This window comes from Canis lupus, chromosome 7, assembly GCF_048164855.1.
Source record: "Canis lupus baileyi chromosome 7, mCanLup2.hap1, whole genome shotgun sequence".
In the NCBI taxonomy this organism is placed as follows: domain Eukaryota; kingdom Metazoa; phylum Chordata; class Mammalia; order Carnivora; family Canidae; genus Canis; species Canis lupus.
Window position 1 is genome coordinate 31,927,020 of NC_132844.1, and position 288,358 is coordinate 32,215,377.

Below are 288,358 nucleotides of genomic sequence, written 5' to 3' on the forward strand. Positions count from 1 at the left end.
TTAAGGATTATTTAATTACAAGTATAGATTTGAAACAATCTTTTAAATGAACTTCTTTGATGTCCTTAATAAGTGTAACATCATTTTGGCCTAGTGTAAGTCTATCATGTTGGTAAACTAAGGAAATGTGCATCTATAAACATGTAGTCTACATAAAGATTTCCTTTTGATAAAATTTTGTAGCAGAAAACCAAATATGACATTAATTTCCGACCAAATAACTAGAATTGATGAGCCTTAAAATAGCTTCAAGGAAAGAAACCTCCTAGAGCAGAGAGGGGTTTCCTTTTTTTTTTTTTTTTAAGATTTTATTTATTTATTCATGAGAGACACAGAGAGAGAGGCAGAGACACAGGCAGAGGGAGAAGCAGGCTCCATGCAGAGAGCTCGATGTGGGACTTGATGCCTGTCTCCAGGATCACACCCTTGGCTGAAGGCGGGGCTAAACGGCTGAGTCACCTGGGCTGCCCCAGAGAGGGGTTTCCAAAGTACATCTTCTCTTGGCTAATATGCTGACAAGTTGAAAATTAGCACACAAGAACACACAATATATGCATTTAACTTTATTTTCTCCAAATAGAAGAAAATTTCACATGCCTTTCATACTTCTGGAAATTGCTTCAGAAGATTTTTCTATTCTAAATATAGTTTCTCTTTACTTTAATAGTTAAATAAGCATTAACCAATAAAAGGTAAGTATAAAGAACTTATAAAAACTAATAATTAAAAACAAAACACAATAGGAAAAAAGGTAAGAGACATGAAGAAGAATTTCCAAATTCCTACTTAGGAATTATCATAATAAAACATGTTCAACTTATTAGTAATCAAATATGTACAACATGTAACCACAAAGAGAGATCATTTTACATTTTTCAGCTTGGCAAAAATTCTAGGATACCAGTGAAAGTGTAGGTTGGTACCATGACTTTGGAAAACAATTTGGCCTTATCTATTAGAGTTGATAATGTGCTTTATTGTATGACATAGCAATTCTATTCAAGGCATACATCCAGTCTTGGGTATGTGCACCAGAAGTCTTAATATAAAAGAATGTTCATAGCAACACTGCCTTTTTCTATTTCAAAGAAAGATGCAGTTCAATATCTAATAACAGGAGAAGGGAAAAACTGTGAGATAGTCATATAATGAAGTGTAGTACTTAGCAGTGAAAATAAAACAGGTTGCTTAAAAATGATAATGCCCAACTGCAAAGAACATCAAGTAAATGACAGAAGATACAGTTTAATGCCATTTATTATTGTTTAAAGATCCATATGATAAAGGACAGAAAGGCTATGATCAAGAGAGTTCAGGAGAGGGGCTCCTGCTCTCAAACGGGTGAGACAGGGCCAGAGGATAGCACACAGCGCCTCGGAGGAAAGGCAATGAGCTGGTGACAGGCACGGGGGGGGTTTATTACTCTTTATATTTTAGTGTGTGTGTATATGTGTATGTGTGTATGCATATATATTCCACTGCATGAAATAATTTTTAAAATTGGCAGGGTTGTAACAAACAAAGAAGGTTATACATAATGTTTCAGTGAGTGCCACAAACTGACCTCGGCTCCATCATTCACCACTCAGCAGTAACCGCTGCTCCTGATTCTGTTTTGTCCTCCTTCCAGGTGGAGACTACTGTCCTGCTCAGAAAGAACCCACTGCGTGCTAGGGGCTCAACACATGCTGATTGAAAGGATGACCAAACCAACCTGACCTGCATTTCTAGAAGAACTAAGAAAACTGAAAATCGGGGTTATAAGTGGGCAGTGATTACCTGGCTTATTTGGTTTCACAATTTAGCACATTTCCTCCAAACTTACAGCCTGTTTTCCTCCTTCACCCTCCCTCTGTCTTGGTGTTTAAGGTCTGAAATAGTTCAGTGATGAGATCAGCCTCAGACTGCCTTCAGAAATGTTTTCTCCTGCTTTCAGAGAGGGCTGCATCTAAGGGGGCCATGCCGTTTAACGGTGGCAGCTACACTGTACTTGGTTTTCTACACCCAATTAAGGGAACAAATCCAGCATTCCATGGCTTCAGTGTACTCAGGAAACCACAATTGTTCATCTGTTGGAACCAACCAAGGGAATAAGAGATTTAATGGCATCCTTGATCATGGTCACTGTCTGAGGGGTCTGTGATCACCTCCCAACACACATATACACAGAACCGCATACACGTATGTTTCCTCGAACAGTCCAATGATCTGTCGCAGTCTTAGAACTAATCTGCGGCATTCAGGTATGAGATTCATGGGAGTAGAAGTATGGCATCCCAACTAAACAGGAAGGTTTCAACCAAACGCAGAACTAAACTTAGAAAAGGTATAAGAAATGGTAAGGAACAAATACTCCATTTTCAAAGCATGTGTTTTCTGGAATGTATTTCTGTTTAATGCTGAATATAAAATCTGAGATTTCACCAGTGCCTGTAGAGACAAACGCATACACACTGATATCTATAAACAATGATTATGCAGATCAAAGTGGGCACGGACACTTCAGAAACACTGTTAAATGAAAAGCATTTCTAGAAAAAGCAAAACCTTATAGAGCAAAATCAAGTTTAAAAAAAAGAAAACAGAAAGCAGCTTTGGTACCTTTCAATAAGAGAGACCAAAAACAAGTTTAGCTCATTTTAAAATATATGTAATACAAAAACAGCCAGGTATTTAAAGGAATCTATAAAACAGAAATAAATCTAAAATATATATATAAGAATCTGAGAGAGAGAAAAAAAATCTTCCTTTTCTCCTCTTTGATTTTAATAGAAAACCAGAATTTGGAAAAATAAGTATTTCCCCAACTAAATTTTCTTTTGGTCTGCATATACCTAACAGGATGGCACTCTATATTTTATCTAATTTTAAAATGGCATAATTTTATTTTTAGCAGCACATATCCTTTGTCCCAATAAGCCTACTACAGGAAATAAAAATTGTCTTGAAATGCCTTTGATATTACATCTACATCTGCAACTCTCACCTATTGCTTTCCTAGGTTTTTAAGACCCTGCATATTCAAATCTAAAGGCATCTAGTTAAAGAAGGGAACAAGAAATCATTACATGTTTGTTTTGGTAAAACATTACACGTAAAGAGACAATATTCTCTGAACACAATGTGGTCCCAGAGGGCAATATGTCAGTACTCCGCAGAACCTGGGTATTGTAGTAAATGCCACATAATGTGCTTCTACCTCACTCATAACAAGTACAGTACTAGCCAGGGCTGGTCTCTCCTATTTCCATGCTGATTTAAAAAAGAAAAAAAAAAGTAAGGTGAGCAATAGACGATGTGTAACTGGTAGCAATTTAGCAATACCATCCATCTAGTATGTTTAGGAGAACCATTCTGGTCCTACTATAACCACAGGAATTCAAAAGTTTTAAGATGAACAAATCTGAGTAGCTATCTTTGTCTAGCAAGTATCGTATCAATCCCACAACCCCAGGATTTAAATTGCAAGGCCCCAGTCTTACCAAGTTGGTTCTTGGAGCTCATGGACAAGAGCAGACTAAATATAAGTTAGGTCACTGTAGAATTAAAGTTTTTAAAATTGTTGTATCTGAAAACGAAATTCTGAGTCTTATCAGAAGACTCATTTACTCAAACACAATATACAGTTCAAAAAAAAAAAAAGTTTCCTGGATAGTCCCTGGGATTTATCAAATGGAATTTGACCTGGATTTCATTTAATGCCAACTGAGCAGTAATACCCATGATTTCACAACAGCTTTCTTTGGAGAGAAAATTGTGGATCATGTCTTTGTTCCAGTCAAGTAGAAATCTGTGGCATGCTCTTCTTCTGGTTGTAGTCCTGGGCTGCAAATCTCAGGCTGGGATTTCAACTTTAGCATTTTACAAGTCCTTTAGAGTGGTCCACATTTAGTTGAGGGTGAGAGAACACAGGTGACAGGGCTTTAATTCTTATGCTCTTTCAATTTCTTACATCCTGCTTAGAATCTGAAGGATAGGTCCCACATCAGGGTGCTGAGAATAGAATATTCTCGGCAACCCTCTAAGAATTTATCCTGTTCAAGACTGTTTATGTTTGGCAACTAAAAACTCTCAAGACTGTAAGCAGGGATAAGGATGGAGAAAAGTAGCCTCTGCCCTAATGAAGTAGACATGTTCAGTATCCACTCCAAAGAGAGTGGAGATTCTACATGCCAAGTACAATTCAGAGCTATTCTCTGACACCGCCTTTCTCACAAGACTGCTCTGAAAGCTCACTGGTATCCATATATGGAATGAGAACACGTATCTACATTACTCTGAAAAACCTGGGACTGTACATTGGCCAGAAATATGAGCAGTTAGATGTCCAGTGAAAAGCAACAGAGGAAAAAAAATGAAATTGTACCCCAATATTAGTATCTTTTAGTGTGGGTTCAAAAATATATCTAACTAAAGATCTTCCTTTCTCAAAAAAATATAATTCATTCACAAAATAGAACAAGCAGCTGTTAGTTAGGGAAGCTGCATTTAAAAATATGTTACTTGTGCATAAATACGTTGCTAGAGCTGAAAATCCCTTTAGAGAGGAGTCGGATCATTTCACTATAAATTTGCTATCTAATTAGTACACCTCCTAAAATATACCTTTTAAGCTGTCTTCTACATTTAAATGAAATTTTTCCTTTGCAAGAGATAAAGAAGCCTATATTTTTTAAAATACCAACTATTTTTAACCTTGTAGCTTGGTCCTTGTTGCAACAGTGTTTTTTTTTTTTTTTTTAAACATCTGTATGACTTTGGGGGATTTATGGAAGGAAGAGTGTCCTCTGCCAAAGGTGGTTAGAACATCTTTTTCTATAGGTGCTATTACAAAGCACTGGAATAGTGATGTATGTGACTTTTGCAGCAAAAATCTTTAGCCCTTTGTCAACCAGCATTGCTTTTTTTCTTTCTGATCAAAAATTTCTGATAGCCTGGCAAACTAATTTCAAGGATACAATCCAGGCAACTTAAAGAGAGGCAGGTCTGAGCAATACTGGCATCAACTACAACCTAGGGCAGATCCAACATTTTCTCTCCAATGGTGCCACCCACTTATCTTTCAGTTATTAAGGAAGCACACCTGTAACAGGTCAGAGTACCTCCAGGTGAATGAGGCAACTGCAGGCAATTCTGAAAATAAGAAAAAACACACCACAGTCCTGATTTGGTTTAAAGCAATCATGCAATCCCATTATACCCACGTCTTCCAAAAACACCTTTTCCATGGCAAGCAAAGTTACTGTTGATGCATGTGGCTTTAGTCACAGTGATGCATTGGGTAAGCAGGTGTGTGCTGAGTACCAGGGGGCGCTCCAAAATGCATCTCCGTAATCTTCCACTTGTCTTCTCTAAGGTTCTGCCTATTTATTAAAAAAAAAAAAAAAAAAAAAGGGAAAAGTCAGTTGTTGCATTGGATTGACAAGAAAATTTACCCTGGCAATAATATTTTAAATGTCAGGAACGGAGATGTTGGAAATCACAATAAATCACCCCCAGGTGATTGATGAGAGCAAATCTTAGGTTTTAGGATCAGCACAGATTTCAATCATACCTACTCAACTACAAAAGTGAAATATAAAAGTGAAAAAGAAGGCACATGTTTCCAATGACTGTTGAGAGTCCTCTCAGAGGCACTGTTCCACTTGTACATAGGTGAGTGGGTTGTGTTTGGGTACTTCACTTGGGGCCTGTGCAGGGCAACCAGAGATGAAGAACAGCACTCATAGGGCCAAAACTCTTGGTAAATAAGCTGCAGGCTGATTCCCTAAGTGCCACCTCTGGCCCTCCCCACCAGGACAGCTCCATGTTTCAACCACAGAAGACACCTGCCATAGGGGGAGCTTCCGAGACATGCTCAAGCTAACTCTTGCTGATCAGTGTCCAGGATTTACCAGTTGTTACATATTTTGAATATCACCCCTGAATGGCAGGGATCCAAAAGCAGAAACTTCTACTCCAGGTCCTGCTTTGAATCTAATTAAACAACAAACTTGATGGTTTTCTACCTAAAAATTATTGGTGAAAAAGGGCTCCTTTTCTCTTAGGTACGTACCACGGTGGGTTGGCTTCTACTGGCTCCAACTAGTCAAAGGAGGAAGTGGGCTCCCCTAGGGTTTCCATACCTTCCAATTTCTTCAGAAAAGTCAGAAGTCTCTATTTTAAATATTAGCAACTCATTTAAAATCTTTTCAAAGTTCTGCACAGGACAGATGCATCCAGAGCCAATGTGGCCTATAGGCCACCATTTTGTGACCTCTTACCTTCCTCTGTCCTGTCCATTTTTGAGAACTGCCCAGAGTCTACCTTATATCTGGGCCTGTTGGGTTTGTAAACATTCTTTTCCTACCATCTGTCTGCTCTCTCCCTACTGTGTAAGAGCAATTACAGATGCTAATGGTGTTTTTATATGTTCCTTGGTAGGCTTTCTAACCCTATTGTTTATATGTATGTATACTGCAAAGAGGGTGGCAAAGGAAAAGAGAAAAGGGAGCTTCCACCTTTTAGTACATTGCTCTGCCTAGGCCTTTTTTTTTTTTTTTTAAGATTTTATTTATTTATTCATGAGAGACACAGAGAGAGAGGCAGACACAGGCAGAGGGAGAAGCAGGCTCCATGCAGGGAGCCTGATGTGGGACTCAATCCTGGGACCCCAGGATCACACCCTGAGCTGAAGGCAGGTGCTAAACTGCTAAGCCACCCAGGGATCCCCTGCCTAGGCCTTTGAGTGTGGATGTGAACTGAGTGTATATTCCTCACAAGGTAATAAATAAATAAATAAATAAATAAATAAATAAATAAATAAATAAATAGGAAGGGACAAAAGGCTAAATTGCTCTTAAACATATTTTAACCTCTCTCTATGCAGACGAAGTGTGAGCTGCTATTAACCCTTAAGGCACTGAATGATTCACAGGAGAGGGTCGCACAAACACTGCACCATGGCCTTCTATTTTGGTTCCATGTGCTCCTGCTCATATGACTGATTCAGGAGCCTGAATATGGTGGGCTGAATGGGTGGGGTTGCCCAGAGCCTTTAAGTCCTTTGGAATGGTCTATTAAAATCAAGCCAATGTCAACAGTATCAGAAGACCAACTTTAATACTATGATCACAAGTCATGTGAAAATGCTATCTTATAGATAGCATAGGCTTCCTGAGAAACTTATGAGAATTTTTTTTAAGATTTTATTTATTTATTTATTTATTCATTCATTCATTCATTCATTCATTCATTCATTCATTGATTCATGAGAGATACACAGAGAGAGGCAGAGAGACGGAAGGAGAAGCAGGCTCCTTTGCAGGGAGCCTGATGCAGAACTTAATCCCAGGACTGTGATCACGGCCTGAGCTGAAGGCAGACACTCAACTGCTGAGCCACTCGGGCATCACGAGAATAAATATTTTTAAAGAATAAAAAAGTCAGCCCTCAGAGTCTCTAAGGAATCTGCATCTTCAGGGAAAAATGAGAACAAAGATGGCAAGCACACCGTATTTTTTTAAAGGTTTTTGCATAGATAATGATGTCCACTAGATTTATGCATCCTTTAGATTACTCCCACCCAAGTTTTCTCCACTTCTTTGAAGATAAATCTGGATTGTTTAATATCTTTGGATGAAATATGTTATAAAAATACTACAATTTTCCTAACAAGTATTCCAATTTTCCATCTTTATAAAAATAGTTTTAAGAACTTTTAAATATTATATGTGTGGGTTTTGCCACTGTTTAAAACATATGCACAGAAACCACCCACAACCATCTGTGGACTTAGCAATGTAAAAACAAAGCAAGATTTCACATCAGCTATGAACTGCGGGTGCTGGTGTATAATTTATATTATTGATAGTCTTTGCTTTCCTCCCATAGGTGTTCCAGAAATGGTACAAATCCTGGGTGGCTTCAAAAGACCTATTACTTATAGACATCAAAGTTCCCAGTAATATACTTTCATTTTAATTCAGTGTTAAAAATAGGCACTTTAGAATTCAGTCTCAATTTGAAATATAGTCAAAACCTCAATTGCTTCGTATATAAAGATCACAAGGAAATGCGTCCAAAAAAGTTAATATGCTTATCTCTGGATGGTGGAATAATAGGTGATTTTTATTTTCAACTCTATACTTTTGTAAATGAAACTAGGCTCCTTTCATAATCAGAATAAAATAGTTATGTTTTAACGGGGGGAATAATCAAAATATTATTTAATAAAAATGCTATTTTTTATTTTAAAAGTGAATCTACACACTTCACAAAGCTGTCATTATATATATATTTAATATATATATATATAAAAAATACAGATTAGACTTCTGGTCTAAATATTAGAAAAGCTTGAGCCTTTTATGTTCCATCAACAACATATGACATAATAAAGTAGCTTCAAAAAACATTTTTGATTAGTTTCGGAATTGTAGTATTTTTTTTCAAGGTTGACCATTTATTATTATAGGTTATCTCCCAAGTAAAGAAGTTAAATGTGCAGAAAACCTTAAAAATATGGCTTTTATTCTGTTATTTCAAAAAATGTAAAGTAATGTAAACTTGCACTTTAAAATAGAAAGCACTTACTACCTTAAATTCTTGGAAGAAGGGGATATGGACTATAAATAAAATAAATTATAAAAATAAATTCTAATATACAACAATTGAAAATTTGAGAAAAAAATAAACTGTGCTTCTTTGTGTGTTTTTATACTGGCCAGACCCCTGACTATGCATTTGAGAAAGTGAAATTTAAAAATTTAGGAGACTACACATGATTCCTCTAACGCCTTCAATCTCAATCCCTAGAGACAATTCAAGAAAAATAAATTTTAAAACTAGAAAAGATTTACCTACCTTTGATGCCAACCGTGATTTCAGGCCTAAGAATGAATAGACTGTGTTGCTTTCCTTTGCTTCAAAAAAACTGTCATAATCCTAGAAAAAAGATGAAGAGAAAAGAAAAAAGCAAAAAATTAGTATTTGGTACTTTTGAAAAATTCTTTACAGAAAGGTAAAAAAAATATCATTGCTCCATCCAGGCCAGGAAAGAGCTACATAAATCTACTGGATTTGCTGTGCTTGAGCATAAAAATTTCTCTGAGTATGACGATGGGTGTAACATGTTTTTAATGCAAGGCCTGTGATAGGATTAAAATGTAAAACACTGACAACACAGGAGAAATCAGAACACATTCCCTTTCCCTCCTGTGCGAAACACTAACATTTATTTGTGTGAAATCACTCAGATCTAAGATTTTATTTTATTCTAGTGCTTCAATATGAAAGGCTGACTCCCAATTCCATTCTTGGTATTTTGTTATCTAGGGCTTTAAAAAAAAAATCACTGGGTAAACAGAAAGCCATAAAGGTCTCCATGTGTCAGTGCAAGTGCTTCCATTCTGCTTTTGAAGTTTTCCACATTCTTTCAGACTGTGTCTTCAGAGAGAATAAAAAGATCAAATAAAACCTAGAGGAAACTATATTCTCTGTAACATTTATCTTTGCCTCAGACACGGAATCATTTTTCTCTTCCTACTTTCACAAGGGAAACCATCAAGGAATTCTAGTCAATACGTTCATCAATTGTTTCTTTCCAAAAGTTGCACATATATATAACTATATGGTTTCTAAGTTGATGTAAAGTTGTCTTAAAATTTGGTAGAAGTCCCTCTGATAACTTTATCCGAAGGATAAATGTAAGCAGACAGTGATCAGAATCATTTTTAGCCATTTGCTCTGTGCCAGGTGCCTTACAATCAGTACTTCATTTAATCCCCACCATAGACCACCTGGTTGGAGACTGGCTCAGAGCAACGAAATATTTTGCCCAAGTTTGACAGGTAATCAGTGAAAGAGCTGAGATTCGGGGCCAATTCTCATTAACATTGAAATCAATGCTTTTTGTAGTCTGAAGCTTGTTGCCCAAGAGGAAACCAGGTATGGAGCACCCTGTATACTGGAGTCACTAAGTCCTAATGAATCCACTGCTGAGCTGAGCCAATAGCATCACAAGGACTTTTGAAACTTGTCTAGGAATCTAAATGAGAGTCCATGACTTGTAGAATGGAGATCTGCTTCTTGCAAAGAATGTCTCAATGATGAAAAACAATCTTTGAATTATTTCACTCTGTATAGATTCTCTTGTTCAAATGCTTTGGCAAGTTGAGTCTCATGTGGTTTTGAAGGTAGCTTGATTTTAATTCATTATCATCTCAGCCTTACAACTTGCTGCTCCTTCCAGATTTCTGGTGGTAGCTCCCTCTGCAATTTGGGGTCAGGCCTAATACAGTTCACCACCAAAGAGAGGCCTTCCTTGACGTGCCAAGAAGGAGCAATCCATCTGAAAAGGGAGACTCAGCAAAAATCCTACTTCAAAAATGGCATTTTAAGCTAAAATCTGAAGGAGGAGAAGAGTTGACCAAGTAAAGGATTGGAACAGGGGCACTCAGGACAGGGAACAGCACTGATGAAGAATGAAGCTGGCAGGTCTGACAAGGATGAGCACATGCCAGACTATGTAAAATCAAGAAAGAGATTTTGAATTTTATCTTAAGTACAAAAGGAAATCATGTATGGGCTCTGAGCAAGGGAGCAGAATGATCTAGTTTCCTTTCAGAAAATAGCTAAGTTAGGGGCGCCTAGATGGTTCAGTCGGTTAGGCATCCAAATCTTGACTTCAGCTCAGGTTGTGAACTCAAGGTCATCGGATCGAGCCCCATATTGTGCTACACACTCAGCAGGGCAGCAGAGAGTCTTGAGATTCTCTCCCACAGTCCTTCTCCCCTCTCTCTCTCTTCAAATAAATGGATAAAACCTTAAAGAAAAAAAGAAAGAAAATAGCTAAGTTAACTGTGTGGAGAATAGAGTCAGGCCAGCAAGAAGGAAAGCAGGTAGTAAAGTGAGAAGAGTGTTGTTGGTAATCCAGGTAAGATGGTGGCAGCCTGAACCCGACCAATGATAGCGGAGATAGAGAAAAGTGAACTGGAGATGTTATGGAGGAAGAATTGATCATACTCAACCATGGAATTAGGGGAGAGGGTTAAGGAGAATTAAGACTTAAAACAGCTCTAAGCTTTGTGACTTGATAGGAAAGACCAGAGAAAAAGCAGATGTGAGAATAAGGCTAAAATGGAGTTTCAAAATGTTCAGTTTGAGCAACTGTATGAGACATTCAAGTAAATAAGATACCAAATGGGCAGTTGGAGGTTTCTAGTGACTCTAGGATATTACAGATTTCATATAATTTTATGGAAAATTTTTAATTTTTTATAAGAAAAACAATGTCATAAATAATACAGGTCTAGCAGAACTTAGGCAAAATCCCATGAACTGAAAATGTTGTTAAAATATTCTTTTTAACAAAGTTATTTCCAAACAGTTGAGTACCATTTCACTGATCCAGGTTCAAGAAATAATCCTGTTCAATGCATACTTTCTCTGCTTTTAACATCACTATGGCTGGGGGGCTTCTTATGTGAATATTGATTAGATCCTCCTAACAGTTTAGAAATTGTCACTTAAGGTAATTAACTCCTTTCAAAGTGACAAATATAAGATTTGGTAATTAATTTTAAAAGTAGAATAATTTAAAGGCAATAATTTTTAAAAGTGAATGTTAGAATAGTACCTGACAAACACCAGGTTACCAATAGTTTTTGTCAAGGATGAACGAGTTGTGTTTGCAAATTAATGACTGATGTGTCTGTCATGTTTTAGGTAATCTCATGCTGGTAATATAATCTGAGTAAATCCTCCTCTACTATGGGTTTTTAAAAATTATATAAAAAATTATGTAAAAAATGTTTTCTAATAAAGTCTGATGAATCTCAAAGTGTAAAAGGTAAATTTTTTTTGTCATATTTAGACAAAGAGTAGGTGATTAATAATCTAAAATCTTGGATTTCTTAATAGTTAATACCTCCTTCCAGAGGTAATAAGTTAAATACTATGATTGAGATAATTTAAAATAGTATTAGAAATTTTAAAATCAAGTCCTATAAAGTATAAATTCTTATGGCCATAGACATTCCCCAATAAAAGAGAAAGGTCTGCTTTCTTAACAAATTCATTTCACTTATCAGCCTCTATTTTTAAAAATATATCAAGGTTGGTACTGCAAAAGTTAAAAGCACTGTATTTTAAAAACTCACTATTATAAAGTTTCTAAATAGGTTTGCTGAATTCCTTATAGTCAAAGACATTCTCTCTGAAGTGTCTATAAATACACATCTGCAAATTATACATTTCAGGACAATCAAACCTCTGTAACAATACCAAATAATAATCAGTTAATATTACCTGTGGAGAAGGGCACAAACATAAGAGCATAGTCAAGATAAAATTGCCCAGTTTCAGAAGCTGGTACATTTTTCTTACGTGAAAACAAAAGATGTTTTTGTGCTAACTGCTTATGAAAAGAGAAATTTCTGGACTATATAGGTATCAGTGTAACTGAGCACTATTACTAATGGAATATCTATCTAAATGCTGCAATTTTAAGAAAAATAAAACAAGCTAAATAGCTGTTAAGAAGAAAAAAAAGCTTCTGTCACCTATATTTCTGTTTGCATTCAAGTGAAAACCAATGTTAGAAAATTTCTAAGCTCATGATAAAATCTACAACAGGTAAAGTGCACAATAGCCTCATTCTTTCACAGAGCTTACTTGCGTACATTACCCATACATACACCATGATTAGACTACTATGGGCTAAACGAGCATTTGAGACAAAGACCTTAAAGTTCTTTGCCCTTTTAGTGTTCCCTAGGAGAACAGCGAGGAAAACCCACAGCAGCCACGCTGCAAAGCTGTATCGCTTCCCACACTAAGTCAATGACAATTAAATGACAGACCCATATTATTTCTACATGCCAAGGGCATATCCAAACAGGAGGCTATGGGGAATAAAAACAATACATGGCTTATATGGAAATGGTAGCAGCACTGATTTTAAATGAGCCAAAGCAAATTTGGCTTACCCAAAGGGAAGAAAAAAAAAATTTTAATTCTTTCTACCAGAGTTACTGCTGCTGCAGCTGAAAATGGGCAGAGGCTCCTTCTTAAAAATTTTCAAGCCTGAGGGTAGCCTCTGAGCAGAATATCTTGATTTAGTGGTTAAGGACCATTAATGCTATGTTCTATTTTATAAAATCTTGACATAGAAGGAAAAAATAGTTGACAGTTCCAACCCTGGTAGTGTATGTAAGATGTATTTGTCTGAAACAGCTTCATTCAGCAATTTTTATGCCAAACACCAAAAATATGGGCAAGCCCGAAGCTGAGGATTTTAAATTCCTAATTCATGCTTAACATTTCTGACCATGCTGGTTCAAGACAGTAGAGCAAGCAAGTACATCTACCCAAGCACCAACTGAAATTGAATTTAAAAAAATGTTTGTGTTAAACACAGGAAAAAGAACCAGCAATAACATTTTAAGAAATACCCAGAGGAGTTAAGTGAAGAGGCTTACAATTAATTAAGAGAATCTCTGGATATTGACATTTATGTCATTCTCTTTTAAGCTACAGGGATTTAGTAAAATAGGATAATGTACCATCCGCTATGACTGCTCACACAACTAAACAGCTCTATAGAGATTAGCATTTATATGTTTATAACAAAATAAATATTAATATGTATATATATTTTATTTTATAATAGTTATTACAGTTACAGGAGAATGTGACTTTTAAACTTTAGCAATGTTGTGTGTGTGTGTGTGTGTGTGTGTGTGTGGATGAACATGGGGGAGAAATGAGAGAAACTATTAAAAATCCATATTTCTCTTCATCTTTCTTTCCTTTTTTTTTTTTTTTAAAGATTTTATTTATTCATGAGAGACAGAGAGAGAGAGAGAGGCAGAGACACAAGCAAAGAGAGAAGGAGGCTCCATTCAGGGAGCCCAATGTGGGACTCGATCCCGGATCTGGGATCACGCCCTGAGCCAAAGGCAGATGCTGAACTGCTGAGCCATCCAGGCATCCCTCTCTTCATTTTTCAAAGAAAAACGTGCTGTCTAAAGTTTTAAATCAAGGAATATAGGCACAGAATGGTGGTAATTAAGAAAACTATAAAGCAGAACCTGACAAGAGAGGCTATCTCTTGGGAGTCCAGGGGAGGACGCATAGAAAGCAGGGCAGAGTAAAGGGAGTTTTCACTTTTGACCCTCCTTTATTATCTTAATATTGAAAGTATTAACATGGCCTTAGTGTCTTAACAGTTTTGTTTTCTTTTCATTAACTCTAACTGCATAAGGCTCAGAAGGAGAAACATTTTAACCAAAAGAAAACCTTGAATATGCACCCTATTTAAGCCATACCATTAAGCATGCAACTGGGGAAGCCTGAACCTGTCTGGATGAAGGTTTTCAATATTCACAGCACAGGCCATTGTTTTAATGAAAGACACGTCTCAGGGATTCATCACTGTAGAATATTGCTGCAAACATCTCAGTAAGGTGAAAATAGGAGATTAAACATTTATAGACAGAAGAATAAAAACTATGGTTATATAAAAGAGATAAAACTGCAAAGAATATCCAATTAAATTGTTATGCTTCTGGGCATACAGCTGATCAGCAAGCAATAAAGAGGAATTTATATCACCCCTTCCCCACCACCCTACTTTTTTCCTTTCCTTGTATCTGTGAGATGTCATATAAGATTATTTACAGTAAAACATCTGAAGAAGATTCTCCTTGATTAGATAAGTTATCTTTTCAGACAGAAAGCCTTGGAATACAGATCTTCTAATTCAAGTTAAGTTTCTTAAGAAAATTCTACCTGTGGGATAGGTGAACTTCTAGCAGAGGTGATCTTCCAAACAGATTTCATTGTAAAATTTAGAAGGATCAATAAGCTTCCTTTTGAGAAATTTTACTTTGACTTTTACTAATAAAATGGGAATGCAAATGCTCAGAGCTTCAACAAGGCAGGACCCCAAGAACAGCTTAGCTACCTGGTCAGCTGAAAACATCTGTGTAACTATTTATCCATTCAAACAACTGATTTTTGCTAAATACTTGCTGGGTTTCTAGTATTATATAGATACTAAGATAAATATGCCACAGAGCCTGCTGAAGTGAACACAAGGAACCTCAGAGACTGGCTGAAGGGAAAGATGTGAAAAAAAAATTCTATGAGATCAAGGTCATAATAGGAATGAGGCACAGGTTTGCTGGGCCTAGGGAAGGGGCAGTGATAACCAGAGCCCTAGTTGGAGAAAGCTCAATAACAAGGCCCATCTACCTTGATTTCTGAGATAGAAACAGGGTGGAATTACATAGATAAAAATTACAGGATGTGGTAACCAAGTGGGATTGACTGAGGTGAAGAAAATGAGTTAGGGTAACTTTTAGGGCTTTGCCTTATGTATCATGTAGATGAGATATAGTCATTAAGCCTACATCAACAACATCCATATTTTAGAAACAGAGCACAATCTCCTGTGAATAACGTAAATTTCAACTTTAGCTTTCCTTTTTTTCTTTTCCCTATTGACTCCAACAATCAGAGTTCTAGTAACACAAAATTACTGCCAGTCGGGCTTCATCATAGGTCAAAAGTCTATCATTACATTCTATTCTGTTCTGCCAGAGGATATATTTCGCTTTTATGGTGGAGACTTGGGAAACAGCCAATCCTGTGTATGGTCCAAATGTGACCATAAGGAATCCCAGGAGGTGGAGGAAAAGTGAATGGACAATATATAACAGGACTAAATTATGGAGGGGCCTCTGAGCTAAGCAATGGTTTGACATTTTTAAATGGTCAACAAATAAAAAAAAGACAACCAAACCAAAAAGATGATGTGGCAGAGAGAGCTGGTGGTCCGAAAAGACTAAAGTATTTACCAGGTAGCCCAAACCCTGATCTAGAACATTGGAGGATATATTTTGAGGCAGCCCCTATAAAAGTGAAATTTCTTTGAAGGCTTATTCAATCTTAAAAACTCATGAAGTCAGGCATCTTTCCTCATAATATATTAGTGTTTATTTTGCTTTTAAAAAATGTGTTTGCAATGTACTCAAAATCTTCAAGCCAAATGCTGCTCTGGGCAAGTGGGCAGTCTTTATGCTATGACTTTGCCGCCCACCCCCCGCCGCCCCAGCCCTAAGAAACTCAACTTTGGTTTTACCAGCAACCACATATAGTAATCAACTTGTTTTAACTTTTACTAGTTCTCATTTCACCAAGTGATTTTTTTCTTCACCTTGAACCCAGATTCTAAGGTCACCAACCATAACTCTTCATATCTTGGTAACAGTATACCCCAAAATATTTTTGTTATTTGATAGAAGACTCTTAAGGAAAGAAAGAAAAGTGGCTCCAAGGAAAAGAAAAAGGGTGGAATAGCTTAAATGAGAATGTACTTTATAAAATAACATTCAATTTAATGCATTCTTCAAAACAGCTTGCTAGCTGAAAACTATCATTTCAAGTGACTGGAAACAAACTAAATAGCCCACAATGAGGGAATGATTAAATAAATTATAATAATCCACCCAAGGGAATAATATGCAGTGTCTAAAAAATAAGCTTACAATGACATGGAAACTATTTTTGTTAGAGAACAAAGCAGGGCAAAAAATGGTATATATAGTATGATCAAAAAACATGATTTTAAAAATTTAAATCAACTTGTAAGAAAAGAGAGTGTGCATAGACCAAGTGTTTGCAGCTGTATTTGAAAGGTAGTATTTATTGTTCCCCCTTCTCATTCTCATTTTTCAAATATTCTCCACTTCCATATTCATTTTAGTGCTGGGGAAAAAGAAACAACAATAATAATGTTGGATAACTAATTCAGTATGAAAATCTCTTTAAATATCTCTAACAACTTCTTGAGAGACTTTTGGCTGAAAATCACTTCTTATATTTATCTGTGGATATGTATGTGTGTATACATACATATAGGTGTGTGTGTTCAAATTCAATATAAATTCAAACATATGATTTTTTAAAAATAAAATCATATGTATACAACAGGGATTTGAAAACTGATACTTAAGGGAGTTGGTTCTGCATGCTTCATAAAGATGCCCAAACACACTTAAAATTTATTATCCCAAGACAATCTTCTCAAAAGACTTTCATAAATACTGCACTTAGAAACAATACAACTACATATATTTAGGTGTTCTGTGGTGTGCTTCTGAGCCTACACCAAAGGTTAGAAGACACTAACACATCTCCTTGTCTCCTTTGATGGGAAAGAAAGAATAGGAGAGGAGATGCCACAGGAAAAACTGCTAGTCAGTCAGCCTTTCTGTATCTCCTTAAGATTAATCTAACCCATCTCTAGACTACTTTCAGGCTCCAATTAACCAAGGTAATATGGGGAAAGGCAGTCAGAGTTGGCCCCCAAATCATTACTTAAATCAAAATAGTCAATAGCTTTAACATAAACTTATTTGACTAGCATTAGACCCAATGCTTAGGTACAAATTTACCATTCTACAAGTATCACCCGAAAGTACCAAAATAGTAAATTCAACAGTTTTAAAATATAAACAACCTTATAAGTTGCCCTATAGAAAATTATCAAAATGGTTATTTTTCTATAAAAATATTCTGCCATCTATCTTTCAGCAAGCTGTCCTCTCTTCCTTACAAGACAAGACTTACATGAGTAACTCCAGCCACACATTCTATCTCACCTTATCTATTCTCACAATCATCCAAAACCCAATTCTGAATACAGGCATTCTTAGTCAAACCTGCATCAACTTGTCTTCACTATCTAAATAGTCACTACCTTTTCCCGTTTTGATGGTTAATGTGAACCCAGTCAAATGAAATGAAGTTGCATTCCCGTTCCTAACCACCATTTTTTTTAAAATAAAAGAATTAAATTCAACAAAGTTACAGGACCAAAAAACAGCATATAAAAATCACCTGTGTCTCTATACACTAATGAACAAACAACTGGGAAAGGAAATTTAAAAATAATTCTTTTTACAATACCAAAAGAGTAAGATTCTTAAGTATAAACCCTAACTAAGGAGGTTTAAGATTGTATGTTAAAAACTACAAAACATTGCTGAAAGAAATGAACAGAGACACAAATCTATAGAAAGACATCCCATGTTCATGGATTGAAAGACTTAATATTGTTAAGACCTCAATATTACCCAAAGCTATCTAAAGATTAAACATAATCCCTATCAAAATCCCAAGTGTGCTTTTTTGCAAAAATAAAAGAAAAAATATACTAAACTTTACATGGAATCTCAAGGGACCCCAAATAGCCAAAGAAGTTTGAAAAAGGACAAAGTTGGTGGCCTCTCATTTCCTGATTTTCAAACATATTACAAGCCACAGTAAACAAAACAGTGTGGTACTGGCATAAAGACAGACATATCAACCACTGTAGCTGAATAGAGTCCAAAAAAATAAACCCTCATGTATATGATCAAATGATCTTCAATAAATGTGCCCCAAGACTACTCAATGGAGAGAAGGCAGTTTCTTCAATAAATAGTGCTAGGAAAACTAGTTTTCCACATAGAAATGAATGAAGTTAAGCCCTTATCTTATACCATATACAAAAATTAACTAAAAATGAATTAAAAACTAAATACAAGACCAAAAACTGTAAAATTTCTATAAGAAAACAGAGGGGAAAACTTCATGATACTGTATTTGGCAAGTAATGATTTCTTGGATAGGACTCCAAAAGCACAATCAACAAAAGCAAAAATAGACAAATGGGGCTACATCAAATTTTAAAACTTTGTTCATCAAAGAATATAATCAACAGAGTGAAAGACAACCTAAGAATGGGAGAAAATTGATTTGACCTTGATTTACAAAGGACTTGAATAGACTTTTCTTCAAAATGATATACAAATGGACATTAAGAGTATGAAATGTTCAACGTCACTAATTATCAGAGAAATGCAAGTCAAAATCACAATGAGATACCACCTCACACCTATTAGGATGGCTACTCTCAAAACAAAACAAAACAAAACAAAAAAGAAAAGAACAAGTAGTGGTGGGACGTGGAGAAGTTGGAGTCCTTCTGCACTGCTGATAGGACTGTAAAATGGTAAAACCACTATGGAAAACAGTATGACAGTTCTTCAAAAAATAAAAAATAGAGCTACTTTATGATGCAGCAATCTCACTTCTACATATATATCTCAAACAACTGAAAGTGGAATCTCAAAGAGATATTTGCAAACCCATGTTCAAAGCACTATCATATTCATAATAGTCAAGAGGTGGAAGCAACCCAATCCATCAATGAATGAATGAATGGATAAAAAAATGTAGTACATATGTACAATGGAAGCCTTAAACAGAAATGAAATCTTGTCACATGCTTCAATGCTATAGGCTAAATGTTTGAATCTCCCTAAAATTCGTATGTTGAAATCCTGATGCCCAAGGGCCTTTAGGAGGTGATCAGGCCATGAGGGTAGAGCCCTCAAGGACAGGATTAATGCCCTTATAAATGAGGTCCCTTGTCCCTTTCACATGTAAGGACACTTCAGGTAGTTGGCAGTCAGCAATCCAGAAGAGTGTCTTCATCAGAACCGAACCATGCTGTCACTCTGACCTTAGACTTCCAGCTTCCAGAACTGAGAAATAAATTTCTGTTGTTTGCAAGATACTCAGTCTGTAGCATTTGTTATAGCAGCCTTAACGGACTAAGATATACAACATGGATGAATCTTGAGGACATTATGGGACATTATGCTAAGTGAAATAAGCTAGTCACAAAAGGACAAACATTGTATGATTTCACCTCTAAGAAATATCTAACATAGTCAAATCCACAGGTAGAAAGCAGAATGGTTGTTATTAAGGTCGGGGGGCAGGGGTGACAAATGGGAGTCGTTTAATGGGTACAGAGTTTCAGTTCTGCAAGATGAAAAAGTTCTGGATATTTGTTTCACAACAATGAATATACTGAACACTACTAAACTGTACACTTAAAAGTAAGTAACTTTTACAACATATATTTTTATCACAATAAACATTTTTCAATAAAAAATAAGATAAAATAAAAATTTATTTTAAAAATTCAAATCTTTTCTCCTCCCCTGAATAGGAAGGGAGAAAAAAAAAATGAAAAGGGAGTAAATATTTTCCTTTTGTACAGATGTGTGCATTTTCATTTCTGGTGCACTCCACACATGCCAGTTCCACAGAGAAAAGTTTAATCCTTCAACATGAGGATCCTGAGCTTTCCAAAATCTGAATCAGACACTATAAAACCCATGAGAAAAACCTAGTAATTGGGATGTTTACCTTTAGATTACTCATTTCCAGAGAAGAATCTTGTTCATGTTAGGTAACTCCCAGGAAACTGCAAGAACAACGAGTCTGTGCAATTTGGGTTCTTGACTACAAAAAACTCAAATGGACATTAGCAACTTAACAGGAAAGGAATTTATGGCAGGATAGTGAGAAGCTCTGAATCCACATTAAACCTGGAGAACCAGTTTATAAGAGGAATTTCTATGTCTGGGTGGCCAAGAGCACACGCCAGGATCAGCCCCATTAGGACACCTGCCATGGCTATTCCTGAACCCAAGACCCCTGTCCAACTGATCCTGTGTTGTTGCATTATCCCCTCAATGTTCAAATTCTGGGATGAAAAGAACTGATGGGACATGCCAAGGAGCTTCCATTCAGTGGGGAATTTTTCCCAACAGGCAGATTATTCAATACTAAAGGGCAGAGAGAGGGAAATTGTCTATACTGATTACCGAGTAGCTTATCAGCAATTTATGTCTCCCATGGCTAGCTCACCCAGTTTAAAATAAGTAGTAAGTTTCTAGCCACTTTCAGAAAATAGGAGAATCTTCATGCTTACTGGATCCTGTCATCAGCAATGTGACAGATCGCCACAAGTTATCAATCAAAGAAGACCACTCAAAAACTATCACTAGGTAAAGCAAGGTACACCTGAGCAGGCAGGATGAATGAGAGACCATGGTTAGTTGCCCTCTAATGCTTCTGCTTTTGTCAAAGTCGAATTTACTTGACCATGATAAGAGCAAACACTGTCTTCAAAACTCCTGCTAGCACAAACTATAAAGACAGAGTGTGTACTGGCGCTTCTGTCACCATCCCCACAGGACTAACATTGCTCACACAGAGAAGATGCTATTTATCCACCATAGTTTAATCAATGCATAAGCCTCTAGCCAGCTCCTAGACAGTCTACCTGAAAAAGTTTCCATAAACTCTGGAGGGCAAAGATTCACAGAGATTTAGAAAGTCATAAAGAAGTGAAAGCAAGGATAAGGAATTAACTATTTCACATTACATTCTTTTATTCATTCAATACATTCCTGTATTCAGAGGGCTCTGAAGACTTCTACTTTTGTGATGATAGAGCAAAGATGTCTTTTCTTCCTTTATCTTGAAAAATCAACAAAACAAGAATTTAAAAAAAAACAATCAGAAACACTATTTTAAAAAAAATAAAACTTGGAGAAATCTACAGTTCTGAACCACAACATATGCAGGAAGTGGGGAGAGAAATGATGAAGGGCACTAGAGAGCAGAGGATGGTCAAACCTTGGTGTCTGAACACACTACAGGAGCCCCCAGGAAATGGCAGGATCTGGAGGCATCAGCTATTGTGAAGGTGGGTGGGGTGAGCAGACAAAGGCAGAAAACTGGGAGACTGAAAATCTACATAAGCAGCAGTTAGATTCCGAGGGTGCCTCACTGGTCAAGGAACTAGAAGGCACACTGTTAATAAATATGGCTTCTGGGAAGCAACAAACTCCTAAACACCAGCATGGAAGGGGTGTGTGTGTGTGTGTGTGTGTGTGAAAACAGGGCTATGGAGGGAAAACGTACATGACAGAGAATGAGATCCTCCAGCCCTCTCACCCTATATGTCCAGAACTCCAAGAGCCAGGCTGATATCCCCAAAGCAAGAGACTGCAGGGCCATTCTCTGGAAAAGTTAAACCATCATCTGAGAAAAGGCCTGTAGATTTTATTATCTATATCTACAATGAGAATGTAACAGGCTACCCAACCAATCTACAGAGAAGTCCAGTGGGAAACAAATCTACACACCTATATTAAGACACACACAGCTTCTAACAAGCGTTCTAATGCCTAATCTCCTAAGCAAAAGACAAGCATCACCAGACATCTGAGGAAAGCCCACCACATTTGAGAGAAAAGGCCAAAATAAACAAAGTGAAAAAAAAGGGAATTAGTAGAACAGGGACAATATTTTAAGGGAAGAAAACCTCAAAGAAATATTTATTTATTTGTTTGCTTGTTTGTTTGTTTATTCATTCATGAGAGACACAGAGAGAGAGGCAGAGACATAGGCAGAGGGAGAAGCAGGCTCCATGCAGGGAGCCTAATGAGGGACTCGATCCCAGAACTCCAGGATCATGCCCTGAGCCAAAGGCAGATTCTCAACCACTGAGCCACCCAAGCATCCCAAGAAATCATATTTAATATCTCCACTGAGCTAAGATCTTGTACTCATCTCATAAAAGCACATTATTCAAAAGAAAATATCAGAACATAAGAAAGGAAAATAAAAGGTGACATAATTCAATGAAAAAACTGAGGTTAAAGAAATCTTCCAGAAAGTAAAACAAAAAGTTAAAAAGGACAATACAAGAAAAAAAAAAAGATAATATTAGAAAATTGGTGTAAGAAGTTCACTATCTGGGATGCCCTATGGAAAACAGCAGGACACTTTCTATTGCAAGCCCTAGAAACCAGATGATAATAAAGCAAAACCATCAAAATTCTTTCTAACCTACTAGAATTCTATACCCAGTTGAATTACCCCTCAATTACAAGACCAGAAAAAGGAATTCTCACACCGGAGAAGTCTGAGAGATACAAAACTGTTAGATTTTTAAGTCTTCTAAGCACTATTTGACTAGTAGTTTTGCTTTGTTTTGAAATGTACAGTTTATACAGTTTCAGCTATACCTCGTTTTGGTTTGCAGATACAAGAGCACATTTTCTAGGCTTTGTAATCATGAATGGGATACACCTTCAGTTACCACATACTTTCTGTAATAAAATATGAAATCACAATCTAAAAAATTCCACATAAACAATAAGCTTTATGCTTAAAAAGCACCTTACAGTAACCGGGATCAGCCTATCACAATCTAAAAAATTCCACATAAACAATAAGCTTTATGCTTAAAAAGCACCTTACAGTAATCGGGATCACGCCTAAGCTAAGTAAATATCCTGTGAAGTAAAACAGATATTAAAGATGAGAAAATTGATGCTTTAAGAGAAAAATGACTTTGGAAAGGTGTCAAAGCCAACATAAAGTCATACGAGAACTCCAATCTAAATCTAGGCCCATGTTCAGGGTTTTCCTCTTCTGACATGAATACAAGTGTGTGCACAATCTCTATGGGGTAGACGTCACAATATCATCTTCTCTCTTATGCACATGGAAACTGTTTCCTTTCAAGATATCAAAAGTATTATTATTCCTTTTCTCCATTCCAATACAGCCCACCTATTTATTTCACCTTAAGCACCTCAGCACTATAGCCCTTTCCCCTTCTTCAGGCCATGCTTAAAGAACTATAGTACAGGTCTCAAAACAAACACTTATACAGAGCATGATGAATGGAAAACCTTAATTACTCATCAGGAAGAAGTTTTTCAATTTTTTTTCTTAATCCAATAAGAAGGAAAATAGATAATTAGACAAAAATGACTTTATCTTCTCATATGCTACACACAGGAGGAAGGCACCTAAGGTATTTTAGATGTTCATAATGATCCATCTGGCTCATTATCCTAAAAAAAGAAACTCTGGTTTATAATCAGCTACTAGCAGTTTTTTAAACAATAGATGGGTAAAGATTCAAGGATACTCCCTTCCACTCTACCCCTAAAACATATTAATCAAAAAAATCTGCTTTAAAATTTAGAACACAATAAACACACACATACACACCCCTTCCCACAACTTTCCTCAATCACAGAGACAGGAAGACCAACAGACACATACACACTCACATTCACACACGGTCTGTGTCCCTGGACTCATATACCCTCTATTAGACTGTGAATCTGAACAGCACAGGGTGAACAGGACACAGTCCTCACTGAAAAAAACCCAACTCACTCTAGATATTCCGAATCACCCAAAGAAATAGCATGGTAACAATCTGGCTACTTACCCCACAGTATCGGTCACCATTAAATATCTGAGGTGGCAGAGGGTTGCCCTGAGCGGGCTTCTTTTCTGGGGGGATGTTTTTGTACATCCATTGTCTCTGTTCTTCTGACATTGTGATATCCACCTCCTCAAACTCTATCTTGTTGGCTTCCAGAAATCTAACCACATCCTGCTGCTGCTTCTTTATCTAAAGCAAGAAGACAAACAAATAAGGAGAAATGCTCATCTGAAACAATATGTAGATATTTCCAAATTGAACTAGATTTGGTTTCTCATTGTCAGAGGTCACTGACGAAAAAAAAAAAAAAAGAGGTAATTTTCCTAGGCACCATGCATCATCCCCTCACTGGATATCCAGCAGAAGTCTATGCAAGTCTTCACACGATGATTTCTTTACCTAGATAGACTCCCCAGAACTTTGGGGCACAACCTGGAAGGATGAGATTATGTATGAGGTGAGAACTCAGTTCTCAGTAGGCCATAAGCACTCTCCCTCCTACTTACAGAAGTTGACATTTACAGTTATGAAAGCTCCCTCTGCCAAAACCATTTGAAAACCATGTAGAGTCCATTTGAGATGTTGACATTTCACTGATTCCTGGGAGCAGCAACATTTTTATTCCCTTAGCAGTCTCTTTCAGATATTCCACAGCTGTAGCCACTGTCATGAAAGCATCCTTTCATCAATTCACAAGAGAAAAATGTTCTCCACTTCTAAGGTGAGAGTAAACAACAAGCACCATCTTACTTTGAACTCTATTCCTTAACCCTTTTTGCTCCTCTCAGCTTTATGTTTCCTTCTTTGGTCACTAGGGGTCAGGTATGCTCTTGAAGAGCTGCAAACACATCTGTAGGTTTTCAAAATCTTATGAATCTTCTTACTTAAGGGTACACACTAAATAATTCAGACAGGGTGACAATATTCAATATCTTAAACACAGCAGGTAAAACATTCAACAAACTTGCTTGTTCTAAACAATTCTGGGATGTGTACAGAGAACGAGCTTAAGTGGTGCAGTGAATTTTTTAATGGCCAGAGAAAAGAATCATTCTGAGAGGTCAAGCCACCAGAAAGACCTGTCATCTAGAAAATAAAACGCTTGAAGAACAAACTTTCATATACTGATTGCCTCTATAAATTTCCTCCAACTTCCTCCAAAAAGCCTCAATGACGTGTGCTCCTGAGATGGAAATATGTCATACGTAGGAGCAAAGAGATTTTGATCACTGGGTTGAAATTTATGAATGACTAACATGATTGTACAGTTAATACGGACAAAAAATACAAAGCTAGCAAAATAGGACATCTTAACACTCAGTGATATTAGAAAACAAGAAAACTACTGTATGGTTATAAATCCAAATTGATGCATTATCTCAGTTTCTTGAATTAAGCTATTTCTCATTTCTGAAAAAGTTAACTTTTTTCCCTCACTGGTACACAATTTCAGAAACGTAGTTATATAATTCTGAAACTCTGGCTTGCAAAAAAAGTATTATTCATCCTACTTAATTTCCCTTTATAACCATTTAAGGCAGATAAACAAGGTTGATGATGCTGAGGTAAAAAATGGTCACCTACTTTGATCAAGGTCCTATAATGTCAAGACAATCATGCCATTCTCCTACTTAAAATCCTTCTTTAGTGAATCCCCATTGCCCTTGGAAGAACACACAGATTTCTTAGCATAGGACAATGTCCTTCATGATTCAGTTCCTTTGACTATGAAAGCAATGTATTTGCATTTTTAAAAGTCTAGAAATTGTAACACAAGCAAACAAGAAGTTACTTACAATCCTCTCAAAATTTAATTAGAGGAAAATGTTGGTAAATTGAACTCCAATAAAAAAATTAAAAAAAAATTAATTAGAGGAAAGGGTTTGGATTTAATATCCGTATGTAGAGCTTTACATATTCAACACATTTCAAATGTTCATGAGAGTGATCAAAAATGAAACTGACATATAGTCGAACCTTAGTTTTCCATATAATGTATATACACATAACATCCATCCCACTTCTTTATCTCCCCCAAAATGTGAATAACCTAAAAACTCATATACTCTCAATACTAGGATAAATCAAAGACATAGCCCCACAGACACACATACACACACACAGAGCACTTATTGCTGGACTATAATCCTTTGTTGCTCAACTGATCCCTTCTTTCATAAGATCACATTCAACAAAAACAGCTGCATCTTGCTCTTTTCACTCAAAAATATACCCCGTGTCCAGTCACTAAAAATTTTTTCAAAAGCATGAATTTTAATATCTGCTTAGCAATCCATCATGTACATATTTTCAGTTAACTACTACTCAATTGTTGGTATTTAGAATACTTGTAAATTTTCACCACTAGAAGTATCATGTAGTAAGCACCTTTATTTAGAGATCTTTGACTGTATCTCTCAACACTATTTTAGGACAAAGCCCTATGAATGAAACTCAGATAAAAGGGTAGAGACATTTCTCTAGCTCCTGATGGACCCATGCTAAACTGCTTTGCAAAAAGTCCATGTTGGGGCGCCTGGGTGGCTCAGCCAGTTAAGCAGCTGCCTTTGGCTCAGGTCATGATCCCAGGGTCCTGGGAGTCCAATGCAGGCTCCCTGACCAATGGGGAGTATGCTTCTTCTCCCTTTGTCTGCCACTCGCCTGCTTGTGTGCTCAAATAAATAAATAAATCTTTAAAAAAAAAAAAGTCCACGTCAATTTACATTCTCATTAGCAATGTGTGAAAATATCCATGTCTCAACACCTCTCCCTCCCTACAGAAAATATTTGAAAGATGTATCACAGAATATTAAAATTTAAATGATGTGAGTGATGGATGTGTTAACTAACCTAACTGTGGTAATCCTTTCACGATATATCAAATCATTGGTTGTACACCTTACACTTAAACAATATTATATGTCACTTATATGTCAATAAAACTGAGGGAGAGGGAAAGTAATAAATTGGTTGCTGTTTTAAAAAAATTCAAATACATCATCACACACTAACAATGCTCAAGAAGCAATGGATAGTTACTAACAAAGAAGATAATTGGCAGTAAAGAGTAAAATGTAAATAATTATATCTGTTTTATTTATTTATTTTTAAGATTTTATTTATTTATTCATGAGAGGCAGAGACAGAGGCAGAGGGAGGAGCAGATTTCCTGCGGGGACCCCAATGCAGGACTCTATCCCAGGACCCTGGGATCACAACCTGAGCTAAAAACGTAGACACTCAACCACTGAGCCACCCAGGCGCCCCTATATCTGTTTTAAAAGCAGAAAGCAGGGGAGACAGGACCAGGTTTGTGTTTCAAAGAGATAATTTTAATACCACACAACTTCAAAAGAAAGAAAGGGGAGTTCTGTATGTACTGTTAACATTGCTATGAAAAGATCTCCAAGGTACATTAGTAAGTGGAAAAAAAACAAACAAACAAGGAACAGAACTATGCATAGACTGGGAACATTTTTAAAAAATAGAGAAAAAAAAGGAACATACTTGTACTTGCTTATGTTTATGTTAACAAATGAACTCTTGAAGGTTATATAAAAAACTAACAGAAATAGCTGTCTAGGGGCTGCAGGAGTGGGAACTGGGTGACAGAGACAAAGTAGGAGCAAGAGTCTTTACCCTTTGCACATATGAACTTTAATCTTTTTCAAAAAGTGTAAATATGTCAATATTCCAAAGATTGAATAGAAGAAAGTTAAATTGAGAGAGAGAGCTTCACTTAAAAGAAACAATATATGGTCACAGAGATGTGGTGTCTATAAATCAGGTTTTCCAACAGGATATGAAGCCCCAGGAGTCAGAGCATGTTGTCACATGCTGGCCTCCATATTTATTCAAACTTGTAAGAAAAGCCAGATGATTAAAAAGAAGTTTTTCTTAAAAAGGAGCTAAGGCCACAGAAAATTAACTAATATTATAGCAAATCATTCAAATAAACGAAGGGCAGAAATTTCTACGACCCAGCAATTGCACTGCTGGGATTTACCCCAAAGATACAGATGGAGTGAAACGCTGGGACACCTGCACCCCGATGTTTCTAGCAGCAATGGCCACGATAGCCAAACTGTGGAAGGAGCCTCGGTGTCCATCGAAAGATGAATGGATAAAGAAGATGTGGTTTATGTATACAATGGAATATTACTCAGCCATTAGAAATGACAAATACCCACCATTTGCTTCAACGTGGATGGAACTGGAGGGTATTACGCTGAGTGAAATAAGTCAACTGGAGAAGGACAAACATTATATGGTCTCATTCATTTGGGGAATATAAAAAATAGTGAAAGGGAATAAAGGGGAAAGGAGAAAAAATGAGTGGGAAATATCAGAAAGGGAGACAGAACATGAGAGACTCCTAACTCTAGGAAACGAACAAGGGGTGGTAGAAAGGGAGGTGGGCAGGGGGTAGGGGTGACTGGGTGACGAGCACTGAAGGGGGCACTTGATGGGATGAGCCCTGGGTGTTATGCTACATGTTGGCAAATTGAACTCCAATAAAAAATAAATTAAAAAAAAAACAATTAGACAATCTGAAAAAAAAAAAATAAACAAAGGGCAGAAATTTAACCCAGAGAATCGGAAGTTTTCACGTGGATATCTGTGACATTAGCATCAGGAAGGAAGACGAGTCACGAGCTGCTACCACTGGCTATTTTTCAGATCTGGTGAGGTGAACGTGGCCTGAACTGTGGGTGCCCAGGCTTATGTGGGGGGGGGAAGACAGGTCAGCCCAGGTGGCAGCGGCTGGGAGAAGAGCCAGCTGGCTGGGCGGGGCGGGGCGGGGGGGCGGCTGGTAATAAAAAAGATTCTCATGTGGCACAGGAAGCTGCCATGGGCGTGTGGCCATAAACTCAGAGTTCAACTAACAGTAACATATCCCATTATTTTCTTGACACAAAGAGCTTCTCCTCCCCATATTTCACCTATCCCGAAACAAAACATACCTTAAAATCAACATCAAAAGACCTGTGAGGAGCAAGTGGAAGAGAATAACAGTGTGGTGAGAGATCCTGCCTTCACCCATGTGTATCCAGCCATGATGGAAGGACCTATATAATTCAGGTAGGCTTTTGTTTTTGTAACACACTTAAAAGCCACAGCGGATAATGCTAGTTTTTTGTTTTGTTTTGTTTTTACCCAGTAGCCAATCTTCCTTTTTTTCTTAATAACAGAAGGCTGATTTTGCCTGGAAAAGCTGATGTGCTCCCCTACAAATCCCTGTTTTACCAGACTCCTCTGGAGCCAGGGGTCATCACATGACATGGTTTTGGCCAATGAGATAGAAGGCAGACGTTCTCCAGAAGGCTTGACTTAATGAATAAAAACACAAAGCCCATCATGTTCGCGCCCCCCCCCAAGCCCCCTACCTCCCCCACCCCCCACCCCTGCCATGAAACCCAGAAGTTGTGCCTGGAGGTGCAGAAACCATTTTGCGAATGTGAAAACAAACACCATACGCTAAGGATGGTCAAGCAGAAAGACAGGAGCTTGGGTCCTTGATGATATTTTACAGCTGCCACATCAGTCTTGTGCAGTCCACTCTAAACCTTTCTGTATTTGACAAATAAACCTTTAATTGCTTAAGCTACCCTCTCAAGGTTTTCTATAGCTCACACTCCAATGCAGAGCTAACTGAAGAAATTCTTAACTATTTAAAATGTCTTCAGAAATACTGTAGGGATCCCTGGGTGGCGCAGTGGTTTAGCGCCTGCCTTTGGCCCAGGGCGCGATCCTGGAGACCCGGGATCGAATCCCATGTCGGGCTCCCAGTGCATGGAGCCTGCTTCTCCCTCTGCCTGTGTCTCTGCCTCTCTCTCTCCCTCTCTGTGTGACTACCATAAATAAATAAAAATTAAAAAAAAAAGAAATACTGTAGTATGATGGATTGAAAAATAAAAGTATTACTGCATAGCAGAACCTAGAAATAAAGGCTGTAAGACATAAATTTAAGTGAAATGAATACTTGTCACTGAATAAACAGATGAATTTTCATTATTTTCTTCATAAAACGACCACAAAACAAGAAAAAAAAAGTTGTTGGACCCAAAACAGGAAGATACCTACAAAAGGATGAGAGTTAGATTTTATTATTCAAACAAACATCATTACACATCACCCAAAGCAATTAAAAGGAACAGATACTCCAAAATCTCTTAGGCTAGATCATGGGAAGGCAAACTATGGCCCACAGGCTAAATCTAGCTCATTAACAGTTTTTGTATGGCCCACAGACAAAAATGGGATATTTTTAAATAAGGATGGAAAAAAAATAGTATTTCATGACATGTAAAAATCATGAAATACAAATTTCAGTGTCCATAAAATTGCATTGGAAGATAGCTCCACCCACCTATTTCCATACAAGCCCTGGCTGCTCTGGCCCTATGATGAATGGCAGAGCTGAGGGCTGCCACAGAGGCACAGAGCTCCCAAAGCTTGAAGAAAGTCTGTCCTTTACAAAGTTTGTCAGCCCTGGGCTAGACCAAAGATCTCCATTTCTGGTTCAAAGTTCAATTTCTTAATGAGGCCTTCCTTGACAACCAGATTTTGCATTTTTACAGCCACCCCCCCCCCCTCCCCGGCCAAATCCTTACTTCCCTTCAAGCCTTCATTTTTCACCATAGCACTTAAATCTGACATACTGTATGTTTTCCATATTTATTTCTCTATCTCCCGATTATAAATTCCATAGGGCCAGGGATTTTGTTCTCTGCTGTATCCCCAGAGCCTAGAAGCGTGTCTGGCATGTGGCAAACACTCACGACACAGTGTTAACTGATAGGATTTTCACACATGGAAGGGCTAGAAAGGCTTCCTCCTGACTCTCAGCAGTGTTGGTTCTCTCATCATTTAGAACAATCTACCTCGGAGAGTACTCTCTAACCACCTTAGCTGAAGTTCTATTATCTAAATTTATTAAAATTTTCTTTCTTTATCTGTGTACTTGACTTTATGCTCATCTCTCTCTCTCTCTCTACAGTGTCAGTTCTGTAAGCGCAGAGACTGGCAATGCAGGAGGCCCTCAGTAAATATTAACTGAATGGATGATTAAAGAATGATCACTTCAGCCCTGAACATCAAAGATTTCCAGGTGATGTTCTAGAGATCAAACTGAGTTAGTAATTTAATTTAGGAACAAATGTAACTGAAGTTCAGCCAAAAAGGATTGTAGATCAAATGCCAATATTTCTCAATTAATGCCAAAGCTGTATGATTTTAAAAAGCAGTATGTCTAGGACGCTACATGTAACTGTAAATTGCCTAAATAATTCAGAACAATCTATAGACCCTGAATGTGAAAAAGGCTTTGCTTCTAACATTGACAATGATATGGAAGAAGAAAATTGTATGTAGCATTAATGAAATAGCATTAAATGAATGCTACTGTCAGTTAATTTTAAAAATTACAAGTGCATAATGTAGTTTTTGTTTGGCCCAAATGTTTTAATTAAATTGTTGATATATTTCCAAGTGGAAGACAACTGAGAACAAAGCAAATATACCAGTATTTCCCTGACTTTGCTTCCAATTGCTACCACAGCTTTCTGTCACCCCTACCCACTTCCCCCCATATCTCCAGAAGCTCTGAAGCAAGCTTTGGAGTAGCTGTCTTGGCCCTACACCAAATTCATATGTTGAAACCTATCCCCCCAAGGTGATGGTATGACAAGGTGGGGGCCTATGGAAGGGGATAAGTTTATGAGGACAGAGCCCTCGTGAATGGGATTAGTGTCCTTATGAAGGAGACCTGAGAGCTTCTCTGCCCCTTTCCACCATATGAGGGCATAGCAAGGAGTCTGCAGTCTGCAACCAGAGGGGGGCTTTTACCAGAACCTAACCATGCTGGCACTCTCATCTTAGACATCCAGCCTTCAAAACTAAGAAATAAATTTATCTTGTTTATAAGCTACTCAGTCAGTTTTGTGGTGTAGCAGCCCAAACAAAGACCATGAGTATTTACCCTTTCAACTCCAAATGCCTGCAAGACCCAGCCCTGCCGAGGACCCCAATGCTTGCACCCAAGCCCTGGTGACCCACCCCCACAGGCGCCCGGGCGATAAACTGTCTGTGCTGGTACTGCTGAATCAGCTGACCTGGCATGAACACTCAATGACCCATGAAAAACTTAGTGAAGATGTCTGTAGCTCTTTCACTGGCAACCTCCTGGCTCCAGGAGTCCCTAGGGATCGGATCAGAGGCCAGGCTAAATAAATGACACTGTACTTGAGTTAGATTTACCCCTAACTCTGTGGCACTTTTAAGTAAACTTGCACTCCTTCAGTCTCTCTTCTCCTAGGATTAGTTCTTTCCCAGAAGGCTAACAATTAATTTATGTAATTAAGTAGCCCCTGTCAGAATCCTTCCATAGACTTCTAGACATGTCTAGTCATGTTTGAATTCCGGAGTATACACAGCTGATGCTGTACCTTTGGACCTTGGAAGTCATTAGCAAATAAAGAGAAATACTCAATTTGAAGACTTTTTTAAAATTGAGATTTCATGTGCACAATTGTGGGAAAGCAAGTTTAAAGACATATGAAGTACAAATGGAAGACAACAGGGAAAATTAGGGGGAGGGAGGGGACTGTGTATTTTTCAGACAGACTCTCCAGAGTTTAACCCTGGCCCTGTCAGTTGGGTAGCCCTGAAGAAATTAGAAAGCTTCTCTCTCAGCATTAGTTGCCAAATCTGTGAAATAGACCAAATTTTTTTTTTCATAGATTCATTGAGAGGATTAAATACAAGAAGAACTAAGCAATAACAGGCACTTGCTCAATTGTTTCATTCATTTGAACACGAGCTTTTCTTTCTTTGCCCTAGCTGGGATTCTCTGCAAAAAAAATATAATGTGATTTCTGGGTAGTACTTTCAAAGGCGTTAGGGATTCAATGGAACACTTCATTTCACTTACTTTCACACTTCAAGTACACAGTTTTCTTTTTTCCGACTTGAGGTAGATGTAGGACTGACTAGGACCTTTTATGTATCTCACATGGAGAAAGTCAAAGGCAGAGGAAAGAAAACAAAGTAAAAATTTTCTTATAACTTGACAAAACTTACAATGCAGGGGCTGGACTGAAGCATGAAGTAAAGGGCTCTAAGACAACTCCTTTCCACCACAAAAACAGGAAAGGCTCATGATCTTTACCTTGTCAAAGACCCTAGGAACTTCTTAGCAATTAAGCAGAATATCTCAAAGATGCATAATTTCACGGCAAATTCTTTACCTAACACCTCACTGTTAGACTCACCAGGCATTAGGCATCCCTGCAGCTAGGCAGCCCTGGGACCCAAATCTGGCCCCTGAGGCATGAGCCCATGTCTGCTAAGTGGAGCTTCTGGATGAGCCTTTGCTCTCCTGGTCAAGCAGATGTGGAGTCTGAAGCTAGGCCCTTTGTCCCAGCCCTTTGTCCCCCTTCCTGCTTGGAACCTCAGTGTGAGGGCTAGAGGTGTAGAGGCAGCTTTTCCGCGATGAGCCAGTAAGCATCAGGAAAAGGCCAAGAGAACCCTGGAAACACAGGCCCTGAACAAATCAGCCTGCAGACTTACTGAGAGACCAAAACTGCTGTTCTTTTAAGCTCATGTGTGCCAGGTTCTCCCTTTTCGGCAGGTGAACACATTCCCAAGTAGAACATTCACCAATGTTTCATGGTTGGGGAGTATGGCAGGGTGGAGAATAAACCCCAACAAGCCATCTGCTAACTGTCAACGTTCTGATACTGGTTAACTAAACATGAGGTTACACGTAAAGTACTGTGTGTCTGGTGTCTATTGCAGGTTATCTTACTAGAAAGCAAATACCAGGCTACCAAGCCAAAGATAACAATGAGAGAAGCTGTCTAGCAAGAGATTGAAACTTGAGTTTTAAGGAATCAGAGTGTCAGAAAGAGATGGATTATGAAATACAGAACAACTTTTGAAACAACCAGTATTATATGGTATAAGTTAAAGCAATACAATTTTAATGATGGAAGAAATTGTGCTTTTTCATCTGTGTATCATTAGCACAGTCCCTGCCACTTAACAGGCATGCAATATGTTTATATTAACCATATAAACACTACTGAGTTTGAATAAATACTTTTAACACATTTTCTTTTGAATCAGTCCAAATTTTTGGTCCTGTTTTCTTAACCAATTTGCATTGGTTTCTGTTTTCAATTTTTTAAGCCATCTTTGCAATTTAAGATTTATTTATTTATTTATTAAAGATTTTATTTATTTATTCATGAGAGACACAGAGAGAGACAGGCAGAGACACAGGCAGAGGGAGAAGCAGGTGCCACACAGGGAGCTCAATATGGAACTCGATCCTGGGACCCCAAGATCATGCCCTGAGCTAAAGTCAGATGCTCAACTGCTGAGCCACCCAGGTGTCTTAAGAATTTTTTGTTTAAAAGAAAAAACAAAAACACCCATGACCTCGTCATCCTGAGGCGATTATTTCTTATTTTATATTCCAAGGATACAACATTTAGAAACATACTTTATGTAGTTGCCATAACATATACATTTGGGGTAGGATATTTTGGTTGAATTACAAATATTCTGTTTTTATAATCTTCAGAGTTATTGCATGCATAAATTCTTAAGTACTTAGAACACGATCCTACCACTGGAAATTTAAATATGTTCTAAAGATTTTTTTTTAAATTAAAAAAGAAAACTATTCCAAATGTGCTTTTGTCATGATGAGAAGTATATAAATAGTAGGCTACCTAACATACTAACATACACAGACTCTCTCACACACATACAGATATACACTCTCTTTTCTTGTAACTTATCCATTCAAGGTAAATATGATATTTTCTCAAATAACTTTTTACAGAATGGATTTTAGGAAATGTTTGATATTGTAACTGAAAACAATGCTTGTCATCTATAAAAACTGTCACTATGAAAACCTAGAAATATAACTTTCTAATCTAAAAGCCTTTCAAATAGAAAATTTCAGAGTTTTTAAAATTTCCAGTGTAAAAATGTAAGATCCTTCAACTGGTTTTTAGGAATAACTCACTGACATCGGGAAGACAGTATAATTTTAACTATCAAAATTTAATAACTTTAGCATGACGAATGGGATCAGAGAAATTATTACCATTGTTCTTTAATTATAATGATTCTCACCCTCCATCTGCATCTATGCATTCTTGGGGAGTTACCTTTTCAACAATGAAAACTGTTAAAGCAGACCTGCAAATTGTAGTATTGATTGTTAGCTCACACTGTTTTCACTAAGAAAAACCGTTTTTGATGAGAAAGTTTTATCATTGAAAAATAAAATTAACAATACTGTTTGAACTGTATCCCATGACTTTTAGTGCTATTTTGTGGACATTTTACGATGTACATCTTTTATTAGTATAGTAGTATATATACACTATTTATTTAAAATATACACATATTGGGGATATATGCTCAAATAATTTTTTAAAGACTTTATTTATTCATGAGAGAGAGAGAGAGAGAGAGAAAGAGAGAGAGAGAGAGAGAGAGAGGCAGAGACACAGGGAGAAGCAGGCTCCATGCAGGGAGCCTGACATGGACTTGATCCCAGATCTCCAGGATCAGGCCCTGGGCTGAAGGCGGCGCTAAACTACTGAACCACCCGGGCTGCAGTCAAAGAATTTTTAAATTATTATTAGGGCATGTAATCAAAAAACTCCATAGACTACTGCACTAAAAAACCTGTAGTGACCAGAAGAAACATGCATATGCATGCACATGAGATTAAAATGTTTAAGTCTTTATAATGCTTAAGTCTAAATAATTTCCAAACAAGAAGGCAAATCTCTGCTCCAAACATTTGAGAAATATTAGATTCTATTATTCTAATTTTTCAGTGCCTTTTTTCTTATACTAGGTTTTAAAAGGAAATTTGCAAATTCCTATCTTGCAAAACCAGCAAAAATGGAGGGAATAAAATCCCACCATATTTTCTAAAAGTATAGCTTAAATCTTGATATTCTTTGCCTGAAAGTATTCTAGCATGCTTGGGAGTAGAAAAGTTACCAAATGGATAAGGAAATCCTAAAAATCTAATCTGAGCTTCACTGTAAATATAGTAGCATATTAAATTGCTAATATATTTTCTATAGATTAACATAAATGAGACATGGTACTAAATGTAGAGTCAGAAAAGACAGGAACATTAGCATATACTTACAGCACTTGAATAAGGCAAATAGAGACATCTTAACATCTGGGCAATATCCTTTATAATCTGTTTTCTCTTCATATTAATACTTTTGCCCTTGAAGACATCACACACTTCTACAACTTCAATTATCACCTCCATGAAAATATATCTAAAAATTGCATTTCAAAATTGGCCTCTTTCACAAGGATCAATCCCATGGTTCCAAAGCCTTTCTGGAAACTTATGCTTAAATGTCCCAACATCACTTCAAACATCAACCGACGGCTAAAACAAAACAACAAACACAATTTCACAAAGACATGCCACCAATCTACCTCCTTCCCTTAACTTTCCTGTTCCTATTAACAAAACACCACTTTGTTGATGACTCAGTATGACAAGAGAACTGCCTACAAGTCCAAAACTTCATACTGTTACAAAAATAACCTACCTAAATGAAAACCACACACTCTGTTATCAAACTAGATGAAGGGAGGCTCTCTGAGCTCAGTTTGGTAGCACTAAAAACAGGGACAGTGTAAAGAATAAAGGCGGTGGGGAAGAAGTCTGGCCACAGCAAGTTTGGCTCTAAGGTCTGTGAGGGTCACTGGTTCATCTGGCACTTTGTTCATGATGTTTGCAACATTGTGATAATGATGCCAATAGCAGTGGCCTGATCCTCTTTTGGACCTCTAGCTCTGAGTCATGTTCCAGTCCTGGGCAGGCAGAAAAGAATGGATTCATTTCACCCCAGATAAGTTCCTTTTTCTATCAAAGCCTCCCCATCTGTGAAGTATAGATCATAATTCAGCTCAGAGGGCTGAGCTGAAAATTAAATGACATAATGCTCCCCAAGTTGTACCTGGTCCACTGAAAGAACTCCATACACGTTTTAGTTACTGTTATAATTTTTGTTCAAAGGCCACAAACCTCATCCTCTATTCTGTTCTTTAAGCAAGTGTATTCTGCTGGTCACTGGGGATACCTGGACCCCATATAACTCCACAGTCACCTGGCTTCTCTTTCTTCATTCATTCCTTGACTTATTCATTTGTTCATGCCACAAGGATATTTTGAAGGTCTGGCAAGTGTCAGGCACTGTACCAGGCATAAGGATAGACACTTGCCTCTGCCTTACTTCAGCTCATTTCCCAAATGAGCGGTGAGTTACAGGGGGTCAATATTCAAGCACTGACAGTGTCTGAACTATAAAACTTGATTTAAACACGGGATCCACTCTTTGGGACTGTACGTTTTAGTAATGGGTTTCCCATTATTTTTATTTTTTTATTTATTTTTATTTATTCAGAGAGAGAGACACACACAGGCAGAGGGAGAAGCAGGCTCCATGCAGGGAGCCTGATGTGGGACTCGATCTGGGGACTCCAGGATCACACCCTGGGCCAAAGGCAGACGCTTAACCACTGAGCGACCCAGGCATCCCTGGGTTTCCCTTTAAATATGAACATTACACTTTCTCACTAGTAGAACGTGTCCTGAGTATTTATCTCGCACGCAGGCTCATGCTCACGCCATGCTCCCATCCTGGCCTGGGCAGCGGGCTAAAGTGGAGCGAGAGGGAGGAGGAGGTAGACCTTTGTGCAGGGGCTCGTGGAGCCGAAGGGAGCACAACAGGCAGGCCATGGGCGCTATTCACTGTTGGGTGTTCACAGGAATGACCTTTTTGACCTTCCCATCTCTGCTGCGTACAGGAACTGAGAAAAGGAATGCCAAAGTTAAAACTACAAAGTGGCGCAGGGAGAGAAGAGATTTCAGTCAAGGAAGGAGGAATTAACAAATGTCCCCACGGTACACCCTCAGACTTAAAGTCAGTACTGGTGTATTTATTTTAACACTGAGAGCCATTGTCAATGTAAACACCTTTTTTTTTTTTAATTGTGAGTTATAGTTGTCTCTCTTTTGGAATTACAGATCAAGAAGTTTGGATGTACTTAAATCTAATAATTTCATTTAGTTCCCTAACTGAAACTTAGGCAGGTGTCAGAGTCTACGGTCTATTGTTCTTGAGTTTAAAGAAATAATTCAGAACAGAGAGAGATTGCCACTGGCAGAACAATTCTTCCCATGAACTCAAATCTAACCACCACTAATGAAAACATTACCTGTACATATTTCTTGACTGGGAATAAATATTTTTAGAATAGCTTAGTCAACCCGTTTCACATTCCAGATCATAGGTTATTGAGACATTATTTGCTTCTAATTCTTGGCATAATTTTAAAAGATAGCTAAGTAGGACAATAGCAGAACTGAATTAAAAATTCAGTTAAAATTTAAAAAGTTAAAGGAGTCTATAAAATCTGCTATCTCAAGTTTAGTGACTTTATTTTTCAACACCACGCTTACATGTTTAATCCCACGTAATTATTTGTTCGTGTTAAAAACTAAACCAGTGTCTTTCCCAGCAGCCCCCTCTCTCCACAACTGCTCCATCAGGAGTCCAACAGCCAGATCTTCCTCCAGTTTCCCAGTAATCATGAAGTAATCTCCTCCTTTCTTTCCTTCAGCCACCAACTCCTGCAACTTCTACCCTTCCTATCTTGCCCATTTCTCCGCATTTCTGAAGTCCCTATTCTCTGCTGGTCACACAACCCAGAAATTTACTGTCCTACCCACTCCCTTCTAAAGGCAGACAAGAATGTCCTTCTCAAGCACATATCACTACCTTTTCAGAATTTTATAATTCCTCATTGACTCTGAATAAACATTGTAGAAAGACAGCTACACAATCTTATGCTCTCACCTCTAGAATCATGGAATTCTGGGGCACACTGGATCTCACATACCGCCATCCAGACAGAGTACCTCAGCTCACATCCTAGGCCTGTTGAGAATTGAATGCAGCCTGATATCTCCTCTCTCCTCTCAACAAAACACTCCATCATCTCTTTTCTCTAAATTATGCAAATTTACCTTCCTTGGCAAGACTTCTACACACCCCTGAGTCCAAACACCTTGTTACATCTTTGTTTTCCATCTTCTCAAACATCTTATACTTTTTGTAGAGGCACACACATATTAGTATACATACCAATGTTGCTTAGAGTTCTAGATGTTGTGGCACATCTCCCAAGAGAATTTTCTATATAGTATATAACTCAAATGTCATCCTATGTTGTCTCTGGGGCTTGTCAAAAAGAACAGATTCTAGGGGGAGGAATGGATGCTTAAGCTTTACTCATATATGGGGGGCAGGGTGGCTCAGTCAGTTAAGTGTCTGCCTTCAGCTTAGGTCATGATCCCAGGATCCTGTGATTGAGACCCACATGGGGCTCCCTGCTCAGTGGGGAACCTGCTTCCCTCTCTCCCTCTGCTTGCTGCTGCTCCCCTGCTTATGTACGCTCTCTGTCAAAAACATAAATAAAATCTTTTTTAAAAAATTTACTCACATATTTGAAAACCAGAAAATTCAGAAGATCTTAGTAATGGTACCACCATCCAGTTACCTGTCCAATCCATAAACCTGAACTTCATTTTTGACTCTCTCTGATGATGCAACTAATCAAGTCATGTCCTTTCTGCTTTCAAAATTTTTCTTGAACCCACCCATGTTTCTCCATTTTCACTCCCACTAATGCATGCCAAGCCACTGTCTCTCATGTACAGCTTCCCGTGTCTTCTTCTAACCAGATTCCTCCAAACTGCTTTTCACAATGAAGCTAAAATATCTGTTTTATTAAACCATAAACCTAATGGCTTCATATCTCTGTTTAAAAACCTCTCAGTAACTTCCCACTATCCTTGAGATGAAAGAAAAAAATCCATGCCTGGGCCCACAAGGTCCACCTCTCCAGCCTCATGCCCTCCCCTACTCACCCTGCAGCAATGGCTCTCCACCCACAGGTATATCTGGATCACCTGGAGAGCTTATCAGACCAGACTATGGAAACAAGGTCAACCCCAAAGTTTCTCAGTAAGGCTTGGGTGGGGCTCAAGAATTTGCATTATACATCCATAGATTTGAGTATTATCTGGCCATAAAAATAAATGAAGTACTGATACATACCATGACATGGATAAACCTTAAAAACATGCTCAGTGAAAGAAGCTAGTCATAAAGGACCACATACTATATGATTCTCTTTATAAAAATGTCCAGAATAGGCCAATCTAGAGACAGAAAGTACAATAGTGGTTGCCTAGTGCTGGAGAGAAGAGGATGGGTACTGTTGGGGAATGGCTAAGGTGTGTGGGGTTGGCATTTGAGGTCCCAACTTCTCAATGCCATCTCCTACCTCTCCTTTCCCTACATGTACTTCCTCCCCACAGAGACCTCTCCTTGTTTCCCTTGCCAGGAGTGCCCTCTTGCCTTCTTAATATTTAAGTCCTACTTTTCCTGCAATGCCCAATTAGAACCCACATCTCATAGTCTCATCCTATGTCCAGAATATTCTCCACTTCCTCCGAACTTGCAGAGAATGTGCTACTCAAATTCATTTTGTATCTGAGAGCTAGTGGGTTTTGTCAAGTAGACAAGAATTTTAGACAGAATTTTAAATTCTGGAGGGCAGGGGACATACGCTATACCTTTTTGACTTTAAAGGGCTTTGCATACTACATCAGCAAATGACGAAGCTGCAGAAACAATGAATGTGAAATTGCTGATGCCTGGACCATAGTCCTGACATCAATCATTTGTCCTACAATAATTATTCAATGGCCTGTCAATCTAGTCTTTTGACAAAATGGTAAAGCTGAGACACAGAGAGGTTGTAAGTTACTTAAGTTCCAGGACCCTGGGATCATGCCCTGAGCCAAAGCCAGACGCTCAACCACCGAGCCACCCAGGTGTCCCTCCTAGGTCAATTCTGCTCTACGTGGAAGCTTTCCAGGCATTCATTCATTTATCCTGAAAAGATCTGAGAATGAGGCCTAAGATGTGTCAGGTACCCTGACTTCAATGTCCCATCTGAACCATACCTAGCCCATTGCACTTCCCCACCATGCACAATAAATTCAGTCCAGACACAGCCTTGATATTCCTCCAAGTATTAGTGGTAAAGGATTAGTTTGCTGTTGTTCTCATTTTAATGTTCTGTCACAGACTGATACTTTCGGAAAATAAATTTCTAGAAAAACAAAATAATAAAGACATAAAAAAGAGAAGCCTAGGGGAGTCTGGCTGGCCCAGTCAGTGGAGTATGTGACTTGCAATCTCGGGGTTATGAGTTCAAGCCCCCCGTTGGGCAGAGTTTACTTAAAAAAAAAAAAAAAAAAGAAAAGAAAAAAGAGAGAAGTCTAAAGCTTCTTATTATTATCACATTAAAAAAAAAAAAAAACCTCCAAACTTATAAAATTACTCTAAACTTGCAATAAAAGTTTCTAAATGTTTCCCTTCAATTGCAAGGCTAATATCAGCAACACAGTTTGCTCCACAAGTCATATTCTGAGTAGCCCTACTCCAAGACTGACATGTAGAAACTGAGTTTTTATTTAAATGCTTTCTCCCAGCTGAAATCATCCCCATACTATCCACACTTCCTATACAGGTTCTATTTACTCTTCATGGCTTAGCCCCAAATCCACACTGTGCTCTACTATGCCTACCCAGTGGTTCTTAACTGGGAACAATTCTGTCCCCCCACCAGGGATATTTGTTAATGTCTGTAGGCAGTTTTGATTTGTAGACAGTACTACTGGCATTCAAGTGGCCAGAGATGCTGCTAAACATCCTACGATGCACAGGAAAGCCATCCACAAAGTCAGTAGTACCAGGGCTGAGAAACTCTAACTTATACCAACCGCTCCCTTCCCAAATCATTCCCTTTACCAAATTCCCATTATACTCAAAGTAACCACCAACCCAGCACAGAATGACACACAGCCTGGCACAGTTTCATATCTGCGACATTCCCCAGCTCAACCATAAATTCCTCTAAAAGATGAAGACCATGAGAGAGAGCATCACATCTGCATCCCCAATGGTATTCAGTAGATAGCTTCGGAGGAGCTGCTCATCACATACCTGTCAGCTAATTTGTCTCCTTTCCCACCTGTTTGATGCAATGTAAACAGTTCTAACTAATTTCTCCATCAACACATCCATTAAACTACTTTTAGTTTGCATTAAAAAAAAAAACAACAACAGGAGCACCTGACTGGTTCAATAAACACAACATGTAATTCTTGATCTCAGGGTCATGAGTCCAAGCCCCATATTGAGCACAGAGTACACTTAAAAAATAAATTAATTAATTAAATTAAACTTAAAAACAACAACTTGTATTACTTAGCAATGTGAGGCCATAATAAATCTTTAGCAAATGGATTGAAAGATGTGGTCAGCTTGATTTTATTGTTTTTACATTTTTTGTCAAGATCACGTTTTACTTCCTTAAAGAAAAAAGTCAGCCAAGTATAAAATATGCATTTAGGATGCTGCTATCTTACGAGACTATGAAAATTATACACAATTGCTTGTACATGAGCCTTCTGTTAATTAGAGAATACTTTACAGAAGAGCTGGTCTAGCAAAACTTGCCATAATAATCAAAATCCTCTGCAGTAAGGAGGAAATCCTGCTGAGGACAGTATTTTCTGCAGGCAAGAATTATCAGCCTTCAACCAAAGGCCATGCCTTTATCAATGGCCTGAGATGCTACTCTGTACATTGTGTTTTTGAATGTGTTGTTCCCACTTCTACAACAGCTAATCCTCAATTGGGTGGAAAGTGATCCCAAGAGATGATCTGGAAACTATTTCTACTTACATTTGAAAAGTAATGTGAGGAACACCAGATCATTTTTGCAATTATATTTTATAAGGTATCATATAATTAATTCACGTTTCCTTTGTAGGCACAAACTGATACCTCTGAGACAAAGTCTGGATGCTCTTGCCTGCATTCTATGGAACCACCCTGTCTTGGATTGGCCATGTCATCAGCTTAGCCTTCCCTCCTTGGGCTACTGAGCAATGTTATGAGCCTTGTCTGCTAAGAACTGCAATCATCTAGCTTCAGCTAGACACTTGGTTCTGTTTGAATCCCACACAACTGCCACTGGAAGCTTTCATAGCTTTTTCAAATCTCCACAGGCACTCACCCTTCCCACAGATGACCCTAACTCCTGCATTTCAGATAAGGTGAAGTCTTGAAGAGTACCTCCAAATTCTGGTGTTTCCACCTCAAATTTCTCTATATCTTCTTCCATGGAATTCTCCCTTCCATCTCCACTCAAGAAAGTAAGTGGAGTAATTAAAAGAAGGAAGAGGAGAGAGAGAGAACAGAGAGCCAGTACAAAGAAAATTCAAAGTATCTTTAAAAGGTCAAGGAGTCATTGTTTTTATTCAGGTTTTTATGAGATCTTGTGGAGACCTTGCAATGTGCTAGGCTGTCCTGGGAACTAAAGAAACAGAGGTGACAAAACAAGGCCTCTAAATTGATGCAGTGCATAGTCTAGTGGGGGGGTGGAGGGAGATGGGGTTGGCCAAAAATGAACTTCCATATGAAACTGGTAGTCAGAATGGTGCCTCCAGGCCAGGACAGTACTCTGTGGAGAAGGGGTGGGAGGGGGGTAGGGGGCGCTGTGAAGTTTGGCAACATGTAAGCAAAAAACAAACGCACAGTATCAGAAATATAAAAAGAAGGAATATAAATTAAACAGCCCCTAGGATGATGGGGGAAAGGAGCTTACAGGTAGGTATTATATGAGAAGGTAGAGAGAAAGGAAGATGGAAGGCAAAAGAGGAGTTGCAACGAGGGGGACAGAGGTAGGAGCAAATAAGTTACTTTCTCCTGAAATTGGAGATTGTGGTTTTCCGTATAACTGAAGTTCATCCCTTTAAACAAAAATTTATTTTGACGTTTTTTAAAAAATAATTTTAGTTTAGAAATCTTTCTAAAATGCACCACGTGCTCCTGCATTGTTTAGCCGAGTACATCAAAGGAAAACATGCCAAACCTGATTTAATCTGTTCTGGATGAAGAATCATCATTATAATCCATCTTAGTACTTTGATGTGGTGCACTGACATTCTCAGAGTCCACTTATGTGTAAAAGTCTGCTATTTTACTCTCTACCAACTAAAGCCTGAAACTGTGCTTCTAGAATTCTCCAGGTCTGCCTTCAGGAGTCAGTTGTCACTTCTCAGTGCTTCCCTTTGTGGCTCCTTCATTGGAGCTGAAAATGGCTGTGGACTATTCCATTCAGCTGTCTTGAGGAGAGGCTCTGAAGGGCGGTCCCCTAGCCTCCCAGCCCCCCAGCCCAATCCCACAGTATGTGGAGTCACCAACTGCCTCTCAAAGACCCCTCTGGTTCCTTCCAGGTCTCCAGTTCATCCACACAGAGGTTTGAGAAATCTGATAGATCTGCATAAGAGAAGTAATACTACAATAAAATTATCTCTAATAACATAGATTCTTCATGCCACTTATTTAAGAAGCGGTAAAATACAGGTGTCTTTGCTTTTTGAAAGGTCACAGTACACCACTTCACTTTTCTGAAAGGCCTACATTAGTACCTATTTCCACTAGCTGAAAGAAATCTAAAGAGGATTTTCACCTTCATGAAAAAGGTAAAAAGCAAAAATAGTATTGTTTGTCTTGCAGCAAGCCTTTGTAGAAGCAGAGTGCACCCTGGCAGCAAAAGTGGCACCTCCAAGCTCCTTCCCCAGAACTCTACTCAGCAGCTCAGCATCAAGCTACCATAGGTTTGAACCGTATCTATGAGCATCTATGCATTATCTCCATTTATTTCATGCATCTGTTAGCAAGATGTGTCTTAAGGTATCAAAAAAGCCTAAGAGAGGTTATATTTTAGTTTGGGAACACTCAAAAATCTTTTTATATAAATTAGTGGTAATTGCCTTTTGGCTTTATCCCATTTCAGCTTATGAAGTTTCATAGGAATGTTCTACTTTGGATAGCCAGGGAAACCTGTAAATCATGTCCCTCACAGCCTTTTGTTTTCCAAAGCAGACTTCTGTGTACATGTTCCATGCTGGTCCCACTCTGGCATGGTTCTGAACTCTAGATAAGCTTGATATTTTTGATGTGGAAGCTACAAAAACAATATTTCTTTTTCATTCATTCAGCAAATGCTACATGCCAAGTTCTTTAATAGGAAAGAGGTATATAGAAGTATGAAGGTATAGAAAGATGAATGGAACAGCCCTGACCTCAAAGAACTTAGAACTTGTAGTTCAAACAGCCTGGGTACAAAATAATTATAACCAAGGGTGGAATGTGTTGAGGCCCCAGGATAGCAGTTCCATAGGCTGCACCATGGAGGCTAGAGAAGCAGAGCCTCCCCGTTTGGAGGGAGGATGAGAAAGGGAGGGGCGTGGGGAAGACTTCACTGGGAGATGGTATAGGCTTCAAAGAGAGGAGGGAAATCTGGTCACAATGCAGGGTGAGCACAGGCTGAGGGGATGTTATGAGAAAAGGCATAGAAGGCAGAAGGTAAAAAAGACTGGTGTATTTTTATAGTAGTCAAAGGCATGGAAAGAGAAAATGCTGCAAAGGTAGGTCAGAATCAGATCACCGAGGCCCCAAAATGCCAGGGCAAAAAGTTAGGCCTTGAAGCTGTAAGCTGTCAGGAGTCAATAAGGTTTGTCTAAGTTCTCTGAACCTAACACACAGACTTAATCTTGTTAAAAGGATGAAGCCTTTTTCTCTCCTTTAATGGAAAAGGAATTCAAAAAGTGAATTATTAATCATCTCATCCCTGTTAATAATCTCTTAAAACCAAGTTTGCTATGAAAACAGAACTGTGGAACTAACTTTAGAGCCTCCATTTGTCTTGTTCTCACTACAGGAAACACCTATCAGTAGAAAAGGAGTCATCTAGTCTAAAAGGGCAGCACTGATACACAATTCAAATTCATTCTTTTCACAAAAAAGAACAGGGAGGATGACATCTATTTCAGTTCACACGCTCATACAAAATATTTTTTTTTGGGGGGGGAACCTCTTCATTTTCCACTGGCCACTTTTATTTAAGTGAAATTTTCTAGAATCTTAAAAACAGCCACCTTCCCAACTCAAAAGGATGCTATTTTTCTGTCCAGCTCTGATAACAACTTTCTTTGTCCTCAGTCCAAATAAACATACGCCCTTGAGACTAACCTACAAGCCAGATAATTTTAACATTACATTCCATATGACTCTGTGTTACCCTCTGTTTTCCATGTTCATTTATTCTCCTCAGATTAGGAGTTATGTGGGAGGGGAAAGGACCATGTCATGTACCTATTCTGCATCCTGAATATGGCTAAACACTGTGCAATAAAAGGTACTAATAAATATATGAGAACTGATTAACCCAATTAATTTCCAAAATAGATATCCCTAAGGACTCAATTCTGTATTATTCATATTGGTTCATATGTAGAATAGAAGAACAAACTTTAAAATTCAAAGCTAGAAGAACTCTTCAAAAGAAGGATCTAAACCAGTTCTTAAAAAGCATCAACATTATTGTGAGATGCAAATCAAAACCAAACTGAGATACCACTACACACCCACTAAAATGACTATAATTGAAAAAACAAATAATGAATGTTGGTGAAGATGCAGAGAAACTGGAACCCTCAGACCTTGCTAACAGGAATATAAAATAAAACAGCCACTTTAGGAAAACAGCTTGGCAATTCCTCACAAAGTTAAATGTAGAGTTACCATATGAAACACCAATTCTTCTCCTAGGTATATGTCCCAGAGAATTGAAAATATATTATCACACAAATGTTCACAGCAGCATTATTCATAATAGACCAAAAGTGGGAACAATCCAAATGTCCATCAACTGATGAATGAATAAACAAAATGTGGTCTATTAATACAATGGAGTATTAGCCATAAAAAGAAATGAAGTACTGATACCTACTACAACACACATGGACTTTGAAAACATTATGCTAGGTAAAAGAAGCCAGACACAAAAGGCAACATACAGTGGGATTTCATTTATGTGAAACAGCCAGAAGAAGTAAATCCAAAGAGAGATAAAGAAGATCAGTGGTTGCCAGGGGCAAGGAACAGGAGGGAATGGAGAATGACTGCTAATGGACATGCATTTCTTTTTAGGGTGAGGAAAGGTTCTGGAATTAGATAGTAGTAATAACATTGGGAATAAACTAAAACCACTGAAATGTACAGTTGAAAAGGGTGAATTTTCTGGTATGTGAATTATATCTCAATTAAAAATAACAATAACAAACAAAAACAACAACAACAACAACAACAACAACAGCCTGATGAGAAACCTGAAGCCCAGAGAAGCTAAGTTTCTTGTCTAAAAACAGAAAGCTGATTAAATGGCAGCAAAAAGGGGAGGGGGGAGGAGCACCTGGCTGGGTCAGTTGGTAGAGCATGTGACTCTTGATCTCAGAGTTGTGAGTTCCAGCCCCATGTTGAGCACAGAGTTTGCAAAAAAGAAAAAAAAAAATGTCATCACCAGACAGTTTCCCAACTCCCAATGCAATATTCTAGGTCTACAATGCACTGTTCTAGGACTGTCAGGACAAGCAGTGTAGACTTGAACTACTAATTTAACAGTTCACACCTCATCAGAAGAGACAGATGAATTAAATGATCTCTTCAGTTCCTTTTGGTTTTAAAGCAATCTGAGTCTTCTCTTTATGAGCATTTCCTCTCTGCTACTATACAGTAGAGCAGGGCTTCTCAACCAGGTGCGATTTTCCCCCCAGGAGACATTTGGGAATATCTGGGGGCATTTTTCATGGTCACCACTGCAGGCAGGGGGTAGTAATAGCTACCACCTAGTGAGTAAAGACCAGGCATGCCACTCAGGGTCTGCAATGCACAGGACAATCCCACAATAAAGAATTACCTACACCAAAATGACAACGGTAATGCTGGTGATACAACCTGGCTTAGGGTATGACCAGTTTCATTTTTAAGCTTTTCCAGGAAATTCTGTTCTAGAGTATAACGACTTCAAGCAGCAGTTCTACGATTAGAGGACTGAGAGGCCAGCACCAAGCACAGATAGGAAATAGACACTTGTTGGGCAGCCCGGGTGGCTCAGCAGTTTAGCGCTGCCTTCAGTCCGGGGTGTGATCCTGGAGACCTGGAATCGAGTCTCACGTTGGGCTCCCTGCATGGAGCCTGCTTCTCCCTCTGCCTGTGTCTGTGCCTCTCTCTCTCTCTCTCTCATGAATAAATAAATAAAATCTTTAAAAAAAAAAAAGAAATAGACACTTGTTACCTCCCATAATAATTCCACAGAGTCCTTCAAATATCCAAAGGGGTCAGGTAGTTAACACAAAGGCATGAAGCCACAAGCACCTAATAATAATTTAAGACTATTATTTCCATCTTTCAACAACAACAAAAAAACTTCTGCTGACTTCCATTCTTCATGAAACATATAGAACCCTCTCAATATAATCTTGTAATTTCCACTTTTCATAAACATGCATGCCAAGAAATACTTCATATTATAGGAAAAAGAACAGCATAAGCTCAATAACAAATGGCTCAGAGTTGGGAAGACAGTAGAAATGGTGGGGGGTACAGAGACCCCCAAAGGCACATGCCCCGATGCAGAGGTCACCATTAATCAACTTTGATGTATCCGTCATGATGGAGTAAGGCCCTGGAGTCAAGAGATCTTCAGATGTCTGAAGAAGAGTAGGAATTCTAGACATCTCCTCATATTTAAAATCTTTGCTCAAAAACAAACAAAAATCAAAAAAGAAGGGGTTCTAGCCTCTGCAACTAGACTGTGACCTCTAGCCTGTACTAATCCTAATAAACAATGTCAACCCTAATAAACAATATCAGTCTCAGGTCTTCCTACAGATGTGTTCCAATCTAACTCAGGACCTATTGCCTGACTGGAACAATAATTTGTTTTTCCTTAATTAAATATGAATAGCTCATTTAGAGTTGAAAATTCATAAAAGACCAGAGAATTATTATAGACTTAAATGTAAATGAAATCCACAGTATTATTAGTGGCGACCTTATCATTAAGCTCCGACAACTTTGAAAATGGTGATACTGAGATCCAGAGAAGTTAAAAGACTTGCTATGCCACCCTGCCACTTAGGGCACCAGAGCCATAATTTGAACCTAGGTCCCTCTACTCCTAAAATTCACATTCTTTCCATTTATCATCTTGTTTGTAACACACAAATTTCTTCTATCAACCATGCTTATGAGGCTCTTTTAGTAAATTACATATAAAGCATTTGATCTTAGAGAGAGAGATGGCTAACAATAAGGAAAGCACAAAAATTACAATTATGCAAGTGGGCAGATAAGGTATATAAATGCAGGCTCCTTCTGCCTTCCTGCACATGCCAACTGTATCTTTCCCTCTGCTCTCCCACAGGCCTTCCTTCCCTCTCCTACAACCACCAACAGCCCTGCCTCTGGCCTCTCAGTTTCTACCCACTCTTGCATCAAACTTCCATAGTAGGCTGTTATATACCGATAAACTCTTTCCACCCAAAAGGACACATTATTTACAGGGTAGAAAACAAGGAATGATCAGCCTGTGGAGAAAAAGTCTCCCAAGAACAGAGGATCCAAGATGGAAAGAATGAGAACACATGCTTCTACTACCACCATTTGTCCCAGGAGATCTCATGTTGCCCAAAACATCCCAAGAGATTAAAACATCTCTACCCTGGACCTCATCCCAGCCAATCTCTCCTTCTCCCATATTACCCTATTACTTTCTCAACCCATGCTGCTCCCTCCAGCTCAACACATCAAGTCAGTTCTACTCTGTCACACAAAGCAAGAGAATTGCATTTGAAGTAAATCATACATTTGGGTTTCAGGACATCCAACAAAACATTCAACAGTGTCTTCAAAGACTGTCTATTCCAACTTCTCTTTAACCTCTGACTCCTTCCTCTGTGACATGGTCATTAGGAAAATGGATGACACAGATCTAGTGTCTATACCTTCTGGATTCTATGACAAGGCAAGTTATTTGAAATTTCTGAGCTTCAGTTTCCCATTCTACTAGAGAGTGAAGGAAGCCAGGGAACGAATACAAATGGCTACCAAGCCAAGTTACTTTGAGGAATACAAATAACAAACATAAAGCCTTGGGTACTTCCTGCACATGGTATGAATGATAGTTGTTCTTGTTACTATTATAATTATTATGAAATACTAGCTTTCCATTTCAACCATTTCCATCCATTCCATAAATGAAATATCTTTCCATTTCCATTCCAAGTATCAGTCTCTACAGAAGCAAAGTCATTGCTTTCATGCCAAGGATAATGTGGCTACAATTATCGGCCAAATAGCTGTGCGTGGGGACCCCTGGAGCTGCTCTTTAGCAGTCCTGCCCCTCCCCCTTTCTCTAACTTGAGTTCACACACTATTATCCTAGGCTGTTTTGGGTCTGCAAGACTCAGGATCTCACTGGCCTCCAAGCAGGGGCTTTTCTCACTAGTAATGTGGGATAAAAGCACTAGACACAAAATCTTAAGACAGGGAGGGGTTCAAATCTGTATTCATTGAATTGAATGATCCTAGGCATGTTACTTGGTCACCCTGTACCTCAATATTCTCATCTGAAAAATGAGTATAATAAATACAGTTTGTAGGGGAATTATGAGGATTAAATAACCTGTAGGAAAAATCCAAAAAAAAAAAAAAAAAAAATCCTACCACATTCTGGGCACAGGTAAACATTAACTGTTCACCTGACCTTCCAGTGCTCTAAGGCTCAGCAAGGTAGTTAGTCATATTTGATAGTCCACCTATTCCAGTGTCTTTCTCCCTGTTTCTACCAATTTCTCCCACAAAGCCCCCAACTTCTTTTACCACCATCTGCCTGCCCATCTACCTCATAGGCAAGCTCCCCACGAATGTTTTGCAAGCATCAAAATTCAGGTTTCACAGTCATGATAATCAGTTTCTTCACTCACCTTCATTAAACAGAGATATCCCTTCTCTACCACCTCCCCCTAGATTTGGGGTGAGACGTTTGCAGAAGATATTGTCTATCCATCAATTCAACTTGGTGTCTCACATTTCTTTTCCCTTTTACTCATACATTCAAAATACATTCAGTTATGCAAATCTCGAAGAGTCTAAGACAGGGCTGGCATAAGCCCTGGTCCTTTCTCCTCTGGTGCCAGATAAGACATCAACAACCAATCACAGTGGTTTTCCAGCTGATCTCAGACAAAGCTCCAAAACCTCTCTTCCACTCTACAGGCAGCCACCATCCAACAACCAAAGCTGTTATCTGGGATGAAATCTACTTGCTAGGTAAAGGAAGCCTTAAATCAAACCAGGAATTCTAAATTCATGTACTAGATACAGCAAAGAATAGTGATCAATTGCAAATAGTAAGCACTTTGTAGGTAATGAGTCAATATGGTTTAGTGACTCATGTTTGACATGCTGTGTACCTATAAAGTGTTAAAAAATTACAGAACTCTAATTAAGTGATTTATTTGGGGAATAACCTCAAATTGCAATGTTCTTATTAATTATTTAATTCAAACTTCAAATTTCAGTAAAAAAAAATTCCTTATAAGTTTACCAGAAACTAATACCAGCATGCAACCTTGGCTTAGTAAGTTCTACGTACCATATATAATTTTTTTGATGATTAAAGATCTTACATGACCCAAGTTTTTAACTTTTTTAATTGTTTTATTACTGCTATTACTAGAATGCTACTGTTGATGAGAATATAACAGAAATCATAGATAATACACACTGAGTACTTACTATGTACCTGACACTCCAGATAAATACCTCCTGTGGAAGACTGCTCAAAGCAGTTATATACAGAAGGACCCATTCCTATCCCATTTTTACAAATAAAGAGTCTGAGATTACTTGCATAAGGCCATGCCCTTCATCAATGGCAGAGCTAGGATTTGGATAGCCCCTGCCTTAACCATGAGATTATATTGCCTCCCAGTGATAATCTGTGGATGGAGCAGAAGGAGGTGCTGGACTTGAGTATAAGCTAACTCCAGAATTAAATAAATCAATTTAACCCAAATACTTACTTGGGCTAGTAAGTAGTTTATCATAAAAGGTCAGTGCGGCTTGAAACTGTCAGTTGGGGACCCGTGCTTACAGAAGTGGCCAACTCCCATTCAAAGAGCTATCCTAATGAATATAATTACTAAAGCAGAAAACTAGTATGCTTCAAATCACATGGGAATGTCATGAATGAAGAAGACCATACTCCCACTCTTTGTGTTAATACCAAAAGGAAAACAAACTAACTCAAAAGCTATGTTGGTTGTATTGTTTTGGGTTTTCTGTTTTGCTTCGTTTTATTTTGAATAGAGGATTGGTATGCAGTAACAGCTGCTGACTTTAACTATACTCCCATTTACCAAATACCACCAACTGACCTGTCAAGCAAGTCAGTTAATTGGGTCTCTCTTCTTCTCAGCCCTCTACTCCCAAATCAATCCACTAGGCCCAAGCTGACAAAGAGCCAATTCCAGGTCTGAGCCATCATTGGTAGGAAATGGAAAACACATCCTGAAATACCTAAAACCCTTCGCCCTCAATCACAGCCAACATTCCATTTCCGGTTTCAGGAGCTCTGAGCAACATTGGCAGAGAGCCCACAGAGGTCCCACAACAAGGAGGACACACCCTGATGTACACCACGCCCTGCCCTTCCACCTTCAGGGGTCAGTTCCAGGAAACCCCCTTTAGTAATGAGCCAGCCCAAAAGAGTTAGGTCCCTCCAAGAATGAGAAAGCTGTCAATGGTTAACAAAGGACACCAGATCTAGGGGACCAGCTGCATTGTTCTAGGCTCCAGGGGTTGTACCAGCCTAAAAGTACCTGGATTTGTTGGTAGGGGTCCCCTATCTGCCAGCATCTCATTCAGCTTTCAGTGCTACATCAAAACTGTCCTGAGCCAGAAGGTGCTTTTCCTAGGTTGATTTATGTTTTAGAGTTTGGAAAAAAATAATCAAACATAAAAGAAATAACAACACTTCTAGTTACCATAGTACAGTTCCTGAGTAATTAGTCAGTGCTGGCAGATAAACTCAGATAAGCCTATTTTTAAAAGAGGACAGACAGAAGGGAGGCTGCACTGCCTCAGACTACATTGCTGGGTTGTGGCTGCTTGTCGCCCTCCAACCTCCAACCCCCACCTCTCCTGGCCTCTGCAACTGCTCCCCCCACCACCACCACCATTTCGGAAAATACTGATCACTACTGGTCTCAACAATCATTCAACAGGAAGGCTCAAAGATATGTCTTCATTTTTTAAAATGATTTTATTTATTTATTCAAGAGAGAGACAGAGAGCATGTGCACATGCACTAGCAGGAGGGAAGGAAAGAGGGAGAGAGAGAATCTCAAAGAGTAAACATTTTCCCTGCTGAGCACAGAGCTCAGGGCAGGGCTTGATCTCAGGACCTGAGCTGAAATCAAGAGTCTGACCCTTAACCAACTGAACCACCCAAGCACCCCTCAATAACGTGTTTTTAAACTATGACTAGAAAAAGGACCTGAAAAAAAAAAACAATTGAACATAATCAGAAGTGGGAAATTTCCCTCAAATCTCAAATATTAATAAGCATTTGCCATTTTACAGGGGAAAAAAGTTGTTTTCACTAACGTACTAATTTGGAAAACCAGGGTCCTTTTTCACATAATGAATAGACAGTATAACAAAACTTACCACAGAAAAATAATGTATATAGGAATGTAATTTAAATCAGAGTAACTTCTGGGACCCCTGGGTGGCACAGCGGTTTGGCACCTGCCTTTGGCCCAGGGCGCGATCCGGGAGACCCTGGATCGAATCCCACGTCGGGCTCCCGGTGCATGGAGCCTGCTTCTCCCTCTGCCTGTGTCTCTGCCTCTCTCTCTCTCTCTCTCTGTGACTATCATAAATAAATAAAAATAAAAAAATATATAAAAATAAATAAATAAATAAATAAATCAGAGTAACTTCTGTTTCTACCTAACTGCAGCTACAGCAGCACCCATTTATAGCAGTTCCTACTGAAAGTTTGCTGAAACTTGGAAGAGCCTCCTTTTGAGGTTAGAGTGGAGGGTGACTTTTAAAACACTTGACATTTAGCAATTAAAGCAATAATGTCTTGATCCCATTTTTTTAATCTGCATTTCAAAATGAAAAATAAAGAATTTTATTTTTTTTGTTTTTTTTTCAAAATAAAGAATTTTAAACTTTCATATATAATATCCATATGTCACACTAATTTTTATTTTTAAAAATGAAACATTCTCTAAGAATCTAGACTTTTTCTATCCTATCATCCACTTCTAACTTTACTGGGAAAGGAAAATCATTTCAGGATTTTTTATAAATTAAACAAGAAGGGGCTCCTGGGTGGCTCAGTTGGTTACGTGTTTGCCTTTGGCTCAGGTCATGATCTCAGGGTCCTGGGATGGAGACCCAAGTGGGGCTCCCTGCTCAGTGGGGAATCTGCTCTCTCTCCCTCTAACCCTCCTCCTGCTCGTGCTCTCTCTCAAATAAATAAAACATTAAATAAATAATCATGAAAACATCTAAAGAAGAAATATTATTTAATTTGGTATCTCACACTGCTTTTTGCTGCTTTTTATCACTACATTTGTTTTCCTTTTCTGTTCTGACCAAAAAAAAAAAAAAAGAAAAGAAAAGAAAAGAAAAACACGGAAAAAACAAGATTCAAATAGTCTTAAATTCCCACACTATGGAAACCACATTATATTCCATATTATATTTGTCAAAATTTCATTTTCTCAAATAGAAATGTTTATTAAAAGTATCCCAATACAAATGGATAAAAAGCCCCTAATTTTCTAAGAGTCCATGCCCTTGATTATATTTATATTTTCAAGTTTAAAACTTTGGGAAATAGAAAAATGAACTAGAAAAACTGAGGTCAGGCCTTCAGTTGGGATATTGCTAAATCTCCCTTTCTATAACAGACCTTATATATTCACTACAATTCCATATAACTCCATATCCAGCTGCTAACTTTGAGATTAGAAGAAATGTGCCTACGGTCTTTCCAATTAAAGGGGAAAATTCCATTAATTAGTCTATTTGATCCCTTATATTCCATGTTGTTATGGGTTGAATTGTGCTCTCCCCAAAAATGCTGAAATCCTAACCCTCAGTCCCTATGAATGTGACTTTATTTGAAAAGAGGATCTTAGCGGATGATCAATTTAAGGTGAAGTCATTAGAGTAGGCTCTATCCAAAAGGACTGTGTCCTTATTAAAAGGAGAAATTTGGATACTGTGACAGACACACAAGGAGAACACCTTGCAAATATGAGGCAGATCTCAAAATGATTTATCTACATGTCAAGGAATGTCAGATTGTCAACAAACCATCAAAAGCTAGGAGAGAGGCATGAGCGCACAGTCTCCCTCACAGCCCTAAGAAAGAGGCAATCCTGCCAACACCTTGATCTAGCTTCCAGAACCCTGAGAAATGTCTGTTGTATAAGACCCTGATTTTGGTACTTTGTTAATGGCAGCCCTTAGGAAATCAATGCACTTGCCTTCCCTTACAATCACATCCTTGTCCTTGCCTGCACCCCCAACTTACTCTTGCTTCTCCTGGCCACTTCTTACTAATATGCTCCTACTTCCCTAATCTCACTCTACATCGTCACTTGCCAATGCTCTTTGGCACTGTTTCTCATGAAGGATACTTCCAGCATTTTGCAAGGGCAGTTCTTCTGGGGAACCATCCAGCACATGATAGGATGTCAAGCATCCCTGGAACTCTCATTCCCCCCAGGGTGCGGCAGTGCCCAAAGAAGAGAACTGTTCTGGAAACTTGAGAGCCACCTGCTAGCTAGAATATGACTCAGGATCTCACCATCTACTATGTCTGATCTCATCAGAGCAGTTAACTTCAGCTTCTTCATCTGCAAAATGGGAATAAATAATCACCTTGCCCTGCGACTCTGAAGGTTCAATGAGTTAAATGGACTAATGCAGGGTGCCTGCATGCCTTAGTGGGTTAAGTATGGGCTCAGGTAAGGATCTCAGTGTCCTGGGATGGAGCCCCACATCAAGATCTGCGCTCACTGGGGAGTCTGCTTGTCCTGCTCCCGCTCCCGCTCCCTCTCTCTCCCTCTCCCTCTGCCCCTCCCCCTGCTCGTGCTTGCTGGCTCATGCCCATATGTGCGCAGTCTTTCTCTCAAATAAATAAATAAAATCTTTAGAAATAAAGAAAGAGGTTGATGAACCAGGCTCACTCTCACTAGTTTCTGGCATTAGAATCACTTAGGAATTACTGCCCAGTCTTAGTCTATTCTACATGGTCATATCCTGACTTGAACTGCCTTGTAACTCTTTTCCGGGGCCTTCTCACACAGTGAAGCTTCACTGAATACATTCTGTGGTGATGCAACAGCATCCTGGTTATTGCATGTTTAAAATAGTTACATGTCATGCAAACCAGTAGAGTATGCCTTCTACAGTTACAAAGATCTAGACAACTCTGAGCACAACTTCCATGAGTTCCCCGGCTACTCTCATCTCCACTTGAAAGTATAGCAGCAGCCCTGGACAAAGCTCTGTTTTCTAACTTTGCATCCAATTTCTTTGTATCTTTTCTTCCCCATGATGGTCTCTCTCCAATATCCAAGGGTATACCGCTCCTTTCACCCTCCTCCACAGAAACCCATTGGCCCTGCATTCTCCCTGTTTAAATGGTCTGTATCCCAAGCCTTTGAGCTACAGAGAGCACTGATTTGTGTTATACGGGCCAGAGTTTAAGTCCGTTCTCCTGACCCTCACAGACACCTAGCACCTAACAGCACATAACGCAGACCCTGGTACTTTGCAGGTTTTCAATGACTGATGACTGCAAGAGTCAATCAACGCATGAATGAATGCACTGCAGAATGAACAGAGGAATGAATACATTTAGGAGTCAGGAGACCTGGTGTCCATTTAACCCTTTCTTAGCTCTACAGTGAGTGACATAAATGACCTCAGAGTAAGCCACTTAACTTTCTATGCCCAAATTTCCTTCTCTGTGATTTTAGGTGGTTGGACTTCACAAGAAAACCTCTTTAGGTTTTCTTCCAGCTCAACCGAGCCCAGAAACTTTTAAAAAGATTGAAAGATTTTCTTTTCTTTTTCTTTTTTTTTTTTTTGACATTTTAGTCAAGGCAAGCACAGGGGTAAAGATTTTTCTAAAATCACATACCAGGGGTCCCTCCCTGCCAGTATCCCTTGTTAACTGGGGACAAAGGGTTCCAGACAGCAGGCAAGCTGCAGAAACTGAAGCCATCACTGAGATGCTGCGTACTACACAGTTTGTTATGGGCTTCTTGCAAGAACTTTATGTCTACCCTGTTCTCAAATGAGGTCCACAGGGACATCCGCCACCTGCCCTCTTCTACACAAAGCTCCTCCCTTTCCAGCCTGAACAAGGTGGACTCTGCACTCTCCCAGGCTCCAAATCTAACCCAACTCCTCTCCCTGCCATCTGCCTAAGGCTCCCACATGCATATTTTATGATTTCTGGCACATTTCCCTCCTTATCTGACATTCTGCAATGTATCCCTCTGCCCCTATATTATTTCTCTCTGATAATGTGTTCTGAAAGAGCCAAGTGTCTATCCTTGGGCTGTACTTTATTACTGGTGGTTTTAGCTTTCCTATCTTATCTCCCCACTCAGTCTCCACCTAAATTCCTTGAGGGCAGAGACCACATCCTCTATTCTCCTCCAGTTCCCCACAAGAACAAGAACAGAGCTGGGCAAGCAGCAGACCCTTAGAAGATACGTGTTGAATAAATAAAATAATGAATGAATGAAACAATTGACTGATTTTCATGTTTTTAAATTAAAAAGTCACATTAATCTATTTCCTGAATAAAGTTCCCAGGACAATCCCTTTCAGGTATACAACCAGATAAATTAAATTTTAAAATGGCACTTTGGGAATAAGCTATTTTCTGAGGACTGAAATAAATGTTATTTACTACAATAAGAATGACAGCAACACTATCAGTTGCATAAGAAATCTGCTTTTTAGGTGTCCATAGCATAATAATGTGGCATCTCTTATTTCCTTATAAAAGCAGATTTTACCTGGAGCTAAGGAGGACAAAAGGACAACCATGCCTTGGTGTTAATTATTCCATATATTACTGTTAGTGCTATGTGTTGAAGCTGGAGAATTCAGGCAAGTCAGACAAGATATGAGGATTTTCTCTAAACAGATTGTTTAAATCTATCGCTGATTGGGGCAGAGCATCTTTTTGAAAATACGGGAGATTCACTTAGCAAAGTCCATTTTTAGTTACATTCATTCCTTCCTTGTGGTTTAAGAAACTTCGGCTAGAACCAAACTGCCTTGGAATCAAATTATTTGTTCTCTCATGCACTTGCTAATCACAGGTGGTCACCAAATAAAACAGCGCCAATGACCAACACAACACTGCCGGGGGCAGGGGCTTTGCCTTCAAAGCTTAATATAGCTTACTGCTATAAGCCCTATTAACCTCCCCAGGCCCAGGCTGACAGTTAACCTAAACAACTTCACGATCTCTTAGAAATCATTATTCTTGCATATAAGCATATATTTACTTATCACCAAAAGTATCAATATTACATAATTATAGAAAAACTGTGTATTAATATAACAGATAATATAACTGGAGGGACTTACTGAGGATTATCTGAGACCTAAAAAAGTTAGGCCCATTACAATAGATAATTACTGTTTATGGGCTGTACATATGTGATAACAGATTATGTTTTCCAGTTCAAATCAAACCATGTGAAACACGTATTACCAGGCAGGGCAGTCAAGGGACCTGAGACACCACAGTAAAACACCAAAGGAAAATAATACAGTCACTTTGAGGTTAATATGTATAAATTTAAAGTCTAAAAAAAAAAATGCTGCTAGAAGGATTTATCCACTTTTACCCAACTGATGAAATCAGAGCAGTTTAAAGCTAGAATGTAATTCTGAGTTTACATTACAATCCATTCTACCTCAGGCAGAGATAGAGCAGCTTATCCAAGCTTACACCACCAGCCAGAGCCTGTATTAAAACTTAGGTGTCTCAAGTCCAGCTTCATGTGCAAAACACATAACAGTAAACTTAAAAATTAAAAAAGGACATAGGTAGACAATAAATACTTATTAATGGATTTGAGGAAATAGAGATGCACAATTCAGAACTATCTTCCCCCTTTGTAAATTACCTGCTGACAGGATAAGCCAAGTAATTCCCTGAAGTTCTGACTTTGACTTGTCCAACATAACCTAGGCTTCTTAATGCTGCAGATCAGCCCTTTCATAATCAATAAAATGCTATTGCAACAATTATTGAAGGATACAACTTGGTGGTGAAACCAAAAGCTTTGTAGCATTCTTATGAAGAAGCTCACTTGAAAAAAACCTATCCACAAAATATGGGTTTCCTGACACAAGTGCAGTTCAGTAGAGAAATCTGTAAAAGACAGGTATGACTAAGCAACCACAAATTACTAGAAATACAAAAACTGTCAGGAGTCTGGGGACCACCACATGCCTGCACATAAAGATAAGTTGGAGTTTCCCCTCTATTGTTCCTAATGAAAAAGAGGTCTTTTTTGTACTAGTATTGATTTCTTTTTAAGCAAAAAGTCTCCATGGTGTATAAGGCTTTATAAACAATATTTTATTCCATACTCTGTCGCACCTGCTTCAAAAACAAATTTTGAAACACTCTGGTTGTTGCTGGGCAGGCAACTGACCAGATCAAATTTTAAGCAATCAATATTGCATTTTTGATTAGTTTGATTGTGTATCTCCCCAAGGAACCTCTTAAATCTATAGCTTAACTCTTATTAAGGAAACTAAGTCTTAATAATCATGTAAAACATACTGCTACATGTCCTACGCAGTATCAAGTATACTACCGAATTGTTCCTTACAGTCTGACACCTTGCTATTCAACTTCTCTTCTTCCTAAAAGAAAGGAAAAAAAAAAAAAAAACACAAAACAAGAATCTAGACCCAACAAAACAGCTTAAAATAATTAGAGGCCACAATTTATACATCAAGATGTAACTGACCATGGCACTACAAGGGGAAAGAAACCAAACACCCATATTTACATCACCATGTAAAAATATTCATAGCATCCCAGGCAGAAGAAAAAAAAAAGAAAGAAAAAAGACAAAACAAACAAGGAAATCCTGGCACGACAGGACAAGCCTAGTTTACAGTTCTCTTTGCGCAGGTGTAAGACTGAAGAAATGTACTGGGCGGCGAGGGAAGGGAGAGTAGAGAGCAATTCCCTCCTTGAACTTGTTTCATTCAGGAGCTAGGTAAGTAAGCAGCCTAGAAAAAAGCTGGTCATACAAAACAGAACGAGGCTGAATGTCCCAAATCGGGAGGAACTAACACCAAGGGAAGCGGGACCCCTTCCCCAGATTCCCGACCACCCCGCTGGAGCTGGGGGCTTCCCGCAGACTCCATTTTCCCGCAGCGCTGTCGCGCTCCCAGACCGCGGAGGGCCGGCCTGCGGGGAGCTGGGGCCGAGCTGGGGCCCCCCACGGGCCCCCCACCCACCTCTGCTCCCCGCCCTTCTCGCTGTCGTGCGAGTGCGACGGGTCACCTGCCCGCGCGGGCTCCCGCGTCCGCACGCGCTGCGCACCGACACGCGCAGGGGTGAGCCGGGCGCGCCCCCCGCAGGACCCGCGCGGGGCGCCCCCGGCCCCGAGACCCCGAGACCCCGAGACCCCGAGACCCCGAGACCCCGCCCGGCCCGTTGCGGGCTCCCGCAGTGCTCACCGCCACGAAACCCGAGGAGGAGGCGATGAACACGCGGATCACCATCCTCTCGCACGCCGGGACGGACCGTCTGCCCCAGCGGGCTCGGGGCTGGCGGGGACGCGGAGGCAAAACTCGGCTTCGAGCCGCCGCCGCCGCCGCCGCCGCCGCCGCCGGGCAGAGCACTCGGGAAGGGGGAGACCGCCCGGACCTGACTCCCTCCCGCCGGTCCGCAGATAAAAGCGCGGAGCCTGCCGGCCGCTGGCCGCGGGAGGAGGGGGGAGGGGAGGAGGAGGGAGCGGGCCGCGGGGCGTGACGGGAGTTGTAGTTTCGGTCTCTCCTGGGAGCGCCCAGGGGACTGAGCTCTTTCCAGCCCCTCCTTGCTGCGTGACAATCGCGCACACACGCAGGTGGCTGGAGGGAGAGGCTGGGAGACGCTGTGGCACGGGGTCGCGAGGACAAGGGGCGTGCGGGGGGCGGGGGGGGAGGAAACGAGGCGAGAAGGCTTGGTTCAGAGTCTCAGCTTGGGTCCTCTGATTTGGAGCATCCCCACGCGGAACGCCGACGGCCGGGACCGAGCGGCGCCCACCTGCGGTCTTCAGGCCGCGAGCGCGCGGGGCAAGCCCTGACGACCTGCGGCCGCGGGCGGGGCGGGGCGGGGCGGAGCGGGGTGGGGCGCGCCGGGCTCCCCCTGCGGGGAGGCGGGGGCGGGGGGGCGTGGTAAGGGCAGCGGGGCTGGGCGCTCTTCCGTGTGCCCAGCGGCTCCCGGGGTTGCAGAAAGGTGATTCTTTTAGTTAAATGAGACGTTTTCTTCCTCTGTAGATGCTAAAGATTAGAAGCCAGATGAGAGCACAACCGATATTTTATTTTTCTTTGCAAAACTGTAATTGTAGTAGAAAAAATAAAATACCAAGCGAAATTAGAATCCTTCTATCAACCTTGGGCATCAGGACCCCACCCGCCCCACCCCCTCCTCTACACAATGGCTTCGCCTCTGTGCACCTCATATTTACAAATGAGCCAAATCTGTGCCTTTTTCAGACCTGATGCACATTCCAAGCACAGCCTCCCAGGAGGATGTTGTTAAAATAAAAAGCTTTTATGTAGTTGCTAATAGTTTAGGAATAGTTATTTAGCAAGTGTTTTCTGTTTCACAAAAGCTTAAGCCTCTCACCGTTTGGTGGAATGAACCAGTTTTCCCAACTGTATTTACTTTCTGCCTTTCAGCGGGGGAATTTAGCTGAGTTCTGGGAACAATGTTAATTAATAGTTCTAGAAAGAGAGAAATGAGATGATGAAGTCTCTAGCTCTTTGGTACATTTCTTGCACAGATACTAATCATTTTGGAGCTTTGCTTTTTAGAGCATTTTTTAATATTTCAAGTTTCTAACCTTTCCTATTATCTTAAGTCATTTCTGTAGTATTTCTGTTGAATTTAGTACATTAACAGAAGATTCAATCCTAATGGGACGTGATTTCTTATAAACAATAACTAAATATAACTTTTGCTGTAATTAATATCTCTCTGCATATACACTTTAATTTGGCTACCCCATGTGGAAATGAATATTTTATGGAATTTAAAATAATTTCTTAGTGTTTCCTATGTAACTGCCACTGTTAAAAGTCAACATTTTCTTCAGTTTGGAATTATTCAGCTGTGAAGATATGGTTAAACTAACTCAACAAATAGAAACTCAGAGCCTATTCTCTGAAAGGTACCAAAGTGGATGAAAAGTTGAATAAGTCATTTCCTCAGTCAGCAGAGAACCTATTGTCTGCAAAACAAAAAGACAGGTACAGAAATAGCAACAGAACAAGACACACTGTACCAATAGACTGCTGTGTGGATATAGAGGAGAGCGTGGCTTTTTAGAAGAGATTTTTAAGATGAATAGAATATCTGCTGGCAGATAGGGGGAATGCAGGGTGAGAATATGCAGTTTATGAGATCAACAAGGAGTTGGTTGTGCTTCAGAAAAGGATATCTGAGGGTTAATAGGAACAATGTGGAAAATGCAGGTTTGAGTGAATGCAGCAGGAGACTCCCACTGGGTTGTCTGCCCAGCTCCTTGCTCTTTTGTGAAATCTGTTTCTCAGATCTGATCTAAGAGGTTGTACGGGTGCGCCCCAAAGACCTGTTCACATAGCAAGACCCAAGCCAATTGGTCTAGAGGTGAACACCTGACCCAAGGTAGACCAGGCAATATCCCTACCCTAAGATTTGGAATTAGCACTGGTAAAGAAAGAGAGAGCTTAAACTTTAACTTGTGATCTGGAAGCTGAGAGCTTTCAGAAGCCGTTGCAACATGAGAGCGCGAGAAGCCGAAGAAGCCAGTCAATAGGAAGAAAGCAACAAAGCAGATGCCTGGAGAGTGATGGAGATGAGTTTCAGAGAATCCTGATAATGTTTTTGTCCAGAGATCCTAAAATTATGACCTGAGTGGCAAATTGTATGTTTTATGAATAAAGTTTTATTGGAACACATTTCTTTTCATATTGTCTATGGCAAAGTGACAGAAACCATATGGCCTGTGAAACCTAATACATTTACTATTTGGCCCATTACAGATAAAGTTTGCCAATCCATGTTTATGGCTCAACCTGTTCCTACATCCCTGCTTTTAAGACCTACATAATATCCCTGTATCCATATCATAAATTCCTCATCTTATGCCACCTCAAATAGGTTTCTGTTTTTTGCAACCAAAACGCCCTCACTGAGAAGTTTAAAGTGAATTTGAAAGCATTCCAAGGAAGCAAAGGATATGATCAGAGCTATACTTTAAGATCATTCTGGTTATAGTTCTTTTTATTCCATGCTGGTGAAAAAGTTTAGAACTTGTATCCAGGACAAAGTGTTAACAGTACAGGAACCCACAACAGCTAGTGTGGCGTTGAGACCCAGAGTTAGTAAACAACATGGAAGAGTGAGTGAGAGTAGAAAACAATCTGGGATATAAACTAGAGGTCCAAGATCAACACCAGGGTATCAATACCACAGGGAGGATTAGGTGCCCATCTGATAGGTAAAGTCTGCAGAAAAAGCAGACAAACCAAAACTTAAAGACAGAACTCAGAAAATTGAGTAGGTCATTAAGGCTTTAAGTAACGCTTCTGCATTACCTAAGACTTGAGCTCCTTTATAAGTCAGGATAGCCCTGGCTAGTGTGAGTTTTTTCTTCCTTTAATTGAGATATAAGTGATATATAATGTTGTGTAAACTACTTATTTCACCCATCCTCCCCGCCCACCTCCCTTCTGGTAACCATTAGTTTATTCTCAGTAATTAAGGGTGTATTTCTTGGCTTGTCTCTGTCTCTCTTTTTTTCCCTCTTACTCATTTGTTTCTTAAATTCCACATATGAATGGAATCATATGGTATTTGTCTTTCTCTGACTTGTTTCACTTAACATTACACTTTCTAGCTCCATCTATGTTGTTACAAATGGCAACATTTCATTATTTTTATGGCTGAATAATATTCCATTATATATATATATATATATCCCACGTCTTTTTTATCCATTCATCTATCAGTGGAGACCTGACTGCTTCCATAATTTGGCTATTGTAAATAATACTGCTGTAACAATAGGGGTACGCATGCCTTTGAATTAGTGCTTTTGCTTTTTGGGGGTAAATATCTAGTAGCTCAATTACTGGATCATGGGAGTTCTATTGCTGACATTTTGAGGAGCCTCCAGACTGTTTTCCACAGTGGCTGCACCAATTTTCATTCCCACCAACAGTAAAAGGCAATTATTTTTTCTCCACATCCTTGCCAGCACTTGCTGTTTCTTGTGGTTTTTGTATTTTAGCCATTCTGGCAGGGGTGAAGTAAGCTACAATGATTTTAAAGTATAATGGGAAAAAATAAAGATATTTGCAATGGTTGGAAAATATTAAAATACCAATGATTCCAATGATTTCTATTGGAAACAAAATCACAGATGTTTGCTGCTATTACAGTAACTTGTCTACATTCATAATTGAAGGAATTAGTATGTTTTTAAAAAGATTTTTATTTATAGAGCAAGAGAGAGAGCACTCGGGTGCAGGTGCATGGGGGTGGGGCTGGGGCCAGAGGGGGAAGGAGAAAGAATCTCAAGCAGACCACCACCACCCAACCACCAGTGAATACAGAGCCCAACACTAGGCTGGATCTCACGACCCTGAGATCATGACATAGGCCAAAATCAAGAGTCAGATGCTTACCTGAGCCAGACAGCTGCTCTGGAATTAATAAATTTCTGTTAGAGTTCAATGAAAATATAAATATGTTCATTTTTTTTTTCTCATTCAAGTTCATGAACTCCCTAAATTCTATCCACAAATCTCTTGGGGTAGGCTGGGAGGGCATGTGTGCCCAAAAACCCCAATTTAAGAAACCATAGTATCTGACTGTATCCAAATATGTAAAAGTATATGAATTTGCCTAAACAGAAAGTATAGAAAGAAACAAACAAACAAAAAAAGCCATGAAGAGTTCCTTGGAGAAAGCTTCCATTTAAAAATTGGAAAGAGAACAAAGAACTAAAAGGAATGGAGGAGCCATCAGAAAAAATACAAAACCCAAAGGGTACAGTATCACAAAATGCATGAGAGGAGTTCTAAGCTTCAGGAAGCAGAGAATATCAAGAACATTACTCAGCCTAGAAGTCAAGAAAGATAATAGAAATGGAGGCCTGGAGTTCGTTAGTCAGCAGCCTGTGTTCACATTCCAGCTTTACCACTTAATTTCTTGGACAAATTTTGTCACCTCCCTAAGCCTCAGTTTTCATGTCTATAAAGTGAGTCTAAATAATAATTATCATTCACGACTGTTATTAGTGTGAATTATGCTTTGGATGTTCTCCAAATTATGCCGTAGAGTATCTGTTTGGAGGCTATTCCCACTCCAACTGGGTGCAGATGTTTGGACCCTATCTGTGTACTTAGTGTGACCTACTGCAGCCTGAGAGCAACTTATGACCTTCATGACCAGGCTTGAAAATACATGTCAGTCCTCTTTCAGGAATTCACAGTTGGAAAATCTAAAGACTAAGGTAATCGCTAGTAGGAGCATAAAGGAAGATGCTACAAGGGTTGAGAAGCTTTGGGCCAAGTTAAGGAATGAGGAACTGAAATGAATTAAGAGGGAGTCGGTGTGTGATGGGAGAACGAAGCCCCCGTGGAGTGAAAAGTAGAAGTGCCAGTGAAGAGGCTGACAGTTGTCTTAGTTCCAGTCTTAGTTTCCATGAATCCAGGTGTGCCACGGTTCCTGTTTTGGGTTGCTGTTTAATAACATCCACCTTTTTTCCTGGGCTAATTTAAGAGGGGTCTTTTCCTGACAACTCCCAAATCCTACCAGAATACCCATGTAAACTGTGGGTAGTAAATCATGTGCCTGTCGGGGCCAAGCAAGTGACGTAAATGAGAGAGGTGAGGAAGGTCCAGGTACAGGGGCTTCACCGTGTGGTCTGTCACTAACAGGACAGTACATCTAAAAAAATTGAGATTTTTGCTGAAATATTCTGAAATTTCAGTGTCAACTTAATTTTTTAAAAACTGACTCAACTAAGCCAAAACCTCTGCAATCCTGTACAATCCTGTGGTTCTCCAAGTTCCTCCTCCAGTGTAAATAAAACTCTGATCCCAGTGTTAGGAGCCCAATAAATCTACAAGAAGCACTAGGTGTTATTACAATGATGATGGTTTGTTATCATTGCTGACCTTTGTGAGAGCACTTCCAGCAGAGGCTGGAAGCATTAGCCTGCTGGCAGTGGCTTCAGGGCTGACGAGGCACAAGAAACAACTGCATCGTCTTTTCTAATTAGGATTTGATTTGAAGAGTGATGAGAGGGGACAAGGGAGGACAGAAATATGAAGCGGAATCAGGGAGCATAAACATTCTTCAGTAAGTTTTATCTACACATTAAAGAGCTCTTTTAAGCGGTCTGGAATCTCAACTCTCCAGATTTTATTTTTAGAATGGAATTGAATCTGATTGATAATTCTGTTCGGTCAGGGCTGCCCTCTTTAAACAGGACTCAAGCCAATAGTATCTAGCTCCCCAAGGATTTAACTTAAGGCACTTCTGTCACTACATCTATGCCCATCACAAATCCCTGCCCTGCTCCAGACAGTTGCTCCTCTGAAAGCTGATTTGGTACATTTGGCTGTTAGTAGGTGACAGATGTGTGGGAGAAGAGGTTATAAGGTTATAAGAGGGCAGGGGTAGGTCAGAGTGGTTATGGAACTGGTCTCTGAGCCAGACTTGAATTAATGTCACAGCTGTATGAACCTTCCTTACATGGGAACCTAACATGGGATACCTCACCTTCCTCATTGTTGTTGGGGGCTTAATGAAGAAGATGCATGTAAGATGCTTTTATACACAGTGCTTTGGATGTAGTTAGGACTCAATACGTATTAGCAATTACTAATCATGTAAAGTAAATTCAGAGAATGGCCTTCATTTGCATAAAGAATATAAATTTCGGGGCATCTGGGTGGCACAATTGGTTAAGCATCTGCTTTTGGCTCAGGTCATGATCTCAGGGTCCTGGGATCCAACTCTGTATCAAGCTCCCTACTTAGTGGAGAGCCTGCTTCTCCCTCTCCCTCTGCCTGTCCCCTTGCTTGTACTCTCTCTCTGTGTCAAATAAATAAATAGAATCTTTAAAAATATATATATAATTTTCATAATTTTTTTTAAAAGATTTTATTTATTTTAGAGAAAGTGCGAGCAGGGAAGGGAGGGAAGAGCAGAGGGAGAAGGACAAGCAGACTCTGTACTGAGCGTGGAGCCTGATATGGAGCTTGATCTCACAACTATGAGATCATGACCTGAGCCAAAATCAAGAGTCAGACACTCAACAAACTGAGCCACCCAGGTGCCCTTAAATTTCACAAATATTTCTGTTTTATGTCTATGAGTTTCATTTTCTAAATAGCAAAGATCTGGTTTGTATGGGCCTCTTTGTACAGTGCCATGTTCAGTTTAAGTACTTAAAATCTTTTTGATGTTAATGAATTTTAGAGGAAACCATACTTAAGATAAAAGGAATATTGGTAAAATGAAGCAGTAATAAAGTCAAATAATGGCAGCTTGAATTCCCTAAGAGAATGGAAACAGGCTCATTCTGTGTATTTTTAATGAAATAAAGTCTTAGTTAACAGGAACACACTAACCAGTCCCTGAATTGGATGGAACTTTGATCACTCATGTTTAAGGAATGAAGAAAAATCATAAAGTAAGGAACAAGCCTTGAAACCAACATTCAGGACATATTCTTGAATCTGCACATATTTGACTTACCCCAGAGGGTTCCCTAACCTGTCTGACAGGAGAAAACACTTTCATTTCTTCAATGCCTTGATCCTTCTAGGAACTGGAAAAAGGTATGAGAAGAAAAGCGAACTGTAACTAGAAGGCTTTGAGATCTGCTGGTCACCACAGGAAGAACTAAAAACCTTGTGTGCGGTTGATTTCTTTCAGCTATTTTCATTCAGTATGTGCCAGAAGCTTTGCTAGGTGCTGGGAATTCAGTGGTAAATCAAACACAGTCCCTACCCTTATAGAGGTTATGGCTAATCCGGAAGATGAAAGCTGAACAAGAATATACTTGAAGGAAATGACAACACAAAAATCGTGTTGCTTTTTTTTTGTTTTCTTATCTTAAAGGACTCTCCTAATCAACTATTTTTGGAGAGAGATATCTATAAAATTCTCTTCCCATTCCAAGATTACATTCCACGTCAGAAGATGATATCACCATGACAAAATAAAAATTAAAAGTTGATACTATTTAGATAGTTGCAGGCAACACAAGTTAGGAGAACTTTCAGTACTCTACAATATTTTGGTTGCTAGTTCACTGCCTTTATAAATGATTACCATATTATAATAAACAAAAATTTACATTTAGGTTATTGTTGAATTCTGAAATTATTTTGATTTCTCATGAATATATTGCTAATGAGTTTTCAGTTCATTATAATTTCTTATTATGCTAGGCATAAAGGCCATTTAGAATAATTGCAGCAGAGAAAGTCTAAGAAAATGTTTATATATAGCTACAATTAAAGAAAATGGAATAGTGTGGTTAAACAAACAAAGTGTTATTATTGTTATAGCAATTATTTTTTATTATTTGTTTCCTGTGATTTTGAAGGGCTTGCTGAATGAAAATTATGAACATTTGCTTTTAGTACCTTTTAATGCCTTGAGCAATAATGATTTCAAAAAGAACAATGAGGTCTGATTACCTTTAAATTTCTTGACTCTTTCCTTAAAAGTAGAACCAAAAGATGAGAAAAATATATATAGAACACTCTAACACTAGGTTGCCACTTCTTTTCCTCAGTTCTTTGTATCTATCCTTATCCAATTCATTCAGGGACAAGTTTAATTATGGATATCATTCTACTTTGGTCTCAACTGCAGTAAGAGCCTGTGGGTTTCAATACAATCTTTCCAGAAGGAAGGCATTTTTGCATTAAGCAAAATTCCATTTAACACTGATGTCAGGGAGTGAAACTTCCCTATAAATTCAACTCACTGTACTCAGAAGCCATGACCTGGACAGACATCCTAAGTTTATGACAACATGAAGCACTTAACAATAGAATTCTACTCCTTCCTTGCTCCCTAGTTGTAAACCAGACATATTCAAAAAATTCATTAAATTTTTCTTGCTATAAGAACAATGTAGTGAAAAATCTTATTTTACTTTAACCATAGTTACATTTGCCCCAAACATATGGCTTTTTAAAAAGCTAAATCCATTCAGTTTGATTTATCTGTTGAACACCTGCTCTCTATGAGCAACTTCTTAAACTTTATCTCTTCAGCAATTTGCATTTCTTTAAAATCTAATAATTATTAAGAAATCATATCTCAAAATCAGAAAAATATTAACATGTCCTCATAATTCCTGAGAAGCTTAAAACTTTGATAGCAATTCAATAGGAGGGGTATTAAGCAATTTTAATTCCATACCATGACCATTTATCAAGGTCCTACTAGGCACTAGGCACTCTACTGGATGCTGAGAATACAAAGATTCATAAAATAGAGTATGTTGGGGGTGGGGTGAAATGTTTTTGTACAAACTAAAGTCCGGGGTAGAAGCACAAACAAAGGTCAGTGAGTGGTTGTGTGAGAACAATGCAGAGACATGGAATATGGGTCCTTTGAAAAGAATCTTTGTAGTGTGATCTAAAACTCACTTGCAATATGTATCATTATTGTTCCTGTTTCAGATAGTAGAGTGATATTTTGGATAGTTGAAATCTCGTAAATTTCTATTTTCCTGTGATTTGCTATATTTTACCCTTGTTCCTGGGTGAAGAGTAACAACTGTATACTCAATCAAAGTGGAAGATGCTCAAGGACACAACTCTGCAGTCCTGAATAGAGGCCTGTGAGCCTAAAGCAGAGATGGGCTTCCTGTGTCCAAAATCTACTTCTGTTCTCATATCAGTTGCTATACATACAGCTGCAGGCTGGGCTAAACCCTAGAAATTTTCAGGGGCCTTAGTGACATCATTTCACATAACAAGAAGAGTACAAGGAGGTGAACCTAGGTTTATTGTAGCAGTCCAACAATGTCCTCAAAGTCCAGGACACTTTCTGCTTTCCATTTTGCCATCCTTAGCATAATGACATTCTTCCTTGGGCTTGTGGCTTCGTGGTGGCCACAGCCTCAAGTAGAGAATCTTCATACCATCATCAGGTAGTAAGAAGGAAGAAGGCAAGCAGAAAATATGCTTTCCTCTTGTCACAGAGGGAAAGCTTTCCCAAAAGTCCCCTAGTGAACTTCTTCAATCTCATTCATTAGAACTTGGTCCCATAATCACCGGCTGAGGAAGCTAGGAAAATGTGTATCAGTAAGGAGAATGTGAGAGCCAAGATGGGCTTAGGTCTGTTATCATTGATCCAGTGGGGGTAGGATGAAGGATGGGCATATTAGTAACCCAAATTACTGAGGTTCTGCTAGCAAAGCAGATAATGCTGGGGGTGGGGTGGCTGAGTGCAACAAATAGTGACTACTACAGTCATTTGCTTAGTGGGACCTTGAGTACATTATTTAGCATCTGTGCCTCAGTTTCCACATCAGTAAAATGGAGATCATAATAAAACCTAATTACTAGCCTTGGGATGAGGATGAAATGACATAATCCATGCCAAGTGCTTAAATAAGTGCCAGACATGGTAAACACTCATAAATATTGCTTACTAACAAAAAGAGGCACTGTATTTTCCAAGGTGCTTGATTTACAACCAAATTCCTCAAATCCCCTGGATAGCACTGTGTGCAGAAGATATAGAACTGGAGAACATGAATGTTTCAACCCTCCAAGAAGAGTTCTTTCCCCAAGACCTATGTCTGTGGTACAGTTTGGACCCTCTCTCTACTTTCCCTGTAATATTCCCTCATTCTTCTTTTCTTCCCTTCCCTCCTCTCCCTTTCTCCTCTTTTTCTCACATTTACTTTTCCATCTCCTCTTCCCATGCATATTCCTTTTCTCTTTTATGATTTCCCCCCCTTCCTTTCAGACCAGGAAATGATCACTGCTTCACTCTTCTTCTTCTTCCTGACTTCAAGGCTAAAAAAGAATGCTGACTCTCATATAGGACTCTTCCAAGTCCTGAGACAGTTATCTTCCAAGGTTATAATAGGTGATATATTCAGAGCTAGGTTAATTTATTCTGCATGTGCTAAAGCATAAGTAACTCACAAGCCAGTTGATAGTCATGCACCTGGCATGGATGGATTCGGTGCAAAACACACATCATCACTGCATGAGTTTCTTTTTTGCCCTATCACATTTCTAAAGGCCAGAAGAAAATCATTTTAGGAAAAGGCAAAATCTTTTAAATTTAAATCTTTTTAATTTAATCAAATTTGTCTACCCACCTTTTCCTAAAAGAGTAAGGCAGAAATTAACTTAAGAAGTTAATAATAACTTAAGAAGTGAACTTTGAGGGGCACCTGTGTGGCTCAGTCGGTTAAGCATCTGTCTCGAACTCAGGTCATGATCCAGGGGGTCCTAGGATCCAGTCCCATATCCGGGTCCCTTCTGTGGGGTGGGTGGGGGTCTACTTCTCCCTCTCCATCCTCCTCTCCCCCATTCATGCTCTCTCTCTCAAATGGATACATAAAATCTTAAAAAAAAAAAAAAAGTGAGCTTTGAAAGAATAGATTTGCAGAAGAATTATCCAGCAAGAAAAAAATATTTGTTCCTCATTTAAAAACAAAACCAAAATAGAACCAGATTCCTGTGAGATTGATGGGGGAATGCGAGATAAATGTGCATGCTATGAGCTTTGGAGGTGAGCAGGAGAAAAAGTCAGCATAAAGCTGTCTATTTAAGGCTACTCTGAGAAATCGGAAACATTCATTTTTGAAAATGGAAGTTCCAGCTTCAGCATGCAATATGATCTTTCTTCAATTGAATGATATGACTTCTGAACATTAGTAAAAGTCCTGTGTTTCTCTGTTTTTTTTTTTTTAATTGCCTTTAAATTAGCACAAGAGGCAGATGATTCCCATTTGTGCTTTCGAGAGAAGAGAAAGGGAATAGATGCAGAATAATAGATGCAAACTGTGTTAGAGCCACTCCCTCTTCTCACTCATCACTCCCTAGCTCCCCATCCAAACAGGAAGAAGCCCTGGTGCCTGCAGCAGGATCTGTGAGAAAACAGCAGCGCTTCACTTCCTATTTCCCCTCATCTCCACCAAAGGCCAGTGGACTGAGGTGTTGAGTCTCCTGGGAATCTGTGGTACCTGGCATTCTCTGCATCCACCCAGCTGGAAAGCCTTAGCAGAGGTCAAAACCTCAAATGCAAAGGAGGACCGAAGGGTATAAACTAAGGCAAAAAAGAGCCAAAAGTAAGATAATGTAAGCTAAACTGCTTGCTTTGGACTACATAGCAACAATAACAGCATAGGACTGCTGAATAAGGTATGCAGTAATACAAAAAGAATGAGGATCATATGTACATACTTACATGGATTCCCCTGGATATATGTTAATATTTTGAGGGAAGAAAAAAACAAGGCACCGAGCAGTGAATATCATTTACTTTCTTTTAAGAAGTGGAGGAAATTACAGAGGCATAAAATATCAAATCCACAGAAATAAAATAATCGGTTGCCGAAAGAGGCCAAGCAGTAGGGAGGAGAGCAAGGTGGAGGGGATATAGTTGGATATGGTTGATTTCTCTATGTTTTTATGTGATTTTTATTTTGAGACACATAAGTCTTCAACCATGTTTTAACTGTTCAAAAATAAAATTTAATGACAGAGAAAAATAAAAGCAAACTCAATTTGAAATCAAACTGAAACAAATTGACTATATATCATATAGGTGATATACACAGAAAATTTGTTCAAGTGACTTTGGAACACAATATTGTCTTGCTTTCCATATTTAATTGAATATATCCTAAGGACAAATAAGAAATTCCCCTCCAAAAAATATCTAAAATTCACTTCATAATTTTCTGGTATTTCTACTTTAAAAAAAAAAGATTTTATTTGTTTATTCATGAGAGATACACAAAGAGAAGCAGAGGAAGAAGCAGACTCCATGCAGGGAGCCCAATGTGGGACTCAATCCCAGGACCAGGATCATGCCCTGAGCCAAAGGCAGATGCTCAATCAGTGACCCACTCAGGCGTCTCTGGTTTTTCTACTTTAAAACTACTTTATATATATTGAGGACTATGGCAAATAAGTAAATATGTTGGGTTATTAGGAACTGAGATTTTCTATGTAAGAGAAAAGAGGCACAAATAAAAAATAAAAACCATTAATATTAAATTTGAATTGGAAATATCAATATGAACCCATGATTTAAATAAATATATTTCTTAGTTTTAGCCACTGAAACAGTTTAGAAGCAATGACCCTACAATGGTAATGAGCTTATCAAGTACAGAAATCTTCTTTTTTAAATACTATTCTCAACAAAAGCTTCCAGGGCTCCTTGAAGAAATGGTGGATTCTGGATCTGAGGCATGGAAAGTACAAGGTGAGTCCAGGATATTTTCTTGTGCCAAAAAGGCAAGGAAGTGCCCAAAGAGTGATGGGGACATCTCAAAGGACAAAGGAGCCAGCCAGCTTGAAAGAGCTCCCTCTGTCCAAATTTGAGGCAATTTGAGAACCCAAATGACTGCAATTGACTATAAAAGTTGAATAAATAAAAAGCCACAAGTCCATAGACCTGTTCAAAGAAGAGGAAAAAACTAAATTTGCCACCATTGAAAGCAACTTGTAGCAATTCCTTACTCTGAAAGTTAGCACTAAGAGAGAAAGAGATACCCTGCCTTTTTAAAGGAACGATAATTCATCTCAATAGGTAAAGAAAAGCTGTTGCTTACAAAAGTATGCCTGCAAGTAAATGAAGAAATTATAATTTAGAAAATCACCATTTTGCAACCACCAATTAAATAATATATACAATTAAATAAATATCAATGATGTTAATGCCTTAAGTATAAGGAAGGATATGTGGAACAGATTATCCATACCTTGTAAAATAAATTTTTAAGGAATTCCTACACCTTTGCAATGGAAGTAATGTAGGAAAGATGTTAGGGTTTGAAGCCCACCGCCAAGAAAGAATTCTTGAGACATCTTTGGTATAGAAAGGTGGTTTTATTAAAGCACGGGGGCAGAAAGAGCTGCCCTGGGGTCATGAGGAGTGACTCATTATATACTTTCAAGTTTATATACAAGGGACAAGGTAAAAGGTAGTGTAAGTCTCTAAGGAATTGTGGAAGAATGGTTTCCAGGACTTTGAGATGGCTAGCTATTGTTGGGAAACGGTCATTTATTACTGTCTAATAAAACCTTAGTCATGAGACCCTTCAGATGTATATCAGTAGGTCATATGCTTGGGAGATGATTGCCAACATATATCTTGAGGGGTACAGATAAAGGAGGTTTCCAAAGGAATTTCTGTATGTTAAAGTTGATTTACAGGATCCTGGGGATTGGGCTAAGATTGCCTCTTACCCTCAGCAAAGTACTAACATCAAGGCAGCTGAGTTCCTAGAGGAAGTTCACTCTACCTGTTTTAAGAACTTATGAGTGGGCTCTAAGTAGTAAGGAAATGTAATTTTTCTTTTGCCTTTCTTTCCCACATCAAAAGGACTTGTGGATTGTCACTTTAGCCAAGTGATAATATTTGGTATCACTATTGTTGGATAACCTGGCATTTTGGATCTCCTGATTGAAGTGATGTGAAATACAAATCACCTGTGAAGTACTCGGGACAAAAATGTTTCACCTAATTCCAATCAAGCCTTTAGACCCAACTTCTAGTTTACGGGAAAAATGGGGGAGAGGGATTACATTAACAGCACAAGGAAAACAATCAGACAAATCCAGAATATGAGTTATTCCACCAAACTTTGGTCTGGACTCCTCTTAAAGTCAATGTCATGAAACAAAACAAATATACCAAAGTTCAAGGGATTTTTTTGTTTGTTTGTTTACCTTACTTAGTCAAATCCAACAAGTGAAATTTGACCGGATCTTGGTTCCAAAAACCAAAAACAAATAACAAACAATAAAATTATAAAAGCTTTAGGAGGGAAGGAAATTTTAATCTGGATTGGCTGTTAAACTAGGATATGTGGTTTTTCCCAGTAGGAGAATGTGCTCTGGAATGAGGAAGACATGTATGCAAAGCCCCTGTGTGATCTCAGATATGTCACTTATTGCTGCAATGCATCTTCTCCCTATATCCACCTAACAGGATAATAAGCCACCTTTCACATAGTTACTATGAGGATGTATGAGAAAATATGCATGAAGAGCCTAAAGCAGAGCTGCCATATAGCTGAGAATTCCAGTAAATGTTAGTTCTTATTACTCCTGTCGACAGCTCTTCACACTCTAGTTTTCTGCTTCCCCCAGCTTTCCCTACAGTTGCCCCCTTGAGTGGCCGTCTTGCTTGGGCTTCCCCAAAAGAGGCTGGGTGCAGGATCATAGTACAAATAAGCTCCTGCTTCTCCTTGTGGATGTTCCAGCCTGGCCATCTGATGTGAGCTCTGCTGTGTCATTGTGCTGAGGAAAGTCCTTCACAGCCTGTTCAGGGCCTTCTGCTTTGCCAGCATGACAAATGAAGGTGGCTTCAGCCCACATTCTTACAAAATAAAACCCTGAAGAAATCAGGGATGGTTTAAAGCAGATTTTTAAGGAAAAATACAAAATATTAATAAAAATATAACCCCGGAAATCATTGACATTTAGACTGGTAACAGTTTATTGTGTTTACAACTCATATACAGGAGGGGCTAATGGCTCCTGAAAGATAAATAACCATTACTGGGGAGTGTCCAATAATATCAGGTACTGCATTAGGTACTCTATAGGTGTGATCACACTGAATCCTCACAGCAACCCTTCGAGGGAGATATTTCACCCCTTTTACAGAAGATGATGCGAAGCCTCAGAGAGATGAAGGGATTTGTCTATTAAGCAGCAGAGCCACATTTGCATCTGGCGCCCACTCTAAAGTTTGCACATTTATTAACCCAAAAGGTGCACCATGGTGTAGAGCTACCTGCACAGAAGTGGCCTCACAGAGTCACTTGGTAGTGAGGGTCCATTCAGCCTCACTCTAACTGATATTTTTCCAACCATATCAGCCAAGAAGTACAGTCAAGGTGTCAACTCATGATATAGCCTGCTGACTGGCTGAAACCCAAGCTCCATTTAAGCCCCTGCCTTTCATTCCAGCCGCTTGCAATCCCTGTAGTGCGATTTCCAAATTTAAAGCAAACATGCGGTCTCCTGGATTCCCTTGTAGGATGGTCCCTAACCAATGCAAGAGCATCTGAGTGCTGGTGCTTTAGGTTACTGTCCACTGTAGATGTTAACAGTGAGTCCTCTGGGCTGCCTCTGGCAGTGTCTAAATCAGTCTTCTGTGGAAGTAACCTATGGATTGAGTCCTGAGAAGGGAGCCAGGAGTGGCTTACTTCGAGCAGAATCCTCTCCCAAGCCACCTTCAGTCACTCCAATGGTTCTTTCTGTTTCCGCTCCCAGAAATCAGAAAGTGGCTTTCAGCTCTCTTCTCTATGTACCTGGGCTGCTGTCTATCCTGGGTTACAGTCCCAGTCCTTCCTAAAACTACTCTTTCCTCTCCTGTGGCCACTGACCTCCAGGATCCACAAAATGCATACTTTGTTTCCACCAAAAGATCTGTTTCAGGATTAGTCTGTTTGAATCAGACTAGTCACACGTTTCTACACAGTGTGCCAAATACATACTCATAAGCTTCCTTGACTATTTCCTGGAACTAGTTGGGTAAGTAAATAAGTGGGTGCAATAGTAGCCAAGCTTGCAAAGCTTTGTTCTAGGTTGAGAAAGGGATGCCTAAAATCCCACAGAGGGCAAGACAAAGGCAGAGGTGGTTGCAGTATGAGGCCCAAAGCAAATGTTGCAAGAGCAATAGCAAACAAGATGCTAATTGGGTTTTAAAGAGAAAAAACAGAGAAGAAAAAGAGGAAGAAGGAGGAGAAGAAGGAAGAAGAGGAGGAGGAGGAAGAAGAGGAGGAAGGGGAGGGGAGGAGAAGAAATGGAGAAAGGGAAACAAGCCATAAGAGATTATTAATGATAGAGAAAAAACTGAGGGATGATAGAGGGAGGAGGGTGGGGGATGGGCTAGATGGGTGGCACTTGTTATGATGAGCACTGGGTATTGCGTGTAAGTGATAAATCACCGAATTCTACTTTAGAAACCAATATTGCACTGTATATTAACTGTATATTAACTAACTAGAATTTAAATTTTTAAAAATTAATGGAAAAATAATAAATAAAAATTTAAAAATAAGGAGAATCTCTGGTTGTCAGGGGTAATGAAAGATTTCAAGAGGTCATGGCATTTCACAGCATTTTTGAGCCCTAAATATTATGTCAGGGGAAAAGAATGAATAAAATTCCTATCTTGTGCACCTTATCCCTTGCCATCCCTACAGATGCATTCTAGATTCCAACCAGGTTAAATCATTAGTTCTACCCATAATATTCCCCACCATTTGCTTCCAACTTGGCTCTTTCTAACTGAATCACTTCCTTTTAACCCACCATCTCCAATTGGCTAAATCTACTACCTCCCAAGACTCATGGTCATCCTCTCTAGAATGCTTTCTATTTGGGAGCCCCTAATGGACTCTCATAGCAACATGTGTTTGTCTTTATCTTTGATGGTATGCGGTAGCTATTAGCAAGGCTTCTGAAACCAGAATGTCCAGCTGTGAATCTTGGCTCTGACATCTATCAGCTAAATTACCTTCACTTGTTAAGAGGACTGAGTTCATCCCCACAAAGTACCTAGAATAGTGTTTGGTTATAGAAAGCATCAAAAAGCTACTATTAGCACCACCACCAGCAGCATAGCTTATATCATTCTGGATTGTAATTCTTGGTTTGATAACCCGACAAGATCTTCTTGAGCACAAGAACTGTGTGTTATAGAATTTGGTATCTTTTACTCTTCATACATTTCCCAGCACATAGTAGCATTTAATACTTACCTGGTAGAACTGGGCGGGGGGTGAGTGAGTAGAGGAGTGAAATGAATATGGGCATGTCCACAGGATAAGACCAGAGGACGGCTTTCAGCGCTGACATGGTCTAAGGCATGGCCTTGTGTCAAGTGATGAAGGGAGAATGGAGGTCATCAGAAGCAAGGAAGCCTAGACCTATGAATCCTGACGTTAGAGGGATTATTCAGATAGGTTTTTAGATCAGCAAGGTTGAAATCAGGAAGTACAGGGATATCCTGGGAAAACAGGAAATCCAGAGACGTGATGCTTGCATCAGATGGGAATGTGTGCAAGAATTGGAAGATGTTGCTGCAAAGGAGGAGAGGAAGTATGGCACTGAGAAAAGGAGAGATTGCCTCTCTCCTGTTCTCTACCCCTGTTATATGCTTTATGTTTGAAAACAAATGCTGTTGGTTAGCTGATTATTTGAAATCTGTCCCTGGCTTCCCTAGCTTGTAATTTGTGTGAACATGAGTGTGTGTATATGTTGGCACAAAGGCTTCCTGTTTTGGCCCTGCTGATCTCACTACCTTCCACTCCCCCACCTCCGCCCTTCTGCACTGTATCCTATTTCCATCCTCCTTGCCTTGGAATGCTAGTCTATGTAAGTTTTTGCTATGTGACCTTGGACAAGTCACTTCCTTTTACTGGACTTTTGCATTTTCTGATACCACATGGAAAAGTAGAACTTTAATCTCTATGCTAGTATTTTTCAAACTTCAAGCCAAAACTCATTAATGGATCAAGGAACTAATTTAATGAGCCAAATATTAAAATATAAAATAGAACAAATAATAAACAATAATATGTAATAAAATAGAATATATATTAGATAGAATGTGCATGTGTGTATATGTATACTGGGTCATATGTAAATAATATATTTCTTACTCCAGATCATGGCCAAGAAAGATTGAAAACACTTCTCTTTAGATCCCTTCTGGCTTTACAATTCAAGATGTGTAGAATAGTTCCAACTTTAGTTTGCAACTTTGAGGGTGGAAATGAGCAGGAAAAAAAATTATTTTTAAGGAAAAATTATTCGTGCCAACAGCCAGAAACTTCAGGTTGTGCTGACAAGGCAGTTATCCTATGTTTCTTCAATTTGAGAAATTATTCTTGATAGTGCAATGACAGGTATCAGATTTCTGGGGTAACACAGTATCTAGCTCAAAATTTCACGTTGAGGGGTGGGAGTGGGAGGAAACCCTCTGGGACCTTCAGAGTCAGGCTTACCTTTGGCTGCAGTTCCACATTGAACACAGTGTACCTGCCAAAAGATGAGAGGGAGAAGGAAGAGCCAAGAGGAGGAGAAAGCAGAAAGGAAGAAGAGGAAGTTAATACTTCCTTCTCCCAAATCATAGAACAATTATGTAGTGTTTCCCTCCCCAATGCATAAATTGCCACCATTACCAATCTAGTGCTATGTGTTAATCACAATTCCTTCTAAAGATTCTGAGGGGACTTCACCCTAATAATGTAACATAGGAGAGTGAGTTTTATGGTGGAGTATTAGAGCTTAGAATTTTGTTGAGGTCCTGAGTTCGAATCACAGAAAACACAAGTTCAAGTTCCATCTCTGAAGTTTAAAGTCTGGGTCAGCTCTCAATGGGAGTTTTTTGAGTACCTACAAATTTAACCTAAATATCTGCTTTTTCTTTTCTATTGCAAAGACAATTAATTAGAACTTCTTTGAGTTTCCTTTCTTTTTTTTTTAAATATTTTTTTAAATTTTTATTTATTTATGATAGTCACAGAGAGAGAGAGAGGCAGAGACAGTTTCCTTTCTTATACATTGCTCAAGTGAGTGGATTCCACTGTATGCCATTATAAACCTTACTTTTTTCTCCCAATAGCCTCATGACAGAATTAATTTTATTCCTAGTTTTGGACATGGTGTGGAGAGCTAAGTGACAGGTCCCAGATCACATGACTAGAAACCAACTATGGTCTCTGCCTCTGAAGCCTTTTATAAACTAGTGGTTTTTAAACATTGGTCCTCTTAGGCCTGCTTGGGAGGGAGGGGTAGGGCAGTGGCCCTGGCCTCACCCAGACTTACTGACTCATAAGAAGGTGGATAGCTTCTCAGGTGATTCTGTTTAGTAGTCCCAAAGCTAGAGGACCACAACATTCAACAAAGATGAATAAAAGAGCTTAGGACACACCCCCATCCTTGCCCCCTATAAAAGTATGCCACACTTGAGTCAGGATGAGTTGATGAGATGACTTTCCTGAGTGACTACAGTAGCACTGAATGTTCACAGCACACCTTCTAATAGCAGGCACTGGGCTAGATTCCTTATGTGAACTCTAATTTAATTGGAGTCACATTATGAAGTGAGTACTATCCACACTTAAAAGTGAGAAGTCTGGGGGTACCTGGGTGGCTCAGTCAGTTAAACGTCTACCTTCAGCTCAGGTCATGATTCTAGGGGCCTGAGATGGAGTCCCATGTCTGGCTCCCTGCTTAGAGGGGAGGCTGCTTCTCCCTCTGCGCTCCGCCTCATGCTCACTGTCTTTCAAATAAACAAATAAAAAAATTTTTTTTTTTTAAAAAGTGAGAAGCCTGAGTTTAATAACTCGATGTGGTCACCCAGTTACTGAGTGGCAGAGCCATTGCAACCAGGCAACGTGGTTGCCACTTCCCCACCTGGAAGAAGTACATCAATCTGTCTCTTAGGGCAATAAAAAAAAGCTAAAGCAGCACAAGAGAACAGGGAAGTGTGAAGACTGGACAAAGAGCAAGAAACGAATGGAGAAGAAAAGCCTGGAGACACTGAATACAAATATTCTTCATTTTAGTGCTTTCTATCATGAGCTTTAGAGAGAGAGTGAGAAGAACCAGGCACATGATGTGGTATCTAGTATGAAGCAAAATGAGGAAAAGAACACTTACGTTTTTCATTTCTTGTTAAAAAATGTGACTTTGTCATCAAGGAAAGAGTCAGGACTCAGAGTATGAAGATAAAATCTGCTCTCTGCCAACCCGGGAACATCTCAGACTTTGATGGAGCTTCTGCCATTCAACAGGTAATGAGCTTTTTCCAGTGCATGGTTTCTCTGCCTTTGTCGAATATTAGTTGACCACAGAGTTGAGGGCCCACTTCTGGATTCTCTATTCTGTTCCATTGATCTATGGTGTCTGTTTTTGTGCCAGTACCACACTGTCTTAATGATCACAGCTTTGTAGTACAGCTTGAAATCTGGCATTGTGATGCCCCCGGCTCTGGTTTTCTTTTTCAATATTCGGGGTCTTTTCTGATTCCACACAAATTTTAAGAAATGGAGGTGGGTGGGGGGACAGGGTGACTGGGTGACGGGCACTGATGGGGGCACTTGACGGGATGAGCCCTGGGTGTTATACTATATGTTGGAAAATCGAACTCCAATAAAAAAATATATATAAACATAGGTAATAAGCTGCACACCTTCGCCATGACCTTTTACCTTAGTTCTCTGGGTTTCTTTATCTGCAAAAGAGACATTACAATATCTGCTTCACAGAATTGCTAAAAGTAGCAAATCATATTAAATATTTGGACCTGCCTTGTGAACCATAAAACAGTTGACATATGTCCAGAGACATCATTATCCACCTGCAGTTTCTTCATCATCATTTGTTTGCCAAGTATCCACTGTTCACCCAGCATTGCCTAGACACGGGTAAAAACCCTAATTCACAGGTCACACAACTATGGAGACCAAAAATGAACCAGCCAGGGACTGACTATCCATACTCTGTTTTGTGCACAGCTCTTGTCAATTCAGTAAGTGCCTTCTGTATATTGCAGATGAAACTGCAGGTTAGGAAGGTCAAATGAACTACCTGACCTCATATGTCTTTTGAAAGGCAGAACAAAAAGCAGGAAAGCAGTCCCTTTGGTGCCAAGAGCACTGGCTCCAGATGAATGTGACTTAAATTTTTTTTTTTTTTTGTAAAATACAAAAGATGGGGAAGAGTCCTGTTTATTATTACTTATGATCAGTGAATTGTCTGATAGGTAGGAGTTCCAAAGTTCATCCATTGTCTGTAACATTTACATAGAGCTTTATCTCTAAGTACAAATGCTATCAGGTGTTGAGAAAGAACATAACTCCTCTACATTATTTTCCCATAAACTATAGATTATAATATCATATACGATAAACTGCAATAAAATGTTCAAAAATTAGTCTACTTCACCCAAGTGAATGTCACTCTTTCCTTCCCTAGGGTACAGATTGCTTTCATTTCTGATTCTTTTTTTTTTTCTTAAAGATTTTATTTATTTATTCATGAGAGACACAGAGAGAGGCAGAGACATAGACAGAGGGAGAAGCAGGCTCCCCGTGAGGAGCCCGATGTAGGACTCGAACCCAGAACCCCAGGACCACACCCTGAGCCAAGGCAGACACTCAACCACTGAGCCACTCAGGCATCCCTCATTTCTGAACAGGACAGGCTGGTTGATTTTTTTTTAAAGCCATGTTCTGAACAGAGTGCTGTTTGCCTTTGTAGTTAACAGGGCCCTGCAGAGGTATCTCCACGCCTGCCCCTCAGGTAATACAAGTCCCAGTAAGTCTCAGGAAATAAAAGTCCCAGTAAGACTGGCCTTCCTCAGGGGGAAGCCTGAGGTCCCCCAGACAAAGCTACTGGAAGCAGGGTCAGCAGTCGGATGTCTCCATCCGCCACCCCCAGGCCCTTAGATATCTGGCTAGGAAGGACACAGATGCATGTGAGTGGGACTGGCCTGTGCTGGCTAAATTCATAGAATCAATTCACATTTCCAACTTGATGAGTAGGCAATGTTTGATTCTATGGATTTTGTGGATTGCTAGAGGATTTCTGTAGCAACTACTTAACATTGAGCAAGTTGGGCTTCTCTGAAACCAAGGAGGTTTTTGAGCTGCCTCTTCCTGCTTTCCATTGATGTAAGCTCAGGAAATGGGAATTGATTTTATCCTAGGTAGAACTTAATTAGACAGGACATTTGTTACTGCAACACCCCAAGCTTCATTTCAAAGTCAAATCAAAATTATTTTTGTATTATTCAGTGGCTCGGATTACTTAGATATGCCAAGCATCTATTTTAGCAGCACTGTAACAGAGAGTAGGTTGCAGTTTGAAACCATTTACATTTTTTTCACTCACTTTATATCAGATACTTGATAATAATCTGGAAGTTCCTAGAAAAGGTGGGGTTAGGGGAACAAAACAATCATGGGGAATGCTGGCAGAAATCATTATAGGCTGCCACTGGGGGAATGGAATTTGTAATAGACTACACATACCTGTTCTCTTCTGTGAATGGTGAAGTTACAAAAAACCCAAAGCCGGCCTTGCTTAACATCATGGACTTGCTTATAGCTGGTATTTGGGGAATAATTCTCATGCCATACTTTAAAAAAAATTATTTATTTATTTGAGAGATATATATAGAGAAAGCATGAGTAGGGGAGCAGGGTGAGGTACAAGCAGACTCCCTGCTGAGCAGGGAGCTCCATGCAGGGCTCAATTCCAGGACTCTGGGACTGACCTGAGCCAAAGGCAGATGTGTAACCAACTAAGCCACTCAAGTGTACTCCCATGCCAGATTCTTTTCAAACAATTAATCCTCCCTAAAAATCAGCAAAAGAAACATAATGATTTATATTTTACAGATGAAGAGACTAAAGTTATGAGTGGTTGAGTGACTTGCCTGAGGTTTCACAGCTAGTAACTGGTTCAGCTGTTAGAATCTGAATTTGCCCAATACCAGAGCCCATGACTGAATATTTTCAAACTAGAGACTTGACTTATATACTGTAGTTAATTTAAGGCCAAGAGATTTAGCAAAGCTCTATTAGCTAAAAGAGAAAAAGCTGCTATTTGATAATAAAAATAGCAACAACTATTGGGCACCTTTTTATTTATTTTTATTAGTTTCAGAGGTATAATTTAGTGTTTCATCAGTTGCACATAACACCCAGTGCTCATTACATTAAGTGCCCTCCTTAATGCCCATCACCAATCATCACCAATTATCCCTTCCCCCATTCACCTCCCCTCCAGTAACCCTCAGTTTGTTTCCGAGAGTTCAGCAATTCTTATGGTTTGCCTCTCTCTCTAAATTTTCATCTTATTTTATTTTTCTTTCCCTTCCCCTATGTTAGTTTGTTTTGTTTCTTAACTCTCACATATGAGTGAAATCATATGATATTTGTCTTCCTCTGACTTATTTCGCTTAGCATAATATTCTCTAGTTCCATCCACATTGTTGCAAGTGGCAAGATTTCATTCTTTTTGATGGCTGAATAATATTCCATCTATATCTATACATAGATATATGTCTATGTATCTATATCACATCTTCTTTATCCATTCATCATAGAGAACTCAGAAATGGTCCCTCAACCCTATGGTCAACTAGTCTTCAACAAAGTAGGGAAGAATATCAGAGTCTCTTCAATAAATGGTGCTGGGAAAATTGGACAGCCACATGCAAAAGAATGAAACCAGACCACTTTCTTACACCATACACAAAAATAAACTCAAAATGATTGTTGGGCACCATTCTATGTCTCAAGAATGTTTCCAGGCATCTCATATCCTTTATTTTATTTAAGCCATAACATAGCCTTAGGATTGTTGCCCGTCTTTGTAGATGAGGACAGTGACACTCAGAGAGGTTACCTAGCAAGCTTTTGAGGATCAGTTCAGGGTCTCTCAGGCTTCATACAGGAGGATTAGGTTATGGATCCAAGCTGTGGGTAAAGCTAGGATACAAAATTATAAAATCATAGGACCTTGGAGCTGAAAGGGATGGTCAAGGTGATCTAGTCTAACTCCTTCATTTTACATGTGGGAAAACCTAGGTTTAGAACCTTACCAAAAAAATCAGACATCATCCTGTTAGTTGTAAATCTAAGACTAGAATCATACTCAATTCAATCAATTAATTTTAACTTGAATGCCTCCTCTGTGCCTCTCATGATCAGGTTTCCTATCTCTTGGACCAAGGACTTTTTCTGTCAGACTTTGTGTAGAAGGCAGGATAGGGCCCAAGATCATGCAGCTCACCCCTAATTCTGCAGGGGATGGGCCTGGGGCCTGAAGAGTAAAGAAAACAGGTGTGACAGGGTTTGAAGAGAGAGTTGTTTCCATTCATTTGCTCACTGCCCATTCATACAATACACCTCTATTGACGGTCTACTTGTGTGCCAGGCACGACTCTTCTCTTAAACTGTGAAATATGACAGATAATGCATGAAATTCCTGGGCATTATCAGACCTTGTGTAGAAGGCAGGACGTGTCAGACCTTGTGGAGAAGGTCATGAGTCCAAGACATGAAATCTAAGTCATGGGATTGACAGCAATTAGTGAGAAACATTTTCAACCTACCCTGAAGCCAGAGGAGAGGGCTCAGAGCTGGAGCATCAGTCACAACTTGATCCTAAAAGTAAAAGCCAAAAAATATTATTCTGAGTTACTTTCAGAACAATTTGTCTTGTGTAAAATAAAGTCCAAGCCTTTTGAGTAGATCCTCACTGGATGATTTCTTTTAATACAGTTAATAAGACTCATGAATAACATGTTTCTGTAACAAAGGCCCATATTCATCAAGTTCACTTGAGAACTGTGGGGCATTTATGAAGATAAGAGTGGCTCTACTATGCACAAGGCAATGCAGAGTTCACCTTCCTCATTGGCTTCAAGGGCATGAAAGCTGAAAGCATGAACTCCTGGCTCTCTAAACCGAAAGCATCAACTCCTGAAGCACTTTATGTATGAGATTCTTGGCTCTAAATATTTACATATAATTAAAGAAATGTATCTTGAATGAAAAAGATATGTGACTGAGAAAAATGAGCTCAGTGAATTAAGTGACAATCCAAGGTTATATAACTAATTAGCAATCTTAGACTTGAAGCCTCCAGCCTCCATATAATTTGTATTTCACTCTCCCAATTTTCTTCTTTGGAATCTTTCAGCACTATTAAAAACAAAAAAGAAAGAATGGTAATATTGTGCTTTCCTTTGCTCCAGAATAAGAATGTCAGCAAAATGTCTTGCAATCTTTCAACAAGCAAGAGTAAAGTCAATATATGGGAAGGCAGACATTATAGACATTATCTCCAGCAGCATATCTCTAAAACCTGTAACAGATTACCTAATGACATTTCTAAAATGCTCTAATTTGACACTGGAAATGTGCCTTCCATGGGCATAAATGTAGTAATAATTCCATTTGCTGGGTTACATGATAAATGAGACTTGAATGGTTTTCCTTCTTTGGTCAGATGAATTAATGAGAAGATTCTAGCCAGTCTCTTCTAACTTTATGTTCATAGGCATATTTGCCACATTAGTGGAAAATAAGACCATCTTTATAATGAAGGCAGCCAGGCTGAAACATGACTGATTCAGTGTTTTGGAATCCTGAAAATTAATGGAAATATAGTTATGTGACTGCTTGGATCAATATGGCTATTAGATCAACTGCATAAGAATGAACTCTTACTAATTGCCACAGAAAAAAGGATTATGCCAACTTACATGGCTCTGCTTACTTAACCATGTGGTAGGCCTGGGAATGGATGAGGCTGGATAGAAACATGAAAAATGAAAAGAAGAAGACTCTTCCAAATGGGAAAGCTGTCTATCAGTGGGGGAGGGCAGAGGTGGTGCAGGTGGAACCCTGAACCTAGAAAGGCAGGGCACATTCTTGAATCAAAGCCAGTATCGAGTATGGCCATTCCTTCTCAACCAGTCAAACTTGTCTGGATATGTCTAAACAATGTCCTTGGTAGGCAAACAAATTTTTCAAATAGTACACACTTACCGCTCTTTATATACATTTTCCCCTTATAAAACTTTCATTTGGCACCCAGTGCTACCTCCTTATTGTCAGCACACCAGCCTCAAATACATAACCCAATGTCCAATGTCATGAATAGAAAAGGAGCTCATCACACAAGAAGAAATCCTATTGTATGCCAATAAGAACGCACCTCTCATGCCAACAATGAATGTATGTGTTAGTGTAAATGATCAACTTGACTCTCCACCCCTCCCTGTTCCAACCCTGATAGGAAGCAGACTGTTAGCTCCATGGAGAGCTACACCCTCAGTCTTCCCAGCAATTTTGCAGGGTGTGGAAGATTAGCCTCTTAACAGAGGACTCTGCATTTCAGCATTCCCTGGGGGATGTGTACCCAAACCTTGCTAGGCATCAGACAATCACCTAGACAACTTAAAACAAATGCATATTTTCCAATTGTATTCCATATCTAATGAATCAAAATTGGTGGTGAGGTGAGTGGGGGTGGGGGTAGGACAGTTGTAGTTTCAACAAGCACTCCAAGTAGCTCTGATCTACAGATCCCTGATCTGAGATAGGAAGCTAGATTTGTACATTGAATTTGAGGCTGGGGAACAGATTTTGTAGGTCATGGGGAGAATTTTGTCACTCAATATGCTCAGTTATGCTGAGACACTCTTGGAACCTTTATAAAACCACTGTCATAGTACCCCACATTACTATGTTAATGCCCTTGGTTTGAACTGTAATCTTTTTGAAGGAAGGTCTGGATCCTATGAAGCCAGAGCTTCTTGAGCAGTCACCATGTGCCAAAACCTTTGGGCAACAAAATGGGTTAAACATGTTTCCTATCTATAGGGAGCTAACAATGAATGTAGACGGGAGAATAAGCCTCTCATACATGAATAATCAGTTGATAATCTAGAGTCTAAAAGAGTAAGAAAGAGGTACTGAAGGGATGAGTCTGTAGCTTGATCCAGGTGATGTTGGTAACTGTCCTCCTAGGAGGCCACGGGGAGCCCATTTCCAGTCTCTTGTTACTTGTGATTGATGAAACACCCCACATTGCGATGTATCTATGCTGCGTATGGCTGTCCCTGTAGGGTTAGCATCAGGCAGTAGAGAAGCACCTCCCAGTCTCTGAGGGAAGAATTGAAGAAAGGCTGGGATCTCCAATAAGGCTGTAGATCTGTAGGGTAAGTACTCAACAGAGCTATGGATTCAAGGAAGCGGGGGCAGGGATGATGATTAACGAGACAAGAAAAGAAGAGATAGGAAGAACCAGGAATGCTTCCTTCTGCCCGGTACACTGGGAGCCCAGCCTGTGTTTTTTCGTCCAGCTGTGCATTCTGAGCCTAATATTCAAGTGCTCTGCTCTCCATCTCCAAATCTGTTCCCCAGACTTCAGGCTTTCTCCTTTATGCATGCTTTCTTGCAAAGCTAAAGTCGCCCTGCTGTGGTTTGAAAGCTACAGGGAATCAGCTGGGGGTAGGAAGCTCTATACTGCAGAAAATTTTAAGACCAGCTGAATGAAGCAAACAGCATCAACAGAGATCCCATTGAGCCTGGGAGCAATCAAGGCCTATGTGTGTAAGGGTATGTTGTGAAACAAGGTTATTTACGTTCTTATAAAAAGAGTGCTGGCGGCTAAGGTGGATAGAGTTCTGGTAGTAAAGTCAGCAGTGAAGTCCCTTTTAAACGTCTGAAGAATTCTAAAAATGTACTGTAGAGGGGTGTCTCTTCTATTCTGGCAAAGAAGCAAAGTGTGTTCAAATTTAAACAACTAGTAAAAAATTTTTTATGTCTATCTCAAAACTGGAGGCCAAAGTTGAATTCTGAAAGTTATGAACATCCAAAACCAAAATAGTTCTCTTAAAAAAAAAAAAAAAGTGTGGTAATAGGTAACAATGGCATTACAATGTGTACTACTGACAGAACTTTCCATCCAGAATTAATTGTGTAAATAAATGACATTGTTAATTTATATAGACTCATCTGAATAAGGAAACTGTCCTGAGTTCGAAAATGTACGTATATGGTAGTTAGTAAAAAAGGAAGGTAGGTTTCCGATTTCTAAAAAGCCAAAGATCCAGTTTCCTTGACACAGTAACCTGTGACATTTTAACCAAAAAGCTTATGGTTTCTAAGGGGTCTGCTAGCCAGCCAGCACTAAGGGCCAGACTATTTCTGTGATGCACCGGTGTCGGTTCCAGTCATAACTACGCAGCAGTGCTCAGCATGGAGGGAAAAATGCAATGTAACCATAATTGTGAGAGCAGAAACTTCTGAATTCTATTAGCAAAGGTATCTAATGCCCGACGTGAAAAAAGTTTTAAGAGGCCTATGAATATAAACGTAGCTATGGATGGGTATATGTCTAGAAAGAGGAAGAACAAAATATGTGCCCCACCACCCAACACCTAAACACTTTGTGTAAGGATGCATACCCTTTCAGCAGAAAGGATGCTTTGCAAGCCCCACCTGGGGATCAATGGTACCCCAGGTGGCTTGTGAGCTTCCTGCAGCTACCCAATCGATCATCAATCAGCTCTGGAAAGGCCCTTTCCAGCCCTCAGGATCAGTTTCCCAATTTGCAAAGTTAGGTTTGGAAGACTAACCTAACAGCACTCTAAAGTTTCATTACATTATTTTTTCTTTTACATTAGGAGCCTCAGGATTCTTCCACTGGCAATTAATATGATTAAATCAGCAACCTAATGTCCAGGAGAACTAACCAAAGTAAACATTTTCTCACCACGATTCTATTTCCAAATGAAATTTGCTTCCTAGTGACCAACTCTACCACAATGCTTTCAGACACTGTTTTCATTTCCGATTCACTCAGCAGGAAAGATTTCTCTTTTGAATGTGTTTAAACAAACTGTAATGACCACACGTTTTCCAAGTTTTCTTTGCAAAACTTGGCGTTTCAACTCTCATGTGCTGCATACTCTACCAGCAGTTGATGGATAATAACAATGCTTGTTCAGCTTCTTGAATTCCTGTGCTACACATTTCATATTGGCACTTAAATTTGCACTTAACATTTGAATTGGGGCACTCATTGAATTAATTTCCTACATCTTAAAATTGACTGAATATTATAGCTTTACCACAACATTGAAAATTCAAGGTGATTTGTGAAGAAAGTTGTGATCTTAATATTTGTCTGAAGAATTCCTCATGCTAGTTCAAGGGTAAAGAGTAGGAAATTGAAGGGTAATAGGAGATTGGAAGAGAAGGTATTCATTCATATGATTACAGGTTCAACAATTTATTTTTTTCCTACAATTCTGTGGATTGCCTGACTGTTCTGCTGATCTCTCCTGGCATCATTCATGTGGCTGCACCCACGTGGCAGATTAGGTAGGGGTGGGACCAGCCAAGGGTTTTGGTCACTGCACATTGATCTGACCACATGTAGGCTCTCCATTATAGCCATCTTGATCTTACAGTGTGGTGGTCTCAAGGCAGAGTTCTTGGAGGGAACATTCCAAGAGTGTGAAGAGAGAGCTAGAAAAACTTTTAAACAGAAGCCATAATAGTTGCATAACTTCTGCCACATTTTGTTGTTCGAAACAAGTCACAAACCAGCCCCAATCCAAGGGAACAGAAAATAGGCTCCACCTCTTGAGGAGAGAAGTGGCAAAGCCACATTGCACAAAGCTTGTGGGGTGGTACATATTGATGATCCATTTTTGCAAACCCTTTACTACAGCCCACCTAAGTAAATCAATGCACATTCCTTCTGCATGCAGAAAATGCTGATCATTCCCTCCCCCCCCCATCCCATTATGGCACCTGCTTCAAGTTTGGATTTAATTATCTCAATCAGGTTTAAATACTGAAGGATGAGTTCCCTGTGCCCTCATGTATAGCTGCTCAGATGTGCTTCTCTCCAACTGGAAACCAGTGAACAAAAAGGCAAGTTTCTGCTCCCCACACACCCAACACACAATGATGACACAAGGACAGGAAAACTGCAATAGACAAATGATTATTTGTGGTGCGCCATGGGGATCCTAAAGGGAGCTGAGAGTGAGTATGGAAAAAAGTGGGAAGATACTGCCCTGAGAAAGATGAGTTAGGAGCCCATGCAGTTTTCTGGTGACGGATAATCATGGAACCACCTTCATTTCTTAAGCATTTACTAGGCCAGGGGCTGTTCTGAGCATTCCCCATACACTTTCTCATTTAACCGTCTTTAATAACTTGAGAAGAAAGGAATCTATTTGGCAATTGAGGAAAACCCAGGTTCAGACCTGATAAGTAAACTAACTCATCTAAGCCCCTGTAGCTACTATGGTCGGAGGTGAGAAGGTTAAAGGTAGCTTTGAACTTTCTAGCTTGGACATTAACTGGGATAGGGGAAGCAGAACAAGTGATAGGAAGTGGAAAAGTTGAATTGATCTTTGGATGTGGATTTTCAGGTGCCTGCAGGATAGCTATGAGTCAGAGCTAAGGGCGGGATATACATCCTCAGGAGGGATTGGCCTTCTTTAGAGATTTTTTTCATCTCTAAATTATTCAAACCTTCAATACAAGTTTGAATTATAATGTTTCCATAATAAAACTGCATTTCTTATTTGTCTCTCCTTTATTTAACTAAGAGGTATGGAAAGGAAAGCAATTTGGGGATGGATGCAGTTATGGGATGAAACTGGCAAAATCCAACTCCTCTCAATTCTAGCTTGTCATGGTTAAAAGTGCCTTATCTGTGGCTGGCATTCTCCTAAATCATGCTGTGGGCATGGGTAGGTGGGATGGCTCAGGGCTGTTTTTTCTGCCAGTTGTGACATAATTCTCACCACAGTTCCCTTGAACTTGCACAAGAAAGCTCTATTTCTGGTGAGAGATGAATTTAGAATATTCATTTCCCTGTGCTGAGGAGAGTATATTCTTTGCATATCCCACATTTGAGGAAAATTGGATTTTCGGTCAATGGAGAGTCTCGTTTCCTTATAGAGAATAGTTCTTGTGTTTTAGTCTACTTTTGGTTTATTTGTAAATCAGTTGCAATTGAAAACACATAAATGTATCAACTGCTGAGACCGCCTAATTATAAATTTAGTAAGGGGCGCCTGGGTGCCTCAATTGGTTAAGTGCCCGACTCTTGATCTCAGCTTATGTCTTGATTTCAGGGCTGTGAGTTCAAGCCCTGCATTGGGCTCCACGTGGAGCCTACTTTAAAAAAATTAATAAGAACAATGGCCTCTCAAGGATTGAAAATCAGGGCTATTGCAGTACTTCAGATATTTCTTGATGCCCTCAAAAGGAATTGTACTAGCATTCTAGAGTGTTTCATGTGGAAGTAGACATAAAGAGCAGTTGTGTAATGTTGCAATTTCATTTTGAATCACCCTTTTAAAAAATGACAAAAATAACTGGTGTCACTTTTAGGTCCATTTTAATATTTAGCTGGCTACCAGGTTATATAACCCTTTGGCGTATGGGAGGCTAGAACACAGATGGTCCAGTAACCATAGCAACAACACTTAGGCTTGTTTTCTGCCTGTCAGCCTTTTTCAACATCATATTTCTATTACAGCAGAGGCTCTCTCTTACACTCACGCTCACTTCCTCTGTCTCTCTCTCGCTCTCTTCCCATTTCTTTCTCCTCTTCCCCGCTCTCCTTGCACTCTCCTTTTACCACTCTCAGCAGACTGAAAAAGAAAAAAAGAAGTTTCATATAACTTCCTCCTGTTTTTCCAATCTCTAAATTATTCAACCTCAAATATGAGTCTGAATTAAAATGTTTCTATCATAAACTGCATTCCTTACTCATCTCTCTTCTACTTAGTAAGAGCTATGGAAAAGAAAGCAATGATATGGCCACAAGTTAGCAAAATAAGGCCTTTGAGTTTTTAATCCCTTGAGTTTAGGCAAAATCACATAAGCCCAAGGTGGTAAGCAGGCACCCTTAAGGACTCTTGGAAGCAGATTTTGCTACCTCTTTAGGGAAATCTTAATTTCCTCTTTTAATACCTTCATATTGAAAGTCTCGCTTGAGGGGCATCTGGGTGGCTCAGTGGTTGAGCATCTGCCTTTGGTTCAGTGTGTGATCCTGGAGTGCTAGGATTGAGTCCTACATTGGGCTTCCCACAGGGAGCCTGCTTCTCCCTCTGCCTGTGTCTCTGCCTCTCTGTGTCTCTTATGAATGAATAAATAAAAATCTTAAAAAAAAAAAAAAAAGTCTTGCTCAATTCTATCCCAAGGGCCTCATTCTTAGGCACATTAATCAAAAATCTGGCCCCTGTGTTCCAGGGCCAGATTTCCCCTCTGTAACATTGCTAAGCAGGATATCTGACAAATATACTTCGACTTTCTGCACCTCAAAAATCAAGTCTTCTATAGGATTATTTTAGGGCACTGAACTTCCCTGAAACATCTTTGGGCAGAAATTACGTTTCATCTCTTTGTTTCTTAAATATCACCGTCTCAGGGAGGCCTTCCTGAATTTTAGTTTATTTTCCTAGTCCCCTTGCACTTCTTCAATTGTGATTTATATGTATTTATTTGATTAGTTATTTATTATTTGTCTCTCTATGAGAGCAGAGACCATTCTTGAAACGTTTAACATTGTATTCCCAGTGGGTTATACAGCATTTAGTTCCTTGTAAGTTCTAAATAATTTTCAAAAATAAATAAACATAAATAATATAATAAACATATAAATAATATAAATAATAGTGAAAGGGAATAGAAGGGAAAGGAGAAGAAATGGGTAGGAAATATCAGAAAGGGAGACAGAACATAAAGACTCCTAACTCTGGGAAACGAACTAGGGGTGGTGGAAGGGGAGGAGGGCGGGGGGTGGGGGTGAATGGGTGATGGGCACTGAGGGGGGCACTTGATGGGATGAGCACTGGGTGTTATTCTGTATGTTGGCAAATTGAACACCAATAAAAAATAAATTTATTAAAAAAATAATAGATAAATAAATAAATAATTTTTGAATGAATGTTTCTTTTTGAATAAATTCCTTTTAGATTTGGTTACAGAGCAAAACCAAATGTGTTTTTTCTTTTTTTTAAATGTGAAGTATTGGCATGGCTTCTGTTTCCACTTTTGGTTTCTAGGAAGTTTGAGCTAATGCTCAGCCACTATAGCTTTATTTTCTCATGAGCTGAAAGTATTTGCTTTCTTCCTTTTGCAGGGCTTTTATTTTCTACTATTACAGTTGTATTATTTTTGTTTTTTATGATGAGCCACCTCAAATACTTCTTGAAAGCAATAACCATATAACAATAAAGTAAATATAAGAGACTTCACAATAAAATTATTTTTCAAGAATCTCCTGGAAAGAATGATGTGTATTATGAATAGTTAACTCTATTAAATGATGACATGAATAATAACCAAAGAAATGTTATTTATTTTTAAAGATTTACTTGTTTATTTTAGAGGGGGGAGGGGCAGAGGGAGAGGGAGAGAGAGAGAATCTCAAGCAGACTCCCTGCTAAGCACTGAGCCAGACCCAAGGCTCAATCTCATGACCCTGGGATCATAACCTGAGCCAAAATCAAGGGTCCGTGGCTTAACTGAGTCACCAGGAGCCCACAACCAAAGAAACTTTAAATAGTAAAAGATTGAAAACACCTTTTTACTCCTGAGTTATGTTACTAGGTATTGGTGAAAATAAACAAACATTATATATAAAACTTGTATCAGCAAAATAGCTGAACTTTTAAGAGGTAAAATCCACTTGAATTGCTGAAACATTACCATATTATTTATGCATATTGTATATATATTTTATGTATATAAAATATACATCTATATGTATATGTTCTTGCAGACCCACTTAAAACTCTTTCCTTCTGTGGCCTACGAGATTTCCTGCTGCCTTTTTATAAAGAGAACCTGTCCAAAAATCATAATTCACAGGTTTTACCACCTTAGGTAAATGGTGTTGACAGATGATCCTGGTTTGCAGATTTAGGGCATGAAATCCTTCAACTGACACTAAGATTTGTTTACCACTGGTAGAAGGGGAGGAGAGGAAGCCTTAGGAGGCACTCCTGAGCTGCTTTTAAGAATCTGTGGCCAGAAAAGGAAGTCATGGTGAGGGAGCAAATCAATGACATCAGTGTCACCTGGGAAGATGGTAAGACGAGTGAGGATTTATTAATAGAAAGGACAATGTGGGAAAATGTCACGCTTAGAAAATAAATGATTAGTGAGGATTTATTAACAGGACAAGCATAGGAAAATGTCACACTCAAAAAATAAATGATTAGTGGCAAAAGAAGCTGGGAAGCCACTTCAGATGAAAGAAGGAAATACTTTTCCCAGCAATAAGACAGTATCTACTGTGCCTTAGGGAGCAGGATGAAAACAAGGAGGATCAGTTTGGTTTCTGCCTTGCCCCGGGTGTGAGAGTGGAGAGTGGAAGAATGGTTAATGTGGGTAATGCAGATATTGAACCAGCTTGGGAATGGCGGGTCCACTGGCTTCTTCTGTCCCTGTTCCTAATTCTCTGGGGCAGGGGGATATGGTTAGGGGAAATGGAGAGTAGTTTGCCTTCTGCTTACTGTTACTTTTCTTCTGTTCATAGCTAGAGACAGTGTCTCTCCCCGCCAGGGTCCCATCTTGCACCTTGGAAAACACTTAGTTGCCAAGCCCCCATTTTCCCAACTCTCCTATCCTCTCTTTCTAAGATTCTGCACTCATGCTGGGCTAACAATAAGGTGCATTGCTTTTCAGGAGTTTGAGGGAGCTATAGGTAACCACACCCATATTCCCTGTGGGTTCTGAACAAATTGTAAAAGGGAAAAAAACCCCTCTGATGTGTAGAGAGTATTTGTTTTGTGATGATGGTTGTTTTTGGCTATTCCCCTCTCCTAATAGCCCAATTTCCACTTACAAAATGTCCTTTCCTCTGTTGTAGGTGGCTTCCATGGGACAATTGATAAAGTGCCTGTTGGCCTGGCCAACAGAATCCATCCCACAGCTGCACATTTGGGTTGCACCAATCTTTCGCTTTCACAATAGAAGCTGCTATAAACAGTGTTCCTGTCTCCTGATGTTTGCATGAAAAGAATGGATTTGCTAGGTCTTATGGTGTATACAAGTTATTGCCGAAGCATTTCCCAAAGTGGTGCTTCTAATTTGTGCTCCCATAAGCAGCAGATGACAGTTCTCACTGTTCTGTTACCATGTTAACACTTGACATTTTCCAAAATTTAAGTTTTCCCACTTGTTCTTAATAAAACAATACATCACTGGTTTTAATTTGCATCTAATATTGAATGAGGTCGAGCACTTTTTAAGTTTTACAACAACTTCATTGAAATGTAATTCACATACCTTACAATTTGCTCATTTAAAGTATACAATTCAAAACTTTTTAGTCCATTTACAGAGTTATACAGCCATCACTGCAAGCAATTTTAGAAGATTTTCATCATCTCCCAAAGAAATGCAGCATCCACTAACAGTCATTTCCCATTCCCCACCAAATCCAACAGCCCCAGTAACTTTTTGTCTCTATTGGTTTACCTACCCTGGGCATTTCCCATAAGTGAAATCATAGAACATCTGTTTCTTTGTGAGCAGCTTCTTCCACTTAGCATAATGCTTTCAAGTTTCGTCCATGTTGTAGTGCATGCCATTATCAGTACTTCATTCCTTTTATTGCCAAATAATAATCCATTATATAGATATACAACATTTTATTTGTTCATCTGTTGAATGGTGTATAGAAATACAATATGTGACTTGCTCCCACCTTTGAACACTGCATGCAAATTTTAAAAAATATTTTATTTATTTATTTGAGAGAGCATGAGAGAAAGAGAGAGCACCAGCAAGATGGAGGGGTAGAGGAAGAAGCAGATTTCCCACTGAGCAGGGATCCCATTGCAGAGCTCCATCCCAAGACCCTGGGATCATGACTTGAGCTGAAGGAAGATGCTTACCCTACTGAGCTGCCCAGGTGCCCTATGTACAGATTTTTGTGTGGATATATATTTTTATTTCTTTTAGATATATACTTAGGAGTGGAATTGCTGGGTCATATGGTTAACTTTAAGTTTAACCTTTTGAGGAACTGCCAGTGGCTGCAGTTCTAGAGTGGCTGCACCATTTTGCATTCCCACCAGTAGTGTATGACAGTTTCCAATTTCTCCGTATCCTCACCAATATATTATCTGTCTTGATTATAATCATCCTAGTGGATATCAAGTGGAATCTCACTTTGGTTTTGATTTATATTTCCTGATAGCTAGTGATGTTGAACATCTTTTCAGACCATTTGTATATGCATCTTCTTTGGAGAAATGTCTATTCAGATCATTTGCCTATTTTAAAAATTGGCTTAACTGTCTTTTTATTGTTGGGCAGTAAGAGTTTGTTACACTTTCTATCAAAAAGTCCCTTATCAGATATAGAATTAGCAAAAACCTTTTACCATTTGTTAGGTTGTCTTTTCACTTTCTTCATGGTGTACTTTGAAACATAAAATTACCAAAATGCCCTGGCTAATTTTTCTTACCAAAATGCCCTGGCTAATTTTTCTTACCATTGCCCCAGCCAGTGCAATGTTGAATAGAAATGGCAGGAGTGACATCTTCATTTTATTCTTGATCTTGAACAAATGCATCTAGTGTTTCATCATTAAGTATGATGTAAGCTGTCAGTTTTTCATAGACACCCTTAATCAGATTAAGGAATTTCCCTTGTAGTTTTAGTTATTGAGTGTTTTTATCATGAAGGATGCTGAACTTTGTTAAATGCTTTTTCTGTGTCTATTGAGATGATATGATTTTTGTCCTATATCCTACTGTAAGATACATTATAGTAATTGTTTAATTGTTTTTAGATGTTAAGTTTGACCATTTTAAAATATGTTCCTAGGCTATTTGTGCTCTTCTGTTAAACACTGTTCATATTGTTTGCCCTTTTCTACTGGATTGTTTATCTTTTTATTACTGATTTATAATAATTTTATGTAGATTAAATATCTTTATCAGTTATATGCATAGCAAATATTTTCTCCATATTTGTGGTTTGTCTCACAAAAACCTTTCATTATGAGGTCTTTTGATGAGCACTAGATCCTTACCTCAATGTTATAAAATTTTTAAATCTTTATGGTTTGTACTTTTGGAGACTTAAGAAGATTCTCTCTTCTGGTAAGTGTATTCTCCTTAATTTTCTTGCCATTCACAGTTAGATCTCTATTCCACATGGAATTGACTTCTTTCAAAATGTGAGGTAGGATCAGATGTCTTATTTTCCCATATGATTATCCAATTGTTTTGGACACAGCTAATGAAGCTCCTTAATTCACTCAGATTCACTTTGCCTGGGGTCCTCAGCTGATTGCTCCTGGTGAGCTCCTGATGGCTCTATGCTCTATGGCTGCGGGAGCTGTTGCCTCGTCTACCAGCACCACCATTTGTGTTGAGCTTCCCCATACAGAATGCCAATGGCAGCATTGCCCCCATCATGTCCTTTGCTGTGGGAGTACCAGTGGATCTGGCACCCAGTCGCAACCCAAATGGATTCATAGAGTCTCTGGCTCCTCCTGCTAGTGCCCCTGCTAGATAAAATCCAACACTATAAGGAATAAGATCTTGGCATAAGTGTCCTAGAGGTGACCCAAAGGGACCAAATGAGACAGCCTGGAATTGTGGTGAGGTTGATGCTTTCTGAGACAAATTTTGGCCAGTGACGGATAGAAAATAAGTGAAAACCAGCAGATTAATTCTCCTCTCATCCTTCTTCTGATAGACTGTTGTGAAGCGTGATGCTTCTGAACACCCTGTCTAAAAATGTTCAGCATGACTGAGCAGTGGGAACCAGCTGTGCCTCTTTGGAAAGCTCAGATGTGTATTTGTTTCACCGTCCTTCCCAGCCTCACTGTCCTTCACTCTTTCTGCCCTGGGATTAGATCTCCCAGTAAAGACATAGCCCTTAAACTTTGCTCCAGACTCTAGTTTCCAAAAAAACAGACTAAGATAATTATGTTATTTTTTCCTTTACTCACTTATTATAGCACAAATGAAGTTTCCCCAAATGTGTCTGTTTTAAAAGTGTATATTTTGTTCCACTGATCTATTTGGGTAGCCTTGCCACTACCACACATTTTTTAAAAATTATGATTATAGTTTATCAAAACATATTCATCTTCAGGTGATTTAGGGTCATAATACATTATAAATTTATATATAATATATATGTCATATATTTTATGATAATAAATAATAATATATATTATCTGGCTTCAGGTCATTATGAGCAGAAGAGTTTGTGTAAAGATGGGATAAAATTTTCTTTAGAGGTTTGATAGAATTTGTCTGAGAACTTTATGGGGCTTGGAGGTTTTTTCTGGGAAAATTTTTGAATTACTGTTTCAATTTCTTTAATAGTTAAAGATTATTTCTTATATGCTCATACTTAAAAAAATTTATTTATTTACTCATGAGAGACACAGAGAGAGGCAGAGACACAGGCAGAGGGAGAAGCAGACTCCCTCTAGGGAGCCTGATGCAGGACTCGATCCCAGAACCCTGGGATCACAACATGAGCCAAAGGCAGATGCTCAACTACTGAGCCACTCAGGTGCCGTATATGGTCATACTTGAGTTAATTTTGCTAAGTTATATTTTTCAGTTTTGATAAGCTATATTTTTCAAGCTTATTGATAATAAGTTCACAATTTCCTTTTATTTTCTTTCCAGTATCTGAAGTATTTGGTACTCTTACCTTTTTCATTCTTAATTGTCCTTACTTTGAATGCTCTCCTTTTTTTGATGAAGCTTGCAAGAAGTTTGCCAATTTCATTAGCATTTTCAAGGAACCAACTTTTCACATTCTTACACTCATTTATTGTATATTTTTTCTATTTTAATAATATCTTATTTTCTTGTTTCTTAATTGATTTTTAAAAAATTTTCTGCTATTTATATTTTAAACCTCTTAAGTTTGATTCTTAGCTCATTAATTAGAGCTTTTATTCTTTCTCATTTGCAAGCATGTAATGCTATAGATTTCTCTCTAAGAAAGGTCTTTGCTGCATCTCCTTATTATTTAAATCTAAGTATTTCCTAATTTCCATTAAAATATTCAGTTAAGCAGTACTTGTTTATACGTGTATTTATATTTTTTGTTGATATCTAACTCAATTGTAACAGAGATTGTTGTTGTATGATAGCAAGCCTTTAAAACTCGTAAAGGTTGGTTTTATGGCTTAAAACACAGTCTGTTTTCATAAATATTCCTCATCTGTTTAAAAAGACTGTACAACTGTGGTCCAATGAACATATGGAGAACATTGCAACTAACAATCACAATGTTCTCCATTTTTATTAGCTCAGGCTTGCAAATTTTGTTCAAATTTCTAACATTCTCATTCATTTTTGCTTGTTTTCTGTGTTTCAAGTTTAGAATGTCATATTTTCCAGATAAACTAAGACTTGTATCTTCATGTAATGAATCTTACTACCCCTCACAGCAATTTTTGCTTTAAAGTATACTTTGCACGCTATTGCTATAGCTAGACCACTTTTATTTGGTTAGTGTTTTCCTGGTATATATTTCTCCAATTTGACTTTCAATCTTTCTATGTCCTTACATTTTATTTTATTTTATTTTTTTAAAGATTTATTTATTATTCACTCAGAGAGAGCGAGAGAGAGGCAGAGACACAGGCAGAGAGAGAAGCAGGCCCCATGCAGGAAGCCCAATGTGGGACTCAATCCCGGGTCTCCAGGATCACACCCCAGGCTGCAGGCGGCACTAAACCACTGTGCCACCGGGGCTGCCCCTATGTCCTTACATTTTAAGTGTGCCTTTTATAAACAAAAAATAGCTGAATTTTAAAAATCCAATTTGACAATCTTTGGTTTCTAACTAGAGATGTGAGAACTTTAAAAATACTTTTGCTTGACTATTTATATATTTGGTTTTAAAAAATTAGTAAAATAGTGAAATAAAAACTATTTTATTTCATGTTTACTATTTTTCTGTTTTTATCTTCTTGTTTCCTCTTTCTCTTCTTTTTTCCTTCCTTTTTCTTATTCAGTTTCCTTCCCTGTACTGTTTTGGAAATGTTATACACTCAATATCTAGTTCTTAAATTATTACTCTTGCCACCTTACATGCATATTTAAAGTCTAAAATATCAATATAGTTATTACTCTTCCTAATAATATAAAGATATTAGAACTATTTAGTTGCCCTCACCCACTTATATGCTTTATGTTTAGTATTTTGGCTTTATTCTGGTTACCTTTCAGAAATTAGACATTATTGTTATTATTAACCTACATTTACATTAATATCTTTGCTCACTATTCTTCTTATACAATCCATTTGGGAATACTTTCTGTCTGGATTATATCTTTTATCATTTCTTATAATGAGAAACTGTTAGTTCTAACTTTCAGGTTCACAATTGCATAAATAATGTCTTTATTTCACTCTCATTCTTGAAAGAAAATTGTAAATATATATTGATATACTTTAAAAGAGACCTACTAATATACCATGTATGTGGACACAAAGACTTAGAACATAAAGATACCAATTTTACTCCAAATTCAGCACAATTCTCAATTTTACCAAGTTTTGTGTTGTTGTTTTGTTTTATAGACCTTAACAAGCTGATCCTAAAATGAAGCATTAATTAAAATCCTTCCAATGAAATGGAAGGGCAAAAGGCAAAGAAAAGCCAAGTCATTCCTTTTTTGTTGTTGTTGTTAAGATTTATTTATTCACGAGAGACACAGAGATGGAGAGGCAGAGACATAGGAAGGGAAAGAGAGGCAGGCTCACACCCTGAGCCAAAGGCAGAAGCCCAACCACTGAGCCACCCAAGCTAAGTTATTCTTAAAGAAAAACTACGAAATGGAGCCTCCTCCACATACTAAGACTTAAGGATTTATAATTAAGATGGTATGGCATTAGCAAAATGACAGAGAAAAAAGAGAACAATGAAGAGAACAGTGCCCAGAAATAGAGCCACGCACATATAGTAACTTGATATTTAATATTGGTGGCATTGCAGATCACTGGGAAAAGATAAATCATTCATTAAATGCTGCTGTGATAAAGGATATCTATTTGTGGAAAATGAACCTGGATTCCTACCTCACACCATACAAAAAATCTGCATCAAGAGGAGGAAAGACCAAATGTACAAAGCAAAATTTTCGAACTTTTAAAATAAATATAAGAGATATTTTTGTGCTTTCAGAGTTGGGAAAGATTGTGTTATCAAGGAAAAGAGAAATTCAAACCTTTAGGGAAAGACTATGAATTAATTAGATCATATTAACATTTAAATGTCTGGGCACCTGCAGACATTTTTTTTTTTTAAAAGTGAGAGTAGACAAGCCACTATCAAGAGAAGATATTTGCAATACCTATTGTCAACCAAGATTTAGTAGAGTATATGTGTCTTTATAAATAATGTCTACAAATCAATACAAAAAAATTAAAAAGTAATGGATATGAACAGGCACTTTATAAAACAGAAAACATAGAAATGCTCAATCTTGCTAGTAATAAAGGAAATATAAATTAAAATGATTGTTATTTCATGCCCATAAAATTAGTAAAAATGTAATCTGACAATATGAAAATTTGAAGGAATTTGGAGCAGTGGGAACGCTCGTTTATTTGTGAGATTGTATGTAAGTATAACATATATGTTATATATGTGTGCACAAGGATATCATATATGTATACAAAGATATCATCAGTTGTACTAATGAAAACTGGAAACAACCCAAATGTCTGTCAATACAAGAATGGAGAAATGGAGAAATAAATTTCTGTATAATCATACAGTAGGAAAAAAAATGAATGAATACTAAATGCAATGTGGTATCCCAGATAGATTCTGGAGCAGGAAAAAGGGTGTTAGTGGAAAAACGGTAATACCCAAATAAAGTCTGAGTTTAGTTATTTTAAGTACCATGTTAATTTCTTAGTTTGAACAAAAGTACCATTGCTATGTGGGATGTTAACACCAGAGAAAATTGGGAGAATGGCATACAGGAGCTCTCCATATTCTGCAAGTTCTCTGGAGCCCTAAAACTATTTCAAAATAAAAATCTGATAAAAAAATCAGTTCCTAAAAGGAAGAAAGGAAGGGAGAGAGAGGAGAGAAAGTCGAAGGAAGAGAAGGGTAGGAGGGGAAGAAAAAAGAAGAAAGGAAGGCAGTATTAAATACAAGGTGGTTGGGCAGCCCTGGTGGCTCAGCGGTTTAGTGCTGCCTTCAGCCCAGGGTGTGATCCTGGAGACCTGGGATCAAGTCCCACGTTGGGCTCCCTGCATGGAGCCTGCTTGTCCCTCTGCCTCTGTGTGTGTGTGTGTCTCTCTCATGAATTAATAAATAAAATCTTTAAAAAAATAAATAAATACAAGGAGGTTGCAAAAATACTGCTTTCTGAATGATTCAAAAGTCTCACTGAGAACAGATTTTAACAACCTCTTGTAGAAGTTTTTAAGGATTTGAGTGAAGAACTTTTAGGACAACAACCATCTGAATCAGAATCTCAGAGAAGCTGGCATAAAAGTTTAATTCCTAAAAAAAAAAAAAAAAAAAAAAAAGTTTAATTCCTAGGCCTAAGATTCCCAAGAGACTTGAGTTCAAGTTGGACCCAGGAACTTGAATTTTTATCAAACTCTCAGTGTTTTCATGCCATTTAAAGTACATCTGTATAGGTAAACCGATTTGGTTTATTTCAGCCATGCACTGATTCCAAAAATTTCATATATATTTGAATATATTTCATATATATTAGAATATATGAATATATATATTAGACTATATATACACATATACACATTATGTGAGTATGAATATATGTATATATGAGTTAAAGTTTACCTAAATTAATGAGTAGTCTCAGCTCAGAGATGATCTGACCAAGAGATTAACTAGATTGTTAGTTATCCCATAAAAGTTTTTAACCATTTGTGTGCTATTTGTTCCCTTTGACAATCTGGTAACGTTGTGAGTCCTTTTTCAGGATAGTCCATTTGAATGAATAAAATAAATTGTGTAAGACTATAAAAGAAACTCATTATATTGAAATATAGTAACAAAAAGTAAATGAAGTAATTAAAGTAAATGAATTTGTGGCATATTAGTGTCTGCTTCTTTATTAAGGCATTAATAAGATATATAATACCACATATATGGTACCGACAAGATGTATGTACCACAGATATAACTTATAATTGGAAAGTAGTGTCATCAAAGTCACAAATAATGCTTATATTATTATGGTTTGTTGCCCAAGTTAAAGGAAATGCTAAGTTTCAATTAGAAGTTTGTGAAAATATTAATAGTCTATGGATTAGGGTCAGGACTACAATGAGGTGAGTGAAGCAAACACAGTTGGATACAGAATTTAACAAGCACCAAATCCCTCAACTATCAAGACATATTAAAGCAGTATTTTAAAAATTCAAAATTAAGTCCGAAAGATCAAAATAAACAAAATAACAAGATTGTTTTTAAAAGGGTCAGCAGTTGCACTGTTGGGGACTTACCCCAAAGATACAGATGCAATGAAACGCCGGGACACCTGCACCCCGATGTTTCTAGCAGCAATGTCCACAATAGCCAAACTGTGGAAGGAGCCTCGGTGTCCATCGAAAGATGAATGGATAAAGAAGATGTGGTCTATGTATACAATGGAATATTACTCAGCCATTAGAAACGACAAATACCCATCATTTGCTTTGACATGGAACTGGAGGGTATTATGCTGAGTGTAGTAAGTCAATCGGAGAAGGACAAACATTATATGTTCTCATTCATTTGGGGAATATAAATAATAGTGAAAGGGAATAGAAGGGAAGGGAGAAGAAATGTGTGGGAAATATCAGAAAGGGAGACAGAACATAAAGACCCCGAACTCTGGGAAATGAACTAGAGGTGGTGGAAGGGGAGGAGGGCGAGGGGTGGAGGTGAATGGGTGACGGGCACTGAGGGGGGCACTTGACAGGATGAGCACTGGGTGTTATTCTGTATGTTGGCAAATTGAATACCAATAAAAAATAAATTTATTATTAAAAAAGAAAAATAAAATAAAAAAATATTGGAGGACCCATTAAAAAAATAAAAATAAAAAATAAAAAGGTCAGTATAGATGCTATGAATTCTATCCATATAGCCAAAATATTCTACCCAAGAACTCCCTCCCCATGTTAAGAATTCCTGCATTTTAGACAGGTATTCTCACGTTTTCCACTTTTTTACTGCTTTCTGATATTGTTTGGGGTGATCCATCAAAATCTTCCAAATCTCACTTTCGCATCACTAATCTTTACAATGTGACAATGAACACAAATTAGTTTTTCTGTTTATGTGCTACATAAATTCCTTATGATAAAATTAAGTTTCGAAATCTAAAAAGTCTGTCTTGATTCTTTAGCAATGGTGACAAAGATTTAAAAAAAAAAACCAGAAAAAAATAATTTTGACATCTTACGGTTTCTGTCTTCAATCTAATAAAGGCAAATCGTTTAAAAAATAATTCTGATTATTTCTCTTATAATGTGAGATTTTGTACCATAAAAATAAATAAGTCCGTGGCGGCGTCTCTATAAGGAGCAAGGAGAGATGGTCAGGGGAGTGTGCTAACAGGTTAGGGACACTTCTCCCCCAGCACCGCCTTGTCGAGACCCCCGCCGAGAGAGAACACTGGGGAATGTGCTCTTTTGAGAGTTATTCTTAAACAGAACACACATTTCTATATCCGACTGTTTCCTATGCTAGAAGAATAACGACATTAGCATACGCTATTAAATGCTATCATCCCTTCTGGTACGTCGGGAGGACTTTGATTTATTTTATTTTCAATTTGTTATCCCATTTGTCGCCACCAGTACTGAGGCTCCACCTAGGGCCCTTTTTCCATAATTACATTCATATTCATTAAAACGAATCTCTTTTTATGACGGCAATATGGAAACCAGTTATGCAAATCAGGAAGAGTGGTTGAGGCTTTGTTTTATTCTGAGCATGTGTCTAACACATACTGATTATATTAGGTCACTCCCAGGAACAGGTCGCTGACGCGGCGAACCAGCACGGCCACCGGCCCGGGAAGGACGCGGGCATCGTCTCATCTCTGGCCTTGGGACGCTGCGCTCCAGGAATGCGGCCGCTAAGCTCTGTGACAGGTGATCCCAGCCCGAGCTCCGCACGGGCGGTAAAGTGGAGAAACAATAACCTCCTTGTGCATCGCCGGGCCAGGGAGCTGGGAAAGATGGGAGAGGCTTAAGTCAGATGAAGGCGGAGAAAGATCAACAAATTTGGTTCCGAAGTTACAAAACAACACCTAAAACCGCCTCCTCCACCTTTTATATTTCCATTAGTTGGGTTTTCAGCATTTTACTCCTCGTCCAGTGGGCGATTTGTTTTTTGATTCCCTCTCTCTCCAGCAGTGAGTAATACAGAGTGATTTGAGCTAGCTAGCACCCCAGAGTGTTTTGACTCACACCTGCCATCCTGTCTGCTTAGTCACTGTGCAACCATCCTTCCCCTAAGTGAGGATTTCTATTTGATATAAGAACTGGCAAGCACCAGTGGTTGTGTTAGGAGATTGTTGAAGTCCCAGTTTTCTTTATTCTTGTGATGATAGCAGCACAGCGCATTAATGTTTCAGATATTCATTTGGCTTTTTTTTGGGAACGACCATATGTTCCTAAAGATATTTAGTGTGGGGGGAGTTATAAAAATGGAGGGGGAGAGGGAATTATTTTTGAGAATGTTATTTTAAATTTGTAGACATATAGACCATTACCATTAGCACAGGGCAAGAAATCTCCCAATTTAGTCTTACACAGGGCTAATATAAATACCCACCACCTTCAATATCAGCCAAATTATCCTGATTTTCTGCATGTTCCCACTTAAAGTCTCATTCTGTAGAGTTTGGGTGTAAATTCTCTACGAAGGAAAATAGAGTTATAAAGAGTGAGTTCTGTCTGTATACAGTCATTGGAACCATACATACAAAGAAGAAATTATGCTTAAAGTGACCATTGTAGGTATACATCCAGACTATTTAGATAAATAAATCCCCGTTAGAATCATAACACAACCAGAAGCACAGTTATTTAGCTGAACACCTGTTACATGGTAACCAAAAATTCATTTTGAATAATTTCCATATATACAAAGAATATGATATACATATGTATAATATGAACAAGAAAAATAAAATAAATATGCCCACCACTCAACATAAGAAAGAAAACTGTAACCCTGCCTAGCATTACCATCCCTCTCAACTTATTCAACAACTTGCTTCCTAGGTAACCATTATCTTGAATTATGGGTTATCATTTCTTTATTTTTCTTTGTAGTTTAAAAAACACCACGTATCCTTAAATAGCATGTTTGTTCAGTTGGGTGCATGTGTTTGAATTTTATATAAGTGGAACTGCAATCCATGTATTCTTATCACTTTCTCTTTCATCAGCGTTATGTTTCTTTCATGCATTAAACTACATTAAACTACAGCCCATTTGTCTTCACTGCTCTGTATTCAGTATTCTATTATACATACCTACCACGACTTACTTATCCAGCCTCTTGTCATCTGTCCTTTCTGTTGGTTCTAGTTGTTTTTTTGTTTTTGTTTTTGTTTTTGTTTTTTGCTGGTCAAAACAAGTGCTGCAACGAATATTTTAGTACCTTCACCCTTTTGCACATACATGAGTTTCCTTAGACTAGGATAGATATCTAGAGCCGAATGAGGTAGATGCAGCTTCAACTTCACTGGATAATGTCAAATCATTCTCAAAGAGAGTTCAACAAATTCACTCTCATTAGCAATATATAAGAGTTCCTGTTGTCCCTCATCTTCATGAACACGTTGATTGCTCAGGCTTTACAATTTTTGCCAATATTTTTGGGTGTAAAAGGTATTTCAGCATTTTCTTGATTATGAGTGAAACTGGACATATAAGGATGTTTACAAATCATCGGTTTTTTCTCTTCTGTAAAATTGGCGTCTTACTTTATTTTTGGCCCATTTTTCTATTAGTTTGAATGTAGGTTTTTGGCGAATATATATATTTATATATAAATTATATATAAAATATATTTAATTTTATATATTTTATATAGAATATATATCTTTATATATAATATTTATATATGTATAAAGAATACTAACACTTTGTTCTAATATATGTTGGAAATATAGTCCCCTTACATATATATTGTCTTTTCACATTTTTAAAATAGTATCTCTCAATAAACAGTAGTTCTCATTTTTTTTAGTAGTTCTCATTTTAATAGACTTTTAGTTAGCTTTTTCTTTATAGACTCTGCCCTTTTTTTTGGTCCTTTTTGTAACACAAGTTTGCAAAGGTAATCTATATTTTCTTCAGGAAGTTAAAAATTTTATATATATTTAGTCCATCAGGAATTTATTCTTTGATTATGATGTAGGCCCCTATAGAAGAAGATTGTCCAGGCTTTATCATTCACTACTCTAAAATTACAGCTCTGACTTCTTTTATATATGTGAGGATCTGCCTCTGAGGTTCCGATTTTTGTTTTATTGGTATATTTGTCTATTTCTGCACTAGTAACACAGTAGTGAAACTTTAAATAATCCTGGAAATCTGGTGAGCAAATTCTCTCCATCCCCATATACACATTTTTTTTTCTCCAATGGTGTATTGACTATTCTTCTTCCTGGTTGGCTCTTCTTGCTCTGTTGTATAAATTTTGCCATTAGCTTATCAGATTTCACAAAAACGATTCAATAAACTTTTCGCAGGCTTACTTTCTTTCCTTATAATTTTTCCATAACAGGCTGAATCTGTACAAATTAGTGTTAAACCATTTCATAGGAAAACATTAACTCAGTAGCATCAATCCTGACATTTAAATAGCGAGATTTCATTTTGTTTAGAAAATGTGGAATAGGGCAGCCCCGGTGGCTCAGCAGTTTAGTGCCGCCTTCAGCCCAGGGCCTGATCCTGGAGACCTGGGATCGAGTCCCACGTCGGGCTCCCTGCGTGGAGCTTGCTTCTCTCTCTCTCTCTCTGTCTCTAATAAATAAATATAATCTTAAAAAAAAAAAAGAAAACATGGAATATTATAACCTCTAGGAAACCAGCCATGATCAATGAATAGAGATATATATTCTATCCCAGCTAGTTCATTTTTTAATTAGGTCCATCTTGGGAGAATCTGTTTTCAATAAATCAGTGAACAAGTATTTATTCATAAACAATTATAATGTATCCAGCCCTATTCTAGATACTATAGAAAACATGAAAATGATTTAGGCCTTCTAAGGATTAATAATTTATTGTGGAAACAATTGATAAAAAATAAAATTCCAAACTTTAGTTCTGACTATGAGCTATAATGGAGTAAGTTCAGGGAAAGGAGAGAACAGTGCATATTGAAGTAATCAGGATAAATTTCATAGTAAGTAGGATTTTTTAAAAATAAGGAAAAGAAGAGTAAGTTTGGGCACATAGTAGACATCCAATAAATAATTTGTAAAATGAGTGACATCAAGGATTATTTGACCAAATAGGTACAGAAGGTATATATGGCATGCCACTGGAATATCCATTTGACAGGTTAGATAGAGAGTAGAGTGAATAGAGGAGAAACTGAACCACAAGGTAGTGGATTAATCCAGTTTAAAGGCAATAAAATTTTGAAAGGCATATCTGGCAAAGTGAAGAAAACATAACTTGGCAAATTAAGAATTGTTTATCAAATAATCAATGCAATCGGTGACATATTAGGTCACTAAAAAGGAATTATTAAAATAATTAGTATCTAATAAGAGAAGGAAGAGTCAAAGATTACCTCAAATATTCTCACCTAGGATACATAAGTGTCATTAAACTGCTGATTTCCTCTCCCTTCCCCCACAAATCAAGAAGTTAGAAAGACTTTCTAGCAGAGTTGAGGGAATGATAATACTTTTGTTCTGGACATACCAAGTTTGAAATGACAGAAAAATAGAAGCAATTAGAAGTGTGAGATGAGAACATAGTTGAGATGTCAGCTAAGTTTTTAAAAACTAAAATTATCCTGGGATCTCTTAGCCTGAAGATTTAAATAGGGTTCAGTTTGGATGGGGCACTTCTGAATGTACCTAGAGATTGGTAGAGGCTGCTGCTCAATTCCAGAGGTTTAATGGATAGATTCAATATGATTCCAAGCCTCAAATATTTGAGCACCAGCAATAAGCTGGATATTGTTCCTCAGAAGTCCCTGCTGTCATGGAATCCAAAATCTGGTAGGCAAATGAGATGCTTTTGCAGTGTTAACTCATTCTGAGGGATGGGAGTGTTGAACACAATTTCTGGAATGAAAGGAGAGGCAACTCCACTGCTCCTCTACCTTCCTCCTCACCCCCAAACTCACCATGGTATACCCATGGTATACCACTCATCTCACTTAATACTAACTATACGAATGTCAAGGAACCATGAAAGTTCTGAGAAGCAAGTTATACCGAAGTCTATCTGGAAAGAGCTAGAGCAGGAAAAATAACCAGCAATGATGAACTGGACATCATTGCAAAAAGTTGAAGCAGGAAGGAGGAAATTAGCTGCTGCCATGAGGGAGTAAAGATAACTATTTTGTGAGTACAGGTAAGATGTCCCCAGAGATTCCATAATCAGTTGGGAGAAATTTAGAGGGGAGAAGGAGAAGGTTTTGGCTTTCTTAAGTTTGCCTATACCAATGAATCTCACTCAATTAGGGACAATAACATACCCCCAGAGTATTTGTAAATGCGTGTAGGCATTTTTGCTTATCACAATGACTCTGGGGCCCCACAGGCACTTACTGTGTTGGGACCAAGGGCAGCAAGCTAATGCAATGCTTAGAACAATATCACATGAGGAATTATTTTTCTGCCCCAAATGCCAATAAATAGTGCCTCTATTGAGAAATCAGGCATTGTAATGATACCAAATACGGTAAACTATGAGGTTGTATTCTAATTCTCTTTGTTCCACAATATTTAAAATATTTGATAAATGACAAAGCATCAACCACATTTAATTAAGATTAGTTTTTAAATAGAACAACATGGCACCAGTAGTAAAAAAACATAATTTGCGAACTCAAGGAAAATACAAACTAATGTTGAATTTAAGAAATTTAATATGGAATAAAATACAGTGCAGTTTTATATTTTTAAAGTTTCTTCTGCCAAGCATAATGGTCATTGTAGGAGTCCTAATTATCATGTGTTCATGTTTTAAATAGAGAATTTTTTCTTTTCCAAATTTCAAGAGAATGAAGATTATGATGAAATTCAGCGAATGAGGGCTTAAGGAAATTTATCACCTGTGTTCTCTAATTCCACGAAAAGTAACATATAAATTGTTCCAATAATAGAGTTCTCTTTCCTTTGTGGAAGGGGAAAAACAAAGAGCAATTATCCTAACTGAATGTATTCTTCCCTTCCTAAGTAGGTTTTTTTTTTTTTTTCTAAGTAGGTTTATTTTTTTTTTTTTTTTTTTTTTATTTTATTTATTTTTTTTTTTTCTAAGTAGGTTTAATATTATATCCCCTTGTTGTTGAAAATTCATTTCTTCCTTGTTCTCCTGCCAAGGAAAATTCCATTTCATTAATCTAAATGGGAATTTTCCAAATAAAAAGGGAGAAAAAGCTTATCCAGAAAAAGAGGAAGATGTTAAGCCAGAAGCAGCAGGAGATATACCGGGAGAGCATTACGGGTCACATATCAAAGAGAGTCCACCTTCCACAGCACAAGCTGCTGGGATACCATAATTTCCTTCTATTATAACTACAAAAGTGGAAAGCATATTCTACCCTTCATACATAATGTATCATTCTATCACCCATCTTGAATATTAAAAGGATTCATTTTTGTGAAACTTGTGTATTTTTTGAGAATCCTTATAAATGAAAATATAGTATATATTTTAAGTACCATACATTGAAAGGTTCTCCTTTTTGAAAAAATATTGGGAAAAAGGGAAGAAGAAAAGGTGTTCTGAAAAGAATACTAATTTGGGATCCAGATAGCTCGAGGTCAGATCTCAGCCTTACTACTTGCTGTGCAATTGGGCAAATTTCTCGGCTCAGAGTACCTCATCTGCAGTCTCAGGGATTCACATTTTCTAACAAAACATTATGGCAGAATTAGTAAAAAAACAGAAGTTGCAAGCTTAAGAAAAGTACAAATTAATGTTGGATTTAAAGAATTTAAAAAGCTGAGGGATGCCTAGCTGGTTCAGTCAGAGGGGCATTGGCTCTTGACCTCAGGGTCATGAGTTGGAGCTCCATGTTTGGTATAGAGATTACTTAAAAATAAAATCTTTAAAAAAATCTAAAAATGAATAAACTATAGTTTTATACTCGACGGTCTTAAGGTCATTATCTCCTAAATTCTATTTATGAACAGTTCCTACTTGAACTCATCTCCCTCTGATATACAGCAACTACAAACCTGTTGGCACTGCTTAGAAATCTCTTTAGTCACATCCACAGGTTTCTCAGATGTATTTTCTATCTTCCAAGGTACCACAGGTGACAGCAGTAAAAATTGTTTCACTAATATATCACATGGGTCACCATTTTTATCAGCCTGCCATAGCTGTTTACTTAATGTCATTTCAGCCTTTACTCAGAGTCTGCTCAACATTTTTCCAGCCTCTGCTACCACTTTTCTCACTACTATTCCTGTCTTTCCTAACAACACTGGTCCACAGCTTTCCTAGCTTCCACTTGCTACGACTGTGACACATTTTAGAAATTTGTTCTGGCAACACCCCACTTAGAGGTACAAATTTTTACAACAGTTAATTTTTGCTTTTAACAAGCCACCCCCCCCATAGTCCTTTAATAGCATAATTATTTATTAGCTCACAAATCTGTAGATTAGTAATTTTGGCTGGATATATCTAGATATTCATGTCTGATAGATAGTCTCTACTAGATTCACTCATGCATCTACATTCACCTGGCATGTCACTGGGATCTAGTTGTTTATGAATGGCCTCACTCATATATATGGTAGGTGCTTAAAGCAACAGGGGCAACAGCCATGTGTCTCCAGCATGAAGTGAGCTAGCCTAGGCTTTTTTACATTGTTTCTGAGCTCCAAAACCAGCAAGAGAAAGTAAGTTTCAATGTGCAATCATTTTTTAAGTCTCAGTTTGTGTCACATTTATTATTTTCTCATTGGACAAGCACGTCACATGGCCAAGTCAAAAGTCAGTGGTCAATGTGGGACTTCTTTTCCAAGGTCATGGGTATATGGTCATGGTCATGCTGGAAATTTTAAAAACAATATATAACATGTAGTGATGCCTGAGTTTGGATTTAAAGGATATACAGGATTTTACAGATAGTCAAGTGGGAAGGAAACTCATTGCAAGAAGAGGGCAAATTATATTGAAAGCCATGGAGGAATAAACATCATAACCTTTTCTGAAAATTTGTTTATGCCCACCCTTCATTTTGTCACCATTTAACCTTGCATATTTCAAACTTCAACAAAAGAACCTAGACTATTTTTAATATAAAATTTGAATTCTGACCCCCAAGTTTGCTCACCTCAATAGAAGAAATCTTGAAACTCATGAAGAAAAGTTTAAAAAAATGCAATTTGTATTGTTGTACCAACTTACCTATCAAACTTCAAATTGTCGCCATTTTCTAAATATGATAACATTTCAAGTCAGCTCACTAACAACAATTAATGAGTCATTAATATTTCTTCCATTCAAGATCAGGTCAAATTGGGAGTAGTGGTGGGCAGTGTATGAAAACAATAAGCATACCAGAGGAATTCCTTGAAAATATAGACTGTTGGCTATGATGGATTTTACAGCTATATCTAGATGGAAGGGATGACTAAGTAAAGTTTACTAGCGGTGGCCAGTTTTATGCAGAAAATAATTTAGCCAGTTATAATAGTTAACCTTTTGTGTCACATACCCTACCATATACTTAAGTGACATTATGCAACTCTCCATATTCTGATGTTCTGAATTGAAAGAAATATCTGCAATAAGGTACATTTCACCTTTAGCTTCAGGAGCCAGATTATTTTGCTACCAAATCTCTTTTATGCCATTGCCAAAGTGTTTGTTTTTTTTAACATTTCACTTCTGTGATCTAGATGTTGGAAATTGTTGCCCAGAGCACTTGTAACCCAAATTTATGTCTTGATTCCCTTATGATCTATGTGATATAGTGAGAGTTTTCAGATGAATGTCATGCATTCATGCACTAATTTTTTTGGCAAGGGTATTAATCTTAGAGTATTAGAGTATAATCTTAGAGTATTAGAATTGAACTGGAGATTTGAAATATGGTTCAACCTTTCATTTTGGCACTGCCTAGAGAACTGAAGGGTATTATCCAAAGCTACATAGCTAGTTAATTGCAGAATTGAGATCCTAAACCAGACCACCCATCTTGGTCCAGGGCTCTTTCCTACCACATCAGGCTGCCTCTGATCAAAATTAAATTTTTGGTCCAAATAAATCACATCTCATAAATATTTCAAACAAATTACTTAACTATTTTTTTTTTTTAAATTTTTATTTATTTATGATAGTCACACAGAGAGAAAGAGAGAGAGGCAGAGACACAGGCAGAGGGAGAAGCAGGCTCCATGCACCGGGAGCCCGACGTGGGATTCGATCCCGGGGCTCCAGGATCGCGCCCTGGGCCAAAGGCAGGCGCCAAACCGCTGCGCCACCCAGGGATCCCAAATTACTTAACTATTGATATGAGACCAAGCTCTGGTACTTAAGATAGAGTGGTGAACAAAACATAGTACTTGCATTACTTAGCTTATAGCCTGGTTAAAATAATCATACAGCTGATGATGATGACATCTTGTAACTGTTTGCTCCTGCATTCATTCATTTGACAAATATTTCATAGGCACCTAATATATTATGTTATCACTTTTCTAGGCACTGGGAAAGTGTCAGTGGATCAGAAAAAAAAATTCCTGTTCCCATGGGACTTATAAATATGCATTTAAAAGTGTATTTATTTTTTATAAATAAATATAAATATAAAATACTCTAAATATAAAACATTAAAATAAACTAAATATAAAACAGAATATTAGTAAATAAAATAAATATTATATACATAAACATATACATTATAAGTAATATGACAGAGTAAAGGAAGTAATCAGAAGATGAAAGGTTTTGTGTGTGGTTTTTTTTTTTAAGAGAGCACATGAGTGGGTGAGGTGGGGTATGGGCAGAGGGAGGGAGAGAATCCCAAACTGAGCGTGGAGCCAATGTGGGGTTCAATCTCATGACTGGAGATCATGACCTGAGCCGAAATCAAGAGTCTGACTGAGCTCCAGGTTCCCCAGATGATGTGAACTTTAATTTTGATTTTTGCCTCTAAACTGTGTGTCTTTAGCAAAGTTGCATAACTTTCCTGGGTCCTGGGAAACAAAGCAGAATAAATTAACCCCACACTATCTAATATGGTAGCCACATGCCAGTCCCGGGAATCCACCAATCCTTTGGGAAGCCTTGGTTCCTTTCAGCACAGCATGACATTAGACACCAACATCTGGGCACTGGATGTACTTCTGCTTACTGGAATGTTGTGATTCCAGGGTTTTTCACTAGACAGAGCTCCTCCTGTTTATTTCCCTTCAGTGTTTCTGTCTTCTCCTTTTATCTCAGTTATCTCTAGCTGTTTCTGCATCTTTCAGCTTAGTTGCCTTCTTTTTGCACCTGCAATATACTGTTATTCTACCAATCAATCCTCATTCCTGATTTGCCCTTCTTTTACAGATCCAAATAGGTATATATTGACTTATTTCTTTTCTTCTTTTGATCTGTGCCCTTGAAATTCAATCAACCTACCTTTTTGTATATGTTTGAGTGTAGGGTTTGATTGTGATTTTTATTTCACACTTTCGTTTTAACAATTCTTACATCAAATTGGTCTACCAGTTAGAGTACAATATTCTTCTAGCAGCTTCCTTTGTCCTTTTCTCCTATTACAACTTTCTGGACTAAATCCTTTAATTTTCTTGTAGTATGAACTTTGTTCATAAAATCATTCATCGACATATGTGTCTTGACTGTGCTTGGTATTCTAGATAATAAGATGAAAGAGACAGACATCCTCTGCAGTAAGGATTTATTTTTACTTTTTAAGATTTTATTTATTTATTCATGAGAGACACACAGAGAGAGAGAGAGGCAGAGACACAGGCAGAGGGAGAAGCAGGCTCCATGCAGGGAGCCGGATGTAGAACTCGATTTGGGTCTCCAGGGTCACGCCCTGAGCTGAAGGCAGTGCTAAACTGCTGAGCCACCCGGCTGCCCTGCAGTAGTAATTCTAATCAAAGTCTGTGCCACCAAAATGTTTTTACTTGTTGATAACTACATAGATATTCATTAATCTAATTTTGCATGTGTGAACATTTTTACAATAACGAGTTAAATTAAAAAACACTCAAAGTACCAAGAGTGTATCTTATAGGTTCACCTCAGTTTCTTTTGCTGTGCAACAGCTGTCTCATCATTAGTCAGAAGGTCAACTAGGGATGTTCCTTATTTCATGGAAAACTTATATAGAGTTTTTATTTAAGTAAACATATCACTATATTTAGTTAATAGATTCTGTGGTTTAAATGCCTTCAAATAGAGGGGAAGGGAAAAGAAATGGGTAGGAAATATCAGAAAGGGAGACAGAACATGGAAGACTCCTAACTCTGGGAAACGAACTAGAGGTGGTGGAAGGGTAGGAGGGCGGGGCGTGGGGGTGACTGTGTGGCGGGCACTGAGGGGGGCACTTGACGGGATGAGCACTGGATGTTATTCTGTATGTTGGCAAATTGAAACACCAATAAATAAACTTATTATTAAAAAGATAAAAAAATAAAACCCTTAAAAAATAAATGCCTTCAAATAAATTGCTTCCTCCTTTCAAAAAGAATTCTATTAAATCACGTTTACATTACGTGCTTATGCAATTACAGAAAATGGGTCCTGACACCAGGCTGTAGTGCTATCCTTATGTGTGCAAAGCCCGAAACCATTGCCTATTTTACAGCGGTTGACCCTTCTGTATAGATGGCCTGTGCCCAAACTTCTGATCTATCTCTGGAGCGGAGCTATCTACAGGAGCTACAGCAGCAAGCTCTAGCACATCCTCTCACCAGTTTGTTTCCCATGACTGTGTACCTCCTCCCTTGCATGACACATGCAAGGAAAGAGGTGAAACTGGTTTGACACTCAGCAAAACAACGTGCTGATGTGTTTAAATTAGTTTTCTCTCTTAGGAGATTCTCATTTATGATATTAATTTGCATCACAAATATTTTCTTTCTTGATGATTCCAAGAAAAACAAGACCCCAGTCAGATCTGAAAGATCGCAAGTCCTAAATCACTGAGGTCCAAACAATAAACTGTAATATACATAATAGTCTTTCCATTCCAGCCTGATTAATTCCAAATTCCTCGCAATCAGGGTAACTTCTTCCCTGGAAGCATTTTGGGAAAAGTTTTGCATGCAAAATGAGACATATACCTGAATAATTGTCTCATAAAATATTAAAATTTACTTAGAAAAAAGATATTGTCTGGACATCTAATGTTTGCTGGCTGAAGCAAGGTTGTACCCTAGCAAGCTAATCTGCTACTAATTACAATGCTCTTTCCTCCAGTGCGCATTTAGTCCAAATGTAAATATTCCAAACATAATTACTTTTGGAAGCCCATCACATGGTAATGGTAATGGTTGTGACAATCTGGCAACATTCCCAGTGGAATAGTTCCAGTTTTCTCATATATCTATTAATAGTTCCACACATTTTTTTCATGTACAGATGTTCTTTGAAAATCTATGCTAGATGCTTTTTTTTGCTCAATAAGAATTTGAATCTTTAGTATTTTGATAATTTGGATAATTCAGTACCTTCTCCTTAGTCACAAATTTTAATTTTTCTTGTCACGAGCCACTAAAATAATCATGACTTTAACAGGCAAAAAAATTATAGGTAGGTATTAATTTTAATAGAAATTAAAATATGACCCATAGTTTTAATTCTGTATTCCTTCTTCTTCCCCCAATCATCTTATTTATCAAAAGTTAGTTTTGAAGTGATCTATAAGGTATTATAAAGAATATTGTGTACCCCTTATATCTATTGATTAAAACTAAAAAAAAATTTCATTTTTTAATCAAAGTTTGTTGAAATGTATATATCCTTCTACTCAGACACTTAGGAGTCTATAATTATGCATGTGGTTAGGAAGAAATATAAATTGACTACCACTATTTTGTATATTTCTCACATAAGCAGAAGTACATAAATTATTATAAAGTAAATATGTTTTCAGTTTTCAAAACTTTATTTTTTAATCATAAAAGTTAAATATGTTCATGATAGACAAATCAATAAAAAATAAGTAGAAAATAAGTAAAACAAATTATTGTAGTTCCATTATCCAAAGACAAAGGTAACATTTTTGCACCTTTATTATACTTTTGTATGGAAGTTTATTTCTTTAGAAAAAATTATTGTATTTTCTCATTGTTATAAATTTTATAAACATTTTAAATGTTTTCCAAAGTTTAATAGTATATGTTACTATTTATGCTATGTTCAATTTTCCTTTATAAATGAATTTGTGATCATTGTGTCCATATGACAATTTTTGTGTTTAGGAATTTCTTCAAGGAGAGTAATTTTAAAAGTGAAATTATTAGGTTAAGAAATACAGTCATTTTAGGACTTTTTATATATTACTAACAGAAAGGTTTAAACCAATTTGTACTTCCACCTAATATGAGTGTGCCTTTTAAATTATTATTATTCAAGTGTAATAAGCATACAATATTCTATTAGTTTCATGTGTACAATATAATAATTCAAAATTTCTTTACATTTCTCAGTGCTCATCATGATGACAAGTGTACTCTTAATTTCTTTTATCTATTTCACTCATCACCCACATTCTCTCCTCTAGCAACCACCAGCTTATTCTATTTAAGAGTCTGGCTTTTTTTTGTTTGTTTCTTTTTTTTAATTTTGTTTGTTCATTTGTTTTGTTTCTTAAATTCCACATATGATTGAAATCATATGGCATTTGTCTTTCTCTGACTTATTTCACGTAGTATTAAATCCTCTCGGTCCACCTATGGTGTTGCAAATGGCAAGAGTTCATTCTTCTTTTATAATTCACATTATATGACATACAACATCTTCTTTATCTATTCATCTATGGATGGATAAGGTTGCTTCCATATCTTGGCTATTGTAAATAATGCTGCAATAAATATAGAGGTGTATTTATCTTTTTGGATTACTATTTTCATTTTCTTTGGGTAAAAACCCAGTAATGGAATTACTGAATCATACGGTAATTCTATTTTTAATTTCTTGAGGAACCTTCATAGTGTTTTTGAGTGGCCACAACAATTTGCATTCCTACCAACAGGGTACGAGGGCTCCTTTTCTCCATATCCTTGCCAACACTTCTTATTTCTTGTGTTTTTCATTTTAGCCATTATGATGGGTATAAAGTGATATCTCATTGTGTTTTTAAGTTGCATTTTCTTGATAATTAGTGATATTGGGCATCTTTTTATGTATCTGTTGGCCGTCTGTATGTATTCTTTGGAAGAATGTCTACTTAGGTCCTTTGTCCATTTGTTAATTGGATTATTGGTATTTTTGGTGTTGAGTTGCATAATTTTTTTATATATCTTGGATATTAACTTTTTATCAAATACATCATTTGCTAATTTCTCCTCCCACTCAGCAGGTCACCTTGTTGGTTTATTTATGGTCTCCTTCACTATGCAAAAACCTTTTATCGTGTGTAGTCCCAGTAGTTTAACTTTGCTCTTGCATCCTTTGCCAGAGGAAGTATATCTAGAAAAATGTTTCCATGACCAGTGTCAAAAAAATTACTGCCAATGTTTTCTTTTAGGAATCTTACGCTTTCAGGTTTAACATTTAGGTCTTTAATCCATTTTGAGTTTATTTTTGTGTATGGTGTAAGATAGTGGTTTAGTTTCATTTGTATGCATGCAGCTGTCTAATTTTCCCAACATCGTTTGTTAAAGAGACTGTTTTTTTTCCCATTGTATATTTTTGTCTCTTTTGTCATAGATTAATTGATCATAAAAGCATGGGTTTATTTCTGAACTCTCTATTCTGTTCCAATGATCTAGGTTTCTATTTTTGTGCCAGTACCATACTGTTTTAATTACTACACATTTATAGTGTATCTTGAAATTTGAGATTTTGATAACTCCAGCTTTGTTCTGAGCATGCCTTTTTAATTAACTCCTTATAGGCCATCAGCATTTTTATTTTTGAAATATGAAATAAGTGGAGAAATGAAAATGGATCTACTTGGATCTAACTATTTTAAAGCTTTCTGATGATGTTAGGCTATTCCACATTTGTTAATATGCATTAATTTCTCTTTAGGCAATTATCTATAAATCATATATCCTTTTGGGTTTTTCTTTTCTTTTCTTTTCTTTTTTTTTTTTTTTTTTTGGCTTAGTGGAGACTTTTTCCCCTATTTTTGATCTTAGGAACTTTCCTCTTTGCAGAAATTTGATAAACGTTTACTTTAATTTTATGCTTACTTTTTATATTTTGAATTTTAAATTTAATTCTTAAATTCAGTTGGTATATATTTAATGAACTGGTATAAAGTCCCAATTATAAATAAAGATCTCTAAGCCCAGGACTTTTCCCAGGATCACTTAATGAATAATTTTTTTTTCTTTGACTTGGGACTTTTACTTTATCATATATTTTAATAGTGTGTCAGTACTGTTTTAATGTCTGGACAATTTCTCTCCTCATAATTATCATTTTCCAGTTTTAAAGCTCACTTTGGGTGTTTATTCATCTTAGAAAAATTAAGATTATTTTGAATAACTTAAAGAAATGGTTTTGAAATGTCAGTGAGCCTCTAATTCAATTTGGGATGATTCAACACCTTTAAATTATTCAGTTTTCTTTTCCAGGGACAAGGTATATTTTTAGTGTTTTCTTTATGTAGGTCACAGAATATGACTACCGTGAATGAAATATCTTGTCTTTTACATTATCTAGCCAGATATTGGCAGATATATAATGACAATATCTGTAAAGGTCATACTTGTCTATATAATAATCTCTATCTCACTGTCTACCTTGATATTGCCAGGTATACAATAATGATATAATAATACCTACATTCATTAACCTTGAATTTTGCCAATCAATTATCTTATTTAACTTTCAAGACAATCTGAGGAAGTGGGCATTATGATTTCCATTTTACAGACAAGGAAGTAAAATAATTGAGTAACTTGCCTCAAATTGCAACTTCTGAATGACAAAGCCAAGTCTCTCTGACCTCTGACTTCATAGTCTGCGCTCTTAACCACACCACTTTACAATGTGAAAGCTATTAAATTTTATATTTTTCACTTATATTCCAACTGACTGAATTTCAGGATCGAGAGGTACATTTGAATTACAAATTTCAAGTCACCATCCTTTATTCCCTGTTGTAGACTCCTCAATAAATCCTCTATTGAATTTCAAAGAATACTCCAGAAACAAGAACTCTCAAATGACTGTCAGTAGAATGTCAAATGAAGATTAGAAAGGCTCTCTTAATATTTTTGCATATATTATGTCCTAAGTACAATTTTTTTTTTAAAGATTTATTTATTTATTTATGATAGGCATAGAGAGAAAGAGAGGCAGAGATTCAGGAGGAGGGAGAAGCCGGCTCCATGCTGGGAGCCCGACGCGGGACTCGATCCCGGGACTCCAGGATCGCGCCCTGGGCCAAAGGCAGGCGCCAATCCACTGAGCCACCCAGGGATCCCCCAGTACAAACTTTATAACTTAAAAATTACGTCTTCCTCCCACCCTGGAATTTCTTAAATAAAAAAGCTACTGGACACTTCTAGAAACTCCTATTTGATTTTTTTTTTATACATCAGAAAACCATTATAATGACATAGTGTTAATACAACTACTGTAGTTACAACAGGAGAAATAAGAGGGAGAGATAGGTCTTTTCCTCTCCAAAGGCCACTGAGAATTGTATTCATGAGCTAGAGTTTCTCAGCGCACTCAACTGACCACCTAACGAAAATGACCATTAAAAAATAGGTGATAAAAAAAAATAGGTGATGACATATCAAATAATAGTTTGTGAACAACAACTATAGTATTTCTTCAGAATGGAAAAAAAAAACTAAAAATGGGACCAGACCGTATTAATTTTCTCAGAAAGCTATACATTATCAAAGATACATAGGGCACATGGTGGCTCAACATCTATGCCTTTGGCTGAGGTCATGATCCCGGGGACCTGGAATCAAGTCCTGCAATCAGGCTTCCCATAGGGAGCCTGCTTCTTCCTTTTCCTATGTCTCTGCCTCTCTCTCCGTGTCTCATGAATAAATAAATTAAAACTTAAAAAAAAAATACATAGTGGAAAAGGAAGAAAATGGCTCAATCTTATGAGATTAAGTCACCCAGGATCTTCAGTATACTAATGGTTTCTGTCCATCATGGTTACAAGCATCGCCCTTCTTGTTTTGATACATCATGTTTCATGCCCATCCAAGTGGTAAAAAAAACAAAGAAACAAATCAAAGCCAAAACACACATTAAATTTTTGGGTCCCTCCTATTCACGGGGCCACAAGCATGGATTATTTTCACTGAGAAGATAAATTCATTCTTCATGAAGTTCATTTGAACATGTGAGTATCTTATCTAAAACTGAGGTTCTGTTGTGATTTTGCAGAGGTTCATTAGAATTCAGACTTGCAAAGTATTTCCATGTGTAAGAAAACATACAAACACCATTCTCCTTCTTTGTATTTTGGATCAGAGTAACATCAGAACTAGCACGTATAAACTCAGAGACCATGGCAGATAAGATGCTGAAACTAATTTGTTCCTTGACTTGCTTTAGCTGTGAACTCTGTATTTTCTTTCTTCATTTGGCTGTGCAGAACATGTAAATACTCCTCAAAGGAAAATTCCAGCAATTACTGAAGACCAGCTTCCTTATGAAAAACTCTTCGGGAGATGGAATCCTCTCTGGTCTATTGCTTTCACAATTAAAAGGGTCTGAATTTCCAAGACAGTGAAGGGGTTGATTCTACACCCTAGGGCATAGCATCCAATGCTTAGAGTAACTGCTATCTGAAATACTGCAAGCATTATGAGAAGTATCTAACCTATCTAGAATATCAAGTAATTGTTATAGCATGCTCAGAAGTTAATTGTGAAATTTATAAGATATAAAGTCTCTGTTTTGACAGCTGAGAATATTCCTAAAGCAACCATGAATTTTCCCAAGCCAGTACTTTTCAAACTTTATTGTACAGACAAATCACCTGTGATGAAGATTCTTATTCTGTAGGTCTGGGTAGGGGCCTGAGATTCTGACGGATTCTTGACAATGCTGGCATTGTTTGTTCATGGACCCCACTTTGAGAAGCAAGACTGTGGCCAAAATAGATCCCAGCTGACTTTTAGATAGCCCCCTGGAAAGACAGTCATGGCTCCCTTAATATTTCAATAGCCTCTACTGCTCCATTATATAGTAAAGAATTGAGGATGAGGCTTTGTTATTCCAAAGAACCTGTACATAGTTTAAGTATGGCCTGCAATGAAAAAAATCCACCAGAGGGATCAGTGAAAAATAAGGTGCTTCAAAAAATAAAAATCCTTCAAATTTCATAAACATAGCACAAAAATTCTCAAATGACCTTCATCAGTGCTCCTTTAAATGTGGATATTTCCTTTTTTAAAAAAAGATTTTATTTATTTATTCATGAGAGACACACAGAGAGAGGCAGAGACATAGGCAGAGGGAGAAGCAGGCTTTCCCCGGGGAGCCTGATGTGGGATTTGATCCCAGGATCACAGCCTGAGCCAAAGGCAGACACTGAACCACTGAGCCACCCAGGTACCCCGAAATGTGGATATTTCTGAAGGGATTCTTTCTCTGTAATAGACTGTCATGCTACCCTTTCGATGTTCAATTAAAACTGCATCCTTGACACTGACTTTTGTAGCAAATCTTCGCTGACTGTTGCATTAAGAAATATGCTCTTCTGAGACATTGGCAGAAAAAGTATTAAAAGAAAGGCACAGAGACAGATGCCATGGTCATGACATTGAAGTACAAGTAATGGAGGTTTGCTGAAGGCCCTAATAGTTGTGCCAGCATGGAGGCTGCTCTGCAGATGCACCTTCTACAGTAACCAGTTACTTTCTGATCATATTCTGCATTAGCCACACCATATGTGACGGGTTCTTCTTACAGAAGAACTCAACAGCCTGCATGGCCCTGACTCCTTGACCAAGTAAGAACAGCATAAAATCATGTCTGATTTTTAGGGACATGATTAGCAAGTGCAAAATCAGGAAGGAAGAGCTTCAAGTAGAGTATGTCCTAATGGGAAAAATCTCATTTGTGATTTCTGCAGTGGTCAGATTTTTATCTGGTTGCAATAAATACTAGAGGATATGGATATGTGTGCTCCTCATCATACAGAAAAATCTAGATATACAGGATCCTAGTGGGGCAAAATTTAGGAGTGGTTCAGTAAACACTGTGGCTGGTCAAACTTTTCATTCTAGTGTACATTCAGAATGTATTCCTTTCTGAAAGTGGTACCAGCTTCGTCTCTTCAGTTCCAACTTTTGCTTCTTCCAAATACCAGTGATTGTAAAGTCCAGCCTTCCTTCTTGGCCTCTTTGATTCTCCTTTTTTCAGCCAAATATTGTTTTAAATTCTTTATTTGTATATGTAATACTTTACAGCAAACCCATGGTCATGACATCTTTTAATACTTTTTTCTACTATAGAAATAATGGAGATAGGAAACTTGGAAAATGTAGAATTGTAGAATCCACCTTCCCCATTGTCCCTAATTCTTATCATTCAAAAACAACCACTATTGACACTTTAATATAACATTTTACACGTTCCACTAACTTCCATTTAAAAATTAGTTTGTTTTTGGGATCCCTGGGTGGCGCAGCGGTTTGGCGCCTGTCTTTGGCCCAGGGCGCGATCCTGGAGTCCCGGGATCGAGTCCCACATCGGGCTCCCGGTGCATGGAGCCTGCTTCTCCCTCTGCCTGTGTCTCTGCCTCTCTCTCTCTGTGTGACTATCATAAATAAATAAAAATTTAAAAAAAATTAGTTTGTTTTTATTAAAGCAATATCAAAACATAGAAGCCCTTTAAAAGAATACAAATGTGTCCATGAGGAACACCTACTTAGCCCCTCCTCCTATTTCCTGTGCCAAGTCTCAGTCCCCAGACATAATCATTTTCATCAGATAATCATGCCCATTGAATATTTTTAAGGGACTTTTGTTTGTTCATTTGTTTGTGGTGGTTATTCTTTACTTTTTAAAAAAGATTTTATTTATTTATTCATGAGAGACACGGAAAGAGAGGCAGAGACATAGGAAGAGGGAGAAGCAGGATCCCATGGGAAGCCTGATGCAGGACTCCATCCCAGGACACCAGGATCATGACCTGAGCCAAAGGCAGACGCTCAACCACAGAGCCACCTAGGTGCCCCAGTGGTTATTCTTTAAAATAATACATTTTACTTCTGTTTCTTGACTTAATGATTTTAGACAGTATTCATTAACTTGTTATGAAAGATGAAGAAATTAGGACAATTCCACCTCTGTTCTTCCCTATTTTTGTTATACTTTTAAATTGTTGATGTTTATGTTTATATTGTCTCATTGTTTTCATTTTAAAAACTAGCTCTTCTAGGCTGTGTTTATAGATTCAGTTGGGAAATGTAAACCAAGGGGAAAGAGAGAAAGAGAGGGACAGGGGAGCAGGGAGGACCCAATTATCTCAGCACTTCTTTAAATAATTGTGCTGATGATATTCCCATGCTGAACATACTCTTGTAAATGCTGCCTCTGAACTTGGAATTTCTCTGGGCCTCCCCTAGAAAGTTTTGGGCTGTAATGTTTCACTCCTCTGTGTGTCCCTTCAGTCTGATCCTGTTTAAGTTCTATTTTCTAGGATTTCCTCAAACATGTGGTCAGTTGCTATCTCCATTCTATGCATCCTCCCTTAATGGTATGTTCTTGATCTTTAAATTAAAAAAACAAAAATTTATTTAATGGATCTTCCATTATTTTACTGAGACTCCGAGAGGCTGGGGCTTAGACGGCTATGTGCAATTCATCACTTAGCAACACTAGGAATAATTTCCCCCATATATCCATTGCTTGGTTTCAGGCATCTTATGAGCCTGATGTCTTACTGATTGGATTAATCAATTTAGATCTTTTCTTAAATATTTTTTTATTCTTATTTTTTAATTTATTTATGATAGTCACACAGAGAGAGAGAGAGAGAGAGGCAGAGACACAGGCAGAGGGAGAAGCAGGCTCCATGCACCAGGAGCCCGACGTGGGATTCGATCCTGGGTCTCCAGGATCACGCCCTGGGCCAAAGGCAGGCGCCAAACCGCTGCGCCACCCAGGGATCCCATCAATTTAGATCTTAATGAAAATGAAACCATAGGATTGCATCAATATTTATTCAGATACCAGGGATCCAGAGCTCCCCCTTCCTCTTGTCTCTATCTTCTGCTATATGCCCTGAACCCTCTAATTATTTCTTCTGTTAGATCCATTCTTGCCCTAACCACCTACTTATGTGAGTCCAATAAACCCACTCTGCAAAAACCAAAGAGAAATTGAGGAGTAATTGTATCCCATGCCTACTCAAAATTGCTTTCATTGTTTATAAGTATTTTTTTAGTGCCTATTCTCTGTTGGGCCTTATTCTAGGTCCTAGGCATATAGCAGAGAATGAAACAGAGATGAACTCCCACCTTTGTGGTGCTTATACTCTAGAAGGCAGGGATATATTATACCCTGTAGAATTATAGTCATTGGCTCCAATTAACTGGCAAACACCAGAAGGATGAAACGTATAATGCTGCCAACTTAAACACTTCATCACAACTCCTAGATGTCTTCTAACAAATTACTAGGTAGTTAGAATCACTTTGGTCTACAGATCAGTGGATATTTAATAATGATAATAATAATCACATTAAAGGAACAAATAAGTATTACAATTCAATCCTTAACATTTGGAAACACCACCAATGTCCTATAACAGAATAATGGTTAAGTAAATTATGACATATATATAAAGTGGAAATATGAGACTATCATAAATGATAGTAATGAAGACTTTTTAAGATAGATGTTGTTATTGTAGTTCCTATTAAGCAAAAAATCATGATATAAAATTATGTATATAGTTTGACTTTGTATGTTAATTGGGCTGCCTTGGCTCAGTGTGTTATTAATAAAAATAGTATCGAGGTGCCTAGATGGCTCAGTTGGTTGAGTGTCTAACTCTTGGTTTCTGCTCAGATCATGATCTTGGGGTCCTGGGATTGAGCACTACATGGGACACCATGCTCTTTTGGGAGCCTGATTGAGTATTCTCTGTCTTTTTCACCCTCTGCTCCTCCCCATGCTGTCTCTTTCCCTCTCTCAAAAATAAAAGAAATAATTTACAAATAAATAATTTAAAATAGTATCACGTATCCCTCCCCCCCCATCACTGCTTTCAACTATGTTCTATTGAATTCAAATGGACATCTTGGATGGATTCCATAAGATTCTGGTTACTTTCAGGTTTTGAAATGTAGCCCAGTTTTAAAACTTCAGTCTCATTTCTGATTCAATCTCTCTTTTTAAAAAATATTTTATTCCTTTATTTGAGAAAGAGAGAGCAAGCATGAGTGGGGGGCAGAGGGAGAAAGAGAAGCAGCCTCCCGGCTGAGCAGAGAGCCCGATGCAGGGCTCAATTCCAGAACCCTGGGCTCGTGACCAGAGCTGAGGGCAGAAACTTAACTGAGCCAACCAAGCACCCTTCAATCTCTTTTCTTTCCCCCATGTAGTAGAAGTCAGAACTCTGAACATAACAGAAATAGGGGAAATGGCACAACTAGTTCTGGTGGAAAGATAGGGAAAGCATCCACCTTCTACACGAATGGTCCATTGGTTGTGGTGAGGAGGCATCACTGGACTCACTCTAGTTCAGCATGTTCATATCTGAGGCCAGTGCCCCAGAGGATGAGATGATCTCCAAGTATATGAAGTGTACCTCCTTTGGGATAATGTTCAGCTTCACCCAGCTCCCTTTCATTGTGAGGAATAGAGGGGCAAACTAGACTTCCCTCAATTTGGCTAGGAGTCCATCCTCTCAGTTTCCTCTCTGTTTGTACATCTACCACCCAGCAACCTCCTAGGTAGCCTTGCACTCTTCTGTCTCTCCTCTCACTTGTCACTCCTTTATATGGAATCATGAAACCCAAACATCCTACCATGGCCTTTAAGGTCATGAAGAATCAGATTGGAGCCAGGAGTACTCATGTTCTTCTCAGCTATACTGTATCTTTAAACGTTATTTTCAGTGGTTTTTTGACTCATATCTTTAGTCATTTCTAGAGTAGAAATGGACATTAGTATCTTACAGATGCCCCAATGAACAATGGAAAACTTTCTTAAGAACTGTCTCAAATGCTTTATTCCAATGGCAGCACAAATTTATAAAGGAGCTGCAACAAAGGACAAGACACCAGTCAGGAATCTCGATGCCAGTTTTTCCTTCTTTAAGGCACCTTATGGATCTCTACAAATTCTTCTCTTGGAGTTTCTCCCCTCACCCGCACCCATTCCTTTGGTGAGGTGAGGTGAAGAGAAGAGTTTTTCTGGGATTGTGGTTGATGGTAGTAAGGTTCGTTCTACACTTTTTAGTAAGCCTCCATCGAAGGTTTTGAGTCCTAATTATTTATAGCTTTTAAGAGAATGATCTCAGCTTTAGACTTAGCCACAGTTCTAGGGCAACAGGAAAAATTCCTGGCAGGATTTCATTTAGCAGGGAGACACTCTCCAGTGTCTTTCAAATCTAGTAAATTTTTTACTTCATTATTTGTATTATCTGAAGAAAATCTTAATTCATTCAACTGTTAGGATTTTCCTAAATATCTCGGGTTATGTCATATTTGCTAGGGTCTACCTGACTTCTGTTCCTATTTATTAATTTTGGTGTTAGAAACAAGGTCAAAGGACATGAAATTGCTACCCTATTCTACCTATCATGCCACCTGATCCAGATACCATGACCTTGACCCCACTTCTTTCCTGTCACTAAGAGCAGGCAATCAGTCACTATGCCCTTGATGAGAAGAAACAGAGTTCAGGGAAGTCAAACTGGACAAGGGGGATCATGTTTCCCGCTGTCTGATTTCTTGCCTGGGCCTACACAGTTGGGTCCCTTGTTCTTGTCTTGGAATCCAATATAGTGAATCACTAGGTTATTGATCTTCAGCCACAGCCTAGACTTGCCGCAGATTCCTTGTTGCCTCTGAGTGCCCAGAACATTCCGTGCATCAGCTTCACTAAACTCTAATGGTAGGGTGTGACCCGTCACTAGTTTGTGCCAACATCAATTCACTAAGATTTCTTTCACCAAGAATAATGACAGCCATAAATTGCAATATTTAAAAATTTGTAGTTAAAACACACATACATACCAGAAAATTTACTGATTTAATCATTTTAAGTATATATTTCAGTGGTATTAAGTATATTTCTATATAGTATATTACTATCCATTTCTAGAACATTTCCATCATCCTAAACAAAATTTGTGTTTCCATTAGACAACAACTTCCATTCCCTCTTCTCTCCAGTTCCTGGTTACCTCTACTTTTTCTCTTCAGGAGTCTGCATATCTTAGTTATTTTATATAATATTAATGTTTTCCCAAGGTTTACTCACCTCCGGATACACTGACCTTTGAGTGTCCAGACTTTTGAAGCAGGAAAATAAGACAGGTTATAGCTAATTTAAGAAAAGTGTACAAAAAAAAAAAAAAAAAAAAAAAAAACAACAACAAAAAAAAAGAAAAGTGTACAAATGCATGTTTCCCCTCCTCCCCCAGAAAGAGAGGCAGATCTTGGCTGTGACTACAGTACAAATGTAGAGAACTGAATTTCCTAGGCGTACTAATTTCACGATTTTTGCTATTTGTATTGATTAATAATTTTTTAGGATAAAGGAACTTTACATCACTAGAAGGTCAGTGTTATTTATAAATGGAAGAAGCTATGAAAATTGCCAGAATTTAAACATAGTTATTACATTTTAGCTAGAATCTATTGCATGCAATTTGCATGTAAAAAGCTAGTTCTCATTTTTTATAAAAAATAAAAACATGATTAAGAGTATTAGCAAGGTGCTAAGGACTACCAACAGACTGAGATGTTTTCTTTCCTGAATTCAAAAAGATTTGAAGCCAGTTACTTAATACTACATTAATAGGCCACTAAAGTGATTTCAAGTACCACTAGTGTTAAGTGGTCAACATTTTGGGCAGCACCACTTTGTACAAATGTTTTACAGTTTTTAAATCATGTTTCCTTTGTGTTTTGTAAGCCCTCCACACTTTCCTCAGCTAATTTTTATTAGAAAAATTCATTATAAGCATGTAGAGAGAAGGAGCTTCAAATAATATCATTTATAATCTTTTTTCTTTTGGAATCTTATTTCCAAAATTATTTTCCTATTGACTTAATTATCATGAAAAAAATTTTCAGGTGCTGTGATCAAAGAAGATTATTTGAACTTACCAAGGCATAAAAGGTTAAAAGAAAAAAAAAAGGAAAGAAAGATAAGGTGTGTTAATTCTTTAATAATTCAAGATTTCAGTGATCCGAAAGTATTGTGGGAAAAATCACCTGAGTAATTAAGCATGCATCATTTGAATGGATTAAAGTTCAAATCACTGCAAAGCAGCTTATTTTTCATCCATCACCATGGATACAAAAGGACAGCTGAAGTGCAGGCATCTGACATCACAAGCATGCCCAAACAGGCCCTGGAGGAGAGCGATGCAGTGCCAGTGCCACAAAGGACAGAAGAAAAGCAGTGAAGGGAGGGGAGAGAGAGGCAGAAGGAAAGGGTCATTGTTAAGACGATGAATCAGAAGTTCGGTTGGGAGGATTAAATACGGGAGGCTCAAGGCCATCTGAGAAGCTTGGAGACCTGCAGTTGTTTACACAGACCTTTTAATACCTTCTTAGCCAGAAATAGAACCAGAGGGGACGGAGATAGAAGGTATATCAGATCATTCACTACTCCAATGGCAGTTTCGATCATTTATTCTATGTTCTTCTTATGTTTAGGCTTTAATTTGACTGATGTTCAAAAGGTTTGATCTGCCTGGCTCACTTAATATTAAAAATCAATGCGCACATTTACTGAAGACTCCAAATAACAGCTTGAAAGACAATGGAACCAGTGCCCGCCGGACAATAGAAAGTGGTAAATATTGAGGAAAAATAGTTATTTTGGATATTAAGTCTTTTTTATAAACAGACACATTTTTAAATTTTTAGATTTTTTTTATTAACTTAAAATTGTGTTTCCTATCAAAAGGCAGTGTATCTGTTCTCAGGTTGCTGTGTAGCATATAAAGACCTGGACTCACGCACACTGGTTACCAGTGTGCTGGCAAAAGGTTTTCACAACCAGTTCTCTGAGAAGAGCCCTGATTTGTAGCCTTTGCTGATTTCTGTGGTGTAAATATTTTCACCATGGCTGATTTCCAGTTACCAAGGTGATGTCAACTGGCTCGCAAAATTTCTGAAGATGTAATAATTGGCCCTTCTGAGCCACTGCCAGCAAGCTCTAGCCTATCAGTGACTAGGTTCTGTGCCAGCTCTGACACCAGCTTGTGGTAAGATTTTGAGCACCTCCCTGGGCCTTGGTTTCCCCATCAGATGAAAGGGTTGGAGCTGGGCTTAACTTCTAGTTGTTAAAATTCTGCATAAGTTTGCCCTGATGGTTTGAGAGAGGATTCTTGGAGCCTGCTTTTAGACAAGGGCATCTAAGAGATGCTGAGTTGTTAGGGTTCTATTTCCTCACATCCACTTCAACTTTGCAGGCCCATCCTGACTCTATCATAGGGTATTTTAGTTTTCTATGTAAGGTTCTGTTTGAAGAGAAGCTTTCATTACTTAGGAAAAAAATCAGAAAGCCACTTAAATATTTTTTCTTAAACACCTCCTCTATTTATGAAAATTGATGATTCTATGAAACATAAAATGTAAGTCAAACACCAACATAATGATGTCTGTGGATAGTACTGGACTTTTTTCTTGGTTAAATCTTAAACTGGGGCAGCCCCGGTGGTGCAGCAGTTTGGCACCGCCTGCAGCCCGGGGTTTGATCCTGGGGACCCTGGATCGAGTCCCACGTCAGGCTCCCTGAATGGAGCCTGCTTCTCCCTCTGCCTTTGCCTCTGCCCCCCATCGCCCCCGTGTCTCTATGAATGGATAAATAAAATCTTAAAAAAAAAAAATCTTAAACTAAACACTGGTTGAAAGAGTCAACCATGCCTGAGAGAATTTATAGCCATGGAATCACAGACTTTTTAAAATAAGAAAACTCTTAGACATGACTTCCTCCAAGCATTTTCAAATATGCCCAAAGTGTTCATCAGAATTCCCTCAGAAAATGCCTCTGTGTGTGTACATGTGTGTGCACAAACAGGTGTGTGCACTGAGCACATTGTAACCCACTTGTGGCCCCTTCTCTCCCCACTGCCATGCCCCCTTTGATCGAGAAGCAGCCCTTTGTATGCTTCCTATGGAACCATGCTTCCTGTTTTAAAATATTGGGCTTCCATACAAGATTTCTTTTGAAGTAAGGGTTCTGCTGGAGGTGGAGGGGAGGGGTAGGAAGTAAAGACAACTATTAATGCCATTTGCTTTGTTTAACAAACCATAAAACAAGCTTTAAAGAAAAGGAATACTATGTCACCACAACTAGTGACAGGCAGAGTCATGTCTGCAATTCAGGTCTCTAGGTTTCCAGACTATTATTTCCCTTTTTAGAAGCTGACTACCTGGGAACACTACTCCCCATTATATGTCTCTGGGTAAATAATTTAATCCTATGTTGTCCTAGTAGTGTAGTCACAACCCACATGTGACTACTGAAGTACCTGAAATGTGGCCAGACTGAACTGAGATGTGTTATAACTGTAAAATACACATCGTCAAATTCTTTGTAAAAACAGCAGTATGAAATAGCTCACTGATAATTTTAAAATATTGATTACATGTTGAAATGATGATGCTTTGGGTATATTATGTCAACTAAAATACATGGTAAATTTAATTTCATTTTTTAAAACAATGTGACTGCTAGACAATTTAAAATTACATATGTGGCTCATGTTATGTTTCTATTAGGCAAATCTGATCTACCTTCAGGGTCAGTTTCCAGACCTATTAAAAGTGGAAAATATCTGCCCTTCCTATTTCTCAGAGTTGTTTACTTTTTAAATTTATATTAAATTAAAAAAATTTATTTAAGTAATCTCTATATCCGACATAGGGCTTGAACTCACTACCCCAAGATCAAGAGTTGCACATTCTTCTGACTGAGCCAGCCAGGCACCCCTCTCAGGGTTTTTTTTTTTTTTTTTTTAAGATTTTATTTATTTATTCATGAGACACAGAGACAGAGAGAGAGACAGAGAGAGAGACAGAGAGAGAGGTAGAGACACAAGCAGGGGGAGAAGCAGGCTCCATGCAGGAAGCCTGACATGGAACTCGATCCTGGGTGTCCAGGATCTCACCCTGGGCTGAAGGTGGCGCTAAAGCTGAGCCACCCGGGCTGCCCTCAGGGTTGTTTTAAAATCAAAAGAAGTAATCTTTGTGAGAGTGCTATGTAAAATGCTATTCAAATATAAGATCATACTCTGAGGCATTTTAGTGCTTGCTTGGTCACCTATTGTGTTAATTACTCCTTGGAAGGCAGTAAAAGTTTTGTGGAGTTTTTTTCTTTGTTGTTGTTTATAGGTTTTTGGGGGATGAAGGTGGCAGAGGAGGTAGATAATAGTGTAGGCTGCAAACATGATAATGAACACATTCATTCAGTCTTATTTATATTCTGTGCATGTGCTTAGCCCATCTACTCATCAGCCTCAGTGCAGAGCCATATAAATTGTAGGTGCTACTTACATACAGTGAGAATCTCAGTTTAAGTGATAGACCTCAGAATCCTCCTGCAAAAGAATTTTTCCAAAGGGAAGAGTTAATCATGGCTATCTTGATCAAGAGCTGTCAAAGAAGGTAGTGTCTAATGATAGCACAGTGTCTTATTCAAAGCTATACCAGGCCAGCTCCCTTCTGTGTTTGTGTCATAATGCAAGAGAAATGAAAGCACTGTTTCATTAACTTATATAAAACATCTGGGCATAACAAGTATCTTAGTTCAGGCTGCTATAATAAAAGTACCATAACATGGCCTGGGTGGGTTAAATAACAGAAATTTATTTCTCACAGTTCTGGAGGTTGGGAAGTCCAAGATCGGGAGCCAGCAGATCTGTTGTCTGGTGAGGACCCAATTGCTGGTTCACAGATGGCTGTCTTGTTGTATCCTTACATGGCAGAGAGCAGAGAGCTAGCTTTTTGGCATCTTCCTATAAGGGTACTAATCAGATTCATGATGGCTTCATTCACATGATGTCATTACTTCCCAAAGACCCATCTCCTAATACCATCACGTTGGGGACTCGATTTCAACATATAAATTTTTTTTTTGGGGGGGAAGCCCACAACATTTGGTCTGCCATAGCAAGTAACACTTTACTGGGATCCATCTGACAGAGAGTAACATATGGGAATAGGGGCATTTTACCTTCATCTCCAAAACTTGGTTCTAGAACACTAGATCAGTCAGGATACTGTCAGGAAAAGAGAAACCCCACTAGGTTTCTCTTTTGAGAAACAGAAATCCTGCTGTTCATTCTGATTGCTGATACCCGAACATAAACTAATTACTGTGACCAAGGGGTTTCATGGGGTAGGGGAAGTAGAAAGGGTATGATCAGGTTTCCTGAATTTTCATGTTCAGGTTTGAGCAGGGTATTTAATACAGGGAATTGTTACATAGGTGTTGAAAATCTAAAGGATCACAAAGGGAATACTGAGATAACCCAGATATTTGTATGTAGAAAGCAGTTAAACTGTATAGTTAAGGGAATAAAATTATTGGGGTTGGGGTCACCAGAGCCTAGGAACTCAGAGAAAAGGCCCCACGGGGTTGGTATGTACATCCCCAGGGGATAGTTTTAGAAATGTGGACTTAGAGCAGCAAAAGATATGTTAGACTAGAGCCAGCTGCTGGTGCTGTAGTATCACTGATAGAATCAGGGGCATTAACAAGGAACTTCTTTCTCACCAACTCCTACCTTTCAACCTTTTCCTAACACCTTCTGTTGGCAGAACCTCATGACAAACCAACTAGCAAAGGTTCTGGAAAATGTAGTTTGTTGAGTCCTAACCCCAGCACTATATAACAAAATATAGAAAGGCAGGTTAGGATTTGATAAATAATAGACACACTTCCGGCATTATTCCAGTTCAGCTCTGGCACTGACATACTTAGTGGTGGTACTCAGTGAATCAGTGACAGCCACCAGTGGAAACTGTTGGGTTCTGGAAAAAAAAAATGGGATAGACTATTGTATGACACAGCAGTGGTCCTGCTATCTTTCCTAGCAAGGACAACCAGTGAAAGTCAGTGTGTTTCTAAGTATGAGACACTCTTTGGGATTTCCCAGAAATTACTGTGAGAAAGTCTTTTGACAGTGGAAGTACTATGAATCAAAAGAAGTCAAAAGACAACAGTATATGGTTGATATCTATACTTACAGCCTGGGGAACTTACAATTACCTAGGTTTTTCTTAAATGAGTTTTAAGTTAAGTAGGCCAGACTAGTTTACAAATCTATTTGAATAAAACTGTCATCACGTTTGGGGACTTTTTTTGTTTTGTTTTGTCTGGTATTCCTTTTTCTAGTAACAACATTCCAGTTTTCCTTTGGAGAGACATTTCTTTCAACTCCTCTGGAAGAACATGAAAATTCAGGAGATTTGATCATACCCTTTCTACTTCCCCTACCCCACGCAACCTCTTGACCACAGTAATTAGTTTATGTTCAGGTATCAGCAATCAGAATGAACAGCAGGATTTCTGTTGGACCAATCAGAAAAGAGGTGTTCCTTTCTCCATGGGGTTGCTACGTGAATAGAGTGTAAGTTTGGAGCTTCAGAGTGAATACCTGGTTTTTCCTACAGCCTGTTTGCTATAAAACCAATACATAGGACAGTACATGCAAGATAAAGAGAAAATATATATTTTTAAGAGAAAACAATTTCAATGACATTGAATGTATGGATCTAACCATATTTAGAGATAGGTCTACTTCTAGATTTTTCATTATATAAGTCAATGCACTTTTTAAAAAAATGAATACATTTAAAAAGTTGAAGTAACACAGTGAAAAACACCTACCTATCTCAAGTTTACACTTTGAGGAGTTTTGAAAGAAGAAATACTCTTTTAATCCCACCTCAGTCAAGAAATATCGCATTTACAACACTCTAAAAATCTCTTTCATTCTCTTCCAGTCAATCACTACCTTATCCCCATAGTCAACTGTTCTGATTTTCACCAGTATAAATTGACTCTGCCTGTTTTTGAGCTAATTGTTGGTGGCAATATCAGAATTCTTTTGCTCAACATATCTTTTGAAATTCATCATGTTATTCAGTAGTTAATTTTGACCACCATTACATTGTAAGAATGCACATTTTGTTTTTGTTTTGTTTTTTTGAAGTTTTTATTTAAATTCCAGTTAGCTAACATACAGTGTAATATTAGTTTCAGGAGTACAATTTAGTGATTCAACACTTCCATACAACACCCAGTGCTTATCACAAGTGCACTCCTTAATCCCCATCACTTATTTCATCCCATCTCCCCATTTTTTCTCCCCTCTCTAATCATCATTTTGTCCTCCATTGTTGAGTCTGTTTTTTTGGTTTGTCTCTCTGTCTCTTTTCCCCTATGATCATTTGTTTTATTTTTTTAAATTCCATATATGAATGAAAGAATAACACATTTCTTAACATCACCTAAAGATATAATCACTTGTGTATATATAAAAAAAGGAAAACCCAGAACTCAAAATCATGCTTAGTAACTATTGTTCAACATTCAGTCTTAGAAATTTTTCAGGTATCAAAAGATTATTCATTAATTAAATTGATGTACTATCAATCTAAGTTTTTAAGTTTCATAAGGATTTCAGAAATTATGTTTAAACTGAACTATGAAACGTAATTACTGTTATAAAAATTCGTTGAAGTTATGATTCATTTGAGTTGTACACAAAGGGATATACATTTAAAAAATTTATGCTCATGCTGATAGATATTTGGGTTTCTTCCTACCTTTCCTAATAGGAATCAAATTGCTATAAAAACCCTGTTAATTAAATATTTTTTAGATATATGCTTTTCTTTCTCCGGTTTGACCTTAGCGTAAAATTATTAGCACATGTTAGAGATGTGTGTTTAACTATATAAGAAACATCATCTGCATTTTCACCTGGATGAAACATATATGTCACAAACACAGTCCCCAAATTACTTATTACTGTCCTTTACTTCACACTTGCATTCTGTACTCAGTGTCTTGGTGAAGGGTTCCAGGTGTCTTACCAGGAATCTGGGGTCAACCTAGTCTCCTTCTTTTCTCTATACCCTCCCACATACAATCAGTCTGGTAACTTGGGGTACACATCAATTTTCTTTCTCTCTTTACTATGATTGCAGTGTGGTGATTTTCAAATGTTTTTTACTTTTGAGATATAGTTAAAAAAATACATGTTACATGTATATTAAAGTAACTGAAACAAAAATTTCATAAAATGATATTTATCTTTCCTGTACACAAATTACTGATATTTTCTGTCCCACTCTATATCCATATAATATGTTCATAAGCCATAGATCGATTTGATGATTCACTCATTAATGAGTTGCAAAAACAGTTTGAAAAATAAAAACAGTTTGAACAGTTCAACAGGTGGTTGAAAGCTCAAGTCCCAGAGTCAGACAAGTGTTTAAATCTCTACTTCTCTATTTAACTATAACCTTGGACAAAGCACTTAGTCTCTTTCAGCCCCTGCCCCTAAATTACCCCCCACCCCCGCCTGCTTCACTTGCAATAAAAAAATAATAAAAATAACATGGTATCATAGAATTTGTAACAAGGATTAAAATAGGTTGTAGCAAGGATCAAAAGGAGTTAATAAAACTTTAAACTCAGGGCCAGGAACAGAAGGTGCTCAACTGATACTAGTTGAGGCAGGCCTCATCATTTCTTGCCTCTATTACTCACCCCTTCCTGAAGTTTTGAAGTTCTTAGCTGACCTTTCTGCTTCTAGTCTTACCCTGCATAATGGCACTGCTACAATCTTTCTCAAATGTGCATTAAATCATATTAGTCCTCTATTCAAAAACTCATTTGTCACTGCTTGGTTTTTGGTATTAAGTATATGCTTCTTTAAAAAATCATTTAAACATTTATCCTTGCTTCCTCTCAGGTCCTATCTCTGGCGCTCCCTTTCTCAGTGTACCCTGATCTTTCCCCATCATGTCTTCCTCAAGGATTTGTCCTGCCCCTCTAAAGCAATTTGTTTCTATCTTTTCTGTACTCCTACCTCTAGTTAGCTTTTATGTAATATAAATACAATTCAAGAGTACTTTTTCTGGGAAGCATATCTGGAGCCAGGCTGAGCTAAGAGTCCCTCCTCTAAGTCCCCTTAATATCCTAGGCATTCCTTTATAATAGCCCTTATTACATAGTAACTACGATGAGAGAAATTTTTTTCATTACACAGTGGGCAGCTAGAAGACAAGGACTTTATTTTTCATCTCTGTATCCTCTAAAAGAATCTAATAGGTTCTCAATATGTATTTAATGAATGAATAAAAAGTGTCTAACTTAGTTTTCCATTGCAATTTTGCTATATGATTCTCCTGTTTTCACTAGAGAAATAATTGGCTATTTTATTATGCCAGGATTCCAAAGTAGTCAAAATGCTTTTTTTTTCAATAAATAATATAGATTTACCTAGCATATCTGTGAATTAAAATTAAAAATTACCTAGCACATCAATTAAATTATAACTTAATAACTTATTTAATGTTAATTAAAATTATCTAGCATATTTATTATAAATTAAAAATACAGTCACTGATTTTAACAGAATTTCCTATGGATTACTTTTAGTTGAGAAAAGGCAATTGTCTACTAAGACAATTGTATTGACATTCTCCCTTTCAAATCTAACAATGTGAATGCAAATAGAATTATGATTTCCTTCAATGCTGTTTCTACTGCTTTGGAGATAGCATTTAATCTGTAGGTCAATTTACTTAGAGATGTAATTGTGGAGTAATGAATTCTGAAAACATGTATTAAATAGTAGGTTGAACCAACTTTTCGCTTAACTCTTTTTATGCAAAACAAAAGTAAAGGACCATGAAATTCCACGAAAATTGAGAAACTATTAATGATTTACTCATCAATTATAAAAGGAGAAAAATGGTAGTAAACATCTCAATAGTTTTCTTTCTTCCTCCACTAACAAAATACTTAACTTGTAAATTGAATATAGGATCAAAAAAATCCCTTAACAAAGCAATAATCAAAGGGTATCAGTTTTCTGTACTGCAAAGGCAAATAATAACAATTAGGCTAAATTTGTTTCTAGAAGATCAAATCACTGTCTGTGTCTCCAATTTTACTGTTATTTTCACCTGGCTTAAATTAAGTTTTCCTAAGCTATTCAATTTCTTTTAAACACCTAGCATATTAGATACTGTTTAAAAGTTAGTATTATATGCTGACAATCTATTTATCTGTAATTTCTTTTTTTTTTTTTAAGATTTTATTTATTTATTTGAGAAGGCACTCATGCACACAGGAGGCCCAGCAGAGTGTGGCAGTGGGCGGGGCAGAGGGAGAAGAGGGAGAAGCAGACCCCTTGCTAAGCAGGGAGTCCGTAGTAGGGGCTGGATTCCAGACCCTGAGATCGTGACCTGAGCCAAAGGTAGACACTTGAACCAACTGAGTCACCCAGGTGCCCCTATCTGTAATTTCTTCATAAGTTAAAAATTTTCTGCAATACGGACATCAGAAGTTATATTTTAAAGTTTTAAATTTTTTATTATCATCTATCTAGGTAAAATATATCAAATTTTAACAGTGCTTTTTTTTTTTTTTTAAAGAATGGTATTAAAGGGACAACTAAACTTTAAGGATAATTATACTGGCGTGCTTTCCAAGATATGATTATTTATAGTATGCCCCTTTTAAAATGTAGTCATTGTACTTTCTGGATTGTCATAGTTGGAAAGTCTACCTATTAATTTTATGAAACTTCTGACACATTGTTCAAACTTCTTAGTTTTTCTATACAGAAAATGGGAATAATTTTATAGGTTAGCACTTCTAGGAAGATTTTAATTGATATTATCTGTATCATTACACGGCATTAAGGCAATCAAAGTCTTGCAGAAAAGGAACATTCAGCTAGCAATGTAATTAATCTGGAGATAATACTGTGTAAGCCCAAAATGTTAAAAATATTGTATAAGCCCAAAATGTTAAAACTAAAACTCCCAAGTGCTTAATGATCATTAGTATAATTCCTTTCAGAAATATAATCTTTAAAAACAATAAGAAGCCTGATTCCTGTTAAATATAATTTCAAGTGGCATAATATAAAAATATACTTTTGTTGACTTTCTTTTTTTCAGAAAAGCAGAATCCCTATGCGGTATATAGTGGAATGAGATGTCAAATAGTATTATCTTAGAAAATTTAATCTTATTAAAAAAGATTATATCAAAACCATGTAAAATCATATACAAATTTAGAAATTATTTCATGTTTTGGGGTAACTTTTTAAAAAATTAGTTTAATAAGCTGGTTTTTACTCCTGGAGATTTATAAATCCTTTGGGTTTTTGTTCAAGGTCAAATAAATTTAATAGTCACTGCTATTGCTATAGCAGCGCTGGTGCTATTATATAGCACTGCTATATATATTGGAGCAGTAGTCATTTCTCCAAATAAGATAGAGTGAATAAAACTGCACATTGTAAACATCTTGAAAATGTGTTAACATACAATTAGACAATTTTTTGGAGACTCCTAGTCTTTTAAATACTTTCTTGTTTTCTAGCAACTCCATCAACCTGTAAGTGAAACCCATTGAAAGCATTCAATTTGAAGCCTGGAATTTAGCTGACCTAGGCTTGATTTTTGCCCCTACCACTTACTACTTTAGTATCTCCTGGTAGATTCTTTCAACTCTCTGAATCTGTTTCCTCAGGTATAACAATGAGTAACAATACCTGTCTAAAATCAGAAATGAAGATGGAATGAGATTATACTGCCTAGCACATCGTCGGTGCAAATAAATGTTAGTTTCATTCTCAGCTGTCCTTGAGGGCTAGCAACCTTCATTTGACTCCTCGGGGAGAGACCTTTTTTTTCATCTAAAAACAGCGTGTTTCTTCACCCTTTAGAGCTATTTCCTTTAAAAGTACTCCACCACTGCGTTTATTAAACTACATAATATTAACTCTAAAGGAATCAGTAATAACCAGCGAGTTACTTTAACGAAGAATGTTAGCAGATTTAACCTGATGAAATGTTATTTAAGTGCACTTTAAGGTATTAGTCATCTTCAACAGACGATTCCTAGCTTCTACTTTCTATACAGAAAATTGCATTTAATTACAGTATTGTTTAGGTAGGTTATTGAAGCAAAATATATTGACAGGATAAAATGAAAGCTTTGAAATAGTGCAAAATTGGGAAAACGAGGTCAAGCAAGAAACAATTACCATAATTTATGAGAAGATTGATTACAATGTATTTGCTTTCAAGGTTTAGATTCTCTGCAAAATGGAGGCAAAGCCCAGTTTTCAAGAAATTAACCAATGGCGAAAAAGCGGGGTGCGGTGTTAAGCCCTCTTGGTAATCAGGTTGAGAAAAGCTTAAAATAACCTTCCTTACTTTTCCTGCCTCCTGCAATTAATGCCATCTAATGCAGTCAGTTTTTTAAAGGGGAAAATGCCACACCGCAGTTCTCAATGGGTTACTGACCTGCGCCGCAGACGTTCACTTAAAAAAAAAAAAAAAAAAACTGCAAATAATCTAAAATGTCATCCCACCTCTAACCGGTTCCGAAACCTCAAAAATCACTTTCAAGCCAAACTCACGGCGCATTCGAGATTTAAGGCCAGGACCTCGACGAGGAAGAAGCCTTAGTACACTAAGTCCACCTCCTCCCGGAAATAAGCAATTTCGGTGCAAAGACCGAGAAGTAACTAGCTATTTGTTTACAATATCTTTCTAACTCAAAATCAATTCGTTTCCAAAAGGGACTCAAAACAACTTTCAACGTTTCCAATCGCGCATTTGCCAAGGTGCACGATTCATTACGACCAATCCCCTCTCCCCTCCGCCCACACCGTCCCCGAGCCACGCCGGGCCCTGGAAGCCGCGGGTCGCGGGCCGCCCAGCACCGCCTAAGAGGCCCCCGCGCGGTCTCTCGGGCCGGGGCGCGAACCGCATCCCTGCTCTCGGTCGCCGCTACCGCGGAGCCGTCCACCAATGGCCGCCTTCCTCCGTTCTTCTCGTCCCGCCTTCCGGCTCCACTGAGCCCAATGGGAATGGCCGTCTAATGCCGGAGGCCAATGGGAGCTTGAGGGGGGCGGGCATCCCTGGCCAAAGCCTTGCCGCAGTGCAGTATGGGCCTCCGTCTCCGTTACCCTGGTGCGGAGCCGCCGCGTCGCCGCCGCGGGGGAGCTACGGTCCCGCCCCTCCCCTGGCCCCGTGTTCAAACTTCCCGCACCCCGGCAACCTAGGCGCCCGCCCCGCAGTCTTCGCAACAGCCGGGAATCCACTGTTCGGCAGCTCGACCCCGAGAGCCCGGCGGAGCGTTTGGTCCGCGGAGAGAAGGCAAGGAGGCGGGGCGCCTCGGCGGAGCTGAGGAGGGGGCGGGGGCGGGGCGGGGGCGGGGGCGGGGCGGGCGTGGAGATTGGGGAATTGGGGGCGCGAAGTGGGGCTGGAACTGGAGCGGGGGGCCGGCTCTTCGCGGAGGGAGGCGTGCGAGGGGCGCTGTTGACGCGGGGAGGATGGGAGGGTTAGGGATAGGGAGGGTTTGGGAACGCGGAGGGAACAAAGTCCGAGGGAAGTGCGTGCGGAGCGTGGCAGCTGCGGGAGGACCGGGAGGGCGGGGAGGGCGAGGAGGGGGGCCTACAGGTGGGGGCCTGGGAAGTTAGGAGGACACGGAGTTGGAGAAGCTTTGGTTGCTGTTGGAATAAGAGGAGGAAGGGAGCTCCTTGCAGGAAGATCTAGAGGAAACGGTTGGGAATTCTTAGAAAACCCTGGAGGCCTGTGGAGACTGAAGATGGCAAAGGAGGGACAGAGCCAAGGAGGGGAAGGAGGCTGTGAGGCTCTCGGTGTCTCCGGGATGATAAATAATTGGAGATTAAAGACCACGCTTATAGGGTGGAAAGGCCCTTTTGTCCTGGCTGTGAAATTTTTACACGTCCTTCAGGGGGTGGGATGAGAGGAAAGATGTTTGGCAAAAAAAAAAAAAAAAAAAAAAATTCTTGGCGTAGATGAGTCGGAGGGCTCAGGCCGGTGTTTTACCTTGGCAGGACTAAAGGGTCGTGTCTAGCAGTGGTGAAGATTGGGGGGGGGTGGGGGGTTACCGATTCAAGTGAGTTTTAACCCCTTTCATTCGCTTTGTCACCTTGGATAAACTACTAACATCAATTACTAACAAATTATTGGCTAGTAACACATTACTAGGGACATACATATTTTTGCCATTTGGGAATGGGAACAGTACATATCGTTGTGAGGATTAATTTATTGAGGTGTTCGTACCTATACTTAGGTAAATGAAAAAAAAAAGGGTGGTTCTGCTAAAGTGGATTTGTTACTGGAACTTGGTTTGTATGAGCAATTCGATGGGGTGCGATTACTGGAGATTTTCTTAATCTTTTCCCTCTTGGACCCTTCTCTGAAAATCTTTTTTTTTTTTTTTTTTTTAAGATTTTATTTATTTATTCATGATAGTCACACAGAGAGAGACAGAGAGGCAGAGACACAGGCAGAAGGAGAAGCAGGCTCCATGCACCGGGAGCCCGATGTGGGATTCGATCCCGGGTCTCCAGGATCACGCCTGGGCCAAAGGCAGGCACCAAACCTCTGCGCCACCCAGGGATCCCCCTCCTCTGGAAATCTGAAGAAAGTTTGGACCTTTCTCCCTAGGAAAGTACACTTGGGGGGAAATATGTTTATGCTGGTCCTTTAACTTCAGTTTAAGAACTTGGATTAGATAGATCTTTGGGATCAGAAGTCATCATTTAAATGGTTTTTACGTATTTATCTTTTTTTGGGGGGGGAGGAGACTACATGCAGTTTTGAAACAAGGGTACAGTTCTGAAGATTCTTTACCATGTTGTTTTAGTCCATATGTTTTTGAGTATAGTTCCACATTTGAATTTTTTTTTTTTCACATTTGAATTTTATATTACTATTTTATTTTACTTTGGGCTCCTGTTGCATATTGACGTGTATGTTTATCCAAACGCACAAAAGGAAATAACAAGTTTGTTTTGATTTTCTGAATTAACAAAGCATCATTTCAAATATCAAAAAGTAATTGCTGACTTTGGAAAAGAGATTTTTCTTTCTTTGTCAGCGTTGCATCTTTTCTGTTCAGTAGTCATGGAACGGTGTAAGACACAGAAGTCCATTTGAAGATGCTACTCTTGGGGTGCCTAGGCAATTCAGTCCCTTAAGCTTCTGACTCTTGATTTTGGATCCGGTTATGTTCTTCAGGTGGTGAGATTGTGCCCCACATGGGGCTCTGTGCTGGGCATGGAGCCTGCTTAAGGTTCAGCCCCTCTCTGCCCTCTCCCTCCGCCCCCAGCCAAAGAAAAAAGAAGATGCTGCACTCTTACCTAGTTCTTCTCCTCCCTGTTATTATTGATCAATTTTGTGGGATGCTCCTCCTCTGCTCACCATTTAATTATTCTGTTTCCTCATAATTTAGTTTTCTGCCTTCTCTTCACTCTGGTGTGCTTTTCTTGGCTGAGTTCATCATCAGGCTTCTGATTGTCTTGGCTTCCAGTATCTATATTTTATTAACGCACAATCAGTTTTTATCTCTGTCCTGGAACTCTTCAATTAGCTCTAAATTTATGTAACTAATTTTTGATATTTCCACATAGATTTCTCACAGGCATCCTAAGCTCAGTGTGTCTGATATTAAACCATCATCTTTCCCCACCAAACCTGTCCTAGTGAATGGACCATATTTACCCAATTTTGTAAGCCCAGAACTTTGGAATTTATGTAGATTCTTCTCTGTTCTTATATTCCACATACCTGTCATCAAGTCCAGTGTTTTACTTGATAAACGTTTCTTAATTCTGTACTCTACGTCTCTGTAGATACCCAATGTTAGTTCAAAGCGCTATCTTTTGTCACCTGATTTCAAGACCAGAGGTCTTCTACCCTCAGCCTTATTGGCCCTACAATTCTTGGGTAGGAGATGGATCTATGTAAATGTCAGATTTGATCATTTAAATTTTACTGAAGATCCTTTTTTTCTAACCAACTTCTTTGTATGATATAAATATCCTTCTTATAGTAGTCTCTTCCACTTGATCCAGTCTCATTTATTACTTTATCATTACCCACCCCCGCCCAGTGCAGTCATTCTAAACCAGCATTGTCTAAAAGAAATACAATGTGAACCGTATACAGAATTTAAAACATTTTTTTTCAGTAGTTGGAGAAAAATACAAACAGGTGAAATTAATTTTAATGGTATATCTTATTTAACGTAATTACATTATGTTACATTCAACATAATATTACATTACATTACATTCAACGTAATATTTTTACATGATGAATATTGAAAAATAGCATTAAGATACTTTATGTTCTTTTTTATTTTTTTAAATTTTAATTAAAAATTCATTACATTCAACGTAATATTTTAACATGATGAATATTGAAAAATAGCATTAAGAAGATACTTTATGTTCTTTTTTATTTTTTTAAATTTTAATTAAAAACATTTTTTTAAAAGGTTTTATTTATTTATTCATGAAAGACACACAGAGAGAGACGCAGAGACATAGGCAGAGGGAGAAGCAGGTTCCATGCAGGGAGCCCGATGTGGGACTCAATCCCAGGACCATGGAATCATGCCCTGGGCCTAAGGCAAGCGCTAAACTGCTGAGCCAACCAGGGATCCCTGTGTTCTTTTTTATGTTAAGTTTTCAAAATCCATGTATATTTTACACTTTAGTATATCTCAATTCTGACTAGGTACATTTTTGGTGCTCAGTAGCCACTGTGTTTGGCTAGCACAATTGTATACTATTTGCAGTTTGATGATATGCCTCACTTATTTCATAATGTTTTTACTTTTGCATATGCTGCTCCCTTTTACTGAAATAGGATCTTCTGTCATGAACTGCGCGCCTCCTTTTACTAACCTTATCTATCATCATCAACGTCCCCTACCCCGGGCCAAAAAAAACAATCCCAAAATGCACATACTTGTGTTTAGCCTCTGCTAATACCTAAAGACTTCATTTAGGCATTATCTCCTCTGGAAGGCTTCCCAAATTCCCTCTGACTTCTAATTAATTTTATTTAGCATACTTTATTTTTTTTTTGTCATTAGTAGTCATACTCGTACATTACCTTTTTCTTCTTGTATTGGAGTTTCTTAATGATAGGGTATCTGTTGTATCTTATTTTTTGTATCTCCATTCATAGTTTGGTGCCTGACATAGTAGGTATTCAGTAAATGCCTTATGCATGTATGAACGAATATTCTGTGATGTTTTCCTATGACTGGCCAGACTTGGGGAATGCATATTGTAGTTGAGATGCTTTAATTTGACCCAGTGTTTCAAAATGCTGTTTAAATGAAGCTGATAATGTCTTAAATGTTAAGTCTAGCATATATTGTGATTTGACCTAGAGTCTAGAAAACTATACTTAATATCTAAACATAGTTTGATTTTAAAGCAAAAGTAGGTGTTGTGTAAATAAAGGTAAAATAAAGAAATGCTTAGGCGTATCCTGGAACACATGGGTAGAAGAGTAGAAAAAATGACTTGGTTTTATCAGTTTCTAATAATTTTTTCTCCTTTAGAGGAGAGAAGCAATTGCAGTTTTATTTTTTTTTAAGATTTTATTTATTTATTCATGAGAGACATAGAGAGGCAGACACATAGGCAGAGGGATAAGCAGGCTCCTCACAGGGAGCCCAGGACCCATGGATCAGGACCTGAGCTGAGGGCAGACACTCAACCACTGAGCGACTCAGGCACCCTGCAATTGCAGTTTCAAATGCAACAAATTTCTTTTTTTTTAACCTGTGTCTCATCTTCAGTCACTTATATTCTTTTTTTAAGGAGAGGTATATCCTTACTTACATCTTTTTGTCTTGGTTTATTTTTATTTTACTCGTCTAGTTGCTTGTTGTGTGAACTCTTCTACTGGCAGCAGCCAAGCCAGGCATCGTTGTTTTATACAAAGAAGCTGAACAGAGGGAAATGACAGGAAATGAACAGTTCTTTGATTTTATACAGTTTTTTCCCTTAAAACTTTTTAAGAACTTTTCTTAAAGTCACATGAATCAGACAATTATACTGTTCCATATATAGTAGGCTTTCTAGCTTAGACTTACTTTTGATTCATTTGAAATTGGATATAAAGTCATTCTTGGGGCAGCCCAGGTGGCTCAGCGGTTTAGCGCCGCTTTCAGTCCAGGGCCGGATCCTGGAGACCCAGGATCGAGTCCCACATCGGGCTCTCTGCATGGAGCCTGCTTCTCCCTCTGCTTCTCTCTCTCTCTCTCTCTCTCTCTCTGTGTGTGTGTGTGTCTCATGAATAAATTAAAAAAAAAAAGAAACTGATGAAGTCATTCTTGAACTGAAGGGGGCTGATGGTCATCTTTTTTCCTGACCTTTTATGTGTGACCTATAATGTTTGGGATTTTTTTAAGAGGTTTATTTTAGGATGAAAAATGATGTGTTACATTTGCTCATGTTCTACCATTGCCATAGTAGCCCTCTTGGCCATATTTAGAAAATAAACAGTTGTTAGGAATTGAAATAGGGCAAGACTTTTAGTTTTTCTTTTTTGCTTTTATCTAGTTATCCTGGTACAGTTAAGGGAGCCAGATGAACAACTGTTAGTTGACTCATTCTGCATCACAGAGAATTAGCTTAAATTAGCTGCAGAACTGTACATGGAATATAAATCTTCAGTGTTCTGTTAATCTAGGTAACTTTTTTCTTCTAAGATAAAAATACTTTTATTCATTTAATAATATTGTGACTAGTTTATATTAGTCAAACAAAGTATTGTTGTAAATACAAGTGAAATTTATTTTGTCTGAAATCCTATTAGGTCATCTCAGTTATTTAAAATCAACTGAGTTAGAATATTCCAACTTTACTATAGTAATGGCTCTGAGCAGACCTTTTTGATATGCTAACTTTTCTCACTTCTTAGGAATTTCAGCAATAAGTAAATCTTAGTTATTTAAAAGAGGGAAAATTTAACATTTCCTTTAAAACAGAAAGATAAATTTTATAGAATGAAATTATTAATGTTCTATTTGGTAGAGCTTTTTAGAATAATCATCTATTCCATAAAAAACTAATGAATGGTGTTGTTACCATGGTGAACTAGGTGGATAAGATTTCTGTTCTTATGCATCTTCTATTTAGTAGGAAGAGAAAGATAAACATAAGATTATTTCTAATAGTAACAAGGACTGGGGCAGCCCGGGGGGCTCAGAAGTTTAGCACCGCCTTCGGCCTAGGGCCTGATCCTGGAGACCCGGGATTGAGTCCTACGTTGGGCTCCCTGCGTGGAACCTGCTTCTCCCTCTGCCTGTGTCTCTGCTTCTCTCTCTCTGTGTGTGTGTTTGTCTCATGAATAAATAAATAAAATCCTTAAAAAAAAGAAATTAAAAAAAAGAAAGATTAAAAAAATAGTAACAAGGACTATGAAGAAAATAGTAACTAAGAGTGGGCTCACTTTATTTTTTTATTTTTTTAAGTCATTTATTTATTTATTTATTTATTTATTTATTTATTTATTTATTTTAGTTGAGTGGGCTCACTTTAATAGAATTGTCAGGAGAGCCATCTTTAAGGTGACATTTATGCTGCTGACAGGATGAAGAGAAGGTGCCACCTTTGTTTTAAGGGCCCTTTAGGTAAAGGGTGCAGCAAGTACAAAGACAACAAGCTTGGCATCTCAGAAGCACCTAGGAAGGCCACTTGGGTTGAAAAAGTAGATGTGTGGCATGACATAAGGATGGAGAAGTAGGCAGAAGGGCTAGATCTTGTACGAGTTTGCAGGTCTGGTTGAGGAATCTGATGGCTCTAAGAAGCCATTGAGGAGTATTAAGCAGGAGAGCAGTGCTGTCTGATCTCTGTGTCAAGTATCTTTCTTTGACTGTGGAAGCAAGGATGAAAGCAGGATATCATTTAGGTATTATTGCAGAAATTCAAGTGAGAAATGATGGTGGCTTGGACCAGGAATGGGAATGGTAAGAAATAATTAATGTGGATTGTATTTTGGGAGATAAAACCATCTGGTTTCACAGATGGTTTGGGTGCGGGATGTGAGGTTAAGAAGGAATCCAGGATGATCCTTAGATTTGCAATATGAGTAATTTAGTAAGTAGATGGGGGTGCCATTTAATGAAATTAGGAAAGTAGGAAAGAGTGGGGTAGAAAGAAGACAAATTATGATTTTGGTTTTGGGCATGTAAGTTTGAAATCATTTTTAGATACCTAAGTGGAGTAGTCAGATATGAAGGTGGACATGCGAATGCGGAAGTCAGAGTAAATGAAGTCTAGATAAGATTACCTAAGGAAAGAGTGTAGACGAAGATGAGAGACAATATGTGGTGTCTTGGGTATTCCAACATTTAGAGATAAGGAAGAGGAGGCAGATTCAATAAAGGAGACTGAGAAGAGACAGCCAGTGAGATAGTTTAAGAAAACCAGGGAAGCAGATGGCTGTGGGAACTAAAAAAGAAAAGAGAGTTTTCGGAAGGAGGGAGATAGTTGTTTCAAATGCTGCTGTAAGGTCAAGGATGAATAGGATGGAAAATTGGCTACAAGGTTTAGCCAAAATGAACGTCATTGTCTGTTTTGACAAAACCTATTTTAGTAGAAGGGTGGGGATGAAAACCTGACTAGTGTGGATTCAGAAGAACATAGACAGAAAAGTAGAGATAACATTCTAGATTCTAGATTACTCCTCAAAAGAGATTTATTGGAAAATTAGAGTAACTGAGATATAGATGTATTAGGACATGGAGTCAAGCAATAGCTTTATTAGAGCCTCTTTTGGTAGGAATGATCCTATACAGAGTAGAGTAACAGATACTATCCTGTGATGGAGAGAAGATATGGAAATGGAGACAGGTGAAAGGTTAACTTTGAAAAGGAGCAGAAATGCTTATTCAGTTCTAGTGGCAGGAGGGCTACAGTACGGGATAGATGGAGATGGAGGTAACTTCAAAGGTGAGGTAGTTCTCATCTTATTGTTGATATTACAATACCTAATGTGTTACTCAACTAAGAGAAAACTTGCACAGGCATACCTTGTTTTACTGTACTTTGATTTATTGTGCTTCACAGGTACTGTTTTTTGTGCCCCTCCCTTTTTTTACACAATTTGTACAGCTTGAAGATTTGTGGCAACCCTGCATTGAGCAAGTCTTTTTGCGCCATTTTTCCAGTACCTTTTGCTCACTTCCTGTAACACATTTTCTTAATTCTCATAATATTTCAGACTTTTTCAATATTGTATTTGTTATGATGATCTCTGATTGCTTTGATATTACTATTGTAATGATGATGTGCACCCATATAAAACAGTGGATGTAATTGATAAATGTCTGTTTTCTGACTGCTCCATCAACCAGCCATTCCCCCATTTCTCTCCCTGTCCTTGGGCCTTGGTATTCCCTGAGACTCAACAAGATTGAAATTAGGCCAATTAATAACCCTATGATATCCTGTAAGTGTTTAAGTGAAAGTCAGACATTTCTCACTTTAAATCAAAAGCTAGAAATGATTTAAGCTTGGTGAGGAAGGCCTGTCGAAAGCCCAGATAGGCCAAAAGGTAGGCATTGTGCATCAAACGGCCAAATTGCAATTGTAAAGGCAAAGTTGTTTAAGGGGGTTAAAAGTACTACTGAAGTGAACACACACAGGAAGATAAAATGAAACAGCCTTATTGCCAATCTGGAGAAAGTTTTGGTAATCTGGGTGAAGGATCCAACCAACCACACAGTCTTGTAAGCCAAAACCTATTCCAGAGTAAAACCCAAACTCTCTTCAGTTCTGTGAAGGCTGAGAAAAGTGAAGAAGCTGCAGAAGAAAAGTTTGAAGATACAAGAAGTTGGTTCATGAGGTTTAAGGAGAGAAATCAACTCCGTAACATCAAGTGCAAGGTGAAGCAGTAAGTGCTGATGTAGAAGCTACAGCAAGTTATCTAGAAGGTCTAACTAAGGTAACAAAGATGATGGCTTCCCCAAACAACAGATATCAATGTAGACAAAATAGCCTTCTGTTGGAAGAAGATACCACCTAGGACTTTCATAGCTGTAAAGGAGACGTCAGTGCCTGTCTTCAAAGCCTCAAAGGACAGGATGACTCTCTTATAAGGAGCTAATTCAGCTGGTGACTTTAAGTGGAACCAGTGTTCATTTACTTGTCCAAAAATTCTAGAGCTCTTGAGCATTATGTTAGATCTACTCTGCCTGTGCTCTAAAATGGAACAACAAAGCCTGGATGACAGCACATTTGTTTGCAACATGGTTTACTGAATGTTTTAAGCCCACTGTTGGGGCCTACTGCTCAGGAAATAATTCTTTTCAAAATATTACTGCTGATCGATGACACACCTTGTCACCCAAAAGCTGATGGAGATATACAGTGAGATTTGTGTTGTTGTATACCTGCTTACACAGCATCCCCTCTGCAGCTAATAGATCAAGGAGTAATTTTGACTTTCAAGTTTTCTTAAGTAATACATTTTATAAGACTGTAGATGCCATAGGTAATGATTCCTCTGGTGGATTTGGGCAAAGTAAATTGAACACCTTCTGGAAAGGATTCACCATTCTAGAAGCCATTAAGAACATTGTGATTTGTGGGAAGAGGTCAATGTATTAACATTAATGGCAGTTTGAAGAAGTTGATTAGAACCCTCTTAGATGACTGAGGGGTTCAAGACTTCAATGGAGGAGGTAACTGCAGGTGTGGAAATAGCAAGAGAACTGGAAGTAGAGCCTGTGGATGTGACTGCATTACTACAGTCTCATGGTCAAACTTGAACAGAAGAGGAGTTGCTTCTTAAGGATGTGCAAAGAAATTCCACCTTTTATTGAGGTGGAATCTCCTCCTAGTAAAGATGCTGTGAAGACTTACTTATGTAGAAGTGACAACAAAGAATTTAAAATGTTATATAAACTTAGTTGACAGAGCAGTGACAGGGTTTGAGAGGATTGACCAATTCTGAAAATTCTACTGTGACTAAAATAACTGTCACACAGCCTTGCATGCTACAGAAAAATTGTTTGTGAAAGGAGTCAATCAATGAGACAAACTTTGTCTTATTTTAAGAAATCGCCACGGCCACCTAGTCTTCAGCAACCATCACCCTGATCAGTTAGCAGCCATCAACACTGGCAAGACTCCACCAGCAAAAAGAATCTGACTCACTAAGAACTCAGATGCTGATTAACATTTCTTAGCAATGAACTATTTTTAAATTAAGGTATGTACATTTTTTATTTTTTAATTTTAATTTTTATTTTTTTAAAGATTTTATTTATTCATTTATGAGAGACAGAGAGAGAGAGAATGGCAGAGACACAGGCGGAGGAAGAAGACTCCACGCAGGGAGCCTGACGTGGGACTCGATCCTGGGTCTCCAGGATCAGGCCCTGGGCTGAAGGTGGCGCTAAACCGCTGAGCCACCTGGGCTGCCCGGTATGTACATTTTTTAAAGACATAGTGCTCTTGCACAGTTAGACTACAGTGTAGTTTGCATCAGGAAACCAAGAAATTCATTTGACTATTTTTATTTCAGACTTTGCTTTATTGAAATGTTAACTTTATTGTGGTGGTCTGGAGCTAAACCTGCAAATCATGAGATGTGCCTGTGGTCCATTTCAAGGCTTACTAACTTAACTCTGTCACCTTAGGTAAATTGTAATCTTGGATAAGTCAGTTTGTTTTTCCGGGTGTTAGTTTCTTTCTTCTTTTTAAAGAAAGGAGTGATTCCCCAGGGTTCCTTCCAGTCCAAAGTTGGTATGTAATCTTATTAAGCTATACTACTTATTTTTATTTGTTTATACTTTTTAAACTGAAGTACATTTGACAGATAATGTTACATTAGTTTTATGAATACAGCATAGGGATTTGACAACTCTGCAGGTAATGCTATGCTTGCTACAAGTGGGGTTACTGTGTGTCACCATCTAATGCTATTATAATACCAATGACTAGATTTTGTGTGTTGTAACTTTCATCCAGTGACTTATTCCATTAATGGAATCCTGAACCTCCCACTCCACTTCACCTATTTTGCCCATCCCATACACTTGAGCCCTAGTAACCACGTTTTCTGTGTTTATGGATCTCTTCCTGTTTTTCTTGTTTTCATCTTGTTTTTTTTTGTTGTTTGTTGTTTTAAGATTCCACATGCAAGTGAAATTATATGGCTTTCTTTCTCTAAATGACATTCTCTTAACATAATATCCTCAGGGTCCATCCATGTTGTCACAGATGGCAAGATCTCATTCTTTTTTTATGGTTGAGTACTATTCCAGTGTCTGTATACCACATCATCTTTATCCATTCTCTATGGACAGACACTTGTGTTGTTTCCATATTTTGACTAATGCTGCAGTAAACATAGGGGTGCATATATCTTTTTGAATCAGTGATTTTGTTTTCTTTTGGTAAATACCCATTAGTGAGATTATGGGATCATATAGTATTTCCATTTTTAATTTTTTGAAGAATCTCTATACAGTTTTCCAGTGGTTGCACCAGTTTACACTCTGGCTACCGGTGTATGTAGGTTCTCTTTTCTCCACATCCTCTCCAGCACTTGTAATTCTTTTTTTGATAGTAACCATTCTGACTTGGTGTGAAGTGATATCTTATTGTGGTTTTGATTTTCATTTCCCTTATGATTTGTGATGTTAAACCATTTCTCTTTTGTCTTTTGGCTGTCTATATGTCTTCTTTGGAAAAATGTCTATTCAAGTTCTCTGCTTACTTTTTAATTGGATTATTTGTTTTTAGGTATTGAGTTACATACGTTTTTTATATATTTTGGATATTAACCCCTTAACAGATGTACTAGGTTGCCTTTTTGTTTATGGTTTCCTTTGGTATGCAAAAGTTTTAATTTTGGTGGAGTCTCAGTAGTTTAGTTTTGCTTTTTTGTTTCCCTAGCCTGAGGAGAAATATCTTAAAAAGGTTACTAAGGTCTATATCAAAGAGATTACTGCCTATATTTTCTTCTAGGAGTTTTATGGTTTTAGATCTCACGTTTAGGTCTTTAATTACTGTGAACTTATTTTTGTGTAGAGTTTGAAAAAGTGGTCTAGTTTCATTCTTTTCCATGTAGCTGTTCAGTTTTCCTAGCACCATTTATTGAAGAGAATGTCTTTCCCATTGTATATTTTACCTTCTTTGTCATAGGTTAATTGAACATGCAACTATTGGTTTATGTCTGGGCTCTCTATATTGTTCCATTGATTTATGTGTCTATTTTTGTGCCAGTACCTTCTGGGATTGTGATATCTCCAGCTTTTTTCTTCTTTCTCAAAATTGCTTTGACTCTTCAGGGTCTTTTATTCTTCTATACAAATTTTAGGATTATTTGTTTTAGTTCTGTAAAAAATATTGTTGGTATTTTGATAGGGATTGCATTGAATCTGTAGATTGCTCTGAGTAGTATGGACATTTTAACAGTATTAATTCTTCTAACCCAGGAACATGGTATGTCTTTCCATTTGTATCATCTTTAGTTTCTTTCATCAGTGTTTTATAGTTTTGAGAATATAGTTCTTTCACCTTCTGGTTAAGTTTATTCCTAGGCATTTTATTATTTGTAAAACAATTATAAATGGAATTAAAAAAAAAATCCTTTTGGGCAGCCCCGGTGGCGCAGCAGTTTAGCGCCACCTGCAGCCCGGGGTGTGATCCTGGAGACCCAGGATCCAGTCAGGTTTCCTGCATGGAGCCTGCTTCTTCCTCTGCCTGTGTCTCTCTGCCTCTCTCTCTCTCTCTCTGAATAGATAAATATTTTTTTTTTAAAAGACTACAAAAAAAATCCTTTTTCTGCTACTTTGTTATTAGTGTATAGAAATGCAGCATTTCCACTTGTTAATTTTGTATCCTGCAACTTTATTGAATTAAGTTATTCTAATAGTGTTTTGGTGAAGTCTCTAGAGTTTTCCATGTATAGTTTCATATTACCTACAAATAGTGACAGTTTTACTTTTTCCTTTACCAATTTGGATGCCTTTTCTTTAGTTTTTTTGTTTATTGGTATAGCTAGGACTTCTAGTATTATTTTGAGTAAAGGTGGTGAGAGTGGACATTCTTATCCTGGTCCTGTTCTTGGAGGAAAAGCTTTCAATGTATTATCATTGAGTATGATAGGTCGTAGGTTTGACGAATATTGCCTTTATTATGTTGCAGTATGTTTTCTGTAAACTCACTTGTTGAGAGTTCTCAATAGACGGACAAATGGATTTTGAATTTTCTCAAATGTTTTTTTCTACATTTAATGAGATGATCATGATTTTTATCCCTCATTTTGTTATGTGGTAAATCATGTTGATGGTTTGTGGATATTGAACTGTCATTGTATTCCTACAATAAATCCCACCAAATGGTACTGAATGATTCTTTTAATGTATTGTTGAATGTGATTTGTTAATATTTTGTTGAAATTTTGCATTTGTGTTCATCAGGTTTATTGGCTTGTAGTTTTCTTTTTTGGTATCTTTGTTTTTAGATGAACATAATGCTGACCTTATAGACTGTATCTGGAAGCTTTCTTTCTCTTCTATTTTTGGAATAGTTTGAGAATAGGCATTCTTTGTTTTTGTTTTAAGTTTCTACTTAAATTCCAGTTAACATACAGTGTAATACTAGTTTCAGGTGTACAATATAGTGATTCAATGCTTCTATACAACACCTTGTGCTTAATTGCAAGTGCACTCCTTAGTCCCCTTCACCTACTTAACCCATCCCCCATCCACCTCTGGTAACCATCAGATTGTTCTCTATAGTTAGGAGTCTGTTTCCCGATTTGCCTCTCTCTCTCTTTTCCCCTAAGCTCGTTTGTTTTGTTTCTTAAATTCCACATTTGAATGAAATCATATGGTATTTGTTTTTCTCTGATTTCACTTAACATAATACTTTCTCATTCCATCTAAGCAAATGGTGTCATTCTTTTTTATGGCTGAGTAAAAACAGTGCGTCATGTATATATGTGATGGACTGTTTGTATATACTGTGATGTATATATGTAAAGATATATTTATCTTTTTTTTTTTTCCAGTCATCATCAATTTGGGCTGTTTCCATAGTTTGGCTATTGTAGATAATGCAGCTATAAATATCAGGGTGCATGTATCCCTTTGAATAAGTTTTTCTGTATTCTTTGGGTAAATACCTAGTAGTGCAATAAGGTAGTTTTTTTGTTTTGTTTTGTTTTTTAGATTTTATTTATTCATGAGAGACACACACAGAGAGAGAGAGAGAGAGAGAGAGAGAGAGAGGGGGGCAGAGACACAGGCAGAGGGAGAAGCAGGCCCCACGCGGGCAGCCTGACATGGGACCCAATCCCGGGTGTCCAGGATCACCTGGCCTGAAGGCGGCGCTAAACTGCTGAGCCACCTGGGCTGCCCGGTAGTTTCTTGTTTGTTTTTTTTTTTTTTTTTTTTTGAGAGAGAGGGAATGGGGAGGAGCAGAGGGAAAGTATCTTAAGTAGGCTCCATGTTCTCAGAGTGGAGCCTGATAGGGGGCTCAGCCTCACTATCCTGGGATCATGACCTGAGCCAAAATCAAGAGTCAGACATTTAAATGACTGAGCCACCCAGGTGCCCCAGGTAGTGCTATTTTTAATTTTTTGAGGAACCTTCGTACTGTTTTCAGTTTTCAGTGGGCTGTACCAGTTTGCATTCCCAACAGCAGTGCAAGAGGGTTCCCCTTTCTCCACAACCTTGCCAGCACCTGTTGTTTCTTGTGTCTCTTATTTTAGCCCTTCCGACAGGTATGAGGTGATACTTCATTGTAGTTTTGATTTATATTTCTCTGATGATCTGTGATATAGAGCATCTTTTCATGTATCTGTTGGCCATCTGTTGCCTGCGGAAAAATGTCAAGAGTAAGTATTCTTTAAAAGTTTGGTTGAATTCATTTGTGAACTCATCTGATCCTAGATTTTTGCTTGTTGGGAGTTTTTTAATTACCAGTTCAGTTTAAAAAAAATTTTTTTTACTAGTAATCAGTTATTTAGGTTTTCTGTTTCTTCATGATTCAGTTTTGGAAGGATTGTTTCGTTATGTTATGTTTTGTTTTGTTTTTTAGGAAATTATCCATTTCTTCTAAGTTGTCCAATTTGCTGACATATAATTTTTTATAATACTCTATTATAATTCTGTGTATTTCATTTGTTACTTCTCTTTGATTTCTAATTTTATTTGTGTGTTCTTTCTTGGTGAGTCTGGCTAAAGGTTTACCAATTTTGTTTATCTTTTCAAAGAACTGGCTCTTAGCTTTATTGATATTTTTGTTCTTTATTTCACTTATTTTCACTCTGATTTTTATTATTATTTTTTCCTCTTTATTTGAAATGTTGCTTGTTTCTTGTATCCCAAGGATTTTAGACTGCTGTGTTTTCATTTGTCTCTAGGTGTTGTTTGATTTTCTCTTTGATTTCTTTGTTGACTCATTGATTGTTTAGTATTTATACTTTTTAAGATTTATTTACTTATTCTAGAGAGAGAAAGCACTCGAGAGTGTGAGTGAGAGGAGGGTAGGGCAAGAGCATCTGCAAGCAGATGCTCTGCTTAGTGGGGAGTCTGGATGCGGGGCTCAATCTCATGACTTCTGAGCCAAAACCAAGAGCTGAATGCATAACTGACTGAGCCACTTAGGTGCCCCAGAACTTTATAAGAAAAATTGATATTTGTTTTAGTAGTTGGCCTTACTTCATCTTTATTTATTCCTTTTTTAAGTCTAATATTTCTTTTTTTAATTTATTTTTATTTATTTATGATAGTCACACAGAGAGAGAGAGAGAGAGGCAGAGACACAGGCAGAGGGAGAAGCAGGCTCCATGCACCGGGAGCCCGACGTGGGATTCGATCCCAGGTCTCCAGGATCGCGCCCTGGGCCAAAGGCAGGCACCAAACCGCTGCGCCACCCAGGGATCCCTAAGTCTAATATTTCATATCTTTTGTTTCTAACTTGTTACTTTATTTCTTTGCTTATGTGAATTGTTTTTTTCTGGCAGTACTATTAGTCAGGCTGCAGTGCTCCCACAAGGTCTAAGTACTAATTTTTTAAAAGTGAATTTTCATAAGTGTCTAAATATCTATTCTTTAGGAAGGCTTAGGTCACTGAGTGCTTATATTTTCTAAGGAATGTTTATTTTCATGAACAATTGTAACATACTATGGGATGTTACAGATTTATGTAGGTTAGAAAACCCACTTTAGTTCAGAATAGATCCTAAGTCAGAAACTGGACAAAGATAAGATATTCTCTAGTATTTCGGGGGTTACTCTTAATTTTTTTGTTACCATTAAAGTGTTTTAATATAATTAACAGGTAATATTCTTAGGGAATATATAAAGGATATGTATATAATATATTATCACTTTTTCTTAATCTTTTTTTGCTGGAGGAACCAGACCTTGCCCTAAAAGAACTCGCGGTGTATTCTTGCTCAGTTTGCTTTCCTCATTTTCTATAACGATGTCTGTATTATTAATTTTTGTTGACTGAATTGGTGCATGAATTGAATAGTAGTTTCGTGGACTTTGGAAAAGAGATTACTTATATCAAGTTGTCTTAAGAGACAACTGTTAGAAATAATTGGCTTTAAAATATATTTATTATTAAAGATTTGTGTTTTTCTCTTTTTTTTCTTGAAGACCATACTAAAACTATATTAAAGAAAAGTAACAGAATGAACCTATGATTTTGAAGGGGTAACAGGGTACTCTCAGAAGATGACATCACAGCACATTTCTGAAGGAGGAAAAGAGTAATGATAGATGAAACACATTGGAACAGAGAAAACTGTGTCTGAAAATATTCAAGAGGGAACTACAGCAAAGAAAGATTCAGATGTATCCGACAGAATCTTAGAGAACCTTAGAATTTGAAAAGCCAGAGAGAAAGGCTAATTTTTTTTTTGAAGGTGTTTTTTTTTTTAATTTATTTTTTATTGGTGTTCAATTTACTAACATACAGAATAACCCCCAGTGCCCGTCACCCATTCACTCCCACCCCCCGCCCTCCTCCCCTTCTACCACCCCTAGTTGGTTTCCCAGAGTTAGCAGTCTTTACGTTCTGTCTCCCTTTCTGATATTTCCCACACATTTTTTCTCCCTTCCCTTATATTCCCTTTCACTATTATTTATATTCCCCAAATGAATGAGAACATATAATGTTTGTCCTTCTCCGACTGACTTACTTCACTCAGCATAATACCCTCCAGTTCCATCCACGTTGAAGCAAATGGTGGGTATTTGTCATTTCTAATAGCTGAGTAATATTCCATTGTATACATAAACCACATCTTCTTTATCCATTCATCTTTCGTTGGACACCGAGGCTCCGAGAAAGGCTAATTGAATATGAGAAAAGAAGAATAGTTGAAAAACTATAATAGTTATGCTTTCTTTCCTAACCAATCCCATACACAATGACTCTGTAACATTCCCAGCCCCTCACCATTCCCTTTCTTTCTCATCAAAAAATACGGAAGTAATTTCTTCAGGAAATCAAAATAAAGACAACCCTAAAGAAGAAGTAGAGTTGCCATGGTGGACATTTGTATCTGGAGATTATCCCTCGTCGTTCTAGCTTTTAGGGAGTCCCCCGGAAAATGGCTGATTCTCTGCTATTCTTTCTAAAGCAAAATGTGCCAGTCAGGAAGCCCTATTCATTATGTCCACAGATAGATAGATAGATAGATAGATAGATAGATAGATAGATAGATAGATAATCAATAGACAACCAAAAATTACCTTCAAAGAAACAAAACTATATATAAATGAAAACCCAATGAAAAGAGAAAAACTGTCACCCTGTGAAACAGAGTTCCTGGATCAGAAGATAATTTAACGCAAACAAAATGTCTATTTAGTGTTCTCAGAGGAATGAAAATATATTGCCTCAGTAAAGCAAGAACAGAGTAATTATTTTAAAAAACCAGAACAAGAAAGAGTTCTTGGAAATTAAGGTGTTTGCACAAAGTAAAAAAACAAAAAACAACAACCTGGATAATTAAAAGATAAGTTGAGTGAAAATAGAAAATCAGAAAGCAGGTCTATTATTTAGCCAGTAGAAGCCTCAAAAAGAATAAACAGGAAAGTCAGTTATCAGAAAAGTAACATAACATTTCTAGTGTTTAAAGATACTTGTTTCAATATTCAAAGGAAGAGGGAGATAAAGGGGCAACACAATCAATGAAAAAAGACCCACCACCATGCACACTGTTGTGGAATTTCAGTATAAGAGGAGGGAAAATCCTAAAAACTCCTATGGAGAAAAAGAAAAGGATAACATATAAGGGAATGAGAATCAGGTGAACATAACTAGAGTGTAAACTCCATAATGGCAGGGATTTTTGTGGTGGTTTTTCATTATGGTTACATGATGAGACCTCAGAAAAAATACATGTTGAATAAAAGAAAGAGTATAACATCTTGCAAGAACCTCTGAGAATTTAGAACACAATAGAGTAGTGTCCTTAAAGTTCTGAGAGAAAATAACTTAGAATGCAGAATTTATGAAAACTACCAAATTGGAGGGCAAAATATATTCTCTGGTACAAGACTCAGAACATTTATCTCAACTTATTTACCCTTTCTATGCAAGTTATTTGAGGATATGAACCGGTAAAATGATGATCAAAACTAATAAAGATGATGTCATGAGCTATTAGAAATGGTGATGAACTCCTGAGTATTATAAAAATTATTTCAGAATGACAGTGGAACAACAGGTCTACAAAGTAATTGGTTTAAATTAGAATCGGAAATAATTGATCTCTAAGAAAAATGTCTTTAAGAAGAAGAATGGAATGGGTTTCAGGCTATAGATAGAATGACTAAGCAAGCTAGGTAAGTAGTGATATAGGAAGGTTGTTTTTTCTTTTCAGTAAGAAAGAAGGACAATTAGAAATTCTGAGAAGAAACCTATAACGTACAAGTCATTTCATGTTGCAACCATTTAAAATGAGTCACAAGTTAAGTCCTCATTTTTATAGTCTTAAGTTGCTAATTCAAGAAATAGCATAAGCATGAAAGTATAAGCCACTAAAATAGCTATCCCAGGTAGAAGGGCTTGGATAATGGGACAGTGGATTTTTTTTTGTAAACTATGCGCATATATTTGAGGCAGGGATGGGGAAGGGTGAGTGCTGGTGCATAGGAGATGAATGGCAGGTAATGTTTTCTGTGTTTTATCTTCTTTTTTTTTTTTTTTTTTTAAGATTTTATTTATTTATTTGACACAGAGAGAAAGCAGGCGAGCGCAAGCAAGGGAGCAGCAGGCCGAGGGAGAAGCAGGCTCTCTGCTGAGCAGGGAGCCCCACATGGGGCTCCATCTCATGACCTGGGATCCTGATTGAGCCACTCAGGCGCCCCTGTAGTTTCTATCTTTTGCAATGAAAAGTTAGGTGGCACTCTAAGATGGGGTAGGTCCTAGGGAGCTACTTCTGCTATATGCTTATAAACAAATAATCCTCGTACAATATGATTAGCTTGTAATTATACTATCGGAATCAAAACTGAGTCTTTGGCAAGGAATATCAATCAGAATTTACTGAGCATTTTGTATGTTTGTATTGTAAATGTAATTGTCGATTTTCACCGAGCGCTTACTTTGTCATAATTATTGAATTATCCTATGTAACTGTCACAGTAATTCTCTAAGGTTACTATTATTATTCCCTTTAAAGATGAGATCATTGAAATTTCAGTGAGCTAAACACCAGTATGTATAGCTTTTTAAACTTAAGTTAATTAAAATTCAACAAAATTAAAAATTAGTATTCAGTCACATTTGCCACAGTTTAGGTGCTCAATAGCCATATGTGGTCAGCTACCTTACCAGATAGCACAGATTATAGATCATTTCCATTCTTGCTGAAAGTTTTATTGGATAGCCTTGCCCTACAGAACCTTTTAAAAAAAATTTAGTTTATCCTTTAACTTTTTAAAAATATGAAACATTATATCAATTTGTAATCATCTTTCTTTGATAAATGGTGACATACTATACATGCTTTGTCCATATTTCTTAATATATTGTGCAGATCACTCCAGACCACAGAAAATACACAGAAGTAGTCCTTATTCCTCTACTAGCTTCATAGTACTATCCTTCATTGTGTGAGTATATAGTCAGTTCTTTATTGATGGTCCTTTTGATTGTCTTAGCCTCTGATGCTGTAATATTGCTGCAGTGGACAGTTTTAGTGCTGCCTTATATGGATGTCTTTTCCATATAGTACTAGAACCACTGTATTTGAAATACTAATTTCATCAATGAGATTTTTGTTTTTTTCTAAATATTACAAACAATTATTCTAATTAAAAAAGTAATCCAATTTTATTTTGTTAGAAAATGAAAATATATAAAGAGAGAAAAAAATCACCTAAAATTCATATTGCCCAGACACTATTTTGTTATATTTGTATCTTATTTTGCACATTGTTTTTTTCAGTTCCTGAGGGAAGAATACTCAGTGTTTTCAGTATTTTTTTTTTCCAATGAATATGTGTAGTTGAGATCTTACTGTATTCACTAGTTTGAATTTTGTCTTTTCCAAAGTAGTTTAAACATTTTCTCTGGTAACACAAACTTTTTTAAGTTTGAAATTATGCTGTATTGATTTTTATAATATTCTTAATTATTTTGCAGTGGTTACACATTTACATTGCTTCCTTAAAAAAAATGTACTGTGGGGTGCCTGGGTGGCACAGTTGGTTAAGTGATGGACTCTTCTTTTCACCTCAGGTTGTGATCTCAGGGTCCTGAGATCCAGGAGTGCATCTGTCTCCATGCTCTGCGCAGTTTGCTTGAGTCTCTCTTCCCCTTTCTTCCTGTTTCCCCCTGAATACACCACTGCACGTGTGCTCTCTCTCAAATCTTTTAAAAAATCATACTGCATAAACATTTGTGCATAACTTTTCGCATTTTTAGAATTATTTTCTTGTTTAGGAATGGAATTATTGGATCAAAGTTTAAAAGCGCAATTAGAGTTTTAGTATGTCTTGCCAACTTTTTTCCCAAAAATCTTGTAAATCTTTTCTTGATAGGCATTCTAGCAGCATTGAATATTGTTTTGAAAAACTTTGGTAAGTTTAAAAATGATATCTGAAGTTGAATTTTTTTTTTTAATTTTTATTTATTTATGATAGTCACAGAGAGAGAGAGAGGCAGAGACATAGGCAGAGGGAGAAGCAGGCTCCATGCACCAGGAGCCCGACGTGGGATTCGATCCCGGGTCTCCAGGATCGCGCCCTGGGCCAAAGGCAGGTGCTAAACTGCTGCGCCACCCAGGGATCCCTGAAGTTGAATTTTTTTTAAAGATTTTATTTATTTGTTCACGAGAGACAGAGAGAGAGAGAGAGAGAATTTGAATTTTTTTTTTAAAGATTTTATTTGTTCGAGAGAGAGAGAGAGAGAGAGACATAGGTAGAGGGAGAAGCAGGCTCCTTGCAAGGGGCCTGATGTGACACTCGATCCCCAACACCAGATCATGCCCTGAGCCAAAGGCAGACGTTCAACCACTGAGCCACCCAGGCATCCCTGAAGTTGGTTATTTTTATGTGCCTAGCATTTGTATTGCCTGCTGTGGTTCTTAACATGTATTTACCCACTTAACTTTTGATTTCATATATTTCTCCTGGGGTGGTATGAGTATTTATATATGTTAAGGATGGTAACCATTTTTCTGTCATACTGCAAATGTTTTTAATCAGGTGTTTTAATTTGTTTAATTTTTTACATACTTACTTTTTTTTTCAACTTTAGTTTTATATTTTTATGTAGTTAGGGTTTTTTTTTTCTATTAGCAGGGTTGCCTTAACTGCCACCTGCCTCCCCAGAAAAGAAAAAAAATGGCTATTTGGTCATTATACATTTGTCAGAAATCAGGATTTGTGTTTTATTATAAATTTTAAGATTTAGGGGAGTCAAATTGAGTTAATAACTTTTATTCAAAAACAGTTATATGTCAGGCATTTTACACATGTTCTGTCCAATCTACAATGTTCTGTCTTTTCTCCAAATACTGTAAGTAACAATGTGTGAAAATACAGATGAATTGAATTATTGCCTCTTTTAAAAATTATTAGTATTTTATTTTATAATATATTTAATTGTAATTAACTGTAAAACCTATTTCACAAAATATGAGTTTCCTTTTCCCTTCCTTAATTGTAGTGACAAAAAGTGTGTATCTTCTGTTTGCTAATGTGCTAATCTCTACTACAGATACCTAGAGAAAACAAATTGCAGACATGAATGTTATCACCAGGATCTGAAGACTCTAAACATTGCTCTTGAGGCTCCTCATGGATTTTTTTGGAGAAAGGAATCTGTGAAATTATGTGAATAGAGACCATTTTTCAAAACAATGGGGGAAAGAGAAAGAAGTCCAGATAATGATCGAGAAAGTAAGGCAGGCAAACACCATTACTCTTATTGTTCATCTGATTTTGGAACTACTCCACAGTCTTCTGGCCGGTCATCGCTGGTCAATTCCTCCTCACCTAAGAGTATTAAGGGAAAAAATCCCAAAAGGCAAATATCAGATAGCCAAGTGCATCATCAAGGTAAGAGTTCTTTGAAAGAGCCCAGTGGACCTAGAACATTCATTTTGAGTTTTTAGGAAAATTGTATGAATGAAACTTCTGTTACTATGTATATTGATATATGCATGGCAATGGGCTGATTGATGTTTTGAGTAATATGTATTTTTGTATATATAGTTTTATATATATGTATGTATAGTTGTGTATATAATGTTATATATAGTTGTTGCTTATGGTGTTGTGTATTATCCTTTGTTATAATCAAAATTGTACTATATACAGAAGAAGGAACCATAAATAAGCCTTCTCGTTCTCTTCCCAAATAAATGTGGGGTTTTTTTGATGTTTCTAATGTAAAGGCAAAAAAAAAAAAAAATCACAAAATGTTTATACCTTTTTTAAATCTTCATTTCTAAAAAGCAATAAAAGATATTGCTATAAAGTATTTAAAGGGCATTTTATATATGGAGTAAAATTACTTCCTCTAGGTTACACAGTGCTTATTACAAAAGTTCAAATTAAATCTAGAAATGGAACTTGGGACTTGGGACCACACACACTCTGTTTTCTACAAAACTGTGTTATAATGGAAACAAGATTAATCATTAGAAATAATTAGACTTATTAAAATGTTACCAGTTTGGAACTGCATTGATTTTTACAAAATTCTTAATTATTACCTATTTGACAAGGCAATGTTCTAGAAATCTCTTCTTCATCTTACTGAATTTCTGATAAAAAAACCCCTGATGTACTGTACTTAGTAACTTGTACTTGACCACCATAGAAAAATAGACCATAGAAAAATAAGTCAAAGTAAATGAGGTAATTATATTATGCACTAAAAAATGCAGCACAGTTGTGACGCACTAGCTTAGAATGATTATAGAGTTTAGATTGCAAGGCAGGGAAGAGTAAAATTGGAAGCCAAAAAGGAAAATGGGCTAGGTCATGAAACACCTTGAAACCTATAATATATTGGCTGTTTCTGTAGGGAAATAGCTATTGAACAGATTTAGCAGGAGTGTAATTAAATTTGCCTTTATGAATTTTTACTTTGAAAAATAATATTTGCTTTAAAATATTTGCAAAGAATATGTGTTACTTTTGAAAGCAACCTTCTCATGGACCCCTGGTTTTTCTTTTTTTTCTTTTTTTTTTTTTTTGACTGTGCATTGCTGCAAGTTTTTGGTCTTTTCCTCCAAATCTGTCTCAGCGTGAGCCTTTTGTTTTGATTTTGTGGTTGAATGCATGACCTGATACTAAGTTTTTGCTATCTCAATTAAGAACAAATGTTAGAAAATACCTATTTATTCCTAAGAAATAACTTACATGTTTGGGAAATTATTGATACTTTAATTTTTCACTACTTCCCCAGAAGCAGTTTAGGAGGCTACCCAATTAGGGAGTCAAAAATTCTTAAACCTTACCTTATTTAAGAAGATAATTGAGAAAGAGCTTTAAAAATCAGTTTCAACATCACTCAGAAAAATTTCAGTTTTTATCTTCAGTCTGACTTGTACTGTATTCTATTTTGTATTGTCTTCTGAATTAAAATCTCTGATAATTTATCTACCTTAGGTCAGCCAACGGGACCACAGCAACTACAGTTAAAACACTTTAGGGTTTCCTTAAACACTGAATTCATTACTTTGTAAGTTGGCAACTGCCAGTATATACAGTAATCTAAGGAAAGAACAAATGTGGTTAAAACATCATCTTGAACACTTGAATTTGTGGATTTGCATGTTTGATAAAATATTCTTCCTTTCTCTTATTGATTTTTGGCATATCTTATTATTTTTAAGAAATAAAATTGTTGCTTTATAAAAAGTTAAATGCATAATGATAAAATTTAATAAGTTTGTTATACGTGTTTATAAATATATTACATGTTATGTACTTATATTTCATTTTTTATCCGTATAAATATCATGAGTTATTTCTGGATGCATAATTCATCTTTACTACATTTTTTTAAAGGAGTCATATTTTATTTTTATCACCTGAAGGAAGAAAAAAAATAATATTTTCTCACCTTTTCCACATTGACTTAATAAAGGGTAGATGAGTGATATATATGACAATCATCTTTTCTCTTATTTGCACTGTATTTCATCTTGATAGTTTTAAAAATGAAAATAAAGAAGTAAATGACAGCTAGGAAGTATTTTTGAGTTCAGTTTAAGTGTATTTTTATGATCAGTTTATAGTCTTGCTAATAGAATATGCTAAAAATAGATGTTCAGATTTTTAGGATGTGAAAAAGTTGGTTTTGGAAGCTCTTTCTGTCTAAACAGTTGAAGTAAGGTATTAATGGAAAATTCTATCCTGATTCTTATATAGGCTTTAACTTTTCAAATAAAATAAGTTTCTAGTTGTATGAAATCTTGTTTGTTAAGGAATATAATTTTATACTTAAAAATCAGAGATTGGAATAGTTAACATTCATCTTTATGTATAATCATTTTTATGTATAAAGTTTCTGTCATTCCAAGAAGTGAGTACATATTCCATAATAGTATATGGATACCAAAACTGTTAACTCAGTATGTTGGGAAAGAAAGAAAATTGAAATGATGGATGCTCCAGTTTAAAATTGGAGCAGTAAAAAAAAATAAAGTAAAATAAAATAAAATTGGAGAATTACTGTCCAGGGGAAATATAATGCAGGTCACAAACACAAGCCACGTATGTAATTTTATATTGTCTGATAACCACATTAAAAAAGAAAAATAGATAAAATTAATTTTAATGGTATATTTTAACACATCTGAAATAGTATCATTTTTAAATGTAGTTAATATACAACACTGTATTTGGAACATTATGCATTTTTTTGGAAATAATTTGAAATTCAGTATGTATTTAACAGTTACGGCATATCTCAGTTTGGACTATCCATATTTAAAATCTTTCAAGCCACATGTGGCTAGTGACTGTTTACTATATTGGATAGTATAGTTTCAAAGTTGCAAGTAGACTTTCCCTCATTTCTTATTATTACCAATTCCTTTTGTGTATTCACACAATTATATACACAGTTGTGTATTCACACAATTATAGAAATCAGTACACATTCAAAACATATTCTTTACAATCTTCCATTTTTTTAAAATAAACTTTGTAATAGAAATTGTAAATATTGTTACTCTTAATGGTATGCATGGCTGGAGAGAGGATAGAAAAAGGTTGAATCTTCTAGTTTTCCTTTTTTTCCCCCTCTGGAATGCATTTCCTTCTTGGAAAAGATGCAGTCACCTTGGAGAGTAAAGTTCATTATTCTCAACTGTGGCAGACTTCCAGATGTCGTTTTTAAAGGGCAGGTGCTTTTTATATTGGGGCCTAAGTTTAATGATTTTTTAGTAAAAATGACATTCCAGATTTTTGCAAAATGTTATTTAATATGTACAGTTTAAAGATTTTATATGCCTGTATTCTTTAGGGTGTAGTTTTTTGTGTTTATCTTCTCAAATTGCATCAAATGTTTTTGATTTGAATCTCACACAAAAGAAAGCCTTTGAGCAAGCATGTAAGATCACATCTGTACTGCTAAAAGTGTTTTGATTTTCAATCACTGATAAATGGGATTAAGTTCTTATTACTGACAGAGAATATTTGTGGAGAACTTCCTGTTTTACATACATTCTTTGTTTAATACTCAAAACAGCCTAGTTATGTAGGTGATGTTATCCTCATGCTGTGGGTGGGGACAATAAACTGGAAAAGTTTAGCGGAATTGCCCAAGGAGTTAATAAGTTAATGAAAGTCTGATTCCCAAGTCATCTCTCTGTACAGTGTAGTGTTGTCTTGTTTCCCCCAAATAAAAAAGAAGTGCTAATTAATTTAGAGAAGACATTGTGGAAAATTTCCACATTGCAAATTATAATTCCAAATATCTTGGCATCAATTGCTTGAATATTTCAATGTTTTGTCCAGTATTTTTTAAACACCATGCTGATGATCCTTGTGTTCAAATTCTGGCTTGCCATATTATCTATAAAGTTAAAAATGGTATAGCCTGATGCTGCCATTTTTTAAAGTAATGTAGAATAATTCCCTGTATACTATTGAGATATCATTTTGATAACTCAGAATATTCTTGACCTTTCTTTTTTTTTTTTTTTTTATTCTTGACCTTTCTTAAAAAGGTTTCTGAACCTTTCTTAATAAAAATGTTATATTAAGATCTCTAAATAAACATGATATTTAAATATTAAAGATCATATTTAAGGAACAAAACGAAGAATGTCATAGATCCACTTGTGTTAGAATAAATAAATAATATTACATAAGTACAGCTTTCACTTTACGTTATTACTGTTTCTCTTTTAGCCCCTAGGAAGCCAAGCCCTAAGGGTGCACCAAACAGAAAGGGAGTCCGAGTGGGATTTCGCTCCCAGAGCCTCAATAGGGAGCCACTTTGGAAAGATACTGATCTTGTTACAAAACGGGTTCTATCTGCAAGACTGCTAAAAATCAATGAATTGCAGAATGAAGTAACTGAACTCCAGGTCAAGTTAGCTGAGCTGCTAAAAGAAAATAAGGCTTTGAAAAGACTTCAATACAGACAGGAGAAAGCCCTGAATAAGTTTGAAGATACAGAAAATGAAATCTCACAACTTATTGCTCGTCATAACAATGAGATTACAGCACTCAAAGAACGCTTAAGAAAATCTCAAGAGAAAGAACGGGCAACTGAGAAAAGGGTGAAAGATACAGAAGGTGAACTATTTAGGACAAAATTTTCCTTACAGAAACTGAAAAAGATCTCTGAAGCTAGACACCTACCTGAGCGAGATGATTTGGCAAAGAAACTAGTTTCAGCAGAGTTAAAATTAGATGACACCGAGAGAAGAATTAAGGTAAAATTTATACAGCTTCTAATTGTGCTGCTCTGTGTTGTTTTTCATCAAGTATTTAATGTGCTCTGTTAAGATTGCTTATTACAGTTCAGCATATGCTTGGAAACAAAAACTATTTTTTGAATATTTTTAAAATTGTCTTTCTGAGTAAGACATTAGGGAAAAATTAAGATTGCATATTTAAGAGCAATATACAAAAAAATTATACATTATTGGGCTACCTGTTAATGAATGAGTGTTTAATTCCATGAATCTTAGTCATTTTGGGAAAATACATTATTTGATTATCTGATTGTTTCTGTAAAATTGAGAAATGATGCACTAATAGCTATAGTGTATAAAACTGACATTTGGGGCCATTGTATAAGAAATGCCACATGAAAAATACTTTGTTTTTATTTCTTTGAACATTTATAAAGACATTTTTGGGGGCAGGGCTTTACCCTTATTCCCCCAAATAGAAACTAATATGAGAGGTAGGTGGAAGAATGTTGAGTTACTACTCTGAGGATATAGCAAAGCTTTTAAAAAGATATTTTTCTTGGAACAAGTTGAAAAAATAGTACTACCCGATGACTGTTATGACTGTTACACAAAGAATTTATATTAGATACTACGTGGTATATGAGTGTGTGTATCATGTATACTTGATAAAATTGCATGCAACTAATACATATACAATGTATATATATGTATGAATATGTATGTATATATTTATGTGTATATCAAAACAGAAGCCCTGAGTTAGGGCTTAATAAGATATATGAGTAGTTTGGAAAGCAAAACTAGGGAAAAAGTATGGGAATAATGTCTGCTGTGAGAGCTCTCTGAACAGGTGTTATTTTATTTTATTTATTTTAGAGAGAGCACACAAGCATGAGCAGGGGGAGAGTCAGGGGGAAACGATGACTCCTCACTGAGCAGGGAGCCTGATGATGCCATGCAGGGCTCAATCCTAGGACCTGAGCCGAAGGCAGACCCTTAATCAATTGAGCCACCCAAGCACCCCTAATTAGGTGTTTTTTAATACATGGTATGTTATAGTACTTCTCTGTGTAGTATACCATGTTCAGTGTACCAATGCTAAGTCCAGGGGCAGTAGCTTAGTAATACAGTGTACATCAGTGGTCAGGAAAAGTGCCTAACTTATTCTATGCTATTCTATACCAACAGTAATCATCTCTGTTTCAGTGCACAGAAGATACTCCATTGTGTAGGATTCATCAGTGATCAACTCAAACTGCAGAGCAAACAGGGAAATTTACCTTGAGGTGGGGTGGGGGTAGAGACTGAAAGCAAATATTGTCACAACAATTTAATTTATTTTTAAAAGAATGTATAAAATGCACTATATCATGGATTTTAAAATTGGGAGCCAAGAGCACAGAATGCTAATAATGATAAAAAACAAAACACAGTTCTGTGTATGTATAAAACTAAAGAACATGGTGCTGCAATGTAGACACACACACATAAATACACCCACATATACTGTGGTTCTCTCTTATAGCGTTATAAAGGAGATTTATGGAACTTTGGGAGGAAGAGGAGAAAGAAGGAAAAGAGGAAAAACAGAAGTCTGGATTCTGAGTAGTAGCTAGAGGTTAATTATATAGCTGCCCACTTGGCAGCATGAAAATCAGTCATCTGTAGTAATGTCTTTGAAATAGTTGTTAACTCCATAGTGGCCTCATTTTTTTTTCATGCTAGATATAAAAAAAAATGTTTTTAACTTTATGAGTTAATTGTATAGATTGATAAGCAGTTGTATGAAAATTATATACAGAGATCCCATATACCTTTCATCCAGTTTCCAGTGGTAACATACTGCATAACTACAGTATATTATTGCAACCAGGAGCTTTGTTTTTGATACAGTGATACAATCCATGCATTCATTTGTGTTTGTGTGTGTGTGTGTATATATATGTTTAGTTCTATTCAGTTTTATCACATGTGGATTTATGTGACCACCACCAGAGTCAAAATGCAGAACAATTCCATTACAAGGATCCTGTGTTACCAGCTTTTATAAACACAGCTACCTTCTTGCCTTCTCTCTAACCTGTGACATCCACTAATCTGTTCACTATTTCTATAATTTTGTCATTTTAAGAATGTTATATAAGTGAAATCATGTGGTATTTAGGCTTTTGAGATGAATAGATTTCATTTTTTTCCCCTTGAGTTCCATCCAAGTTGTTGTATATATCAATAGTGTGTTCTTTTTTTATTCCTGAGTAGTATTCCATGGTATGGATGTATTACAGTGTTATGGCACATCCCATTGGAGGACATCAGGGTTGTTTCCAGTTTTTAGCTCTTAACTAATAATGCTGCTGTGATCATTCATATACAGATTTTTGTGTGAACATAAATTTTCTTTTTTCTGGGATATATGCCTCAAAGTGCATTTGGTTGACTTGTATGACAAATGCAATTTTGGTTTTGTAAGAAACACCATTCTCTTTGTAGAATGGCAGTGCTATTTTACATTTCTACTGGCAATGTATAAGTGATCCAATTTTTCCACATCCTTGTTGCCACCATCTGATGTTACTACTCTTCTGTATTGTAGCCATTCTGATAGGTGTATAGTCCTATTTTCTGGTTTTAACTTGTATTGTTCCTAATGGCTAATGATATACATCTTTTCATGTGCTTATTTGCCATCTGTAGATTATTTTCATGTTGTTCATGTTTTTGCCTATTTTCTAATTGTATCATTTACTGATCTTTTTAAGTTCTAGTTACAGGTTCTTCGTCAGATATGTGGTTTGCAAATATTTTCTCCTAGTCTGTAGCTTGTCTTTTCATCTTCTTCACAGGGTCTTTCAGAGGGAAAGTTTTAAATTTTGATGTAATTGTAGTTTATCAGATTTTTCTTATGAATTGTGCTTTGGTGTAAAGTCTAAGAATTCTTTGCCTATTTCTATCATCCTTTCTCTGTAGCCCCAGAGATTTTCTACTGTGTTTTTATCCAAAAGGTTTATGGTTTTATGTTTTACTTTCAAGTACAATGAGTTAATTTTTGTATAAGATGTAAGGTTTAAGTTGAGGTTTTTTTTTTTTTTTTTTTTTCCTGCCTGTGGTGCCTAGTTACTCCAGTACCATTTGTTAAAAGGCTATCCTTCTTCCATTGAATTTGGCACCTTTATCAAAAATCAGTTGGGCATATTTTTGTGGGTCTATTTCTGGTTTCTCTAGTCTGTTATATTGGTTTATGTGTCTGTCCCTCTGCCAATACCGTTCTTCATTCTAGGCAACATAGTAAGCCGTAACATCAGGTAGAGTAGTTCCTCTCATGTTATGCTTTATTTTTAAAAGTTTGGCTGTTTTAACTCTTCTAGGTCCTTTTCCTTTCCATATCAACTACAGGATAAGCTTGTCTTTGTCTACAAACACCTTCCTGGGATTTTAATGGGAAATGCATTAAACATGAATCAATTTGTGGAGAATTGATATGTTGAACCTTCCTACTCTTGAACATAGTATATTCCTCCATTTATTTAGGTCATCTCTGATTTCTTCCACCATCATTTTGTCATTCTCCGGCTATAGATCCTACAGGTTTTGTTAGATTATGCCTATATATTTTATTTTCTTTAGAGTAATTGTAAATAGTTTCAGTTTTCTCTGGATGACAAAATTATGTTTGAACTTTGATTTTCAAATTTCAAAGTTTCTTTTTTTGTTATTATTTTCATAAGAGGTTATGAATGTTTTATGCACATGAGGGAATAGCTTGGTTTCAGAAGTTTACTCTCAAATTTTAGGAGTGTTGAGTTAATTAGCTGTAAGTCTCAGAGTTTGGTTGGGAGATATAAACTACTTCATTTCTGTTGTGTTTGAAGTTATATTGGAATTGACACTTAATGTTATCATGAAACTCCTTCTCTTAAATCAATCTTATTTCAGCTATCACACCATATACTAGCTCTCTTCTGAATGGAGGAGCCTCGGCAATGCACCTGAGGGTAATTCTCTATTTTTTAGCTTACCTTTTCATATTTCCTAAGGTCTTTGGCCCATTATATATATCTTTCATAATCTCAGTAATCAACCCAAAATTTGAAATATTTATTATTTAGTTTCTTAATTTGGTGTGAAATTTAGCTTTTACTTTTGTGCCTCATTGATTTACTCATTTTTATTACTTTACCCGACACTAAATTAATATTTTTTCTTCAAATTCAGTAGGTTATACTTACTACCATTAATTGGGTAAAGGAAAAATGTAGGACCTCAATTGTGATATGTTTCATTTTACACATTAAGACCCAGGAAAGTCCTGAGTATCCTTTGTAATTAAACTGAAATATTAGTAGTGCTGTTTTCAAGTTCTGTGTTGCTCTTTCCTAAGAATGGTGTTTTTTCTTTCACTTGGTGTAGCTTTTTCTTTTAAAACTTTATTTTAACTGCCCTTAAGGGGCAGTCCAGGTGGCTCAGCGGTTTAGCGCTGCCTTGAGCCCAAGGTGTAATCCTGGAGACCCAGGGTCGAGTCTCTTTTTCTGTGTCTCTCATGAATAAATGAGTAAAATTTTTTTTAAAAAAAGAGTCTGTCCTTAAGCTGTGGCAGGCAGCATTTTTGTTTATAGATTGTCTCATTCCAGGAAGGATTTCAGGCCAGTTATTATTCCCTTTTTGAGTTACATTTCCTTCTTAGGGGAGGGGACAAAAAGTATTTTTCAAGGTCATGTGTAAATAATTTAGCTGTGCAAATTCTCTCTGAATTTCATCCTCTAAGTTGGGTGCAGGCTTATTTTGTTAGTTGATGGAACTGAGAGAATTCACAGAGTGATATAAGAGCACTGTAGTTTAGAAGTGGATACATGATTAGGGAGACAAACACCCAAAGGTGTGAGTGGAGGAAACCACCCATGACTGCTATTTTCCCTTATATGATGTGGTCTGCGCCATCCTGGACCGTATACAGCGATGAAGAACCACCTGATGTGGTTAAACTTGCTGAATTCTGTACAAAGAGGCAGGCAGCTAAATCAGACTACATATTTACTTATGGTTGGCTTTATACCATTATTTTGGCTTTCACTTCAATAAATTTATTGTGTAGAGTTTTGTCATAGTAGCAGTCCCATTTTAATATATTTATTTACTTTAATATTAATGGCAATGTGCTAATTTAATATTTAAATACAGTTGCAACAAATTATAAAAAAGCTGCAAAAAAGATGTAGAGGTGTGCTTTTACAGCAGAAAAACATTTTTAGTTATATAATACAGTGATTGCCCAAGTTTATAGTCTCAAGACCGGTGTATATGTTTAAAAATTATTGCAGACCCCCTTCCCCAGAAGCTTTTGTTTATGTGGGCATATCTATTGATATTTACTGTATCAGAAATTAAAACTGAGAACCTTTAAAAATATTTCTTAATTTACCTAAAAATAATGATAAGCAACTCACTACATGTTATCATAACAGTTTTTAATGAAAAATATTGTATCTTCTAAACCAAAAATACATTGGAAGAAGAGTGGCATATTATATATTTGCAAGTTTCTTTGATGTCAGGCTGAATAGAGGACAACTGGGTATTTATAGCTGCTTTTGCATTCAGTCTGTTGCAGTGTTATTATGGTTGATAAATATTTAAAAAATGCAGCCTCACACAAATGTCTATAGGAGTTAGAAAATGGAAGAATATTTAGATAACTGGATATGCCTCTTTGATACTACATCAAAACTTAATGGTGTTTCTTTCTCATAAGTTTGTGGCAATGCGGAATCTGAAGCCATGAATCCATGAACTTTTTGTACTGTCACACCACTTGTGTACTTACTTGTTCATTGTATTAAGCAGATTTTCTGGATGTTGACACTTTCCTTTATATAATATCACACATAGCCTTTGGAAAATTCTATATATTCATGACAGTGAGTGAAAACAATACTGCATTATAAAAGTGTTCTGAACTTTCAGACTCCTGAGAGTGTCCAAGGGACCTTTAGAAGACTCCCTGCACCACCCTTTGAGAATCACTGATTTAACATAAGCAGTTCTGGGATGCCTGGGTGCCTCAGTTGGTTAAGCATCCAACTTTTGCTTTTGGCTTAGGTCATGATCTCAGGGTTGTGAGATGGAGCCCTGCATTGGGCTCTGCAATCAGCGGGGAGTATCTACTTGAGATTCTCTCCCTCTCCTTTTCCCCTCTATGTCCACCCCTCATGCTCACTTACATACACACACACACACACACACACACACTCTCTCTCTCTCTCTCAGGTAAATCTAAAAAAAAAAAAAACAGGGTTTTTTATTAGCAACTTCATTAATTATGCCCCCAAAATGCAGTTTCTTTTAATGCCTGCCAAATTGTGCTATTGCTGGTCGGCCCGTGACTGGCCTCCAATAGAGGCTAAAGGTAAAGAAAGACTTGGAGTTGGGGGTTGCATTTTTGATCAAAGGATGCAGTAGTATATGAGTCATAGATAAGACTAATAAAACAAATACTATGAGTTGTAACTCTCATAAGAGCCCTTAATCATGAATGAGAAATTATCCACTAAGTTTTGTGAAAAGATCATATATGTAATACCATATATATGTTATTAAAAGGATACCAGTAAACTGTAGGGTACACATTAAAAAAAATCCAACTCTGTCTTAACATAAAATTGGCACAGAATGAATTACCTTGTTAGAAAACAAACTATTAACAAGGCTTTCTCTCTCTTTTTAGAAATTTGTAAAGACTTCTGGGGAATGGTTTGAGTAACCTGAGTACCATACAGATGTGAAAGGAAGTTTGAATACAATCTTTCTTTTGATAGATTTTCCTGTCAGAGATTGGCATTCAAATTCCCTTGGCCCTAGAGCTACCCTCAAGTAGGTATTTGTTTCTTGGTGATAAAAACAATATTGGCGTCTACTGTAAACCATTTTCAGAAGTAAGAATTGATTCATCATCTTCTCTTACCCTTCCTAACTTATTCAGAACCAGAGTTAAACTAATATTAGGCCCTTTTCCTGCATCTTTCCCTGCCATAACATACTCTAGTGGCTAGATAATCTGCCCTAAGCATTTTCCTGCCCTTTCACCCTTCAGAAACCCAAATCCAGAAGGCCTGCCTTTGCCTCACTTACCTATTCTGTATTATTTCTAAAAAATGAAGCTAATTAGGAGAGATGGATGTCAAACCAAGAGGTCAGTTTTGTTCTTGTCCTACTCTGACTTTGTGCAGCTCTCTTAACTGAGAGATTTCAGTTGCTTCATTGAGGAATGAATGGAATGATTCTGAGGTTCTTTTTGTTTCTGAAACTTGATGAGTATAAATCATAGTTTTAAATTTTTTATGTGCCAAAAGTGTTTTTAGCATGGTAAACCATATTTATTCTCTCCATATTAAATCCTTATTATATCTTATAATCCTTATTATATTAAATCCTTATTATTATTAAATCTTCACCCAATCCCTTATTGAATATTAGAAAAATGAAAGATTTCTAATGTTGAAAAAAAAAGGAACTACTTGTAAAAAATAGCATTTGTTGAGATCCTAATTTTTTATTATAGAACAATTCAGGGAATTGGCTGGATTTTATGATGTAGTTTACAATTTTTTTTTTTTTAACAATTTTGGTGGGAGAAGATTTACAATGAATTTATGAGATATTTATTATTAAAGGGTTTAAAAACATTGCAGAGAATAAATTTATAGGGTCCTTTGAATCTACCCATTTAGAACAATTGTTAACAGCATTTTATGTTAGTATTTAAGATAATTTTTCTGTTGGAAAATAATACAAGCATTACAAAACGCTGAAAAATTCAAATAATACAAAGAAGTATACAATGAAACATCAGTATCCCTTCTGTGCTATCCTTGTAGACCACTTCCCACAAAATAATCACTGTTAAGAATTGTCTTAGATGTGCAAGTTCATATATGTATATCCTTTTTTTGTTCTCTAACTACAAGTGGAAGTGTACCATGCACACTATTTAGTATGTTTTTTTTTTTTTTTTTTTTTTTACTGAAACATATTTTGGTCTTCTTTACATATTATTGTGTGTGTAATATATGTATGTATAAACTCACAGTGTCTATAAAACCTGCCTCATTCTTTTTTTAATTTTCTAGGTACATTGAGATATAGCTGACATACAACACTATAAATTTAAGGTATACACTAGTAGTTTGTGTGTATTGTAAAATGATTACTACAGTAGGTTTCATAAGCATCCATTACCTTACATAGATTCAATAAAAAGAGAAAGCAAAATAAGAAACAAAAAAAGGTTGTTTTTTTTTTAAACCTGTGATGACAACCCTTGGGATTTATTCTTCTAACAACTTGCATGCATATCATACAGCATGTTAACTGTAGCCATGTTGTATGTACATATATAGTATTTATCTTATAACTGGAAGTTTATACCTTTTGACCATCTTTCTCCAATATCCCCTTCTCCCCATTTCTCCCCTGGTAACCACAGAATTAATTACCTTGTTATAAAACCATAAACTATTAAGAATAGTTAATATTTATGTCATAATAAAAACATAATATTAACATGTTTTATTAATGTTATTTCTTATATGGTTATTGTATGATCTTTTTCTAGAATTTTTTTAAATATTCCACCTGTAAGTGAGATCATACAGTAATTTTCTTTCTGAATTGTTTTACTTAGCATAATACTTTCAAGGTCATTCATGCTTTCCTAAATGGAAGGATTTCCTCATTTTTTTATAGCTGAATAATACTCCATTGTATTTGTATGTATACACCACAACATCTTTATCCATTCATCCATCGATTGATACTTAGAATGTTTTCACGTCTTGGCCGTGCTGCTATGAACATGGAGATGCAGATATTTTTTAGAGTTAGTGTATTTGTTTCCTTTGGATATATTCTCAAAAGTAGAATTGCTAGATCATGGGGTCATTGTACTTTTAGTTTTTTGAGGTTCCTCCATACTTTTTTCATAGTGGCACCAGTCATGTGCAAGGCTTCCCTTTTATTTATGTCCTTACCAGCATTTGTTACCTCTTGTCTGTTTGATGATGCCATTCTAATATGCATAAGATAATATCTCATTGTGGTTTTTTTTTATTTTTTTAATTTATGATAGTCACACACAGAGAGAGAGAGAGGCAGAGACACAGGCAGAGGGAGAAGCAGGCTCCATGCACCGGGAGCCCGACGTGGGACTTGATCCCGGGTCTCTAGGATGGCGCCCTGGGCCACAGGCAGGCGCCAAACCGCTGTGCCACCCAGGGATCCCTCATTGTGGTTTTGATATGCATTTCCCTAATGACTGGTGATGTTGTGCATCTTTCATATACTTGTTGGCCTTTCATATACCTTCTTTGGAAAATGTCTATTCAGGTCTTTTTAATTGGATTTTTGTTTACTTTATTTTTTTTGCTGTTGAGCTTTAGAATTTCTTTATATATTTTGGATATTAACACCTTATCTGATATGTGGCTTGCAAATATTTTTCCTGTTCAGTAGATTGTCTTTTTAATTTGTTGATGGTTTCTTTTGCTTTGTAGAAGCTTTTTAGTTTGAAACTATATTGTCTCATTTGTTGTCCCATTTCTGGCTTTTTAGTTTGAAACTGTGTTGTCCCATTTTTTATATTGTTGCTTGTGCTTTTGTGTCCTATCCAAAAAATTATCACCAAGATCCATGTCAGGGAGCTTTTTTCCAATGTTTTCTTCTAGAAGTTTCATCATTTTGGGTCTTAATGTTTAAGTCTTTAATCCATTTTGTTAATTTTTCAAAGTAGTATAAGATAGGGATTGAGTTTCATTCTTTTACATGTGAATATCCAATTTTCCCAGCACCTTTCCAATAAGTATTTTTGGCTCCCTTGTCAAATATTAACTGATGATATATACTTGGATTTATATCTGGGCTCTTATTTTTGCTCCACTGATCTCTTTGTTTTTATGCCAGTACCATTCTGTTTTGATTACTGTAGCCATATAGTATACCTTGAAATAAGGAAGTGTGATGCTTCCTGCTTTGACTATTCAGTATCTTTGTGGTTCCATGTAAATTTTAGGATTTTTTTTTCTACTACTTTAAGAAATGCCATTGGAATTTGTGGTAGTGATTGTATTGAATCTGTAGATAGCTTTGGGTGGTATGGACATTTGAACAATATTATTAATTCCTCCCATGAATGAACATAGGTTACCTTTTTCTATTTATTTGTGCCCTCTTTTATATCTTTTGATAATGTCTTATGTTTATCAGAATAGAGATCTTTACCTCCTTAGTTAAGGTTATTCCTAAGAATTTTATTGTTTTTGGTGTTATTGTAAATGGGATTGTTTTCTTTCTTTTTCAGGTAATTCATTGTTAGGGGTAGAAAAACATTACTGATTTTTGTAGATTAATTTTGTACCTAATTTTGTATCCTACAACTTGACTGAATTTGGGGGTTTTTTGGTGTAGTCTTTAGGATTATTTTCTCTGTGTAGAATCATGTCAAGGTGCCTGGGCAGCTCTGTAGCTTAGGCATCCACCTTCAGCTCAGGTCATGGTCTCAGGGTCCTAGGATGGAGCTCCACATCAGGGCTCCATGCTCTGCGGGGAGTCTGCTTCTCCCTCTCCCTCTGCAGCTCCCCCTACTTGTGCTCTCACTCTGTCAAATAAGTAAATAAATTTTTTTTTTTTAAATCATGTCTTCTCAAATAGAGACAGGTTTGTTTTTTCCTCTCCCAATTCTGATGTCTTGTCTTTTCTTTTTTTCTTTTTTAACCTGATTGCTCTAGGAGTGGTGAGAGTGGGCACCCTTGTCTCATTCCCCTGATCTTACAGGAAAAGCTAAAGCTTTCATCCTTTTGCTATTGAGTATGGTATTAGCTCTGAGATTATATATGGCCTTTATTATGTTGAGGTATGTTCGTTCTATACCTAACGCTTTAAGAGCTTTTATCATGAATAGATGTTGAATTTTGTCATATGGTTTTTCTGTATCTATTGAGATGATTATATGATTTTTTTCTTTCAATTTACTAATGTGGTATATCACATTGTTGATTTCTGTATGTTGAAGTATACTTGCTTGCATCCCAAGTAAAGATTCCACTTGGTCATGATAAATGATTCCTTTAATGTGCTGCTAAATTTGGATTTCTAGTATTTTGTTGAGAATTCTTGCATCTGTTTTCACCAGGGATGTTGTCTTTATTTATTTATTTATTTTTCTGGTGGTGTCTCTTTCTGGCTTTGATTTGTTGGTTATTTGAGAGTGTTAATTTCCATATATCTGTGAATTTTCCAGTTTTTTCCAATTTTCCTCTTGTTAATGATTTCTAGTTTCATACCATTGTGGCTAGAGAAAATACTTGGTATGATTTCAATCTTGAATTTGCTAAGACTTGTTTTGGGGGCCTAACATATGGTTTATCTTAAAAAACATTCCATTTTCACTTAAGAAGAATGTGTATTCTGCTGTTGTTGGATATGCATTTGTGAAGCCTATTTAGTCTGTAGTATTGTTCAAATCTGCTCTTACTGTATTAATTTTCTGTCTAGATGACCTGTTCATTATTCACAGTGGGGTATTAAAGTCCCCAATTATTATCGTATTACTCTATTTCTCCTTTAGCTCTGTTGGTTTTTACTTTATGTATTTAGGTACTCTGATCCTAGGTGCATAAATATTTATAATTATTATATCTTCTTGATGAAGTGACCTTGTTATCATTTTATAATAATTTCCCTTTTTACAATTTTTAGTTTAAGGTCTCCTTTGTCTGTAGCTACCGCTACACTTTTTTTATTTGCTTGAAATGATTCCATCCTTTCTCTCAGTCTTTGTGTGTGTCTTTAAGGCTATAGTTGGGTCTCTTGTAAGCAGCATATCAATGGATCTTTTTTTTTTTTAAGATTTTATTTATTTATTCATGAGAGACAGAGAGAAGCAGAGACATAGGCAGAGGGAAAAGCAGGCTCCCTGTGGAGAGTCTGATGTGGGAATCCATCCCAGGACCCTGGGATCATGATCTGAGCCAAAGGCAGATACTCAACCACTGAGGCACTCCGGTGCACCGCCCCTTTAATGTATTCCACCATCATTTCTGTATCTTTTGATTGGTGAACTTAATCCATTTGTATTTAAAGTAACAACTTACTAGTGCCATTTTGTTAATTGTTTTCTGGGGTTTTGTGGATCTGTTCCTTGTTTTTTATCCTGTTACCTTTTTTGTGTGTTTTGATGTCTTGTGTTAACTGTGTACTTTGACTTATCCTGTTGTTTTGTGTAATCACTACAGATTTTCCCCTTGTGGTTATTTATCATGATATTTTATTTATACATAAAATATCTTTAAACTATATTAATATTTTAAACTAATAACAAATTAACTTCAATACAGTTCTAAGCTTTACACTTTTACCTTTCCTTCCTCTCACATTTTAGGTTGATGTTGTGATTTACATATTTTTAAATGTTGTGTAACTAATAAGATTATTGTGGTTATGGTTATTTTTACTGTGTTTTTATAAACTTTTAATCTAGAGCTTCCGTTGAATTATGCATCAAAATTACCATATTACAGGATCAAACTGTGACTACCATTACCAGTGAGTTTTAGTTTTCCTTCTTAGGTTTTTATATTAATTAGTGTTCTTTTATTTCCACTGAAAGAACTCCCTTTAGCATTTCTTGTAAAGCAGGTTTAGTGGTGATGAATTCCCTCAGTTTTTGTTTGTAGAGGAGAGTCCTTATTCCTCCATTTCTGAAGGGAGCTTTGTCAGGTAGCATTCTTGGTTGACAGTTTTTTCATTTGATATTTTTAATATGTTGGGTCACCTGGGTGGCACAGTCAGTTAAATGTCTGACTCATGGTTTTGGCTCAGGTAAAGATCTCAGGGTAATGAGATCAAGTCCCACATGGGGCTCCACACTCAGCATGGAGTCTGCTTGGGATTCTGTCTTTTTCTCCCTCTGCCCCTCCAGTCATATGCACATGCACGCGCTTTCTCTCAAATTAATAAATCTATAAAAAAATTTTGAATGTGTCATCCCATTCTCCTATGTCCTGAAAAGTTTCTGTTGAAAAATCCTGATTGTCTTATGGGAGTTACCTTGTATGTAACCTCTCTTTTCCCTTACTGTTTTAAAAATTATGTCTTTGACTTTTTATAATTTCATTATAACATGTTTTGATATAGCCTTATTTGGGTTCAACTTACTTGTGGTCCTTCGGGCTTCTTGCACCTAGATGTCTATTTTAGTCCCCAGGGTTGGGAAGTTTTCATCCCTTATCTCTTTAAATATACTTTCTCTCCCTTTCTCTTTGGAATTCCCATTATATGATTATTGTTTCTTTCATTGTGTCCCATAACTCTCATAGACTTTCTTCACTCCTTTTCATACTTTTTTCTTACGCTCCTCTGACTGAATAATTTGAAATATCCTACATTCCAGCCTGTTCAATTCACCAAACTTCAAGAGGATTATTCTTTTTTATTTCAATTCAATTTAACTAACATATATTCTTAGTTTCAGGGGTAGGATTTAGTGATTTATTAGTTGCATCTAACACCCGGTGCTCCTTACGTCAAGTGCCCTCCTTAATGCCCATCATTACCTCATCCCCCCACCTAGCTCCCCTCCAGCAACCCTCAGTTTGTTTCCCATAGTTGGTAAGAGTCTCTTATGGTTTGCCTTCCTCTCTGTCTTATTTATTTTTCCTTCCCTTCCCCTATATTCATGGTTTGTTTTTAAATTATACATATGAGTGAAAACATATAGTATTTTTCCTTCTCTGACTTCTTTTACTTAGCACAATACTCTCTAAGTTCTATCCACATCATTGCAAATGGCAAGATTTCATTCTTTTTGATGGCTGACTAATATCCCATTGTATGTATGCTGTGTGTGTATATATGTATATATATACACATATATATACACACACACCACATTCCTCTTTATCCATTCATCTGTCAATGGACATCTAGGCTTTTTCCATATTTTGGCTATTGTGGATATTGCTGCTCTAAACGTTGGGGTGCATGTGCCCCTTTGAATCACTATTTTTGTATCCTTTGGATAAATACCTAGTTGTACAGTTGCTGGGTCATAAGGTATTTCTTTTTTTTTTTTTTTTTTTTTTTTTTTCTTTTTTTTTTTCATAAGGTATTTCTATTTTTAATTTTTTGAGGAACCTCCATACTGTTTTCCAGAGTGGCTGCACCAGTTTGCATTCCCAGCAACAGTATGTAAGAGGGTTCCCCTTTCTCAAGATGATTATTTTGAATTGTCACAGTACATAGATCTCCATTTCTTTATGATCAATTATTAAAGCTTTATTAGTTTACTTTAGGGGTGTCATATTTGATTTCTTATGATTTTTGATTCTTATATTGGTATTGCACGAGTAAGTAGTGTCTTCTAGACTTTGCAGGTTCACTTTGGCAGAGACAGTTCTTTCAAAGTTTGGTTTGTGTTTCTGCACACGTCTGCTGGTAATGTCCTTGGGCAGGTGGGACTTGCTATTAGGGTCTGTTTCAGGGGGAGGCAACTGTTTGCTCTCTGAGGTCAGGGTGGTAGAACATGCCACTGGCTGAGAACAGCTGGGTAGGAATGCTGGCTTGATTCCTTGCCCACGCAAGGTTGTAGGATGGGCTCTGCTATTGTCTAAACTCTCTGATCAGGATTACTAGACAGTTAGGCCTGAATATTATACTTAGCAATAGGCGGGGCAGCAGGACAGGACCCAGGGCCTGCATAGCTCATTGTTTGGGGCTCCAAATAGAGCAAGAGTGTGCATCAAATATCCTGTTCTGGTAAAGCCACTGGTTTTGCTCTCCAGATCTCCAGACAAGGCTGGAGAGGCTTGAACCAGGCTGTGCTTTCTGTTCAAGTGCTACTGTAGGGAGGGCTGTTGGATGGGCTACACAGCTTCCCATGTGGTCTGGTAAGTTTTCCTCGTCAAGTAGACTAAAGGCTATATTCGGCAATAGGCAGGACTATGAATTAGCCTGTCCAGGCACAGCTAGAGAAGCAGCTACAAGGCCACTAATGCTCTTTGTTTATGGTTTTGACCTAACCTGACTTGTGCCCCAAGTTCCCTGGCTCAGCAGGGCTACTAGCTTTGTCTAGGTCATCAGCTCTGCTTGCCCACCTCTCAGCTTGAGTGTTACTTGGTTATTATGCAGCCTCCAGGTGTTTTTACCAACTCTTACCATCAGATGGGACTATGAGCCATGTTCTGCAGCAAGTGGTGCTGTGACTCAGGCTTCTATTTGGCAGGACTGGGAGGGCCCTCTCTAGACAACTCTTAAATTTTCCTGAACAGACTTTCTGGTCTCAAAGGGCTGAGAGCCACAGTCCGCAATAGAGTAGGACTGTGACTCAGCTTTGCTAGTCATGGGAAGACCAAACACCAGGGCTGGCAAAATTCTTCATTTGGGGACTCAAAGTAGGCAGACATGCACCCTACCAAGTTTCCTGGTCAGACTCCACCCCAGACTTGATTTACAGATGAGCAGAGTTGCTGCTTGGGATTATTAACTTGGGCTCTGCAGATGGGAATTTGGTCTGCCGAGATCTGAGTGCTGGTTATTAGAAGTCTCTTTCCACTCTGTCACAGTCATATTCCCAATGCTTGAGTCCCACAGCTTCCTGTGATCCTCGTGAAGTGAAACCAGAGTTAAGGGCTCCCACAAAGTAACCCACAATTCTGCAGGAACTGAATGTCTCTCTGGTCTCTCTCTACCCACTAGAGGAATGATAGGCATGGTATTGTGGCAGCCTAGGGGAAGGGCAGTGGGATCAGAGTGTAGCTGTTCCCCTCACCTTTCTAATGCAATCTGTCTCTGTCTCTGTCTCTGTGGTGCAGGGGGTTGCTTTAGCCTCACTCCTGTGTTCTAGTATTGTCTAAATGGTGTCTTGTCCATGAGTAGTTGTTCATTGTTCTTGTAAGAGGAAGTGATGTTAGGGATGATGTGTGTCATCATTTTGGTGACATCACTCTCTCCTACCTCATTCTTTTTGAAGGCAGTATACTATTCCATTATGTAGATATGTCATAATGTTGCCAATATGTCAATATGTTGAACCTCTTTCCTTACTAACATATGTATTAGGAACTTGTTTTGGTATAGTGTAAATATATGTGGCAGTGAACTTAAGTCTTTACATGCATATATAAGTATACTAATGAAAAATTCCTGGAAGTGGAATTCAGTAAAGCAAATCACTTTTGGTTATTTGGTAATATAAGGAATCTAAAGACTGCTACTGGCTAATAGGTTTTTTATAATAATAAATTCTTCTATTTTAAAGATTTTATTCTTTATTATAAAAGTTAAATATAAGTATTACAAAATATTTATAAAATATGTTACATTCTTTAAAGAATAAAATCTTTAAAAGAATTTGACTTTATTACTATAAGAACTATGATTAAATTAGCTTTACTTGTGAGTAATATCACTCAAGAAGATTTTAAAATATATGCATTTTTATGAAAGCATCCTTAACATGGAAACAGTGATGAGTTTGCTAACCCAACAGAAATTATTGGCTCAGAATTAAAGACCAAATAAAAAATTAGTTTATATTTAATTGTGCTGTTAGCTAATACTGCTTCTTAAGGTGTTAAGTTCGTAACGAAACAATTTTATATATGCACAAAGATACTCAAGCTAAGTTCAAATTCTAGTTCTGTACTGGGCTAGCTTTATGATATCCAATACCACTTAGATTATCTGAACCTAAGTTTTCAGTCTGTAAAATCTTGCAGGTGGTGATAAACAGTGTTATAAAGTTCATGATGATTCTAGCTTAGTGGCTAGTACTTATTAGGCACCTGATGTATGACTGAAAAATAAAGCACACTCAAAAGTATATTAAATATTTAAAAATAAATACATCACAGTATGGTAGTATTCAAGTTTTTGAAAGGACCATAGGAATTGTTTTTGCATTGGTTTTCAAATGAGCTCAGTGTACTTCAAAGGTTCTGTTATTTTCCAAAAAAATTTAAAACTACCAATTTCATCCATTGGTTTTTCAAATTTTAGCATTTCTTCACAGGCAGCCAAATAAAGGCTGAACAGTGTGGTGACTGATGAGTTAGGCTGCAAAAACTCAGTTGCCCAACCATCTGCTGCAACCTCTGAAACACCTTCTTGGGGAACTCTCTAGTTCATCTGAAGCATTTAATAATTGAGGAAGCTAGAAAAGAGAGATGCTATTTTTCTTCTTCTAGGTGACATAGAATCACACAGGTCACTAGAACCACATGTCTGGAATTAAAACTGCAATCTACTGTCTCATTCTGTTACTCTTTCTATTCTATTACCAGTTAGTAAAATCCTTACAATTTGGTCACATATTTAAAAGCTGAGTAGTATCTTCTTGTAATAGTACATTTGAGTTTTATCATAATTTTATGGTAGCATGAATTAAATATTAAAATTGACTTTGGCTATTTTATCAGTATCTTCTGATAAGATGATACACATGCTGGAAAAAAATTGTTGTTTTTCAAAATCTGTCATATCATGCTGATTCTTTACATGCAATTTGTTGGGCAGGAGCCACTTCTGAAATCTATTTAATTTTGGTACTAGCCATGCTAAAATCTGGAGTAAAATCTAGTTGTATGTTTGAAGACAAGAACTGAAGAATAAGCAAAGGCTTGTAAACACTTTAAAAGAAAACAGTAAAGGTTTTATTAGAGTAATAAGACCAAAGCCCACTGCTTGTAATGCTCAGAGAAAGTATATCTAGTAGATTCCATGTTTGTTTCTATCTTGTCCTGCTTAAAGCAGATGAAGAAATAATAAGAGATAGATAACTTATTTAAATGGGCTCAGTCTCTACATTCAAATGAATTATCCCCCAGAGAACTGAAGAACCTTATGAACGTGATTTCAGAGCCTTTGTCAGTCAGTATATACTAGGGAGTTAGGAAGACTAGGGACAAGTAAGAAAAATGAGAAAAAGCAAGTACCAGTGTTTTCAAAAGTAGGCAGAGGTAGATGTTAGACATTTTTAATCAGTAAACTTAATGCCAATCTCTATCAAAGTTTTGAATATGTTTTGGAACATTATTTTTCACTTACAACTATCCTTACTCTTTTCCTAAGATTACAAGATTGGTATATCAAAATATACTGTAACTATTAATTTTTTTCTATACAAAAAATTATATGCATCTTCTAAATTATTATATACTATGTACTGTATTATACCACTTACATGGTATATACTATATGCCTCTATAGTCTGTAGGTGTATACTATATCTACTGAAAAGTAACTAAAAAACATTCTTATGCTCAGATATCACCAATTTTAGCATTTAGGTTTGTATCCTGGATCTTTTTTCTGTGTACATATTATGTATATTATATGTAAAGAAATTTACTTCTATTTCTGGCTTGCTAGGAATTTTATTTTAAATCATGGATAACATTGACTTTTATTAAATGTTCAAATGTTTTTTTCCTTCTATTGAAATGATTATTTTTTCTCATTTAATTAACATGAAAAGTTACATTTATATATTGTTATTAAACTATTTTACTTTGCTTTCCTGGGATAAATGATACTTACTTGTGATACATTTTTTGTACATTGCTCTGTTTCTTTGGCTAATATTTGGGACTTTTAAAACAATATTCACATATAAAAATGGCTTAGGATTTATTTTTCAGGCTGTCCTTACCCAGTTTTGGCATCAAGATTATAAAAATTCTCAAAGAATGGCTAATTTGAATTAGTGTTTTCATTACCTTTGGATATGTAGTAGAATTACTGAATCAATTGGTATCTTTATTTTTAATTTTTTGAGGAACCTACAGACTGTTTTCTTCAGTGATTGCACCAATTTACATTTTCACCAAGTGTGCATGAGGGTTGCTTTTCTTTTAGGTCTTTGTCAACACTTGTTATTTCTTGATTTTTTGGATTTTAGACATTCTGACAGGTGTAAGAATGTACTTCATAAAAAAAAAATTTATCTGCATTGTGAGTTTGGTTTGCATTTCCCTTACAATAAAGGATGTTGAGCATCTTTTCATGGGTCTATTGGCTATCTTTATATATCTGGAAAAATGTTCGAGTTCACTGCCTGTTTTAATCAGATTGTTTTTGTGGTTTTGAGTTTTGTAAGTTCTTTATCTATTTTGGATATTAACCCCTCATCAGATATATTATTTTGCAAATATCTTCTCCCATTTAGTAGATAACCCTTTCATTTTGTTGGTTTCCTTCTCTGTGTAGAAGTTTTTTATTTTGGTGTAGTCACAATAGTTTATTTTTGCTTTTGTTTCCTTTGTCTGAAGAGATATCTACAAAAATGTTGCAGCAGCCAATGTCAAAGAGATTACTACCTATGTTTTCCCAGCACTATTTATTGACAGGCTGTCTTTTCCCCATTCTACATTCTTGCCCCCTTTATTGTGGGTTAGCTAGCTGGCCTTAGAAGTCGGGGTTTATTTCTAGGCTCTGTCCTATTCCATTGATCCATGTGTCTACTTTGGTGCTAGTACCATACTATTTTGACTACTACATTTTGTGGCATTTCTTGAAAACTGATTGTGATGCCTCTAGCTTTGTTCATCTTTCTCAAGATTGCTTGGCTATTCAGGGTCTTTTGTGGTTTCATATGAATTTTAGGATTATTCTAGTTATATGAAAAAAAATGCTTTCGGCATTTTAGTGGAGATTGCATTGAATCTTTAGATTGTTTTGGAAAGAATGTCCATTTTAACAGTACTAATTCTTCCAGTCCATGAGCATGGAATACCTTCCCATTTGTTTATGTCATCTTCAATTCATTTTATCAGTGTTTCATAGTTTTCAAAGTAATAGTCTTTCAGTTCCCTGGTTAAATTTATTCCCAGGTACTTTGTTTTATTCTTTTAATGCACAATGGTAAAGGGAATTGTTTTCTTAGTTTCTCTTACTGCTACTTTATTAGTGTATAAAACCTTGACCAATTTCTGTGAATTTTATATCCTGCAACTTTACTGAATTGATTTGTAATGTCTTTTTGATGGCGTCTTTAGGATTTTCTATGTATAGTATCATACCATCTGTAAATAGTGATAGTTTAACTTTTTTCTTACCAATCCAGATATTTTTTATTTCATTATGCTTGATTCTTGTGGCTAGGACTTCTAGTTATGTTTATTCTACTAAAAAGTGAATAAAAGTGGTGAGAGTGGACATCCTTGTTTTTGTTCCTGTTCTTAAAGAAAAAGCTCTCCGTTTTTCACCATTGAGTATGATGTTAGCTATGGGTTTATATGGTCTTTATTATGTTGAAGTATCTTTCCTCTAAACTCATTTTGTAAAGAGTTTTTATCATTAATGGATGTTGAATTTTGTCAAATGTTTTATCTACATATTGAGACAATCATATGATTTTTATTCTTGGTTTTGTGGATGTGTATCACATTGATTGATTTGCAAATAATTGAACCGTCTTTTCATTCCTGGAATAAACTTCATTTGTTTGCAGTGAATGATCCTTTTAATGTAATACTAAATTAGGCCTGCTAATATTTTACTGAGAATTACTGAGGATTTGTTGATGTGTTTGGAAGCTCTCTTTCCTCTTTTATTTTTTGGATTAGTTTGAGGAGAATAGGTATTAACTCATCTTTAAATGTTTGGTATAATTCACCTGTGAATACATCTGGTCCTGGATTTTTGTTTGGTGGGAGTTTTTTGTTTACTGATTGTTTTATTACTAGTAATCAGTGTATTCAGATTTTCTGTTTCTTTTTGATTCAGTTTGGGAAGATAGAATGTTTCTAGGAATTTATCCATTTCTTTTAGTTGTCCAATTTGCTGGCATATAACTTTTCATACTATTGTGTTAATCCTTTGTATTTCTCTGATGTTGGTTGTTACTTTCCATTTCTGGTTTTACTTCTTCTTCTTTTTTTTTTTTTTTTTTTTTTTAACTTATTAAGTCTTCTAAAAGGCTTATCAATCTGTTTAATCTTTTTCAAAGAACTTCTTGGTTTAACAGATCTCTTCTGTTTTGGGTTTTTGGGTTTGGGTTTTTTGTTTGTTTCTATTCCATTTATTTCTACTCAGAACTTTATTATTTATGTTCTTTTTCTGATTCCTTCAGGTATAAGATTAGGTTGTTTCCTTGAGACTTCTTTCTTCAGGTAGGCCTTTATTGCTATAAATTTCCCTCTTATATCTGGTTTTGCTGCATGCCAAGATTTTGGAACATTGAATTTTCATTATTTGTCTGCATGTGTTTTTTGTTTTTTTTTTAATTTTCTCTTTGACTTTTTGGTGACATATTGGATGTTTAGTAGCATATTATTTATACTCCATGTGTTTGTGTGTTTTCCATTTTTTCCCTTAATATCTAGTTTCATACTGTTGTGATCAGAAAATGATGCTTGGTATGATTTCAGTCTTCTTATATTTATTGAGACATTATTTTGTGGCCTAACATATGATCTGTCCTGAAGAATGTTTCATTTGTACTTGAAAAGAATGTCTACCCTATTGTTTTGTATGGAATGTTTTGTTTATATCTTGTTATGTCCATCTCGTCTAATGTGTCAGAGACATTATTTACTTATTGACCTTTTGCCTGGATGATTCCTCCATCAATGGAAGTGGGGTAATAAAATCACCTACTTTTATTGTTATTACTACCAATTTCTTCCATAATGTTTTAATATTTCATTCATATATTTATTTATAATTTTTATATCCTCTTATTGGATTGAACTCTTTATTATTATGTAGTGCCTTTCTTTGTCTCTTATTATGGTCTGTTTTAAGTCCTATTTTGTCTGATAGAAGTATTACTACCCTGGCTTTTCTTTTGCTTCTATTTGTATGAGATATCTTTTTCAATGCTTTCACTCTCAGTCCATATGTATCTTTAGGTGTGAAGCAAGTCTCTTGTAGACACCATATAGATGGGCTTTGATATTTTATCCCTATCTTCCTACCTCCTTAACTTTTGAGTGGAGGATTTAGACCATTTACATTTAAAGTTATCATTGATAGTTATGTACTTTTTGCCATGTTATTAACTGTTTTCTGGTTGTTTTATCCTTCTTTGTTCCTTTTTTTTTTTTTTTTAAGATTTTACTATTTATTCATAAGAGACATACAGAGAGAGGCAGAGACATAGGCAGAAGGAGAAGCAGTTCCCTGCTGGGGACCCAGTGTGGGACTCAATCCCAGGACCCCAGGATCATGCCCTGAGCCAAAGGCAGATGCTCAATTGCTGGATCACCAGGTGTCCCTTCTCTGTTCCTTTCTTGTCTTCCTCTTTTTTTCTTATGATTGATGACTTTCTATAGGGTTGTACTGGGCTTTATTTTTTATGTATCTATTATGGGTTTTGTGTTTGTGGTTACTATGAGGTTCATTTGTAAGATCCTAAGTATATAGCAGTCTAAATTAAGTTGATAGCCCCTTAACTTTGAACATATTTTAAAAGAAATCTTTTTTTACATCTTCCATTTGTCATATTTTATATTTTTTTATTATTCATAATTTTTATTTTCTAATATGGATTTTTCTTTTCCACTTAAGGCTCTTTAACATTTCCTGTAAGGCCAGGTTAATGGTGATAAACTCCTTTCATTAACTTTTGTTTGTCTGAAAAACTCTTTCTCCTTCCATTCTGAATGATAACTTTGTTGGGTAGAGTATTCTTGGTTGTAGGTATTTTCCTTTTAGCACCCTGAATATACCATGCCATTCTCTTATGGCCTTCAGCATTTCTGTTGAAAAATCAGCTGATAGCCTTATGGGGCTTCCTTTCTTTCTTTTCTCTCTTTTTTTTTTAAGATTTTATTTATTCATAGAGACACAGAGAGAGAGAGAGAGAGAGAGGCAGAGATACAGAGGGAGAAGCAGGCTCCATGTAGGGAGCCCAACGCGGGACTCAATCCAGGGTCTCCAGGATCATGCCCTGGGCTGCAGGCGGTGCTAAACCGCTGAGCCACCGGGGCTGCCCTGGGGCTTCCTTTCTATATAACATTGGCTTCTCTCTTGTTGCTTTTTAAAATTCTCTCTTTAATCTTTGACATTTAATTTATATATGTCTTATTGTGAACCTCCTTGGGTTTGCCTTCTTTGGAACTCTTTTTTCTACTGAACTTGAATGTCTGTTTCCTTTTTCAGGGAAGTTTTGAGCTATGATTTCAAGTACATTTTCTGCCCTTTTCACTGTTCTTCTTCTGGGACCCCTATAATGCAAATGTTTGTTTGCTTAATGTTGTCCATGAGCTCATTAAGCTATCCTCATTTTTTAATGCAGTTTTCTTTATGTTCTTCAGCTTGGGTACTTTCTGTTATACTGTCTGTTGGTGTTCCATTCTTCTGCATCTGCTAATCTGTTGATTCCTTCAAGTGTATTTTTTCATTTTTTTTGTTATGTATTCAACTTTGGTTCTTTTTTTCCATTTATTTTTTATTATTTTTAAACTTGAACTCAACATATAGTATATTGTTAGTTTCGGAGGTAGAGTTCAGTGATTGGTGAGTCTTATGTAATACCCAGTGCTTATTATATCACATGCCCTCCTTAATGCCCATCACCCATCCTACCATCCCCGTCTCTTCCAGCAACCTTCAGTTTATTTCCTATGATTAAGAATTTCTTATAGTTTGTCTCCTCTTATTTCATCTTGTTTTATTTTTCCCTCCCTTCCCCTATGATCCTCTGTTTTGTTAAATTCCACATATGAGTGAGATCATATGATAATTGTCTTTCTCTGATTGGCTTATTTAACTTAGCATAATACCCTCTAATTCCCTCCATGTCATTGCAAAGTACAAGATTTCAGGTTTTTTATGGTTGAGTATCCATCAAATTTTGATGGTTCCATTGTATACCACATCTTTATCCATTTATCTGTTGATGGACATCTGGGCTCTTTCCATAGTTTGGCTATCGTGGATATTGCTGCTATAAACATTGGGGTGTGGGTGCCCCTTTGGATCACTACATCTGTATCTTTGGAATAAATACCCAGTAGTGCAATTGCTGGGTCATAGGGTAGCTCTGTTTTCAACTTTTTGAGGAAACTTCATACTATTTTCCAGAGCAGCTGCACCAGCTTGCATTCCTGCCATGAGAGTTCCCCTTTCTCTGCATCCTTGCCAACATCTGTTGTTTTATGACTTGTTAATTTTAGCCATTCTGACCAGGTATGAGGTGGTATCTCACTGTGGTTTTGATTTTGTATTTCCCTGATGCTGAATGATGTTGAACATTTTTTCATGTGTCTGTTGGCCATTTATTTCTATGTCTTCTTTGAAAAAATACCTGTTCATGTCTTCTGTCCATTTCTTGGACATTTCTTGGATTATTTGTTCTTTGGGTGTTGAATTTGATAAGTTCTTTATACATTTTGGATACTAGTCCTTAATCTGATAAGACATTTGCAAATACCTTCTCTTCTGTTGGTTATCTTTTGGTTTTGTTCACTGTTTCCTTTGCTGTGCGAAAGCTTTTTATCTTGATGAAGTCCCAGTAGTTCATCTTTGCCTTTGTTTTCTTTGCCTTTGGAGATGTGTCTAGCAAGAAGTTGCTCCAGCTGAGATCACAGAGGTTGCTGCCTGTGTTCTCCTCTAGGATTTTGATGAATTCCTATCTCACATTTAGGTCTTTCATCCATTTTGAGTCTATTTTTGGGTATGGTATAAGAAAATGGTCCAGTTTCATTCTTCTGCATGTGGTTGTCCAGTTTTCCTGACACCATTTGTTGAAGAGACTTTTTCCATTGGATATTCTTTCCTGCTTTGTCACAGATTAGATGACCACAGAATTGAAGGTCCATTTCAGGGTCTCTGTTCTGTTTCATCAATCTATGTGTCTGTTTTCGTGCCAGTACCATACTGTCTTGATGATTATAGCTTTGTAATAGAGCTTGAAGTCCAGAATTGTGACATTACTAGCTTTGGTTTTCTTTTAGCTATTCAGGATCTTCTCTGGTTCCATACAAGTTTTAGGATTATTTTCCCAGCTCTGTGAAAAAAGTTGATGGTATTTTGATAGGGACTGCACTGACTGTATAGATTGCTCTAGGTAGCATAGACATTTTAATATTTTTTCTTCCAATCCGTGAGCATGGAACATTTTTCCACATCTTTATATCTTCCTCAGTTTCTTTCATGAGTGTTCTATGTTTTCCAAATACAGATCCTCTGCCTCTGTAGTCAGGTTTATCCTAAGTATCTTACAGTTGTAAATGCGATTGACTCCTTAATTTCTTATTCTTCTGTTTCATTGTTAGTGTATAGAAATGCAAGTGATTTCTGTGCATTGATTTTATATCCTGCCACTTTGCTGAATTCCTGTATGAGTTCTAGCAATTTTGGGGTGGAATCTTTCAGGTTTTGCACATAAAGTGTCATGTCATCTATGAAGAGAGTTTTTCTTCTTTGCCGATTCAGATGCTTTTATTTCTTTTGTGTCTGATTGCTAAGGCTAGGACCTCTAGTACTGTGTTGAACAACAGTGGTGATAGTGGACATTCCTGTCATGTTCCTGACCTTAGGGGGAAAGCTCTTGGTTTTTCCCCATTGAGAATGATACTCACTGTGGGCTTTTTGTATATGGCTTTTATGATAGGGATATCACTCTATCCCTATACTATGAAGAGTTTTAATCAAGAAAAGATACTATACTTTGTAAAATATTTTTTTCTGCATCTGTTGATTGGATCATATGGTTCTTGTCCTTTTGTTATTTTTAAATTTATTTTTAAAGACTTTAATATTTATTCATGAGAGACACAGAGAGGCAGAGACATGTGCAGAATGAGAAGCAGGCCCCCCACAGGGAGCCCGATGTGGGACTCGATCCCAGATCCCGAGATTATGCCCTGAGCGGAAGGCGGACACCCCACCACTGAGCCACCCAGGCATCCCCTTGTCCTTTCCTTTATTAATGTAGTGGATCACATTGATTGATTTGCAGATGTTGAACTACCCTTGCAGCTCAGGAGTAAATCCCACTTGGTCGTGATGAATAATCCTTTTAATGTACTGTTGGATCTTATGGGCTAGTATTTTGGTGAGAATTTTGGCATCCATGTTCATCCAGGGATATTGGTGTGTAATTCTCCTTTTTGTTGGGGTCTTTGTTTGGTTTTAGGATCAAGGTAATGCTGGCCTGATAAAGTTTGGAAGTTTTCCTTCAATTTCTATTTTTGAAACAGCTTCAGAAGAATAGGTAATAATTCTTCTAAACATTTGGTAGAATTCCCCTGGGTAGCCATCTGGCCCCCGACCCTTGTTTATTGGGAGATTTTTGATTACTGCTTCAGTTTCCTTGCTGGATATTAGATCTGTTCAGGTTTTCCATTTCTTCCTGTTTCAGTTTTGGTAGTTTATACATGTCTAGGAATGCATCCATTTCTTCTAGCTTGCCTAATTTGTTAGCATATAGTTGCTCGTAGTATGTTCTTATGATGGTTTGTATTTCTTTGGTGTTGGTTGTGATCTCTCTTTCATTCATGATTTTATTTATTTTATTTATTTCTCTTTTCTTTTTGATAAGTCTGGCCAGGGGTTTATCAATCTTATTAATACTTTCAAAGAACCAGCTCCTAGTTTTGTTAATCTTTCTTTTTTGGTTTCTATTTCATTGATTTCTGCTCTTATCCTTTATTAATTTTTGTCTCCTTCCAGGTTTAGGCTTTATTTGCTGTTCTTCCTCCAGCTTCCTTAGGTATAAGATTAAATTGTATATTTAAGACCTTTCTTGTTTCTTGAGAAAGGCTTGTATTGCTATATACTTCCTCTTAGGATAGCCAGTGTTGCATCCCAAAGGTTTTGAACAGTAGTGTTTTCATTTTCGTTTGTTTCCATGAATTCTTTTAAATCCTTCTTTAATTTCCTTGTTGATCCATTCATTCTTTGGTAGGATGCTCTTTAACTTCCATGTATTTATTTCCAAATTTCCTCTTGTGATTGAGTTCAAGTTTCAAGGCACTATGGTCTGAAAATAATGCTGGGAATGATCCCAATCTTTTCATACCAGTTGAGACTTGTTTTATGATGCAGTATGTGATCTATTCTAGAGAATGTTCCATGTGCACTCGAGAAGAATGTGTATTCTGTTGCTTTAGGATAGAATGCTCTGAGTATATCTATGAAGTCCATCTTGTCCAGTGTATCATTCAAAGCCCTTGTTTCCTCATTGATCTTCTGCTTAGATGATCTTTCTATCGCAATGAGTGGGGTGTTAAAGTCCCCTACTATTATTGTATTGCGATTACCATGTTTCTTTAATTTTGTTAATTGGTTTATATAATTGGCTGCTCCTGTGTTACAGGAATAAATATTTTCAATTGTTAGATATTCTTGTTGGATAGCTCCTTTAATTATGATAAAGTATCCTTTCTCATCTCTTTTTATAGTCTTTGGTTTAAAATCTAATTTGTCTGATATAAAGATTCCTACTCCAGTTTTCTTTTGATGTCCATTAGCATGATAAATGGTTTCCACCCCCTCAACTTCAACCTGAATGTGTCTTTGGGTCTAAAATAAGTCTCTTTCTGAAAGCATATTGATGGGATTTACTTTTTTATCCAATCTGATACCCTGTCTCTTTTGATGAGGGTATTTAGTCCATTTACATTCAGAGTAACTATTGAAAGATGAATTTAATGCCATTGTATTACCTGTAAAGTCACTGTTTCTACATATTGTCTCTGTTTTGTTTTGTTTTGTTTTGTTTTGTTTTTTCTGGTCTATGTTACTTTTGGGCTCTTTCTTCACTTAAAGGATCCCCTTTAATCCCTGGGTGGCTCAGCGGTTTGGTGCCTGCCTTTGGCCCAGGGTGTGATCCTGGGGTCCTGGGATCTAGTCCCACATCGGGCTTCCTGCATGGAGCCTGCTTCTCCCTCTGCCTGTGTCTCTGCCTCTCTTTCTGTCTCTCATGAATAAATAAATAAAATATTTTTAAAAAAAAGGATCCCCTTTATTATTTCTTGCAGGGCGAGTTTAGTGATCAAAAATTCTAGTTTCTGTTTGCCCTGGAAGCTTTTTATCTCTCTATTTTGATTGTCAGCCTTGCTGGATAAAGTCCTCTTGGCTGTATATTTTTCTCATTTACCACCCTGAATATATCATGCCAGGCCTTTTTGGCCTGCAGGTCTCTGTGGATAAGTCTGCTGCCCGTCCAATATTTCTCTTGTCTCAAGCTTTTTTCAGGATTTTCTTTGTCTCTGAGATCTGCAAGCTTCACTGCTATATGTTAAGGTGTCAACTTACTTTTATTGATTTTGAAGGGTTGTTCTCTGTGCCTCCTGGATTTGAATGCCTGTTTCCTCCCTAGTTTAGGGAAGTTCTCTGCTATAATTAGCTCCAGTATACCTTCTACCCCTCCCCCTTTCTTCTGGGATCCCAATTATTGTAGTATTGTTTCACTTTATGTTATCAGTTATCTCCCAGTTTCTCACTTCGTGACCCAATAGTTGGTTATCTCTTCTTCTCAGCTTCTTTGTCCTCCATCATTTTGTCTTCTGTATCACTAATTCTCTCTTCTGCCACATTTATCCTAACAGTTAGAGCCTCCAGTTTTTATTACATCTCATTAATAGCCTTTTTTATTTCAACTTGATTAGATTTAGTTTTTTTATTTTTCCAGAAAGGGATCCTCTAGTGTCTTCTATGCTTTTTTTCAAGCCTTGCTAGTATCTTATAATAATTCTGAACTCTAATTCCAATATCTTATACCCATACTAATTAGGTCCCTGGCAGTCAGTATTGCCTCTTGTTCTCTTTTTTGAAGTGAGTTTTTCCATCTTGTAATTCCATCCAGAGAAGAATAGATGAACAATAGAACAGAATACTAAAATGGCAACAACGATGTGGGAGAAATACACACTAAACAAATCAGAACCAAAAAAATAAAAAGTTAAAAAATATATATAATCAGAAAGGTGAAAAGAACAGAGACTGGATCCTATGTGTGTTCTGATCTGTTTGTTAGAAAGGTAGATTGCAAGATTGTAAAAGAAATCTTATATATGTACAGAAATAAAATAAATACAATGAAAGGATAAAATGTAGTTGTAAAAATGAATATTAAAAGACAAAAAGAAAGAATATAAACAGGTGAACAGAGCAGAGCAATACACAATATCCTGGGTTTATTTTGGTCTATTAGAACAAACTCATTCCAAAATTGTAAAGAAAAAAACTATACATATATAGGGTATATATATATGGTGTATATATATATATATATGGTTATATATATATTTATACACATACACACAAAAAAAATTAAATACATTGTGAGGATAGAATGTAACTGTAAAGATGAAAATTAAAAAAGACTTTTAAAAAAAGAATATAATCAGACAAGTGAAGAGAACAGAGCAATACACTAGATTCTGTGTATTTTGGTCTGTTAGAAGAAACTGCATCCTAAAATTGTAAAGAAAGAAAAACTTATATGTACAAAAATAAAATTACAATAAAAGGAGATAGTGTAACTATAAAAATGAAAATTAAGGGAAGCTGGGTGGCTCAGTGGTTTAGCACTGCCTTCAGCCCAGGGCGTGATCTTGGAGACCAGGGTCGAGTCCCACGTTGGGCTCCCTGCATGGAGCCTGCTTCTCCCTCTGCCTGTGTCTGTGCCTCTCTCTCTTTCTCTCTCTCTGTGTGTGTGCCGTGAATAAATCTTAAAAATCTTTTTAATGAAAATTTAAAAAGATTTAAAAGAGTTGATCGAAATTGGTTGCAAAGGAAAAAGAAAAAAGTTTTTAAATTGGAAGACTAAGGAATTATGAGAAAAAAAACACAAATTCTCTATATATTTGCCTAGCACTGGGGTTTTCCACTTCTGTGTGATCTGTAAACTTGGTCTTAGCTGAATGTTCTTGCTGATCTTCTGGGGAAGGGGCCTGTTACGCTGATTCTCAGGTATCTGTCCTCTCCCCAGGTGGATCTGCACTGCCTTTGCCAGGGGGCCAGGCTAAGTAATCTGTTCTGGATTGTTCTATGTGGCTTTTGCTCCCTAAAGGCTTTCTACCTGCTTTAGAGGATGAGGGTGAAGATAGTAGCCTCCCAGTCTCCAGCTCTGGAGTTCAGGCACTCTCTATGCTCCTCAGGGAAAATCAGTCACTCCTGTCTCTGTCCACACTTTGTGCTCAGCTGGCCTATGACTGATCATTTCTGTTTCAGGCACTTGACCTCAATTATGAGTCTCCAAACCCTGTAGGGTCCTGCACCATGCACCTGCACCACTCCCCTTGGAGGGGGGCTCTCACTGAGATTCTGCTGTTTGCTGGGCCCTGTCCTGGAGAGCAGGACAACTGTGCCACAGTTTGTGGTTTGTGGCAAGACCTAGCCAAGAGCCCACTCCTGGGCTTGCTGATGCAGTCGGATTTCCTGCTCTGATGCACTTAGGTACCCCTGTTCTTTCGGTGACCTTGGGGATCCTGAGACCACACTGTCCCACCTAGGATTCTGTCCCATTTTGCCACCAGAGCACCTTTCCCTCACCGGAGACGACTTCTAAAAGTTCCAATTTTGTGCTCTACTGATATATCACTTTCCAGTAGCTGCTGCAGAGGCTCCTTCCTCCAGCAGTTTATCTTCCCATGTATTGCCTTGGATTTGCTTCTCCACACCTTCTACTTTGCAGAAAGTGGCCGCTTTTCTATTTGTAGAATTGCAGCAATTCTTTTCTTAGAGCTTCAGTTGAGTTTGCAGGTGTTCAGAATTATTTGATAGCTATCTAGCTGAATTCCTGGAACCAGAGAAAATTAAGGTCTCCTACTCCTCTGCCATCTTGGACAGGAACCAAGTCTGATTGGTTCTTATATTTTTTACCTGTGTTGAAATTCTGAGTTCTTCTACTCTTCAGTGTGAGCATCTGTATAATCATTACTTTGAATTCTTTGTTAGCTAAATTGGTTTATCTGTTTCATATAGTTCTTTTTCTGAGGTTTTTGTCTTGTTCTTTCATTGGTAACATATTTCTCTTTCTCTTCATTTCCTTGACTTTCTGTGTTTGTAGAAATAGCAGAATAGCTACTTTACATAAATTTGCAGGAGTGGTCTTGTATATGGTCATATCTTGTGTAGATTGTGTGTTCCTGGTGCTTTAGGTTAGCTGGCTGAAGTTATGTCTGACATAGGCTGTGGTTCCCAGGGCACTCCATGCTGGGCCTGCCCTGTTGAGATGATGGCTGGAGGTAAAGTGGGTGGGGACTGAGTCAGTCTTGGGTTACTTCCAAAGCTAGTATGAAGGTTAAAAGACAAAAATAGCAAAATTAATTTTAACTAAAATATTAAATAAGGGCAAACAAAATAGAAATATGTAAAACATGATAACATATACATAAAACATGGAAGGAGAAGTAAAAATGAAGTTATTTTAGAATGTGTTTGAACTTAAGTGACCATCAATTTAACACTGGGTATATGTACTTAGCATGTTATATACAAACCTTATGGTAACCACAAATCCAAAACCTATAATAGATACACAAGAAAATAAGGAGAAAGTAACCAAACAAAACACTAAATCAGTCATCAATCTGAAGGAAAGAGAGCACATACATATTAATGATTAATTATAAATGGCCTACATGCTCAAATCAAAAGACATGGTAGGGAGAGGATGGGAGGAATGGATAAAAACAAGACTCCTTTATTTGCTGCCTATAAGAGAGTCACTTCAGATCTAAAGATACGGACTGAAAGTGAAGAGAGGCGAAAAAGATAATTCCAGTGCAAATGGAAGTGAAAATAAAAAAGCTGGGGTAGCAATACTTATATCAAACAAAATACAATTTAAAATAGACGTATAACGCCCTTCTTTGTCTCTTATTTCAAATAATAAAGGGGTTATCCAAGAAGAAGATATGTAACAATTATAGTTATCTATGCACTGAACATTGGTGCTCTAAATACATGAAACATATAATGTAATATATAATGTAATCTAATAGACAAAGGGGTTATCCAAGAAGAAGATATATAACAATTGTAATTATCTATGCACTGAACATTGGTGCTCTAAATACATGAAGCATATAATGTAATGTATATTGTAATCTAATAGACATAAATGGAGAAATGGACAGTATAATAACAGGTGGGGATTTGAACACCCCACTTACATCAATGGATAGATAATCTAGGCAGAAAATCAGTGCCTGAGCTGACACATTAGACCAGATGGACCTAACAGAACATTCCATCCCAAAACAACAGAATATACATTCTTTTCAAATACATGTAAAACATTCACCAGGACAGATCACATTAGGCTACAAACCAAGTCTCAGGAAATTTAAGAGTGAATTCATATCATGCATTCTTTTCTGACCACAATGATATAAAACTAGAAATCTGTTACAAAAAAAAGAGTATGGGGACGCCCAGTGGGTCAGTGGTTGAGCGTCTGCCTTTAGCCCAGAGTGTGATACTGGAGTCCAAGGATCGAGTCCTGCATTGGGCTCCTTGCATGGAGCCTGCTTCTCCCTCTGCCTGTGTCTGCCTTTTCTCTCTCTGTCTGTCATGAATAAATAAATAAAATCTATTTTTAAAAAAAGAATATGAAAAAATATGAAAGACAGGAGGCTAAACAACATGCTATGAAATAAGGGGTCAAGGAAGAAATCACAGAGGAAGTAACAAATACATAGAGGCAGCTGCAGATGAAAACACAATGTTTCAGGATATTTGGGATGTAGCAAAAGCGGGTGTAAGAGGGAAATTTATAGTGTAGTGATAAAGGCCAACCTCAAGAAACAAGAAAATCTCAGATATATAACCTTTTACCTAAAAGAACTAGGAAAAGAACAAAGCCTAAAGCCAGTAGAGGGAAGAAAATAATAACAATTAGAATGGAAATAAATGAAATAAAGACTTAAAAACAATAGAAAAGATCAATGAAACCAAGAACTGGCTTTTAAAAAAAATAATAAATTTGATCAACCTTTAGCCAGACACATCAAGAAAAAGAGGACCTAAATGAATAAAATCAGAAATGAAAGAGAAGTAACAAATGACACCACAGAGATAGTAAAGGATTATGAGAAGGATACTATGAAAAATTATATGCCAACAAATTGGACAACCTAGAAGAATGGATAAATTTCTTGAAACATAACAATCTTCTAAAACTGAATTAGGAAGAAGTAGGAAGTTTAAATAGACTGATTACTAGTAACAAAATTGAATCTGTAATTTAAAAACTCTCAACAAATAAAAGTCCAGGGCCAGGTGAATTCTACCAGACCTTTAAAGAAGAGTTAATACCTATTCTCCTCAAACTTCCAAAAAGTAGAAGAGGGAAAACCAAGGACCCTAAAAAATAGAAAACTACCGGCCAGTAATATCCCTGATGAACATGGATGCAAAAAAAAAAAAAAAAAAAAAAAAAAAAGAATCCTCAGTAAAATATTAGCAAACTACATTCAATATATTTTTAAAAATTACCATGATCAAGTGGGATTTACTCCAGGATATCAGGGCAGTCTAATACTCAAAAATCAATCAACATGATACACAATACTAACAAAGTGATCGATAAAAATCATACAATCAGCTCAGTAACTGCAGAAAAAGCATTTGACAAAATTCAACATCCATTCATGATAAAATTTCTCAAAAAGTGGGTGTAGAGGGAATATAACATAATAAAGGCCATATATGACAAACTTAGAGTTTAACATCATACTCAGTGGATAAAAACAGAGCTTTAAGATCAGTAACAAGACAAGGATGTCTTGTTCTTGCCACTTTTGTATAAAATAGTACTAGAAGACCTAGGTACAGCAATCAGACAAGAAATAAAAGTCATCCAAATTGGTAAGAAGTTAAACGTGTAACTGTTTGCAGATGACATGATACCATACATAGAAAATACTAAAAACTCCACCAAAAACTATTAGAATAATATTCAGTGAAGTTGGAGGATACAAAATATGCAGAAGTCAGTTGTGTTTCTATATGCTAATAACAAAGTAGCAGAAAGTGAAATTAAGAAAACGATTCCATTTACAAATTAATATGGGAAAAGGGGAGGCCACAAACCATAAAACAGATACTTAACTATAGAGAACAAATTGAGAGTTGCTAGAGGGGAGGTAGGTGGAGGGAGATGGGTTAAATAGGTGATCGGGCCTAAGGAGGGCAAAAACAGATCCATAAAGACAGGGATCAATCTGATGGTTGCCAGAAGGGAGAGTGGTAGTGAGATAGGCAAAATGAGTGAACTGTAGTAGGAGTTACAGACTTCCAGTTATGGAATGAATAAGTCCGGGGAATAAAGAGTACAGCATAGGGAATATAGTGAATGGTATTGTAATAGCATTGTATGATGAGATGTTGTCGTGAGCACAACATAAGATATAGAATTGTGGAACCACCATGTGGTACACTGGAAACTAATGTAACATTGTGTGTCAACTATACTTCAATAAAGAATTTTTTTAAATGCTACCTTATAGGATATATTTTTCATATATACTCTCTCCCACCTCTCTGTAGTATTTGGAAGTAGATCTTGGATATCTTATTGTTGTATTCATAAATATTTTACCTTGTATCTCTTTAAAATACAAAGACTTTAAAAACACAGTGCCATTAACGAATACCAAGAATAATGTCTAAAAAATTAACGTTTTAATATTTCAAATATCTAGTTAGTACTCAAGTTCCCAATTGTTCTTTGAGCTATTTAAAGATCTTAAGTCATTCTCAGGGACCAGAAGGGTCTACATATGTAGTAAATAGTACTGAGAGAATCAGGGGCCTTCAGATAAAATACATATGAGAAAAACAATTATACAATTAAGAAAAAAAAAGCTGGTGGACTGGAAAGGAAAGGTGTGGTGGCAGAGTGGAGGGAGGTGTGTGTTTACCACTTGATGCTCTGCCCATTTCCCCTTAGGGGATCCTTGACTCAAGAGAGGTTGTTTCCCAAAGGGTCATGATTGATCTCTTGTCAGAATCCTGGGCATACAGCAGGAAATGGTATTCCTTCAGTTTTCTTTGCCTCCTTCCCTTTCTTTTCCTTCCCCTCAGTCACTGTGGTCTCTCCTCAGAAAGAGTCCCTTCAACTGCCACATATGTGGCCGGGCACATCCCCACTTAACACCTTTACACTTCCACCTCCTGCCAGAAAAGTCATATGGGCCTGCCACCACTTCTGCCACTTGTACCATCACCCCTGGTTCCACAGCCTTCTCTGATGTCTAGTCCACCCACTTTCAGGTGCAGAGATGGATGGTTCTCTCAGGTGTCCTGACATGCTGTGCAGAAGTATTTTTGTTTAATTATGCATGTTTGCTTTATGGATCTGATTAGTTATAAATTGAAAGGTGGGGAAAAAAGGAATAACTCATGTTACCATGATGTTGATGTCACCTAAAAGATAATGTTTTAACCTAAATTTTTTCACAAACTTTATGGAAAATGTTTGAAGACCGTAGAACTACTATTTTTATCTAGAAATGTTTTACAGGGTAATCTCTGCACCTTGGATAGTGCTATATAGTTTTATGCAACTGTCTTGGTATATATTTGCCTGAACTATGATTCTCAAAAGCCAGTGTTTCTCATCACATCCTTTGGCTGAGTTTGCAACCAACCTAAATGATTACTCATGTATGCTTCAGGCAAATGCTCAAGAATTTATTTACAAATCATTGTGAAAAGGAAAGACAAAAAAGGAAACATAGGCTAAAGTACCTTACTAAATTGTTGGTAGATCTATTTTCCAGTTTATTTTATGTTCATGAACACTACATGCAGCCTGCTTTGTAGGTCTTGTATGGTACTACTAAAAACATTATTTCACTGCTAAGTGCAGTGTTATTCTCAAGTACTATTTTTTTTATGTTTATATACCCATCATAGGAACTATCCAAAAACCTTGAGCTGAGTACTAACAGTTTCCAACGACAGTTGCTTGCTGAAAGGAAAAGAGCATATGAGGCTCATGATGAAAATAAAGTCCTTCAAAAGGAGCTACAAGAACTGTATCACAAATTAAAAGTAAGAATGTATTTATTTATTTAATGAATAATATATATAAAATATATTGAACACTCAGCATTTTAAAACACTCATATTTGTAAGTTGGTACAATATAATTTACAAAATTCTATTCTCTTTAGTACTTTTAAAGAAAAGTTTTGTTAATATGATCACTATGACAAATGCCAAAAGTGAAACAATAATCCTAATAGGATTGATATAACTGAAATAAGTTATGAAATCCTGGAAGGAATTGTTGGAACTAGAGTTCTTCTCTGTTAAGTGGTTGAGTAACCCAATATTTTTCCTCAGATAACCCCCAGGATTATTTTAAAAGTTGTTTCAAATATTGCCCTTCATTTTCAGCTTTGAGAAGAAACATTCACATTACTTAGTTTTCTTAAAGGTATCCAGATATCATTGATAGGTGGAAACTTTGTGCAAAACTGAATGTGATTTTACATAGAATTTTCATTTTGTCAATCAAATTCTCAGAAAGAGCCGTAGCCTCAAAATGATAAAGAACACTGTATTTAAAAAAAAAAAAAAAAAAGTATAATTTTTAACTTGTAATTCAAAACCTATGTTTGAAAGATGCTAACAAAATGATTTTGGTCTCTTGCTAAACTTGGATCACATTTAAAGACACTAGTAGATCAGATGAGAGTGGATAGAAAATGAATTTTGCCTTATTTATTTTGATTGCCCGTACATATTGCACTTTTTAGGGAGAATCATTGTCCTAACGTAGATGTCCTAGAGATATTCCTTTCTGTTATTCTGTGGATAAGAAGAGAAACTGAACTAGATACAATATAATACATGCCAACTTGGTAAGGACATTATAGTATTATAGTATAATATATTCCAATTTGACAAGGTGAGAATTTTTGTTTTATTTCAAACTGATAACTCTACATCCTAAATTGTATTGGGTTTCTTTTCAGGAAAAGGAGAGAGAACTGGATATAAAAAACATATATTCTAATCGGCTGCCAAAATCTTCTCCAAAGAAAGAAAAAGAACTTAGATCAAGAAAAAATGGTATAGTAGCTATTATTATTGAAACACATATTGTGTCACTTATTAATAATAAAATTAAATAATTCTAAAGTAGAAGGAAGGCAAAAGGAAAAGAACTTCATTGAAGTAAATTTAAATTTCCTTATAGTTAATTTTCAGAAATCAGTTTTTTCAGTTTTTCCTAAGGTTCAAATTTTTTCTTAAAATTTATTTTTGAAACTTTTATAAAAATAAGAATACTCCAAACTGGAGTTTGATTATAACGAATCTTCATTTATGCATCACTTAGCTTTAACAGTTACATATTTTACTAAACTTATTTCATCTATTTTTTTCCTACTTCTAGAGTTTTTTTTTTTTTAAGAGCATTTTAAAGTAAATCCCAGCTGTCATTTCATTTCACTCATAAACACTTTGGTATTATTATACATATCTTTCCTTTTTTTTTTTAAACAAAAGTATAAATTTTTCTTTTCTGAGTTGCAGAAAGTTAAAAACAGACTTTGTAAAAGCTTAATAGGGTTTACCTGTCTAAATTGTTCTCAATTACTTAATTGCCAGTAAATCCTAGAAACAGAAATAGTGAGTAGTCCTAGAGCTGAGCAAAACATGCATTATCTCATGTAAATGGTGAACATTTAGTAGTTAAATTCCATATATCTTAGCACTGTTCAATATGATTAGAAAATTCTTCTGTAATTTTCATGGTAGCTGCATGCCAGAGTGATTTTACAGACCAGTGTACAAAAGGAGTACAAACCAGTGAAGACTTCGAGCTGGAAGAATTTCCTATAACACCACAAACAGTTATGTGTTATGAAAACAAATGGGAAAAACCTGAACGTCTTACGTTGGTGAGTTTAGCAACATGATTAGGTACTAAACTCTACGTTTGAAGTTATTCCTAAAAAACACGGTATGAAACATTTTAAAAGTTAGCAGTGAAGCTACTGCTGTATCTGTGTAAATGTACAAGTAGCCTTTTAAAGAAAGTGATTTATTAAATTCCTTTGGACGGACTCTTCGTTGTCATTGGATCTTCCAGATGCTTCAAGAAGTTTAGTTGTACTTTCTGGGTTGGAGATAGAGGTCTTTTCTTTTCTTTTCTTTTCTTTTCTTTTCTTTTCTTTTCTTTTCTTTTCTTTTCTTTTCTTTTCTTTTCTGAGAGAGAGAATGATCAGAGAGGGAGAAGGAGAGAAAGAACCTTAAGTAGGTAGGCTCCATGCTTAGTGCAGAGCCCAAAGCAGGGCTTGATCTCACAACCCTGAGATCATGACCTGAGCTGAAGTCAAGAATCAGACACTTAGCTGACTAAGCCACTCAGATCCCCAGAGATAGAGGTTTCTTACCTTTTATGTACCCAGATAATCTCTAAAAATCCTCCTTGCTTTTACATTTAATAGTAACTTTTACTGGTTTTCAAATGATTTTTTTTTAATTTGTCCCCCCCTTTTTTTGTCTTCTATTATATGAGAATTTTACAGATTAGCTGAATGTTGAACAAAGTAATTACAGCAGAATCTGACTGTAGAACATTCAAATTAGAGTGAAATTCAGGGGGGGTCTGTCTTGGACCTTCATTTAAAAGGACTTATAAACTGAATACCAGAATGTTCTTTTCTCTAAGAGGGTTCTATATTTTGTATTTATAGTTTAAATTCCAAAGAGAACAGTTTACCAGGGATCCAGCATATTTCATATATTCCTGTTTTTGTGCCTTGTAAGTTTCCCAGAGACCCAGAGATCTTTTCTTGTGGTATAAAACAGAAAGAATGGTCTGACTTGGTTCCTGAGTAGCTATCTGCTAAGTGTCCTTCTTTCTATATTTTCACTATCATTGAAAGTAGATCATGTTGTCTTTTTAAAGAGGGTAAAGTGTGGAATAGCAAAATCATTCTTTAAAAGATCCTTTGTAGGATTCAGCATGAGGAGCAGCAATCTAATATAATGAAGAGAGTATAGCCTTGGAGTTAGCACTGCTTTTTAATTAGATTCTGGTTCTAACATTTTAGTTTGTGTGACTTCCTGGAGCCTCTATTTCCTACTTTATAAAACAGGAATGGGCTACCCTTCAGGTTGTGGTAATAACTAATCACAAAGTTTATAAAGCTCTTAAGACTGATCCTGCCATTTTAAAGGGTCTCAGCAAATGGGAACATTATTAAAGTCCAAACTAATTTGCTGTTGGAAAGAGACCCAGCATACAGTGGTTCAAGCAACATACAAGTCTTCTTTCTTTTATAATAGATTGAAGGTCAGTGGGTAGTTCATGATAGGTAAACAGCTTTGTTCCTTGGTAGTCATCCTCTGTCTTACTGTTCTTCCACCTTAAAGAGTATGGTTGGAACTGGCTCACCACCTATATGAGAAGGAGGAACAAGGAAATGGAGGGCAAGAAGCTTTTATTTTTATGTGATCAGAAGTTGCATACATATTTTGACTCACATCCCTTCGGTCCTATTTAGCTGCAAGGGAGAGTAGCAAATGTAGTCTCCAGTTGAGCATCCGTATGCCCTGCTAAAACTCAAGGGATTCTGTAACTAAAAGGAAAACAAGGAAATAGATACTAGGGGACAATCCTCTGCTGTACTAATAATAGGTATTTACTTTTACTCAGAAAAATTACACATGAAAGGGACCATAAGAAACAAGTAATTTTAATCTTACATTTTTATTTGATTTAAATATTATGAAATTTACTAAAGACTTTAGAAATAGTAAGTATAAATTTGAAAGACGGAATGCAATTGTTACTTCCTGTATTATATAGTTCAGCAGCACCTCCTCACATGGCCTCCATAGTTGGTTAATAGCCTTTTCTGGTTAACTGAATTAATCAGATTTGGTTGTGATATGTGCAAAAGAAAGATACTTCTGAAACATGTCTCTTCAGTATTTTATGTTGGTTATTGGCTTTAATTCCATGATATTGATTTGATATATCTTACACTTTTTAAAAAAATTTTAACTAAAGTAAATAATCTTGCGTGCTTTTGAAGCATCTTTCAGAGGGTTGTGACTTACTGCCTTATTAAATTAAAATGTGCTTTAATTTCTAACTTAGTTGGTGTCATACTTGATGGGAGATGACTCTATGATATTTAAATAGCATTTTCCCCTTTTGACATGTGAACTTGCATTTTTTTAAAAAAATATGTAATAGGACCTGGAATTTCAAGAGAGAGGTAAACATGAAGAAGCAGGGATTCTAAACTCAGCTGTGAAAAGAGAAGAAAAATTTGTCAAAGATCAAGGACTCCATGTTGTAAAACAGGAGGTTGAGAAGCTGGAGGATGGTAAGAAAGAGTTTAATCAAGTGATGAATCAGAATCCTTTAGTAAAGAAAGTGTTAGCATCCCTGAATATTTTCCAGCTGAATAGTGAACTGGTTGTACAGAATAAGAAAAGGTCGATACAATGGTAGTAGGTGGTCTATTAGGAATCACAAACATTTGAATAAAGTTACTAAGGAAAGAAAAAAAATAACTCAAGTTGGTATTTGGGGTTAGGGAATAAGGACAAGTTACCTTTTGGAAAATTCAGATGAAGTAGAATTGAGATAAAAGAGAAAATTTTTGTGTGTATGTTAACTAAAGCTTGATGAAGAGGTAACTGAAAATTGGCTTGCCCTTGAGATTCCAGTCTGTACACTAGCCCAGACATTAACATCAATGAATTGTGAAATCCTAAATATATTCCTGTAAGTTTTCTTTTGATTTAGTATGTAAAGTAAATCTTTACCATGTTCAACCAGTAGTGTGGAAGTTTAGTGAACCAACTTACATAGTATCAGATACTGAAAATGAAGTTCAGGAATAAATTCATTTCCATCTGGATAAAATGTCTTATAGGTATGGGCAAAAGGAATCCCTGTCTGAGCATCTGCATATAGTTCATTAGTCTTATAGAAGCTGCTTACAGAGAAATCCTCTTCTTCTTAAAGTTAATAGAACATAAAATTATGATCCAATTGTTGCTTAAATTAGTGATTGTATATTTGTGTGTGTTTAAAACAATGTAACATTTGAAGTAGAAAATAAATTACTATTGGGTAAGTCACAAAGCGATGCTTTCATCTAGAAAGCATAGAATAGAAATGTATTATGGTCAGTTGTGTCTAGGTAACAGGAAAAGAAAGTAACAGAAGACTGGCCCCTTCTTTTCAACTTTATTTTTTTTTTCCTGGACTTTGTATGGAATGATCTCTAACATCAGTGAGAACATATGCCATTTACTAAGGTTACTAAGAGTAAGTTGTATATACCTCATGCCCATATCTTAAAATACGTCCATGTGTATTTTTTCAAAATAAGGATATTTTCTTGCATCATTGCAGTATAGTTTTCAACTTCAGAAAATTTAACTTTGATACAACATATTTCTCAAATCTGCTATCCATATTACAGTTTTATTAGTTGACACAGTATTGTCCTTTATAGATATGATTATGAATTGCATTTAGTTCTCCTATCTCTTTAGTCTTCTTTAAATATTTCATGAGATTAACACTTTTGAAGAATAAAGACCCACTTTAAAAAATAGAATATTCCTTATTTGAGGTTTATCTGAAGTGTTTTTTTTTATCTAAAGTGTTCTGATATCCAACTTAATGTATCTTCACTCAGAATACTATATAAGAGATGTTGTATTCTTCTCAGTGTATGCATCCAAAGGTTCAATTTAAGTTTGAACTAAACTCCCATCCATCAATCACCTTCCATTCAGTGTAAAGCACTTATATTAAGTATAAAAAATAGAGAACCTCCTTCCTCACCTCTACACTGGAGATAAAATTTGTTCTATAAATGTGAATTTTAAATGCAATACACATTAAGTATATTTTCTGAATTCCAGAATATAAAGTGTAGCAGTGAAATTCATGGTGTTCATTCTCACTGTACTAATAACTAAATTAGATACACCATTTTGTAAAAGATAAGAATTGAGTTTTCCTACTTAAAAATATCTGCTGTAAAATCCCCTTTTTAAAATTTGATTTCATACAGAGTGGAAAAGAGAAGAACCTGCTAAAAGGCAAAAAGAGAAGATCTCTTTGCTGGAGAGAGAAGAAAAGCCCACATTGGAAACTGGAAGATACCAAATGGAAATGTACCAAATTCAGAATATTGATAAATTGGAAGAAGACGAAGAAGAAAGGCTGAAGAGAGAAATGCTACTTGCTAAACTGAATGAAATCAACAGAGAACTCCAAGATTCAAGGAATACAAAATGCCCTCCTCTGCCATTGCTACCTGATTTGGAATCAAAACTGCCCTCCCCAGAGAGAACCCCCAAAATGTACATGTCCTCTGAATCCTCGGAGAGAATATATAATGGGCATCATTTGCAAGACATCAGCCTTTTCACTACAAAAGGAGATGTTCAGAATCTGGGAAATATTAGAAGCCCAGACTCTCCAAATGAACTTGCATTTGGCAGTTATGTGCCTTCATTTGCAAAAACATCAGGGAAGTCAAATCCATTTAGCCAAAAGAGTGGCCTTTTAGATGTCCAAAGAAACAATATAGAGAAACTTAGTAAAGACAGCGTAGATTTAATTACAAGAAGAGAGAAAAAAGCTAATCTGATGGAACAGCTATTTGGTGCCAGTGGCAGCTGCACCATTTCCTCTAAAAGCAGTGACCCAAATTCTTTGGCTACCAGCAAAGGAGACTTTGACCCTCTAAATTTTCTTCCTGGGGATAAGAGCAGCAGGGATAGAGAACATGATGAAGATGATGACTTTTTCCTCAGTGAAGGAAGAAGTTTTAATCCAGGTAGACACCGATTAAAACATGCAAACAGTAAACCAGCAGTAAAAGCAGTAGAAACTGTAGAAGATGAAATTGAAGAAGTAGCCTTGAGATGACTGACTACAGTATACATTTTTTCCAATTGTAAATATTAAAGTATTTTAATACAATATTTATTATAAACCTTTAGAATTTTTAATATTAAAAAGTCCTTATTAAGGAATGACTTTTAATAGATACAGTGTAAATGAAAAGAAGTAGATTATATCATACCACATCTAGTTTGCCAAGAATGAAGGAGACTCTTTTGAATGAAACCAAAAATAGAGATGTATCTTACTTGGTTTTGACTTTTTATTTACAAATAGTTTTTTAACCTCTTAATCACCTCTATAGGAAGTTTTACTCCAATGGAGTTCATATTTATTTTCTATTTTTATCCCTATTTATTTACTTAGTTTTTGGTCATGTCCTCACTGAGCTAAATATAGTCTTTCCCAATTGGGAGTGGAAATTAAAGGCGAGATGCTCTGGGTTGGGAAGCATAGTTCTCAGATGGTGGAGCATTGGTGCTACTTAGGATTCCTGTCCTCTGTGGACGGGACAGGGATCCCTTTCTTACAGAGCAAAGCTTAGCTACTCTTAAGTGGAAGCAGTGACAACATAGGGATTTCCCACTTAAGAGGTGCACTAAATGGCTTACCTACAACTGTGCTAACATATTAGGTTGAATTCAGAAGACATTCGTCTGTTTGCATGGATAATTCTCTCATGACTCCCAGAGGCTTGGGTACAGTGTAATCAGTAATCCTTTTCCTCCTTCTATATTCTATAGCTCAGTGACTGGGTATGAGATTTCATACCCAAATACATGAAATTAAAGAAATTTCATCCTATTTAATACAGAAAGATTTTTCAACTCAATTATGTTTCCAGTGTAATCCTTAACTTGGAAATTATATACTTTTAAGGTTGAAACTTACTGTCAAAACCAACGATACTGATAATGTAATACTGTTGGGTTGATAGGACTAATTTTAAAGCAACCTTTGGTTAAAAATGTTTTTTGAGATGGGTTCTGCCTTGTTGGATGTTTTCTATTGAAATGCATTGGTCTTTTGCTGTTTGTAGCTTACTTCAGCTGCAGAGGAGTTGATGACTTTGGATTATGCTGGGTATGATTGGTCTTTAAGAAGCAGTAATATACCACCCATGGAGAAAACGCTGTTAAAATGAAGAGTGGTGGAAACAGTGTGTCAGGAAAAGTATTAAAAAATGTAGATTGACACTTGCTCTAAAATGAGCTTTTTTCCCTAGAAAAATTTAGTATGTTTTCACTAATATGATTTTTGATGCCAAGCATATATACTGATGAGGGGACCAGAGTTACTGTTTTATTTTGAGTTCTTATGAATGCTTATTATTGAATATAATTTCATAACTATTTGGCAAGACTTACATGGATAGGTCTCTAATGAAAAGATATGCTATCTTTCATCTTCTAAATTGTGTTACTGTCATTTATTGGGAACTGAATCTCCCAAAAGTGCTAAACTACATTAAAAAATTGTTTTAGCAAAGAGATTTTTATGTCTGATATAAATAAGCTTTTAGTATGTTGCAAATCATTCTAATATATGTAAACCGCAATATTGTAATGCAGTTCTTGATAAAATATTATGTAATGTTAATTTTGTTCATAGCTGCTAATTTTTCTGCCAAAAGTATTCTAATTTAAAAGCCGTTCAGTAAAATTTTATATTCAAGTCATTTTAATTAGTCTCTTGCTTTTTCTCTACATAATGTTTTTGTCTCTTTCACCAAATATAATAAGACAGAATTATTAAAATTAAACCTAAAATTAAGTTATAGACTTAGAAGCATTATGGTGTTAGGCATTAAAATTAGAGATTAAAATGTACAGAACAGGTTTTTCTTTATGAACAAACCTCAGAGTAAATCTTTTTTTTCTAATTGTCAAGTTAAATTTGTTATTTGTACTCAGAACTCAGTTTTAACTAATAAAATCTCAAAACACACTATGGCTCTTTGTTTGAATGATACCTCAGGTAATTTAGGAAATTCATGGTAGAAACAGGACCTGCATAGTTAATTTTTATTTCATTATTCTTTTTTTTTTTCCCTGTCCAGTATTTTTAATTGAAGTAGATGAATTTGCCCTAAATCAGGTTAGACAGTATGCTAGTCTTATCAGATAATTATAGTTTTAATTAATCCTTTCACCCTTAATAGCTATCCTAATGGCATATATTGCTCATAATATAAAAAAGGTGGGGGTAAGGAGGATTAAATTGAATCATAAAATAAACTTACTTCATGGCTGACTCACTGTTTTTCTGATATTCCTCTCCATCTCCTATCAGACATACTCACCTTCTGGCAGCCCTGATTGGGTGTTAGTTGGATACAGCATGCAGATCTGCTTGATGAAAAGGGGAAGGGAAATGTGTGTTACCAGTAACAATGTGGGATTTTTAGGATTAAAAAGGGAACTATAAATTGTCAAGAAAAGATCTGCCTTTAAAGCTTTATCCTTTCTGCACAACAAATGCCCCTTTCACATTAAAGTCACCTTTTATATCATTTGAAAGTGCTCTCTTTTTTAGTAAAGAGCATGCAGTCATTCATTAACTGGGTGCCCTGCAAGTAGTAGGTGCCAGGAGAGTAAGATAACCCTGCCCTTGCTCTCACTGTGAATGCAGAGCACAGTAAGCCAGGCTGCACACATTTCCATCTCTGCCCTCCTACCCACTCTCTGAATGTCCTTGGGTTTGCTCAGCTGTTACTGCTCTTGTTTAATACTTTTTAAAGTAGTTATGAAGGATGAATGAAATACTTAGGTTAATGCTTGGCAGGATGCCTGGCACATTATAAGTGCTCAGTAAACATTAGCTGTTCTCATAGCTTATTGAGGTTCTTTTATGGTATAATTGAAAAATAGGTATGTACATATATAGACACTACACTTTGCACAAGATAAAAAAAAACCCTAAATTATCATGAAACATCTAAATATATTGTGCCTCTTAGATCTGCACTTAATACTGAATAAAGCAAAGAAAGTTCTAACTGTGCAGTAAGCCTCACAGCAAAAATGAAATTCAGAAAACACAGGACTTTTATCGCATAATGTGATAATTTGTACCCCAGCTCTCCCACAATGTATATATCCTTAGATAAGCTACAAAACCTCTCTGCACCTTCTTTTCCTCCTCTATAGGATGGAACTAATGATAGTACCTACCTTATGGTGATTGCATAGATTAAATGAGGTGATACATGAAAAATAGAACTATAAAGGCTCAAATTGTTGCTGTTAATGTTTTGGAAATGCTATGGAGAAACAGGGAAGAGAAGGATATTTGTTGAGTGCCAGGCCTGGCAGTTGGTGTTTTTATGTATGTGCTTTAGCTCATTTAATCTTCATAAAGTTTTTTCTAAAGTAGATACTGTTAACCCATTTTATAGTTGGAGCTAGTAGACCGTAATATGAAAGTGATGGATACAGGTAATAGACTACATCTAGTAGTCTCAATTTAAGAAGTCCAAAGAAATAAGATATTTTAGAAAAGAATTTTGCATTAGTACTCTTTAAGTGGTAATTGACAGAAACCCAAATCAAACCAGCTTAGACAGAAAATTATTTTTGGCTTGAATATAGAAAGCTCAAAAAAGTGTGGTTTGATCTGGAGGTTCAAATAATAGCTCTTACTCTGTCCACCTCTTGGCGTGGCTCTCTTCAGCTGGTACCCATATCAAAAAGATCTTTCCTATAGCTCTGGCAAAGGTCTGGTTGGCTAGTTTATGTTATATGTCTACCCATGGGGCTAGTGGCATTGTGGAGAAGGACAAAACTCTACTATCCCTCTTCATGGAATGATTATAACTTCTATGAAATGGGGGAGGCATTTTTCCATGATGAAGAAATTTTAGACATGAAAAATTTGTTTACAGTTACTGTGGATTTGGTTCTAGATCACCACGATAAGGTGAGTCAAATTAGTGTTTTGGTTTCCCAGTGTATATAAAAGTTAAAAAGTTAGATTTACATTATTGTCTATTAAGTGTGCAGTAGTGGCATTATACCTAAAAGCAGCATGCATACCTTAATTTAAAAATATTACGCACCACCACCACCAAAATGCTCACCATAATCTGAGCTTCCAGCAAGTTGCAATTTTTTTTCCCCCGCAGGTGGAGGTCTTGCCTCAATGTTAAGGGCTGCTGACTGATCAGGGTGAGGGTTGCTGAAGGTGGGGGTGGCTGTAGCAATTTCTTAAAATAAGACAACGGTGAAGTTTGCCAAATCGATGGACTCTTCCTTTCATGAATGATTTCTCTGAAGCATGTGATGCTGTTTGACAGCATTTTACACACAGTGGAGCTTTTCAAAATTAGAGGCAATCCTTTCAAACCCAGCCATGGCTTTATCGAGTTTACAGGATCTTCTAAATCCTTTGTTGTCATTTCAACAATCTTCACAGCATCTTCAGGATTAGATATTCATCCCAAGAAAACACTCTGCTTATCCATAAGCAGCAGCTCCTCATCCATTCAAGTTTGATCACAAGATTGCAGTAATGCAATCACATCTTCAGGCTCCATTCCTAGTTCTCCTGCTATTTCCACCACATCTTCACTTACTTCCTCCACTGAGGTCTTCAACCCCTCAACTTCTTCCAAATTCCTGTTCATGTTGATATTTTGAACTCTTCCCATGAATCACAAATGTTCTTAATGGCATCTAGAATGGTGAATCCTTACCCGAAGATTTGCAACTTACTTTGCCCAGATCCATCCGAGGAATCATTACCTATGGCAGTTACAGCCTTACAAAATGTATTTCCTAAATAAGATTTGATTGTCAAAATTACTCCTTGATCCATAGCTACAGAACAGATGCTGTGTTAGCAGGCATGAAAACAACATGAATATCACTGTACCTCACCAGAGTTCCTGGGTGACCTGATGTGCCGTCAATGAGCAGTAGTATAGTCTTGAATCACTATGTTGTACACCTGAAATTTATGTAATGTGTGTCAGCTATACTTTGATAAAAAAATCACTGATTAAAGATCACCATACAAATAAAATGAAAAGGGTTAAAATATTAACAAGAATCATTAAAATGTGACACAAATGAAGTGAGCAAATGCTATTGGAAAAACGATACCAACTTGTTCAATGCAGGGTTGCAACACACCTTCGAATTCTAAAAAATGAAAAAAAAATTTAAAATGTATTTGTGAAGTGCAATAAAGTGAAGCACAATAAAATGAGGTATGCCTGTATTTTCCAATTAAAAATGTTTAAATTAATGACTATTACGAAAAAACATTGAAAAGCTCTTAATGGAACAAGCATTAGTTACTCAAAACACCTTATTCCTAGGAACAAGCTATTTTTGTAATATCATTACAACCATAGGGTTGCACTATGAAATTCATTTTGTTATTGAAGGGTGAACTGTTCCATCATTATGTAAGATAAGTATGCAAGACATTTAAAAAACACTTTGGTGTTCACAGAAAAGTTCCAGATATATATTTTTTCATACTAAAATATCTGTATATAAGGGAACATATTCTATCTCAAGCTAGAATAAAAAATTAGAAATGGGTAGCCAGAATAAAGTAGAAAACTGGCTTTTCAGTCAGAGGTTAGTTTGGAGTTTGCCACTTACTAATTACAACTTTGGTCAAATATCTAATTTTTCTTAAGGTTCCTCAGATGTGAAACAGGGCTGATCATATTTTACAAAGCTAATGTGAGGATTAAATGAAATGATGTTTTGAGAGAAGAGAATTGATAAAAATAGACATGTCAGTGGCAGGAGAGTGTTACCTATTCAGCATTTTCTTTTGTTTCTGCATCACCCCAAACTTTTTTTTAAACAACAGAATCAAGGTGGTATTTTAAAAACTATGTTATTTTACCCTATAACCCAGCATCTTGAAGTCATCTTGTCTTTATGGACCTTTGCAGAAGTTGTCTTCCACAGAAGACACTTTGCTGCTTCCATGAAGAGGCAACCCGTGGGAGAACCAGTTTTACACACATAGTTTTACTTCTCCAGCTGTTTCCATGGGTAACAGAAATCAGGAGCCCATACTGTGCTCTAAAGGCAGAGTATTAGAATTCAGGAAGAAGTCTCTCTGCTAGTATAGCTGGGGGATGCCATGAATAGCATAGCCAAAGGCAGCTGCCTTTCTTCTCTCTTTAACTGACCTGAATATCAAATTTCAAAATTTTTGTCCCAGTTAATATGTGTTTTGGTGAGGCCTACTTTTTCACACTATCTGTAACAGGACATCACAGACTTCAGTGATACTGAAAATCATAGATACTGAAAACTTCTGGTTACACCTAGAAACAAGTTTTATTGCAATGTTTTTTTTTTTTCTTCTACAAGAACTACCCTCCAAATCTTAAATTTAGCTTCAGTGTTTGTTTCTAATATTAGTGAAATCTGTAAAATTTACTCTCCTAAGCACTTAGAGAAGAGCTCCTTCAAGTAATCACAAATCTCTATGCTCTGTATCCAAAATATTTTTCAGTAGAGAAATAGAATTAGTAGAACCAAAGAACATATGCTAGGAAAATCTGTTAATATTATCACCTCAAACATTATCACTGAAGTCCAGAATCAATGGGGCCCATAACTCTGAAGTCTAGTTTTAAACAATTTTGCTTTATACTTTAGGCATTCTCAAAGTGTGTCTTCTCCCCACCCCCAAGCCTCATCAGTGTCCCCTGAGAACTTGTTAGAAATGCCAATTCTCTGGATCCACCCCAGACCTCCTAAATCAGAAACTGGAGGTAAGGCAGTCTGTATTTGTACAAGTCTTCCAGAGATCCTGATGGACTCAAGTTTGAGAACCAGTGCTCTATGCTAACACTAGTCGGTAGTGGTTGGGGGCATTCCTATTTAGATTGGCTACCTGCATGGTTTTGCAAATTGAAATTTAGCATAGCTTGGGATCACAGGGTGCATGTACAGTATATGAACTCACCTTTGCCCCCTCACACTCTATGTTCTGGGTTAGAAACAAACCACTGTCTCTTTTTATGGCCGTAACAGTTATGGTCTGTAACTGTCAGTTTTCTGTGGTAAATATATCAGAAGAGTTAAACTAGTCAGGAAAAAGGAATGCTATTGGAACACCCAATATCAAAAAGATTGGGTAGTTCCTATGTCATTCCTCTATCATAGTCTATAAAACCCAAGTTTCCAGAAATACCTTCAAATTGTTGTCCTACAGCACTCCTTGAAGAAGTAATCAATGTGGTTTAAATTTGACATTCTTTGTAGAACATGCATTGTGGCATAGCAACAAATTTATTAAATTTAAATGTTTAGCTTTTTCAAAGTATGTGTGTGTTGTATGTTTGTGTACTTAATGGTCCAGGCAAGCATATTCTGTGTTTGAGGTTTAAGAAATATTAAAAATAAATGAAATTAGCCTACAAACAGGGAATATGTTAAATAAAAGAAAAATAGAACTAAGTATTCAAATTTCTCATGTGTCCACGTTTTGCATCTGTGAAGACTGATATATATATATATATATATATATATATATATATATATATAAGCAAGAATTTAGATATACATCCCAGAGGTAGTGTTTACTCACAAATGAAGTAGGTCATGTTTTCATGATTTTGGATATTATATGCTATATAAAGTCTCCATCTGTCTTTCTCTAGCTTCCTTGACTTGTCTATTATGAAAAAAACCCCACCTCAACAGAGATAGACCTGTTGCTGTATAATCTGTTATAAACAGATATAGATATAAACAGATAAAGATGGTGCCAAGTATTGGACCAGGTAAAATAGTGGTGGTAGTGATGATAAGGTAGGGGGAGTGGTAGTTGAAGGAAGTGGTGGTAATGAAATTAGCTATATTCCCAAATGTGTTCTCCGGAGAAACATATTTTTCTAGGGCTCAGGTCCCCTAAAATGCATTGCCACTAGAAAATGAACATTTGGATGGCCACTTAAAATGTACTGGGGTTACAACTTTTAAATATATTCTTAAAGCTGTGATTTTCCCAATGTAATATTGGTCCTGGACTAGCAATCTCAGAGTAATCAATATATTGGCTCTGACACTTCTACAGCAATGATAATTTTACCAATTTCATTTCTACTATATTGATAAACATGTTCCAAGTAAAAAGTTCTCCTTTAATTATGAAATTCCTTCCTTATGCTCCTTCACCAGTTCTCATTTTCAGCTGTGACTTAATTTCTGTTTCTGTTTTTAAGTATTTTTTTAACTACAAAGTTTGATAGAGCCAGCAGCATAATTAAATCAGTGTATATTGTCAGTTGGGTCTTTCCTGAGCTGCTGAAAGGTTGCTAGGATACTCTCTTAAAGATACAATTCTCTTGATTAATTGCAAAACCTGGATTGCCCAAGTAACATTTTTATTAATTCATAAGAATACAGGTCAGGATTGCATTTAAATTTATAGCAAGATGAGTGCTATATATCTCTGGATGCTTTTAGCTTTACAGAAATGTGTTTAGGTACACTTATAAAGAATGTGTTTTGAATAACAATTTAGTGGATGAGAATTAATCACATTTATTTGAGGGAGAGTATTCCTTTGTGTTGCACAATATATATGGGTTTGGAGCTGAAAGAATTCTGAATTTTAGATTGCCACGAGGAAATACATCTCCATGGTGTCTGTAGTACTGCAGAAATCCTATTGTAGTTATTATGATTATTGGTGTGTTCAATCCCAAAATTTCATATAAATTATGATCATTGTTTCTTGCTGATTTAATAAAATAAAATCAAGAAACTTATAAAGAAAAACAACTTCATCTACACTAGTTTGATGTGATATAGCCAGTTGTCTCAAAGGTTAAGGATGAGCAAATGGCTTTAAATGGTTGGCATTCTTCCAACAATTGTTTTGTAGCTAGTAAGTGAAAATAACTGTGACTGAACCTACTCAACTGTCAGTCATCCAGTTCATGTATCCATTCATTTAGAAAGAGTTTATGGAGCTTCTATTCTATATGATGCCCTTTACTAGAAGTCAAAAGTGGATTTTTAGATGACATGAGATTTTATATTTTGGACGAGCAACTTCTATACTAATATGGAAGCTAGATTACACCATTCAAAGAACTGCAGATAATAAATAAAAGAGAATGTGTAAATAACCAGGAAACAACTAACAAAATGGCACTAAGTACATACCTATTAATAATTACTTTAAATGTAAATGGTCTAAATGCTCCACTCTACAGATAGAATGGAGGAATGGATAAAAAGACCCAATGATGGTACTTATAAGAGATTCACTTTAGTCCTAAAGAATGTGTCTTTGTACAGAAAAAAAAAGTGAAAGTATGGAAAAAGATATTCCATACAAATGGAAGCAAAAACAAATGCCAGGATAGCAATACTTAGACAAAATAGAATTTAAAACAAAGACAATAATAAGACACAAAGAAGGGCATTACATAGTGATAAAGGAATAAATCCAACAGGATGATATACAATGGTAAATGTCTGTGTACCCAACACCAAAGTACCTAAATACATAAAGCACGTTTTAACAGACACAAAGGGAGACAGTGACAGCAATACAATAATAGGAGAGGACTTTAACACCCCACTTACATCAATGTATAGATAATCCAAGTAGAAAATAAGTAAACAGTGTTTTGAAAGACACATTAGACCAGATGGACATAAAAGAGATAGAACATTCCATCAAAACAGCAGAATACACATTCTTTTCAAGTTCACATGGAATATTCTCCAGGATAGATTACATGTTAGGCCACAAAACAAGACTTAATAACTTTAAGAAGATTGAAAGCATATCATGCATCTTTTCCAACCACAATGATATGAAACTAGAAATCAATTATAAGAAAAAAACAAAAAAAAAACCACAAACAAATGGAGGCTACACAACATGCTGCTAAACAGCCAATGAATCAATGAAGAAATCAAAGAGGATATTAAAAACACAGAGACAAATGAAAATGAAAACAATGTTCTAAAATCTTTGGGATGCAGTAAAAGCAGTCATAAGACAGAGGTTTATAGCAGTAAAGGCCTGCCTCAAGAGACAAGAAAAATCTCAGAGAAACATTTAACCCTTATACCTAAAGGATTATAAAAAGAACAAAGCCCAAAGTTAATAGAGGGGAGGGGGAGAAACGTTAATGAAGATCAGAGTAGAAATAAATGAAATGAGACTAAAAAAAAAAATACAGAAAAAATCAAGGAAAGCAAGAGCTGATTTTTTGAAAAGATAAAATTGATAAACCTTTAGCCAGGCTCATCAAGAAATATAAGAGAGGACCCAAATAAATAAAATCAGAAATTAAAGAGGAGAAGTAACAACTTAAATCACAGAAATACAAAGGATTATAAGAAATTACTACAAAAAAATTATATAGCAGTAAGTTGGACAACCTAAAAGAAATGGATAAATCCTTAAAAAGCTACAATCTTCAAAAACTGAATCAGGAAAAATAGAAAATCTGAACAGACCAATTACAAATGACAAAACTGAATCAGTAATGAAAAACTCCTAAGAAACAAAAACCCCAGACCAGATGGATTCACAGGTGAATTATACCAAACATCCTCTTCAAACTAATCCAAAAAATAAAAGAAAGCTTCCAAATACATCAGTGAATCCTCAGTAATTCTCAATGAAGTATTAGCAAACTTAATTTAATAATACATTAAAAAAAATTAAAAAAAAATACATTAAAAAGATCATTCATTAGAAACAAATGGAATTTATTCCAGGAATGCAAAGATGGTTCAATATCCACAAATTAATTAATGTTATAAAGTACATCAATAAAACAAAGGATAAAAATCATATGATCATCTCAATAGATGTGGAAAAATCATTTGACAAAATTCAACATCTGTTCATGATAAAAACTTTCAACAAAGTGTGTCTAGAGGGAACATACCTCAAGATTGTAAGACTATATATGACAAACCCAAAGCTATCATACTCAATGGGGAACAAAGGAGAACCTTTCCTCTAAGATCAGGAATAAAATGAAGATGTTCACTCACCACCATTATTCAACATAGCACTGGAAGTCCTTGCCACAGCAATCAGACAACAGAAAGAAGATATAAGAGTCATTCATGTTGCTAAGGAAGAAGTTAAACTGTTACTATTTGCAGATGACATGTTACCATACATAGAAAACTCTAAAGACTCCACCAAAAAACTATTACAGGTTATAAATGAATATATAAAGTTGCAGACTACAAATTAATACCCAGAAATCATTAGTGAAAGATTTGTACTCTGAAAACTATAAAACATTACTGAAAGATAATCCATCCTCATGTATTGAAAAAACTAATATTGTTAAAATGTCCATACTACCTAAAGTAATCTAAAGATTCAATGCAATCCCATCAAAATATCAATATTATTTTTTTACAAAACTAGACTAATACTAAAATTTGTAGTATTAGTATTAGGAACCACAAAAGACTCCAAGCAGCCAAAGAAATCTTGAGAAAGAAGAACAAAGCTGAAGTTATCACAATTCTAGATTTCAAGATATATTATAAAGCTGTAGTCATTAAAATAGTATGGTAATGGCACAAAAATAGACACATAGATCAACAGAATAGAAAGCCCAGAAATAAACTCACTTATATGATTGATTAATCTATGACAAAGGGGGCAAAAATATACAATGAGGAAAAGATAGTCTCTTTAATAAATGGTACTAAGAAAATTGAACAGTTACATACAAAAGAATGAAACTGGACCACTTTTTTTTTTACACCATACACAAAAGGATTGGAGACCTGAAACCATCAAACTCCTAAAAGAGAACATCAACAGTAATTTCTTTGATGTTGGCCATAGCAATATTTTTTTCAGATATATTTCCTCAGGCAAAGGGAGCAAAAATAAAAAACTATTGGAACTGCACCAGAAAGAAAAGTTTTGCACAGTGAAGAAAACTATCAACAAAACTAAAAGGCAACCTACTGAATGGGAGAAGATATTCACAAATGATATATTTGATAAGTAGTTAATACCCAAAATATACAAATAATTTACACAACTGAACAAAAGAAAACAAATAATCTGATTAATTTTTTTTTCCAAAGAAGGCATAAAGACAGCCAGCAGACACATGAGAAGATGCTCATCATTAATCATTGGAGAAATGCAAATCAAAACCACAATGAGATATCATCTTACACCTGTTAGAATGGTAAAATAAAAAAGATAAGAAGTAACAAGTGTTGGCAAAAATGTTGGGAAAAAGGACACCTTGTGCACTGTGGCAGGAATGTAAATTGGTGCAGTCACTGTGAAAAACAATATGGAGTTTTTTCAAAAATTTTAAAATAGAAATACTGTATGATCCAGTAATTCCACCACTGGGTAAACAAAAACATCAATTAGATAAGATAGATGCACCTCTATGTTCACTGCAGCATCATTTACAATAGTCAAGATATGGAAAAAACCCAAGTTTCACATTGTACATAAATAATGGACTATTAACTATAAAAAAGAATGAAATCCTGCCATTTGTGACAACATGAATGTACCTAGACTATTTCATGCTAAGTGAAATGTCAGAGAAAGATAAATACTACAGGATTTCATTTATATGTGAAACCTAAAAAGCAAGTAAACAAAATAAAAAGCAGAAAAAGACTCATAAAAACAGACAACAAACTAGTGGTTGCCAGAGAGAAGAGAGGTGTGGGAATCTGTAAAATGTGTGAGGGGCAGGGAACACAGGCTTCCAGCTGTGGAATTGAATAAATCACAGGGATGGAAGGTACAGCATGGGGAATAGAATCAATGGTATTTTAACAGTGTTGTGGGGTGACAGATGGTGAGCATAGCAAAACCTATAAACTTGTTGAATCATCATGTATACCTGAAACTAACATAACTGTATCAACTATACTTCAATTAGAAAAAAAAAAAAAAAAGAATGAAAAAAAAGTGATGTTACCAAATGGTAAGGTAGCTTCCTCCTGACTTTGCTCCTTCTCATAAGAACAAGTAACTACTCATGGACAAGACACCATGGAGACAATCCAAGAACACAGGACTGAGGCTGAAGCACTCATCCCTGCCCCCAACAGAAACCAAGGCAGACTGCATTAGAAAGGTAAGAGGAACAGCTGTTCTTTCCAGGCTGCCACAGCACCATGCCTACAGTTCCTCCAGTGGGGGGAGAGAGCCCAGTAAGTACATCCAGGACCCTTGGCATCTTGGCATTTTGGATCACTTTGTGTGAGCTCCTACGCTGGTTCGCTGGTTTTGCTTCATGGAGACTGCAGGGTCATCTGCTGGGCTTAATCACTGAAAATCTAATTATGATGAAGAAGTAGTGAGGGGTTTCCTTTTTTTTTTTTGAGGGGCTTCTAATAACCAGCACTCAGATCATGAAAGAGAGTTCCTACCAGCACAGCCCAACTGGTAATCCCAACTAGCAGTTCTGCTTATCTGCATACCAAGAGTAGGGGGCAGTCTGACCAGACAACTCAGTGGGGTGCGAGTCTGCCTAATTTGGGTCCCCAAACAAGGATTTTTGCCCTGTAGATTGGTCTTCTAACACGCAGCAGAGGTACTGAGTCATAGCCCTACCTGCTGTGGATTATGGCTCCCAGCTTTCCCTACTAGAAAGTCTGTTCAGGAAAATTTAGAGGAGTTTCTGGAGTGGGCCTTCCTAGTCCTCTAAGGTAAGGGGTGTTATATAACTTCTCTTGCCGCACCTGGACAGGGAGATAATTTGTAACTCCATCTATTGGCAATAGGTGGATTCAACCTTCAGCACCCTGACCAGGGAAACTTACCAAACCACACACTAGTAAGTTGTGTAGCCCATCCAACAGCCCTGCTTATAGTAACATTTGAATAGAAAGAACAGCCTGTTACTTCCCTGCCTGCAGAATAAAACCAATGCCTTCACCAGACCAGGGTATTTGATGCACACTCTTGCTCTATTTGGGGCCCCAAACAAGGAGTTGTGCAGACCCTGGGTCCTGACCTGCTGCCCTGCCTATTGCTGAGTATAATACTCAGGCCTAACTGTCTAGTAATCCTGATCAAAGAGTCTAGACAATAACCTAGCCTATCCTACAACATCACTTGGGCAGGAAATCAAGCCAGCAGTCCTATCCAGCTGTTCTCAGCCAGTGGCATGTCCCACCACCCCTGACCTCAGAGAGCAAACTGTTGCTTTGTCCCAATTAGATCCTGATAGCAGGTCCCACCTGCCCAAGGACATTACCAGGAGACATGTCCAGAAACCCAAACCAAACTGACTGTGGAAGAACTGTCTCTACCAACGTGAACCTATGAAGTCTGGAAGAGGCGACCACTTATCCAAATCCACAGATACTAACATAGAAATCAAGGATCATGAAACATCAGGTAAATATAACACCACAAAAGGAAACTCATAACTTTTAATAACTGAACCTAATGAAGTAGAGATCTATGGACTGTGACAAAGAATTGAGAATAATCCTCTTTAAAAAGTTTAGTGAACTACAAGAGGACACAGAAAATGAAACGTAAATTAGGAAAACAATGCATATATAAAGTGAGAAGTTCAACAAAAAAACAAAAAAACATTAAAAAAAAAAACCACACAATTCCCAGAGCTGTAAAATACAATAACTGAACTGAATAATTCAATACAGAGCTTCAAAGGCAGATTTGACCCTGCAGAAGAAAGAATCAGGGACCTGGAAGATAAGACTTTTGAAATTACCCAGAGGAGTCAAAAGAAAAAAAGAATGAAAAAAAAAAAGAAGAATGCCTGTGGGAATTATAGGGCATAATAAAAAGAAAATCCACATTACAGAAGGAAAAGAGAAAGGGACAGAAAATATATTTGAGGCAATAATGGCTGTAAACTCAAAGAATTAAAAACAGAGCTATCATATGATTCAGTAATTCCACTTCTAGGAATGTATTAGGAGGAAACAACACTAACCTGAAATGATATCTGCATCTCCATGTTTATAGCAGCATTATTTACGATAACCAAGATATAGAAACAACCAAGTGTTAACATGGACAGATAAAGAAATTGTGGTGTATATGCACAATGGAATGTTATTCTGCCATAAAATGAGGAAATCTTGCCATTTATGAAAATGGACCAAAAAAAAAAAAAGAAAATGGACCTAAAGTTCATTATGTCAAGTCAAATAAGTCAGACAAAGAAAGACAAATCCTGTATGATCTTATTTATGTCTGGAATCTATAAAAAAAAAAAAAAAAAAAAAAAAAAACTTCAGAAGAAGTGATCAGATCTGTGGTTACCAGAGACAGGTGTTGGGGTGGGTAGAGGAATTGGAAAAAGTTGGTGAAAAGGCAAAAACTTCCACTTACAAGATAAATAAGAACTTGGGTGTAATATACATAATGACTATAGTTAACACTGCTGAATGATATGTAGGAAAATTAAGAGAATAAATCCTAAGAGTTCTTATTATGGGAAAACATTATTTTTTTTCTTCTTCTTCTCCTTCTTCTTCTTCTTTTTCTTCTTCTTCTTCTTCTTCTTCTTCTTCTTCTTCTTCTTCTTCTTCTTCTTCTTCTTCTTCTTCTTCTTCTTTCTCCTTCTCCTTCTCCTTCTCCTTCTCCTCCTTCTCCTTCTCCTTCTCCTTCTCCTTCTTCCTCCTCCTCCTCCTCCTGCTCCTTCTCCTTCTCCTCCTCCTCCTTCTTCTTCTTCATGTATCTTTATGAGATAATGGATGCTCACTAAACTTATTACAGTAAAATTTATAGGAAGTGTAAGTTAAACTGTTATGCTATACATCTTAGATTTTATAATGACATAGGCCAATTATATCTCAATAAAATAGGAAAAATGAAATGAGAGGGTCAATGAAAATATGCTATAGATAAAATTGTAGTTATTCAGGAGAGGGAATTGCTAAGTGCTTGGTTATCAATTAGATATGGGAGAATGGGGAACAAGAAGAGGCTGAGGAAGTGCCAGTGATAGACTTCTTAATGAAGACAGCAGATCTGGGAGGTGATTGATGATATGAGTAGCTCTTCATAAGCCTATTGAGTTTGTTGTGGGATGTCCATAGGATATACCAAGCCAAAAATAGAAAGATCTACATCAGGGATAATGACTTAGGACTCAGTCACATTTGTATGGAATTTGTAGCCATGGATCTGCACAGGGTTACTCAGTGTGTAGAAAAAAGGTGTAAATGGAAATAAATCGATAATAGCAGAGATGATCATGTCAGTTTTCCTAAAGATCATGTCTTACTTGTAATTCTGAGTTTCATAAATACCTGAAATATACCATTGATGGAAGTTGCTGGGCCTTTCTGCCTTTTTTCTTCTCTTCAAATCCTTCAAGGTAAGCAATGTATCTTTAAAAAAAATTGGAGAGGCTATCAATTTTTAAACATTTTTAAGAAGAAATAAGCTCTTTGAGGAAATAGACCATACAGATAAGCAAAAGAACATAAAATTGACCTCTAGTTCTATCACTCATTTGAAAAACCAATGTGTGTGTGTGTGTGTGTGTGTGTGTGTGTGTGTATGTGTGTGTGTCTATTTTGGGACTTTGTATCTTATTCTAATAATCTGTCTTTTCCCACATCAGTATCACAGATCCTACTGCTACATCCTTTTTAAAAAAATTAAACATTTTGCCCAGGTAGTACATTACATGGTTCAAATAACAAATGATATAAAAAGGTATATAATAAATTATTATTCCTTTCCTTGTCCCTAACCAGTTACACATGCACTCATGAAAACCCTTCCAGAATTTATGCCAATGTAAGCAATATGAATTCTTATTCTTCCTCTTTTATAAATGAAAGGTATACACTATTGTGTACCTTGATTTATTTTACATTCAATATATATCTATGGCAATTATGATGGCTAGTTTTACATGTGAACTTGGCTATCTATAATACCCAGTTATTTAATCAAACACCAATCAGACCACCACATGAAGATGGAGATAGATAACGAAGTGAAGGCTACAAATTAAGGAATGGAAAGAGTTGCTGGAAAATACCAGAAGCTAGAAGAAAAGCATGGAACATATGATTTCTAGGACACTCCAAGGGAATATGGTGCTGCCAACACCTTGATTTCAGACTTCCTTCTCCAGAACAGTAGAAGGATAAATTTCTGTTGTTTTAAAGCCATCCAGCTTGTGATGAGCTGTTATAGCAGCCCTGAAAAACTAATACAATGACCTTTTCATATCATTACACAGAAAGTATCTTCACTTAAAAGAAAATAGCTTCATGTTATTCCATTATTACGGATATCCAAAATTAATTTACCAGTCCTCTATTGATTGACATATGGGTCGCTTCCAGTCTTGGCTATTACAAACAATGCTTTGTTGAATGACTTTGTATATCGATTTCACATATATCTAAGCATATCTGTAGGACAAATTCCCAGCAGTAGAATTGATGGGCCAGAAGGTATACCATTTGTTATTTTGGCAGATACTACAATATTATCCTCCATGGTTTTAACCAATTTATACATACATAAGCATTACAAGTGCCTGTTTTGCCCTTCTGATAGATACCTCAACATAGTGTTCATTTGTGATTTCCCTTATTAGGTGTGGGATCGTTTTAAAAGCCATTTACATTTCTGAACTGCCTGTTCATATTCATTTCCCATTTTTCTGTTAGGTTATTAATCTTTATTTCTAAGATTTATTTTTACATTGGAGAGATTAGCCCTTAATCTGTTATATGACTTAGAAACATTTCTTTCCAATTTGTCACTGTCTTTTGATTTTGCTTATTGTATGTGTGTACATGGGTGGGTTTTTTTTTTTTTTTGGTGTTTTTATTTTTACCATGTATAGTTTATTTTTTTATTTTTTATTTTTTTGTTTTGTTTATGATAGTCACAGAGAGAGAGAGAGAGAGAGAGAGAGAGGCAGAGACACAGGCAGAGGGAGAAGCAGGCTCCATGCACCGGGAGCCCGACGTGGGATTCGATCCCAGGTCTCCAGGATCGCGCTCTGGGCCAAAGGCAGGCGCTAAACTGCTGCGCCACCCAGGGATCCCAATATAGTTTATTTTTATGCAGAATTTAGCAGTCACTTATTTTGAATCAGTAGAGGGCTATAAAAGCATTCTCCTTTATTTCATTGTAACAATTCTTTTAGTTTCATTTTCTGTAGAATTTATACTTGTTTATACTGTGAGATACAATCTCAACTTAATTTTTTCCAAATGGCTATCCAATTGTCCTAACACTATTAAAGGTCCATCTTTAAGCTTTCATTTGGAATTCCACCTTTATTACATATGAAATTATGTGTTACATATATATGAATTATATATATATATATATATGTAATATGCATTTAGACTTATTTCTGAAAATTCTATTGTGGTTTTTTTGTTGCCTACTTATGGGCTAATATTACACTGTTTTAATTTTTGAAACTATAAAATAAATATATCTAGTGGCATATCTAGTGGTACTAGGCCTCTTCATGACACATCTCATGTTTTTCAGTTTTTCTTGATATTCTTTGCCTTCTAAATTTTAGAATTTTACCCTGTTTTAGCAGTTTTTAAAATTTCTTTGACTAAGTGGTTAGTTTTCTTTGCACATGCATATGCCTATGTGTATTTTTTTGATACTAAGAAAGGTTTAAGATTTTTTTCTAGTATCTAATACCCTTAGTCCTCTACTACTTTGAAGAGTACCTATTAATTCTCTATTCAGCAGAATTAAAAATTAGCATGTTTCTTTCCCCTTACCTCTCTTCACCAACAGATTTTAGTTGATAATATTACTTCTTACTCTTTATATTGTTAAATATCATTATATTTCTCCTTCTTGGATTGTCAGCTTTAAATGATATCTTTTAAATCCAAACTATTACAGCTGAAGAAACTAATATACTTACTATAGCTCCTATTTCTCCTTTTTATTCCCATGTTTTATTGGTTTTATAATTCTCATAATATCAGGACATAAAACATTTTTACTCTGTTCTGATACCCTATTAGACCTTTGCTTTACTCTTAATTCTGTAGTTAAATGTATTCGGCACTCATAGGCATCCTTTTGTGGTGATGTTTCTAATCATCTCTCAGTTAAGTGAAGTTCATTTCAACACAGTGGGGTTCTCATTGCCATCTGATTGGTGAATTGGGTTCCAGATACCATCCCAAGGCGAGCTTTCCAGGACCATGCTTGACTTATAAGAGCTTATGTACAAGGAGTTTATTTGAGAAGTGATACCAGGAAATGGGAATGAGAGACCAGGGAAACTGAATTAGGGAAAGGAGGGAAATCTAATTCATAGGTACATCAACATAAGTTGATGATCCTTAATGAGTGGTCTTTGATCCCATAAGGATATTCTAAGGACTATACTAAATATGTCAGAGCATTGTATCCTTAAGGGACAAAAGGAAGAAGTATTTCTTATTTCTCCATTGACTCCCATCTCCATTGGTTGAGGGCCTTAACCTCCCCTACTTCCTTTTTTTTTTTTTTTTTTAGATTTTATTTATTTATTCATGAGAGACACAGAAAGAGAGAGAAGCAGAGACACAGGCAGAGGGAGAAGCAGGCTCCATGCAGGGAGCTCCATGTGAGACTCAATCCCCAGACTGTGGGATCACACTCTGAGATGAAGGCAGATGCTCGACCACTGAGCTACCCAAGCGTCCCCCTCCCCTACCTCCTGATAGAGAATCCATGAGTACTGAGAATGCCTCAACCATGAGATACACTGCTTTGTGCACAAAATAAGTTGAAATCTGTTTGGAAATATTAGCTACAAATGCAGATGGAATCAGAGGTGAGACCAAGTAGGATATGAGGTACAAAAGAGGCATCTGATATAATTTAACTTTCTGAAACTGATTTTTATGTCTTTGACTAGAAAGTTAGGATTATTTAATATCTTTTTTAAAATATCTTTAATCTATTTTAAGTTTTATCTTACTGTTGCTTTGTATTGTTATTTCCAGTTTTATTTTTATAGTCAGAGAATATGGCAGGTAGAATTGTCACTTTTCTTTTTCCTAGAGAGAGAGAGCACCTGCATATGTGTGAACAAATGCAAGCCAGGGAGGGGCAGAGGGAGAAGGACCAAGAGAATTCTAAGCCAGCTCCACACCCAGTGAGGAGCCTGAGGTGGGGCTCAATCTCATGACACTGAGATCATGACCTGAGCTGAAGTCAAGAGTCAGACACTTAACTGACTGAGCCACCCAGGTGCCCTAGAATTGTCAGTTTTTAAATTTTTATTGAGGTTCTACATGAAGCTTAATATATAATCAAATTTTGTGGATTTTTTTCCATGAATATATGAAAAGAAGGCTTATTCTCTCGTAGAGCACAAATTTCAGTGTATCTTTTCATTAAACTCTTATTTGTTCAAATTCTCCATCTCCTATCTCTTTGTTCTTTTTTTTAAGTTTTTTTAAAAAATATTTATTAATGAGAAACACACACACACACACAGAGGCAGAGATGCAGGCAGAGAGAGATGCAGGCTCCATGCGGGGAGCTTGACGTGGGACTCAATCTGTGGTCTCCAGGATCAGGCCCTGGGCTGAAGGCAGCGCTAAACCACTGAGCCACCCAGGCTGCCCCTGTTCTTTTGTTCTAAGAATTAAAAGAGAATGTTTAAGTCTCCCTTTTGGAATGTGGTTTTTGTCAATTTCTTCTTATATATTGCTTTAATGTATTTTCATTAAAGTTAATGGCCTCCATTTTGGAGGTTTGGAGGGTGTAATTACCCACAGCTCTCTCCTTTCCAGTTTATAAACTATTGAGAAGATATTCAGAAATCAGATTGGAATGAAATATTAGCTTCATTGCATGCTAAATTGCATTGGAGGATTAAGTTTAGATTTCTAGCCAAAATTGACAACTTACTCACTTTATTTAGTTATAAGCGGGGTAGCTAGGATAGGAAAAGGCAGTAGCCCCAAACTTTCTAAGTAGCGGGGGTAGGGACAACAATGGGGTTAGAAGAGCATCCTAGGGATTGTATTATGAAATCATGTCTGAATAGCAAGCACACTGTTTTACTGTTAATTCTAGTGGCTTGGATGGGGAAGACTGAATTTCTCTGAAGTCACACATTAACGGCATTCTATGTTTCAGGGAGGTTTCCATATGGAACTCACTTAAAGTAGGTGGCTCTAAGAGAGCATGCCAAAGAGAGGAGACGACGAATGCACAATGATCCTTTACTGATTTTGCTGATCCAGTGTCATCTCTGTGGAAGGAACATAAGAGAGCTGTAAGGGATGCACATCTGGAGGCTTGGGACTTAATTCTGAGAGGTTGGGGAGTTTCTATTTCAAGGGAGGCAGGCACTCAGAGAAGGAAAAAATGGTTTCTTTCTCCTTTGACATTAGTGTGTAATTTTTTGCATCATTAAAATCTCCTTTTTATAATGTAAATCTTATTTAAATTCAATTAATTAACATATAATGTAATATTGGTTTCAGAGGTGGAGGTCAGTGATTCATCAATCTTGTATAATACCCAGTGCTCATTACATCACATGCCCTCCTTTATGTCCATCACCCAGTTATCTCCAACTACCTTCTAACTTAAATTTCATTTTGGTATTGGTATCAAGACCTCCTACTTTGCTTTAATTTGAATTTCTCATTACATCTTTGTCTGTCCCTCGGTTTCTTTTATGCTTTCCATATAATGTTTTTCATAGATTGCTTATAAAGAACATATTGTTGGATTTTTTAAAAAGCCAGTACAGTGTTTTAGCTTTTTACACTTATAGTTATTACTACTGGGTTTTTTTTTTACATTTGTCCTCTAATAATAGGATTTCTTGATTTTTTGCTTAAGTTTTTATCTTTCTCTCTGTTAATTTGAAAGCTGCTAATCTTGATACTTTTATGTTATTTTAATTTTTTTTTAAAGATTTTATTTATTTATTCATGAGACAGAGTGAGAGAGAGAAGGAGAGACACAGGCAGAGGGAGAAGCAGGCTCCGTGCAGGGAGCCTGACATCGGACTCCATCCCGGGTCTCCAGGATCAGGCCCTGGGCCCAAAGTGGTGCTAAACCACTGAGCCACCCGGGCTGCCCGATGTTACTTTAAAATTAAACATGTATGTATGTACTCATTCTTTCATTTATTTCCCAAATTTTTCTATCAGTGTCAAGAATAAATCTAAACCTTTAGACCTTCCTCAGTGTAGAATATAAAAATTAGCATACTTTTTTCATTCCTTCTTTTCCACTTCTTAGTTTTTTGTTGAAACGTTATAGGCTCTTAAATTAATTGTTATTATTTTACTTTATCTTCCCTTTCAAGACTTTTGCCTCATATGAATATTAAGTTTAATAACCATATTAACAATTACTTAGACATTAACAATTTTATTGGTTTTACTGCTTGTTGACTTTTCTGCCTCTGCTTTTCAAATTTTGATTTTTTTTTTTTTTTGGTGTCTCATATATTTCCTTAGTAAGGTATTATAAGAACTAGGTTACTTTAAGAATAGTTATTAGGACTTAGTATTTTCCCTCTCAAATTGAAGTAAACTAGCATTCCCCAAATAATGGCTATCTTTCTGAGTTTGGGAAATATGAAGGTGAACAAAATTAAGCATGCTTCCCTATTACAAGCTTCTCAGAACCTGTACCGCACAATTATGTATTATGAATCTTTTAGAGGAGCATGCCTCATTTCCTAAACTTGATACCACTCTAATTCTCTTGGTATTCAGTGTTACAGAGACGAACCATTATTTTAATTCAAATGCCCTCCTCTTGCTAATGTCTTTGCCCAGATTTTACTCCTTCATTACTGAAATTAAATGTCAGCAGGACATGTCTACTGTAGGTCTTTTTTTTTTTTTTTTAATCTTTTGTGGTACTCTGTATCAGACAAGAGTTCAGTGCATAAGACAGAAACTATACTAGATGTTTTTTAAAAAAAAAAAAGGATTTAAAAAAATAAGAAAAAAAAAAGGATTTAATACCAGGAATAAAGTGCTTATGAAATCAGAACTGGAGGAGCAGGTTTTTGATGGGGCTTCAGGAGCAGACTCCCAGAACACTCCTACTTCTTCTGAGGTAATCAGGAGGCCACCTGACTTCAAGGATGCCTAAATACAGCTCTGATTCAGAGAAGTAAAAGCCAAGATCAGAAAGCTACCATCACTGCAATTGCTGGGACTGGAGCCCAGACTCTGGTTCCTGCTGCCTCTATAGCAGCTAGAGACTATATACTCCATAGGCTTGGTTGCCAGCAGAAAAAATGCCCCAGGTTGAGGGAAGAAAGCTTCCACCTCATTGCTTCCAGAACCCTGGGTATGAACAAGTATGGGGGATGTCATTTTTAGCTTTCTAGTTTTGGAGCTCAGAAAAACCGTGGTTTCCTGATTGGTAGAATCTTGGACTGCTGGCTAGACAAGTCTAATGGAGATCAAATGCCTTCAGTGATTGACCCTGTAATAGGTAAGACTTCAGAAACAATCCTCAGTATTTATTTTCTTTCTCTTTGTCAGAAGGCCACTAAGCAATTCTGCTGCTCATGAATATTCTGGACCAAGGCTCACTTAGGTAAACAATCCTATTGACTCCTGCCAGTTCTTCTTTCCTTGTCCTATCTCATAGCACTTTAAACCTGTTCCCAAAACTGTTCCAGTTGTTCTGGTCACCAAAACAATTCTCAAATCCAGGGGAAACAGAAATAAAATTTGCAAGAATAATTGCCCTATTGTTTAAAAGAAACATCCTGAATGATTCTACAATTTGAATGACTATTATGTCCTGGCAGAGTTTTCATACACACAGGTCAAGTTCCTTTACTTAATGGGTATAGTACCCAAGCCCTGTCTCCCAGTACTCCTGACCTCGCACAAAGCAGAATCCTATCATCTTGACCAGTTTTTTTTTTTTTTTTTGAACAACCGAAAGATCCATGGGTATGCTCCTGAACATCCTATATGAGACACTTTAAAGGATACACATTTACTCACAGTTTTCATCACCCCTAAAAGCCATGAGAAAATTCTGTCCTTTCTAGCCAAAAATTCTAACCAAGACAGTGAACATTTTAAGATATCTCCAGAATGATCTTAGAGGAGAGAGACCAAAAGGAAGTACCTCTGATCTCTTTTTGGTGTTAGTTATTTTATCAGATTGCCTTGTTGACATATGGCACAGGACCAAAGGGAGAGTGGATAAATGATATAAAGCAAAGAGCATTGGCTTACGGGGAGGGAGCCAAGGGTTGTTAGCTAGCAGAGTATAGACAGTCAGGCCCAATCATTTAATTTCTCCCAAGCAGCAAGATGGGGATAATGATACTTGTCCTGCCTACCTTGTAGGGTTAACAGGACAAATGGAGCTGGCTTGTGAAAGTTAGAAGACTCAGTGGTTATGGGGTCATTAGGAACTCAATAGCATCCTCCCCAGGGTCACAGGCTTTGGCCTCAGACAGAGTTTAGTGCATAATACAGAAACCACCATTTCTGTTCAGCAGCCAAGGCCACTGAAGGTAGATGCTTCTGACCTTCAGTTGTACCCAGGCTGTATTTATGTTGCCCAGGCTAGAAACTTTCTCACTCCTCCATTCAGAAGCTCCTATGAGCAGCAAACTCTTCAAGAGCCATTTTCCCCCACGAGGGGCCTTGGTTCCAGAAGAGAATTCTGAAACACAGAACATTTCCCACTCCATGCTGAGATAGGGCAACCAGACACACGAGTGCTATGATTCCTGCCCAGCCAGTTACTGAGCCATGCTGTAGTGCTGAGAAAACACTGAAAAGTATGTCTTTGGCACTTACTTTAAAATAGCTTCTTACCTAAGCAGAAAAAAATCAGAGGAGGAGGGATTTTTTGTGTTAAACTCCTGCCCTGGAGATTTAAAGGAATCTATACTTTCCTGGATCTTTTTTTTTCTAAGAACTGTTCAGAAGGGAAATCTAAATGAACATGTAAACTCTTTTAACTCTAGACTGTGAAGCTCAAAATATGTCCTAGGAGGCCTGAAAGTCCATGTAGTGGTATAACTGAGCCAACGGCTTCCAGCAGCTCCTGCATATCTGCTGCTCTGATGATGCACCTTTAGCTTTGGTGGTAGTTTGAGGAACCTGCTAAGAATGACTCTATTTGCCATAATTCTCAGATTTCCTCAGACTAATGTGTCACATCTAATTAAGATGGTGCAGTATTATCACTTTGCTCTATTAACCACAGCTGTCTCTGGTGAAAAGTGCCAGTTAACCTGGATTGTCCCAAAAGGTGGGGAATATCTTTGCTATGGCTGATGTATCATCTTAGCAGATTTTTTTCCCTTCAATATTTAACCTCGTATCTCTTCAAGTGTTTTAATATTCCAATCAATCAGAAAAAAAAGGATATTGGAAAATTAATTTTCCTACATAATCCTACTCAGTTCCATTAAGTTTTTTTCTTGCTTTATTATAATGATCACCCTGCTGACCTCACAAGGTTAATGTGAGGCTTAGGAGAGGTGTTATATTTGAATATGCAGAGCAAGCTGGCATGCATGCTACAGTTGTAAGTGCTAAGTGCTAACCTAACCTGTGATCTTTATTGACTGATAGAACTGGACCTGACTCTGAACAAAGGGTATTAAAAACATACATGGTGTTCTATATGTCTAGCTTTGGTAATAAAATATTTTAAACTTCATTCTCAACTATTTTATTATGACAATAACTCTGCTACGTTACCTTTTATCTGGGATTAACATTCATCCATACTTATTGACTTTTTGTATCTCTAAAGAGATATTAATCTTTAAGATTCATTCCACTCCTAATACTATCACTATCACTAATACTAGTGATAATAATACAATAATAATAATGCCCAGTGTTTAACATTATCAAGCAATTTGTGAATAATTCTCTGTATATCATGTAAAATGGATAGTGAAATGTAATAAACTACAAAATTAGATTGATAAATAAAAATGGACAAGTGTTCCATATCATCTTTTTCTTTTAATTTTCATATGTTTCAGCCAAACTACTCTCCTTTCTGCTTCTAAATAGCTGATGTTGTCATTTTGCCAATATATAGGATTTCTTAGTTGGCCCTGAGCAAAGAGTTGACAAGGCCTACTCAACACTCAAGTCTACAGATATTTCCCTCGATGTAGCACATTTTCCCAAGACATCAACCTGGATCCCTTTCTCAATTTCCCATCTCTCAGAATCCAGGATGTCCAACCCTCAATTCGGAAATCATTCCCTTTCAAGAAACTTTCCACAAGGATGGTGACAATTGTTCATAGTAAGCAGAAGCAGCTAGGGCTCAAGGATGATCTGTTTGCTCTACCAGTTGGAAACTTGTATGGGAAAATACCTATGATTCTTGTGAGGAGGGCCAGCCCACACTCTTTTTATAATCTCGAATCCATTTTGCGAATTACAATTAAGTAATACTTTGGCAGAATGCATGCTGAAATAAACCTTGATATTGAATGTACCTCCCATAGATTTCCTTTAGAGGGCACTATTGATTCTCTGAAACCATGGAAACCTTTCTTCATGTTTCCTTGGTAAAGTTGGCCAATTTTGAAATTGTATTGGGTTTCAAATCTACTCGTCTAGAATATTAGTACCATACCCATTATCAAATCTGTACTTTAAATATATTTGTCGATGTATAGAATAATTCAAAAGCTAAACCAGAAAGCTGGTTGTTAGGACAAGTCATCAGTACAACACATGTAATTCTATATTTGAAAACTTCAACTGGTTTATTTGCCTTTGAAAGTCCTTTAAGTGGAATTTCCATTTGTAAATTAAATAATTCAGTCTTTCGTTTAGAAAAACAAATTAGCACCTCTTTAGAAATTAATGTCCCATTCTAGAAATAGATAATTATCTACAAATTTTTGGAAGAAACAATGTATTTTCATTCAGACATTCATTAAGGTCTGGAAATATTCTACTAAAATTCGTTTTTCATGTTTCTTATGTTTCATAGACTCTGCCAATTCAAAGAATTTTGACAGAGTCCCTAGGAGAGAATCTTTTTTCATTCTCTAAAGTGAACAGAAATAGCCATTTACAAGCTGGCTCACTGTAGTTTTTATCTAATTTCAAAATAATGAAAAACTTGAAATATTTCAAAACTCAGGAACATAAATTTTCAGATATAAATACAGCCATACCAGGGTATGCTTAGCTTTCCTATCATAAGATACTATTTCAACACATATCCCTTGTATAATAATTTCTTACTAAGTTACCAATATTCTAGGATAGTCCCGCAGGTATTTTATAAATAAACTAACAAATGAAGAGGCCATATCTGTACAAAGATAAGAGAAAAAAGCTGATGGATTTTCATCATTTAGTGAATTAAGTATAAATGATCAGACCAGCCTTTAAGACTCTTCACAGAATGGTCCCAGTTTATCTTCCTAACCTCAGCTTCCTCTACCAGTAATCTTGGCTCCCAGCAAATGGCACCATCCACTATTATCTGGACATTTGTGCTTCCCCATCTTCTTCCCTTTACTCATCCAGAGTCTTCCACTTGAAATGCATTTTCCTCCCCAACTGCCCTCTCCAAACCCAATAAACGTCCAATCCATCCATAAGTGGCATTTTGAGTATCGCTAACTCAACTGAGTCCTCTTCAGAAGGGATCTACCACCCCAGGAATTTCCTGGCTATTTGGGTGTAATACCTTTGTGGAATTTATCAATTTTGTTTTGTACTCAAGTGGCTGAGGTATTTATTTCATCACTCCGTCTGAGTTGCAATTTTTTTTTAAGCTTGTTTTGGGATCTATATCAAGTCTAATGCCCATCAGGTGGTAATGGCTTTCTCCATATTTTTTCAAATGAACTGGGTTAAACCGAGACATTATTGCCATTTGTTTAATAAGGGGGCATGGAAGGCAGAACTTGGACACTGTGGGATCAGAGGAGTAAGGACAAATGCCAGAGACATTAAAGGTGAAGTTAAAGACCTTACCAACTGATTGAATGTAGAATGCACTCTGTCACTCTTATGTTCTCTATCCTATTTTATTTTAAATTATTACACTTCTCTGATATAATACAATATACATTACCTCACTAGAACAAAGCTCTATATAGGCAAAAACTTTGTTTCAGTTGTCACTATATCCACAGCATGTGGAAGAATCCAAGATATATTTTAGGTGCTCGATATTTGATGGGTGAATAGACTAATAAGGATACAAAGATGACAGCAAATTATCCTACTAGAAGAACAGCAGCAGCATCAACAGATTAGGAGAAAGAGAAGTAATAAGTTTGGAAAGGATATGATGATTTCAACTTAGCTAAAGGTGCATACATGGAAATCTAAGTAGAGATGCTGAGGAAGCAACTGAAAATTGTTATTGGAATTTGGGAAGAAAGTCAGACTCAGATATATAGATTTGGGGCTTATGACATAGCTGCGACTGTTGAAGCCCATGAGATTACATGGTGTTGTGAAGGGGAAAACGTAGGGAGGTCTGCCCTGGCTATATCACCGGGAAGCACCTCTGCTGAGGGGCAGAGCTAAGAGCCCAAACATGAGTGGCAAATGGTCATACAATAAGAAGGAGACCAGGGATATACTAAGTGGTCTTTTCTTGACTAATCTCTTTGCTATATTTGACATCATAGAATTTTTCTTCCCATGTAGTCTGACATTCTTTACTGTTCCATCCTTCCTACCCCATACTAAATGCTGTAGATTTTTATCTTTTCTATTTATTCTACCTTCATTTCCATTATTCTACCATTATAGCTGTAGTTCAGAAACATCAATATCTTTATCCAAATTCTTTAATACTCTCCTTACCAGTCCACCAGCTTCTGGACACCTGTATGCCTATTCCATCCTTCACCATTTCACAGAAATGATTTTTCTAAAATATAAATATGATCATGCTAAACGGCTCAATTTTTCTGCAGCTACCCATGATCCATGTCATATTGTCCAAATCTTTAATTGGCTTCAGCCTTCTTGAACAACTTTATTTCTTGCCTTTCCCTTACATTCTCTACCATCCCCCAGCCATACCAAGCCACCTACAGTTCCCTGATTGCACCACACTATTCCCTGTGCCTTAGACATTTTCCAGTTGACAAACTCCTTACATTTTTCTAAAAATAGTCCAAGAATTATCTCTTTTTGAAGTTCCACCGACTCCTAGATTTAGATGCTTAACCCTTTCACATGCCCCCACTATGGCTTTCAGCTGTTGTTTCACAGGCTGACTTCCCACTGGCCTTTATTAGCTTCCTTGAGGGGAAGGGCTGAACTCTTTTAATGTTTGTTTTCTTAGAATTTATGCTAGTGTGTGGCATGTGGCAGGTGCATGCTAAATTTTGATCAGATAAACTGATGAAAAGGAGGAGAAAATTTCAAGGAGGAAGAGTGTGGTGATCAGAGAAGTTGGAGCCCATCAATGACATTTGGTTTCATTTACAGAGAAATGGCTCAGAGAGTAGATTTGGTAGAGTGGTTAGGCAGAAGCAAGATGACCAAGTTGAGGCAATAAAGAGAGACTGTGTTTTCAATAACTGTGGTAGGGAAGCTAAGCTAAGGTTTGGGGAAGCTCTGATTTTTTAATTTAAATTTAATTTATATTTAATTTTTAGTTTATTATTTTGAGTAAAGAAAAATGAACATAAGTAAGTGACCCAATAAAAAGGGAGCTGTTGATAATTTAAGAACAAAGATAAAGTAACAGGGAAAAGTTCCATAGGGAGGAAGAAGAGATGGACTCAAAGGCACATGGTGAAGTAGGCACACTGTGATGATCTAACCAGTATCTAGTAGTACCCTTTCTTGCAGTAACTACCCTTAATTTCAAGTATCTCTTTCCAAGTCCAAGCCCACCAGATGACAAACTCCAGGAAGCTCTATTCCCATTGTACTTTATGTGAAAAGCGTAGAACACAGTTCCAGAATAGAAATCCGTATGAATCGTGCAATTGGATAATGCTGCCTGGGTACCCCACGTTCTATACGCAATGGAGAAAATTAAACTCCACCCTATTTCTAGAAATAGAGAATTGGGTTCAAGCTTAAAATAACATGAACTTATCACCCAACCTTAGTTATGGGTTTAGGAAAGGCATTTCATCCAATTTAGACCAGTGAGATATGAAAGGGATTTTTTTTTTCAGACTTTTGAAAATGAAGCTTCTATGCTCTTCTGAGTGAAGTTTTAGAACCAATTCTTGTTCTATGCTGGAATGTACAAAATGAAGTACATGGCCCTAAAACTACTGCAGCCATCTTGCAATCCTGAAGAGCCCTAACCTTAAGGTGAGGTTGATATCAGTAAGGGCAGAGAAGAGAGCACAGAATTCAGTTCTTCATGGCACTGCTGAGCTGCTGAAGTCTGTCCTCCCTCTGTACTTTGCTGCAAGAACAAGTAATTCCTCTTTATTGTTTTAAGCCCATAGATACAAAAGGAGCTATGACAGCCTAAGAAAAAGAATACATGACACCTGGGTGGCTTAGTGGTTGAGCATCTGCCTTTGGCTCAGGTCATGATCCCGGAGTCCTGGGATCGAGTCCCATGCAGGCTCCCCTCAGGGAGCCTGCTTCTCCCTCTGCCTGTGTCTCTGCCTCTCTATTTCTCTCTCTCTCTCTCTTGCTCTCTCTCTCATTAATAAATAAAATCTTTAAAAAAAAAAGGAAAAATAAGGAAAAGAATACATACCCCTCTTCCTTTGAGACCAGAAGGTGAAGATACAGAGAAATGAGAAAGTAGAGAAATGTGAAGTTTTTTGGATGAACATCTATTTGTGTGTTTTCTGAGCAGACAATACATTTATGACTCTATGCTCTTGGTTTCACATATCCTCACAACAGTTTTATGAGAACCATCATCATCATTTTATATGAATAAACTGAGGCTGTAAGAAATTAAGTGATTGAATGTATTACTTGGCAGTAAGTAGCAGAATTCACAGTTGAGTAGCTTGTGAATCCAGGTAGAGAGGCTTCCAGATCCCATAGCTCTAAGTTAGGTTGCAGCAATTTCCCCAGGAAAGCAAGGAGCATGTTGAGTGGGGGTATAGCAGTGTCTGAGAAGTGCAGGGAAAAAATCAGGGAGTCAATTTGAGATAAATGAAAAAAATCAACGAGGAAGAGAGAGGCTCTGGAAATAACAAATATGTGTTTCATAGATTATCTTGAACAGCATAGCAAGGAAAAATTGTAAACTGCCCCTTAATGGTGCATCAATCTATCTTTGTATTCAAAAATATTGAACAGAGGAAGACTTGAGTGTTGCCAAATTGAGTTAAACTTCCTCACCTTGTAGGTATGTAATCTGAAGTCCAGGGAGGCCACTATGTTATAATAATAATGCCTAGAGTCTCTGATATTCACAACTGACCCATTCTCCCAGGAGTTTTCCCCCTGCCCCCATCCATGATTTTTCTGGAAGCTACTTCAAAATAAATGAGCCAGACATGGGTGGTATTTACAGAGATAAATAGGAAGAGATCTAACCCATTACTCTGTTTATAGACTCTCAGTTTGTCACTGATATGTAAACACTAATTGATACTAGCTACTTCATTCTTTTACTACATTTTACTACATTTCAATCCCCCCTTTAGTTTTTGCCTCCACTTTTTTGCCTTTATATTCTTTCTACTGAGCTCAGTGGTGGGAAATGCACTAGAACACCAATGTAGAAAATGCAGGGTTGAATCCTCCTCAGCCACTGACTGTGCCTATAGGTAGGTTGTTTGTCCTGCTTATCTAAGTTGGAGTAAATGAGTGAAAAGAAGTGACCAATGAAATGCCATACCATAAAGTCCTCTGGGAAAAAGCAGATATGGGACATTGGAGATGGTAATATGACTTCTAGTCCTTGCCCTCAAAGATGTTTTCAGAGATGAATAAAGGTAGAGAAGGCTTACTTATCAATATGGGGAGGGAAAAAACTGAATATAGGCAATATATTGCGGGATACAGTCAAGGTCAAAATGAGTTTGTAGACATGGATACACAATAAAACAAATGAGATATGGCTTAGTAAGGATTAATAGAAAGGCTAGAAGCTGAATCAGATATTATTATAGCTGTAGAGATCCTACTTTGGATTCAAAGAATTAATAGAATGAATTCAAATTGGGAAGATGGCCTTTAATAGTTGCTCATGTAGAAATTCTCTGAAAAAGTTTTAGTTAACTTCACATTGGTACAAACTATGGCCTTTGTTGGATAGACATTGAAGGAACAAACAAGTCCAATGGATGCTGGCTGGGCTGATCACACTGGGAACATGGATGTATTCTGGATGACCCATCTTGAGAAGGATGCTAACAAGATAGGGAGGAGTCAGGAATTCACAAAGAAAGGTTGAAAAAACTAGGGATGTTATGCTAAAAGAAAAGAGAATTGAGTAAGAATTGAGAATTAAGTCTTTAAATAGCCAAAGAATGAATTATCTAGTGAATTAATGTATGACTGAATTAAATGATCTCAAAGGCACTTGAGCTCTAAGATTTAATGATTTATGATCTTACAAATCATGTCTAGTTCATGCAGAGAGATCCACTGCTAATCTGGTCTAAATAGCCTTTCTGTGTTTTCTATGCATATTTATATGGATTATTTATTCATATTCTACATATTTTTTCTTAATCAAATAAGGACTACTCTGTTTATACTGATTATGATTGATTTCTTTTTCACGTAACATACAGGAAACATTTTTTATGTCATTTTATGACCTTTTAGAGATTATATAATATTTTATGTTCCATAATCATACAGCCAGCCCAAATTTTCAGACATTTCCATTATCTTCAATTACTTAATAATTATAAGTGACCATGTAACAAACCTTATACCTTTCTTCAGCAAAAACACACATCTTTAAGGAGAAAAGATTTCATGACTACATCAAACAAATCAAAAATCAAGCCAAATAAGAGAAAATAACTTACTCCTGATGTGTTAAGAGCATCTAATTTTCCTTATAATTTTACTTTGGCTAGAAACATTTTGAAGCAGGAATTCTGGCTTTTAAATGTTCTATGCAGCAGGGAACACACTATTCATTTGATATGTCCCGCCCCCCCCATTTATAAAATTGTCCCCTTCATGTTAAAATTGCCTCAGGATACAAGTACAAAATATAAAACATTTAATTAAAATATATAAAGCAGAATACTAGTATGGTAGCATAATCAATGTTAATGACAATGTGAAAATACAACAGTCACTTTTGAAGACGTAGGAGAAAACTCTATGTTAGTTTTTAAAATATAGGATATGAAGTATTTCAAATTGCAGGTCAAAATAATAAATTAGAGTACCACACATGACCACAGTAGATACAAATTGCATTATTTTAAAATAATGCTGTTTACTTTCCCTATTTATTTCATTTCACAATTCTGAGATAAGCACTGAAAGAAAAATACTTAATTCAAGAGAGTTTTTGGCCTCAAGATCAAAAAAGCAGATGTGGGTAGGTACAGGCACATTGAAAAGGTTTCCCTTTGCAAATAATGATTGTTTTGTGAATTCAAGTCCTTTTACTTTTGTGCTATATGATTTAGTTAGACAAGTGCTTGTGGAAAATATTTTATTTGCAAATAAAGCCCTTTACCACAGAACTCACTTTGTAGGCATAAGCCCCAAATTGGTCCCAACCTGCTTTTTCCAAAGAATTTTTTAAAATTTTAAGATAGGCAACCCTTATAAAAATCTCTAAAGATGATTAATGTGAGCTATGACTCAAAATGGCAAAAATCTCCAGGAATAAAACCTCTACTCATTATCTGAGAAGGCTTCTTTGGCTAAGTTTTCACTGAAGGAAAAAGGTTGGCAAGGAAAAGAATGTCAAGTAAAACAAAAAACATGAGAGAGCTTTAAAGGCAACTGTTCTAAGGCTTTGAGGCATCCTTACCTAAATCACATAGACACCTTCTTTAGGGTAACCTAATTATTTGTTAGAAACTGCTTTGTTTGAAACTATGGGGCAGTCCCTATGTCACCATGGAAATCAGACTTTTAGTCTTGGCTTCTGAGATTACTTGTATTTGTTGTAATTTTCCAAGTGAGAAGCTATCCCTGCAAATAACATTCCCCAGGGACGTAACGCCTTGAGATTGGTCCAGAGACTTCTTCAGAGTTTGTTAAGCTGAGGATGAAGACATGCCACTGACCCTGTTCTCAATTTTTAGAGCCCAGTGACTATGTTAGCCTGACTTGACAGTGGCTAAGATGGGGGTGCTGGGGACATAGATAGTTTTGTAGTTTATAAGATTTGGGAAAGAAAGAAGAGACAGAAATGAGAGGGAAACTTTTAAAAACGGCAACACTATGTCACATCAGTGTGTAGTAAAGAATTAAAACCTTACATAAAGACAAGCCAAGGCTTTTACCCTTGGGGCTGGAAGGTGATCTCTAAACCTTTGAAATGTCATCCCTGATAAGTGTGTCTGAGAACTTCGGACCACACCAATAGCCTATCACTGTGATTTAGGGAGGGGACTTTGGGTCATATGTCATCAAGGAGACCTCCAGAGGAGCTGGATACTGAGGTCAGCAAATGTGGATGACCATGCAGGTCTATATAACTGAGCCCCAGTAAAACCTCTACACATCAAGGCTTAGGTGAGTTATCCTAATTGGGAATACCTTGTGCATACTGTCTCACACTTTTTCTGAAAGAGTAAACGCTGTCCACATTCTACCGAGAGAGAACAATAAGAAGCTCTGACTTTAGAACTCTCCTAGACTCTGCCCCATGCATTTCTTCCCCTGGTTTATTTTAATCTGTGTGCTATAATAAACCTTAACCATGAGTATAATGATTATGCTTTCAGTGAGTTCTGTGAGTTGTTTTAGCAAATTATTGAAATGGAAGGTTGTCAAAGACCCTAAACTTGCACTCTGTGTCAGAAGTGAGGATGGTTTTGTGGACTGCTTCCTAATCATCCACTCAGCAGTAATCCAGCTTCCTCCATTCTCCCTCATAACGACCCACCTATGAGCTATGTCACCTCCTTCTTCATATCTACTCTTGGGCCCCAACCCACCACTGTAGAACCCAGCACGTAACCCAATACTATATAAGATTGCCCCACTAAAAAAAAAAAAAAAAAAAAAAAGATTGCCCCACTAAAATATTCCTCCTTAACATTCGCCTATCCTCTCCCTAGGAGAAGTCATCTATTCCAGCCTGGCTGCTCCCATTCTGGCTTCCCTCATACATGAATATACTATCTTAGGCTGTTTCCTTTGCCTTGATTATCTCTTGCCCCTTATCTCATCCAAATTCTACCTGCATAAACATTTAAAAAGAGAGAGAGAGAGAGATCATTTCAATAGATGCTGAAAAAAACATTTGACAAAGTACAACATCCATTCATGATAGGAAATCTTCCACAAAGTGGGTTTAGAGGAACATGCCTCAACATAATAAAGGCCTCACAGAAAAATCCACAGTTAACAATATACTCAATGGGGAAAAACTGAGAGCTTTTCTCCTAAGGTCAGGAACAAGACAAAGATATTCACTCTTACCATTTTTATTCAATGTAATACTGGAAGTCCTAGCCACAGCAATCAGCCAACAAAAAGAAATAAAAGGCACCAAAATTGGTAAGGATGAAATAATTTGCAGATAACATGATACTATTTATAGAAACCCTAAAGACTCCATCAAAAAACTACTAGAACTGACAAATGAATTCAGTAAAGTTGCAGAATACAAAATCAACATACAGAAATTTGTTGCATTTCTATGGACTAATAATGAAGCAGCTGAAAGAGAAATTTTTAAGAAATTCCATTTATAATTATGCCAGAAATAATAAAACACCTAGGAATAAACTTAGCCAAAAAAAGGTGAAGGACTTGTACTCTGAAAACTATAAAACACTGATGAAAGAAATTTAAGATGACACAAAGAAATGGAAAGACATTCCCTGTTCATGGATTGGAAGAAAAATATTGTTAAAGTGTCTATACCACTCAAAGCAATTTACAGATTGAAGGCAATCCCTATAAAAATACCAACAGCGTTTTTTACAGAACTAGAACAAATAATACTAAAATTTGTATGGAATCACAAAAGACCTCAAATAGCCAAAGCAATCTTGAAAAAGAAAAACAAAATTAGAAGTATCAAATTTCAGGCTTCAAGTTATACAAAGTGGCAGAAATCAAAACAGTATGGTACTGGCACAAAAACAGACACATAGATCAACCGGACAGAATAGAAAATCCAGAAGTAAACCCACAATTATACGGCCAATTACTCTTTGAAAAGGAGGCAAGACTATGCAATGAGAAAAAGACAGTTTTTTCAACAAATAGTACTGGGAACACCAGACAGCTACATGCAAAAGAGTGGAACTGGGCCACATTTCTTATACTACACAAAAACAAACTCAAGATGGAATAAGGACCTAAATGTAAGACCTGAAACCATAAAAATCCTAGAAGAGAACACAGGCAATAGTTCTCTGACATTAGCTGTAATAGCATTTTTCTAGATATGTCCCCTGAGGCAAGGAAAACAAAAGCAAAAATAAATTATTGGGACTACATCAAAATAAAAAGCTTCTGCACAGTGAAGGAAACAATCAACAAACCAAAAGACAACCTATGGAGTGGGAGGAGATATTTGCAAATGACATATCTAACATAGGGTTCATATCCAAAATATATACAGAACTTATACAACTCAACACCAAAAAAACAAATAATTCAATTAAAGAATGGGCAGAAGACATAAACATTCCTCCAAAGGTGACATCCAGATGGCCAACTGATGCATGAAAACATGGTCAATATCATTCATCATCAGGAAAATGCAAATCAAAAGCACCACAAGATATTACCTCACACCCGTCAGAATGACTAAAATCAAAAGCACAGGAAAACAAATGTTGGTGAGGATGTGGAGAAAAAGGAACCTTCAGGTACTGTTGGTGAGAATGTAACCTGGTGCAGCCACTGAGGGAAACAGTATGGAGGTGCCTTAAAAAGTTAAAAATAGAACTATCCTATGATCTAGTAATTGCATTACTGGGTATTTACCAAAGAATACAAAAGTACTGATTCAAAGGGATATATACACCCCCAAAAACATATTGCTTTTATTGCTGCACTGTTTACAATTACCAAATTATGGAAGTAGCCCAAGTGTCCATCAATAGATGAATGGATAAAGAAGATGTGGTGTGTGTATGTGTCTATAAAATGGAGTATTATCCACCCATAAAAATATTTTTCATAAAAGTATTAGTCATAAAAAGAATGACATCTTGCCATTTTCAAGGACGTGGATAGAGCTAGAGAGTATAATGCTAAGCCAAATAAGTTAGAGAAAAACAAATACCATGTGATGTCACTCATATGTAGAATTTAAGAAACAAAACAAATGAACAAACGTTGAAAGAAAAAGAGAACGAGAGGGAGAGAGAGAAAGAGAGAGAGAGGGAGAGAGAGAGAAACCAAGAAACAGACTCAACTATGGAGAACAAATGGATGGTCACCAGAGGGGAGGTAGGTGGGGGAGATGGGTGAAATACGTGATGAAGATTAGAGTATACTTGTCATGGGGAGCATTGAGCATAGACTTGTTTTTTTTTGGGGGGGTGTTTAATAATAAATTTATTTTTTATTGGTGTTCAATTTACCAACATACGAATAACACCCAGTGCTCATCCCGTCAAGTGCCCCCCTCAGTGCCCATCACCCATTCACCCGCACCCCCCGCCCTCCTCCCCTTCCATCACCACTAATTCATTTCCCAGAGTTAGGAGTCTTTTTTTTTTTTTATATATATATATTTGAAATTCTTTTTTTTTTTTTAATTTATTTATGATAGTCACACACAGAGGGAGAGAGAGAGAGAGAGGCAGAGACACAGGCAGAGGGAGAAGCAGGCTCCATGCACCGGGAGCCCGATGTGGGATTCGATCCCGGGTCTCCAGGATCGCGCCCTGGGCCAAAGGCAGGCACCAAACCGCTGCGCCACCCAGGGATCCCGAGTTAGGAGTCTTTATGTTCTGTCTCCCTTTCTGATATTGCCCACACATTTCTTCTCCCTTCCCTTATATTCCCTTTCACTATTATTTATATTCCCCAGTGAATGAGACCATATAATGTTTGTCCTTCTCCGACTGACTTACTTCACTCAGCATAATACCCTCCAGTTCCATCCACGTCGAAGCAAATGGTGGGTATTTGTCGTTTCTAATGGCTGAGTAATATTCCATTGTATACATAGACCACATCTTCTTTATCCATTCATCTTTCGTTGGACACCGAGGCTCCTTCCACAGTTTGGCTATCGTGGCCATTGCTGCTATAAACATCGGGGTGCAGGTGTCCCGGCGTTTCATTGCATCTGTATCTTTGGGGTAAATCCCCAACAGTGCAATTGCTGGGTCATAGGGCAGGTCTATTTTTAACTCTTTGAGGAACCTCCACACAGTTTTCCAGAGTGGCTGCACCAGTTCACATTCCCACCAACAGTGTAAGAGGGTTCCCTTTTCTCCACAACCTCACCAACATTTGTGGTTTCCTGCCTTGTTAATTTGCCCCATTCTCACTGGTGTGAGGTGGTATCTCATTTTGGTTTTGATTTGTATTTCCCTGATGGCAAGTGATGCAGAGCATTTTTTCATGTGCATGTTGGCCATGTGTATGTCTTCCTCTGTGAGATTTCTCTTCATGTCTTTTGCCCATTTCATGATTGGATTGTTTGTTTCTTTGCTGTTGAGTTTAATAAGTTCTTTATAGATCTTGGAAACTAGCCCTTTATCTGATATGTCATTTGCAAATATCTTCTCCCATTCTGTAGGTTGTCTTTTAGTTTTGTTGACTGTATCCTTTGCTGTGCAAAAGCTTCTTATCTTGATGAAGTCCCAATAGTTCATTTTTGCTTTTGTTTCTTTTGCCTTCGTGGATGCATCTAGCAAGAAGTTACTGTGGCCGAGTTCAAAAAGGGTGTTGCCTGTGTTCTCCTCTAGGATTTTGATGGAATCTTGTCCATTTAGATCCACTTAGATGATCATGAAAGATCCATTTAGATCTTTCATCCATTTTGAGTTTATCTTTGTGTATGGTGAAAGAGAGTGGTCTAGTTTCATTCTTCTGCATGTGGATGTCCAATTTTCCCAGCACCATGTATTGAAGAGACTGTCTTTCTTCCAGTGGATAGTCTTTCCTTCTTTATCGAATATTAGTTGACCATAAAGTTCAGGGTCCACTTCTTGGTTCTCTATTCTGTTCCATTGATCTATGTGTCTGTGTTTGTGCCAGTACCACACTGTCTTGATGACCACAGCTTTGTAGTACAACCTGAAATCTGGCATTGTGATGCCCCCAGATATGGTTTTCTTTTTTAAAATTCCCCTGGCTATTTGGGGTCTTTTCTGATTCCACACAAATCTTAAAATAATTTGTTATAACTCTCTGAAGAAAGTCCATGGTATTTTGATAGGGATTGCATTAAACGTGTAAATTGCCCTGAGTAACATTGACATTTTCACAATATTAATTCTGCCAATCCATGAGCATGGAATATTTTTCCATCTTTTTATGTCTTCCTAAATTTCTTTCAGAAGTGTTCTATAGTTTTTAGGGTATAGATCCTTTATCTCTTTGGTTAGGTTTATTCCTAGGTATCTTGTGCTTTTGGGTGCAATTGTAAATGGGATTGACTCCTTAATTTCTCTTTCTTCAGTCTCATTCTTAGTGTATAGAAATGCCATTGATTTCTGGGCATTGATTTTGTATCCTGCCACACTGACAAATTGCTGTATGAGTTCTAGCAATCTTGGGGTGGAGGCTTTTGGGTTTTCTATGTAGAGTATCATGTCATCGGCAAAGAGGGAGAGTTTGACTTCTTCTTTGCCAATTCGAATGCCTTTAATGTCTTTTTGTTGTCTGATTGCTGAGGCTAGGACTTCCAGTACTATGTTGAATAGCAGTGGTGAGAGTGGACATCCCTGTCTTGTTCCTGATCTTAGGGGAAAGGCTCCCAGTGCTTCCCCATTGAGAATGATATTTGCTGTGGGCTTTTCGTAGGTGACTTTTAAGATGTTGAGGAATGTTTCCTCTATCCCTACACTCTGAAGAGTTTTGATCAGGAATGGATGCTGTATTTTGTCAAATGCTTTCTCTGCATCTAATGAGAAGATCATATGGTTCTTGGTTTTTCTCTTGCTGATATGATGAATCACATTGATTGTTTTACGAGTGTTGAACCAGCCTTGTGTCCCGGGGATAAATCCTACTTGGTCATGGTGAATAATTTTCTTAATGTACTGTTGGATTCCATTGGCTAGTATCTTGTTGAGAATTTTTGCATCCATGTTCATCAGGGACATTGGTCTGTAATTCTCCTTTTTGGTGGGATCTTTGTCTGATTTTGGAATTAAGGTGATGCTGGCCTCATAGAACAAATTTGGAAGTACTCCATCTCTTTCTATCTTTCCAAACAGCTTTAGGAGAATAGGTATGGTTTCTTCTTTAAATGTTTGATAGAATTCCCCTGGGAAGCCATCTGGCCCTGGACTTTTGTGTCTTGGGAGGTTTTTGATGACTGCTTCAATTTCCTCCCTGGTTATTGGCCTGTTCAGGTTTTCTATTTCTTCCTGTTCCAGTTTTGGTAATTTGTGGCTTTCCAGGAATGTGTCCATTTCTTCTAGATTGCCTAATTTATTGGCGTATAGCTGCTCATAATATGTTTTTAAAATCGTTTGTATTTCCTTGGTGTTGGTAGTGATCTCTCCTTTCTCATTCATGAGTTTATTAATTTGAGTCTTCTCTCTCTTCTTTTTAATAAGGCTGGCTAATGGTTTATCTATCTTATTAATTCTTTCAAAAACCAACTCCTGGTTTTGTTGATTTGTTCCACAGTTCTTCTGGTCTCGATTTCATTGAGTTCTGCTCGAATCTTAATTAACTCTCTTCTTCTGCTGGGTGTAGGATCTATCTGCTGTTTTTTCTCTAGCTCCTTTATGTGTAAGGTTAGCTTTTGTATTTGAGTTCTTTCCAGTTTTTGAATGGATGCTTGTATTGCGATGTATTTCCCCCTTAGGACTGCTTTTGCTGCATCCCAAAGATTTTGAACGGTCGTATCTTCATTCTCATTAGTTTCCATGAATTTTCTTAATTCTTCCTTAATTTCCTGGTTGACCCTTTCATCTTTAGCAGGATGGTCCTTAACCTCCACGTGTTTGAGGTCCTTCCAAACTTCTTGTTGTGATTTAGTTCTAATTTCAAGGCATTAGGGTCTGAGAATATGCAGGGGACAATCCCAATCTTTTGGTATCGGTTCAGACCCAATTTGTGACCCAGCATGTGGTCTATTCTGGAGAAAGTTCCATGTGCACTTAAGAAGAATGTGTATTCAGTTGAGTTTGGATGTAAAGTTCTGTAGATATCTGTGAAATCCATCTGGTCCAGTGTATCATTTAAAGCTCTTGTTTCTTTGGAGATGTTGTGCTTAGAAGACCTATCGAGTATAGAAAGAGCTAGATTGAAGTCACCAAGTATAAGTGTATTATTATCTAAGTATTTCTTCACTTTGGTTATTAATTGATTTAAATATTTGGGAGCTCCCACATTCGGGGCATATATGTTGAGGATTGTTAAGTCCTCTTATTGGATAGATCCTTTAAGTATGATATAGTGTCCCTCTTCGTCTCTCACTACAGTCTTCGGGGTAAATTTTAGTTTATCTGATATAAGGATGGCTACCCCTGCTTTCTTTTGAGGACCATTTGAATGGTAAATGGTTCTCCAACCTTTTATTTTCAAGCTGTAGGTGTCCTTCTGTCTAAAATGAGTCTCTGGTAGACAGCAAATAGATGGGTCCTGCTTTTTATCCAGCCTGAAACCCTGCGCCTTTTGATGGGGTCATTAAGCCCGTTCATGTTCAGAGTTACTATTGACAGATATGAGTTTAGTGTCATCATGATATCTATTCAGTCCTTGTTTTTGTGGATTGTTCCACTGAACTTCTTCTTAAAGGGGAATTTTAAGAGTCCCCCTTAAAATTTCTTGCAGAGCTGGTTTGGAGGTCACATATTCTTTCAGTTGCTGCCTGTCTTGGAAGCCCTTTATCTCTCCTTCCATTTTGAATGAGAGCCTTGCTGGATAAAGTATTCTTGTTGGCATGTTCTTCTCATTTAGGACCCTGAATATATCCTGCCAGCCCTTTCTGGCCTGCCAGGTCTCTGTGGAGAGGTCTGCTGTTACCCTAATACTCCTCCCCATAAAAGTCAGGGATTTCTTGTCTCTTGCTGCTTTAAGGATCTTCTCTTTATCTTTGGAATTTGCAAGCTTCACTATTAGATGTCGAGCTGTTGAACGGTTTTTATTGATTTTCGGGGGGGATCTCTCTATTTCCTGGATCTGAATGCCTGTTTCCCTTCCCAGATTAGGAAAGTTTTCAGCTAGGATTTGTTCAAATACATATTCTGACCCTCTGTCCCTTTCGGCGCCCTTGGGAACCCCAATTAAACGTACACTTTTCTTCCTCAGGCTGTTGTTTATTTCCCTTAATCTATCCTCATGGTCTTTTAATTGTTTGTCTCTTTTTTCCTCAGTTTCCCCCTTTGCCATCAACTTGTCTTCTATGTCACTCACTCCTTCTTCCACCTCGTTAACCCTCGTCGTTAGGACTTCTAGTTTGGATTGTATCTCATTCAATTGATTTTTAATTTCTGCCTGATTGGATCTAAATTCTGCAGTCATGAAGTCTCTTGAGTCCTTTATGCTTTTTTCTAGAGCCACCAGTAGCTGTATAATAGTGCTTCTGAATTGGCTTTCTGACATTGAATTGTAATCCAGATTTTGTAACTCTGTGGGAGAGAGGACTGTTTCTGATTCTTTCTTTTGAGGTGAGGTTTTCCTTCTAGTCATTTTGCTCAGTGCAGAGTGGCCAAAAACTAGTTGTATTGGGAAAAGGAGAAAAAAGAGAGAGAAAGAAGGAAAGAAAAGAGAAAAAGAAAAAAGGAAGAAAAAAAGAAAAAAAGAGAAGAAAAAGAGAAAGAAAAAGAAAGAAAGGAAAAAAAGGGTGGGGGAAGCAAACAGAAATCAAAGCAAAAAATAAAAAATAAATAAAAAGAAAACACGGGGGAGTATCTTCTGATTCTGTGTACTTTAAGTCCCGTGACTTCCCCTGGAAGTTGTCCGTCTAGCTGGTCTTCTGGGGGAGGGGCCTGCTGTGCTGATTTTCAGGTGTTAGCAGTTGGGGGAGCTGCTGTGCCCCTGCCTGGTGCAGGGCTCAGTGGGGGTTGTTTACCTCGTGAGGCCGCAGGAGGAACAGCCCCAGTGGCGGGGCCAGCTCTGGAGCGCTGGATTCAGCTCTGGCAGGAACTCCGTCTGCAGGGCCTGGAGGCTCCGGGGCGGGGCCGCGGATCTGCTCAGCTGGGGCAGGAGCGTCCTTGAGGTCCTGGGCCCTCCCGGCGTCTGCCTGTCCCGGGGGGAGGCCGGATCCTGGGCTGTGTCCCGGCGCCCTGTGCTCCGGAGCCTGCGCTGGTGGATTCGCGCTCCCGGGCCGCGCAGCCGCCTCCGCGGAGCCGCCCCCGAGCCCCCCCGAGCTGCTCCCGCCCCGCAGCCCCCTCCGCGGAGCCGCCCCCGAGCCCCCCCGAGCTGCTCCGGGTCCCGCCAGGTCCCGCCGTGCGCGCTGCAGCCCTTAGGGAGCTCGGCGCACTCTCCTGGGCGCGCAGTTGCTGTTACTGTCCCAGGGAACCCGAGGGCATCCCCGCCCTCCTGGGTCCTGCTCCAACTCCCCGCGAGCCCCTTTCCGCCCGGGAAGGTCGGTGCAGCTCCTGCTCCTCCGGGACGGGGCTCTCCTGTCCTGGGGACACTCGCCCCGGCCTCAGCCCGGCTCCTCGCGGGGCCCCTCCCCCTTGGAGGCCTTTTGTTTCTTTATTTCTTTTCCCCCGTCTTCCTACCTGATAGAAGCGCGAACTCTTCTCACTGTAGCATTCCAGCTGGTCTCTCTTTAAATCTCAGGCCGAATTCGTAGATTTTCAGGATGATTTGAAGGTTATCGAGGTAATTTGGTGGGGACAGGTGACTCGGGACCCTACTCTTCAGCCATCCTGCCCCTCCAGTTCAGCATAGAATTGTTGAATCCCTATATTGTACAACTGAACCTAATATAACACTGTACATTAAATATAGTGGAATTAAAATTAAAAAACTTAATAAAAATAATTTTAAAAAGAGAGAGAGGGAAAATCTTCAATGTCTTAGAAATTTTATTTGAAATAAATTCAAGGTCAATTATAAACTGGTAGGATCCAGGGAGAGATAATAGTGGAGTATAATGTAATAGAAATAAAATACCAGGTATCACCAGAATCCAAGCCACAAAAGTGTTTTGTCTATTTTTCAGAATGACCAAAATTTGCAGATATTATATACTATTAGGGATTCTCATTATCCAAATGACAAATGCTATGATTAGTCTTATTTTGACAAACAGCATTTTCCTCATACTTAGATAGCTGGATGGCAGTAGTGGAATGTTTGTGAAGTTACAAACATCATTACAAACACCAAAATCATTTAGTTAATGATATTTCTGGATTTGGGGTCTGTATGATTACAAAAGTACAATTTTTAAAAAAGATTTATTTATTTATTTGAAATATATATATAGAGTACAAGTGGGCAGAATGGCAGGCTGAGGGAGAGGGAGAAGTAGGCTCGCTGCTGAGCAGGGAGCCTGATGTGGGGCTCGATCCCAGGACCCTGGATCATGACCTGAGCCAAAGGCAGATGTTTAACCAATGGAGCCACCTAGGCACCCCACAAAAGTACAAACTGATTGAAACATAATTTGTCTCACTCTCAATTTCTGTAATGTATTCTTCATTGTTTTTTTTTTTTTTCCTTTTTTGGTAAAGATTTAAAGAATAAATTAGGACTCAATAATGGCCAAACATAAAAATACACAAACTACCTAGAACCATCACAGCTTTTGAGTTGCTGATGAGACCACCGTCTCTCTTTGGTTACCTGCCATGTGATATACACAGCCCTATCCCTAGGGCTCAGGTGAGGCTGGTGATATTAGATTGGTCATTTGCAGGCCAGAAGATACACCATCACTCCGAGCTATGCACTACTGCAAACCATCCTATGATGGTCTTATAGTTTATATATAAGTACATAATATAATTTATATAATAATTATAATGATAGAGTTACAAAGGCCCCTTTGAAGAAATATCATGTCAGATTTCCTTCCAGTGTTCCAATTCCTTAATTCATCAACTTGTACCATATTTGTACTTGTTTATTCATAAACAAAGGATCTTTATAATATTTTTTAAAGATCCTAGCTTCACCTCTGTGTTGAAAGTTCTTAAAATGTCATTTTCTGACCTTAGTCAGATGTTTAGAGATATTCCTTGCTGCATCTTGCTATAGACAAGAGATACCTTTAAAAACATGTATTTTACCCCTGACTGGTAGCCCACCCCTGTATTTGGGAAAACCCCAGTTCTTTATCACTGGGGAAGATGCTTTAACACAGCATTCAGCTTTTCTATCTCTTTTCACTTCAGAGCTGCTCCTAAGTTCACATGTCCTTAGGCAACTGTCAGGTTTATCAGATAATGTATGAACAGCTGTCAGGTTTTTGCTAAACTTACCACTGCCTCAAATACAGTTCAACTCCTACTCTCTCTCAAGGGGCTCTTTCTATCATATTTCTTTTTTCCCCCATCAGCATCAGCATCCCTCTTCATTTCTCTGCACCTGCTCAGCCTCTTCCATACCTTTGACATGTTTCTCCTACCCAGAATGATACCTTTTTCTTGCCCCATTTCCAAAGTGTAGCAGTTCTTCAAAGCAAGCCGCAGTAACTTCCTTCGTCCGGAAGCCCCTCTGCTAAAACTAATTTTAATCTCTCACCTCTCTGGCATCCAAATGAACTTATATTTATATACTCATAAAATGTTTAGTCAGAAGGGACTTTGGAGGCCTTTCGTTCAACCTCTCTCCAAATGCAATAATTCATCCCAACCCATGTCTGAATTGAGAAGGGAGGTAGGCTGTTTCCCCAGACTGCCAGTATGACTTTGGACAGACATCCAGTTAGGAGTTCTCTCTTACAGTGAGCCACAGTGTGCTCAACTTGTGCTCTATAGCAAAATTAAATAAAATGAAGTCACAATTTATTCAAGGGCTTGTTTTTAAAGTAAGCAGATGAGATGAGTTCAGTATTACCCTTGGAAATCCCAGTCATCATCCAGAAATTATAGCAAATATGGCTTTATGTATATAGTTCCTTCTTTTAGAACCTCCATCATGGCCATTTTTTCCCCTCAATTTTTGAAACAGATTTTCTTTTGCCGATCTGCAGATGTAGACTGCAGTAACTGCTGACTTGCAGTTAAAGGCTATTTACATATAAAATACTTTTTAGGAGGCAGCCCAGGTGGCTCAGTGGTTTAGCACTGCCTCAGTCCAGGGCCTAATCCTAGAGACCCAGGATTGAGTCCCTCGTCAGGCTCGCTGCAGGCTCCATGTGTCTCTCATGAATAAATAAATAAAATCTTTAAAACAAAACAAAAACCCCACTTTTCTTTTTAAACTCTACAATAATATTAACATAGATGCTCACAAGATAGAGAGACATCAGGGAATACAGACCAGTTGAGATAATGTAGGTAGGTATATATCCTCTCCATGATATATCTACTCCCTCTCATAAATGATAGGGTTCACATATTTATTTATTTTTTTATTTTATTTTTTTGGGGGGTTCACATATTTAATAGTAATTCACAGCTCTCCCCAATTTTTGTGTCACTTTTGTCATTTGACAGATGATGTCCACTGCCTTCCACTGTTCCTCAGTGGTTTTGTTCTTTTACCAGTCAACTCTGATGTAGATGTTGTAAATTTCCTGGCTTTTCTGAGGAAGAGCATAGACTGAGTTATGTTGAGTTGAGGTGAGAGTGAGACAACCAAGAAGAGACTGTCCAGAAGTCAGACAACTAAAGTATTAGTGTTGAGGTATGGGGAAGAAATCAGACTGAAATTTTGGAGTCACTCTCACGAAGGTGACAGTCTTGGCTTCACAATTAGATTATATCCATCCTAGGGGCAGGGGCTGTGTATTTCTCTGCAGCTTCATATCCTAAAAGCAGCTCAGCAAGCATGAAACAAGTATTCATTGAATTACAATTGAATCCAGGTTCTAGTGAGCACAGAATAAAAAAGAAATTAATTTAGGAAAAGAAGGGAGAGAGGGGTTTGAGCATGTTACATTTTTATGAACAACAGAATCACCTTCCACTCCACCCTACCTCTAAATAAGCATGCATGACTACACGTGCACATACCACTAACACAACTTGAAAACTAGGCTATGTAGAATTCCTCAGGTGCAGGGGGGAGAATTGGTGAGGGACAAATGAAGAGGGCTTTAGGCTCCCCACTTTACCTTCAACAGAGCAACTCTGTTTTATTTTTTTTATTTTAAAGATTTTACTTATTTATTCATGAGAGACACAGAAAGAGAGAGGCAGACATAGGCAGAGGAAGAAGCAGGCTCCATGCAGGGAGCCCGAAGTGGGACTCGATTCCGGGTCTCCAGGATCACATCCTGAGTCTAAGGCAGAATGCTTAACTGCTGAGCCACCCAGGCGTCCCAACAACTCTGTTTTAAATATATTATTTATATTGAGCCTCCTAACGACTTTCTCCAACAAAAGGAATTGGAAGAAGATGGAGAATAAGAAGAACAGAGAGGAGGAGAGGGGAGAGGTCATAACCACTGCAGTAGCCAACAGATGAAGACCAATATGAAAAAAATATCTGAACAAAAGAGGTCACAAGACTGGGACTACCCAACCATCATTCTCAGGGTTAATAGCTAACACTCAATCTGTCTCCTCCTCCTACTAAGCTCAGTAACAATCCTTTTTTAAAAATTACTGTATTATTGACCTGATAACACACACCATGGTCACTACTGCAAAAAAGAAAGCAACAGGATATTTCTGTCAAGCCTCATTTTTGTACTTAGGAATAATGAAATATGATTCTTCTCTTTCCAGGGTTTGTTAATGGCAGAGAAGACTTGATGATCTTCAGAATGCACCTTATCTATGGCTCCTGTTCAGTGAAAATTTCAAAAGCTCCTTTGCAGGGGAGAATATATACATGGAGGGTAGGGTGAGTGGTAAGAAGCGAAAACAGAAGTTCAAGTTCAGATGATTGGAGGCAGGACCTGGATCATGGCTGAAGGATGGCCAGGGGACCCATCCAGCGGGAGTGGAAAGTAGCAGATAAAGTTGAAAGGTGAGTGGGCAACAGATGGGGAGCTCCTGAATGCCCAATGAGACATTTTGGACTTGATTCTCTGGGCAATGAGGAGCACTGTGGGTGTTTTTCGTTTTTTTTTTTTTTTAAGGAATAATCAGAACAGAGCACTTAGATTAATTTTGATGGAGGTAGGTGAATAAATAGACTTAACTCATGAGGTGTTTCTGATTTTCTTACCTCTACGATAGGAATAATACCAACATAGGGATGTAGTAAGAGTTAATGTAAAGCTATTGTTGCGTTTACTGCTCTAGAGGCTGTATGGTTGAAAGGGAAATGTATATATATGTATGGCCTGGGTTCAAGTCAAGCTCAACTTGTAAACTCTATAACCTCTGGCAAGTTAATTTAAAATAGGCATGATAAGAAGAGTACCTATCTCATAGGGCTGTTGTGAGGATTCAGGTTAATAAATGAAGTGCTTCATAAGTACAATGCTATTGTCTAGGTGAGAGGTATAATTAAGATATTGCCAGAGGGAATGGAAAGGAACAATTAACATGGGCAAGATGACTTAGAATACGATGACAACTGTTGTATGTGACGGATAAGAGAGAATAAAGATAGAAGTGACAAATCCTTCCTAATGTGGTGCCATTAACAGGAACAGAGACAGCAGGAGTATCAGCAGACCTAGAGGACAATTTATTGGTTTGTTTTGGGATATAGTGAATGTGCCGACAAGATAACCATATGAAGCTACCTCGCTAGAACTGAAGATCAAGGCTGGATACACAGGATGGAAGTTTTTATGTGAAATTATGACACTGACTAAGATTATGAAGAAGAGCGTGAAGAAAAAAAAGGTGATAGAAGATAGAAATTTGGGAATCCTAGAAATTCTCTTTTATGGCTAGTTTTTAATGTATAAAATGCTGTCTTCCTGGTATAAGAATGGAGAGGAAGCTATGTCTTATGGTGTTTAGGAAATTTTCAAGTTACAAAATACTGGCTCATTTTAAATAATTGATAAATACAGATAAGTGCAAGAATTGGAATAGTAATTATCCCAAATCCCACTAACATTTAGGTATATTTCATTCTAAATTACTGTATATTCTATCTCAATGGGAATTATGCTGTTTAAAAAGTTCTGTATTCTATTTTTTCTTGTAGAAATTATATGATCCTCCCATGAGAATTTTCTAAAGCCATTAAATATTCTTTTTAAGTATTATAATGAATGGCTGCATAGTACTTATATACACATTCCTTAAAAATGAATAGTCAAACCTGTGGTCAAAGGGCCATAATCATTTCTATTTGAATTTCAGAGGGAAGGGTAATAGCTAGAACTTCCTATAACTCCTCCCATCTGTCAAGGCTAGGCTACAGCTCCCTTATTCTAAGAAAATGTAAACACAGTAGGAAACATTAAAACTGGAATTAACAAGAACAGCTGTCAACAAAACCAAGTGTATTTATCATTCACACTGAGTAATTGCCAGTTAGAATTTTCTTTCTAGAAACAAGTATAATCCCAGTAGTGTTTGAAAGCAACATTAAATATTCTGAGAAATGTGTAGTCTTGCTTTTTGGCCAGAAGGACTATACCATATTCCACATTTGTAGTAAAGACTTAATCTCGATAGATGTTTTTAACCTGGTCAGATACATGGTAACTTCACACACAATTTTTAGCACTACTGGATGGAAAAAAAAAATTAGTGTTGATCTTATGTGAATTTCACAAGCTAAACAGGCTACTTGAGAAGAAGAAATTGGTAAACTGTTCCCCTAAACTCATAAATTTGAGTTTCTGCAAAGGTGTAATATATCAAGTTTTTCCCATTAAGTCTCTTTATCAAAACAATCTTCCTTTGTTTATTCACCAGAAAGCAAAAGGTGAAATTAAAACTTTGTTGGCTTCTGATAATAAAACGTAAAGGCCCAACTATAGAAGCATATGTAAATGCCCTTTGAAACTTGTCTCACCTGCTCAGTGACAAGTTTAATCTCTTAGCTAGCCCATGGAATATGTATTCCGATTATTTGTCTTCAGTAGGTACTATGAAAGTACTCAGTACACAAGGCAAGCTTGTCTAAAGAAGGGAAGAGAAAATTATATTCAAAATACATTTGGAATGCAAGGAAAATATCTTTTTTTCACCCCTTATCCATGTTGTCCAGGATTCACGTAGCTTGTTTGGTGCAGAAGAGAGGCAGACTGTTTCAAAGAACGAGTATACCAAGATTGTGGCAGAAGCATGCATTTGGTTCACAATCAAGGATTTTTTTTTTTTTTTTTAGAGAGAGTAATGTATTCTCTGTTGAAACTCCTATAAAAATACAAGATTTTAGAAAGACATATGAGCAAAGAAAAAAACCTAAGAAAAAAAACTTTATTTCAAAAGATGAGACTAACATCTCCTCATGTTCTTCCTTTTTGCCATGGGAAAAACATGCTTAGGTTAGCTGTTCAAGGTGGATGAGAAATTTTGGAGCACACCTGGGCCAAACCCTAATCAATCCACGTGGTATAAAGTGAGAAATTAATGCTTATTGTTTTATGCAATTGAGGTTTTATGGTTGTAATGCAATGTTATAATATGTGGTAATACTAATAAACCCATATTTATATACTATTATTTTAAGCTCTTTACATTCATTCAGTTATTTAATCCTGCAAATAACCTTATGGGTAAACTAGTATTATCACCATTTTACAGTTCAGGAAGCTGAGAAAGATGCTTAGTTTCAGAGCCTGAGCTCTTATACACTACCTCTTGTTGCAAACTACTTATGCTTCCATTCTCCCTCTTTGAAAATTCTCACTCACCTAAAGTTAACTTTCCCCCTAACTTAGCAGGTGCTAAATTTACCTATTTTTCTGATCCTTTACATCAGTGGTTTTCGAACTTACTAAACATGCACCTTCTAAAATAATTTTTAAATTATTAAATTGAATCATATGAAACTGTTGTTTTTAGGTGAAAAATGGTAAAACATTGGCAATTTCATCTGCACTAGGACCCTGAGATCATGACCTGAGCTGAAATCAACAGTTGGGTGCTCAACCAGCCACACAAACATCTCTGGAAATGTTGAATTTTAAAATAATAATATATCACAGTGTAAATGCATCCAATGGAATTTCAATAGCATAGTAATTTTTTTTATTGAGGTAAAATTAACATAACATTTAAACCACTTTATTTTATCTTTTTAAAAGATTTCATTTATTGAGAGACAGAGAGTTTGTGAGTGGGAGGAAGAACAGAAGGAAAGGGACAAACAGACTTTGTGCTGAATGCACAGCCTAATGGGGGGCTTGATCTTATGACCCTGAGATCATGACCTGAGCTGAAATCAAGAGCCAGACATTCAACTGACTGAGCCACCTTGGCATCCCCATTTAAACCACCTTAAACTGTATAGTTCTATGAACAGCTATAAACCAACAAACTGGACAACTGAGAAGAAATGGAGAAATTCTTAGAAACATACAATCTGCTGAGATTGAATTAGGAAGAAATAGAAAATCTGAATAGATTGGTTATTGGTAAGAAGATTGAACCAGTAATAAAAATCTACCAACAAAGGAAAGCCCAGGAACACATATTTTCACTGGTGATTTTTACCAACATTTAAAGAAGAATTAACACCAATCTCAAACTCTTCCAAAAAATTGAAGAGGAGAGAATACTCCCAAACTCATTTCATGAGGCCAGCATTATCCTTATGCCAAAGCCAGATAAAAGAAAACTACAGGCCAATATTCTTGATTAATATGGATGCAAAAATGCTCAACAAAACACTAGCAAACTGAATTCAGCAGCATATGAAAAGAATCATTCACCATGATCAAATGGGATTTATCCTTGGGCTGCAGGGATGGTTCAGCATATACAAATCAATCAATGTGATTGTAATAGAATGAAATAAAAAGAATCATATGATCATTTCAATGATGCAGAAAAAGCATTTGACCAATCAACAATTATTTATGATAAAAACACTTAAATTAGACATGGGGGAAACATATCGCAACATATATGATCATATGTGACAAGACCACAGCTAATATCAAACTCAATGGTAGAAGTTTGAAAGCTTTTCTTCTAAGATCAGGAACAAGAAAAAGGTGTCCACTCTCACCACTCTTATTCAACATAGTACTGGAAGTCCTAGCTAGAATAGTCATATTTAAAAAAAAGAAATAAAAACCAACAAAATTTGAAAGGAAAAAGTAAAATTGGCTTTATTTGCAGATGACATGATTTTATATGTAGAAAATCCTAATGACTCCACCAAAGAACTGTTAAAATGAATAAGCAAATTCACTAATGTTGCAAGATTCAAAATGAACAGCACACACTGAATTTTCTGAGAAAGATAGATGCCATTTACAATAGTATCAAAAATAATAAAATAATTAGGACTAAATTTAACTAAGGCGGTGAAAGATCTCTACTTTGAAAACTATAAGACATTGATGAAAGAATGAAAGAAGGCCCTAGGAAATGGAACGATATCCCATGTTTATGGATTGGAAGAATTAATATTGTTAAAATGCCTATACTACCCAAAACCATCTACTGATTTAATACAATTCTTATCAAGATTCCAATGGCATTTTTTACAGAAGTAGGAAAAACAATCTTAAAATTGATATGAAACTGTAAAAGACTTCAAATAAGAAAAGCACTCCTTAGAAAAAAAAAGAACAAAGCAGGAGGCGTATTTCCTGATTTCCAGCTACGCTATAAAACTACATTAAACCAAAACAGTATGGAACAGATAACTAGATCAATGGAGCAGAACTGATAGCCCAGAAATAAACCCACACATAAACAGTAATATTTGACAAGGGAGCCAAGAACATTCAATGAGAAAAGGCAGTCCCTTCAATAAACAGTGCTGGGAAAATTGGATATTGATATATGAAAGAATGAAACTTGATCCCTATTATATACCACTCACAAAAATGAACTTAAAATAGTTTCAAGACTTAAATGCAGGATCTGAAATCATGAAGCTCCAAGAAGACAACATAGGAAAAAAGCTCCTTGATATAGGTCTTGGTATGATTTTTTGGAAATCATACCTAATGCATGAGTAACAAAATAAAAAAGAAACAAATAGAACTACATCAAACTAAAAGAAACCATTAATGAATTAAAAAGAATGGGAGGGTGGCTCACGGTTGAGCATCTGCCTTCCACCCAGGGCATGATCCTGGAGTCCTGGGATCAAGTCCCACATCGGGCTTCCTGCGTGGAGCCTGCTGCTCTCTCTACCTATGTCTCTGCCTCTCTCTCTCATGAATAAATAAATAAAATCTTTAAAAAAAGAGACATAATGGGAAAAATGTTTGCAAACTATATATCTCATAAAACATTAATATCTAAAATATATAAAGAACTCACAACATGATAGCAAAAAAGCAAATAATCCAATTGAAAATGGGCAAAGGACAAGAATAGAAATTTTTCCAAGGAAGATATATGAACAGCCAACAGATAGATGAAAAGATGCTCAACATCACTAGTCATAGGGAAATGCAAATAAAAACTACAATGAGATATTACCTTAGGCCTGTTAGAATGACTATTATCAAAAAGACCAGGGATATGGGGCAGCCCAGGTGGCTCAGCGGTTTAGCGCTGCCTTCAGCCCGGGGTGTGATCCTGGAGACCCGGGATCGAGTCCCATGTTGGGCTCCCTGCATGGAGCCTGCTTCTCCTTCTGCCTGTCTCTCTCTCTCTCTCGTTTGTCTTTCATGAATAAATAAATAAAATCTTAAAAAAAAAAAAAGACCAGGGATAATAAATGTTGGTGTAGAAGTAAAGAGAAGACTTGTGCCCTATTGGAGGTAGGATTGTAAATTAGTTCAGCTACTAATGAAAACAGTATGTAGATTCCTCAAAAAATTAAGGTTAAATAGAGAAATACCATATGATCTCACTTATATGTTGAATCTTAAAATAACAACAACAACTTCATAGAGAAAGAGATCAGATTTGTGGTTACTAGAGGCAGAGGTATGGGTAGGGAGAATTGGAGAAAGGTGGTCAAAAGGTACAAACTTTCAGTTATACCATAAGTAAGTACTAGGGATGGCATGTACAACATGACAACTACAGCTAACACTATGTATGATATATAGGAAAGGTGTTGAGAGAGTAAATCCCAACAGTTCTCATCACGAGGAGAATTCTTTCATTTTTATTGTGTCTCTATGAGATAATGGATGTTAACTAAATCTATTGTGGCAATAATTTCACAATATATGTAAACCAAACCATCATGCTATGCACCTTAAAATTATATAGTGATGTAAGAAACTACTTCTAAATAAAACTGGAAAAAAAAGTGTACAGTTCATCAGCTTTTAGTTCCTTCATGATGTTATCCATCACCTCCAACTAATTCCAGAACATTTTCATAGCACCCAAAAGAAACCTGCTAGCAGTCCTTTTGTTGTGAGTTGCTATTCTGTCACTGCTTTCAAAATTCTCTTTGCTATCGAGTTTTGTCAATTTGATTGCAATGTTTCTTGGTGAAGTATTCTTTATGTTCAATCTAGTTGTAGTTTTTGAGGATTCATGGATCTTGGTATTCATTTCCCCTTTCCAGGTTTCAGATTTCTGTATTTATGCTTAAAAGTATTTTACTTATTAATCTGAATAATCCAAATAAGCTCTCTCTGAATATATATACAATTGACTTTTGAACAACACAAGTTTGAACTATGTGGGTTCACTTATATGCAGATGTTTTAAAATAAATATAGTACAGTTCTACAGAGTTATTTTCTCTTCCTTAGGATTTTATCATTTTTTTCTCTAGCCTACTCTATTGCAGGAATGCAATATATAATACATGTAACATATAAAATATTTGATAATCAGTTACTTGTGTTATTAGTAAGGCTTCCAGTCAATAGTAGGCTATTTTGTTTTGGGTGGTGATGGTAGTAAAAGGCTACATATAGATTTTTGATTGCACAAGTGGTATGTGCCCCTAAGCCCCATATTGTTCAAGGGTCAACTGTACATTAAGTTAAATAATTGACTATATGCTCTTGCTATTGAAAAATTTCTTTTTTTAAGATTTTTATTTATTTATTCATGAGAGAGAGAGAGAGAGAGAGAGAGAGAAGCAGAGACATAGGCAGAGGGAGAAGCAGGCTCTCTGCAAGGAGTGCCATGTGTAACCTGATCCCTGGGTGGGGGTGGGAGGGCTCGGGATGAGGGGGGTGGGGGGATTCACACCCTGAGCTGAAGGTAGACGCTCAGCCCCTGTGCTATCTAGGCATCCCTTTTGAAAAATTTCTTCTGGATAAAATTATAATTATAATTATTATAACATCAAAACAGGCAGGAAAGGCACACACACACACACACAAAAAAAAAAACAAAAAAAAACAAAGCAAAACCCAAACCTGCTCCTGGTGCAGCAGATCCATAATTGGGAAGTGTCTGAAAATACAGCAATTTCCATTCATTTCCAGGAACTTGTTGACACTCTTTATGGGGACAAAGACTGGTAGTTACCATTTTTGTACTCTCATTCTAACTTGCTAATGCTACTGCTGGTGGGCACCATTTCAGAACTCTCTAACTTGTTAGCACCACTACTTTCAAGACCAAGAGATGTAGCTGACATACCTAATGCATAGAAACAAACATATGCCCCAAATGACAGGATAAGACAAAATCACAGAAAAAGAGCTAAATGAAATGCAGATAGACAATATGATTGATAAATAATTCAAATTAATGATCATAAAGATACTCACTGGATTTGAGAAAAGAGTGGATAAACTTAGTGAGACCTTCAACAAAGAGACAGAAAATATTAAAAAGAACCAGTCAGAGCTGAAGACCACAATAATTGAAATGAAAACTCACTGGAAGGATCAACAGCAGATTAGAGATTGCAGAATGAATCAGTGTTCTATAAGACAGAGTGATAAAAAGCAACAGGCAGGAGAGCAAAAAGGAAAAAGAATAATAAATGAGAATATGTTAAGGAAACTCTGTGACATTATCACATGCAATAACATTTGAATTATAGGGATCATAGAAGGAAAAGAGAGAGAAAAGGGAACAGAAAACTTATTTGAAGAATTAATAGCTAAAAACTTCCCTAATCTGGGGAAAGAAACAGATACTCAGATCTAGGACACACAGAGATTTCCAAGTAAGATAAACCCATAGAGATCCACACCAAAACACATAATAATTAAAATGGCAAAATTAATGATAGAATCTTTAAAATATCAAGAGAAAAAGAAAATCATTACATACAAGCAAAACCCAATAAGGCTTTGTGCTGATTTTTTAGCAGAAACTTTGAAGGCCGTAGAGAGAGAGACATAATATAGTCAAAATACTGAAAGGAAAAAATCTACAACCAAGAATACTCTACCCAACAAGTTTATCATTAAAGATTGAAGGAAAGATAAAGAATTTCTCAGACAAATAAAAAGTTAAAGGAGTTCATCATCACTAAACCAGCCTTAAAAGAAATGTTGAAGGGGATGCCTGGGTGGCTCAGCAGTTAAGCACTGCCTTCAGCCCAGGGCGTGATCCTGGAGTCCTGGGATCGAGTCCCATGTTGGGCTCCCTGCATGGAGCCTGCTTCTCTCTCTGCCTATGTGTGTGTGTGTGTGTGTGTGTGTGTGTGTGTGTGTGTCTCATGAACAAATAAATAAAATCTCTTTTTTAAAAAAGAAATATTGAAGAAAATTCTCTAAGTGCAAAGACGATAGTAGAAGAAAATTATAAAAGGAAAAAATTTCATGGGTAAAAGCAAACATATAGTAAAGGTAGTAGATTAGTCATTTATAAAGCCAGTATGGAAATTAAACACAAAAGTAGCAAAGTAAATTTAACCATAACAATTAGTCAATAAATACACAAAATAAAAAGATGTAAAATATATACATAAAATGTAAAATGTAACAATTTAGTGGTTTTAGAATGTGTTTGAAATTAAGCAACATCAACTTAATATAGCCTGCTTTAAACATAGGATATTATAAATGAATAAAATGGTAACCACAAATCAAAAATGGAAAATCACAAAAAAATAAAGAGAAGGGAATACAAACATAACACTAAAGAAAGCCATCAAAGTACAAGGGAAGAGAGCAAAAGAAGAAATAAGAAACAGAGAACTAAAAAAGCAACCCCAAAACAATTTTTAAATAGCAATAAGTACATACTATCAATAACTACTTTAAATGTAAATGATCAAAATAGCCCAATCAAAATATATAGGGTGATTGAATGGATAAAAAAAAAAGACCCTTCTATATACTGTCTTTAAGAGACTCATGTTAGACCTAAAGACACCTATACACTGAAAGTGAAAAGATGGGAAATTTTCACACAAAGAGAAGCAAGCAACAACAACAAAAAAGCTGGGGTAGCAATACTTTGACAAAATAGACATTACAACAAAGACTGTAATAAGAGACAAAGAAGGACACTGCATAATGATAAAGAGATCAATCCATGAGAGGATATAATAACTGTAAATATTTATGCACCCAACATAGGGACACCTAAATAATAAAAATATTAACAGACATAAAGGGAGACATTGACAGTAATAAAATAATAGTAGTGGACTTTAAAACCCCACTTACACCAATGGATAGATCATGAAGATGGAAATTCAGCAGGGAAACAGTTCTTTGAATAATACATTAGACCAGATGGACCTAAAAGTTATACACAAAATATTCCATCCAAAAATAGCAGAATATATATTCAAGTGCATTTGAACATTCTTCAGGATAGATCACACATTAGGTCATAAAACAAGTCTCAATAAATTTAAGAGGACTGAAATCATATCAATCTTCTTTTCCAATCACAATGATAAGAAACTAGAAATCAATTACAAGAAAAAAAAAGGAAAAACTACAAATACATGGATATAAACAACATATTACTAAACAGCTATTGAGTCATAAGAGAAATCACTGGAGAGATCAAAATATTCCCAGAGACAAAGGAAAACAGAAATGCAAAGTACCAAAACCTGTGAGATACAGCAAAAGTGGTTCTAAGAGGGAAATTCCTAGCAATATAGGCCTACCTCAAGGAACAAGAGAAATTTAAAATAAACAATTTGTTACATCTAAAGGAAATAGAAAGAAAAAGAAACTAAGCCCATAATTAGTAGAAGGAAAGAAATAATAAATATCTGAGTGGAAATAAATAAAATGGAAACAAAAAAGACAGTAGCAAAGATCAGTGAAACTTTTATCAAAAAGATAAAATTGATAGACTTTTAGCTAGTCTCACAGAGAGAAAGATGGCTCAAATAAATAAAATGAGAAATGGAAGAGGAAACATTACAACCGATACCACAGAAATACAAAGGATCATAAAAGAATACTATGAAAAATTATACACCAACAAACTGGAAACCAAGAAGAAATGGATAAATTCCCAGAGACTTAAAATTATCCAATGCTGAACTGGAAGAATTGCTCCTAGGTTAGTAGGAAATTGAATCAGTAATCAAAAGTCTTCCAACAAATAAAGTCCATGACCAGACAGCTTCACAGTGAATTTTACCAAATATTCAAAGAAGATTCAATACCCATCAAACTCTTTCAAATAATTGAAGAGGAAGGAGCATTTCCAAACATATTTTATGAGGACAGCAGTACCATGATACCAAAACCAGACAAGGAAGGAAGGAAGGAAGGAAAGAGGGAAGGAAGGGAGGGAACGAGGGAAGGAGGGAGGAGGGAGGGAAGGAAATTACAAGCCAATATCCTTGATAAAATAAATGTAAAAATACTCAACAAAATATTAGAAAACTGAATAGAAAAAGCACATTAAAAGGATCATATACCATAATCAAATGGAATTTATTCTAGGGATGCAAGGGTAGTTCAACATCTTCTGCCAATCATTCATTGTGATACATGACATTAACAAAATGAAGAAGAAAAATTATGTGGTTATCTCAGTAGATACAGAAAAAGAATTTGGCAAAATTCAACATCCATTTATTATAAAAACTATCAATAAAATGGGTATATAGAGGAAACATACCACAAAATTATAAAAGCTACATATAACAACCCACAATTAACATCATATTCAATGGTGAAAACAATGAAAACTTTTCTTCTAAGATCAGGAATGAGACAAGGATGCCCACTCTCAGTACTTTTACTGAATATAGTATTGGAAATCCTAGCCATAGCGATAAGGTAAGAAAAAGAAATAAAGGCATCCAAATCAGAAAGGGGAAAATAAAACTGTCACATTTGCAAATGACATGATATTATATATAGAAAACCTAAAGTCTCCACCAAAAACCTGTTAGAACTAGACCCTAAATAGCCAAAACAAACCCTGAGAAAGAACAAAGCTGGAGATATCACACCCCAGATCTCAAACTACAAATGCTATAGCAAACAAAACATTTTGATATTGGCATGAAACAAATACACAGATCAAAGGAATAGAATTTAGAGCCCAAAAATAAATCCACATATATGCAGATAATTTATAACAAAGGAGCCAATAACATACAATGGATGAAGAACATTTTTTTCAATAGTGGTCATAGAAAAACTGGACAGCTACATTATAAAGAATAAAGTAGACCACTATCTTATACCATACACAAAAATTAATGTAAAAATAGACTCAAATGTAAGACTTGAAACCATAGAATTCCTGGAAGGAAACATAGGTGGTAAGCTCGTTGGCATTGACCTTAGCAATGTGTTTGTGGGTCTACCCTGAAAGCCAGTCAAAAACAAAACAAAAAATTTTAAAATGGGACATCAAACTTAAAAACTTCTCCATAGCAAAGGAAGCTATCATCAAAACCAAAACACAGTATGCTGAACAGAATAAGATATTTGCAAATATTATATCTGATAAGTAGTTAATACCCAAAATATGTAAAGAACTCATACAACTCAATAATAAAATAAAAACCATATGATTAAAGATTGGGCAGAGTATCTGAATAGATGTATTTCCAAAGAAGATATAGAGGTGATCAACAGAAAGATAAAAAGCTGTGCAACATCACTATTAAGGAAATGCAAATCAAAACCATGACAATATATCACCTCACAACTGTTAGCATGGCTATTATTTAAAAAAACAAGAAAGAGAAAGAAGGAAGGAAAGAAAGAAAGAAAGAAAGAAAGAAAGAAAGAAAGAAAGAAAGAAAGAAAGAAAGAAAGAAAGGAAGGAAGGAAGAAAGAAAGGGTGACTGGCTGGTTCAGTTGGGAAAGCATGTGACTCTTGATCTCAGTGTTGCAAAATTAAGCCCCATGTTGGGTGTAGAGATTACTTAAAAATAAAATCTTAAAAAAAAAAACAAGAAATAAGAATTGTTAGAGAGAATGTGGAGAAAAGGGAACCCTCATATACTGTTGGTGGCAATGAAATTGGTGCAGCCACTATGGAAAACAATATGGATATTCCTTTAAAAATAAATAGATCTCCCATTTAATGTAGCCATTCCAGTAATTGGGTATTTATCTGAAGAATACAAAAACACTAACTTGAAAAGATACGTGCATCCCTGTGTTCATTGCAGCATTACTTACAATAGCCAAGACATAGATATAACCTAAGTGTTCATTGACAGATGAATCAACAATGAGGATGTGGTGCACACACACATACACTGGAATACTGACTCAGCCAGAGAAGAATGAAATCTTGCCATTTGTGACAAGGATGAATCTTAAGGGTATAGTATGAGGTTAAATAAGTCATATGGAGAAAGAAAAATTCTACATGATTTCATGCATATGTGGAATCTTAAAAAAAAGGAAATGAACAAACAAAACAGTACAAAAAGAAACTTACAGATACAGAAAACAGATTATTGGTACCAGACAGGAAGGGGTTAGGTGTTCAGTGAAATAGGTGAAAGGGTCAATTGTACAGTAATGAAATGATAACTAGACTTTTGATAATGATCACATTGTAGCATATACAGATACTGAATTATAATGGACTATACCTGAAACTTTAAAATGTTACATATCTATTTTATCCTCATAAAAAATAAATACCTGAATATATTAAACATTTGCTAATTATAATCATATCTCTACAAACGTATCTGAGATATATGGTGTTTTCCTTTCTACTTTGTACCTTTGGATGACTCATCTATTGCCCAGATGAGACAGTATTCAAATTGATAAAATTTTGGTCACATAAATAAGTAAATGGAATATAAAGAATCTAATTATAGCAATATTACTCAATTTTTAAAATTCCATTTGAGTTGGATGCTAAAAGTGCATAGTAATACAATGTTATTTTATTTAAAATTTTAATATATTGGGTATCTTCTGCTTATTGGTACATCACCTCTTCCACTCTACTTTCTTTCAGGAGGATAACTTGTATAGATTACATCAACATGCTTTCTTGCTTCTAATTGAACTTGACCAATAAGATCTCTTCACAGAAGATGATAGGAAAAGAAGGATATTTATTCTCCTAGTGCCTTCCCTGCAAAATTATATCTCCTTTCAAGGTGACTTTTTCTACATTAACTGTCCCTTCTGGGTTATGGCAAATTCTCCCTCCTTTTATCCCTTCAAGCCCAAAGATGGCAACAACCTTCCTGTTACTATCTCTAGGATATTGAACTATCTTTGGGGTTTCCTTAAATCCTGATCACATGTATAAAGAGTCCATTTATTAAACCTTCCTTGAACTATTTTCCTAATGCACTATGTTTCTTGCCATTTGATTATGGGTGGTTGCCATGATTTATTTAGTCCATAAGTGAGCAATACAATTATGTTCTTCTTAGGTCTATTGAAAGATAAGAATTATATACCATCTAAATGTTTTAAAAGACTTATTTACTTGAGGGAGACAGAGAGAGAGTGCACACGTGAGAGAGCGCATGCCTATATGTGGGTAGGCAAAGGGGCAGAGGGAGAGAATCTCAAGCAGACTGCACTGAGCATAGAGCCAGATGAGGGCTCAAGCCCACAATCCTAAGATCATGAAGTGAGCTGAAACCAAGAGTTGGGTGGTCAATCAGGGTGACATTTATAGATTTTAAAAATATTCCTTTATGAACTAAAAATTATTTTTCTTATAGTCATTTCAAAATCTATTTTCTTCTTTTTTTTTAGAAAGAGAGAGCGAGAGAGAACAGAGTGGGATGGGCAGAGGGGGAGAGAGAGAGAATCTTAAACAGGATCCATGCTCAGCACAGATCCCATTGCAAGGCTTAATCTCACAACCCTGAGATCATAACCTGAGCCAAAATCAAGATTTGGATGTTCAACTGACTGAGCCAACCAGGAACCCCAAGACACTATTTTTAAAAGTAAAACTTAAAAAAAATAATATACATCAATGTAGATCAAGAAATACTGGGCATAGAACCTGATGTCCTGAGAATTGGATGAGACTTTGGGAGTCTTTTAGAGGAGTTTGCATGTGGAAGTGATATGAAGTTCTGTGGCCTGAAAAGACTGGCAGATTTGTCTGCAACTAGGGCAAATAACAGTTGCTCTCATCCCTGTATGCATGTGCCACGTCTCCAACTAAGAAAGCAGGGACTATCTTTTCATACCTTGAATCTACAACGAACTTGCGATTTGTTTTTGACAAATTGAATGCAACAGAAGTGACAGTCTGGGATTTCTATGCCCAGGCCTTCAAAGGTTGTATAGCTTCTGTTTTCAATCACAGGGAAAACCAGAGGCCATCTAAAAAGAGGCCATGTGGAGAAAAAAAAGGCCCCAGAGTGTAATAGTCTGTGAAGGGAGAGAGGGAGAGTGAAAGAGTGAAAGAGAGAGAGGCCCAGCTAGCCCCCAACCATTTCAGTCAAGCAGCTAAGAAACCAGACATGTGAGTGAAGCTATCATGAATTCTCCAGCCAGCAAGACAGTTGCAGAACTGAGCTTTCCCTTATGAGTACTATTTAACTTCTGAAAAACAGAATTAAGTGACTGCCAAAAGTCAGTAAGTACTGGAGAGGTTTATGCAGGACTGTTTAGTCTGTATTTTTTTTGCATGTATTTGATATGTACCTAATTGTAATTTCCCATGTGTTATGGCCTGAATGTTTGCATCTCCCAAAATTCATATGTTGAAGTCCTAACCCCTCCATATGGCTGTATTTGGAGACAGGGCCTCTAAGGAACTAACTAAGGTTAAATGGGGTGATATGAGTAGGTCCTAATCCAACAGGATTAGTGTCCCCATAAGAAGAGACACCCAAAAACTCCCTTTTCATATGTGCACAAAAGAAAGGCCATGTGAGGATGAAGCAAGAAGGTAGTCATGTACAAACTTGAAAGAGATTCCTCACCAACAACCAAATCAGTCAGACCCTTGATCTTGAACTTTCTAGGCTACAGACTGTGAGAAATAAATTTTAAGCTACCCAGCCTATGGTACTTTGTTATGGCAGCCCAAGCAGACTAAGACACCATATTTGCCACTGACTTTGCTGACAGGTACACTAGGCTTCATGCAGTCTCCAGGCCATGGCACAAATATGGAAAAACTTGCTGGAAAATAGAATGATTAGCTAAGGGTTGTAGCATCAACTACTTCTCCTAGCACCTAAGATAACAGGAGTTAGCTGTCCCTACACCTCTTGTGCCCTAGAACACTTTGCTTTATCAGGAGACATACTCTGTATTCTGTCTTTGATAGGCAAGTGTTAGCCATGTTGAGTCTGAAAAGAGTAAAGGAAAGAATGGATTATTGACAGCCATCTTTCAGACTTAACCCCATGTTAAAATGACAGCTCTTTTCACTACACATGCCTTTCAGAAGTTGGAAGTATAAAGTGGAGGTCTACCAAAACTATTCAAAGTGACTTTAATGCAACTACTGATAATAATATTTGGGTAAAGTATGAAAATACCCAGGAGAAATGCTAAACTGTATAGTATGCTGAGACTATAACCCAGTATTTTGCCAGGCACACTGAGAGACTTTCAGTTTCTCAGTTTCTGGTAAATATACCTTGAAGCTGTATCAAGACTTAAACAATTGACAGTTATGCATGTTATACTTTTTTATAGAGGCATTTTGTTTATGGAGTGGGATTTGGAAAAAACCTGGCAAAACAGTCTCATAAAACTAGAGATCCCCCCAATTTTTTTCCTTCCCTCATGAACAAAGACCTATTTTATAGCAATTTCAATATTCTAGATTGACTTGAAGGGCCTTTAAAAGGTGTGACAGATGGCTCTGAAGACAGACACTTGGAAATTATTACATATGGATTGCTTAGTAATTTCATTTCATGGTTGAAAATTATGAAGTTTATGATTACACATTTGATAGTGTTAAAATATCAACATCTGAGTGGAAGAAATTAATTCTCACTAAATAAAGATCAAAGATGATTTTTTTTTAATTTCAGGATGTTACATCCTAGATTGCATTTTGAGAATATTATGTCATACACCCATAACAAAGTAAAATGTTCTACTTTGGAAAGTGTGGTTTACTCTATTGGGAATTAACAACAAAGAAAAGAGAAGGTTTTTGAGTCCCTAGTAGCTGTAGAGTTTATGGAAATTGAATCAATTATTGCTGTTAAGTGCATTATTTGGTTTATATAAATAAACAGAATGACAGATGAGTGACAGTGAGCAGATTTGTGTCCATATTAAAAAACCCAACATAGATTTCTGCTATAAAATCATCTTTTGAAGAGGGTTGATGATGCAAGTAAACATGCATATTTTATTTTTTTTCATTGAAACTATGCAAAATATGCAACTGGAGACACATGCCAACATGCAGGTTAATAGCACAAATCACCAAGCTCATTCTCACTATTGAGAATCATAAGTATGCAGAGAGAACATATTCCTTAGCTGATTGGAATTTCCCAGCATGCTTTTCATGGTTAAATATTCTAATTCCATGATAAATAGATTAACACTTTTAATGAAAAAAATCATTTTCATATTTCTCATTGGTGATCTTTTTCTTTCGCTCTGGCAATATTTTATATGTTAAATGGTCTTTTGGTTTGATGAGAGGTTTTTCTACACTGAGAAAATGCAACATGATTGGATTCAAGAAGAGAAGTTAATTCTTTGACAAATTAGGGGAAAGTTAGTGTGAGAGGTAGGACAGGAGCACCTGCAAGCGGGCTGCTCATGGGCAGATGGGGTTTAGGAGACAGTTGGTATGGAGGGTGAGGATCTGGATCCTTGAAAGCCACCCACTCCTGGTCTCATTAGACCAGTTTCTGTGAACTCTGAAAAATACCTATCACAGTTTGAAGAGTGATGCTTTTGTCTTATACTTGGTATCAAGCCTTTTAATTATATATCCATAATGGGTTAATATGTACTACACAGCCATAGCCTATAGTATTGATGTACTACTCATTTGCCCAGGAAGCCAAGCATATTGTGTGGTTCCTATTTTGGGGACTTTAAATAAGAATTTAAATCTACACATTTTACTCCATGTCTCTGTGTTTTACTACATGCTCAAATGCTTTAAGATTTATTAAATCCAGGTGTTTTATTTCTCAGTAATTATCAGAACTCATGTGATTCAATTATGCTGATCTATTATTTTTCAAGAATTACTTTTTAAAAATTCCCTTTCCCAATTAATATAGTGAATCTGTGGCTTTCTTGGTCTAAAAATATTTTAAGAAATTTTATGATCTTATGAAAGATCATTTGAAAGGGTTTCCTGAGGTTTTTTCTTTCTTTTACAAAAATAAAGCTTAATAATGGAGAATGGTATTTATAGATTAATATTTGGGGCAAATCTAAAACACTTTTCTAGCAATGAGCTCCACACTTTCTCATGAATACAAAGCAATCTGCTTTTGTTTTTCTGGGACTCAAAATGGATAACACAGTGATATAAGTCCTTATTAAAAACATTATTGCACTCCATATTAAAAACATTTTTGCTTAAGTAATTAGCATTTTTGTTTATCCATAAAAAAAACCACATGAGACAGAAAAAAATGTTTTTCCCAGATGGTCCTTTTTGCATTAATATTACTAACCCAGACATCAAAAACAAACAATAAGGTGTTGAAATATGTAATTTGGGCCAAAATATCAGGGCCCTGAACTTTCACAGGCTTTTCAATTTTAAGAGGATAGTTGAGCATGCACATGAAGTCAGCTTTACTATGACTCTTAACTCTCTTGCGTTTCTCATTTGTAAATAGCTATTATGCAAATAATTTCCTTCTTTTGGAAATGGAAGAATGATTATAACCATTCCTGAACTTGGGAAACAGATTTATTTACCTGCTGTAAAGGGATGGGAAAAAAATCAACCTGTTTTAATATTTATAGTGAAATTGGTTGTTTTTGTTTGTCTGATACCAATTTATCTTTTGTATAGTAAAATACCCATATTTTTCTTGGGAAACTACTCCCTTTTTATTCTATCCACATGAGACTGAAAACTCTAGGCATAGGCCTGTGATCCAAGTTGGCCAATCAGTGAATCAAATTCTTCTAGCTACTGTGATTGGCTCAGGGAGGGCATGTGCTCCAAAATGGTCCAGTGAAACTAAATCTGGGCATTTTTATAGAACTATGGTTAAAAGAAAAAAAATTATATTGAGTAGGAACTGCTGGAGTTAACTATATGGAAATAACATCTAAAGGGAAAGTAGAGCTTACATATGGCAAGGGGCAGGGGAAAGAGAGTACTGCAGGGAGAGAGAGCAGACCTGGTCTTGGGTCTTTTAATTACACGGGGCCAAAATTTTATTCTTTGCTTAAGTCAGTATAAGTTGGGTTTTTCTGTCTCTTGCCCCTGAATGAGTTAAAAGACAAAAATCTATCCAGTTGTGATCATGTTTAAAATGAATAGTTCATATGTGAGGCTCTCCTATGTGCCAGGTACTCTGCTGGTCACTGGGGACATTCAATGATCAATACGACAGGGTTTCTCTATAAAAGAATGTTGCTCCAAACTCTTGAACTTATTTCACCCCTTCCAGTAACAGTTATGGAATCTATTTTGTCTAAGTTAAATATCCTTTTATAAAGATTTTTGCACATAAGGGGTAAAGATAGGAGGAGAGAATCCTGATTGTATATTGTTACTATAAGGCAAATATATTTCTTAACTCCTTGAAAAATAGTTAGCACTTCAATAAAATTTTCCTTTTAGACAGAAAGAAAAAGAGGGGTCATTATTTAAATCACAGCCTTTGCTAGCAATCCTTGAAGAGAGAGGAATATCCAGGGCCAAAGACTGTTAACAGAACTACCCAGCTGAAGTTACAGTTACATATTCATTCTGATAGAATATCTGATAATCAAAAAAAAAAAACTAGATTAAACTGCTAGGCACTCAACTACACACAGAGTTTAGGGTACATACATACACACTACATACACATATATATGAAGAGTTAAATATTTTAGATTATTATTGGCTTATACATGAAGAGGTTCATCTGTTTAAGATTTCTCTTGACTTTTTCAATAAGATCCCTTTATCTACCAAGCATACACATACATGCACACATACTATACTAATGAAAAAGAATAGTTATCCTCATGGTCTATTTAAAATAAATTTTATATTTTAAAGCCCCTCAAAACCACTATAAGGCATGACTCAAACATTTTTAATAAAACAGATCATTTTCTCTTTTTCTGGAAAAGAGGGAGTAGCAGGGATTGAAGTAATGAATAGTACTCAATAGTACTCAATGGGGTCACATCTTCAGTATGTGTCATGCAGTGGGGTGAGAAAATGATATCATTTAGAGATTATAATGAGTAGAGTTTCTCATTGCTCCAAGTCAGATGTCATCAAGATCTGTGTCCATCTATGAGAGGGTGTCTCGTGACTGACTTTCTTCATCCCTATCACCCCTCAACCCTTCTTCCAGTGGGCATCCCCCACTCACTTACTCTCTGACCAAAAGTCAAGTGGGCAGGGAAGTCAATTGTATTCACTATCATTGCCTCTGTTCTATGCAGAGCTCCTTGGAAGAGCAATGAGAGATACCCTTTCCTCCACAGACTCAACCATGGGTGTCTCACCCCAGATATGGCCTGAACTTCAAGTCCTTTAGAAATCAGCAGTTTCTAATCACACTCTCAGCCATTGACACCCAGGACACACTCACAGTGCCAGGGCAGAGGGAGGGGAGAGTACGGATACAGATGTTCTTGTATAGGTCATGCGTTGAGTAGAGAATTAGTGTTCTACTCAGCTGATTAAGCCACGGCACTGAATTATGGTCACCATTGCAAACTCTCCCCCCTTATAGCCAACTGTATCTTGAGATATACTTATCCTTGCTGGCCATCTGGCCTCCCTCAGGGCTTCTGAGGCCCATCTGGCCATTTGACAACTTCAAACCTGAAAGCAAAGGAGTCTGACAGACTTAGGGAGTGCTAAGACCCCATTTACCCACAGAACCAGAGCTTGACCCTACAGAAACCAAGCTATCTCCTCCTCTTAGCATCTAGGAGTCTCCTTCCTTTACATTTATATCACACAGGGGCTATTCTGAGTTTTTTTGCACCCCAAAAGAAAGTCAGCTTCAAAGGTGAGTTGACATTTTTCATGACTAGAGACAGAAAACTTCTAACAATTTATAAGTAACCTGTTTCCAGTTTAAAAGAAAATAGTACAATGTATGTGCTGAACATTTTTAAAAGAATCAGAATGAAATACACTTAATATTGAAACTATAATGAATGTAGGTTTTAGACAATTAAGAAACAATCTCAACAGTTCCTGAGATCATCATAATATGAGAGGCCCAATTAACAGAGCATTACAATTAATAGAAGCCTGAATACAAGATCACTTGTTCTATTTATGATCTATTCATACACTTTACAGGATCTTAAGAATTTTAGAGTAGCCATAACTTTTGCCTCTGGGAACCTCTAATATTAAATTGAAAGAATGCCATTGGCATGACCACCACAGTGTAGACCTGACACTCCTCAACATTAACATTTTCCCAGAAAATGTTGGAAATCCCTCCCTCTTTCATTGTGAGCATTGGAGGGGTAGGAAGCATTAGAGTAGAAAAGAACAAGTTGAAGAATGCATAAGCGTGGGATTAAAATCTATGAATCAGACTCAGGAAACAATGACTTTGGCTGGAGCAATGGTTCCCATGGGGCTGTGATTAGGTGTCTCAGACTCTAAACTTCCCACTGGTACAGAAGAAATGGGCACTAAGTGGATGGACTGTGATCTTAGACGCTATTATTTGTGTTTAAATAATAGTTCGTTTCCCAGAGTTAGGAGTCTTTATGTTTTGTCTCCCTTTCTGATATTTCCTACCCATTTCTTCTCCCTTCCCTTCTATTCCCTTTCACTATTACCTTTTAACTACAAAGATTTCTATAATGAGTTAAGATGTATGGGCTTTGAACCAGACTGTTGGATTCAAATCCGGGTTCCACTGCTTACTTGCTCTATGACCTTGGTAAGGTAAATAACCTCTCTATGCCTTAGTTTTCTCATCAGTAATGAAATTAATTGAAAACTAAATGCACCAATATAGGTATTGGCAAGCCTCTTATATAAAGAGCCAGATAATCGAGAGTTTACGGTTTATAAGACATATAATCTCTATTGCAACTACTCAAGTATGCCATTGTAGAGTGAAAACAGCCCTAGACAGTACATAAATGATTTGGTGTGGTTATTGTCTAATAAACTTAATTTATGAAAACAGGCATTGGGCTTATTGGCTTTAAGACCTACTTTGCCAACCTGTGGAATACTTTGTGCACCAAATACTTTGCTTGGTCCATTATAAAAACTCAGTAGATACTAGTTTTTTAAAATTGTTATCCTATTTCTTCTCATCATTATATGTATATCATCATACCACAAAGGCTTAAGAATCTTATTATGGCTTATTAGCACTTAGTGTTACATGGGCTCTGCTGTCACATATATGCATTTCCTAAGTCAGAGTCTCTACCCTTCCACTAAAGTCCTTCTAATGGTAGAGGGCAGTCAACTCCTATTCCATTGCTCTTAAGCTGGCAATAACTCTCTAAAAGTAGAATATGTCTTTCAAGTGTCATTTCCTCTTAAAAATTCATGTGAATTTTGCATTTTACTTCATAGTATATTTGTGTTTCCTTTAAAACAAAAAATGATGATTTAAATCATTTATCATTGGATAAAACTGACCATGTTTACCAATTGTCTTCAGGTTTTTTATGACATGTACACTTATACCAGTTTGAGAAACATGGTCTATAATGACAGGAATTTAAAATGTGAGGTAGTTAATCTCCTGTGGGATTAATAGCCTTGGTATTCTATATGGCTGTTAGGTTTTATCAAACACAAAGAGAAAGATTAAAGTTAGGAGATACATGGACACAATTGATTCACAGAAAATTGTAGAGAACTCCATTTATTACCTCCCACCTGGTAGGTGACAAAGTGCATGGCTTGGCTCCTGGAGCTCTGGCTTCACTTACGATGCACAGAAATCCACATATGCCCACAAGGCCATTACTGATAGAAACTGCCTGGGGTTGATCTGAGAAATAAAGTCGTGAAAAGTAAAATAAACAGAGTAATTTGTGTGTAAGAAATCATTGTTAAGTTGAAGCATATAAAATTTTTAAATATTTGGCCATTTTTGAAGTATAAAAATGGCAATTTTTGGTTCAGCCTAATGTTCCCCCCAAAGCTTATTAACCAACAATGTGCATAGCAAACAATCAGAACATTTTATTTTTTGTAGCCTAAGGGGTTGCATTGTGATCATGGTTCATAGTCAGAATCCTTTCAGACAATTCTGAGAAGCAATCCTGTGGGTGCTTGTTCATCCAGCAGGTGTTAAGAAATAAAACATCAGGACCAGAAGAATATGCCTTGAGCATTGCATGAAAACACTTGGAAAGATGAAGTCCCCTGTGCTTTTTATGGCCATAAGCAAAGTACATTTATTTAACCATTTTATCAGTTTGAGATGGAAAGAAAGCAGATGTTGTTTTACTCTTCCTCCGTTTTCATCAACTGCCAGACAATACTCTGCAGCCTTATGATGAATTTCTCTTAGTATCACCATTTCCCTTGGTAGGCAGCTTAGGGGCCCATGGCAGATTTTTCAGACTCCTATATTTAAACCAAGATGTATTCTTTACTAACACTCATTGAAACCCCAGTCTTTATTTCAAATTAAGTCTTATGCAGGGAGGGAACCACCCAGAGACAGAAGTAGTAACCAAACTCAACTTCAATGACCTATGAAGGGCACAAGAATGATATATGCTTCGAACTTTACAAGTTATGTTGCAAGTCAAGACTTTTGTTATGAGTCAGCTCTATATGCTTCTTTAGATTTTAAATTCCCAGATCTGGGTCTGGATTGTGAAGAAAAGAAATGGAAGGTCAGATGTGTATATTTGGGTAATAGAAGAAACCAGAATGTTTCTAAGCACCTATGAGTGTGGCACATGTGTGCCACTCAGCTACTCAGTTTGGCACAGCCTTGAATTTCAGAATTGCTGCCTTCATTCTCTTAAATTTTATGACTTGAAGCTTCAACTGACTAGGCAGAGAAAAAAAAAACAAAGCAGCCAAGCCAAGTTCAGAAGAATATATGAACAATAAACAAAAGTTTTTCTAATGGAAACCTAACTGTCAAGGTAATAAATGGCTTGTCTTCCCCTGACATCAGAAATTTTATCCAAATGGAAAATATTTTATAACCTAAAATTTTAAACATACACAGAATTTGATAGAATAGTAAACTACCTAGATTCAACAATTGTCAAAAATTTTCCATCCTTGCTTTATCTTTCTTATTGAAGTATTTTAAAGCAAATCAGTCATATCATTCTATTCCCATATATACTTCAGTATGCATCTCTTAAAAATTAAAAAGAGTTGTTTCATAACTAAAATGCCACTTGAGCAAAATTTTAAATGACTATTTAGCTCTTAAAAAATAAGACTTGTGGGGGGGAGGAGCAAGATGGCGGAAGAGCAGGGTCTCCAAATCACCTGTCTCCACCAAACTACCTAGAAAACCTTCAAATTATCCTGAAAATCTATGAATTCGGCCTGAGATTTAAAGAGAGAACAGCTGGAATGCGACAGTGAGAAGAGTTCGCGCTTCTATCAAGGTAGGAAGACGGGGAAAAAGAAATAAAGAAACAAAGGCCTCCAAGGGGGAGGGGCCCGCGAGGAGCCGGGCTGAGGCCGGGGCGAGTGTCCCCAGGACAGGAGAGCCCCGTCCCGGAGGAGCAGGAGCTGCACCGACCTTCCCGGGGGAAAGGGGCTCGCGGGGAGGTGGAGCAGGACCCAGGAGGGCGAGGATGCCCTCGGGCTCCCGGGGACAGTAACAGAGCAACTGCGCGCGCAGGAGAGTGCCCCGAGCTCCCTAAGGGCTGCAGCGCGCACCACGGGACCCGGAGCAGCTGGAGGGGCTCGGGGGCGGCTCCGCAGAGGGGGCTGCGCGGCCCCGGGAGCAGCTCGGAGGGGCTCGGGCAGAGGAAGAGGCTCCGTGCGGAGGGGCCTGCGCGGTTCCAGGAGCAGCTCGGAGGGGCTCGGGCGGCGGCTCCGCGGAGGGGGCTGCGCGGCCCGGGAGCGCGAATCCACCAGCGCAGGCTCCGGAGCACAGGGCGCCGGGACACAGCCCAGGATCCCGCCTCCCCCGGGACAGGCAGAGGCCGGGAGGGCCCAGGACAGCGAGGACGCTCCTGCCCCAGCTGAGCACATCAGCGGCCCCGCCCCGGAGCCTCCAGGCCCTGCAGACGGAGAGCTCCGGAGTTCCTGCGGGGGCTGAATCCAGGTTTCCAGAGCTGCCCCGCCACTGGGGCTGTTCCTCCTGCGGCCTCACGGGGTAAACAACCCCCACCGAGCCCTGCACCAGGCAGGGGCACAGCAGCTCCCCCAACTGCTAACACCTGAAAATCAGCACAACAGGCCCCTCCCCCAGAACACCAGCTAGACTGACAACTTCCAGGAGAAGCCAAGGGACTTAAAGAACACAGAATCAGAAGATACTCCCCTGTGGTTCTTTTTGTTTTTGTTTTTGTTTTTGTTTTGTTTTGCTTTTTGATTTGTTTCCTTCCCCCACCCCCTTTTTTTCTCCTTTCTTTTTCGTTCTCTTTTTCTTCTTTTTTTTTTTCTTTTTTCTCGTTTTTTTTCTTTTCTTCCCCTTTTTTTTTTCTCTTTCTCTTTTCTTTCCTTCTTTCTCTCCTCTCTTTTTCTCTTTTTCCCAATACAATTTGCTTTTGGCCACTCTGCACTGAGCAAAATGACTAGAAGGAAAACCTCACCTCAAAAGAAAGAATCAGAAACAGTCCTCTCTCCCACAGAGTTACAAAATCTGGATTACAATTCAATGTCAGAAAGCCAATTCAGAAGCACTATTATACAGCTACTGGTGGCTCTAGAAAAAAGTATAAAGGACTCAAGAGACTTCATGACTGCAGAATTTAGAGCTAATCAGGCAGAAATTAAAAATCAATTGAATGAGATGCAATCCAAACTAGAAGTCCTAACGACGAGGGTTAACGAGGTGGAAGAACGAGTGAGTGACATAGAAGACAAGTTGATAGCAAAGAGGGAAACTGAGGAAAAAAGAGACAAACAATTAAAAGACCATGAAGATAGATTAAGGGAAATAAACGACAGTCTGAGGAAGAAAAACCTACGTTTAATTGGGGTTCCCGAGGGCGCCGAAAGGGACAGAGGGCCAGAATATGTATTTGAACAAATTCTAGCTGAAAACTTTCCTAATCTGGGAAGGGAAACAGGCATTCAGATCCAGGAAATAGAGAGATCCCCCCCTAAAATCAATAAAAACCGTTCAACACCTCGACATTTAATTGTGAAGCTTGCAAATTCCAAAGATAAGGAGAAGATCCTTAAAGCAGCAAGAGACAAGAAATCCCTGACTTTTATGGGGAGGAGTATTAGGGTAACAGCAGACCTCTCCACAGAGACCTGGCAGGCCAGAAAGGGCTGGCAGGATATATTCAGGGTCCTAAATGAGAAGAACATGCAACCAAGAATCCTTTATCCAGCAAGGCTCTCATTCAAAATGGAAGGAGAGATAAAGAGCTTCCAAGACAGGCAGCAACTAAAAGAATATGTGACCTCCAAACCAGCTCTGCAAGAAATTTTAAGGGGGCCTCTTAAAATTCCCCTTTAAGAAGAAGTTCAGTGGAACAGTCCACAAAAACAAAGACTGAATAGATATCATGATGACACTAAACTCATATCTCTCAATAGTAACTCTGAATGTGAACGGGCTTAATGACCCCATCAAAAGGCGCAGGGTTTCAGACTGGATAAAAAAGCAGGACCCATCTATTTGCTGTCTACAAGAGACTCATTTTAGACAGAAGGACACCTACAGCCTGAAAATAAAAGGTTGGAGAACCATTTACCATTCGAATGGTCCTCAAAAGAAAGCAGGGGTAGCCATCCTTATATCAGATAAACTAAAATTTACCCCAAAGACTGTAGTGAGAGATGAAGAGGGACACTATATCATACTTAAAGGATCTATTCAACAAGAGGACTTAACAATCCTCAATATATATGCTCCGAATGTGGGAGCTGCCAAATATATAAATCAATTATTAACCAAAGTGAAGAAATACTTAGATAATAATACACTTATACTTGGTGACTTCAATCTAGCTCTTTCTATACTCGATAGGTCTTCTAAGCAAAACATCTCCAAAGAAACGAGAGCTTTAAATGATACACTGGACCAGATGGATTTCACAGATATCTACAGAACTTTACATCCAAACTCAACTGAATACACATTCTTCTCAAGTGCACATGGAACTTTCTCCAGAATAGACCACATATTGGGTCACAAATCGGGTCTGAACCGATACCAAAAGATTGGGATTGTCCCCTGCATATT

At 37.0% G+C, this 288,358-nt stretch overlaps 2 protein-coding genes and 2 long non-coding RNA genes across 18 annotated transcripts; 1 reads left to right on the top strand and 3 right to left on the bottom strand.

Moving 5' to 3' along the window:
• Positions 1-550: 550 nt before the first annotated feature.
• Positions 551-78,654, bottom strand: SH3BGRL2 (SH3 domain binding glutamate rich protein like 2). The gene is made up of 6 exons (XM_072831621.1): positions 78,558-78,654; positions 66,365-66,482; positions 61,036-61,354; positions 24,149-24,334; positions 8,845-8,925; positions 551-5,363 (listed from the first exon to the last, which is right to left on the bottom strand). Exons 1-6 carry the CDS (start codon positions 78,652-78,654, stop codon positions 5,352-5,354), a joined length of 813 nt encoding a protein of 270 aa, XP_072687722.1. The 3' UTR covers positions 551-5,351.
• A 25,798-nt stretch (positions 78,655-104,452) lies between these two features.
• LOC140636732 (uncharacterized) lies at positions 104,453-143,337 on the bottom strand. 5 transcript variants are annotated; one of them, XR_012033945.1, is made up of 5 exons: positions 142,519-143,337; positions 134,760-134,909; positions 134,438-134,481; positions 107,185-107,268; positions 104,453-106,576 (listed from the first exon to the last, which is right to left on the bottom strand). It is a non-coding gene; the product is annotated as an uncharacterized lncRNA (long non-coding RNA). The 5 variants fall into 5 exon arrangements; XR_012033944.1 differs by having other exon boundaries at positions 134,760-134,856; positions 142,451-143,337; XR_012033943.1 differs by having other exon boundaries at positions 142,451-143,337.
• On the top strand, positions 131,549-215,171 carry LCA5 (lebercilin LCA5). 11 transcript variants are annotated; one of them, XM_072832273.1, is made up of 9 exons: positions 143,078-143,308; positions 165,205-165,545; positions 169,860-170,389; positions 206,237-206,374; positions 207,304-207,400; positions 208,091-208,233; positions 210,543-210,675; positions 212,386-213,276; positions 214,264-215,171. In XM_072832273.1, the coding sequence occupies exons 2-8, from the start codon at positions 165,347-165,349 to the stop codon at positions 213,246-213,248; spliced, it is 2,103 nt and encodes a 700-aa protein (XP_072688374.1). In that variant the 5' UTR covers positions 143,078-143,308; positions 165,205-165,346; the 3' UTR covers positions 213,249-213,276; positions 214,264-215,171. The 11 variants fall into 11 exon arrangements, with proteins under 11 accessions (XP_072688370.1, XP_072688374.1, XP_072688363.1 ...); XM_072832268.1 differs by adding an exon at positions 153,055-153,208 and having other exon boundaries at positions 143,090-143,308; positions 212,386-215,171; XM_072832265.1 differs by adding an exon at positions 163,019-163,094 and having other exon boundaries at positions 143,090-143,308; positions 212,386-215,171.
• On the bottom strand, positions 199,487-234,440 carry LOC140636733 (uncharacterized). The gene is made up of 3 exons (XR_012033948.1): positions 234,347-234,440; positions 229,484-229,564; positions 199,487-201,602 (listed from the first exon to the last, which is right to left on the bottom strand). It is a non-coding gene; the product is annotated as an uncharacterized lncRNA (long non-coding RNA).
• Positions 234,441-288,358: the final 53,918 nt, after the last annotated feature.

What these genes read in the sequence shown, in the direction of transcription:
- LCA5 (XM_072832269.1), top strand. Translation starts at nt 165,347, where the DNA reads ATGGGGGAAAGAGAAAGAAGTCCAGATAATGATCGAGAAAGTAAGGCA. An exon ending in ACACCGAGAGAAGAATTAAG is followed by an intron (nt 170,390 to 206,236) that starts GTAAAATTTATA and finishes TACCCATCATAG; the next exon opens with GAACTATCCAAAAACCTTGA. An exon ending in GGTTGAGAAGCTGGAGGATG is followed by an intron (nt 210,676 to 212,385) that starts GTAAGAAAGAGT and finishes GATTTCATACAG; the next exon opens with AGTGGAAAAGAGAAGAACCT.
- SH3BGRL2 (XM_072831621.1), bottom strand. Translation starts at nt 78,654, where the DNA reads ATGTCAGCGCTGAAAGCCGTCCTCTGGTCTTATCCTGTGGACATGCCC. An exon ending in CCCCCGCCCAGTTCTACCAG is followed by an intron (nt 66,483 to 78,557) that starts GTAAGTATTAAA and finishes CTGTCCTGTTAG; the next exon opens with TGACAGACCACACGGTGAAG. An exon ending in CCTCCTCGGGTTTCGTGGCG is followed by an intron (nt 24,335 to 61,035) that starts GTGAGCACTGCG and finishes TTCTTGCTTTAG; the next exon opens with ATAAAGAAGCAGCAGCAGGA.